At 33.7% G+C, this 288,358-nt stretch overlaps 1 protein-coding gene and 1 long non-coding RNA gene across 4 annotated transcripts; one reads left to right on the top strand and one right to left on the bottom strand.

The window, feature by feature from the left end:
- Positions 1 to 56,027: 56,027 nt before the first annotated feature.
- LOC143257535 (protein lin-28 homolog) lies at positions 56,028 to 233,132 on the top strand. 3 transcript variants are annotated; one of them, XM_076516329.1, is made up of 4 exons: positions 56,028 to 56,392; positions 114,361 to 114,476; positions 212,472 to 212,644; positions 228,450 to 233,132. In XM_076516329.1, the coding sequence occupies exons 1-4, from the start codon at positions 56,377 to 56,379 to the stop codon at positions 228,718 to 228,720; spliced, it is 576 nt and encodes a 191-aa protein (XP_076372444.1). In that variant the 5' UTR covers positions 56,028 to 56,376; the 3' UTR covers positions 228,721 to 233,132. The 3 variants fall into 3 exon arrangements, with proteins under 3 accessions (XP_076372444.1, XP_076372445.1, XP_076372446.1); XM_076516330.1 differs by lacking the exon at positions 56,028 to 56,392 and adding an exon at positions 87,192 to 87,362; XM_076516331.1 differs by lacking the exon at positions 56,028 to 56,392 and adding an exon at positions 88,023 to 88,198.
- Positions 79,624 to 89,722, bottom strand: LOC143257536 (uncharacterized). The gene is made up of 2 exons (XR_013031915.1): positions 89,073 to 89,722; positions 79,624 to 79,933 (listed from the first exon to the last, which is right to left on the bottom strand). It is a non-coding gene; the product is annotated as an uncharacterized LOC143257536 (long non-coding RNA).
- Positions 233,133 to 288,358: the final 55,226 nt, after the last annotated feature.

Raw genomic sequence — 288,358 nt, 5'->3', positions numbered from 1 at the left:
TCTTCTGGCTTTCCAAACGAACTGTTATCGGGTTCTTCCCAAACTCATTTCTTTCGGAGTCATAGGATTTATAAACACACTTGGCTACTCTGAAGCTTGGCAGCTAACAAGCGTTCTCTTCTTTTTTACTCATTACAGTAATTAGGTAACACTACCTCTGATTATCCACTGCAAGTCGCGTTTGCATGCTACAATGGCGGCAAAAAGGCAATTACATAACAAACGAAATACAAAGAATTAAACAAGCGGTAGTTCTGCAACCCCCTATGGTCAACAACCCCAAGCCTTGAGAGTCTTACTGGATAGTTGAGAAGCTGCTCCAGTAATACTTGTTCGACCTTGACTGACCGCCCCCACCAACATTTCTTTTCAAGGCGATTGTTCAGTTGAACAGCCGCGTTCGGTTTCCGTTTGCAGAGAAGACCCGATATTGCTTCAACATGGTTGAGGTTCATATTCTCCTTGGAGGAACTAACTGGTCAGCAAAAGATAGGAAAAAAACTCGTTGGAAAAGATGGAAAGAATACTTTAACCACTGGGGCCATCAAGCCAGACGTAATGTCCTTAAACTACGTCTTTGATCTGAAAAATTATCTAATTTTTTAAAGAGGTCGTTCTGATTGTGATTGTTACACACTAAAGAAGATTCAGTTGTAACAGATTAACAAATTGTTCAGTTACACTTCTGTCTTAGTTTAAGTGGCCGGTTATCTGAAACTTCTGTTTGTAGAAGGTCACTCTCGTTTTTCACATGATTAGACATTGTTACATACGTAGTTAGGTAAAGCTTTCTTCGTGGCTTTGCATCTGTATAAGTAGTTGGATGTGTGGCGTCATTTACTGTCTTTACAACATGTAGAAACAGTCTTCAAGTTTCCGTCTGATATATAGTACTGTTTTGTGATAAACACAATGATTAGACTAGTTTTGAAGTTTTTATTCTATACAGTCTTCCGTACGATATACTACTGTTTTGTGATAAACACAATAATTCGGCTAGTTTTCAAGTTTTTATTCTGTACAGTCTTCCGTACGATGTATTACTGTTTTGTGGTAAACGCAATGATTAGACTAGTTTTCAAGTTTTTATTCTGTACAGTCTTCCGTACGATGTATAACTGTTTTGTGGTAAACGCAATGATTCGGCTAGTTATTCAAGTTTTTATTCTGTACAGTTTTCCGTACGATGTACTACTGTTTTGTGGTAAACGCAATGATTAGACTAGTTTTGAAGTTTTTATTCTATACAGTCTTCCGTACGATATACTACTGTTTTGTGATAAACACAATAATTCGGCTAGTTTTCAAGTTTTTATTCTGTACAGTCTTCCGTACGATGTATAACTGTTTTGTGGTAAACGCAATGATTCGGCTAGTTATTCAAGTTTTTATTCTGTACAGTGTTCCGTACGATGTACTACTGTTTTGTGATAAACGCAATGATTAGACTAGTTTTCAAGTTTTTATTCTATACAGTGTTCTGTACGATGTATTACTGTTTTGTGGTAAACGCAATGATTAGGCTAGTTTTCAAGTTTTTATTCTTTACAGTCTTCTGTACGATCTATGATTGTTTTGTGATAAAGGCAACGATTAGGCTAGTTCTCAAGTTTTTATTTTGTACAGTCTTTAGTATGATGTACTACTGTTTTGTGATAAACGCAACGATTAAGCTAGTTTTTAAGTTTTTATTCTTTACAGTCTTTTGTACGATCTATGATTGTTTTGTAATAAACGCAATGATTAGGCTAGTTTTCAAGTTTTTATTTTGTACAGTCTTTAGTATGATGTACTACTATTTTGTGATAAACACAATGATTCGGCTAGTTTTCAAGTTTTTATTCTGTAGAGTCTTCCGAACGATGTACTACTGTTTTGTGATAAACACAATAATTCGGCTAGTTTTCAAGTTTTTATTCTGTACAGTCTTCCGTACGATGTATTACTGTTTTGTGGTAAACGCAATGATTAGGCTAGTTATTCATATTTTTATTCTGTACAGTGTTCTGTACGATGTATTACTGTTTTGTGGTAAACGCAATGATTAGGCTAGTTTTCTGGTTTTTATTCTGCACAGTCTTCCGTACGATGTACTACTGTTTTGTGATAAACGCAATGATTAAGCTAGTTTTTAAGTTTTTATTCTATACAGTCTTCTGTATGATCTATGATTGTTTTGTGATAAACGGAATGATTAGGCTAGTTTTCAAGTTTTTATTTCATTCAGTGTTTAGTATGATGTACTACTGTTTTGTGATAAACGCAATGATTAAGCTAGTTTTTAAGTTTTTATTTTATACAGTCTTCTGTACGATGTATGACTGTTTTATGATAAACGCAATGATTAGGCTATTTTTCAAGTTTTTATTCTGTACAGTCTTCCGTACGATGTACTACTGTTTTGTGATAAACGCAATGATTAGGCTTTTATAAGTTTTTATTGTATACAGTCTTCCGTACGATGTATGAGTGTTTTGTGATAAACGTAATGATTAGACTAGTTTTCAAGTTTTTATTCTTTACTGATTTCCGTACGATGTATTACAGTTTTTTGGTAAACGCAATGATTAGGCTAGTTTTAAAGTTTTTATTTTGTACAGTCTTTAGTATGATGTACTATTGTTTTGTGATAAACACAATGATTGGGCTAGTTTTCAAGTTTTTAATCTGTATAGTCTTCAGTATCATGTATTACTGTTGTATGATAAACACAATGATTAGGCTAGTTTTTATTCCATACAGTCTTCTGTACGATGTACTACTGTTTTGTGATAAACATAATGATTAGGCTAGTTTTCAAGTTTTTATTCTGTACAATTTTCAGTATGATGTATTACCGTTTTGTGGTAAACAACTCTAAATAAATAGTACAGACATTTTGCTCAGTGAAACGTTAAGTGTTTTAACTGCACATTCAGAGTTCAGAAGGAATCCATAATCCTCAATCTAATACAGAGTATATATCGTATCAACTGCGAGGCTTTTTCCTGTCTTAAATCTAAAACTACGAAGTTATGTGCGTGTCTTCTAGAAGAAATAAGACAACTGTGATCATGTTTTCTTATGTGGAAAGTTGCATTTAACACGAGAGTTCATCACGCGATATATTTTTACCAATGATTTATTCACCAACATGATTACAATGTTATAAGTATATAATTTAAATGCTTGGTGTATACTAAAGTTAAGATATATCAACTTCCGATGTTGGATGTACAAATTATGGTATAAATGTTTTGAATACTTTATTGGTGTAAAAAATGAAGTATAGAACGTAAATGTTAAAACGAGAGAGATTTCCTAGTGTTTGAACAGGTGTAAAAAGTTACGTTTTTAAAAAGAAGCGTTAATGTAAACATGTGTAAAAGGTTATATTCAGGAAGAAAGTTATGTTTAAACTTTGAATGTGTTTTTTGTATGTGAACTGTGTGAAAAGTGACGTTTAGAAAAAGAATTCTGTTTCAAAGTGAAAGGTTATTTTTATAAATTTAAACTGTTTCAAAGTGAAAGGTTATTTTTATAAATTTAGGAGTTTTGTAGGGCTATTTTTGTTGCGTGAATATATGCAAAAAGTTAAGTTTATTTATAGTAGTTTTTACTGTGTAAAAAGTGATGTTAAGAAAGTCTAAGATTGCTCTCTTGATTTGTGCAAATAAATGTCGCTGTCTATGAAGTTTCATTTTATTGTTATTTTAGTAAGTTTCCTTTTAAACTTGCACCAAGCGAATGTCATAATATTGCCAATAATACAAAAGCAAAACAAAAACAGGTTAGCTCCATACGACATTTCTACAAATTCCCAGTTTGAGTGATAGCCTTCGTGTAGCTTTGCGCTAAATTCAAACAAACTTTATCCAATGCTTATGAGTTCTTTTGTGTACCATGGCTGATTAGGACAGATTTGATATGAAAGATATAAGCTGATACGCTATTTATTATAATAATAACTTAATTGTTTGAAATGTGAATGAGATTAAGTGTGTGCACTGTGATATTTTGTAGTTGCAAGTGATAACATTCGGTTCAATGATAAACATTGCATTGTTGTGTCATTATATTAAATTTCTGTTGAGTGAAATTGTAATAACATTTTATAACACCTATAGTTCAGATACCAAAATGTTTATATTCTTACCTAAGCTTTCAGCTTTCACAATCGTATTTAAATTTGTAAGTGAAAACCAGAATATCATCACAATGTCGTCATGTAGAACACCCTGCCTCTTGTAACACACAACGACACGATATATAAATCTTATGTTATGGAACGAACTCTAGAGGAAAACACTCTTGATATATGACTGATTCTTGCGTTTGTTCCGTTTTCTAGTAATGCTAGATAAAGAAACATCAATACAGCAACTGCAGCTATTTGAAGCCGTGAAGAATAAAGGCTATATTTCTAATGATGTTTCGGGTTTGCGATAAGAACGGTTTATCTCTGTTCGCAGTAATGTAAATATATCCACATCTTCTTGGAGATGATATGTGAATCTCATTCCTATTTTTACACACTTTGAATGTAGACAAGCAACAATAAAGAAGTTTTTACTTGTGCCATGTTCGTAAACATACACGTCTGTTTATTCACGCAATCTCGATCAAGAAATATTGCAAACGTTTTTCGAAACATCATTTACGGCTACAAACAAAAAATATCACATATTAAACCACAATTTATTTATGTTTCGCTTGGTAGACAGTGAAAACGAAAGCAGATGCTTATCTCAGACCACAAAAGCTGAGATTAACGTTCCACAATCAGTGTCAAAATAGTCAAGATAATTTTCTGAAACAACCTTTTTAAATTCTGATGACAGTTATACAGGGAAGATAATTTTGTGAAACAACGACGTTTTTTAAAATTATGACTATTATGAGACAATGATTCTCTGGCATAATGAGCCGATATCTTGATGTTATAAAGTCAACACAATTTACTAAAACGACGGTATTACAATAAACGATTCCCTCTTGATTCTTTCAGATCATGTTTTATCGCTATACCACAAGACTCTATTATTGTGAACGACTTCCTTCTAATACTTCAAAATCTTCTACATGCCCAGGTGGTTTGATCGCTCGACTCGTAATCTGAGGGTCGCAGGTTCGAAACCCTGTCCCGCCAAACATGCTTGTCATTTCAGCCGTGATAGCATTATTATGCAACGATCAATTCCACTATTCGTTTGAAAGAATAATATCCCAAGAGTTGGTAGTGACTAGCTGCCTTTCCTCTAGCCTTACACTGCTAAATTAGGGACGGTTAGCGCAGATAGCCGTTGAGTAGTTTTGCGCGAAATTCAGAACAAACAAACAAACCATCTTAATAAGGGTTTATATGATTAATGATCTGAAAAAGTAGAGTTGGGCTAGTTTTTTTATTCGCGTGAACATTTTTATACAGGTTCTACTGCATATTTTAGTCTTTAAAGCTTTCTACAAAAATAAAAATGTTGACGCACTTCCTGTATTAAATTTTCGGATATTACTTATGGGATGACCTGATATTTTGCAGCTATGCGGTGTGACTTTATTACAATAAGCAATTACTTCTTGATACTTGTGACCTTAGCACAGCAAACTACCCTCTGTTTTATTACTTTAAAATCGTGTTTATGGAAATTATAGCTTCATATATACAAATGAATAAAGTAGATTTTATCTATTCATTAGGCAAGTGACATCTTTAGTGAAAGAACTTTTTCAATATAACACTAGACTGAACTTCTGTTTGTTCTTTTAAACTAGACTCTTTACGGAATCAACAATAGCAACAAAGACAAATAAAACATTCACAAATACACTTTATAACTGCGAACAATCTGTATATCGTACATGGTTTTTTCCTATAGAGAAGCTGTTAACAAAATATTCTATGTAGACCTCTGGCTCTAATAAACGAGGAAGGTTCCAGTATGAAGAGGAGGTTTCTTATACTCAGATGGGTTACAAACTCATCCTTTTTTACCGTAGTCATGACAACAGGAGAGGTTTATGAAACGAGGCTCTGCAGTACATTGTAACAGGCACACAACTTTCGTGCATGTTTTCTTAAAGTGTCACCGATTATAGGGGCTGATAGAAAAGAAGAGGGCAAGGTATGTGCCCCTGTTGACAGAAGAGTCAGGCACGTTATTCTTTACCAACAAGAGGACACGCGATGTTTTTGATACGCACTGTGGTTGACATAAGAGCCTTCCGTTCTTAGGGGAGGTTTGGTGCAGTCTTTAGACCTAATACCACATCATCTCAGCTTTAAAACGCGCTTTAACAAATCAGTTCTCTGAAGGTCACACCGTCTCCCGCCCCTTGTTTTTTAGGTCACTGAAGGAAGGTGAGATTAGCACGTACGTTAATCTCCTCCTTAACATTCACCCAACAAAAGGTGTTATTCTCAGCACAAGACTCAAGAAGGTTTGATCCTATAACCTTCTATTAGCTGTTGTGGCAGGGTTATACTATCCTAAGAACCACCTGGTAAAGAATCCTCTCACTTAAAGAACTGACTGACTTCATAAAAAAAATATTTATTCTTCTCTGGTGTAGCTAGTTTTGCTAATACCCTGCAAGTCATGTACAATATCAAGTTTATTACACATACAATTAGCACGCATGCTCGCAGATTTTTATTTTAATTGTTTCCATAAAAAACGAGGGAAGGCTTCAGGTGAATAACTTTAATTGTAATAGATGTACGTCGATAGTTAATAGAGTCTATTCATGTTTTCTTTGGCCTGCCATGGCCAGGAGGGTTAAGCCGTTCGACTCTTAATCTGGGGATCGCGAGTTCGAATCCCTGTCGCACCAAAATGCTCGCCCTTTCAGCCGTGGGGGCGTTATAATTTGACGGTCAATCCCACTATTCGTTGGTAAAAGAGTAGCCCAAGAGTTGGCGGGGGGTGGTGATGACTAGCTGCCTTTCCTCTAGTCTTACACTGCTAAATTAGGAACAGCTAGCGCAGATAGCCCTTGAGTAGGTTTGCGTGAAATTCTAAACAAACAGAAAAACATGTTTTCTTTCATACGTTCTTACTGATATTGGGGAAAAGCGTATACGAAATCACTGACTCATCTCATTGTTCGACTTTGGTACATAGTATCTATATATATACCAAACTTAAATCCTTCAACTGCGGTTAACATCATATGATGCAAACATTTTATGAAAATATTTTGAATAGCTCTCCGAAAAAAAAATGTTTTCACATGAGGCAGTAGGCAGATTTACACGAGCCGCAAACGATGAGTTAAGCCATACTTTGTTTCTTATATGTTCTATATATGCATTAGATTTGGTGTCTATAACATAAATCATCATTCTGTCACATAAAAACTGTTTCAAACCATACTCCATTCACTTCAAGATAAGTTTTGTTGGTGGAAGAGCAGATGGTAAAAATCACTTTAGTTCAGATGAAAATTAAGAATTACAGAAGTTATCTGAACTCTTTCTCGTGAGTTTCGGATTAGTCCATAATTTAGATTCTTCCACAGGTAATGTAGAATTTATTTGGGTTTAGATTTGTAACATTCAACACCTTATTAATTTCTGTAAATTTGAGATTCGGGTCTAAATAAACTCGACTTTAAAAGAACTATTATTGATAAAGATTTCCAACTTTTAGAGAGGATTTATCCAACAGTCACTTGGATAAATTGTTTCTTAAGTTGCTGAACTGTTTCCATAGGCTGCTAACTAATTTCCTTAAGACATTAAAGGAGCAGCACTGGCTAGATATGTTTTCTTATATATTAGAATTGAGAAGAGGTCGTTGCATGGATACATAAACACAAACTTTTTTTTACTCAAGTAACACGTGCATGAATTAGAATCTGGATTACTCGCCTATCGACTTAGATGATGCACATGTTTAATGGATTCAGGGTTTCTCGTTTACCTCTACGTTAACATTAATAAAAAAAACGTCATGCAGATCTTACAAAGCTCATCCATGCTCGATTCAGAGATAAAGAGACAAAGGAAATGGATCATTATGCCCTCGTAACGACATGGATGACAAGAAACAAGTACAACTTCCCGTGTTTCAGTGAATAGCTACAAAGATTAATGATCCACAAGAATAAATCAATATTTTCTCTCGTTACATATCCGTAAACAACACAAAATGAACCCAAAAATATAGGTATTTCTATTTTATAATTCGTGAAGGAGATATTGCTTAAATAACATAAAACCAACTACAACCTTAAAAACGCTGGTGTAATTATTTACCAAATTACAATTTTAAAATAGTTTTGTTCAGTAAACAAGTAAAGCTTGTTTTAAAATAAGCTCTATTGAAATGGAAGTTTGTTTTCACGTTTTATGCTACTCATAAAGACAGTGAATATAATATTTATTGGGGTTTTAATTTTCCTGATTTATATAATTTCGACATCTTTCTTTTATCAAATTAGGAAAACTGTGAGTCTGTGCTTTAATCATTTTCACTTAAAAAAGGATATTTTGTGCTCATCTATACTGCAACTGTATTGTGTAACCCCCTAAAATACTTCTATTTTATCATTCATATAAGAAACTGCATTTCTCTACGTTTATTTACACTTTCTAATTTCATATCGAATCTCTTATTGTGTTCCTAAAATGTCTTCATGTATTGGTCTTATAAAAGTTTCAAATGATTTACAAACAAAAGTACTTTGAAGAAAGATGTTAAAAATTAACAGCAAACTTCAATGAAAAGTCTAGAAATCAATGGTCAGGTGGTTAGGGCGCTCGACTCGTAATCCGAGGGTCTCGGGTTCGAAACTCGGCCACACCAAACATGCTCGCTCTTTCAGCCGTTATAATGTGACGATCAATCTAACTATTCGTTGGTAAAAGTGTAGCCCACAAATTGACTGCAGGTGACGATGACTAGTTACCTTCCTTCTAGTCTTACACTGCTAAATTAGGGACAGCTAGCGCAGATAGCTCTTGTGTAGCTTTGCGCGAAATTCAAAAACAGACAAACCTAGAAATCAAAGGGCCGTCATGGTGAGATGGTTAGGGACGCTTCCCTCGTAATTTGAGGGTCGTGGGCTCGAATCCCCGTCACACCAAACATACTCGCCCTTTCAGCCGTAAGGATGTTATTATGCGACGATCAATCCCATTATTCGTTGCTAAAAGAGTAGTTGGGTGGTGATGACTAGCTGCCTTTTCTCTAGTCTTATATTGCCAAAGTAATGACGGCTAGTGTACACAGCAGACGCGTAGTTTTGCACGAAATTCAAAACAAACCTAGAAATCAAATCTTGTTTAATATCTTCTTCATAGATGTTCAAATAATTGTTTCTCTAACTTCGAAGGAAATGTTTTAAGATAACTCATAAAATGGTTTGTTTTATTTTTGTAACATGAGCACCAGTAATAAAGGAGCATTAATCTTATTATCGCTCAACTAGCGACCTCTAACTAAGAGACGACTAGGATATTCTGAGTTATGAAGAAGCAATATGTGTTTTCCTTATAGCAGAACCACATCGGGCCATCTGCTGTGTCCACTGAGTGCAACTGAACCCATGATTTTAGCGTTGTACATGTATGTCCGCAGACTTATCGTTGTCCCAGCGGGAGACAAGAAGGAATATACAAAATGACCAGTATTCGTTAAGTAGAAAACTTGGAAAATTGTGTAGGAAATCTTGGTTTACAGTTGAATTGCATGGTGATGAAAACATTATTAACGACGTGATTGTTAGTTTTCTCAAGTCACAATTGAGTAACATCATTTTACAGAACAACTTAACAGAATTCCTCTCACAATTCATAACGACTTTAATGCAAGCTAGTCGGCTGGCAATTTCCTAAGTTTATCACTGGTGTGACCAGCCCAGACAGCAACTTTGTAAGACAAGCCTATATAGCGACAGGGATTCGAACTCCCGACTCTTGACTACCAACCAATGCCACACCTACAGTAACTTATCTAAAGTGCCGTTTAAAAATCGTTGTGGTTAATATAACGTATGGTAACGTGAATAACAAATTTTGTGATGGGTGACATGTTCTATTCGCAGATATCGTACGACTTGGCAAGGTAGCCGCTACTGATACTATAATATACCAGGAGAGTCGACAAAGCAACTGGCAATTACACAGAATGCGTGTACTTTTTACCACAAACTCGGCAGAATGGTTGCAATCACAAAACTGTCAGCATATGTAATGGAGGAACAAAGGATAACCACATCGGTTGAGACCGTCACGTGTTCCGCTTTGTTTTTAGGCTTGGTTACATTTAATTTTAAAATACAACCACGCTAATCCAACTTGGTGTGTTTACTTTAAGCTAAGCAGAAAGCTACACACCACGGAAAGCCGGTTTTCAGCACTGTAAGCCCGCAAACATACTGCTGTTTCAGTGTGTGTGTAAGGGGGAATACTACGGAGGCTGGAAGGCAGAGTTATATCTTATGGTTAGATTAATAAGTGACACGCTATTCATTCAGATATACCGTTCTTATCAACTAGTATGTTTATAATGTTGGTCCAGTTTATCTCTCTTTGGTTAGCTTGTGTTCAGGGTTGCTGACGAGAAGTGGTTTTCTCTGAAACTAGTAAATACATATTGATTAAAGTATAGACTGAACTGGACCTCCCTTGATATTAAACTTCGAAATTAACCAACTTCAGAACACTAAGTTATTTATAATGATATTCATTGTACACATGTAACAACACATGTAGCAATTTCACGACCGTAAACTAACGTGTAAGTTAAAGAAAAGATAATACGAAACATTTCTTTGTAGCTGTTCTCATGATGAATATTTGCACTTGCTTACACACGACATAAGTTGATTCAGACTCTCAGTTGAACAAATTTATGTTGTTGAATTTTAGCATAACTTCCAGTTGAAAGGTAATTACGTGGTAATAGCATTCTTTCTATATTTTAAGCTTCATTAAAGTTTACTTTGAAAGTGTATTTTTCGGAATTTTAACATCACAACAATCGATAATTTTTATACACTTCACTAATTAAATACACGTCATGTCATTGATGCTCTAATAGTCTGAATTCTAAATGACTTAGAGTGAAATTGATAATTATTACAATTCACACTTAATATGGTTTATACAGTAACAGTTGTTGTTTTTGTAGAGTTTGTTATGTCTAGCACCTAAACCAGCTTTATCAACCTTTTAGATACAAAGGACTGGCTCGTTGAGACCTAACTTGTCACATACCACTAAAATCTAAGTATAACGATCACTTTAAGCTCGGCATGGCCAGATTGTTAGGACGATCGACTCCTAATCTCAGGGTCGTGGGTTCAAATCTTTGGTAAAAGAGTAGCCCAAGAGTTGGTGGCTGATGGTGATAACTAGTTGTCTTCCTTCTAATCTTAAACTGCTAAATTAGGGACGGCTAGCACAGATAATCCTTGTGTAGTTTTATACAGAAAAACAAACAGACATTGACTAAGATTTGACTATTTGTCAATTTTGTTTTTTTGATGTCCTGATAAATACTGAAATAAATTAGACAGATGTGATGTGGTTCGCACAATAAAACATTGTTCTTTGCTCTCACTTACGGGTTCTTAGAAGTAGTATCAAAATTGAAAGGTCAGTGTATAAAAAGACATTTTGAATATCATAAAAGTTTTCTAAAATATGATTTTACAGTCGATTTGTTTGGTTTGAATTTCCCGCAAAGCTATACGAGGGTTATCTGCTAGTCATTACCACCCACCGCCAACTCTTGGGCTACTCTTTTACTAACGAATAGTGGGATTGACCGTCACAGCCCCCATGGCTGAAAGGTCGAGCATGTTTGATGTGACGGGGATTCGAACCCGCGAGTCTAACGGCTTAACCAACTGGCCATGCCGGGCCGTTTACACTCGAAGAAAATGACCAATTTTAATACGTAATTATACCTTATCCAGGAGACATTAAAAGTGCAAGACTTATTTGACATCAGAGGACACTTTTCAATCATCGCAAAACAATTTTATGAGGGGGGAGTGTAGTGTGTGTTGTGGGATACTATCGGTACGGTGTGTTGCTTCTGACACACATAGGGAAAAATATCACAAGAAGCAAACAAGTTTCATTCATTCCCGTCCAGTTGGGATTACAAAAACTTTTAAAATATAAAACAAAGTGTCGAATTCTTCCACATTGTCATTTAATTCCACATTAGAAATTTTTTTATAACATATATATATAGAACTCCCTGTGTGCCGTTTATTTTAAAGATGGAATATTTTCCCCCTACTAACAACAGCAAGTAAGCTGTGGAACCAGGCTTGTCTTTGAGTAGTTGTAGACATTTTCTATGACTGAGAAATAGGGCATTTTGAGGGTTTCAGAGCAGAATGGCACGAACTTGAGCCAACCCAGCCGCCCCGTGTGCTCCTCACTAACCTTATCGTGTTCCGTTCGTAATTATAATTTCCAATGTTTTACTAAAATGTGTTATTTTCTGTTTAATAACTGGTGTGGCTCGCAATAGTTTTAGAGTAACATTTATTTCAGAGGTCTTTTTTGTTTCATTCATTTAATATTAACATACACGACAGAAAATTTCTGTTTTTCATCTCTTACGGTATTAAACCATATGAGTGATGATAACACAACTGAACTTCATATTAATTCCAAATATCCCCTGGTCCATCAGTGAAATATCAATAAACTTCTGACCAAACAGCCATGCGGTTCAACCCCGACTGGCCGATCTTACAAAAGAGAAACGGAAGGCTAATCTAATTTTACCTCCATCGTTCCGCGTCCCTGGACTTAAGTAAACTATTTCCTGCCTTTATTACTGTTATGACCACTTCTTCCATTTGTCCAGCTAGGCCAGCTGTTCGCCAACTTCCCACGCCAAATGGTAACGAGCACACGCACAGGCACGTGCAGTGTCTGACCCCGCTGAGGTCGACGCATGAATCAGCATGGGCCACTGTCACATGACCACATGATGGACATGCGCATTGTCAAGTGAGAGTGAGTCATTTGAAGAAATAACAAATAATATCTAATGACCTTAGAAATTCTAAATATAGCACCTACAGGATTCCGTTTAAGTTCAAATCCTGCAGATAGCCGGAAATGTTCTTCACAAACCTTTAACACAGTCGTTTAAATACCAAACAGTAAACTTTCTTTCAAGCACTAAAACGACACAAACATGGAATATACTTGAGTTAAAGAAAACTAGTTACATACAAATATCCGTGACTGACCTAGTTAAAGTATCCCACAATACAATACATTACGAGAAGAAACAGTTTAAAAAAGAAATCATTGGTGGGTTGGTTTTGAATTTCGCGCAAAACTATACGAGGGTTATCGGCAGTAGCCGCCCATAATTTAGCAGTGTAAGACTAGAGGGAAGGTAGGTAGTCATCATTATCTACCACCAACTCTTTGGCCCCTTTTTTACCAACGAATAGTGGGATTGACTGGAAGTTATAACGTCCCTACAGTAGAAAGAGCAAGCATGTTTGGTGTCACGGGGATTTGAACTCGTGACCCGCGGATTACGAGTCGAACTCCTTAACCATCTATCCATGCCGGGCCATTGGTAGTTTTTAAAAGAAAAATATTATAGACACCAATAGAAAATTTCTAAAACTGTAGACATTACTAAAATATGTATGTATATATTTATTGATTAAAAACTGTTGTTCATATTTATAAACGGTACAGTGTAGACAACACTAAGAAATATATGTATATATTTATAATACTAAGAAATAGTTGTACATTTATGAAACAGTAGGCTATAGACATCACTTATAAATATTTGTACATTTTTATATAAAACTGTATACATACACTACTAAGACATTTTTTTTTCGTGTTTATACTCTAGAAATCACTCATAGTATTGGTACGTACTTAGAATATATTTGATGTCATTTAATATATATAATTCGCTACTCGTTGAATGACGGTCAAATATGGAGAAACTGTGAAAGGGAAGTCTCTTCCGTGAAACTAAAATTTTCCAATAATTCTTATTTTTTAGCATAGGTAGCAGCTTCACGTAAAAAAACAGTACGAAAGGAAATTTAACAACGTATTCAGTTTTATGTGTGTGTTCTTTTCGAAAGATATCTCAACTCCAAGATGAAAGCCTGAAACACAGCGTACACATAAAAAGAATACGAGTTCTTTTATGATATGCAAAACCAGAATGGAAAGTCGATGTTTGTTACTGGATGGAAACGGAAGAAAAATAAAAAAGTTAAAAAACACGTACGACAGTATTTTGTACACCTTGAGAACTCATTTACTAAATGTCTGTAACGCTACGTGATGCAAGTCAGCCGAGCTTTTGATCTTTTTGTGTTTGATTCGAAAAAGAAAATAACAACAAAGCAATGATTACATTAAGGTGTCTGGGCAAATTTAACCAATCACTCTAATCTGAGTTTTCAACTTAACGTCAAATGTGTGAAACTCTACGTTCACTCTTCTCTCGTTTGTTTTTGGATTTAAGAGCGCAACCTATTTTCTACTCAAACTGCTGGATTCCACATAAATTACACATTTACTAATAACCAAGAATAACGACTTACAAAAGTCACGCAAGTACACATATTTTACGATTTTCTCTTCAGCTCTTTCCTGATTAATTTTTTTTTTTTTTGCCTTTTCAGATTACCAACTAAATCGGAAAAAATTCCTCGTCGAATCAACTTGAGCTGCTTCCCACTTGAAATCGATTTTATGTCGCCATACGCTGATGCAAGCAACTACACGCGCAATAATATAAGGTAAACTATGATTGGTCCGTTCAATGTCAATCAAAAGACCACTTTCATTTCAGAGCCCGAACTTGTAGACCTGAAAGGAAGAACGCCAATGTTCTTGATAAAAAAATCTGGTTTTTATGTATTTCTTTCGAAAAACTATAAGGTGATATTTTAGAGTTCATTTATTGAAATATCACTACTTTATCGAATAAAATAAGATATGCCGGTCACAGTAAGAGTGAAGTTGTACTTTAACATTAATAGTTAATACTCTTTCCTTCTTTCATTTTATCTATGTCAGCGCCATCTGGTATCGTTGGTGATAAATACGCACACTGATGAAATACTTTTATTAGCTGTATTTATTTAATTATATCTTAAATACAATTGTGTAAATTTAATTTGATAATTTTTACATTGGGCTACAAGAGGAGCAGTTAAACTAACCTATCAAAACAACAATATCCTACTACTATATTCAATAACATGTACACGATACATCTTTACAACAATATCCTACTACTATATTCAATAACACGTACACGACACATCCTTACAACAATATCTTACTACTATATTCAATAACATGTACACGACACATTTTTACAACAATATCCTACTACTATATTCAATAACATGTACACTATAGATCTTTACAACAATATCCTACTACTATATTCAATAACATGTACACGACACATCTTTACAACAATATCCTACTACTATATTCAATAACATGTACACGACACATCTTTACAACAATATCCTACTACTATATTCAATAACACGTACACGACACATTTACAACAATATCCTACTACTATATTTAACATTTACGACACATTTTACAACAATATCCTACTACTATATTCAATAACATGTACACGATACATCTTTACAACAATATCCTACTACTATATTCAATAACATGTACACGATACATCTTTACAACAATATCCTACTACTATATTCAATAACATGTACACGATACATCTTTACAACAATATCCTACTACTATATTCAATAACATGTACACGATACATCTTTACAACAATATCCTACTACTATATTCAATAACATGTACACGATACATCTTTACAACAATATCCTACTACTATATTCAATAACATGTAAACGATACATCTTTACAACAATATCCTACTACTATATTCAATAACATGTACACGATACATCTTTACAACAATATCCTACTACTATATTCAATAACATGTACACGATACATCTTTACGTTATTCGGTCAAATGATCCCGTTGTTGAAATGTTGTCAATGTTTCATTATAGCGTATGATTAATTATAATTCTAGCAAGGTATCATGGAACTAATATTCATCTAAAGAGTGGGAAAACTTATAACAAACAACAATCAATGTTTTACAGTCTGAAATGGCATTTATAGACATAAAGAACCTTTTTAATTTTTTGCTTATATCAACTTACTATGACGTATGGGCAGTTACAAAGTCTTGAAGCGTGGAAACAATGTAACGGCTAGTCCACATATTGTCAGATTAATAAAACAAAGTATATGTGGTATGATATATATAATTAATTAAACCACCATTATTATACACGTTACTATTCACTAAACTAGTTTTACTTTCTGATGCATAAAAACTCATGTAAAATTCCGTATACATAAATTCCTCGTAATTAAGTATTATCAAATCTATTTCTGGTTTTCAAAAACGTTCTACCCGTTCATAGACCAAGCAGTAAACAAAAATAGACCCAAGCTATATACGTCCTAACCGTTGGGAAACCAAGCAGTAAACAAAAATAGACCCAAGTTATATACGTCCTAACCGTTCGGAAACCAAGCAGTAAATAGAAATAGACCCAAGTTATATACGTCCTAACCGTTGGGAAACCAAGCAATAAACAGAAATAGACCCAAGTTATTTACGTTTTAACCGTTCAGAAACCAAGCGATAAACAAAAATAGCCCCAAGCTCTTTCAGGAAATCGAGTTTATTTACCGTGAAAATAAGTACAACTTCACATGCTCATCTGAAATTAACTGATCCTCATCAAAAGATTGATGAAACAGCAGATAAGAGACAAGTAACGTTATAAATAACGTTATGTATATAGTAGGAAGTCCGTTAATATTCTTATGTCTAAATAAAAAGACTTAACATCTAGTAATTCTTTTTTACATTTTGTTATAACACATAATACAGATAAGAGGAGGAAAGAAACATAGATATCATCAAACTATATAAAACAGCACTTTATCAAAAACTTATTAGCAGTGAATCTCTTCAAAGAAAATCTACCAACTAGGTTTTTTATGATATACATCAAGCTATTATTTCAACAATAAAAGTCCTTAAATTTTCAAAACATCAATAATTATAGGAAAAATAAGCAACAAAATTTTCACCTTTAAGACTGAAAATCTGAGTCGTTCTCGTCAAATTATAAATTTTGTAATTATCAAATGGTAACAAAATCAGTCGTTGTTGATATTCATTTGAAAACAGATAGGATTCATTAAAACAAACTAGGAGTGGATTTTTTCAATAGGATCTCTTTTTATCGTTATACACATAACATTATAAAAGTCTGTAACTGGATTATATTTAAATATACAAAATAACGACATGTTGGCAATAAAAAATCAATAGAAAATATGACACGAAAAATAAATTGCAAATTATACACGTCTAGGTAAAGATAAGACAGTGGCTAAAAATATCAGCCGTAAAGAAATAGAGGAGTGAAGCCACTAACTATACAATACCAGCGCTGGCAGCCATTACACTCAACTCACTAAAGCCTCGCCCAAAGAAGTGGCTGTAATTCAAACAGATATCCTTACTCACACAGGTTCTTGTATCTTAAGATGGACTAACCAGATAAGGTTCCCTCGTAGATTGGGCTGCGAATCCCACACCAGGCTACCGCTCCCGGCATAACGGGGACAAACTACTGGGGCTTGAGGTCACAGGAAGCGACAGGCCGGAAGCCGTGGTCACTAAGAATAGCCAGAGCGCTGATTGGTCAGTCTGTTGGAGAAAGGGGTCAGGAAAGAAAATGAAGAAATATGGACGTGGCGAGGTATACTTTTGTTCGGCCAAGATCATTCCTCCTTTCTTTCCATACTGTTGTGTAATGTACTCCCTGAATGGCGGGCTTTTAGAACTGCTTGACACGTGGACTTGAACTTCTTTCGCCAACCAGGAAATTGGCCTTTGTCCGGTTTTTGTGGCCAATTTCCTGAATTTTCTTTTCTCAGCCTCTATATTGACCGTGTCCAACGGTCGTAGATGATTCTGACATCTTACTTGTGTTAATACAGAGCCGAAACTGTACGGGTTGTTTGTTCAACAGAAATAACATTAAACTACTTTACACAACAAAAAACCAGTTATTCTGACATCTCACGTATGTTAACATGGAGCCGAAACTGTACGGGTTTTAGGTTCAACGTAAGGAATATTAAGTAACTTTTCATATAGAGCTTTCGTAATTACTCTTTCGTATATGCAACATCGTGATTCACATACATTGTTGAAGAACTGTGTTTAAATGGATCATTGTTCGAAATATAAATGTTAAGATATTAAAGTTTTCTTTTGATAGAAATTTGTGTATTGATTGCATAACATTAAAGAACATAAGTTTCCAAATGATGTACAAATCAAGACAGAATGACATTTCGCTGTAATTTTCAAGATCTATATCATACTTTTAAGAATATATGAAACACGACGAAGTACTTTCAGAAATACATTGATGAATTTTATATCAAAACTTTTGTTTTCTCATGAAACTTTGATAAATGAAGGATTTTGTCCTTAGCCTCTGATGAAAAGGACAACTTAATAAAACAAGATATACGCCAAAACAACGGCTGCTATGTAAAATGAAGTCAGTGATAAAAATATGCACTACGGTTGATGATGATAAAACTTAACAAAAATATGCACTACGGTTGATGATGATAAAACTTAACAAAGATATGCACTATGGTTGAAGATGGTAAAACTTGATAAAGTATGATTATTTTTATGGTAATACATGAGTGATGAACTAAACGCAGACAAAATAAACAATGAACTTTTTAAATGTATTTTATGTATTACAACAAACTGTGCGGTACCTCTTACACTGTAGTTTCTTTCTGATATATTACAACAACAACTGCACCTTCAACTTCGTCCTGAAACTCTGTTCAAGATGAGATAATAATGTTTCAACCGAAACTTCACATTTTGAACTGATGTATCGGCTAGCGAACAATTGAAAGTCGTTCCAAAGGCCAAACTAGCTGGTGATCTTTTGATGAACATGAACGATAATGTCATTTAATTAACTGCAAACACAGCTTTAAACTGTAACCTGAATCAGGGATTTCTTCTGTAGCAACGGCTTTCATCTCTTCGTTACTTGCTAATGGCAGATTGACTATTGCAACAGACTTCGAATCTTTCACTTGCTACAGAAATACTTATTACAAGAAAAATTTCTATTGCAACAACTTCCGAACACTTCATTACCTACAACAGGAAGGTTGTCTATTGCTACAACAACTTTTAACTCGTTTACTTGTTACAGGCAAGTGTTTTATACAACAGCTGATTTCTGCTCTTTGTTACCTGCTACAGACAGGTCAACATTACGACAACAGCTTGAAACGTTTTTACTTGTTACAGACAAATTTATAATTCAGCAACGGATTTCAAGTCTTTGTTACCTGCTATAAGATATCAATTTATCTCAACAACAACTTTCAATTCTTAATTACCTGCTAGTTATTAGTTGTCAATTATAACAATAGTTTTCAAGTTTTGATTAACCTATTATACAGTTACGACAGAAAGTGTTCTTACCCTTGCGTCGTGAGTAGTTTTTTCCTCATAACTTAAACAGTATCATGATTAGGATAATGAAAGTAAAGTATATTATAAATATTATACTAACACACATCTACATAAATTTTTATGTAATTTAAACGACAAATAAACTGTTTATAAACAAATAACCAAACATAGGAGGGCAGAAAGTGTTCATGCGTCTACTTTAATGGTCAGTTGTATAGCCTTTCAGGTGAATTACTTGGCGCAATCTCTCCTCATAGCCCTCCATGATCGTTTGACAGTATTCGACTGGTATTTTTTTCCATTCTTCTTTACAGAAAGCCTCCAACTCTTGCAAGTTTTTCGAATGACGCTGATGAACCCCGGTCTTCAACTCATACCAAACGTTTTCAATTGGGTTGAGGTCGGGTGACTGCGATGGCCACTCCAGAACGCTTATATGGTTCCTCTGCAACCAGCATTGCACATATTTCGATGTTTGCTTAGGGTCATTGTCGTGCTGAAAGATCCAACGACGCCCAAGCCGCAAGTTCCGAGCATCATTCTTGATATAAGTACCTAATATATCAACGTACTCTTCTTTTTTCACGATTCCGTTGAAGCGGCAAAGGTTGCCTACACCAGAAGAGCTGAAGGAACCCCATAGCATGATCAAGCCACCTCCGTGTTTAACTGTAGGGACGGTGTTCTTTGGAAGATTTCGTTCTCCCTTCTTACGGAAAATATAGCGAACATTATTGTGGCAGAAAAGCTAGATTTTAGTCTCGTCTGACCAAAGAATACTCTTCCAATAGGTAAAGGGTTTATCTACATGTTTTCTCGCATACCTCAATCCTGCTTCAAAATGAACAGGCTTTAAATATGGAGTTCTACGAGAACGGCATGCTTTGAACCCAGAAGAGCGTAACATGTTCGTAACTGTAGAGGTGCATACTTCAACCCCAGTTTCCCTTACCAGTTTCTGTATGTCATTACGTGTTAAACGAAGATTCCTACTAATTTCTCTGAGAACCTTCCTCTTGATTCTCTCTGGAATTTTGGTGAGACGTCCGGAACGAGGGAGGTTAGCAGTTGATTCTGTTAGCTTAAACTTGGCAATTATGCTTTGAACAGTAGATTTTGGTACATTAAGTTGTGTAGCAATACCGGAAAGAGACACACGAGACTTGTATTTTACAATAATTTGGGTTTTAAAATCACTGGACAGTTGTTTCCTGTTCGCCATGATGACCAAGCAGATAATGACGAAGACGGTGCTAAATTGCCGGAAGTACATTTTTTGGCTAAATTTTAATAATTATGAACCCAGTGTCTAGTTCTAGAATGATATAATGTAGTTTATTCGCCAAACTAAACAAAATTTTTACGGAAATATCAGTTTTTTCACACGTTCTGAACTGTATGAACACTTTCTGCTCCTCCTATTTTTTGTTATTTGTTTATAAACAGTTTATTTGTCGTTTAATTTATATAAAACTTTATGTAGCTGTGTGTTAGTACAATGTTTATAATATTATATACTTCTATTAGCCTAATCATGATACTTTTTAAGTTATGAGCAAAAAACCACTCGGGACGCAGAGGTACGAACACTTTCTGTCGTAACTGTAGTTAGCTTCTCTTTTTTAACAATTGCTCATTACGTGTTAGAGGCAGGTTATATACTGCAATAGCTTTAAACACTTCTTTGTATACTATAGGTTGGTTGTCCATTGCAGTTAGTTCTTAGCACTTGATTATCTGTTACAGAAAGGTTGCCTCTTGTAACAACAGATTTCAACAAATAGGTAGTCCCTTCTAACAGCTTTCAACTCTCTATTAGCTACCACTGGTCTTCTGTTCATTGCAAAATAGCTCTCAACTAATTTATGTCCTATAGATAAGTTGTCTATTACATCAGTTCTGAATAAGGTAGGATCCTCATTGTAGTCAACTGTCAGATCTTCCTCACCTACTACAGACAGGTTATCTACTGATAAACAACGTTCATCTTTTCATTATCCACTGTAAACAATTTATGTATGGCAACAATAGCTTACAATTTTTCGTTACCTGCTGCAGACACATCTTCATTGCAACTGCAGCTGTCAACTATTTTTACGTGGTACAAACAAGTAATGTATTGCAATAAGTATAAAAACTATTCATTGCTTACTGTGAAGCGGTTGTTCGTAGCGGTCAGCTTTCATTCTCTGCTAGAGAATTGTTGTCTATTACAACAATAGCTTTGAACTCTTCATTATCTGCTACCCACAGGATGTCCATTGTAACAACAGCTTTTTACTGTTTATTAGCTGCAACAGGAATGTTCTTTATTAGAACAACATCCTTAAACTCTTCATTATCTGCTACACAAAGGATGTCTATTATAACAACAGCTTTCAGCTTTTTGTAATCTGTTAAAACAGGACTCCATTACAATAACAGTTTTTAACTATTTATTATCTGTTACACGAAAGTTGTTTATTACAATAAATGTAACATCTTGGTACCTGCTACAGATTTAAAACTTGATTATCTGTTATAGACATTTTATCTGTTGCGACAATAGCTTTAAACTGTGTCCTAGTATAAGCCAGTTGTTCATTGTAACATCAATTTTCAACTCTTTTTACCTCATACAGGCAGGTTTTTATTTTAACCATAGCTGTAACTCTTCACTTAGGCCCGACAAAGCCAGGTGGTTAAGGCACTCAACTCGTAAACCGAGGGTCGCGGATTCGAATCCCCATCACACCAAATATGCTCGCCCTTTCTGTCGCGGGAGCGTTATAATATTACGGTCAATCCTACTATTTGCTGGTAAAAGAATAGCTCAAGAGTTGGCGGTGGGTGGTGATGACTAGTTGCCTTTCCTCTAGTCTTACATTGCTAAATTAGGGACGCCTAGCGCATATAGCCCTCGTGTAGCTTTGCGCGAAATTCAAAATAAACCAAACTTTGCACTACTTATCGCTGCGAGACTATCTTTCAACACCTGCTTCAGTAAGTTTTCAGCTCTTTATTATCTGCAGCAAGCTTCTCTCTTGCAATAATAGCTTTTTAGTTTTTCATTAACTGCTATGGGCTGGTTGTCTGTTGCAACAAGAGTTATTTTTTTTCAACCATTCGTTGCTTTCTACTGGCAGATTCTCTCTTCCAACGTTTTCGAGATTTTCGATACCTGCTATTGGTAAGTTATTTGTTGAAAGATTCAGCTCTTCGTTACTTGCAGCAGGCTGATTCTTTATTGCACCAACAGCTTTCAACTCTTTTCTTTATCTGCTGCTGGCAGATCTACACTGCGACAATAGCTTTTAATGTTTTACTATCTCTTACACCTGTTACAGCCTGGTTTTCTACTGAAAGAGTTTTCATCTCTGGGTTACTTGCTACAGGAAATTCGTTTATTACAACATTTATTACTTTAAATTCTTTATTACCTGGTACTCACAGGTTCCCTATATTTAAATAGCTTTCAACTCTTCGTTGCTATCTACAATTACATTGTCTATTGTAACAACTTTCAACTCTTCGTTACTCGCAAAAGGTAGGTTGTCCAGTGCAATATGCTTTCAACAATTCATTACTTGCTACAGATTGGTTGTCCAGTGCAATATGCTTTCAACTCTTCATTACTTGCTACAGGAAATTTGTCTATTGCAACAAAAACTTTAAATTCTTTATTACCTGCTACTGGCAGGTTCTCTGTTTAAATAGCTTTAATCTCTTCTTTGCTACCTACAGTTACATTATCTGTTGTAACAACTTTCAACTCTTCGTTACTTTCTATGGGCAGATGTTGATTACAATATCATCTCTCAACTCTTCAGGTTGACAATTGTAACAGCAGATTTCAGCTCTTCGTTAACTGCTTCTGGTAGATCTGTATTGGAATATTAGCTTTCAACTCTTTATTACTTGCTACAGTCATGTTGTCTTTTGTGTTACGTGTTATTATTTATCTCAGACGATTCTCCGATTCATTATGATAGGTACGTTATGTACTACGATTTAACATAGCCGGAAATTTTAATTTTCAATTTAATTGAATATCCATGAGTATCAAATTTATAATATTTACCAACAAGATTAATACTCACAATTTTGTTTCTTAACATAAATATATTTTAATGCACAAACAACAACAAGAACAAAAAACAATACAATTTCTAATAACGGTTATTACTAACAGTTATTAGAAATAATGGTTTATATACAAGAGTTTTACAAAAAATACTGAGTCTTATATCTGGTCTGGAACTGAATCTTTTATCGACGTTCACGGAGAACGAATTAATTCTATGTGGATATTGTTATCCTTTGTTTAATGGCTAGCGTCACACCATTTACAAAGTGACTTTTCTCCGACGAAGATATCTAATGTCTTCGTTAAACATTTATAGTTCTAATTCTATAAATGTTCCTGGTCAAATGTCTGTAGTTTTCCTATTAATAAGTGTTTATCAAAATTATAGTTTCAAGGTTTGTAGTATACTGACTGCAGCGAACCAACAATATTATTAAGTTGTCTCTCCGTATGTTGCGATTTATAAATTCGAAGGCGAGGTTCTAGGAAGTTCAATTGGCAACAATACTGGCAATCATTAATATTTTACATACATCGTACATTGTTGATTCTTACACTTGAGCATCTTCTACGAATTTAGAGAATAGGCGGGATTTTTGCAAAACACATTTAACAACATAAGTTACTAAAATAAACATCGACATTAAAATCAATATGCATTATTAAATCCGTTATATTTGTCACGACAGCTTTTAACTGTTCTCTCTGCTACACTGACTTACTGGAAGACCCGGCATGGCCAAGTGTGTTAAGTCGTTCGACTCATAATCCGAGGGTCGTGGGCTCGAATCCCGGTCGCACCAAACATGCTCGCCCTTTCAGCCGTTGGGGCGCTATAATGTGACGGTCAATCCCACTATTCGTTGGTAAAAGAGTAGCCCAAGAGTTGGCGGTGGGTGATGATGACTAGCTGCCTTCCCTCTAGTCTTACACTGCTAACTAAGGGACGACTAGCACAGATAGCCCTCGAGTAGCTTTGTGCGAAATTTAAAAAACAAACAAACAAACAAACTGCTTTTATATCAAGCAGGTTTTTGATAAAAGTATTAGCCAATAAAAAAAAAAATCATAAAAACTTGAAAAATTAGGTTCTGCAAAATTCTGGGTACCTGGCCAGTTGAAGCACTGCTCAAATTTATTACAAACCATGCAAACAATTTGAATTTCATCATTTTTTTGTATTGTGCGGTATTTTTGATTGAGACTTTCAGAAGTAGTTAGAATGGTAGTTTAGCATGTTTAGGTTTGGGATTCTTGAAGTAGCAGCACGTAAGTTGTAATTCAATGATATATTTGACTCATAATCCGGGGGTCGCTGGTTCGAATCCTTGTCGCACCAATTATTTTCGACCTTTCAGCCTTAGGGGCGTTATAATGTTAGGTAAATCCACTATTCTTTGGTAAAAGAGTAGCCCAAGAGTTGGCGGTGGGTAGTGATGACTAGCTGCCTTCCCTCTAGTCTTATACTGCTAAATTAGGGACAGCTAGTGCAGATAACCCTCGTGTAGCTTTGCGAAATTCGAAACAAAACAAACTAATCAATGATATATATGTATCTTTGTACTAAGTTTTTTATTTTCTACAAATTTGTGTCTTCTGTTAATTTGGAAATAATCCAATTTAAAGTAGAGCATATAATACGGATTCGAAATTAATATATATATATATATATAAACTCGCAAAAGTACCCGATTTCACTTGGCTTATTAGGTTGATATATTATTTCTCAATGTGTGTATTCTGATCCTACACTATATGGTCAAAAGTATGTGGACACCCGACCATCTCACTCACATACGCCTGTTGAACATCTCATTCCAATTTGTTTGTTTGTTTTGGAATTTCGCACAAAGCTATTCGAGGGCTATCTGTGCTAGCCGTCCCTAATTTAGCAGTGTAAGACTAGAGGGAAGGCAGCTAGTCATCACCACCCACCGCCAACTCTTGGGCTACTCTTTTACCAACGAATAGTGGGATTGACCGTCACATTATACGCCCCCACGGCTGGGAGAGCGAGCATGTTTAGCGCGACGCGGGCGCGAACCCGCGACCCTCGGATTACGAGTCGCACGCCTTACGCGCTTGGCCATGCCAGGCCACTCATTCCAAAACGATGAGCATTAATATAGAATTTGTTCCCCCTTTGCTGATATAACAGCCTCCACTCTTCTGGGAAGGCTTTTGACTAGATTTTTGAAATATGGCTGTGGGGATTCGCTCCTATTCAACCACAATAGCATTAGTGAGGTCGGGCACTGATGTCGATTGAGAAGTCCTGGCTCGCAGTCGGTGCTCCGATTCATCCCAAAGATATTTGATGGGGTTGAGGTCAGGGCTCTGTACAGGCCAGTCAAGTTCTTCCACACCAATCTCAGCATAACAGCAAGGTCCATAAAGAAAAACTGTATGCTGTAGCATTAAGATCTCCCCTTCATTGGAACTAAAGATTCTAGCCCAAACCATGAGAAACAGCCCCCGACTATTATTTCTCCTTCACAAAACTTTATAGTTGTCACTATGCATTCAGGCAGGTAGCGTTCTCCTGGCATTTGCCAAACCCAGATTCGTCCGTCTGACACCAGATAGTAAAGTGTTTCCACTGTTTCAGAGTTCTATGGCAGTGTGCATTACACCACTCTAGCCGACGCTTGATATTTATTGCGCATGGTGATCTTAGGCTTGTGTGCGGCTGCTCGGCTATGGAAACCCATTTCATGGAACTTCCGACGAACAGTTCTTGTGCTAACATTGCTTCCAGAGGTAGTTTGGTGCTCGGTAGTGAGTGTTGTAAATGTGGATAGATGATTTTTACGCGCTATACGCTTCAGTACTTAGCGGTCCCGATCTATTAACTTGCGTGGTCTACCGCTTCGTGGCTGAGCTTTTGTTGCTACATTGACGATTCCACTTCATAATAACATCACTTACAGTTGACCGGAGCTGTTTTAGCAGGGCAGAAATTTGACGAACTGACTTGTTGGAAAGGCGGCATCCTGAAACAATGCCACGTTGAAAGTCACTGAGCTCTTCAGTACGACCCATTCTACTGCCAATGTTTGTCTATGGAGATTGCATGGCTGTTTGCTTTATTTTATGTATCTGTTAGCAATGGGTGTGACTGAAATAGCCGAACCTACTAATTAGAATGGGTGTCTACATACTTTTGGCCATGTAGTGTATTTTAGCATAGAATAACAGTCAAAAATATTTTAAACATATTTATGTTTATTTCTTAGAAACATAAAAAGTTGCAAAGGTACGAAGATCATAAAATTATCATAAATAATTATAGATGCTTCTATACGTCACGTTATTTAACACACATAAAAGTCAATTTGTGTCACGTCACGTGACGCTTGATTTATCTTGTGACCTCGTGTGAGACAACCTGTCACACAAACAAATGTAAAAAATTGAATATGAAAGTAAAAATATCGATCCAATTTTAAACTTAAATAATAAAAACAGCGACTCTAAATTAGGAAACAACATTTATTTTTAATTTTGTAGTTTATACATTTCATTTTATATTTTTGGCATATAGAGTAACAGCAATATTAGGTTATACTTTTATTGCGAAGCGACATAATATAAAAGCCAATGTTGGAAAGCAATGATATTTTTTATTTAATAGAACTTGTTATATAAAGGACCACTTCTTTTCCATGAGTTTTTTCGCTAGCATGCTTCAATAAAAAGATGCACAGGCACCTGCGCGCAAGCACGTGCGTGACTGTTGATCTGTGAATATAAGGAAATACACCATTAACTAATGTTTGATACAATTATTCTGACAGTATAGGTTTTGAATAACAAAGTTATTCGTCCCATCACGATGTTAAGGAAAACAAAAATTCATACTGAATGTAATTAAGAAAAACTATAGTCATTATTAAATAGCTACGAAAGTGTCACTGATGCACGAAAAACGTAGTATCGATATTGACTAAAGGAACAGTGGAATAAATGTTTTGGAAAAAAAATTCACTGTTACACAAGAATTCGATTCTGCGATTGTTGCGACAAATAATATTTAATGACTTCGCAACTAAGAAGATATCGCTGGTACACTGAACAGTTCCTACTGCTGGTACACTGAAAGGTTCCTACTGAAGTTGCTGATTATTTTTGACTTGATAGAATCTTAGAGAATTTAATTCATACAAAATCTTGGTAAAAATATTCACACTTCTTTTTTATGTGTTTTTTCCGCTGGTTTGTCTGACTGTCTGTGACTTGTATTTGTAATATGAGGACTCATTCATGTATTTTCTATGTAGTTTTTATCTAGTTTGCCTCATTAAAAAGATACGTATGCGTGCATGCACGTGAATAAGTAATAATACCTAAATGCACACTGCGCACGCGCTCGTGCATGCCTGTCTGTCTCTATGTGATGTTTATTTGTAATATAAATAACCACTTCTTTTCTATGTGGTTCTACGCTAGCTTTCCTCTTTAAAAAGATATGCACGCACATGGATAAGTGATACCTAGGTGCACATCCTCAGGGCCCACTTATTATGCGTGCAAAGTTTCTGGTTTCTAGGTTTTTTCCTCTTGGAGCTATGGCGGTAACATATGTTTACTATGTGGCTTTTCGCTAGTTTGCTTCATTAAAAAGATGAACACGCGCTTGCGCGCACGCACGTGAATAAGTAATAATACCCGGATTCACTTAGGTGATAATTTCAAGTTTCCAGGTTTTTCCTCTTCGAATGATGGCGGTCACACACACAGATCCACAGATACCCCTTTTATTATTATTATAGATCATCTAAATAAGTCTTAACAACTACAACAGAAACGTTGAATATATTAAAAAAGATCGCAGGGGCACAGACAACAACGTGGGATATAAAGATGTACCCTGGGTTTTATATCGCTGATTATAGTTTGTATCGTGGTGATCGTTTTTAGTACATGCAGCATTTTTATATTAATTATTAAGATAAGTAAAGTGGTTTTTCTCACGCGTTTACTGTTGCTGTTTTTAACGCAGTCCTTTGTTTTGATATTAGTATTTATTAATTAAATTAAACTATTAAAATAATGTTTTTACACACACATATATACCGTATTGCTCCTGATTAACGCTGCTCTCTAATTATCGCCCCTATATCGGTATTTTTATAAAGCTTACCTTGTGTGACAGCTATAGTAATCCAATATATAGCCCACTTTTATTACCATAATTGTGATTTGGAAAGAAAAGAGATAACCAAACACACACTTATTAGCACTGAAATAAAAAAATCACATGAGAAAAACAGTATCTGGAATACTAGAATACTATAATTTGCGCCCCCCTTTTGCAGTGTGCAATACTTCCGGAGCGTTAATTGGGGCAAGTAATGTATGTACCTTATTGTACATTTTCAGGTGCAACTAAATGTTACCTTGCATTAATCTAAACAACTAAAACAAACCTGCTCAATTCGTGAAAACAGCTTTCCACTGGGCCTTGCATCCTCTTCTCTGATACAATACCGAGGGTAGATCAGAGCACCAAGTAGTAACAGCCAACACGCATCTAGGCCTGTGTGCAAATAGAAAGAAACGACGATTTGTTTGTAAGGTGAAAGTTTAAATCATACAAATAGCGATGGACCGTTTCTTACTACTTCAGTAGCATTTTAAATATTTTCTTTTTCACACGCTTCTGATTTCAAGCCGTACTGAATAAATTAAAAGGAATACTAAAAGAAAAAGGAAAAAAAACAATTAACTTGGTTTAACGATTTTTCCAGCGTGTAAACTGTTTACTTCCTGGTTGCACTAAGTAAAAATTACTTTTGTTATAGACTTATAAAAGAGAATCCTTAAGAAAATACAAACATGTTGTTAATTTTTTCCTCTTCAGTGTCAAAATTAGAGTATAACATAGCTCACAAAAACCATATAGATCAATAACTCACGCTATTTGGTTGATCGTAGTCCCGTAGTTACGTGTCGAAGTATGGATCTCCAGGCCCAAGCCAATCAAAACAAAAAATTAGTTTTTGAGACTTTGGGTCCGGAGGTTTGCCGTAAGGGTCATAGTCAAATTACACTATTCGGTGAGACAAGAGCAATCGAAGTGTTGAAGGTTGGTGTTGTTGGCTAGCTCGTTCGTACAAAGGATTTTGAAAAGAATTTGTTTGTTTGTTTTTGAATTTCGCGCAAAGCTACACAAGGGCTATCTGTACTAGCCGTCCCTAATTTAGTAGTGTAAGACCAGGGGGAAGGCAGCTAGTCATCACCACCCACTGCTAACTCTTGGACTACTCTTTTACCAGCGAATAGTGGGATTGACCAACACATTATAATGCCCCCACTGCAGAAAGGTTGTGCATGTTGTGACAGGGTTTCGAATTCGTGACCATCGGATTACGAGTCCAGCACCTTAACCATCTGGCCATGCCGGGCCTTTGAAAAGGAGTTACGACTTTGTTACTGTTACAGGGACTCATTCTTTACTCTGGCACTAGGACCTCATAATTTCAATAACAATTATGAAAAGTATGCGAAATTAATTAAAACAAAAAACAAGGTAAGGCCAAGCAGCATTCATGTGAACACAAAATATATATAATGTCATTAGTAATTACTATTTGTATGCAATTCTTATTCTGTGGCAACAAAGAAATCAGTAAAATATGTCGATTCTATGAGAATGACCCATCATATAAAAATAGTTACACAAGTGTGTAAACAAATTATTAATAATAAATATTTTTTCTTAAATCTATCAGGGGTCTTCTTGTCTTTTTCTAGTTAGGACTCCTCTATTAATTTACTATGAGGGACTCTTTTCTATTTACTATCAAGGTACCTTCTTGTCTATTTACCATGTGCTATTCGTGATGACAAGAAACCTACTGGAAGTAAAAATGTATCTCAGAACGGCTGATATGGGAATTAACACTTTTACTAATAAAGCAGAAAAGGTCATCTTCATGTTAACAAAGGAATGCAGCAGGCCATTTGAGGGTCTACATTCATTTTTTTATTTCTGCGAATTATTTAGTTCTTCATATTTCAAGTTTAACATGGCTTTTATTAGTTTTTTTCTGTAAATTACGGATAATGTTTGTACACTGATTAAAATTCGTGGATAGTTTTATCTTCACAAAATTAGGAATTAGTTTATCCTTTCGACTCTATTGGATGAAAGAAATATAATTTCTTCTATTGATAATTGTGTGGTTTAAGTTTCTTAATTTCGTTAGGATCGCACGAGCGTGTACGGTTAACAATGGCATAATGTAGGTACGTTCAGACATAATGGAGTTTAAACAGATAACACAGTACACAAAGAAACACTATAGACTTACATTTCTCGTATAATCGCCGTGGTGAAGTAATTCATGATGACGAGAAACCAACTTGAAACCTGAGATACATATTGACGGGACACTTTCTAATAGGTAGGTAGATATTTGTGTGTTTTTTTATTTATTCACAAGAATTTCAGTACCGACAGGGGTGCTTCTATGGAAAAGGGATGTAGCTGGCAGTCCTATATATCAGTTCAAAATTATAAACAGCTAGCACAGGTGTTCTTTATGCGAATATCCGAAAACAAACAAACTATTACGTTATTATCAAATATTATTGTAATTTTCTACGTATGTTAACGAATTTACTATTATGTATTTATTTTAATATCGATGTTTGTTTTAGTTAATCACATATTTAGAAATACGTATAACTGATATTAGTAAATGTGTATTGCAAAATTCTCATCTATTCTCGAGCCTAAGAATCAGCAATGTACTACGTGTGTAAGTTAAAATATTGTTGCAATAGAACTTTCGAGAACCTCGCCTAAAGTTTATAAATCGACGCGCGAAGACACAGTTTTCACTATATTGTTGATTTGCTACAGTTAACAAACATACTATAAATCTCAGAAGTTGGGATAAACACTTATCAATTGGAAAACTACAGATATTTGACTATGAAAGGTTATGGTTTCAAACTTTACAAATATTTTCACTTCCGTGAATTAACTTCGAACGTTAGCATTTCTACGTGGACATTAGATATATTAATTGGAAGAAAAGGCAGCTTGTAAATGGCATGAAGCTAGCCAAGAATAGAGAGCTAGCTAGTTAATCAACTCAGAATTAATTCGCTTATCGGGAACCTTTGATAACATTTTCAGTACCCGACCAGATAGAAGACTTAATATTGTTTGTAAATTTGTAAAACTTTTGTATATAAATCGTTATTTGTAATAATCGTTATTATAAAGTTTTTATTGCTTGTATATTAAAATATATTGTCTTAAGATTGAAAATTATGTGTATCAATCTTTTTGACAAATATAAATTTGATACATATCGATATTCAATGAACTTCTAAATAAAAATAAAAATTTACAGCTATTTGAAATCATAATATGTAACATAATAAATCGGAGACTCATCCGAGATAAATTATAATACGTAACAATATATAACTCGTATTATTACATAATGGTACCGTAATTTATTATGTATATTAACATCTTATGTGATAACATAATACAACTGTAATGTTTGACATACAACTCATAATATAATGTGTTATTGTACTATTTGTATATATGTATAAAACATGATAACATACATCATCACAACGTTTGATATGTATGACCTATGATATTGTATATTACCACAATACTTGACACGCATGACTTATGATACTATATGTTAATCATTACTTCTTGTTTTTGTTTTCATTAGTTCTCATAGTTTTACGTCACGTCTGCAGATAACCTGACAGAGTTTTATCAATTCTACAACACTTCACACAATGAAAAGTAACGAAAGAATTATGACGACAGATATTCTCATTTTATATTTAAGTAAAAAGAACGCAATTAAGAGTAACATGGTTGTCGATGATTTTGTTGATATCCAGTTGTTGTTAATTAATTCCACCTTCGCGAGGCTTTCTTAAATAAAACATCTTTGGATGTTAAATAAGCGTATGAGGGTGAATAATTTATACCGCACTTTTAATAATATCTCGAATATCTTAAAACAAAAACACACAAGAAAAACCATAGCTGTTTGAGAAGAGGTAACAGCTGTTACAGTATTTCTTACAGACAGGTTGACTGGCGTGCTTTAGCTACTTACACATAGGTTCGTTTTCACCGTATGTGTGATGGCCACCACGGCGGAGTGAATTCCCGGATGGTGTGTGTGTGACGAGGAGAACAGAGTTTATTCCACGGGAAGTACGTTGAACACACTTTGCTTTTCATATGTACAGAATATTCATATTTAAAGTACTGTGGTTTTCACTTATGTGTTTCCTAGTTTAAAAGAATCTCAGAGGGTTTCAGTGAAATAGTGGTAAAAGGGCTGTTAACCCTGACTAAATATTTAAAGACAACCACAAACTATCGCTGCACAAAACACGTTCTCATTTTCGTCTTTACTGACCAAAGATAAAAATAAGAAAAAAAATCACTTCGTAAAAAAAAAATGAACAGTGAAGTAAAGTGCATATTCAAGGAACATGATGTTTATGCCCCTAAGTAGACGCATCATCGTACATTTCTTGAAGTTATTCCAGAAACAGAGAACTTGTTTCGTTTCTATTAAAAAATGTTATGATTTGGCAAGTGTTCACTGGTCTTTCTTAATGTGTTATTTAATTACTAAATAATGCATCATAAAATAATGAGCTCGCATCTTCTCAGAAAACTAAATATAAGTTAGTTTTGGTTTTAATGTGTATTATGTTCTACTTACTTTATTTGTCTTGCTGTTAGAAGTGGAAATAATATCACGCTTGTGAATAATGGAAATATTCAGCATGGATTACAGTTTTTGGAGATTTAATCATTTTTGTATATTCATTTTTGTAATACAATATTATACCCGTATTGTGTCGCAAAAATATGTCACGAAACGTATAGTTTCCGATCTCGTTTTCCTCCCAATGATACAGCGGTATATTTGTGGACTTATAACGCTGAAAACCGGGTTTCGATACCTGTGGTTGGCAGAGCACAGATAGCTCATTGCGTAGCTTTGTACTTAATTCCAAACGAAGCAATCTCTTTAAAATATTTATAAATATTGTTTGCAGATGCAATTTTCTATATCTGTAATGGGTAGCAAAATACTGTGTAATCTGTATGTTGAATCTTGCACAATTTAGTGCTATATGTGCTAGTCGTCACTAATTTAGAAATGATAGTCTAAAGGGAAGGCAAGTCATTAACACTACCAACAGCTACGTTTCAGACTATTATTTACTAACGCTAAATGAGATTGGACGTTGCATTATAGCACTCCTGCAGCTGAAAGGGTGAAACCAGACCCCTATTGTTGGAAGATATAAATTTCTAGCTCTGTAATGTGCAACAAATATTTTTAAAATATATAGTTTCCAACCTTTGCATTGTAAATCAGAATACATTATGAAATATGTAGCTTGTTTGTTTTCTTTAATCTAGAGTGCGAACCAAAATGTAAGATTCATAGTATGTTATCTAAGAAATGTGCATGACAAAATATTTACATTTCAATCTCTTTCAAGTGTAGAAAAATATTATTTGAGAACATAAATTTCTATCTATTTATTGTCCATTATTTCAAACCACATGAATCGATCATACGCTGTTGTTTGAAGTTAAACACAAAGCTAAACAATGGGCTATCTGTGCTCTGCCCAAGATCGCTATTAGAACTTGGTTTCTGACGTTGTAAGTAAGTTCACAGACATGCTGTTGTGCCACTAAGGGACGGGTCTATTATAGCCTACCTGTACTCTTTATTTATTTTATTTAATATTTGTTATTGACTATTGTTACTCGTTTTTTTCAAAGCAAATTTCCAACTTAAATAAGAGGGAATTGTGCTTTTAGTATAAAGAAATGGAGATGAAGAGGAAGTAATAATTTGAACCCGTAGTTCTGACCAATAGATGAGAATACAAAAATTTCAATCTGGAATGTGTACCAATAAACAAGAGGGCAATAATTAGGACCTGGAGTGCTGACCAATAGACGAGAAGACAATAATTTAAACCGGAGTGTGTACCAATAGACAAGGAGGCAATAATTTGAACTTGGAATGTGTACTAATATACGAGAACGTAATAACTTTAATCGTTGTTGTGGACTAAAATATGATACGAAGTGTATAATAATCAATATATATTGCTGCAAGTTAAAAAATCAGAATCAGTATTCATCTCCATATCTTTATTGAAATATTTTGTGAAATATATGGTTTTTGCCTTTTTATATATGTCAAAAATATTTAGTGTTAGCATTGAAAAATTAATCTCCGTTACGTTTGGAGCGTTTACAATGTTAAAATTCATTTTTGTATGAGTTAAGCTTTTCATTAGTTTTGTATTAATAAAAATATAGAATTTTTGGTCTTTTTCTCACTGGGATAAAAATGTCTTCTGATTGATAGTTTTAAGTTCATGTCATTTGTCCGATATTGGTCTATTTATATATATATGTTATGATATCAATGTTTAACTCTGCCATCCTATTTACATTTAACTATCATGAATAATTTTACGATTTGTTTATGGACTTTCCTAGATGAAACCTGTATTCCAGGTTATAATAGTGTTCCATGAAGCAGATTATGTGGAACACTTGTTTTTACTTGTAAAAATAATCAACTTAGTTGTGGTGTTTAATAACTTAATTGATAAAACTTACACTTCACCGAATCAGTTGTTGTTCAAGTAAGTAGTGTCTATACCACTGCTTTGTTTAAATAATTGTAGAAGAGCATAGTGTTGGACGAACATGGCTACTGGATATAGCACTTTTTACTTGCACTCGTTAGTGTTTAGAAGTGCCCGAAAGTCAGACACATCACGCACACATTGGTATCTTGACTGACCCAGTTGCAGCAACAAAATGGCTACTCTTATCACGATGGAATTTTGTTTCTTTTTACAAAAACTGATGTAATTATGTTTTATTCAATAATGCATATCAAATACGGACCAACGTGTTTTACATATCTCCATACTTGTTTGAATTACAATGAAATGTTTGATTTATTATACCTTCCCATATGCTGACGCTGTCGGTTTGCCTTGTGGTCATATTATGTTATCATGTCGTCACAATTGTGCTATGAAATGTTCTGTACGTACAGTTTAATTAATATTCATGGAGACAAACGTATGTACTTTCCCATCTTATTATTTTTCTTACGCTCTTCTCTGATAAATACATAATATGCACTGACTTGTTATACTCAAAAAGATATTTTTCCATCTCCATTGTTAAGTGTGTCATTACTATCTCACATAATAGTTTTTCTTTACTTCAGTGGATCTCTTCACGTGTACCTCCCGCTGCTAGCTTATGTGTCTTTCCAATATTTTATCCCAGCGATGCTTCAGTAATTCTCTTCCCACCTTACGACTTTCCGTTACTATGGTAACTACATTTCATTTCATTTTCCTTCCATACGGGAGTTGAGTTCAGGGACTAGTTGATGGTGGGTAAGATTGGTATGGCGCGCGAGATGTTGGGTCCGCTGGGGCACTCAGTAAGAAAAAATGAAAACAGTAGAATTGCACGTAGAAGTGTTTGCCCAGTTTGATAGTAGACGTTTATCTTTACTGTTGTAGCAAGCGGCTCCATCATTGGCCATCCGTGTTTGTGGTTGCAAGGGGTAGGGGGGAGGAAGAAAAAGAAAAGGAAAGGAACAAAGCTTGCGCGTGTTACACTTCATGGTTCTTCTGGTGCAAGCCCTGTGATGCACATAAGTTAAGTAAAAGCATTCACGCGATATAAGTTTCTACGAACGTGAAAATTACTATATAAGTAAGGGTTTTAGAGTTTATTTATAGTCCTATTATTTCTCACACATATTTGAGAAAGCAAAATGTTTCAATACGTGATAGTTTTGTATACTTAAAGTGTATACATATAAATCCCCGGGACAGACAATCTTAACTCTCTAAAAATACTCGCAGATTTAAGCAAATGTATCCGTGACGTATAAACAAATATATATATATGTAAAATTTGTTTTGTTTGTTTGTTTGTTTTGGAATTTCGCACAAAGCTACTCGAGGGCTATCTGTGCTAGCCGTCCCTAATTTAGCAGTGCAAGACTAGAGGGAAGGCAGCTAGTCATCACCACCCACCGCCAACTCTTGGGCTACTCTTTTACCAACGAATAGTGGTATTGACCGTAACATTATAACGCCCCCACGGCTGGGAGGGCTAGCATGTTTGGCGCGACGCGGATGCGAACCCGCGATCCTCAGATTACGAGTCGCACGCCTTAACGCGCTTGGCCATGCCGGGCCCTATATATATGTAAAAAATCATAATTTTACTTTGGTTTAAAGATATCATGTTTCGTGTACGTTTTGAAAATCAATATGAATTCATTGTCTACGAAAACACTACTCTAAAACATTACTCTAATTTTGCCCATTAAAAACTTTCACACTGTGTTCTGTCAATTACAGTAGTCATATGAACATAAATGTGAATATCTGAATTTTGTTTAGTAATATTCTAATAAATATAATATTACTTAACTGAGCAGCTCCTCTGTATAAAACTGATAACTACAAATGTTAATCTGCACACAACTGAGAGTGAATCCATGAACATAAGGTCGACTACTTCGTTAGTTCGCGCTAATCAGGAGTACATTCAAAAATTTATGACTCCTCTTTTTAAGCATGCGATTTATTTCTGTAATAATTATTGTTACTGTGTTACCTAATAGTAGTAATAGTTGTGTAGTACTTTTTAAAGCCTTGTTAATCTATATTTTCAAATATAATATATATGCTCTTAGAGTAATAGTTTTGTACTCCTCCTCGACTTCTGTGCCGGAAGCTAAAGTTATAGGTGTGTTCTTATAGCACTTGTTAACACAGAATATGTGGGAGCTAAAGTCCAGGTATATCATAATAAAGCACAGAATGAGTAGGAAGCTAAAGTTCATATGTAAGTTGAGATTGTAGGAGAAAAAAAAAACAAAAAACTTTTTGTGTAAGTAAGAATTTGTAGTTAAAAAAAGTTATTTTGAGCAAAAAAATACATTATTTGCTTCGGGCATGCGGAAAACTAACAGTTAAAAGGTTTTTGATTACTGACATTATAGCCTGTACTAGAAAACTTCTGTGTCCAAGGTGTTGTCCTATTGTACAGCTGTTTATAAATTGTTCACCTGTAAAGCAAATTTGTACAGTTGAAAGCTCACCTACATAAGAAAATTCAACTATTTTAAAAAAATATATATGTTTAAGATTATAAAATTTAAAATTCCTTTCCAGGGTTGATAAATAAATGTATTTACTGAAATATTTTTTTTATTCTGAGTACTCATGTTACTAGACATGTTTATATGAGATGTGTTATGTGTTAAAAAATGACATAGCTAAAATATAATTATGGAGTAGAAAAATATCCTTAGTAAAGGTTTGATATATTCCATTCCAGGTAGAGGAAAATATTGATTACTTGGCTGAAAAGAATGCTGCTTAAGTACCTACGTAGAGGTTTGTTTTGTTCTGGAAATATTGTATATGTAAAGAGATAAATGGTAGAAATATTATTTTGTCAGTGGTGTTTTGTCTACTAAGACTTAATTGCGTCTGTTAAATGTTACAAAATCTGAACTGTAATTGTCCATGAAGAAATACTTTTATGTTCCTGATATCATCTTTGTTAAGAATTAAAAATACAATTTCGAACTATAGTTTGCATACGTATACATAACAGTGAAGTATGTGTACGTTCGTGGCATTGTGTCGTGTTGAATAAAACGTAATTAGTCGTGTTATTTCTCTGGTCCAATACGTTATACTAAAACAATGCGATGAGTTTATAAACTAGCACAGTGAGAATAGTTTGGACTGTTTGAACAATCCTTCATCTAGTAACTAATATTGTGTAATTCGGGCGTGTTGTTTCAGCCAGTATCGTCTATTCTACTTTCCAGAAGAAACACAACTAGCATTGCGTGTTTATAAATTTAAAGAAACACTGCAGGCCTAAACGGATCAATTCCCTGAAGGGTTCTCAACTCGTCTATACGTAAAATGACCAGCCTTTTGTGCGTCACACGTTGGATTAAACCTTATTTGTGTGCACGTTGAACTAATCGCACCGTTGCCATGACAACTGCTAAGTTAGTAGTTATAAGGTGGTATTGGGTGCGAGCCGCAAGTTGAGATGAAAGGAGTGCAGCCAACAAATTAATGATACTCTCGGACTTCCCCTCAACTCTGCCAACTGTCTCTATCATGACGTTGTCGAGATTGGATCTCTTATTCAAGGACTAACAGAGAAGACGACTTGATAATTTCATAAGAAATACTTAAAAAACAACAACACTTTTTTCACGTTCTAGTTTATTTTCAGCAGTTAGTAACTATGGATTTATAAGATATTCTGTTAATTCTCACTTTTATCTCTTGGGTAATACTGTTGTATAGCTGTACTAATTCCGGTATAAACAATGTATTCGTACCCTGATTTCAATCGAAAGGTGATTAAATAGATTAATTCCATTAGACATGTTGTATGAATAGAGTGTTTTTGTTAGAGATGTTGTAATCATGAAAGTGTCTGCAATATAAACGGTTTATTACTAAAGTTATTCTGGTAGGAGAGATGTATCAATACTATGATTTCGATAAAAAACTTTGTATTAATATAGTAAACGCAGTAAACCTTTTGCTATATTGAAGTGATTCCGGTAGAAATGTTGTACTAATACAATAGTTCAGGGAGACGTGTTTATCAGTACAGGTATGCTTGTAAAATACTTCACTAACACAACAATCTACAAAGAAATGTTGTATCGGTACATAATATCATACTAACATAATGATTCCAGCAGAAATATTGTATTAATACATTGATATCGTGAAGAGCTGTATTAAAACATTGATACCAGTAGAAATAATGGACAAATACATTGATTCCGATAGAAAAGTTGTATTAATAAGGTAATTTCTATTGAAATGTATTAATACAATGATTTCAATGGAAACTTTCTATTGACGAAATGATGTTAATGGAACTGTTTCATTAATACAACGATTTCAGTAGAAACTATCTCTCGCTACAGTAAATACAGTGAGTTTTGCAGGAAACTATTTATATTCTAATTCTCGTACAAATGTTGTACCTTAGAAATGTTTTATTAGTACAATGACTACGACGATTTTCTATTAATATAATTATTTCGGTAGAAATGTTTTATTAATATAATGATTCTGTACAAGTTATTTGTTATTTTTGACTTTCGCACAAAGCTACTCGAGGGCTATCTGTGCTAGCCGTTCCTAATTTAATAGTGTAAGACTACAGGGAAGGCAGCTAGTCATCACCACCCACCGCCAACTCTTGGGCTACTCTTTTACCAACGAATAGTGGCATTGACCGTCACATTATAACGCCCCCACGGCTGAAAGGGCGAGCATGTTTGGCGCGACGGGGATGCGAACCCGCGACCCTCAGATTACGAGTCGCACACCTTAACACGCTTGGCCATGCCGGGCTGATTCTGTACAAATACTGTATTAATACAAATATTCCAATAAAAGTTTAGCTCTTTTTTTGAATACCGTGATAGCTATTAGTATTTCTAGCAACGCTAAAATCAGGGGTTCGATTCCCCTCGGTGGGCTGAGCAGATAGCCCGATGTGGCTTTGCTATAAGAAAAACAAACAGTATTTCTAGCTCTTTCCTGATATTGTGCTGACTAGTGTTATATTTAACTGTTTCATGATACCTTAATGACTGTTATTATGCCAAGTATTTTCTTGGTACGATAACGACTACTATCATATCTAGGTTTTCTTAATTAAATGATTGTTATTATTATATCTGCTTTTTCCCACATATCGCGATTTCTGTTTTGATAAAATGTTGAATATCCTTATATCTGTTTCTTCCCTTTAATATAATTAGCTTGTCTGATATCATTATGACCAGTACTATGGTTAACGCTTTTCTTTTCAGTGATTCCTGTTATATGTGGCTTTTCTTAAGTTGTGGTATCATTCGTTTTATTTAAATGTTTCCTGCCGACGATTTGTTTTACATCCGGTTCTTCCCTGATACAGTGATAAATGATGTTACATGTAATTCTTTCCTGATACTATTCTTACATGTGGTTCTTTCCTGCTACCATGATTATATTTGCTGTTGTTATTTTTTCTGATCCTATGAATAATATTGCTATATCAGATTCTTTCCTGCTAGCATGACGAGTTCTGTTACACAGTCTTGGTCAAAACGTGTACATATCTTGTAACAAATAAGAATACTGTTATTAAGACGGAATATAAATACACTTAACGCTATCAAACTGAGAAATGTATGTTGTATTAAACATATACACGTGTGATTTGTATAATGAGATAAGGTTTATGAACATCATGAATAATTTATTTGAACAGAAAACAGTGTTTTCAGACATCTGTAGAAATATGTTTAATTCAACATTTCATCTGTCACAATAAAGCCTTACCAAATCACATATAATAACAAAATATGAGATAAAAGTATTATAAATAGCGTTTCGTAACATTCAGTAATTGGTTGGTCCTCCTGGTACTCTGTTAACCTCTCAAATGACGAACAAGAATCCTACAACCAGCCTTAACGAGCCGGAAATAGGACTCACCTCGAAAGATGGCATGTCGTCAGTGTCCTGACTGTAAGTCTTGTCCAAGTAACACAGTTATTACTGTGAAGTCTGGTTCATATCGCTTTGCAGTTAGCACTTTTTTTCAGAATAACATTCTTTGGTCAGTTTCCTATTTACAGTTCTATATATACCCTGGAACGAAAGTTTTTATACCATTTCTAGCATAAGATGTTGCGAAACTTCCTTCGACCTTAAAGTGCTAACCTGATTAAAACACAGCAGTCTTTTCAGGAACAACGTTTCAGGATTCTGGACTCAGTACAACGAGGCACCCTGTAGTTCTGATAGTGTCTGTTTGCTTCATACCATTTCTGGACAGTCGACAATTTGACGTCCTATAACTTCTGGCACGTGACGAGACATGACTCAGTATCAAGTACAGAAAAATCGCATGAACAAAGAGTTCATCTGTTTCGAAAACAAATATATCAGAAGCACACCATTTTATACAAAATAGGTGAATGTGTGTGTGTTTTGACGAACAAACGCTCAACAAAACCAGAATAACAACTCATATTCTTCTCTGTTGCTGCTCGAGCATTTACTCAATAACTACTCCATACATGTAGACAACAACATCCGTATAGAACAGTATGAACACATTTTAACCAATACTGTATCTGTATCTTTCCTAACTTGTCTTTATGACTATTATTATACATTTAGTTATTTTTTAATAATGGGTTTAATAGTGTTATATTTATCTGTTTTCTGAAGCAATTATAATTTAGTATTTAGGTCTTTCTTGATGCTTTGATGACCATTGTTATATGTGGTTCTTTTCTGATATTGAGATACAGATTGTTATGTATAGCTTTTTACCAATACTATGATTGCTTAACATGATTCTTCCATGATATCTTGATGACCGTCGTTATATCTAACTTGATATTGTGATAATTATTAATCGTAATGCTATAGGTGTTATTATATTCAGTTTTGTCATGATATTATTAGAGCTTGAAGATAAGATAATCATGAATATATCGTTGCAAATCATCTATAAAATACTGTACATATTGTAAACGCATGAAATATTTATTGGGTTATAATGCGTTTTGTAAAATCTCGAAATATTTTGTGGTCTTTGAATTCGATTTAACTAACCAAGTATTTCGTATTCTTATGATGCATTTTATGAGCAGACAAAATCCAAAATTTTTCTCATCTCAAAAATGCTTTTTGTCCACTAACAAAATTTTCTAGACTCAAAATTTATGTTGTAAATTACTAAATATTTAAGCGTTTCGGAATGTGTTTTTATTCTCTAAAAATATTCCTTAATATCACAATGGATTTTTATCAACACAGAAGAAATATCTCAGCTGAAATGTATTTTGAAAATTTACTAAATATTCTTTCGTGTCGCGATACATTTTGTAAACTTGCAAAATACTTTATGCTCTAGGCAAGCACTGTATAAAGTCACGAGACAATGCTCGTGTTAAAATGGGTTTAGTGACCCGTCAATTTAGGAAATATCCTATATTTCTATATTCTATTCGTATATTTATAATCATGGTAGCAGGAAAGAACCACACGTAAGAATAGTATCAGGAAAGAATTACATGTAACATCATTTATCACTGTATCAGGGAAGAACCGGATGTAAAACAAATCGTCGGCAGGAAACATTTTAAATAAAACGAATGATACCACAACTTAAGAAAAGCCACATATAACAGGAATCACTGAAAAGAAAAGCGTTAACCATAGTGCTGGTCATAATGATATCAGACAAGCTAATTATATTAAAGGGAAGAAACAGATATAAGGATATTCAACATTTTATCAAAACAGAAATCGCGATATGTGGGAAAAAGCAGATATAATAATAGCAATCATTTAATTAAGAAAACCTAGATATGATAGTAGTCGTTATCGTACCAAGAAAATACTTGGCATAATAACAGTCATTAAGGTATCATAAAACAGTTAAATATAACACTAGTCAGCACAATATCAGGAAAGAGTTAAAAATACTAATAGTTATCACGGTATTCAAAAGAGCTAAATATAACACTTCATTATGATATGAGAAAACAATGAGATAGATCAGCAATCATCACAACATCAGGAAAGAAATAGATATATAATAACAACTATAACGATATCATGCAAAAACCAAATATGACAATAACCAGTTTGGTCTCAGGAAAATGTTAGATATGATCAATAGTGGTCATGCTTTCAAGAAAAAGACATATAGAACAATAACTATCATCTTATCAGGAAGACTTGGATAAAAAATATCACGTCAAGGGAAGAGCTAGATATAACAAGATTCATCTTCGCATCAGGTAAAACTATGTAATACAACAGTCTTTATTGGAAAGAACACTTATAACATTAGTCATCATCAACAATAACAGTCATTATTATATCTGTGGTTACACCAGAATAACAGTTGTCATCATGGTATCAGGAAAGACTAAGATAAAAAATAGAAAAGATTAATATAGCAATAATCATTAGGGTACAATGAAAGAGCTACGTATTACAGTAGCTATATTTTATCAAAAATGAGCCACCAACTGTCATAAGAAGAAAAAAAAAAGAGTTACGTATTATAATAGCTATATTGTATCAGGAACGAACCAACAAAAGTTATCAGGGTACAAGAAAAGCGTTAGATAAAACAAAAGGTTTTTGGGAATCAGGAAACAATGAGGTATGACAAAAGACATCATAGTATATAAAAAAAGACTGAATATAATGATATTCATCATAGTATCACAATAGTCATAATACTATGAGGAAATTATTAGATATAACAATATTCATCACTGTGTGAGGATATAACCAAATATAAACCTTTTAAAACGGAAGTAAATATAGATTTGGTTAATATTAACTATTCAGAAAGAATGCAAACAAAACAGTGAGTATGACATTTGCACCATTCCTACATAATAGTGTAAAATACAGCATAATAGAATATTAACAGACAGATAAAAATAGAATATATTCAACTCACTTGTGGTTAAATACTTATATATATATATTGCTATGTTTTAATTCTTACCTGTTCTATCATGTACGGATGACACAAATTCTATCTATACTTTCCTGTTTGCATTGTTCTAAAGGATTGATTTTAGCTATCCATACATTTACTTCATTTTTGAAAAGTTACTTTTTTTAGATACAGAAAGGTTATATTTATAACCAAGTTCTTAATATAATGAGGTTCCAACGTTAATATTTATTGTTTATTTATTGCTAGCGAAACAACCCAGCTTGATGTATTCTAGTTGACTACGTTATTGCGTATATTTTGAACCAATTTTAGCATGCACTTTTGTTGCTAAGCGATGTGACATAAAATCCATTTTTTGGAACGCACTGTTACCAAAACACACAGATCTTGTTTTATATCGGAAGTTCCTATACAAGAAACCACTTCTTTTCTATCTAGTTTTTTATTAGTTTTCCTCATTAAAGAGATTCGCACGTGCTTGTCTAGCTGTCTCTTATTTCTGTTCGTAATATAAGGAATCACTTCTTTTGTATGTAGTTTCCCCCTTCAGTGGAACAGCGGTATGACTGTGGATTTATAACATTAGAAACCGGGTTTCGGTACCCGTAGTGAACAGAGCACAAATAGCTGAATGTGTAGCTTTGTGCTTAAGTTCAAACAAACAAGCAGACAAATTCTCTGTAGTTTTTGCTATCTTGATTCACTAAAAAAAAACGTGCACGCACGTCCCCGCACGCACGTGGATAAGATAAGTATTAGTACCCAGGTGTACAACCTCAGGGTCTACTCAGTATGTATGCAAAATATCAGGTTTTTAAGTTATTTTCTCTTGGAGTTATGGTGGTCACATACACACAGACCCACAAATACTCCCTTTTATTATTACAGATTTGCTGGTAATTCTTGTTTAACCTTGTACTTGAAAGTTGTAAAGGAACAACAGATTCCTGTGAAAAAGTAAATTTCAAGGCGTAATGACACCTTCGTTTACACTTGAATTATATATATATTAAATTATAACTAATTGATAACACTTATAAAAGCGGATACTCCGTTTTAAACGATGTCACTTCAGTGAAATTGGTTGACGTCATTGTTTTGGTTTTGAATTATGTTACGTATTATAATTTATATCAAACGAATCTCAGTATTACGATTTCAAATAGCCAGAAATTTTAATTTTGATTTTAAAGTTTACTGAATGTTAATATGTATCAAATTTATGATATTTTCCAACAAGATTGATGCACACAATTTTCTTTCTGAATACAATATATTTCAATGTACAAATAACAACAAAATATATAACAACAGTTATTACAAATAATAATGTATATACAAAAGTTTTACAAACTCGTAAACAATAATGAGTTTTCTGTCTGGTGTAGAACTGAATATTTTGTCGACGGTTCACGACGAACGAATTAATTCTTTGTTGATATTGGTAAAGAACACTTAAAAGAGAAGTTATCCTTCGCTTCTCACACGTGAGAGGGCTCGACATGGCCAAGTGATTAGAAAAAAAATTGGCCATAACAATGGGTATTTACTGTATCACTAAAGAAACTGGTATACGATAATAGTTGTCATTCTTTTATAGCGCTTGCTATAACATCAGTCACTGTGATATTAGGAAATAGCAATATAAAGCAATAATCACCATGGTATCATGAAAGGGTTAAATATAAGAGTGCTCATTATGACATCAGAAAATAATCAGGTACGATAACGGTCATCATAGTATCGGGCAAAAAGCACTTATTACAATAGTGGCCAGTGTATCAGGAAACGGTTATCATAGTATCAAAACGTATTTAAATATGACAATATATTAAAGACATAACAAAAAATCATTATGGTATCAAGAAAAGCTAAAAGATAATAACAGCCTTTCCAATATCAATAAATAACAAATTATAACAGAGCTCACTATATACTGAAAAAGGTAAATATAGCAATATTTATCACATCGTCAAGAAATAACGAGATATAATAATAGTCATACCACTGTAAAGTAAGAGCCAGCTATAGTAAATGTTATCATGGTATCACGAAAGAATTAAATATATTTACAGCTGTCATTGTATCAAGAATGCGCTATATATTTATATATGCAAGAATCATTACAGTAAGAAGAAAGACCTTTGTATAAAAATAGCTATTATAACAAGAAAGAAATTGATATAACGATAGTCACCATTGTGTCAGGAAATAAGTAACTATAACAACAATGATACCACGAAATAGATAAACTTCTCAATATCCGTTAAAGTCTCAGGAAATAAACAGTTATACAAATAGCCATCATGTTATTAGAAAAGAACCATGTATACGTATAGTTGTTATGATTTTAGAAAAAAAGATAAATATAAAAATACCTGTCACAGTGTGAAGAAAGAAGAAGATTTAATAATAATCATTACGGTGAAAAACTCTAGATATATCAACAGATATCATAATATCAGAAAACAGCTAAATATTGCAATAAACGTCACTATATCAGGAAAGAATCAGTTATGAATTGACTCCCAAGTGTCTCATGGTGTCATTAGCAGAGCCACCTACAAACCAATAATACGGTTTTTAGGAAAGGTGGATAAAACAGACCATGAACTATGACACAAGCAAAAAGACCGCTCTTTGTCGATTTTGGCTTATTATAGCCGTAAGATATATAGAGATCTTACGCGTGATATTTATTACAAATTTTTTGTTACACTCATCGCCTCCATATTGGATGTCAAACAATTTTTTCTAGTTATCAACAGCAAGATTTATTAATAAGACTTTTAATCCAGAGCTGAATAGATCGGAAATGAACTGATGAATATAGTGTTCTTATAATTCTTGAAAAATTCCTAACGTGCTAAGTAGATGCAGTGTTAAAGATATAATAGGCCTAACATTAATGACTTATGTTAAGTATAATTGATCATAACAATGATTCACCAGCTTTTAAAAGGAGCTCACACCGTAAATACACTGCAATTTAACAATACTTTAAGTTGTATCCCTTAGATCACTAAGGTATATGAAGTTTTGATTTCTAGGAAACAAAACGGGTTCAACTGTTGGGCTGATCAAACAGTGCTTTTTGTATTAAATAATTCTACTTTTAACGTAAGACTGAATCAGTTACACTTATCCTCACAGAACTGTAAAAAGATACACAATTCTCGAAATTGTTAAAGGTTAAGATAGCTTAATACTCAAGGACATTTGAGACCTACCCTGATACTGTTAACTGAAATATTCAATATAGTAAGAAGCTTTGGAAACTTAAACTGGATTTATTCGATACAAGATAGTTTGTTTTTCTCCAAGACTTAATTTTTCCAACGATTCCTTAGATTGTTCTCTATATGTGTAGTATCACACTCTTCAGTTCTTGGAGACAAAATTTCGAAATGCTAGATTTTCATCTGGTTCAATATATTTAGTTTTAAAAATGAACATTTTAAAAGTAGGCACCAGTATCAGATGGGAAACTGTTTCGTTAGGATTCTTGAAGACGACAGAAAATAATTTGGTGTATGTATTTTGAAACGTGCTGAGAAACTGAATTTAAAATAATTAGCAAACGTCATTAAAAATTAAATGTTCCATAAAGTGTGAAAAATTATCGAATGGTTGTTTTGCCATTATAGCCAGCAGAGGGTTTGCTAGTATTTAATTATACTCATACAAGTAAATTATTTAATAGTCATCATTGTAATAATTATGAAAGTACAATTTTAAAAATACGGGTCAACAAACATAAAAATACCACCTTGCCTTTGGTTGTTGTTCATAAAGTAATCAACAGAGGGCAGCGTACGACTAAATAACCTCTAAAAAGCGAGAAAGGAGAAATAGGTAAAGTGTAAGTGGATTCTGAACTGGAGAAAGGGGGGCTGATTATAAATAATGATTGATTTAGTTTTTGAAGACATGTGTTCATGTCTTTTTGAAATCCATTTATGATAAACTCTTTAATAAGGTGGAACCTTCAAAAATGTTTTATGTGGCATTATTTTATCTTTATTTAGGATACAAGTATTTTTTTTAGTGTTTTTTTTTATTTCGCGCAAAGCTACTCCAGGGCTATCTCCGCTAGCCGTCCCTAATTTAGCAGTGTAAGACTAGAGGGAAGTCAGCTAGTCATCACCACCCACCCTCAACTCTTGGGCTACTCTTTTACCACAGGGGTTCGATTCCCCTCGGTGGGCTGAGCAGATAGTCCTTTGTGGCTTTGCTATACGAAAAACACACACACACACACTCTTTTACCAACGAATAGTGGGACTGACCATCACTTCATAACGCCCTCACGACTGGGAGGGCAAGCATGTTTGGTGCGACGGGGATGCGAACCCGCGACCCTCAGATTACGAGTCGCACGCCTTAAAACGCTTGGCCATGCCGGGCCTTTTTCTATAGATAGTACGTATTTTTGCAATGAAAAGTTTATGCTTTTAATGTTTTAGTTTTGTTTTTGTCTACTAATGTCATTCAAGTTTGAAAGTAAGTTTTGCTTCTACTACAAGGTGGTGATGACTAGCTGCCTTCCCTCTAGTCTTACACTACTAAATTAGAGACGGCTAGCGCAGATAGCTCTCGTGTAGCTTTGCGAGAAATTAAAACAAACAAACAATGAAGAAGTTTCCCGCCAATGAAACGCGAGCACTAACGCATGCGAATACGTACAAACATGCGGACACGTGAAGAAGAATAGATTCCGATGAAGGTTGATAACTACAGCGTTTTGTTGGAATATAAAACATTGTAAAGATAATTTAGTCGTTGGAGAATTTGAGTGAGAGGTCTTTGTTTTTGTTTCACTGATAGAATTATACGGAGAAAATATTATATGCAGGTAAAAATAAATAAAAGTAAAATTATGTAAAACCACTACCGTGAATCATGCACAAACTTATACACGTTTAACGAATTTGAAAACCGTAAATAAAAATTCTGTAACAAAGTTCACTAGTAAGAAAATTAGGTTCAAATACAAGTTTTCGACCAAACTTTCTACAAGCAAAAAACAAGTGTACAAAAGCAAAAACTATTTAGATATTAGAGACATTAAAAAAGGTTATAGTGGAAACGAACTGACAGATTCAACTTCTAAACGTTAAAAACTTGACGTGTTTTGTGTTAGTGATATATTGCGTATAAATATGTGGATATTTTCACTAACAGATATGCTAATACAGCTTTTATTAGCGGGAAAATGAGTGATGGTTTCTAATTTTAGAACATAAATTGTTTATTGTTCGAATTTTATTTTTTCCCGCAAAACGTTGGGATTCTCTCATCGAGTGCAATTACCCACTTTCCTGAATCGCTAGCGTTGGGTTATCCATACATTTCATACCATTTAGTATGACTTGTCAGCTATTTCAGCGTAACTTTCTTGTACAAATAAATACACGATAAAAATCTTAACTTTCACGACGTCCCCTAAATCGAGCGCCGTCCTATATCGAGGAAGGTCAGTGTATTTGTAAAAGAAAAGACGTACTATGAGTCACGTAACGGCTATAGCTGACCGTTCGGAACAAAACCTTGCTTTTCTTGTTGCTTCCGGCAGTAGCCATTGTCCAGAAACGTCGTAGACCCGTGAGAGCGGGACTGGCCTTTAGATGCCCAACGGGTAAGTATGGCAGCCATTCATAGTCCACATGCCTAGCTAGAGATCTTCAACTGCTGGGGAAACTGTCCACACATCTACATACATGGACAGTATAGTGTGTGGATAAATGTGTTATGAACGAGAAGGTTCGCAGAAAATGAAGAGGGAGTCGGGAAGGGGAGTGCCCACCCTATCGTTCAGTGGAATGCTTATTCGACCGTGTGGAGAAGACGAAAGCAAAATACACAGTCTGTATAGTTGAGCCATAAGAGCAGTTTTCTATATTTTTTTCATAATTTCCAGATCGAAAAACACGTGTAGAAGCAACTTTTTGGTGTTTAGATAAACTAATTAGACAATTAGTAACGTTTATCTTTAGAAATTACATAGATTTTAACAACCATTGCCCAACACTTTTTACTTCCTGTATGGAAGAAAATATTACCTGCATTGTCATGTTATACATAGCATGTTTACTTTCACATTTACGTAATTTATTGTACTAACATGATTGGAAATAATAAAAGAATGAGTTAGTTCAAACAACACACAAAACGTCTGTTAGGTTTTTTAAATGAAATAATCCCAGCTCTTCCAGTTAGACGTTCAGATTCAGTTTATACAATGTGATCAGTTTATTTTGTGACACTTTGTTAAATTCTTTATGTCATTCTCAATAAAATAAGCACAAAACTTAAAAACTGTGCTCTAAAAACCCTAAAAGTTGTAAAAGCAGGAACAAAAATAATTTTGTGATACGTTTGGATAACTCTGAGCCAAGGAGTAATTTATAGGAACATTTACCACTGTCTCCTTTCATATACTCCAAATAAATTACGTTAATTTTGCTAACATTTTGAACATAGAAAATTATTATTTATTAAGTTACATAAGTTATAGGTAGTTTTGTTATATTTTGTTCCTTATATAAAGACTTCTTTACGCAATAAACTATGTTTTATGGATTTTTTTCTTCTTATTTTCAGAAAAGCTAAACAGTAAGCAAATCATAAGTTAATTAACCATGACGTAAGAGATTTTTGTCACACTAGACTTAGGTCAAATGGCGCTTAATATACTTTCGAGTTTCTGTTAAGCTAAAAATAATTTATGTTTTGGACTCTAATACGGCTAAAACGCATGATATAAGCTTAAAATGGCAACGTTTTCTACCAATGTTCTAGAAGCGTTTGGATGACTTTTCATGTTAAAAGTCACACAAATAGATTTAAATATTGTCTTAAAATATGTCTAATTCCGATTAATTATGTAGCTATTAATGTATAGAATTTGAGTTATAGTTTAAAGTAATGCATACGGACTTAAAGAAGGATTAATAGCATATTTCAAAATGTCTACTTGTGTTTCATATGCAGTATATTTATAATTGAAGTTAAATTTCTCTTGATTGTGGTTTTTGATTTACCTTAAAATCATTCACATCCTAAGTATGCTAGAATCCTGACTTATGTTTCTTAACATGCGTAAAATACACATAATAAACTATTCCAAACATAGTCTTTAGTTTCGTTTGTCGATGACCTTAGTTTTAGAGTTTTAGGCGCATTTGGCTAAATAAAAACTTGCATAGTATTCATAACAGCAAGTTTTTACTTTTCACTGTCTAAGGTACTGTTATGATGCTGGTGTTTTTTTGTCGGTGCAAGCTACGCAATGGGTTATTTACACTCTTTACACTGCTGAGAAGTGAACCCCGGAATTTAGCATTGTAAGTCCGTAAACTTTCTGCTGACCAATCGTTGAGGAAGGAGGGCTGCTGAACAAATGTCCCACTTTCAAAAACAAGTAAATTCCGTGAGGCAACGGGTGTTTTTGACTGGCTCCTCTAGATCTTGACAGTTGTTTAAACTTAAGAACTGCATAAGGTACTGTTCAGGTTGAAAACGGAAATATTACATTTAGCGTTGAGACCTGCATATCTTTATCAGTTTTGTTTTTCAAGTGTTGAAATGACGTGTTGAAAAATTTGATTATTTGTTTATTTTACTAAATTATTTTTGAGACTTGTTTTTGGAATAGTATATTGTCCTTCCAAAGAATGAAGTTGACATAGGTATTCTCATAATGTCCAAGTATTATTGGTATTATTATAATGTCCAAACATGGTGACGCAGTTAGCATCAATACTTCTGTGACGCTACCATCCCACTTATTACTCTTAAAAAAGTTTGACATTATAAAATTCAAATTATTGCAGGAACGACAACATAGGAGAGATCTCGGTATAATTTAACTGGAATGGTATCACAGGGGAAACTAAAAATATATCTTAATTGAAATCTCATCATATGGGAGACCGAGACAGTTTAACTGGAACGACACCACAGGAGGGGACAAGAACAAAATCAGAATGGAATAACATTACAGAGGAACTTAAAGACATATTTTAACAAGATAAGCACTATACAGTAGTCCAAGGACATCATATTATAAGTAGAATGGTACCAAATTAAAGACCAGAATATTTTAACAGGAACGGTTCCACAGAAAAGATTAGAGCATATTTTAATTGGAATTGTATCACAGGAAAGAACAAACATTTTACGTGGAATGTAAGACCAAGGACATATTTTAACACGAATATCACCACACATAAGACGAAGGACATTGTTACTATCTCTGTTGTTTGGCTGATGCTAAATTCAATGTTGTTGTTGTTTTTTTGTGTGGTACCAGGCTGTCTAAGTTAACAAGATAATGGTGATGAACTCAATGTTGTTTGTGACTTGAAATATAAGCATTTTATTATAGAGTGATTTTCTATGAGATATTTTTAATCTAGGGATTGAAAATTGAGTAACATTATATATTTTTAAGACAGTCACCATCATATCCATAGAATGTTTATTTGTTCAAGAAAACAATACATATGTGGCTCACTTACTATCTACAAAGATGCGAGATATCAGTGGAAGAAGAATTTGTGAGACGAGTAAGAAATACAAGGATTCAAAAACTCATGAAAAGAAAGGATTTATGAGAAGATAGAATGTATGAGTGTAAAGAACCTATGTGAAGAATACATGGAAAAGGAAGAAATTAAAATATATCGAGGAAGGTTTGCAACAAATGGATAGAAGCAAAAGATGTATGAAAAGCGCAAAATACAAAAATTCAAATGAATCTGTCAATAAAAGTTGGATACAAAATACCTTATGGAAGACAAATATCCTTTCAAGCCTCAGTCCTCAAACTAACTCAATATAGTGAAATGTTGGAAGCGGTTAAGGTCAAATATGCGGAGTTTTCTACTCTCAGGCCACCCTCTGATAAGTGTTTCCTGGTGACCTCTTTTTCTTAGCGACACAGATACTTTATTTTACAATCATGGTTAAAAATTTCAAGTTTGGGGCATTGCAAATTTAAGAGCAACCTTGTTTAGCTTGCTTCTTTTTGTTACTGATCTGATTTGCTTTTTCCAGTCTTTTTTTTTTTTAATAAATGTGTAGGAATACCGCTTCTTCAGAACCCTGTTGTATCTTTCCACCATTGTTTAGTTTCGTAGAAGGTCCAAATTTTCGAATTTGTATACGTTCAGTCCGTACTGCTGTTGGAGCGCCGCTCTGGCATCTGAGCTGGGAACTAAGTCCTGACACTTCAAAACCTATAAATATATATAAGTTATTCAGTTTATATTAGAAGCCAAGTGTATTTCATAACCAAACTCTCAGAGTGTCAGAGAACACTCTGGCTATTTGGGATCCCTCGTGTCAAACGATAGAGCTCTTTGAAACCGCCCAGTACTGATACACTCTGTTACTTTATCCCAGGAGTTGGCGTCAGGCATCATGCGGTCGCTCCGACTCAAGAGCAGATTTCAGAACGTTAAAATGGCGAAATGATTTTCGTCGTAAGTAACGTGATTATCACGACACATGAATATAGTCTGACTCTGACAATACTTAATAGAATATGTCTTATCCTTACACTGTGTGTATAAACCAAGACATTTTTAAATGTAGTAATATACAACATGATAACCAATAAAATTACAGGTGTTAAAAGTAGTCGCTACTGACAAATTTTGGCAAGGCTCAGGAGTTATAAAATTTCGTACTGCAGCGTTGCATACAGTTCACAGTGTAGTAAATAATCGTAACTTGTTAAGACTCAAAAACACTTTGTTTCAGGCTGGTATAAATATGGAACCAAATAAATATATGTGTTTTTGTATAAGAGTAACAACATTAATCTACAAACTTGGTGAATATTTATTCACTGTATAACGTTTACCATAAAATAGGTGTGAAAAACTATCTTAAAATATTCGTTGTACAACATCTGCCATGAAAAACGGGTGATAGATAAACCACTTTAAAATATTCATTGTACAACGTTTACCACGATAAACGGGCGAAAGACTCTGCTAGAATGTTAAGTGTTTTATGCTGGACATTAATCTTGAAATAAAAATACATCAAAGCTATTATTCCCAAAATTGAAAAAGTCACTAAGAACTGGTGAAAAAAGACCGAAGTACACACGCGCTGAAGGAACGTGAGAACAACAGTGAATTGTGCCCAGACGCCGATAAAATGTTTTGTTGTAAAATGTTTGTTTGTTTGTTTTTGAATTTCGCACAAAGCTACTCGAGGGCTATCTGTGCTAGCCGTCCCTAATTTAGCAGTGTAAGACTAGAGGAAAGGCAGCTAGTCATCACCACCCACCGCCAACTCTTGGGCTACTCTTTTACCAACGAATAGTGGTATTGACCGTCACATTATAACGCCCCCACGGCTGAAAGGGCGAGCATGTTTGGCGTGACTAGGATGCAAACCCGCGACCCTTAGATTGCGAGTCGCACGCCTTAACACGCTTGGCCATGCCGGGCCATTGTTGTAAAATGAGCCATATTTTACCCCCTACATGTAGACGTAGGTAAATTTTAACACAGATGATTACAGTGATATTAATACAATATTTATCGTATTCTTAACAAAAATCATGTACGGTTTTTAGTTCAAAACTGTGTTTATTTAAGTTATTTTGTTATGAAGTCATGTTTTCTATGAGTTTCGGTTTGAACCATTCAAAAGCATATAGTAGAAACGAAACGCTCTTTATCTTAAGCAATATACTATTTATTTATGCAGATTGACTTTTAATTATTGTTATTAAACGTCTTGGTATAATTAATATTATTATGCGTACGTATACTGTAAAAATCCAACACCAAAACTGTGCAATCAGCCAGCACATCGGATTTTGTTTTGTTACCATACAATGAGAGCGTTGTGAATACGTGTTGCGGGTAATTCTTAAACCAGCTTTTAACTTGAATGACAAGTATGAATAACTGGAAACAATCTCATAAGTAAGCTGATAAGAACTACAAAAACACACGTTATGAATGAAAATCGATGTAATTTAGTTAACCACAGAAATTAATTAAATAAAAAAGAAACATTTATTAACCGTAGCAATAGATTTTGGGCTAGTAGGCAATTAAAACATTATTGGTTTTTCTTAAACATTCACTTTTATTAATAAGATAAGAGTTGTTTACTCAAGAAGATATTTATCACGTAATTAGGATTCAGGTGTTAATAACTGCGCGGTATTTGATATATGTTACAACAAAAGTCTTAAGGTTGAGCGAAAACTCCTTCATGAAATAAATATTTGAGCTTAAATACCTTCAATAAATTGCATCAGAACATTCAACATATAACAGTTAATATAAGCCTATTATTGCGTTGTTCCATGTACCATTTTGATAAATAAACTTAGAAGTAGTACGGTTACTTTTGGAATCGTTAAAGATATATTCTTTCACTTATTCATTCGAGCACTACGTTTAACAAGAATGGTCGCTAGTGGGCGCTGAAAGTTGGATACCCACGCCGCTGATCGTGTCATGTAAAACCACACCGTTAGTATACAGGTGGGAAGAAATCGCACGCTTCACTAACTGCTCAGGCCGGTAAGGTGGCCAATCAGTTTACATGACTTAAGTTACTGGCCATTCAACGTTCTCACGTGCCTAGGTAGGTAACCAATCATAGAAATGCACCCGCGATTCATTCTAACCAATCACATAAATGATTATACATTCTAGCTAGGCGGTAGCGTTCCGCAAGTAGCGGGCTCACAGCGGCCATTGCAAACGAGACTAGTGGGGTATAGAGCTGAGTTTGGCGGCAGGCCGGGGCGACATTCCAATACTAGGAGAATTATAAGCGTCGCACCTGCTTATTGAACTATTGTCGTCTGTTTCTGGAAGTGATTTGCTGTAAAGTACATTAGAGGACGGATTTCTATACCTTCATCGTTTGTCAATCGATGTTGTTTAAGATTTTTGTTTTGCTGACAACTACACCACCACTTTAACGAATCTCCAATTTGAGTGACTGGATATTCTAATGCAGGAAGGTCGGTGAAAGTAGATTAGCTTTAAATCGAGTTGGAAAACAAGACGGCCGCCATCATTGGGAAGTTCAACAGTTTCTCCCCCGACAACATCATGAACGAGACCAACGGTAAGTGTTTCTGACAAACAACACTAGAGGGAAACCCGTGACTCCCGCGTAGATTCCTTGACATTGCCTTAGGCTAGGGCTACTATTGGGGTCAACTTGCTAAAATCATTATTTCAGGGGTCGTCTCACAAATATTGCTGAGTAGGTTTGATTTTACCTATAGCTTATTGTTAAAGCAGATAATATCTCCTTTGCTTTGAATAATTCTAACGCGTTAAGTAGAATCGTAAGTCCTCTGAAATTTTTAATTTATATTTCTGAATACAGGTACTAGAAGAAATACAAGTTAAAATACGGATTTCAAGTTTTACAGCTAAGCTAGGTGACCTGACCGACTAATGTACTGAGATAAGAAGATACACGTATACATAAAAAAGTAAAGAACGTAACATTGGTTTTGTTATTTTTTAATTTATTACTGTTCGATAAAACCCAATAATTGTAGCTCTTCACCTTTCATTCAAATAGTTCTCTAACCAGAATGTCATTGAAGAGAACAAAGTAAAACAAAAGCGTCCGTTTTAAACGTGATAAGTTGTCTGAGCTATCCCCATCAGAGGGCGCGACCTTCCGATATTCAACTGAAGTCGATCGCTTCCTCCTTTGACCCTCTGTACAGAGCCGCCCTCAGGTGGATGATTTGATAAGTTATCGAGTGCACTTAACTCGGTTGCTTCCCGTAAGTTGTAATAAAGAACAAGTAAAGTATAAGGCGAGACACAACACTCTTAATTACGTTAATTTTGTTTTCAACTGTTCAATTCTGATAAAACTTGTAGCTAGATTTTTCGAGATGTACACCAGGACAAGTCACTAAAACAACAACAACAAAGATATAATTTACAAGACTAGGAGGGAGTTAATCGGTTCTGTATGTAATTTCTTACAAATTTTCAGGCCACAAGAGGTTGGTTAATGGGTTCTGTATGTTGTTACTTATATATCTTCAGGCCACAAAAAGGTTATTAATCAATGCTGTATGTTTTTACTTATACATCCTCAGACCACAAGAGGGGTTGTTAATCGGTTCTGTATGGCTTTAGTCATACGTTCTCAGACCACAAGAAAGTTGTTAATCAGTTCTTTATGTTGTTAGTTATACGTCCTCGGACTACAAGAAGGTTGTTAATCAAATCTGTATGTTGTTAGTTATACGTCCATAGAGTAGAAGAAGGTTGTTAGTCAGTTCTGTATGTTGTTGGTTATACATCCTCAGACCACAAGAGGGTTGTTGATCAGTACTTTATATGGTTATCTATTCTTAGGCTAAAAGAGGGATCGTCAATGCTGTATGTAGGTACTTATATCTACAGAGTATTTGGTTTAAAATTACTATTTTTTTTTACAGGAAGGTCTGTAGTGTTTACTAATGCCATCTTTCATAATGAATCATATCACATCTTCAATGCTTGGTTAAACTTTCTCTTTTGACTATTTCGAAGCATACTAGCAGTAAGAGTTTGAGCATAAGAACTTGATATATAAGGTACAAATAGGTCATGATAGCCGTGTAGTTTTGCCACTAAATCTGTAGTATCTGAATACAACAGATACTACATTTTCATGTTATGATCACAGCGGGTACTCATTTTATTGAACTCACAGAATTTTTGTTATCAGATAAAGTTGTATACAATTTTTGTTATCAGATAAAGTTGTATACAATTCATTAGTGTTTAACGCTTTATCTTTTTCAACACTTTTCCCTTTATTGTATACGTTTTAAATTTGTTGATTAAGGGATTTACAATAATAGCTTGTGAGTCATCCAATTTCGTATAAGCACAATGGATTATCTGCACTTATCTTCCCATATATCGAATCCTGAATTTCAGGATTATAAAAGCCCTAAAGCTTATTGTTGGGTCTTTTTGGATTGGAATGAATTAGTCATATACTACAATGTAAATAAAAATACCATAAATATTGCAATGTTCCTACAAATTATTAGTGGAGACCTCCTTTGTATTGCAATGTTCCTACAAATTATTAGTGGAGACCTCCTTTGTATTGCAATGTTCCTACAAATTATTAGTGGAGACCTCCTTTGTATTTTACTCAACTGTATCGTAACAGCAAAAAAACCCCAAAAACTCCATATGATAAAATATAATCATTCCTCCTGTTGTGAATGATATATATATAAAAACGAGCTCAATATTATATAATATACCGATCCCTCCGGTACTGACTGGTATAAAAAGGTACTCAATATTATATAATATACCGATCCCTCCGGTACTGACTGGTATAAAAGGTACTCAATATTATATAATATACCGATCCCTCCGGTACTGACTGGTATAAAAAGGTACTCAATATTATATAATATACCGATCCCTCCGGTACTGACTGGTATAAAAAAGGTACTCAATATTATATAATATACCGATCCCTCCGGTACTGACTGGTATAAAAAGGTACTCAATATTATATAATATACCGATCCCTCCGGTACTGACTGGTACAAAAAGGTACTCAATATTATATAATATACCGATCCCTCCGGTACTGACTGGTATAAAAAAGGTACTCAATATTATATAATATACCGATCCCTCCGGTACTGACTGGTATAAAAAAGGTACTCAATATTATATAATATACCGATCCCTCCGGTACTGACTGGTATAAAAAAGGTACTCAATATTATATAATATACCGATCCCTCCGGGACTGACTGGTATAAAAAGGTGCTCAATATTATATAATATACCGATCCCTCCGGTACTGACTGGTATAAAAAGGTATTCAATATTATATAATATAGCGATCCCTCTGGGACTGACTGGTATAAAAGGTGCTCAATATTATATGATATACCGATCCCTCCGGTACTGACTGGTATAAAAAGGTACTCAATATTATATAATATACCGATCCCTCCGGTACTGACTGGTATAAAAAGGTACTCAATATTATATAATATACCGATCCCTCTGGGACTGACTGGTATAAAAAGGTGCTCAATATTATATAATATACCGATCCCTCCGGTACTGACTGGTATAAAAAGGTACTCAATATTATATAATATACCGATCCCTTCGGTACTGACTGGTATAAAAAGGTACTGAATATTATATAATATACCGATCCCTCCGGGACTGACTGGTATAAAAATGTACTCAATATTATATAATATACCGATCCCTCCGGTAGTGAATGTTTAAAAAACGTTGGGAATTTGAGGGTTAATGAGTTGGATTTGTTTGAAATTAAGCACAAAGCAACACAATGGGTAATCTGCGCTATGCCTATCACGGGTATTTAAACCCAATTTATAGTCTTGTATGTCCGCAGACACGCATCTGTGCCACAGGGGGCAGATTAATGAGAAAGTATTAAACTATTAAAACTTTCTTCCACTTAATATTTATTTTGAAAGCGTTTGAGGATGCAAGCTTTACTAGTAACTTAGTACTAAAGCTCAATGTTAAATCAAGATTTTATAACTTGAAATAGTAATTGACTTATAGCGTGGTCTTATGAAAGGAAAAATGTATCTCGTGATTTCCGTTTATTCTGGCTAACATAATCAGTGATTGCTACATTCATTTTAAATAAATATTACTGTTACTTGTTTTAGCAAAACGATTGACGCACGGAATTTTTAAATGCATTAATGAAGTTGATGTTTTATTATTGTGTGCTATTTTAACTGTCACTGTTGTATAACATTCACTTGTAGTTTGCTTTTAATCACAATTCAGTAAAACTAATTTTGCATAGAAAAGTGCTCATTCTCCAAGTAACAACCTACTAATTTAACTGGTAATTCGAGGGTCGGGAGTTTGAATCCCCATCGCACCAAACATGCTCGCCCTTTTATTATAATGTGACGGTCAATCCCACTATTCGTTGGTAAAAGAGTAGCCCAAGAGTTGGCGGTGGGTGATGATTACTAGCTGTCTTCCTCTAGTCTTACACTGCTAAATTAGGGACGGCTAGCGCAGATAGCCTTCTTTTAGTTTGCGCAAAACTCAAACCAAAGAAACCAAACTAATTTAACTGAAAAAATAAGTAAACATAGTTCGCAAATGAAACAAAATGTTTTGCCTTCAACCAAATGTATTACGTCTTGGAATGAATTAAAATTGCTCTATTTATTACTACAAGATGGCAGCACTAACAATCATTCGCTGGACAGTTTCGGCAAACCCTATGGTGATTATCTCCATAATATCAATTATGATTTTCATCTGCTTTGTGTTAATTCATTGAATGTGAATTAAGCGATGAAAATATAAAGACAAAAATAATTAATTCTGTTTCTCTTTTTATAGATCAAAGTTCATTTAATTTCGTTGTGATATAAAGGTAAACTAACCTTATTTTTGTATCTCAGAATGGCTGTTATGGGTATTAACACTTATTGATAAGGGAAAACATTTCGACCTTGCTAGTTCATCTTAACCTGAAGATGATCTAGGAAGGTCGAAACGTTGTTCTCTTCTTATCAATAAGTGTTAATACTGATGCCAGCCATTCTGAGATACATTTTTATTTCAAGTGGGTTTCTCGTCATCAAAAGTGTATTTTTCTTATAACAAAGCCACATCGGGCTATCTGCTGAGCCCACCGAGGGGAATCAAACCGCTGATTTTAGCGTTGTAATCCGGAGACATACTGCTGTACTAGCGGGGGCATCATCAAAACTAACCTTATTTTTATTGTTCATTGTAATCAATGATTATATGGATAAAGAAAATTTTCTGTATAAATAAATCTGATGGTAAAAAGTATAAATTATTAAATGAATTATGACAGCAAAAGACACGACCAGTCTCAGTTGGAATTGCAACATACTAATCTTCGTAAAATATAGATACTTTTATAATGACTTTTATCAAAATAACTTCTAATTGTTTCTGCAAGAATTTATGTTTGAAAAACTCGTGGAGCTTATAAAAAGATACAGAGATAGTTAATATGAACGTTGTGGAGGGGTGATGCAGATGCAAGCTTTGGCGCTACAGGTGACATTTTGCTAAGAGTTGTCTTTTGACTGGAGATATACGTCACTGACCTTACTGAGAAAGTATTAAACAAATACAGCTGAGGGACACAACAGACCTTATATGTCTGTCCTCCGTGGAAGAGGAAAACGTTTGATTTCTGAAAACATATCCCAACCCGATCCGAAGGAAACATCTTTATTTGAAGGGTGAACAATATGGCTACAAAAATAACTTCCCAACTCAAACGACCATATACAAATCAAAATCTCTTAATACAGCTCCAGTGAAATTGTTTTTACTTTTGATGTTCTTTAAAGTCCTGCCTGGTAGGACTTGGTTGTTAGGGCACTCGACCCGCACTCTGTGGGTCATGGATTTAAATCATTCTCACTCTTCAGCCGTGGGGGCGTTATAATGTGACGTCAATCCCACTATTTGTGGGTAAAAGCTGTAGCCCAAGAGTTGGCAGTGGGTAGTGGTGACTTGCTGCCTTTCCTCTAGTCTTACACTGCTAAATTAGGGACGGCTAGCGCAGATAGCCCTTGAGTAGCTTTGCACGAAATTCCAAAGCACAACATAGTAGAAGGTGGAAAGTTTGACGAGATGTGTAGGCTAAAATTATCTTCGTAATTGCTTGTTACAGTAAAAATTGTGGTGTCGTATTCAGAATGAGTATGATGGAGTAAATAATACAAAGGGCAAAAAGAGACTTAAAACATTGTTCTTATAATTAGTGTTGAAAGATAATATTTTGTGTGAGGATTTCATGAAGTCATCAAACATATTTGTCTGTTAATATGGATTTTAGGTTGAGACACATAATACACTGCGGTAAACCTGTTTTCATGTTTACCTCTTCTCACCACAGTAGACTAACATATATATTTTTATCTCTACTTGCCACAGGAAACCTGAATTTATATACGTATCTTTACTCATCATCCCCCCCCCGCCCTCCGTGGCTCAGCGGCACGTATGTAGGCATACAACGCTAAAATTCAGGTTACGATACCCATGATAGGCAAAACACAAATATTACACTGTGCACATTTGTATTCAACTTTAAACAAATACCCACAACTATAATGAATATAGGTATCTTTACTTACCGTAGTAAAATTTTGTCACCACAATAAGGCTGTATTTGTACGGCTATATTTGCCTATCACACGCATTTATGTAATGTTTTGACTAACCCCAGGTAAATATGTATTTATAAGTCAATCTCTCTTCACTACAATAAGCATATATTTATATAGGTATTTTTATTCACCACAACAGACCTATATTTTAATGAATATCTTTACCAACTACCTTAAACCACTATTTATATAGATATCTTTTCTTATCCAGTAAATTTATATTCATATAAATATCCCAAGAATATTTAACACTAATGCTTCCAACTTTTACAGTGGACTAGTTGTTTAACATAATGGAATTTCTCTTCTCTATCTTAATGAAATTCATAGTTTGATAAGAGAGAAAATTGACAACATTAAGACGTTTACAAATACAATAGTTCATTTTTACTACATTATAAATAAATTTTCTTATTAAACGTCGTTTTAAATTAAATTATTTTATTCAATCGGATAAAAGGACAACGAAACACACTCATTAAATAAGCCGAATTAAAACTTGCTTTTGTTGCATTTAGAATATTTTTGGAACAGATTAATTTAAAATAAGTGAAACATTGAGATATTTTGTTAACCACCTAAGTCACTTTAAATATTTAGAAAAAGCTGTTTATTAAATTACTTAGTTTACTTAGTTAATGACTGGCCATAGTGGAATCCATCATTGACAATTTGAGACACCCTCGTTTTAATTGTAAAAATGAGTGCAAAATTATGGCCATTAAAAGATCCAACTCGGACATCTGCCGTGAGGTGTTTTTGAAACTTCAAATAATCTTGTATTTTTGCCCCTAATTTAAAGGCCTAGATTTTACTGTCTTCTGTTTCATTCGAAATAAAACAAACTAGTTTACTTCAGTATTCACGTAACTTAACCCCAAATCTGTGCAAATCTCTTTTTATTTATTCTCCAACAAACTAACTAACGCCCATTGTACCGTACAGTTACTAAAATAGCTCTCAGACAACACAAGTGTCGCCTGACGAGTGCTTTGTTTAAAGCAAAAATATATCCTCTATATCATTAACCTTACTAGTTCTCGAAATAGATTTTAAACTCTACTAAACATTTTGTACGAATGCAAGCACGTTTATCTCTACAGGTCATTTTCTTATGTTTATTGGAAATATTTAAAATTTTCAACAGTGTCTAGAAATGACATCTGGCCTAGAACATAATATATATATATATATATCTGAAATTCAGCTGTTTTCTGATATATATATATTTGAAATTCAGTTGTTTTCTGATATTTCAACCACAAGCAATGAAACACGACTTGTTTTCAGTTTTCTGTGCAACATTCTAGTAATAAATAACCCCTGTATTTCTCATAGTAGTTTTAATATTATTTATCAGTCAGTTTTTGAATGTTACTGTTTTAGTGACTTAAGATTATACGTACAAAAACAATTGTATTATATTATCTATTTACTTCAATAAATGATTTACATTTATTACATACATCAAAATTAATGCGAAGTAGCTCGGTTTTGTTTGTTATGATTTTATTTCTCTATTCTGATGTTTTGTTGTTTTTAATTTCGCGCAAAGCTACACGAGGGCTATCTGCGCTAGTCGTCCCTAATTTATCACTGTAAGACTAGAGGGAAGGTCGCTAGTCATCCACCCACCGCCAACTCTTGGGCTACTCTTTTACCAACTAATAGTGGGATTGATCGTAACATTATAACGCCCCCACGGCTGAAAGAGTGAGCATGTTTGGTGCGATGGGGATTCGAACCCGCGACCCTCAGATTACGAATCGAACACCTTAACCCACCTGGCCATTCTGATGTGTTGACATAATACTTTTATTTAAAACATTTTCAATTGTTCATTAAATGAAGAGTTTTCGTATACACACAATTTTTCGCTCTCTTTTTAGTTTAAACATATAACCTTTTTAGTCAGACCATTAATAAAACAAACAACATTTATATCAAATATCTTTTCCTATTTTATAGTATAATCTGGAATGCTTTCAGCAACAGAATTTGAATTACAGCCTATAAGGATATAAATATACAAATTATACATTTAAAATCTCATAGGTCAAAAGAAAACGAGGAAATAATTAATAGTCGCGGCACTTGCAATTCTTTCAGGCAGGATTAGGATAAATTCATTTATGAGTCCTTTTTCTCTACTTTATTAGCTATATTTTTGTACGTAGACAATACAACGCGTGGAGCGCGCGTATACTTGATTCAATTTTATTGGTCACCAGCCTACAGTTCAATTGATATAATTTTAGGCAGGATCAGAGTAAATTAATCTATGAGACCTTCGGCGTGATCAAATGCATCAGTCGAAAGGATTTGATTTCCTGAATATAAAACTGTAATTACATCTCAAATCTGTCAAGAGATTACGGAACTATGAGCTAAAAGTTTGTACTTGAAAACTTGGAGCCATTCTACAAGTCGCTAAAATGGAATTAGGAGGAAAAAGTACCTTTTCCCACGTATATTTCACACGACTGAAATATAGTACTTATGAAACGACATTGATTAATTTGTTCGTCTCTATATGTGACTATATATATTAAAACGAGTCACTTTCTGAAAACTGTTCTTTTTTTGTAATATTGGTTAAACGAAAAATAGTTTTTAACATTTTACAAAGAAATAATTTGTTTAATTTCTTCCATTGGCCATTCCTAACGTCCGTAACGAGAAACTTTAGAATTTACCAAATCTAGAAACTCCAGTTTTAGAACTATTATGTTTACAAAAATGGCCGACAACATTACGTGTTAAATTTCTATAGAAACGGATTACAGTAAGGGGTGGCGCTCTGATAGTGACTTCCGGTGTCGTGGGAGGCGCCTCGCCTGACTGGCTCAACTGCTACAGATTCACAATTAAAAGCAAAAACAACAGAGAAGTGTAATTTAAACACTGTAGTTAGCTTATACAGTTGAAAGATTTTTGACAGCTGTCATTAGAGTGAATGATCCTAGTGTCGAATATTTCAATCTAATATTAGTATTATTTTTTAAGTTTAGTTATAAATAATTTGGATGAAAACGAATGGATAGTTAAACACAAAACGTATGAGTGTGAAGATAGAGCAAAGTAAAGAGGACAACTTAGAATGAGCTCAGATGTCAATTAAAACGAATAATTTAAGAAAAATATAAATATTCAAAGGAACTGTAAATATGTTTTCTAACAAATCTCTGAGAACAAATATGTGCTGCATAAGCCTATATTTTTGAAAGGTTACTCGAAGTAAACGTTTAGCAAGTCATTTACAAGTTTGTACTGGAACTATAGATTTTTGGTGTTAAATTAATGTCTTACGTTTTAGATCTCTTTAAAATTACGTTATCTTCACTTATATAGGTTTGTTTGTACAACGTTATACTAAATCACGTGATGAAAGTGATAATATGTCTGATCCAGTTTTTGAAGGTGGCTTCACAAATATCGTTTATGTTCGGAAATTTGCATTACATTCTCGTTTTACTGTAGCTGTTTTGTAGTTACGAAAACATTTATGTGCATCATTTCCAACTACTGTAGTGTCAACGATCAAATAGTTGGTTTGTGTGATTTTAGAAGCCATTAGCATTGATTTTCTCCAGACTAAAATTATTTCACGTACGCATGGACCACAATCTCCTTCGACTTACGCACTCCTTAATACATATTTGATACAATCGATGAGGATACTTCTGGAAATCGCCATCTGGTGAAGGTTTGCTGTATCAGTACACGTAGATGGCGCCGCCTCCCTCATCAGTGTAGCATAAACGCCAATCCAGATCGTTGACATGCATTAAATGTCTAATACAGAGCGAATCGTATCGTGTTTTGACAGACTCTGTATGATTTTTTATATTCATCGATAATTCTTATTGTATTTTGATCAAAATACCATTCGTTCTTGATACACATCTTGCATGTTAGTTTCTAATAGTACATAAATTGTGGAATATCAAAGATGAACACAAACTAGATATGACCAACTGATCACTCATTGTAGTTTTCGGAAACTTCTCTTACCATTTTACACTGAAACATTTTCTCATGAGTGAAACCATAAAGAGATAAATTAAACAAGCTCTCCCAGTCGTATTTTATTATGAAAACTGATTGTTTACGATTTTAATGATAACTGAAGACCTTACATTAAGGTGCTTCTATTTACTTGTTATATCTGGATAAATACTGGATTATTGTTACAGAACGAACGTTGAGATTCACGCATGATGTTGGTGAAAACTTGGTATTAAAAAAGTATTCGTGTATGTAGTTTAATGTGTGCTTATTTAGTTGATTTTGAGTTACCACCGTCATGAGTGTTGTTCTTTTCACATTAAATGTACGTTACGAAAATACTCATAAATCACCATTTGGGTTTAACATTTATGTCTTTGAGCTAAGTTAAAGTTCTAATTATAAACTATAACCTTAAATCTTGGAGATATATTTAAATACATTTTATAATAGCACCATATTTGGTTAAACTTTCAGTTTGAAAGGTAAACTTGGATATAAAAATATGATAAAATATTGTTGTGGGAATACAGTGTTTAAACTTGATTTAGTTAAAGATTATTCTGATAATAAGATATCTATATCTTGTGAGCGATTGTTGTGATAATACATTATTTAAATCCGATGAGATTATTTAGGTAATTAGATTATTTTTACCGGCGCATTATTATAGTAATTTGCTTGAAGAAACAATTGTAATATTACCTTAGATAATAATTAAATGGTAGAGTTATATGACACTGATTAAAACCTATGTGTTGTTATATTCAGTTCGTTTAACATAATGTTATAATATAATTAATAATTAGAAGGATGGTAGTGTTATACTACATTGGTTAATAAATGTTATAATCGTTTTCAATAAAGACAACACACATCGTCAAATAAGTATTTTTTAATCTACTTGACGTTTCGATTTACGCCTTTTTCAAAGGTATTTGAACGTCATAGGTTATAAAGATCCTTAAAAAAAGGCATAAATTGAAACGTCAGGTAAAATTAAAAAACATCTATTTGAAGATATTTGTCATTTTCATTGAAAATGGTTCCATTCTTTAGTGAGCACTGCGAACTTTACAAAATAAAATTATTTTATAACCACCCCTCAGTGGTAAGTCTGTGGAGATATAACGCTAAAAAATTTGGTTTGATATTCGTTGTAGGCACAAGTCAAATAGCCCACCGTGTTTTGTTTGTTTGTTTTTTGAATTTCGCGCAAAGCTACACGAGGGCTGTCTGCGCTAGCCGTTCCTAATGTAGCAGTGTAAGGCTAGAGGAAAGGCAGCTAGTCATCACCACCCACCGCCAACTCTTGGGCTATTCTTCTACCAACGAATCATCCACTGTGTAGTTTTGTGTTTTACTAGAAATAGGAGAAACTATGTCAGAATAATTTCATATATAACACAATGTTGTAACATCACTATAATGGAATCAGAGAGTATAATAGAGAACTGAATAGCAATACTGATGATACTTAAATAATACTTAACCACTGCTATTTTTGAAGGACAGTGTAATAATATTGGTGATACTTAAATACATTTGTTACAGATCTTAAGGGAGGGCAGGGTAGTAATACTGATGGTACTTAAATAATACTTGGCCACTGCTACTTTTGGAAGACAGGGTAGCAGTATTTCTGGTACTCAAATAGTACTTAACCATTGGTAATTTTGAAAGATAGAACAGTATTTGTAGTACTTGAATAATACTTAACCACTGTTAATTTTGGAAGAGAAGGTAACAACATTTGTGATATTTAAATAATACTTAACTGGTAATTTTGGAGGACAGGGTAACAACCAGTGTTGCCTTTAGGCTGCCCGGCTGCACAACAACCAATCAAACGCCACGCACTCTATTATTCAAGTCGTGCCCAACCTTAGTAATGGTGAGGACCTTTAGTGACTCTGACAGTCGATAGGCTTAAAGCCCAAGTAACCAATAGCACCATTGGAAAAGGGCCTAATGATGCAATAGGGTCGGTGGTCTAAAAACATCCCCCAACCTCACACTCTAAAGAGGTAGTGCAGATACGCATATTTCTTGTTTGTTTGTTTGTAATTAAGCACAAAGTTACACAATGAATTATCTGTGCTCTGCTCACTACGGGTATCAAAACTCAGTTTTTAGCGTTCTAAGTCCACAGACACGCTGCTGTGAAACTGGGGTGGGGCATTTCTTAATACTTGTACACATTCATTTGGAAAAAGAAAAAGCGAGGGAGCATTGGTGACAATACTTGTGATAATTAAATTATATTTAACCATTTCTACTTAAATCAACAGCAGTACAATTTATGTTAAAGGTTTTTAATATTACAAAAGTAAACGGATTAGTCACTGTTGTAATACTAAAACCTTTAGAATTTGTTTGATTATTTTACTGCTAGAAAAACAAGTTATTATTAATCGTAGCAACCAGTAGTATCTTTTTCCGTCTGAAGAAGTTAGCGGTTGATAAAATATTTATGAATAAGGAAACATGAGTTGATAAATACAAAATGTTAATAGCTGTTGAAACTAAGAACCTCTTAGATCCTTAAAACTAGGCCCAGCATGACTAGGTGATTATGGAGATTGAGTCTCAATCTGAGGGTCGCGGGTTCGAATACCCTTCGCACCAAACGTGCTCGCCCTTTCAACCGTGGGAGCGCTATAATGTAACGATCAGTTCCACTATTCGTTAATAAAAGAATAGCCCACGAATCGGCGGTGGGTAATGATGACTAGCTGCCTTCTCTCTAGTCTTATACTGCTACATTAGGGATGGCTAGCGGAAATAGCTCTCGTGTAGCTTTGGACGAAATTCATAACAAACAATTCTCAAAATAGATAAAGCGTGGTGTATTAAATTGCAAATTCTTGTATCATATGAGACCCAGCATAGCTAGGTGGGTTAAGGTGTTCGACTCGTAATCTGAGGGTCGCTTGTTCGAATCGCCGTCGCACCAAACAAGCTTGTTATTTCAGCCGTGGGGGCGTTATAATGTTACGGTCAATCCCACTATTCGTTGGTAAAAGAGTAGCCCAAGTGTTGGCCGTGGGTGGTAATGACTAGCTGCCTTACCTCTAGTCTTACACTGCAAAATTAGGGACTGCTAGCGCAGAGAACCCTCGTGTAGCTTTGCGCGAAATTCAAAAACAAACAAACTTGGATCATATGATTGCTTAAAAAGTTATTCACAAAGCTGGACTACTAATAAATATGTAACAAATATTATACTGTTTACACATAAGTTAGTATTTAATAAGAATTAGTATAGAACTGATTCTGTCTTTGTTTTCGTAATTCGCAAACCTGTGGTAAATACGGGATATAATATAAGCTAAAGGTATTTGAACTAAAATAATAATTAGCTCAACAGATAATTGAAGTATAAAGATTTGACTTATTTAATGTTAACTTTTGAATAATTTGAAACCGTATTTCATACGACTGTTATTTTAAGCAACTAGAGAATTTGGAATGGCAGAATGTTTACTGCTTAACTCTCCTATTTACCACCAGAGCTCTTAAAAAGGAATGTACCGGCTTGAGAACAACTTGTTTGTTCACTGTATCTTCACTTATCTTGTCTTGTAAAGTGCTGCGGGCCACAGTTTTTGCACGAAGTTCTTGTGTGCTTGGCAAGGCCCCGCCTTACAACTCTCTTCCAATGAACAAACCTTATCTTTTGTGCGTACCAAAAGAAGGTTTGAGGCCCGAGGTTAGAGCGAAAATAGAATCGAAATATTTACTTTAGCTCAGTTAAATCGATCTTTGGAATACAAGACTGCTGCCAACACAGACATGGTTGCTGCAACAGTCTCCATTTCGATGTTGAACTTTTATGTTTGAGAGATAACACGTATAGCATAAACTACGTGAGACCAGTTCCCACAGTGCCAAGTAGACATACTAATAGACAGAATTTTTATAAATAAAATTGTGATCTACAGCTTTTAAATAAATATGTAACAAAAATGCTCAATAAATATTGCCGATCTGTTTATTATCTTACATAAATAAACAACTTTGTTGTGTGAAAAAAGTAGTGTTTAAACCTTACATGTTAAGTGTTAGAAAAACTTTAAAAAGTGTAAATTAAATGCTAAGAAACATTTATTTTTAACCAGAGCGAATTCTGACTGTTTTCAATGTAGAATGAGGTTAATAAACAGCTAATGTAGCATACATATACTATTATAAAATATATCAATAGACAGACAGATTCCTGAAACGTTTCTAGAACCGTTAAGATTTTAATAAGTAAAACCTCACCATTTATTTATAATTTTCTGTTTTCACACTCCCTGGTTCTTAATTCAATGACTAAAGGATTACACTTATTACAACAAGAATTATCGTAATTTACAACTGCTAATAGAACATTTCTGTCGATAATAGTCCAGAAACTATTTTTAAAACTTTTGAATGTGGTCAAGGTAGATTAGCATCCTTGTGAAAAAATAGATGAGCTGTAAAAGAATGGTTAAATATTTACTTCATCATTTTAAAATCCTGTTTGAAGGGTAGGTTCGGTATTTGGATTTGCTGGAATATGATTTCGACACTGAAAGGATCAGTTAAGAAAGTTCTGGTAATAAATATATGTATATACCCTAAACATTAATTAATTAATTTTCTCAACTTCACCGGTTTATTCTATTCGTGGGTAAAAGAGCAACCCAAGAGTTGGCGGTGGGTGGTGACGACTAGTTGCCTTCCCTCTAATCTTACACTGCTAAATTAGCAACGGCTAGCGCAGATAGCCCTCGTGTAGCTTTGGGCTAAATTCAAAACAAACCAACTTATTTTATTCGGTGAGGAGAAGAGATATATGTTTTTCTTTCTTTCTTCAATTTTACGAACACTTTTTTATGTCTCGTACAAAAATGATGGATAAATATTTGTATTTTACGAGACAATTAGGAACTTGTGTTAGCACAAAAAGTTGTCTGACGACTCTGCCTGATAGTTTTTAAAGCACTGTATTACAGTGTATTTAATTGTGCTATGCAGTCTAAATGAAACTGTGTTTGGTGTTTTGCCCCCTCTAACAAAAACATCGGCACGAAGTATCAAATGAAGAAAGTCCTATCAACACACACGCACAAAAAGACGTCATTACATAACACAGGAGTCAACAGAATACACTATACGTAAGATGTTTTACTAGTACCGGTAAATAGAATTTGATTGTTTTCTTTTTAATATATCATTTTTTTTCCCTTTTTAAAGTACTATAAATCATGTTCCTGCAGAACAGTTCATGATACATTAAGTAAATAACAGAATCTGGATAGTGATACTAGGGTTATTTGTTGCTCTTACTTTTGTCTGGTTTTATTAAGTAAATCTGTCCTTTGTTCAAAGGTGTATTTGTACTGCCATTGCGTAACAACGTAAGGGTTTGAAACACTAATTATTCAACTGACTTCTTAGTTTGGAAACAGCAGTCACCAGTTTTGTGAATAAACCAAAGTGACACGGATAACTGAGAAGGGCACATCATTCCAAATCCATGTCATGCTAGCTGGAAGACAATACCGAAGTTTCTATTCTCGTATAGGGACATGTTCTCTAGGTAGCATCATGAAAATATTTGTGGTGTTGCAAAAAATAAAAATAAGCGCTTGGTTCGTGGTTCATTGTGTTGCATGTTCTATATTCTTTGTGTTATTATTACTCGATAGTAAACTTTACTGCAACCAGGTGCGGAACCACGATAAAATCAGAGCGATTGATTACGTACAGTGCTAGGTATAGATCGCCAAGGATACGGTTTGACTATCATTCATATATCAAGGTAAATCCTATCTAATATAGAATATAAAGATAATATATTTATGTGACTTCTTCTTCTTCTAACAACAAGATCCAGATCGGTTGCTATGGTAACCCTAATAAAAAAGTCGTATTTCGAAATGCAAGTTAATCAGTAGTTTAGAAACAATCAGGGTTGCTAGGGTAGGACTGTCTGTGCTGTTGAGCTAGTTCAGTTTAATTTGTCGTAATAAATAAAGTCAACCAGGGAGACAGTAGGGTGTTATCTTCTCAAATTTAGTGATTTTTTTATTTATTAAAAAGTAGGAAAATACACATAGCGACAATATTTAGGATAATTTTAAATCGAAACATATAACGTTTCAGTGACGTAGAGCGAGAATATTCAAGAATCTTTTATCTAAACCGAAACGTTAGGTTTAACTGAATTCAAACATATCACGTCAATGTGAACTAAATAAAAATAGTTGCGCTACTTTGGCATGAATCACTTTGATGTTTAAGTAAAAACTTATATGATTGAACAGATTTCACACAAACCTTTTGTTCATCCCATAAATCATTTTTAGAGATACGAAAGTTATATTTTTTGTTTGGTTTTTGGCTATGTATTCATGAGACGAGCTGATATGGGTATTAAAACTTTAATTAAAATAAAGTACAGAACAATGTTTCGACCTTTTATATTCAACTTTGATAACTTGAAGATGACGTAAGAAGGGCGAAACGTTGTTCTGTACTTTATTTTTAATCAAAGTTTTAATACTCATTCCAACTATCTTGAGAATACATTTTTACTTCAACTGAGCTTCTCATTTTCACGAATTACGTATGTTGTCTGTTACACAACAGACGAAAGGACCGAAAGACGTGTTTAATTATTTCTGGCTATTTGTAGGATATACCAACATGGATGTTTGTAGAAATCCATCTTTAGTGTCATTGCTGACATGTTAACACTGTTTGGAAGTGTCCATGTAAGTCTAACACACACGTGACGTGACGAAACTAAAAATATGTTCACATAACATTAGTCCACAAAAAAGAAGCACATTTTATTATTTTGTAATTACGTTCTCACGTAGGTGGGCCCGCCATGGCCAGGTGGTTAAGGCACTCGATTCGTAATCTGAGAGTCGTGGGTTCGAATCCCTGTCACACCACACATACTCGCCCTTTTAGCGTAAAAAAATAACCCAAGAGTTGCCGGTGAGTGATGATAACTAGCTGTCGTCCCTATAGCCTTAGACTGTTAAATCAGGGACGGCTAGCACAGATAGCCCTCGTGTAGCCTCGCGCAAAACTAAAAACAAACAATGTAGCCCATGGATTTGCAAACTTTACATTATTAATTTTTCTGTGTTTCGAATGTATCTCACTTTTTGTCCAGTTAACAACTAACATTTTATCTCAAATTTTGTTCAATTTTCTTCTTAATACATTTTATTGAAAAGTTTGTTTTGAAATTTCGTACAAAGCTACACGAGGGCTATCTGTGCTAGCCGTCCCTAATTTAGCAGTGTAAGACTAGAGGGAAGGCAGCTAGTCATCACCACACACCGCCAACTCTTGGGCTACTCTTTTACCTACGAATAATGGGATTGATCGTCACATTATAGCGCCCCCACGGCTGGGAGGGCGAGCATGTCTGGCGCAACAACTATTGAAAAATAAATGGAGAGTTTTGCTCATGTCATTTCGAGAATGTTTTAAAACTGACTTTAAAGTCATGTCAGACCAGCAATATCCATATTTCTGTGATACATATGACTAACATTATTATAATATCAGAAATTAAGTACTTGGATACTTATTCCAGTTTTAATATGGGTTATATAGAATTAAGTTTGTATACTCCAGATTAAAGAATGGGAACCAGTTTTTTTACCAGTTCCCAGACTGATGACATTGTTTAAAGATCTTGTCTGACCAGTGTCCATTTCCTGTGTTCCATAGCCGTAAATCACTGAATACAGAAGTTGGTCAACCTAAGCAGCCACGTTATTCGGCTCTTTGAGTCCTAGGTTTGGGGTTAGTTTCTAAGGAAGTTAGGGAAAGAATGGAGGAGGAAGTTTTTTCTTGAGAGACAGGAGGTGAGAATGGACATTATTCTGTGACCACGTTCTTTTTTTTTTTTGCCTTCTATTGAACTCTGGTCGCCGATCTGGCGTTACAAAGTTGACCCGACATACAAGCGAGCCTTAACCACCTGTCCATTCTCCTCTACCGTGTTTGCAGCTATCTCTTAGTCACGAAATTGAGGAAATTTCCAAGAAAAAAATTGCAAAGTAAAAAGTGGTTATCCAATAATCGTGTGATATTTGTTTTCGTAAGTTAGATAAACATAAGTGTATTACAGTTCAAATATCAAACATAGTCACATAAGAACGAAAGTTATTTAAAAAGTTTTAATTATTCATGTTACATTGTAACCTCCACCCTACATTTAAGGGTGTAAAACTCAAACCGAGTTATTGAAACTGCATTCCCATTTTTATCTTTTAAGCAAAGGAAATAAAGCTGTAAACAAAAACTATTTTGTTTGCATCGTGACACGCTCTGATCTCCTCAGTGGCACATCGGCATGTCTGCTGATTCAGACTCAGAGAAACCGGGTTTCGATACCTATGGTGGGCAGAATACAGATGATCCATTGTGTAGCTTTGTGCTTAATTCCAAACAAACAAACAGTGGATCTGAGATACGGATTCCACCGGGTTTTCAAACATTTTTATAAATAATTTATACATGAAAGTGCTTATGCTTTCATGATTCTGTTGGCTATCGGAACCCTAATACCCGCATAATAAACACTGTCTTCTGGTTGTTCAGTAAGTTTACAGACTTACGATACTAAAATCAGAGGTTCGATTCCAGAACATAGTTTTGTACCTCATTATGTAGCATTGCACTAATAAAAGACCAATTACAAAATGCATTGAAATACCATTAGTATTGTAACTAATCCCACAAATCACTATTGGGATCTCCATTTACATCTTTATGGCATATTACACATTTTTAAAGTAAAAAGTTTTTATGTATTTAAAAGAATTATTAGAAAATAAAGAGAAGAGTTCTAGATGGTTAAGTTCTCAAGTTTCGTCTTACGAAACAATTCGGCTCCATGTCCCTCTTCTGGACATTTGCTGTGTTTGGAGCCTTCTCCCAACAGTCGATTTATTACAAGACTAATAAAATTACCCATAACAGTGTGCTCAAAGTAGAAAGACCACGTTAGCCCTAACAGCCACTAACTGAAACTTGTGACTTTAATTTCCGAAAAGATATTTGTTGCTCTTTTTGGCCAAGAAAACCTGTCCATGTCGGCTCTTCTATCTGTCTTAGGCTTTTTAGTGCACATTGATGTTATTATAGTCACCTTGCGAGTTGTACTGCCAAGACCATGCCTAAGGCTGGCGCTGAAAGTTAAACTATTGGGGTCAACTAATCTACGACCTCCGGAGGCCAACCTTTTATTTTTTGGCTTTGTTAAAACCGACACTTCACAGCGTCTTGTGCCATTTCGACGAAATTATCTGCGGAATTACGTAGAAAGCAGTAAAGCTAATAGAAAGTATTCCGAGAGAAGTACTTATAACGTTGCCCTACGATATAGCTTAATTAGTAATAAAACTGGTGAGTACTAAGCTTTAATTATTTCTCTCTTACCTTCGTACCAAATATCAAAAGTTGACATTACTTGGAACATAACATTGTATAGATATGTAGTATATATATTTATATGGAGCACATTCCTCTGAGTTAAACTTTTACTTAATATTCGTGTCGTAGATATTTGCGCGTTGAACAATCAACTCAATACAAAGCTATCGGGAGACGATTCTGCTAAAGTTTAATCAGTGGTTAAGTACAAACTAGATATAGAAATTTGTTTCTATTTGTCAGTGATCAACTATACGTTTTCGGGCTTACATGGCTAAAATCTGAAGATCTATTACCTGCGATGGACAAAGCATAGATAACTCATTATGTGGCTTTCTGCCACAGCAAACAAGTTTAGTAATTTCCAGGTTGTTTGTTTGTTTTAAATTTCGCGCAAAACTACACGAGGGCTATCTGCGCTAGCTGCCCTTAATTTAGCAATGTAAGACTAGAGGGAAGGCAGCTAGTCATCACCACCCACTTCCAACTCTTGGGCTAATCTTTTACCATCGAATAGTGGGATTGACTGTCGCATTATAACGCCCCCACGGCTGAAAGAGCGAGAATGTTTGGTGTGACGGGGATTTCGAACCCGCAGCTCCCATATTGCGAGTCGAGCGTCCTAACCATCTGGCCATGCCGGGCCCAGTAATTTCAAGTAGCTCTCTGAACTCGGTTAAAGTTATTACTGAATAAAACGTCGAGTAGGGCCCGGCATGGCCTAGCGCGTAAGGCGTGCGACTCGTAATCCGAGGGTCGCGGGTTCACGCCCGCTTCGCGCCAAACATGCTCGCCCTCCCAGCCGTGGGGGCGTTATAATGTTACGGTCAATCCCACTATTCGTTGGTAAAAGAGTAGCCCAATAGTTGGCGGTGGGTGGTGATGACTAGCTGCCTTCCCTCTAGTCTTACACTGCTAAATTAGGGACGGCTAGCACATATAGCTCTCGAGTAGCTTTGTGCAAAATTCCAAAACAAACAGATTTACAGTATCCATCATATATAAAAATCTAATTCGCATATTCTCATTAGAGATTTTTAGTATATTATTAAAAGTGTCCTGTTACTTAAAAATATTTAGACGGTGCTATTTTAGAAAACACATGTATGTAGGAAATCCAGTATTTACATCTTCGTAATGTTTTTCTTTTAAATATGCATTGAAGTGAAACTCGATAAATTCAAAATGAGAAAAAGGTAAAGTTTCTTCTGTCGAATATAGATGTCTCCTAATTAAAATGGACCGGCATGGCCAGGAGGTTAAGGCACTCGACTCTTAATCCGAGGGTCAAGGATTCGAATCCCCGTCACGCCAAATATGCTCGCTCATTCAGTTGTGGGAGCATTATAATGTGACGGTTAATCCCACTATTCATTGGTAAAATATTTAGCGGTGAGTGGCTGCCTTCCCTCTAGTCTTACACTGATAAGTTAGGGACAGCTAGCGCAGATAGCCCTCGAGTAGCTTTGCGCGAAATTCAATCCAAGCTAAACCTTACTGAAACATGATCTGTGTTTATGACAGCGAGAAACGCTAAAGATAGAATGCACGTAACTACGTGTTTTAAATTATACTTTGATGTATAAATGTTAAGTTATTAAATGTCACTATTTCTTAAAGATGCCTGGCATATCATAAATGATTGACAGGTTAAAAAAAACCTAATTTTATTCTTTTAAACATTTTGTATATATTTCACACTTCTTAGATTTTGTACATTAAATAAATCAACCTTCAAAATCCTACTTAATTACTACGGTCTTCCACAACACAAAATGACATACATTTAATGACACTTCAAAACTAGGACGTCTTTAAAGAAGATAAGAATATAGAAGTTGTAATGTAATAGTATGAAATTCCGCGCGTAGGGGCAATATCTGAAAACATATGTACGTAATCATGACCTCATGACAGTTACACGTACTTATAGTACTCACACCATCTACACTTAGTTGAATAAAAAACGTCCTTGGGGTTTTCCGTAATGAATATTTTCACGCAAGGGGGCGTGTGCGTGATGTGTTACTTATGAATGAAAAGAATAAGTCACTGAAGTATGTAATTCTTTCATTGAGCAAGTTGTGGAAATGAATTAGGTAGGTAGAGGATACTCGTCAAGCCTAACATGTATTAGCAGAAATTAGTGTTTCATATTTTTATATAGGTATGCAATACCATGTTTGCAATGTATAATAGAAATAAATGTTTGATATCTTTATATATATATATATATACCGCACATTTAATGTATAATAGTATTATTTCTAGAAATTATAATTTTATATAGAAAACAATTTGTTTTCCTAAAACAGAATTTAAACAAATATACTATTGTATGGTTATCACCACTAAAGTGAATATAACGTATTATTAATTAGCTTTATCTTGATATACTATTGCGTTATAACACGTTACTGTAATATTAGCTTTACTTAGCCATATGTTTCTGTAATAATAGGTTTACTTAACAACATATTTCTCTAATGGTATGCAATAAGGTGTTTTTCTACAAAAATAGTAGTTATATTTATTTTTTATGATATTTGTTAAAACTGTTTGTTTAACAAGTTTCTGCAGTAAAGATATTTAACAATTTTAGCTTTCAGTCTGATAATGTATTGATTAGGAAGTCAGTTTATTTGACTATGGTTTTAGGTGGAATGACGGTGTTTTTGCATTTCTCTCCAAACTTAAAAATTTCATACTCAGTCTAAATCCATTAATCCTTCTAGCAAGATTAAGTAATGATACTAAAACGTAATATCAGTTCAAGTGCAATAAAAACATATTCGTAAGTAGACGTAATAGACAAAATTATTTCTTTATCCAGTTAACGTTAATCTTGTTTGTTTGTTTGTTTTGAATTTCGCGTAGAGCTACCCGAGAGCTGTCTGCGCTAGCCGTCCTTAATTTAACAGTGTAAGACTAGAGGGAAGGTAGCTAGTCATCACCACCTACCGCCAACTCTTTTACCAACTAATAATGGGATTGACCGTCACATTATAACGCCCCCGCGGCTGAAAGGTCGAGCATGTTTGGTGTGAAGGGGATTCGAACCTGCGCCCCTCGGACTACGAGTCGAGGGCTCTTAACCACCTAACCATGCCAGGCCTATAGTTATCTAATTTAGTAGTAATTTCCCTTTTAATAACTGATCATGAAGATACTAATATTTACACTTACCACATTTCCTGTTAATTCTGTGTCTGAGTAATATGATATCACATGTGTTGAATTTTTTTGTAAATATTTTAGTTTTAGAAGGTTGTACGCAGGACCTACCATGGTAATCCCAATAAACTCTTAAACTTTTTAAAAATTCTCTTATAAAAAGTGTTTTAGAATCGTAGTAAATTATCCTTGATTTTTTGTTCTTCTAATGATAAGCGTTTTACTTATTTTTTGTTGTGATGCATCCAATAAACAAATTTCTAAATGCTGATATTCTAGCGACATCATAGAATACAAAACTGTAATGATGTAGAGAGGAAATGAAATTCGAAACCGAAAAGTTAAATACAGTTTCGTAATACAAGTATCCTTCTTTAGTGATTAAATTGTCCTCTTTTTTGTGAACGGTTAAACAGGTAACTAATCATATTTCTGTTTACAATTCCTGTTGAACAGGTGCTTTAAAATGGTGGTAAACACGGCGAAGAATATAAGCTCTTTGGTATATCTGTTTGATGAAACTTTTCTCTACTGTAAGCGTTTATTATATTACAATGGAAATTCTTTTAATATATTTTTAATCCAGTGAATAGAAATTAGAAAGAAAAAAATTGCTAGTACGCCATTACTTCAGGCGAACTAGTTTAACATGTCCATTCATAGTTGGAAATGGCGAAGGCTAATCACGTCTGAAACTTCTATGAAGAGTTGATCTCAGAACTGAGTGAGTACCTTAGGGGGTCATTTTCTTTTCTGGCACGTAGGTTGACCGTGAGGTGTTGGTAAGTCCATTTCTCATTCTGAAAGGATGCACAACCCTAAAAAAAAAAAAAAAAGATTTCTCATATGTTTAACGAATATGTAGTGGTTGAATTTTCTTACCAACAATGGAGTGGATTTTTAATTTTGTCACCAGCACAAAGTTGTTGCCACCTGCCACCGTTAAGATGTTGTGTTTCAAATGGATTTGTAAGAAATGGTGTTTGCACAAAAAGGACAATAACATATTGTTTACTTACCTTTTCTGAATTTGATCGTTTCTTGAAAAAACAACAAGAAAGGTTTATTTGGTTTTGTTTTCTTTATTGAAGTATTAGAATTACAATAGAGCAGTTTTTAACTTGAAAAATATCGTATTAAAACTTTTCTTCACAGGCAAGAAATGTATCAAATGTATCAAAATCTCATGATTTTTTATATGATTTAAAAACTAAACATCAAACAACTTGTGAATCTTTTCACAAAATATGAGGAAAGATTTCGAATGAACTTGTATAGGTTTGAAACATTTTAAAATTTTACCCTAAAATACGAGAGAAAAATGTATTTTGAAATTGAAAGAAGAAACCTTTATATATATGTAATGATCTAAATTTGTTTTCTTCTGTTGGTGTTAAACTTATAATTTGTTTAAAGATTAAATTTTAGGGTAAGAGAGCTAGGTTAAGTAATGTTATGCTAAGATGATGAAAAGGAATGAAACTAAATAGCGTTGTGTTGGGAATTCACAATTTTATTAATATTATAAAAGACTTGAGTACGTTATATTTTAACAGCTAATCTCACTTTTCATTGGAGTAGCACAATAGTTGTTGTCTGCTGTCGTTTCCATTCCGTTTGGTCAACAGTTCAAAGTTAGAAGGGACAACAAATACGACAGCATTAGTTGCTTTGCCGTAAAGAAAGAAAAACAAGAACGTTTAATATAATAAAAAACAACTGCTAAGAATAACTACACCAGCAGTGAAATGCGTATTTCATATTGAATTGAGTAGCACAATACTTTGAACATGGAATAAATATAAATGAAGAGTCAGCTATACATATGTCTATTTGTTCTTTTAATAACTCCAAGACCTAGAGTTTTGAAACGGTTAAACTGATTATTTAAGATTAGGAAGCCAAACCATTACAGTTTTATTTTTCTATAAACACCAGATTTCAAGACTTAAAATTATTTTAGATCTCCAGATGGCAGCACCTAATCTCACTTCCTGTTTCATTTGCAACTAGAGGGCAGCACAAAGTAATGACATTTCCGGTGTTTAGAATTACAATATGAGAGTTCGGATTTCTCAAACTCTTACGTTTCTTCACGAAAATAGTTACTTTTGTTTATTTCATGACATTTTATATAATACTGTTCCTCGTTCCTATAACTCAAATTAAAATTATTGAAATATTTTATTAGAATAATTGTTCATAACGATCAAATATCTTAACTTGAATTCAAATATTAATGCACAATTGATTTTTCTTAATATCATTATCTCACCATGTAACATGTTTCAACTATTTTGATTTGTTTCTGATGTTCATAAAAGACTATACAAGGACTATCTGCGCTAGCTGTCTCCAGGAAAGGCAGTTGGTCAACAACACTCATCGCCAACTCTTGTGCTACTATTACTTGAATGATGGGATATGACCAGCAATCTTTCAACATAGACATGTTACAAAAGTGAGAATGAAATGTTTGTTTGTATGCAAATTTCGTGCAAAGCTACACGAGGGCTATCTTCGCTAGCCATCCCAAATTTAGCAGGGTAAGATTGAAGAAAGGCAACTAGCTAGTCATCAGCAACCACCGCCAACTCTTTAGATACTCATTTACTAACGAATAGTGGGATTGACCCTCACATTATAACGCCTCCACGGCTGAAAGGAGGAGCATGTTTGGTGTGACGGGGATTCGAACCCCCGACCCTCAGATTACGAGTCGAGCGCCTTAAGTACCTGGCCATATAGGTTTCAATACTTCAGAAGGATGAAGATAGCCATAAAATCTTTACCGTATCGTTCTTATCATAATTGTTGACTCACACTCGTATGCTGTAATTTAATATATTTCAACCAATCAAGATTATGTTCTTTTTCGTGTGTTGATTTGGACTTTAGCGCGAAAAGCAGATGTCCAACAAGTTATAATATTTATGTAACTGTTTCATATTGACTTTTCTGCTCCAGAAAACAAGATTATCAAAGAATTCTTGTGACACATTTGGGTGAATTCACCCTGTGCTTTGTAAGGAAAGTAAGCTATTCAGGAATGATGCGACAGTTGGTTACTGCGTTCTTAAAATACAGCAAGTAATACCTTCTAAATAATTCGTGTGATATATTAAAATTCATCCTTTCATATTTTTGGTTTCAGCACAAAAACTAACGAGTATCTAGCATACAGTGTTGCCATTCTTTTCACAAGTAATATATTTGTAACTTGAAAAGCAAATACCAGTAGAGATCCTCGCTTTGGTGATTATAATACATTAAGTTAAGACTCAAAAGGCTAATGTCACTTGAATCACTGACTCAGTAACCAGAATATGTTAACTTGAAATAATTATTTGCACAAGTATATTATATTTTAGCTTAAACTCAAGAAGTTAACAAAAGTTGAAGCCATTATTTTGCTAGCTAGAGAAGAGATAATATTAACACATGGATGCCATTAAGAAATCATAATACCCATAAGGATAATCCGTTTTAATTATAAAATTTTCAAGGATTGAAGAGCTAAAGGTTCCAGACTAATCTACTTTTTTATTTTTGATACTGTTTGCCTCTAGGGCAGCTTCTGAAAAAAATAAAATTAAAATTAAAACTACGAAAAGTATCATTTTAGCTTATACAGCAGTTTGTAGGTAATATTACATGCTTTCAGGTAAACTTCAGACTGTGAAAGTATGTAGAATAAAACCTCCAAGACTATTAGCTTAGTTATTAAAGCAGTTCTTATGTGATATTTATTACTTGTTAAAAATCTATTCACAGACTTCTCACAGAATGTGTAGTTCGTTTTAGCATCACGTTATAACAAACTAAAGGTATATACAAGTCCATTCGAGGTGATTGGAAACTTGACAGGTAACTTGAACTCAGGTTTTAGACATTTTTCTTATAAACACAGCCGTTTTTTTTTTCGATATGTAGTTAGAAGCTTGTGAGCTTCGAAACTTTGTTTATTATTTTGCTAATTATGCCAGAGACTATGAACAGGTTCACTGCAATTGGTTTTTGGATCAGAATTTTTTTTATAACAATCACAGTCTTCTGTTTGCTGTGGTTCTGGAGATCGTTGTTGTGTTAAGACGCTCTGTGTCTGGCTGTCTTCCCTTTCAAAAAATAATGAAGGCTTACGGCAACACTTCACTCACTGTATTAGCATAAATCAAGAATTTTTATAAAGTACGTTTAACGTGTGTTATAATGTGTCCGAAATACTGTTTGTCGATAGTATTTACTTCTAAGAGTTGTTGTTTTGAATTAAGCACAAAGCTACTCAATGGGCTACCTGTGCTCTGCCCACCACGGGTACCGGAACCCGGATTGTAGCGTTTTAAGTCCGCAGACATACCGCTGAGTCACTGGTGGGCGCTTCTAAGAAAACTCCAAACTGAGAAGCAGTTAACGAACAGAAAGTTTATGAGTGATTGTTTAACTATTAGAACAGTTTACTGGTTATTTTATTTGCCATGAGAACTTCTGGTAACAAACTAAACAGAAAGAACTGTAAACTAATCGTTTTAAACACCAATTTTCATGCAAGGTTTCTAGCAACAGCTGAGTAAATTGATAGTCTAAATTACTTTCTGACAACTAGTTTTACTCGCCTGTAGAGTCACAAAAAATAACAAAATGGTTGAAGAAAAAACATCAGTGTAACTGCTTACTTCTGGTAAGAATTCTACTTGTATCCATTTATTATCGAAACGAAAACATCTCTAAAGCACAATAATTACGTTTCTGGTGCAGTTAATAGCCATACCGATATTTTACAAACAAATGATTTTCATAGTTTCCATATTATTTGTGAAGTTGTTAATAAAAATAAATCAACAGTTAATTTATTACTTGGATCACCAACAAGTTTAGTTACGTCAGGTGATTATATATATGCTGAGAAAACACCTTCCAGTAAGAAATAATATTATCCAAAAATTCCGAGTTCATTCGTTCAGATTTCAGAGATCTTTTGATTATTAATAATTTAGTTTATAGCAAATATTTTTTTTTGTTTCAACTCGTTGCTGAAAGGAAAAGCGTTAATGTGAACTGTATCAAACCATTCCTCTATTGTGTATTATTTTCTCAAAACTACTGACACTGACAAAAAAATCCTAACCATTTTAGTATCAATTAAAAGGACTGATTATTTTAGTCAAGAACAGTTTCTGGTAACGAAAATGGAATGATAATACTGTAAAACACTGAGCCAGTCTATTAATTGTTTTATTGATGGGTCAATCTATTAATTTTTTATTGTCTGACGAAAGAGCCAGTGTAAATTACTTAATGACAACTTACGCTCAGCCAAGAAATATCTCAAAATAACCATCTCAGAAAAGAATCATTATATCAGTTTCGTTTTCAATTTACTTACTGATAAAGTATATTTTATTACAATTTACAGTTTCTACAGTAAGGTTAGTTTTTAGAGCACATACAACGCTTCTAAAACTGGCGTTCTATCACATGTCCTCTGTCTTACAAGATAATACAGCGTAAAGTATCCTTTATAAATGTCTACTATCCTACAGCATATTACAGTCTACTGTGTTCACTGTCAAATTTCATCTGTCTTACAAGATCAATCATCAAATGAGCTGAATGCGTGTGATTTATTGGATTTTATGGTTGCTACAACCCAACAGTTGATTATTAAGAATAGATATCACAGTTTAATCTTTTCAATAATGTACGTCCGGAAAATTGTCTTAAGATTCATATTTAATATATTTTTTGCAGTGTATTAAACTGTCGTGTTCACCATCAACCGTCTATCATTCTACGCTGATATTCACTATATAATATCGCATCTATGTAATATAGTTAGTACCAATGACAATAACAACTCGCCCAGTGGGTAGTACAGTATTACAATGTGCACTGTTAACTCACTTATTTCATACAATGCATTGCAGTCTGTTCTGATCCCGGAACAAATTTTACTGTATTTACAAACACCGCATGTTTTGATACTCGTTGTTGCAACACGTAGAACAGTTGGACCTTTATCCAGTGGTTACACCGATATTTTATGTCCGATAAAGGATGTCTACTGTACAACTACATAGCACAGTCACGAAATATTCGCTACTCACAGTTTACTTTTAGCGCCTGTAATTACTATCAATGTTTAATCGATGTGACAGAAGCTAATCGCACTTTCAAATACGATGTCCCTGCCCCAGGAACTACTTCGTCCATGGTCGATATCGCTCACTCTGATGGTCAAGATTGTGTTGTAGTGCTTGACACTATAGTTTCAATCGTAACAAGATAAAGAGGGAAAAGTCAACCACAGACAGCTTTGAAATTTCTTCACAGACCCTTCACGAAAGGTTGTCGCTCTCTTCCAACATCACGTTTAAATACATTAGTAACATACGAGTCTGTTAAGACTGCACTGGCGGACTACATAGACATTTAGTTAAACGATGCTTTTATGACGTCAGTGTCTTCAGTCGCTGATTGCGAAATGTGGTCGGAAACTTGCGAGATTTTCGCGTCGGAGTCCTCATACCGCTGTGTGTTAAATTGTTATCTGAACCAGCTTGATTTTAAGGTTTTGGATAATGGATCTGAGAGTTTCTTTGTTTTCTGTTGATGAACGAAGACAGTGCTTTTGATTGTTTATAGTATTGGGTTGAGGAATAATTCGTGAGCGTTTTTTCAAGTTAACAAAATATATTCATAAATGAAACGCTTTCGCAAAATATTTCATGTCATTTGGTAGATAATTTTTTGCTCTAATAGATGGTGTGTTTGATTTTCATATGTCTTTAATTTTTGCTTTCATTTTCAGCTCATTAAATGGAATGTCAAGTGGACAAAATCGAGCATTTTCGACACCATCGGCTTTTCGCATTTAATTTCTTGCAATTTCGTTTAAAACAATGCATACTATATACCTAGGTATTACATGAAATAAAGTATCATAATAAATGTTTTGGGTGTAATGTGTTCATGCATTGAAGTATTGTATAGTCTTGCATGTAATGCTTGAATGAAATTACTTAAAAACGCTCACAAATTATTCCTCAACCTAATATGTTTTGGACTCCATTACTCTCGTGTACTCTCTGATGCGCAGAAATTTCAATTTCTATGTGGAACATTGGAGGTTTTTTTTTTTTGTAAAAAAATGCAATAGGCTTTTATATCGTTTATAATCTTGCTTTACGGGAATACCCTTCCTCGCAAAAACAGTGACAAATTTTTTAACCCATTAGGCCAATCGGCGGCATTGCACTGGTCTGGAATACGTCGCGCGAACCAATACGTGTATGCTAAACTATTCTTCAGAGGGCGCCACAGCTCGCAACTTCACTGAACCGCCACTTTATTTGCATATGCTCATCTTTCTTACATCCATATCTACCATAAATATGTTATATTTCCTTATATTAAGGGCTGTTGTATTCGCTAAATAACAATTACTGTATAACTACATAGCACGACATTCTTCGTTCTATATTTGTTTTCAACAATTGTATCAAAGATTCCCATATCAATTTACAACTATAAAATTTACACATAATACTGACTGATAATTCCATTATAGTCTATTGTACAGGGAACAATAATCCACTGTCCTACTAAGTCACATTATGAATCATGTTTTAGACAACCATTTGCTTTCCTTTATTACTAACAATATTGTAAAACATGTTTTAAACAGTTTTTCGCTTTCCTGTGTTAGTCGCTATATTAAATGTTTTTAATTGAACTTGGAACAAGATTATTTCTTGAATCCTTCCAAACAACTATTTAATTACATGTTTTAACAACTCATAGCACAACAGTCTGGATTTACTTTACATATATCCAAATGGAGGCTATTTATATACACAGATATATTTAAATGTTTCGTGGCTTTCGTGGGCAGGTTACGATCGGATTATCTTCATTACTACCCTATCTCTATTCGGATGCCCACGTGAACAGTGAATATACAGAAAGAAGAACCATGACCGGTTCTCTGATAGACCGCCGCCGGCCGTGATTGGTTGGCGGGATCACGAGCTGCGCCCCGCCATTTGTAACCCGCTCGGAAACAGGGAGTCACGTGATGAAGGAGACAAATCATGCAGTTGAGGATGCAAAGTCTCGAGCATCAAGCTGGGTTGATATCCCACGTTACGGTCAGAAGTTAGAACACCGGAATCATCGTATAAAGACAGGACGGCCCAGTCCGGCCAGGAGGGTCAGCTACAGCGGCCAGTGCCGGCATGGCGGCCTCAGGTGGCTACTTATCTCTCTTTATTTTCCAATTTCTGTTACCCTTTGACTTCTACAATGCAATATTTTACTTCGCTGATATTATGCTGACGCCGTCCTCCTAAATTTATGGAAAGAAACAGTTATTTTTAAAGGTTTAACTAAATGATGTTTAACTTTTCTGTGGTTAATTTCTTTGTATTTAATTTTTTTAAAATTCGTTCCCAGGTATTATAATTGTATAAGAGAGTTATTTCTAAGTTAACCTTCACACTGCGCTCTATAGCATCATCAAAAAGCCTTAACTCTAATAGGAAACAGTAATATAAGTTCTCATGCCAAACATATTTTTTATTCAAAGAGGATGCGGGGGTAGAGGGGGTAAATAACCTTTGTTTTCTACTTAAATTATTTTTTTAACATCACTACAGTTCTTAATGTTTGAAACAAGTTCCTTGAGTCTAAATATTCTCGTTTAATTCTACGTAATTTTTTTATTTCAGCTTCGTTCCCCTCGTCACAATCTCACCAGATATATCAAATATCAGCATTCCCTTTGCTTTGGTCGTAGCGGTTGGGGGTGGGGTAGAGAAAAAACTCCCTGACGCCTCTTGGCCTCTTCCAAGGGTGGATGGGAGATGCTTTCCGCGCTCCGAGGGGCGAGGAAAAAGGAAATGTGTAACAAGTTTGTCACAAGCACGTCTTAAACAAAGGACGTTTGCTGGAGAGAAAGACTAGCTGCCAGTTTTGATTTTGTTAGTTTGAAAAATTTTACTTGCTGTTGACGAACGAGCTAAACAAATTTTCCTGTTAAGTTTTTACAGTGTCTTGTAAGTCATCCATGTGAACCTTTCGTGCGGGTGAGTTTGTTTATTAGCATAGTTCTCAGTTTGACAATCACGATGTGTTTTTATTGGTACTAAACTCGAGAAATATATACGGTTATGACTTAATGTACCTAGAGAAGGGCGCTTTTATGTTACTAAATTGAACAATTCACATAAAGTAGTAATTTATTTTGTGACTTTTGTTGTCAAGCTGCTAACGATCATAAGAGTGTGAAAAACTGTTCAAAGATTTCGGGCAAATGACACTTCATCCTCACTTATAACGTGCTGCATGAACCAATGGGCGACCGTTGTGGCTATTAGAAACGAGGCTAGACCGTATGTTGTCAAACATCTGAGTGCTTGGGGTGATCTTTGTTTGATACTTCGACAGGATATATATATATCATGCCCATTGTTGTATACAGGTTTTTACTTTATAGTTACTGACGATATTGTTGCATAGTGTTTTGCGTATTTTCACATTACTCAATGATGAATGTCTCGACTCGAACTTATTTATCGAGCAACAATATTAGTAAGACTGAGTTACGCCTGAATTGTTTCAGTATTTTAAAAAAAAACAAAACATTTATCTTTTTGCTGCATATGAAATTCTTTCTAATTTAAAACTTAATTGGTTGCGAAAGAAAATTAAATACATTACTTGATATATATGGTCATGAAGTATCATATGCTATTAACTGCTCGCACATTTTACGTGTAAGTTAGGCTTAGTAACTATAAACACTTCTCTTGCAGTCTAGTATACACCTTACAATTTTCAGAAAGTTATAGTATTGCTTTAGTTTCGTAATAAGACAAACTTACAACTTATAAAATATTTCCATATATTGTATTGCTGATTTACTAAAAACACAAATAATTCCGACATCAAAGTGTTTACCAGGAAAGACAAGAGCGAACATGGTAACTCCAAGCAGCTTCATTAGGCCTAAAGCGTTGAGTCTACGTCGTCGTGCTTTAATGCATGGTCGAATATGATGCACTTTTGAAAAAAATATGAATTTCTGAGGATGATGTACAGTTGAGAAATGACTATCTGACTGTATGAAAAAAACAAAACACAACTGAAATAGATTTCAAGGAACTCGTAGCAGAACATAAGTCCCTCCACGTCTGGTATTACCGGCATGACTACCGTCAAAACAAGAGAGAAGTTACGAGTGAAGAGCCGTGGTGTCGCTAGGTATCAGCACTCGAAAGAACCATAACTGCAAATTTACAGCCGTCTGCAGTATAACTTACACGTACATTAGTAAGGACTGAATCTTGGTCACATTATGTATGAATTATTAGGAATGCTAAGCTAGCTGTTACACGATTTTACTGATTACTCAACATCTAAATGTGTCGAGGGAATGAAATCAGGCTCGCAAGCACAAATATGGCCGAAGCGTCAGCTTCTACTTTGCAAGGTAAAGTTTTGTATTTTACCAGTTAAGATACTGAGTACGACCGGCGTGCTACGCAGGAAAAATAAAAATAAATTTGTGTGCTACGAGAGTGAATGTAATATTATGATGTCTTAATAAGGATGATTTTACTCTGATAATTAGTAAAGCTGATTCACCCTGAAATTATATTCAGAAGAAAACGTGTAAAAAAATCAGCTTGTAATCAAGAATTAATACAACAGTTCAATGTTTGATTTTGGGAAATGATACACTCGCTAATATTTATATTCGCTAATGCCCCAAAATTTGTACTATGAAATCCGTTGCATGAACAAATACATATATATGTTACAATTTATTCAGCAATCATTGGTAATGTTACAGAACAATATATATGCGTATATATAACACATTTGTAAAATGATTCTTATAGAGTTGTAAGATTTTTAGGTGTGTCGTGTTCTGAGATTTGCATATAACGAGTTTATGTTTTTGTTGGAATATTGATTTACTGAAATTTTATTGATTTGGGATAACGTCTAATCATAAATTTCAATTAGGTTTTTTATTGTATACATAAACTTTTTTATTTTGTAAATTATGTTTTTAAAGGTTTTCCAATTGTTACTAAGTCGTTTTTTATTTTCAAAAAGTGTTTCTGAAGGTCACTAAGTCGTTATGACAGCAAGTAGAGACAAACGCATAAGAAATAATCACAGAATGATAATTTCAGTGAAAAGTTTTCTAACATCTAAGTTGATATGATCTAGGTTGAGTTCATAAGTGTGCACAATAATAAAATTTCGTTTAAATATCCCGTACTTTGTCGTGAAACAACGACCAATTCTTATTGATTTTGCGTCACGTACTGCGAAAAGCTAGTCTACTAATTATTTGGCCTGAACAGTGAAATAAAGCATTCCAAGTCCACTGACTGTATTTACACTGATATAAATAACAAAGTTTACAATTCAGCTAAAGAATTAGAAAGTGGTATATAATGTTTTGATAAAGTAACAGAAAGTTTATGGCATGAAATGATTTAATGAATATGCATATGTTATAATTCAAAATAGTTCATAATATTTGAAAAAACAACACAAAAAGTGACTGGAAAATATACCGTTTATTAAGTATTTCTGGCTTGGGATGAGCTATTCATATTGGGCAGTTTCTCCAAAATTTTTAAAGAAATAAATCTTCAAGAAAGTTGTTAGTTTAAGTAATCCTGATAGAAGTTGTTTTATTTGTACCCAACGTTATGGGTTAAATTATATGTATGCTAGTAATTATGCACAAATGTTAGAATTAATTAAATTACAGATCGTGCAACATTTGTGTCATTATTTAAGTACAAAATGTTGTATAAATTTTGCAAAAGGTAAAAGAAATAGAAATAAACCCCTTTCTCGTGCTTAGTATATTAAATTGTAATTGTAGAGGTTTCTTATTTAAGTTATTTATGAGGAATGCTATTTTAAATTTTCTCATACTCATATGATTTTAAAATGCTAGAAAAATAAACACTTCCCATTTGACTAACAGTATCTTTGTTGCATAGTTTTATTTGGGTAATGTCTCTTGATAATATCGTAAAATAGGGTTAACAACAAAGACAATTTTACGGTAGAAATGATTGAATGAAATATAACTATTGAATGATATACCGTATTTCTCCGAAAATAAGACAGGGCTTATATTAATTTTCACTCCAAAATATGACACTAGGGCTTATTTTCGGGGGATGTCTTATTTTGATATATTAAAAAAATGAAGTTACAAAGTAAAACTCTTAAACTAACCATTTAAAATAAACTATTATTAAACTATTAAACTAACTGATTAATACTTAAACAAACTAATTAACTAACTATTAAACTAATTAATAAATAAATTTTTTTTTATTTCTTTCCTCTTCCTGCCACTCTTAACTAGGGCTTATTTTAAGGGTAGGGCTTATATTAAAACTATCCCCAAAAATCACACTAGGTCTTATTTTATGGGTAGGTCTTATTATCGGAGAAACACGGTAATAGAAAATTGAACGTGAAATAAGGTCTTATGAATGACAGTTAAATTTATGGTTTATTGATAAAGAAACGTCTGGAAATAGATGTAAATAATAATTATGTATGTGGTTCTGCCGATAATATTTTATTGATTAGCATTTATGTCTTAAAATAAATGTATACTGTAATAATAAATATTTATAAAATATTCTGATATTCCAAAATAGAAATTCAAACTCGAGTAGAATTTATACATTTGTGTATAAAGAAAATACTAAAAACATTTTTACAAACATGTCATTTTTAAGACAATTTGAAAAATTGTGCCAAAGCTAATTTCATCTTTTCAGTGAAGCTTAAAGGATTTTTGTGATATTACACAGAATACTAATGTGAAATAAATGGTAATGATATAAAAAAAATATAAAAAAAGTTCTAGACCACAATGCAATCTATTAGTTACATCTTAGTACAACACTGTTATTGAATCGTGTAATTGAGATTTATGACTTTATTTGTAGAGCATTATTGTGTCTCATGTATTAAGTAGAACAGGTTGACTCTATGTTATGGTTTAGAGGATTAGGAAGCGTTTTGATACTTTTCATTACTCGTATTTTAAGCATAGTTTACAAACTACTAGATTGTCTTTTTTTTAATGCTGTAAAGGAACTTAAAAAAAACCGCAATGTCGTGCGCAATCTTTTTTTCAATGTCGTGTTCAGTTGAACCTAAGACGGTCGTTATATTTAGAACAATCCGTTTTTCTCTTATATTTTAAGATTTTACTAACAATTGTCTTCACGACGGTCTGAAAATTTTACAGACTTGTTCATTTTTGTCAGGGGTTGTTGTTTGTGTGTAAATGACCTGTTGACCTTTCCTATACAATGGTAACTTGATATTAATAGCTGTCTGTTTTCTGGAATAATGCTAAAAGCTTCAAACTGAAACTGAGCATAAATAATTTAAGAATTTGTTCAAAGCTATAATATTTTTTATTATTGTCCAGGTTGGGCATGATGTACTTACTTTAAACATACTGCTTCATTCAAGAGTTCTTGAATTCATGTGGCATTTTTTTAGACAAAGGAATTACGCAACTGTATTTAAATTTAGTTAAATAATTTCTCTCTGTTTCTTATACATTAAAGTCCGCTGATAACCAATACATAAATTTCAATTTTAAATATATCAGTAGTTTAAGTAATCAGGTATTTACAAATATAGAAAGTGTGATCTTTAGATTTTTCAAAGGCTTTGGATCTTACATTCCAAAACAGACGTTGTTACATAGAGAATGTAAAAGTGTTGATTTTAGCTCTGGAACAAAAAACACGAAATATTTGGGAGAGTGCTTATTTTAGACTTGGAACAGACTATAGGAAATTTATGAACCGGTGCTAGTGTTAGTTTGGGAAGAAACTACGAAGATTTGAAAAGGGTTAGCTCTCCCTGTTTTTTGATTACATTCAGCGTGTGCTTAGAGACTGTACCTTAATTTTATCGACTTTTATTTTAAAGTTATTTTTTGAATTTGTGAGCATTTTTTAAGTTGTAACTTTAATAATCGTTTTTTAACAAACTTGTTTTTATAATCTGATGCTTACTAAGCTTTACTCTTTTCATACTCAACAAACTTATTTTTGTAAATTGGTGTTGACCAAACCTTACTGTTTTTATATTCAATAAATTTGTATTTGTAATATGGTGCTTATCAAGTTTTACTGTTTTCATATTCAACAAACTTGTATTGTATTTTTTATATGGTGTTGACCAAGTCTTACTGTTTTCATATTGAAATAGCTAGTCAAGCTTCTGGAACAACCACTTTAAGGACAGTAGAGTTACCATGTCAAACATTAAGGTGTTATACAATTTTCCACATGCTTAGATAGCTGTATCGTCTTGAAAAATGGAATGATTATTTAATTAATTTACTATGAACTTTATCAGTAAAGATTAATTTTGGTAAAAAGCAGAAAATACCATGGCCACGCTCATCTGATCAGGTAATAATTGCATGCCCTACTCTAACTTGAAACCAACTACTTTAATTAATTACATTTCGGGAATAACTATTTTTTTTTAAATCACACAAGTAATTATAGGTTATGCGTGGTAAAACTTGTTTATTTCATTCACAACGTTTAACCGGGCATACCTAGCACCAAGTGACTTACAAAAACTGGAGTTAACAGAATTCAATGTAAAAAAAATCACGTGACGATCTATAACAATAGTAATCTACAAACATGTGACTGATCATTTGTGAACAATAAAATAATTTATCAATGAACTACCAACTATAAGTATAATAAATAAAACTTTTAGATCTGAGTCTAAGTAAACCTAGGGAAACGTTGCAGATAAAATAAAGTTTTATTATATGCAGCCAAATGACCTTAGCATTGTATTTTTTAAAATTATACGAAAAAGATTTTAGACTGGATGTTTTACTTTTGTCGAGTAATTCGACTTGTTTGTTAAAGGTTTTTTTGGTTGATAGTATTTTCCGTGACTTTCGTAATTTAATCTTATAAAAGTTGTTGTATATTTGTATTAAAAACAATTTGTATTGGACCTTTCTTATTGGTTTACCTATATCAGATATTACCATATCCCCAGGTATTTTCTCTTGTTTGTTTTTGAATTTCGCGCAAAGCTACTCGAGGGCTATCTGCGCTATCTGTCCCTAATTTAGCAGTGTAAGACAAGAGGGAAGGCAGCTAGTCACTACCACCTACCGCCAACTCTTGGGCTACTCTTTTACTAGCGAATAGTGGGATTGATCGTCACATTATAACGCCCCACGACTGAAAAGGCGAGCATCTTTGGTTCGACGAGGATGCGAACCTGCGACCCTCAGCTTACGAGTCGCACGCCTTAATTCACCTGGCCATGCCGGGCCTATTTTCTTTTATGAGACATACTTGGTTGTTTAATACAGCATAGATGACGTATCATTAGTTACTTAATCCCTTGTTTCTCGTTTTTACTCTTTGTTAATAATGTACCATTCGTTTTAGCGTGGGGCGGTATGTCACCTCTGGCAATTTGAGAAGGAGTGTGGATATAATTTTTTATGTCAGTAATTATCTTGTTACCTCTTCTTCATGTAGAGCCCCGGGTATTAAGCGCTTCACCGTTCTAAATTGTTCGTTTAATGTTATGGTAGGTAAGTTTGCCATTTTATTAATAATTGGCATAATACAACCTCTAAAAAATGGTTCATTCACATATTTTACTAAACTTGTTTAGTTCATCCACATATTTTGCCAAAACGAACAAACTTGTTTTTTGTTTAGGTCATCCATATATTTTGTCATGACGATCAAACTTGTTTAGTTCATGAAAACTAACCTTATTTAGCAATTAATCTGTGTCCATAATACATTTCTTTTTTCATGTGTGTCTCTCTATATATATTTATACACATATAATTTATATGATACGGTTTTGTAACTTGCAATGAAATGAGTTCACGTTCGGTAAAACCGAAAGAAAGTAACAAAAACATATCCAGCTGAGAAATGCAATTGTGAATAGTGTTAGTGGATTTTCAGTTTTTACTTATCAAAATATAGTCAAGCAGGGGCGTAGATCTTGGGGGGATGGAGGGTATACATCCCTCCCTTCATTTTAGGTGGGGGGTATGGTGCATAAAATCATCCCCCCCTACAGTTTGGTCTGTTGAATTGTTTTATTGCATCACAGGCCTACAAATTGTATGTTTGTTCTTGTGATTCTCGTATTCTTACCAATCGAATTACATAATTAGGCCTAGGTGTAGGCTTTTTCAGTAGCCGAAATGTACATCTTTAATATAGGCGTGTTTCTAAGCTTTTTGATCTAAGCGATAGCTCGTATCAGTCAGTAGGCCTAAGTACACATGCAAGTATCGTGGCAACAAGATTACTCTGTGACTGTATCTTTACAACATTTAGGTTCACGTAATCAGAGATTACCAATTTGCAAATTGAACAGTCCACATAAGTGGTTGCAAAAATTATCCCTCCCCCATCGGGTGTAAAAAATCTACGCCCCTGTGAGTCAAGATTATGTTGTTTATTGAGGCATATTCTCTGCTAAATCACTACTTTAATAGAAAGAAAAGTTTTAGATTATCGACTATTATAATTTGATATAAATCATTATAATATGACAGCTTGAGTTAATTATTTTGTATGCTTTACAATTAGAAAGCTGACGTTAAATATGTTGGGCTTAGTTTTTGAAACTGCTTAAGTAAAATATGTAGTATGATAATATTAGTTAAAAATTAGGAACAAAATTATTTCCCCCTATGTTTATTCATTCGTATATATCAAATATAAAGTAATATTTTGTTTCTTAATTTTTTAAATTTAATTTTAATAATGACGTTTATTTTCTATAAGAACAATTTGGCAAACCCTCTATAAGCATATGTTATTACCCGCAAATACACGTTTCATTTGTTCTTGTGCAATACTATGCCGTATATAATTTTTTAAGCTGTCAAAATGTAAATAAGAAGAAATCTATCTAACAGTGTGCACATTAATGATGTTTTGACATATAAAAAATTAATAACATTAACATGAAGAATTTTCAATCGTTTTTTATTAGTTAAGCGAAACGTTGGCTCAAATAGAAAGCTTCCTTTTTTTCAGTATTATCGGGAGAGTAACGTTAGTATTGTTTTCAAATTTTATTACCAAAACGTCCCTTCAGTTGGAAAACCCAAGTTACATGGTTCTATTGCCTCTTTCGATTCAGTTTTGGTTAACCATACTGGTGCTGTTATATTTATTTATGTTAATATAATCAAACATGTTAAATACGCGACAATAGTTAAGGGCAACACCTGGTGTGTGTGCCCTATAAGAAGGTATGCTTTTTTATCTGTTTATTGTTACTTTCTTTAAAGGTTTTGGTTAGAATTCTAGAGTATGTTATAGTCAACCACACCATATCTTCTAAATTCAGTGCATGTTTAATATATCTATTATTATAATAATAATACTTTAGTGTATTAATTTATTGCATCATCAGTTTAATATATGTATTCAGGAAGAATGTGGCTGTTAAATGGATTACAGTTGAAAATATCGTTAACAGCCAGGGTTCCCAACTGATGAAACAATAAGAATGTAAGAAAAGCATGCTTAATTAGCCATATTTATTATCAGGTTGATTTTTTTCTAATACTTATTTATTACAACTGAAATTAAGAAAAATTTAATATGTGAAGTTTGTGAACTTAATGCCCAGTAGATGACTAGTAATAAAGTAATATCCATTAGCATCAGATGAAAAGTATTGTTTTTCTGCTTTCTCCCAAGACCTAATTTATGAACTGTTATACTATTGTATATCTTACTGGCATCAAATCCTCTGTCATAACAGTGCTACTGTATTTTCTGAGACCTAAAATATTTTATAAACTATCTACATTATCATTACTTATTATGTTAAAATGTTTCATATGGGTACTTTTAGTGTTTTACACTTAGTCTATTTACAATGAAAAAGTTTAATTGAAGTTATCAATTAGCAATTTATTTTTTTATAAACGATATAATATTTGGAGGCAGTAAGTTATTGGACTCTTTCTATTTATTTTAATTTCAATTTATGGTAAGGTCTAATCAACTGTACTAATTTAAAAAGTCTTAAGATTTTTATAGACTTTTTTTAAATTAGTGCAAGTTCTGTAAAGAACTAGTTTTTCCAAGCATCCATGATTCCAGATTTAAAACAAAACTCACTGACTGGTAAAGCAGTCAATCAAGGACAAAGTTCTAAAATTAACTAAAATCTTTTCTTTGTCAACACATGTTTTTAAGACCCTCACAGTGCTTCACATACAACATTCTTTCTGTAGTAATTGTTATCTAATTATAAAGATAATACTTATATATAATTTATATGTTATTTAAACTTCTTTACATTTTTGGATCAACAGATTGTGTTTATAGTCATTACAACCCATGTTATTAAGTTGATTAATAGTATCATTTTAATATTGTATGTTAAACTTTTTTTCCAATTCTTGATCAAAAGTATTGTTTCTGTGGCCATTATTAACTACATTATAAAGATTCTCAATAGTACAGTTTTAATACTGTGGCTAGAAATTTTTTTAAACCTATGGATCAACACTATATAAATATGATTATAATTTAGGTTTAAACACATTCTCAGTACCATTGTTTTAGGTCTGCATTATATTATAAAAGTAGTTACATTCAACACTGAACCAAATGGTTGTTTTAAAATTGTCATTCAGGTGCATTGTTGTTACAGATTATAAAGTATATTGAGCATAATTTAATTAGTATAATAATGTTGAAATATCAGGATATGGGATTATTGCTGACACATTGCTTTCTGAAGAAGAAATATTTGACCTAAGCACTATTCCCTCAAATCTGTAGAAACTGGATTTAATATTAATGTAATGTTATTTTGCTAGTGGTGTTTCTAAGGTCAATTAAAATCATTTGATAATTTCTAATAGAAAATTTCTTGAGGTAACATCTTAATGATTTAAAAGTGCATAAAATGAACACAGTTTTGTTGACTGTACACTTCTTTCTGTTTAGCTGCAACACCACTGATCTTCATGTTACTAGCTTATTCCTAATTGTAATGTATCATCGACAGATAAGAAAGAATTAGCATAATTTTCCTGCATTTATTTTCCCATGGTTAAAGATGAAGTTGCCATGTGGTGATTTCTGATGTCAAGGATACTTTACCCACCTAATTCATAAAAACTAAGCTAAATGGAACCTTTAATACCCATATTCCAGTTGAAAAAAAATTAGTACTACATCATCAGAGAAAACAATCAACTAGCTTTTAATTCTACCAGGTACTTGAAATGTTATTTTGATTATTAAAGTTTGGGTTTTCTACTTTCTGATTCTGAAACCCAAACAGACCGACCTTAGACATTATCCACGTGCTAACAGTTTTATATAAGTGAACAATCTAAATTCCAAATCTTTCATGTTTCAGTTAAACAAGTCCATAGCTTTACATAACTCATATTTTTAAGACAGGTACCATTTCAGTAGCACATCATGCCATAATTTACAGAAAGTTTAGATTCCAGATATTTTTGCCATTTTCACCACTGTAAAGGCATGAAACATTCACAAATAAGTATATAAGTCTTTTTTTCAACAATGTGAGTGCCTTTTCACTTAAGATACAAGTCTCTACAAATCTCTCCACTCAGCTGCTCTATTTAATATTTCCTAGCACTGGACTGTATACTGACTTAATAACAAAGTATTTTGTAACAAGAGAAACATTCTTACCATCTAAGAATCTATCCAAATCTTTGACAACAAAGATGCTAAAATAGATCCTTGAGAAACCACTGTACATATAGTCTCTGAATTAAAAAAAAATCCTTCAGTGGGTTTCCTCATAGCTTTCTACTGCCAAGTTAATTTGATGTACACTTACCCTTTGTCATCGGTATTTAATTATTAGTAATACTCTTGTGGGTAAAATTATCACAGCTTCATCCAAGAATGTAGAGGCCCTATCAGAAATTAATAAGTTGGATAGCTGAGAAAATACCATTTTAAAACAAGGCTGAAATATTTTTATTATATTACAATTTTTTGTGTAACAGTTAACCTATTATAACTGCTTGCTGATAATCTCAGTAAGGATATTAACCAGAATAATAGTTACTTATGTACTTTAAAATACAACTTGTTTCTTTGTATTGTTTTGACTGATGGAGTATATATAGTCCACTTTTTTTAATTTTATTGAAATGTATCTTTTAACACACTCACATTATATGTAGTTTAAGACGAGTTTCCTGTGATTATTTAGTCATCAGTTTGAAAAATCTAATTTTAAATGTTTGTCCATTGTAGTCTTTGACCACAGTGTCATTAAGGCCTACTGACATATTACATTAGTGTGATTTGACGGGAAGCCATAGTAAAATGGTGTTTTATTTTGTTTCAGCTCTTGAATAAACCATATTGTTTCTCGTCATGTAAGAGACAGTATGTATTGGTGTTCTACATTTTTAGAACTGGATTTATTAAAACTACCTAAAACGTGTTGTTGTTATCGTGTATAATAGATTTCGAAGAACAACTTTAAAACTTCTCACGCAAGGACTAATAATGAAGACTTAGTACTGAAATGTTCATTTTGAAATTGTCTGAGAAGTGCAGCATGTTTTAAAAGTAGTCAAGATGTAAAATAAATTAAATAACTTTTATGTTACAGTTCACTGTTGTGGTGCTTTAAAAAACGTTTATCGAATAGAATTGTCAACCTACATAATCACAGTTTTCCTGCATATATTTATTTTACATACTGAATGAACCTGGCATGGCCTTATGATGAGGGCGCTAGACTCGAGATCTGCAGATCGCAGGTTCAAATTACATCGCCGAACATACTCGCCCTTTCAGCTGTGGGGCGTTATAATATTTACGGCCAATCCCACTATTCGTTGTTGAAAGAGTAGCCAAAGAGTTAGCAGTGGGTGATGCTACCTTCCCTTTCTAGTCCAGTGGTTTCCAAACATTTTCGCTGACAACTACGTAACACACTTGATTTGCGTAACACCCCTTGCTGTCGCATACTATATTTTTATTGTCGAGTGTTTGTTTGTTTTTTAATTATTCTTCGTTTGGTGCAACTCTGGCGACACCCATAGCAACTTGCCTCAACACACTGTCTGGAAAACACTGTTCTAGTCTGTCGCTTTAAAATGGGAGAGAGTTATCACAAATGGCTCTCGAGTAACTTTGTGTGAAATTCAGCAAATAACAAACACACTAACTGACATTACTTGTAGTTTTATCCGAGAATCATAATTACAATTAATCTTATAAGAATGTAACATACTAAATTAATTGTTGTAATGTAACACCCTTTCTCCTCAATGATTCCAAGAATGTAACGAAGCCCTTTTCATCTTCATGAAAACATTTAAACATTTCTGGTCTTAATGTTTTCTTGGTTTCAACTGGTAGTATCGTAACAGAAAGAGCAAAGCTTGACATTGCTGTAATGTTGTGTTTTCAAACAAATTGACACCCTTGAACATAATTCAATGAGAGGAGTGAGTGACTGTATAACCTTTTTTTTTTTCATTGGATTTAAGGGCAGTATTGTTTGTAATGGAGTTGTCGGCGTCAAGTGAACTTTGTAAAACACCACATACATTTTTTTGTGTTTAGTATGCCGTTTGAATAAGTCGATCTTTATTTTTTTTCTCACTACCTGACTTATGAGGAAAACCATGTCCTAAAGCCAGCACTTAGTTACGTATACATCACATGAAAAAGGGAGAATTATAGTTCTATAGAGGAGAATCAACAGCCGTGCTTGTTACAAGTGAATCGTTGAACTGACAGCTTGTGTTACGGTATTGGATGACAAACCACTTTTTTGTCGCATTTTATAATAATATACTAGTAGATCTGTTACACATGTTTTTCTTTTTTCATCATATGTTGTACAATTACCTACCCAGGCCGTAACCACACTTCCCGTGATAGCAAGAGCTTTTAAAGCGAAATTCTGTTTCGAAACGTCCTTGTATGTCAACCGGAAACCACGATGTTGTTACTTTGAAACACTTTCTTGACTTCAGGTAGCTACACTAGTTGCTAAAACTAAGACCTGACTTCCGAGGTGGTTGACGTGTGTGTATGAGGGGATTGATGCTGAATTAGTTACTTGTCTTGGATTTCTTTTGATGTATATTATCACTTTAGGGACATTATTTGGGGAAAACGTAACTCTCGTTTCAACATGTATTGAATCCAGTTGAGTTCCATGTTTCCCTTAAATTTAGTAACCTGTTGAAACGGCTGTTTTTCACTACAGGATTTAAGGGATTGCAATTTTTGAAACTTCAAAACTGTTTGACAGGAAAGGAAATTAATAACCATATATATATATATATATGACATGTGTTCATGGAAAGCTCTAGGAAATGTGATCCAATATATGTACTTCTCACAACATTCAAAGAAATTTAGGATGTATTGATGTTTCAACTAGGGATGTAGCAAAGGGGGTGCCTAATCATTTCATTGTTTTATTTGCTAGTATGATCCAATTTTACGAAAATTCTGCTGGTAAAATTTTTGTCCATTGTTTTGTTGAGAACAATAAACAATTTCTTGTTGCGAAGAATTTTTAGCCAAACACTGGAGAGGCCGAGAAAGATTCGACAAAAGATAATAAATGCCCTAATTGTAGCATATGAATACAGTAATGCCAAGAAAATGAGAAATGCCAAGTTTAACAAATTGTTTTTATCTTATACTAGAAATTCAGAGAAAGTATCAAAGGTTAAAACAACTTATTTATTTAAAAATGACATTTATAACGAAATGTGAAGCTTGAAATCAGATATGAAAGACATTCCATATCTCGGTTTAATTACGAACAGTAGTGTTTATAGAGAGAACTGTGACCTCTCAGTAACTGTAATCACCTTGTATCCATCTGATGTGGCATCTTTATATCATAATAGTAACTAACCGCTTGTTGACGTCATGTTCGTTTCGTGACAGCTCAGTAGCCTTAATCATCTCCCATTCATCTAGTATGTTATCTTTTTACTACAATACTCACTAAGTATTGTGCTATTTCATTTTAGTTGATAGCTCTGTAACTGTAACTACCTAGCAGTCATCTACTATGGCATCTTTTTATAATAGTATTCACTAACTGCTCTGTCTACCAATATTGCGGTCAGTACACAGAGTGAATAAAATAGCGAAACTTTACAACTTGCAAAGACGAATCACTCAGCAGACTTAAGAAAATAAAAGTATAACTGACCATTTCTTGTTGGTGTCTAATGTTTAGTAACTTGAAGGCACTACATTCTAAAGAGTGTCAGTTGTTAATCATTAAAACTTACCGATCTTTCTTAGTCGAAACATTGTCTATCGTATCCTCCATACGCATACAAGTAATTAAAAAACCTATTAACAAGTATGTTTCTTTTTCGTATTTCTCACTTGCATACAAGTAAGTAATGAAGTCGTTTACTAACATTTTGTTTGTCTATCGTTTTTTTTTTTTGCATGTGTAAGCTATGAATCAGCTTAATATCACGTGTTTGTCGTATCTCTCACACATTCAAGTAATGAAACAGCTTAATTAATAGTTGTTTATTATGGCCGGGTGGTGAGGTTGTTCGACTTGTAATCTGAAAGTCGCGGGTTTGAAATTCCCATTACACCACACATGCTTGCCCTTTCAGCTGTAGGGGCGTTTTAATGTTACGGCCAATCACATTATTTGTTGGTAAAAGAGTAGCCCAAGAGTTAGCGGTGGGTGGTGATTACTAGGTGTCTTCCCTCTAGTCTTACACTCCTAAATTAGGGACGGATAGCTCAGATAGCACTTGTGTAGCTTTGCGCGAAATTAAAAAAAAAAACAAGTAAAAGTTGTTTATTACTTAAAGTGTAGTTACTTCAGAGAAAAATCTAGTTAATTTATAATCTGTCTACCATAATATGGAGATGTTCAGTTTGTGTATACATGATTGAGTCCGCTTCAGTATGGACACATTGTTCAGTTTGAGATTATATGATTGGCTTCGTTATAATAAGAACACATTGTTCAGTTTGCAAATAGAGAGATTTTACGATATGAGCATGACAGAGTATAATTTAAAGGCACGGAACATGCTTAATGAACAGGAAGTTTCTTAACTTGCGACTATTTTCAACTTAACAGAGCATACAAAACTGTTATATTTAAGAAGGCTGACCACATTTACAGCATAAAATCTACGATATGCTTAATAAGCAATTGACTTAATTTGTAACTTTATATTGTTTTGTAGCAGTGTAACACACCCGTTATACTGACCTTATTTCAGGTAGTTAAGTTAAACTAATATGGCAGGCCAAAGTAAAACCTGACAATCAACAGTTCGTTCCGGTCTAATCTTGTGGAAGAACGAGAGAGAGTACGCTCCACTGTTCGTTGATGGCGCTTTAATCAGTTTTATCACCTGCCTTGATCACTGAATGTTCGAAGGAGTCGTAAGTCAATTAACTGTCGAAAAGTAAAAGTATTTCCTGATTACGTAGGTTGTAAACGGTACATGTACATGCTAGCTTATTACAGTCTCACATTATAACGTTGGTATTAAACTAGATTAACGTAGATATCGAAAATAAGAAAGTATGTGTAAAACGTTTTTTCTAAATAAATCTAACTGTGTGCACATTTATCTTAACCGATTTTATACATAGAATATATCGTAGTTTCTAAGCTTTGCAGAACTGTAAAGAGGTAAAGAAAGCAGACATACTTATAACAAAATAAAATTAGTATAAATATTGAGAATTATCGCAACTGAGTCAAACAAAACACCATAAACACGAAGTACACAAATCAAACAGGTAAAGTTAGCTTACAGTAGGGGAAAAAATAGCAATTAGTCCAACAGGCTCAACTTGCAGAAAAGATATAGAATATTGATTTAGGTGGAGACAACTGACAGTAGGGGCATAAAGTACTGATCTAGGTGGAGACAACTGACAGTAGGGGCATAAAGTACTGATCTAGATGTATACAACTGACAGTAGGGGTGTACAGTACTGAGCTAGGTAGAAACAACTGACAGTAGGGGTTTGCAGTATTGAGTTAGATGGAGACAACTGACAGCTGAGGTGTACAGTACTGAGCTAGGTGGAGATAACTGACAGTTTGGGTGTACAGTACTAAGTAAGCTATGTGGAGAGAGCTGAGAGTAAAGACTTACAAGATATTTTAAATGATGTTAATATCATAGGAAAGAGGTATGGAGTGAAAATTAATGCTAAGAATACAAAGAGTATACTTGCAAGTAAATATTACAATAAGTCATAAATTCAAATAAAAATGGAAGAAAAAGACATTCAACTAGTAGACATACTTGGACCAGACCATAACAAGTGATGCCTTTAATAGTATGAAAACAAGTTTTACATGAAAGAACATAAGCGTGAAAACAAGGAAGAGAGTAATAAAATGCTATATATGGTCAATTCTGTTATATGATACAAACATTGATTAACAAACGAACTATTTTAGATGTTGGTTTACAGAAATATGACGAAAACATCCTAAACAGGCAAGGTAATAAATGAAGAATCATTTGATATATTGGTTGTTGTTGTTTTTTTAATTTCGCACAAAGCTACTCGAGGGCTAGACTATGCTAGCCGTCCCTAATTTAGCAGTGTAAGACTAGAGGGAAGGCAGCTAGTTATCACTAACCATCGCCAACTCTTGAGCTACTTTTTACCAACGAATAGTGGGATTGACCGTAACATTATAACTCCCCCACGGCTGAAAGGGCGAGCATGTTTGGCGCGACGGGGATGCGAACCCGCGACCTTCAGATTATGAGTCGCACGCCTTAACACGCTTGGCCATGCCGGACCATTTGATATATTGGTTAGGCAGAGTATTTATGACGAAACTTTGTAGAACGGGCGGCAACTACCTGTTGTTGAGACACAAGTGTAGAAGACAACGTTATGAAAGTCTTCTGCCTTTCATCTTCAGGTTACTGAATACATTTGTGTGTCCACAACAGGCAGTTGCCGTCCATTCTACTAAGTTTGATCAATAAATGAATAATTTTTCAGAATGGTGAACGTGAAGAGATATGTTGTATTAACTATCAAGATGTAGCATATTTTGGCCATATTATGAGACCAGACAACATCTAGCAATTCCTACTAGACGGTCAAATAGAAGGGAAAATACTGGGGAAGGCCAAGAATAGAGTAGATAACAAATATTAAAGAGTGTACTGAGATATAAATTATGAAGCCCTGGTGAGAAAAATCACAGAAGAGACAGAAGTGGAGGATTGGGACAGCCAACGTTCCTGATGAAGAGGACACATTATGAGAGACGTACAGTACTGACTTAGATGAAGTAAACTGGCAGTACAGAAAAAATATAATACTGAACTAGGCAGTTAGCTGGCAATAGGGAAAGAAAATACAGTGTTGAATTAGGTGGGGTTGGCTGACAGTAGAGACATAAAAATTTGGTAAACTGGAAGCAATACAGTGTTGAAATAGGTAGAGTTAGCTAACAGAAGAGAAAGAAAATACAGTAATGAACTAGGTGGAGTTAGCTAAGAAAAGACATAGAAAATATAGTAATGAACTAGTTGGAGTTAGCTAATACTAGAGAAGAAACAGAAAATATTGAGTCGAGAACAGTTAGCAACAGTAGAGTCAGGAAAAACCTAACCAAGTTAGGTTGAGCTTGAAGATAGTAAAATGTTTAAGCCCAGTTGACTTAGCGGGCTTTAGCGATACAGAATATACTGCTTACAGCTTTGGAAATAGATAGTAAACAGTTGAGTTTAGTATACTTTGTAGCTAGCATAATCACAAAATACAGTGCGGAATCAGTTGAAGTTCGCAGGCGTTATAGAACAAATGTACAACAGCAATACATGTGGAATTACGTGGAGATAGATACAGGTAAAATACTAGTGCTGAGCTTGTGATTAGTACAAATAAAAAATAAATAAGTCAGCTATAACTTATGGACACTACAGACGAAAAATAAACTAATGAGTCAACTATAACTTATGGACACTACAGACCAAAAAATAAACTTCTAAGTCAGCTATAACTTATGGACACTACAGACGAAAAATAAACTAATGAGTCAACTATAACTTATGGACACTACAGACCAAAAAATAAACTTCTAAGTCAGCTATAACTTATGGACACTACAGATGAAAAATAATGAGTCAGCTTTACTTGTGGACAATGCTCGCAGAAAGTAAATTACTGAGTCAGCTGTAATGTATAGACGATGCGCACGGAAATAAACTATTGACTCAGCTCTAGCTTATGGACACTAGAGACGGAAAATAAATTAGAGTCAAGTGTAAGTTGAAGTAAGCTACTGGTTCAAATATAAGTAACAGATAATTCATATTGAAAATCTACTGACTTAGGCATAACTAACAGACATTTTCCAGGGAAAGTAAAGTAATGAGTTAGTCATTCAATCAGATATGACTTGCAGACAGCTCATAGAAAATTAACTACTTACTCCGGGATAACTTAAGGACAGTAATCATTTAGAATAAACTAAAATAAGTATCGAATTAAGGTGTAGCGCATAGATAACTGGTAGCCAGTACAGCCGATCTTCACTCAAGAAAGGTCATTTTAATAACTTCTTTAGGTAAGTATCTGTTTCTTCCCCGGTAATACTGTATAGTTTTATTAGCTTTACTATAATATGATTACTATTTATTTTAACTTTTACCATTTATTTTAATATATTTGTGGGCATAACCTTTACAGTGAAAGTAGATGGTTATCGTAAAAACTCTGTAATTATGGAAAGCTGTAACTGGTCGTGTATGGATGTTTGATAAACTTTGTGTCGGCCATGTTGGAATTCCTTCCCAACATTGTGAAGAAGTTGAGGTTCGTATGATTCATAAAGGTGAGCAGTGTAAGGTTTTCACATATATCTTTGGATAAGATGACAGGAGAACTGGATTTCTATCCATATGTAAAGAGGGTTATGTTCCAATGCTACATTTTATATCTGTAAATGTGAACAGTTTAATATCAGCAAACCACGTATAGCTCATTTTGTAGGTTTGTGTTCAAATAACACCATTCATAACTTAAAAGAAAACATTACGAAATTGGCATTCTACTAGGATATTTGGACACTTAAAATTTACCAGGCAAAGTAATAACATTGGAGGTTATTCTCTCTCACTCATCATGGCCCGGTTAAGGCGTGCGACTTGTAATCTGAGGGTCGCGGGTTCGCATCCCCATCGCACCAAACATGCTTGCTTTTTCAGCCGTGGGGGCGTTATAATGTGACGGTCAATCCCACTATTCGTTGGTAAAAAGTAGCCCAATAGGTGGCGGTGGGAGGTGATGACTAGCTGCCTTCTCTTTAGTCTTACACTGTTAAATTAGGGACGGCTAGCGAGATAGTCCTCTAGTAGCTTTGCGCTATATTAAAAAACAAACAAACAAATAAACAAACTCTCACTCATCAGTAAATATATTTTAGTATGTAGATGTTTTTAATATGTTCGTTTGTCTATTTCTAGTTGAATGTGGAAAATTAACTCATAGTGACTATTTTACCAGTTTAGTTGAGAAACCCTGTTAAATATGGACAAAGGTATCATGTTAATGATTTGTTTCGCGTGTCTCTTTTCTGCTAAACTGTGTACACATATTAATACTGTTTAATTTGATATGAATAGATATTAGCTGCTTGCTATGGCACTTTGTAAAGCTTTTCTAAAGTTAACAAAAATTCAACAAGTGTTCTTTTCCCCTAGTATTTCGTTCCTGATAGGTGATCCAAATAACTAACTCCTTTCGGAAACTACTTTCTTCCGCCATTTTGTAGGTTATATTTTTGTCCATTCTTGGAAGATACAGGAGTGCAACCTTTAGCATTGAGTTCGGCCTAATGTATAAGGGTTGTGTGGAAATGGGATAACGTGCTCTAGTGAAGAGAGACGTAAATTGTGTGGAATGTTTTCTCGGAACGATAGCATTTCTTCTTCGTACCCCAATGTTAAACACGTTTGTTAAAGTGGTTCTTTAGTCATTTTGCGGCGCAAAAAGGTGGTTGAAAATTCATGTAAACGCAAGAAAAAACAAACAAACATACTCAAGACAAAGAACTCTGGAAGACTTGCATTTCGAAAACCATATTTTGTATCATGAAATTGTTTTCGGTATTTAATTTATGTCTAAGTATAAAATTTACACAATGATAATAATCCAAAATTACCATTTCACTGAAGACCCAGAGTGAAAATACGGTCTTTAAAAATGTTTTTTGTTTGTTGTTATTAGAATGAGCTGTGTTATTCACAATCTAAAAATAAGTCCAGGAAAACAAGATTAGTAAGTTCAACTGTTGGATACCCCTCGGTCTCGAGGGTGGGACCAGGGTCATTGGGGTGGGAAAAGGAACAAATCCATGGAAAAGAAAAAGATCCTTGTGTGAGGCCGTTGTTTACTGTGACTGGGACACGTGCATGCTTTGGTGACAGTAGTTTGGTCGTTCGCCCGCTGGCTTTTGAAGATTCAATGAAACTACTTATTATTGGGATTAAACAACATATCTGATATAGATTCACATTATGATAACAGTTTTCGTACGTAGCTGCTCCTTTCAGTAAGAAATACAAAGATGTGTAGTAAATCGGACGAAATTTTGATTATTTTACAGCAAAATATGATCAACGAAATTAAGAGCTGTGTGCAAAAATCTTAGCGTTATGTGGATCATAGAAAACTACTTACAAAATTGGATGGTTTAGATAATTTAGAGTATGCTAGTTAAAACCAGCTGATGTAAAAAAAGCGCATATTCAATGTTGTAGACATATAGATCTACTTCGGAAGTTTTTTAGAACTGTTTTTGTGGTAAGAGAATATAAATAGTTAAGAGTTAGAGAAAAGAGATTTCGGAAAGATAAATATACGTAACGCGGAAGATCCACTGAATGTCTTATTCATTAATATATTTCAGGAAAGGTGATAAATTTCAAAACGTTTGATTGTGCTTTCTCTTGGTCTGTGTTTTGAATACTCTATTTACTTCAGACACACACTAGTATATATCAAATCGCCTCCCGCTAGTACAGCGGTATGTCTCCGGATTTACAACGCTAAAATCAGGGGTTCGATTCCCCTCGGTGGGCTCAGCAGATAGCCCGATGTGGCATTGCTCTAAGAAAACACACACACAAACAAACAAAATATATCAAATATGTGCACACAGACAGACGTAGAAGTTTTTATAACAAAATAGGTTATTAATATCTGAAAGCAGACATATAATTATAATTTTATTTTTGCCGTATGAATAAATGAGTCTTTGAAAATGATTTAAGCAAGTACTTATTTTATTCACAAGAATAAGGCTATTTTCAGCTAGATGTCGCTACAGACTTGGTTAATTAATATATATATATATGTACACACACACACACACGCACGCATATATAATACGGAAATAAACTTCCCAAAACACTTTTATACACATGCGTTTGTCATTAAGTTAATCCTATGGCACAAGAGTTAATAGTTGGTAGCTTAACTACAAAGTAGCAAAAATCCGCTAACTATATAGTGCGGGTTGTTAAGGCGTATATGATATTTTTTCACATTTTCTCGCCGTTCGAAGCTGAGGGTTGTGTTGTCCAACTGACCAGAAACAAAGCACGACCCGATTAACTGGTTGCCATGGCAATGGTTTTTCGTCGTTAGTTCTGACTTATACACGCAATGACTTTGTAAATGAAAGCTAGAGTGGATAGGGGATACTCGTTTAAAAAATTTTATTTATTTTGAATGGAAAGAAAATCATTCTGAACATTTTAAAGGTTTATCTGGAAAACACACCTCTTAAATTAAATCTCAGCAACATAGCAACTTGCGAGTTATTAAATTTCGACAAGAAATCATGCCTAGTTGCTAACCAACAAACAGAGAAAAACTTTCCTTGAAACTATCTTGAAAGTAAAACCATTATCCACGACTCTTTGCAGCCGATGCATGATTTCATGCCTTCACTGTTTATATGTTATCTCTCGACACATTTCTTATGACCAAAAATATTATACAAATCTAATCGTGAAGACAAAGTTTAAAAAAGTTACGGCGACTTTTATTTTGGACATATAATTTCACTTGAAGTTTTTGTTGAACTTGACTGTTCTTCAAATTACAAAAGGATTATATTAAAATAAACTTCATTTAAATATTACTGTATTGTTCTGAAACATCGCATGTTTTTTTTTTTTTCCCTTTTTATTGTAATGTAAACGGATTGCTATTAGTTTACCTGGCTAATAAAATTGTTAAAATCATTCCTTAAACTTTACCGATGGTCCCGCAACTGGTGAGTGGTTTCATCCATCGTTAGATTTTGGGGTTCTTTTAAAGTGGTAGGTGGGGATAATGGAATTTTAATTGTGTTAAAGTAAAAGCTAAAGAAAGCATCTCCAACAATACTGAGACTATCCGCAACGCCAACGGGTTGCCTGCAGCTGGGTTTGTTTCCGAGACCTTAAAAATCCCGATACATCTTGGAAATACGGTTGATGTCTCTCCTAGTGGATCATAGGCAACACTTGTAAAAACTAATGTGGTTTTACGTTTTCGTGTTAACCAACAGTTTAGGAAGGAAAAAATTATAAACTGATTCCTCATTAATAATGTATTTAAACTACATTCTTCACGCTTTAAAAATACAACACCCTTCGACTGTTTATTTTCAACTTTCGGCTCGAAAATTATTTCTTTTATTCTTTTATTTCGAACAAAGTTTTCCTCTGAATTGTCTGAAGACAAAGTATTCGTTAACAAGTTTAATCTTGTTTAGTTTCACATGAAATAATCATTAAATCCATATGGTTTCTACCTGAGAATTTTAATTTAGAAATAAAGATGTTTCAGTATGATACTACTAACATAAAAAAACATTTGTTGTAATGGTATGCTACGAACATTAGGAAAGATTTGTTGTATCGATACGGAACGGACGTAAAGAAACATTTGTTATATTGGTATGACACGGTTACGAAGAAACATATGTTGTTATGATATGGCACGACATTAGGAAACATGTAGTATCAGTTTGGTAAAGATATAAGGAAACATTTATAATATCGGTATAACACGAATATCAGGAAATGTTTGTTTTATTGGTGTGGCAGGAAAGTAGGAAACACTTTGTAGAATCGGTATGATATGGTCATTAAAAATATTTTTATTATTGATTGTGCACGGTCTTTAGGAGACATTTATAGTATAATGTTGCAAGGGCATCTGAAAATATCTGTTGTTTTGCTGTGGCACGGACATGAAGAAACATTTGCACTTTATTGTGGAATAAACACCAGGAAACATTTGTTGTAATCGGGGAACATAAGAGATATTTATTATTAACTCTATGATATATATAGATATATCTGATAGATATATTGTGGCTTATTTTCACATTATGAGAAAGATGTTCCAATCCATGTTCTGTCCTTGAAATGATTTTCTTCATCACTGATGGTGCTCGCTTGTTGATTATGACGCACTATTTATTACCCAATACCACAGTCTCTATTGAACAAGCTTTTGCGAAGGACACTTAGGTCAATATTAGAACAACATCTTCGAAGATTTTATACGTACTCTCCAGTGTGCGTGGACGGCGTCCTCCAAGACCATTTCAGCCATAAAGAGACTTGACGGCTATATTATTGAATGGAATTCATGTCAAGCAGTATTTTCGACCAACTTTCTCAGGAAAATTAGTGTTAATTTTGAGCTGTGAATAAAATTTTTGAAGTTCTTTTCTATTTCAAACCTTTGTTTACTTGTCAGTAGTCATAGTTAGCTTTGTTGCTATGATTTTTGGGGTAGAAAATTATTTCTGTTATTCTTAGTTCAGTATCATCTACTCTTTCTTCATCATAACGTTTTCTTGGCGTGTTAAAGGTATTATTAGGTATTGTCTTGGGGTGTTAAAGGTATTATTAGGTATTGTCTTGGGGTGTTAAAGGTATTATTAGGTATTGTCTTATGGTGTGATTTTAAGGGTGTTATTATAAATTGTCTTGGGGTGTAATTTTAAGGATGTTATTATAAATTGTCTTGGGTGTAATTTTAAGGGTGTTATTATGTATTATCTTGGGGTATAATTTCAGATCCCATTGCAGTTCCTGAATAAGAAGTCCTTCGTTCTTTCAAATTAGAAGTTATTTAATTTATGTTGTTTAACAATCTTGCTGTAAGAATCCCCCTTCACCTTTCTTTTCTTTTTTTTTCCAGAAAGAGCTGTACAATAGTACATAAGCCATGATGAATTTCGCGGCGGTGTTCCACAATTAAACGATCGTTTATTCACCTTGTACTGAATGTAAAAGCGTTAAACATGTCGCCCGTGTCGTCTTTGTTTGTTTTTTTTCTGCATAGATTTGCCTCATTTCTTTATAAAAATCGATCTTATAAGGTGCAAATGATCAACCATATAGTATTTATAATTGTGGTTAATATGAATCTATGTAATCCATATATTAGAAAACACATTGTAAATCAGTTAATAATATCGTGAACAAGGCCAAAGTGCGTTGTTGTATTAACAGATATGAAAAAATAAGTAACATAGGTATTATTCAGCATGAAAAGCGTATAACATAATAACAGTATTTTCAGTGTTATCATACGCATGCTGTTTTTTTTAAATTATGAAACTAAACAATATTCAAGTGTATCACTCATTAAGACATATTGTAAATATAATAGCACTTACTGATTTTTATAATTAATCAGTAAGAGATACTTAGAGATGATGTCAGTGATTTTTATATTCAGTAGGATATATGGTGAAGGTATCACCTAGCGATTTTTAAATATTAATCAGTAAGATGTACGACTACGACTGAGACTATAATTAGATAGTGAATTTTACTCAGAGTAAAGTGAATTACTTAAATACAAACATATCCTAATCCAGAAACCTGAGCTAAAGCATCATAACTTGCTTATATAGATTTGGGTTTGATGTATTTTTAGAACTGGATAAAGTAGATAACGGTACATGGAAAGAAATACTCTGTGTTATTTAAGTGTACTGAGTTTAAACGTTGTTTATATAAAGTAGTTATAAAGGAAGGTTTGATAGGGTTGTTACTTCTTTCAATGTAGTGAATGTAAATAATGGAGCTCTTATTCAGAAAATCTGGTGGTTAGGGCGTTAACCTCGCAATGTGCGGCTCCCGGATTCGAAACCCTCACAGAACATGCTCGCCCTTTTAGCTTTAGAGGTGTAGTAAAGTAATGGTCAATCCCATTTATCGCTAGTAAAACAGTTGCTCAAGAGTTGGCGGGGATAGTGTCAACTAGTTGCCTTTTCTGCAGTCTGTCACTTCAAAATTAGGGTCAACTAGCACAAATATCCCTCGAGTAGTTTTGCGCAAAATTCAATAAAAATAAAAACAGTTTAATCAGAAATTCACTGAAGCGTAAACACATAGCAGAATATAACCAATACAGTGGTAAGTTAGGAAATTAATAATTCTTTTAAAGTGAAAGGTAGGCTAACTGGCAGTTCGTTAGAGTCAGTTGGATCATCGCTTAGATTAAAGGTAGACTAACTGGTAGCTTATTAGTGTAAGTTGCCCCATTATGTAGATTGAAGGTAAGCTAACTGATAGTTTCTTGAATGAGTATTGTTCCTCAAGACGTGAGAAAAAACATGGATAAAAGATACGTCTAAATGAAAATTTTTTATAGTTTTATTTTATGCAACGTTTCGGGCAGACGCCCTTCGTTAGTCAGTAAATACCATGTTATAATGGAATTAGTCACAGAAAGAATTGTTAAAAGGTAATTCGTGAGTTACGGTTGGTCATTTAAGGAAAGGTGCAGATTTGACAGTTAAGATGAATGGTAAAAAAAATAACTTGAAGGGCAGTATATCTAAGACAATATTTTCACTTCAAATATATCCATATAATTCAACAGTAGATGAATAAAATTTTCACTGATTTTAGGTGTTGTCTTTCTCTATTACAACTAATTCCGGGATCAGAATATTTTCAAATGATATTTAAATTGTGCTCAGTATTTGATTATTTAGAAAGAGAAACAGATAACACTAATAAAGAAATCAATTTTACGTGTGGTAATAGAATGAGTGAAACGGTGGATAACAAAAAATGTTTATTTTCTAGGGGGCACGGGGGAAACGTCAGAGCGGAGGAAGGGCAAATGTAAGTGGTTTAACGTGGCGAAAGGTTGGGGCTTTATTACGCCGATGGACGGAGGAGCGGACGTTTTCGTCCACCAGGTAAGTGATTTCGTTCATTCGTGTGAATTCTGAAGGCTCTACAGTTTCAACTAATATTTTGTGTATTAATCTGCACGTTGCTCCGAAACGGAATTTTCGAGGTAGGAATAAGGATTGGTCTTTACAAAAAACGAAAGAAAACTACGACATAGAAGTTGAAAAGTTTGAGCTCAGAATTAAGACTGGGGTAAATTTTTAAAGTAATGAAAATTTAATTGTGATCTATTAATAAAGAAAACTTAGGGTGCCCTGATATTTCGTTGTGCATAAACATATTTTAAAACATTAGAAAAGAAATGGCTTCGTATATGTAACTGTCCACAATAATATATCTTCCAATTCGAGACCTGAGAACTAATATTTTCTTGTAAAGCTAAAAAGTAAATTCAAAGTGGGAAACAGTAGCTTTGATATTTCGCTGATCATAAACTTATTTTATTCCAGTTGGAAATTAAGAAGAGATATTTTGTTTTTAAATCAAGCAAACCTAAAGGGGAAATAGTCTTGATATTTTATATTAATTTAAAATTATACTTTAAACTTCAAAACGTTTCTAGAAAAACAAACAGTATCACTGTCAATAAACCAATGTAACCCAATTTAAAACTGAGAAAATTTCTAGGAAAAGAAACAGTTTGATATAAAGGTATCGCTGTCAATAAACCAATGTACTCCAGTTTAAAACTGAGAACATTTCTAGGAAAAGAAACAGTTTGATATAAAGGTATCGCTGTCAATAAACCAATGTACTCCAGTTTAAAACTGAGAACATTTCTAGGAAAAGAAACAGTTTGATATAAAGGTATCGCTGTCAATAAACCAATGTACTCCAGTTTAAAACTGAGAACATTTCTAGGAAAAGAAACAGTTTGATATAAAGGTATCGCTGTCAATAAACCAATGTACTCCAGTTTAAAACTGAGAAAATTTCTAGGAAAAGGAAGAGTTTGATATAAGGGTATCACTGTCAATAAACCAATGTAACCCAATTTAAAACTGAGAACATTTTTAGGAAAAGGAAGAGTTTGATATAAGGGTATCACTGTCAATAAACCAATGTACTCCAGTTTAAAACTGAGAACATTTCTAGGAAAAGGAACAATAAACTAAATAAACAGGAAACACTGTCAATAAACTAAAGTACCCCAGTTTAAAACTGAGAACTAATGGTATTTTGTTAAATAAGGCTATTCTTAAAAATCTACAATTCTATATTTTGACAAACGACTTTAAACTTTCGACAATAAATACCTAATAATTACTTAATTACACGTTTTTCACGGAATATTACTATTACGTAAATTCGACGCTTCAAAATAAGGTTCTCATTGCTCAATAATTCTTTCAGTTTTTGTCCTATAAAGTCGATGTAATGGAGACTATGGACTGCAGTACTTGAGCCAGAGGGCTTAAAACACTTGCAAACAACTTTGGATGTTTGTTCAAACCTTGTTCGGTGTATGTTTTCTTCACTTTGGAGAATTTTCTGTTGTAGTTAGAACGGTATTGCATTTTTTTCTGCTCTGAATCTATTTAGTAAAAATAACTATGTTTTATACAAATTACATATTTTTGAGTTAAAAATCTTATCTGAAAAGACAAAAAATTTAAGCCAGGATATGTTACTTTTATATTGTTTTCAAACTGTTTATAAATGTCTTCAAGTTTCATGTTATTTTTTCTGAGTTCTCATTTATAGATAAAACACTATATTAAATGCTGGGAATGTTCTTGACAAACGCGCCAGAAAAGTCCTATCTTGAGCACAATTTGCTCTTAGCATTTGAAGTTTTAGGTAGCTTAGCTGGGTAATTAGTACATTCTCCCCTTCGAACTCGTCACTCAACCAGTACCAATAACGCCGTGTTGAACCTTTTATAAACAGGATTATCTCACAGTGTGCTTTCGAACCGCTGTCAGTGTGGAGAGATTTCAGAGTCAAAAAAGGATCCAAGGTGGAGGATTTATTTGGATTGTTAAAGGATTGTTCCAACGTTTGTCAGTCGCATAGTTAACCGGCTAATAGTAGCAGCTTTTAAAGTGCTATTTTTGTATTTCTAATTGCGACAGAAATGTACAATTAGCGTAAGATTGTCTAAGTTTTAAATTTAAAAAACACGAAAATAATGTTGTGAAAATAAGTGGGCTTACTGATATGTACAATTAGTGTGAGATTGTCTAAGTTTTAAATTTCGATTGTTTCACTTGATGTAAGCAATATATTTTCTGATGAAAATGTTTTATAATGGTTTTCCCGGGTTTATGTCTTAACGTAGTCAACGACGCGCGTTCTAACTTCAAGGTGTTTGATAGGGCATTCCAGCTAGTAACCGTTAGAGAAAATATTAACGAGAGTTCTAATCAAACGGTTGTTTATTGTACAGTATTATATATATATTTTTTTTGGATATCGGATTTTATTACAGACGCTGCTTCGATGTTACGCACTGCTTGCACATGTAATGCAACATAAAATGGTATTTAGACACTCAGTAGAAAGTTTTAGAGATTATACCAGTTGATTCACGGTTTGATCCTCGCAGCGAATAGTGTGCGGAAAGCGCTACAAAAGTAATGCACAAACAACATAATTTTTAATACTTTTTAGTAACTAGAAGTTAGTTCTGAACAGATGAAGTTTCAGAGGATACGGCAGAGATTTAAATTATTTAATGTGTTGAAACCAATAAGAAAACTGTAATTATAAGTTATAATGTTATAAGTTCTATTTTATTGCGCGACTCTTGTCCACTAAATCAATTTTCAAACACCTGTACTTAGTTTATGTGAATTTAAACATATCTTATGATTTTATCTAGTTTTTCATTTCTCTTAACCGAAATCACGTTCGTATCGAAAATATGTTACGTTAAGAGGAGAGTGTAGGTATGAGTTGTGTACGACATTTGTTTGATGAACATTCCTATATATCAGTTTGTCTGTGTTTTTTAATGAACCAAAAGCTGTAGTACTCTTTATTATCGTTTTAATGTTTTTTTTAATATCCTTTTAATTTTTTCAATTTTTCTGATGAAGTGTAAACAAAGTACGCTACACACTTGTGTGTCTGTGAATATGAACCACTGTATTTCGATAAACATTAACAATAACAACGTAAAACCATAAAAGTTGCTATTATGTGTTTAAATAAAAAAAATGTTTTGTAAATTTTAATTCAGTAATTTTGTTTTTTAACTAAGTTGTGTTGTCATTATCCAAATTTGTAAAATCTATATAACGTGTTGTAGACATTTCGTGTTCCATCACGTAGTATGAGGTTTGAGATAGGTAATTCAAATATTAATAAAGTTATTGAAGTTGCAAACTGCACGTAACATTTCGTACATGTCCTTGTTATTGTATTGTAGCACTATACAATAAGCAGCATGTGCTCTCTCTGTCCACCTTAAGGAATCTAAACCCGGATTTGAGAGTTAACTTATTTCTGACCTACTAAGGGACAAAGGTCTAGAAAAGAATAAAATATAGCAAAATATAAAAGTTAGCTTATGTATAGACATAACATGCGCTATTCTTAGAAGTTTGAAACCTATCATTCATTCGAAATAATTTAGCTGACAATGACATGAAAGAAATGGCACTTGACAAAATAACAAACGAACGACAAAACATCCATACATTTAAAAATATGATAATTGTACAATACATTCAACTATTTGATGTTTTACCAACTTTCTACTGCTGTTAATGACGAAAAAAATGAAACCTATTTATATGGACAAATATGGAAGGCTGTGAAATTTTCTCGAAACATCACAATGTGTAAAATTTCCACTTGGACTATGGTTGTTATTCTTCAAAGTCTGACATTTTGGGTCTCAGAAACTGCCGTTAATAAAATCAAAGTATTTTTATATATGTATATATATCTTTACAGTGGTGGAAAATACTTTCTTCAGAAGAGAAAGTCTGTTTTGAGTATAAGTCTATGAAAGTTATGAAAATGATAAGATAATTTTGTTTTCATGGCGGATAAAGATTTCCAAAAACCATACATTTAATTCTGTAAATAATATGTAAAACACGGAATTTATACTATTGGTCTGTCCCACCATGTTGTTGATTGTTTATAGATAATGTATTATTGTAACTATGAAACCAAAGTATGGGATACTTGAGAACGTTTTGCTGAATGGCGGTACGTTGGAAATTGGGGAAATTGTAAAGTTTCTATGGTATATAACCACAAAGAAGGTGCTATGTCGTCTCTGGATTTCTTAAAGAAAAGAGACATTAAATCATTTTTAAAATCAATTGATATTGCCAAATTATCCAGTTGATGAGCATTGATAATTGTTAATTCTAGTTAAAAGAAATATGTCTTCGGAAATAAATTAATGATAATAATTGACTGGCCCTTGTTATGTTTAGGAAATAAATTAATGATAATAATTGACTGGCCCTTGTTATGTTTAGGAAATAAATCAATGATAATAATTGACTGGCCCTTGTTATGTTTAGGAAATAAATTAATGATAATAATTGACTGGCCCTTGTTATGTTTAGGAAATATATTAATGATAATAATTGACTGGCCCTTGTTATGTTTAGGAAATAAATTAATGATAATAATTGACTGGCCCTTGTTATGTTTAGGAAATAAATTAATGATAATAATTGACTGGCCCTTGTTATGTTTAGGAAATAAATTAATGATAATAATTGACTGGCCCTTGTTATGTTTAGGAAATAAATCAATGATAATAATTGACTGGCCCTTGTTATGTTTAGGAAATAAATTAATGATAATAATTGACTGGCCCTTGTTATGTTTAGGAAATATATTAATGATAATAATTGACTGGCCCTTGTTATGTTTAGGAAATAAATTAATGATAATAATTGACTGGCCCTTGTTATGTTTAGGAAATAAATTAATGATAATAATTGACTGGCCCTTGTTATGTTTAGGAAATAAATTAATGATAATAATTGACTGGCCCTTGTTATGTTTAGGAAATAAATTAATGATAATAATTGACTGGCCCTTGTTATGTTTAGGAAATAAATTAATGATAATAATTGACTGGCCCTTGTTATGTTTAGGAAATAAATTAATGATAATAATTGACTGGCCCTTGTTATGTTTAGGAAATAAGTTACTCAGTGTTACTAGCTGATACATAATGAATTTATTTTGAAACTCATCTTTCACTTTATAACATTTTCATTAAAGTTTATAATTACATTTAACGATGTATTTGATAAAGATTTGATTAACTGCTAACATTCTTTCTTCTACTTTAAATGGAAAGAACTGAACTATCGACAACTGAACGAAAATATTCTAAGCTTATCCTGGGCACAAATATCAGATGTTAGGCCTAGTAATTGAATTTAGTCACGGGATTACTATCGCTGTTAGATATAGTCACGAAGAAGATAACTGCACAACAGATCTGTCATGGCTTCCTTATGTTGAATGTCTGACGTCGTGGATGTTGAATAGATAGCACTGATATGATTTGTATTACATATTTGAAATATAAAGTGCGGTTATGCACATTTATTTTTAGGCTGCATCGATAAAAACGAAATATAAGTGTATTATCAATCATGCTATCGTAAAGCCAAATAGCATTATACTATTCTATGATCTTAAAAAAAAAAAAGCGGGTGAAACTATGTAGTCACGTCTATTTCCGCTTCTTTTTATCGGAACGCATCTTTATCTTAAAATAACATTTTATCGAGTTTGACCAACTATAATAACATTTTTAAATATTTGGAATAGCGAATGTCAACTGTACAAGAATGTTGGATTGTTTTTGTAGTACTAAAAGGTAATTATGACTATTACTGATAGATGTTTATTAACCACTATAAAAGCCATTCTAAGACAAAGTTTTTCTTGATTGATAGCGTAGGTAAAAGTAAATACAAAATATAGCCATGGCCAAATGTTACTAACTATATAGTAAACTATAAGTATTAATTGTTATATTTTTTTAAAGATCTTTTATAGTATTACGTACGAAATATTATTATTTATTAAGTTTTTATATAATGAAACGAGATTCTATGAAATGCACTTTTTGATTCAGTAAAAACATCCACTGGAAATTTAGAATGGTTTATTTTCTTTTTGTCAAAATGTATACATAATATTTAAGAACATCTGAGATGCAACAGTTATTAGTGTTTTTTTTCGTAATATTACAAAATTAAACAGTCAATTTTCCTCTCTAGATATTTACCTTACTTTGAAACAAGTCACTTATAAGCTATAAAAGGATGTCACCATTCTCTGCATATCTTTTTCAACTCTCATTTGAAATATGACATAGATGTGGTTTGTCTAATTTTTGAATAAAACATCTTAAGTTCTCAGGTAGTTATTTGCTATTGACTAATTGATTATCTTAAATTAAACTGAATAACTGAGGAAGCAGACCAACATTAAAAATGATGGTGATTGGCTGTAGCAGTTTGAAATAATTAAGTTATATACTGTGGTCCTAACATTAATAATTTTACGTCCTTTACATAAATCTCAAAACGTTTTCAAGTTATAAAAAACCCTAAATAACGAATAAACGTGATCCAGTCATTTTGGGATGTCGTCCTTACTCATGACGCTGATTAATTTTGACCTGGTGTGAATAACTGTTACTTCATGGTTGCAGGTAGAAAGTGTTTTAGGTAAGACTAGTGATTTTATGATGGAAATTGAGAAAACCATCAGATATAAGGGCATCTACTTCACCGTACAAACGGAAATTAGTCTGATTCTAACAGGTATTATGGACCCGATATGGCCAGGTTTTTAGGGAGATGTTCCCTGTTTCACCAGTCATGTTCGTCTTTTTAGCTGTGAAGCCGTTGTAATGTAACTATCGATCACGCTGTTCGTTTGTAAAGGAGTTGGCGGTGAATGATGATCACTAGTTGCCTTCCAGTATTTGACTGTTAAATTAGGGACGATTAGCGCAGATAGCTCTCGCGTGAAATTCAAACCAAACTTACCAAGCGTGGAAAATTTATTATCTTGATGTACGAAGTAAATATTTTCATAATTTTCTCACCAAACTCCTTATTTAGAAATATTTTTGGTTATGATAACAGTTACCTAAAAGTTTGCTATAGTGTTTTTTAATATATATTTGTAAGTATTCCGAAACAGTCCCAGATGTATCCTTCATTTCTTTTGCTGTAATTTTTACTACTTTCCAGGTATTTTTCGGTTTCAACTACACATATTCTCTAAAATTTGTCGCAGCCTTTAATGATTATTTTTAATACGATCTTGTTAATTTAGTTTGCATTTTTTGCGAGTGCAAATCTGGTTTCTTAGCATTACAAGTTTGATACCAGTCTGATTTCGTTGTTGTCACTTAATAACAAAAATTCTGTTCCACTTGTACTTTAATACTGGTTTCCTAGCAACGCTTATTCAGTTCTAGTTCTTCATCACTTGGTTATTCTCAGTCTTAGGAAACCGTTACAAGACTGTTACTTTGACACCTGAACCCACGCAATTATCTCATGTTTACCAGCATTTCCTAACAGGTCTGATGATGTTGACACAGATTAAACATAGATCGTGCTTACGAAACTAGTGGACACTTATAAGTGGTAAAGTTCGTATATGCAGGTTTAATCGAAACGTATTCCTCGAATAGGTTCACTTAGGAAAATGAAGTATTTTCAGTTAAGTTATTCTAGTGTCTCGTGAAGATCCTCACGGATGAGAATTATATAGTGTCATGGGTTCAAAATAAAATTAAAATTTAAATATTGTCGAAGATTCATTAAGAAAACATAGAAGTGTTAATTAAATACTAAACGAAATCAGTCTTCAGCTATTTAACCTTAAAATTACCGACTTATTTTTATGGAGTCTTACCAATAAAGGCAATACACTTAATCACATTGAGTTTTTCAGGTTTGTGCTTACTAGAATACGGTATATAACTTGTTAAGATCAATTTTCATTTTCTGTGTAAAACACACTAGAGATAGGCGACTTCACTTAGTAGGTTTGAACGACTTTACATTGATAGTACTTTTTTGTAATGATGATAATTTCGTTATATGCTTCATTTTGTTAGGAACTTTGTAACCAATACAATTATGAACCAATTTGGTGCTCAAATAGAAAAAGTGTTTTGAAAACCACAATATCAAAATCTACACTTCTGTAGTTTACTGTTATTGTTTTACTTTTTTTTTCTTTTTGTTTTGCAATTTTGAAATCTTTTTATTTTGATTCTTTGATTACAGAAAAGCAAATGTCACTGATAAAATAAATGAGTTACTATAATTAATGACTAAAATGTTATTAATATGTCCGAATATAAAACACTCAAAGTAGACAGAGACGTACAGAGGAAGGACGTACAATCCTTCTTCATAAGAATAATTTGTTTTTAAAACCACCAGATTACATTAAATCCTATAGCTTACTTTTGTTCTTCGAATTTCATGAAAGAAAAGAAATTTACGCCACATCCTTTTGAACTGAAAAAAACGTAACTCGTGAATTTTGTATATCAGTGCTGGAAATTCAGCTTAAAGTGGTATGAAATTAAAGAAACAATATACCTCAAGTATTCAAGCTGTAACGAATTTAATGTTTAATATATATATGTTCGTTTAAGTTTAATGTATGCTTAGAAATGAATGTAACTTATATTGTTAAATCTCTATTGCGAAAGTCCCGCCTGTTTTCTAAATTTGTAGAAGATTCTCCAATGTAAGAATCAATAATATATGTTTTACATTGTTGTCAGCTAAACTTTCGAGAACCTTGTCTAAAGTTTATAATCGACGCGCCAAAAGACATATTTTCAGATTATTAGTGGTTTTCTACAGTCGGTTTACTATAAACATCGGAGGGCTATAATTGTGATAAACGCTTGTTAATCGAAAAACTAAAGATATTTGAAACGTTTATAGATTTCGAACATTACAAACAGTTCTATTTCAGCGAATTAACTTCAGACATTATTATTTCTATGAGGAAATTATATATTTTTGTAGGAGAAAAGTCAGCTTGTAAACGGCGTGAGGCCAGCCAAATTGTGAATTGTAATACGAAACATAATAAATCAGAGACCCATCCCGAATAAATTATAATACGCAGCAAGATATTTTGGAATTCAAATGAGAGCTAACTAGTTTGTCAACTCAGAATTAATTCGCACATCGTAAACCGTCCCTAAAATATTCAGTTCCAGACAAGATAAAAGACTCAGTAGTGTTTGTAAGTTCGTAAAACTTTTGTATATAAATTATTATTTGTAATGACCGTTATTATAAAGTTTTCTGTTGCTTGTATATTAAAATATATTGTGTTAAGATAGAAAACTGTGTGTATCAATCTTGTTGACAAATATTATAAATTTGACATATATTGGCATTCAGTGAACTTCTATATTCAGATTAAAAGTATCGGCTATTTTGAATTGTAATACGAAACATAATAAATAAGAGACCCATCCCGAATAAATTATAACACGCAGCAAGATATTTTGGAATTCAAATGGGATTTCAGAAAAGCGTGGGAACATTAATAGGGTTATTATTCGACAGTTCATTAATAATATGTATTTTCAGGTGTATTTCATAAGTTTCAACAAAAGCTGTAATTTCTTTTTATCATAAATGCCGTATTTAGTTTTAGTATCAATCAAATGATATCAATACTGAAAAAAGACATCCCTAGGTGAAATACCAATCACTATTAATCGTATATGGATACAATACTTGTTTGCACTTATTTAAAAGTAATTACAAACGCTTTGGTTGACCGTACTTCTAATTTCGGAGATGGATTAGTTGCTACCCTTTTTATGGTGGCTTAAAATTACAGTCAGAAAGTGTGCCTGACTGGATGTCGGCAGAAATAATCGGTGGTGGACAGATAAGAGTCGAGCGAAATATTTAATGGGAATCGAAGAACGTATTCCTAGTTTACATTATCAACCTAGGTATGAACGTTTGGACTTGGAATGCACTGAAAGTTTACATTAGATATTTTTATTTACTAGCAATTGAAATAGAATGTTTTAGATAATGAATGAAAATTTCATTTGTTTAGGAGAGTTTCAGTATAATATGAAAATACATGTAAATTCATCATATAAGTGATAACGTTAATTAATTAGAAAAGCTTTGATATCGATATAACATTAAGGCACGTGCATGATGATATACCCATTCTTGACAACTTCACTTTTCATAATGCCCTTTCAGCCGTGGGGGCGTGTAACGGTACGGTCAATCCCACTATTCGTTGGTAAAAGAGCAGCCCAAGAATTGACGGTGGGTGGTGATGACTGGCTGCCTTCCTCTAGTCTTACACTGCTAAATTAGGGACGACTAGCGCAGAGAGCCCTTGTGTCATCCGATGGCAGCGCCGCTCAGTAGTGGACGAGTCATCTGACTTTTTCATTGAGCTTACACCAATGCTAATGTTTATGTTATATTAAAATTTAATAACCACTATGTTCTGAAGTTAATTGCTATTGATCAAGATCCCTCATTTTTTTTTACTTTAGAAATTACACGTAAAAACAGTTACTTTTGTGTTTTACCTATTACTCGGTGTGTGAACAGGTGTGAATCAGTGAGTTAAAGCGAAAACTATACTGGACTCTGTTTTAAACTTCACTAATGGTGAACATTTCAGACACTTTTAATACTATTTTACTCTTTGTTGTCGACTTAATAAAATGTGTCGTTTATTCGTAGTTTTAGCACATCCTCTAAAGTTCTATAAGAAGTAGAAATTGGTTTGCTTGTACTGGCAGTAGAAATACATGGTAATTTAATTCAAGGCAGCTTAACCATTCACAGGAAACACACTCATGATTGATTATTATTATTGATTAATTGAAATTAATCACAAAAATACACATTGGGCTATTTGTGGTCTGCCCACAACGGGTAACCTAGAAGTACATAGTAATTTAATTCAAGGCAGCTTAACCATTCACAGAAAACACACTAGTGATTGAGTATTATTGTTGATTAATTGGAATTAATCACAAAAATACACATTGGGCTATTTGTGTTCTGCCCACAACGGTTATCGAAACCCAGTTTCTAGGGGTGTAGATTTGCAGACATACCGCTATTCAACTGGGGAGCAATACGTTTGTGGAGAAAAATTACTTGCATAACTAGCACATGTTAGGAACATTCTCATAATGTCAGGCTGACGTCATTTCTACATGAACGTGATATATTATCATGTTTTAATTGTAGAGTTACGACGACGTCATAATGACGAATGTATTTGAGAAACTTTTAGTGCCAAGTTTGTGTATTGCACGATGCCACAGCCATCATTGCATCAGTCGCATGCCAGATACTTATTTGACTGTTTTTATATAGGTGATACGCAGTTGAAATAAAATAATACTTTAGTGAAAATCTATAAAAGTCACTTAATTATGTAACGGCCATGTGGTTAAGGCACTCGACACGTAATCTGAATATCGTGGGTTCGAATCCCTGTCGCACCAATCATGCTTGCCCTTTCAACCGTGGGAGCGTTATAACGTGACGGTCAATCACACTATTCGTTGGTAAAAGAGTAGCCCAAGAATTGGCGGTGGGTGGTGATGACTGGCTGACTTCCGCCTAGTCTTACACTGCTAAATTGGAGACGGCTAGCGCAGATAGCTCTTGTGTAGCTTTGCGCGAAATTCAAAATAAATAAACGAACAAATAATTATGTAACGCGAGAAATAAATATTTTTAGGGTTTTTATGATTGGATACGGGAGTTAAATTGAAAATAAGAAAAAAATACTATATTATAGTGAGTCGCCATTAAGAGTTTGTGATCTTCAAAAACTTTACTTTCCAAATTTTGGTACAGATTCCATCAAGTTTGCAATCCGACCTGGTAGATGACGACCAACATCTATAATGTATTGAGTTACTAGATGGCGTTAACACGTTGGGGTAAGATAAAACTTCTCTTCAAACACGTGTTTATTTGTACAGCGCTTAAACGCCGTTCGAAAGACAGGCTTTAAGATTCCCTTCCTCTTAATACAGGGACTGTCACAAAGAAATAAGATGGCGGCGATTGATTAACGAGAGAGAAATTGAAGTTAAAGTAATACAGCGACGAAACAATTATGTTGGGAATACAAATTTTCTTCGTCATATTCAACAGATAATTTCTTTAAACCTTTAACTGCGGTTGACATCATGTGTTGTTAGCGTAGGCAACTGTGATTGACATCATATGATGCAAGCATTTTGCACGCAACATTTTAAACATTTAAGGCCCGCAGCAAAAATTTACGAATTTTTGTGCAATGCTTGGTAGACAGATTTACACAAGCCGCAAACGAAGGATTAATTATAATCACTGGTGTTGTAAGGCGCTATGACAACTAGTGAGAAGCGAAGAATTAGTACAAATTGAAAAATAAACTAGAACAAGAAAAAATGATTAAAATGCACAAGATGAGAGTTCCAGAAGCAGAGCGTATGTCTGTAAAACGTTGAAAATATATTCACATATAATCTCGTTTCCAGTCTTCTGTATGATGGGATGAGAGTTCTAGAAGCAGTGCGGATGTTTGTAAAACGTTGAAAATATATTCGGATATAACCTCGTTTCCAGTCTCCAGTATGATGGTAATTTGTATGGGATAGTTATCTTCTTTTTATATTGGTCGAATGATTAAAATCACTTCCAGGATGCCGAAACGAAATCTTCTCGTCAACGATTAGTGACCGTTAGAAAAGGTCTTTGTCTAATTAATCTACCATACATAAGCAAGTAGAGAAAAAATGGTCGCATTTTTCTCTTGTTATTCATCTGTTTTCAGTTATGCATAAAGCTACAAAATGGGCTATCTGTGCTTTGTCCACCACGGGTATCGAAACCCAGTTTATAGCGATGTAAGTCCACAGACATACCATTGTGCCACTGGAGGTAATCAGCAGGTAGCCCGATATAGCTTTGCCATAAGAAAACACACACCATCTAGTAACCACTTCGTTCTTAAGCCAGTGATTTGTGTGTGTCTTTATGTTTGTGTTGCAAAGACAGCTGAATATTTATTATGTATAATACTATTAACTGTGTATTTCCCCCTTGTTGGGCCGGTTCTGGCCTAGTTTTCAGGTTGTGAACTGGAGCATTCATTGTTTGCGGACGCATGATTAATTTTGAAAATAGTAGTTAAAGAGTTAACGACAGGTGTTGTTGGCAAGTTTGCTTCCCTGTAAACTGTCAGTTTAAAACAAGTAACGGCTATGCACGTATGGCCAACTCTTTGTGTGAAACAAACAGAGAAACAAGTCCTTGAAACTGAGATCAGGATTTATTGTAGTTAAGACTGTTGCATTTTATTTACTTTCAACTGAGACGACTAAATATTCATTAGTTCATACTTCTGCGAGACTCGAAACCAGTGGATATTGAAACTAAGAACGTTTACTCTCTACTTCCTTATATCTGAGTGGAAATGCGCACTACAGAATTTCGATGATGTTATGAGGCTACAGTGTGATGTTTTTAAATCACATAAAGATAGCAGACACTTGCAAGTTACGTGTATGGATCTGTTAAAATACTACTCTGATCTGTATGTTTCGGTTATATATCTTCCATTTAATGGAAGTTATTAGTCTGTATCTGCTTAATATATATATATATATATATATATATATATATACATTGTTTTGAGAGGCTTAGAACAGTAAAGAATATGCAGTTCAATGCACATTGTAGTCTTGCGAATCTGATTTATTTCAGACCTTTCTAATTTCATTCACTCCTTTGACTTTCCCGTTACTTTCTGGAAGCCTGAGTTACACTCTGTTTGCTTGTTTGAAAGCTTTGAAGTCAATTGAGGAATATGTTTTCGAAGTGACTTTTAGAACTTCACTTTTATTTATCAATAAATAAAAGGAGTTATAAGTCGTGTTTTCAGAAATTATATTTATAATCTGATATGAAATACTACTTAATATCTGTTTTATACTTTTTCTAAGATGTAATATATTTGAAACAAACTTTTCTCCAAATGTTTTCTAAAGCTTTTAGCACCGTACATGAAATGCTCGAAGAAAATAAAAGGAAAAAAAAAAACATGTTGCAGAAAGATCTGAACCACGTAATTTATCCATTATCCAAACAAAAACCTTTCTTCGAACTCGTCCCTGGATAAAACATTCTTTTTCGCTTTAGATTTCGTTATAGACGTTTATCGATTGTGGCTGTAGTCCTGCTGCAGGTGCGTGATCCAAACATTCAAGACCTGTTGTGCTGCAAGATACTGCCCTCAACTGGACAAGGGGGGGGTATCCTTTGTTTTTATGTGATACCATCGTTGACGTCGCTAGATAAAATTATAGCTGTCATGATGTCTAGAAACAGATCACGTGACACTCTGTTTGGAATATTGTCGCTGGACCATGAAGTGCTTTTCTCTATTTTCATTCAATACATAAACCGTGTGGACGAATATTAACAGAGTAACTTGATGCCACCTACTGTGCCTAAATCGTGTGACGAAGCATAATCATTAGAACTAGAAACTTCGGAGAAGTATGTTACGGATTGGTTACTATTTCATTCTTATGTTATTGGTGACAACTGTTTCGTGTTATAGTCTTCTTTATCAGTGAATTACTCTCATAGGGGTAAGGTACGGTTTTCTCGCAGTGTTTTTTCTGCAGTTCATTCTTTAAGGGTTAATTGTTTCTGTGTGAAATATCCATAATGTTTTTCACGAGCAAATGTTAAAAATATATGTGGAAGAAAATGCTTTACAGATTACGGTAGGATACATTTCAGAAATTTCCGTGGGAGGGCAGGGCTTCCAGTTTGTGTTTTTGCTTCTTTCTTAAATATACTCTTCAACAAAAAAAACGCAAAAGGCAAAATATGAGACAAATTGTTAACAACTTTATTCCGGGTAGTTCTGTATGACATGTGTGAAACTTTGCACATTCGCTGCTGAACATCCAAAGTCTGCAAAGGCGAAGTCCACGCTCACTAGGTGAAGTTGAACGTCAATAACGAGTATGCCCCCCGTGAGCATCAATAACTGCTTGGCATCTCCTGCCCATGGAAGCGATGAGATGACGAATCACATCCTGTGGAATGGCTGTCCACTCAGCCTGCAAAGCTGCTGCAAGCTGAGGTAGAGTCTGCGGTTGAGGTTGTCGCCGTCGCAGACGTCGGTCCAATTCGTCCCAAAGATGTTCGATGGGGTTTAAATCTGGTGATCTGGAGGGCCAGGGAAGAACGTTGATGTTGTGGTGTCTCAAGAAGACAGTGGTGAGTCAGGCTGTGTGAGGACGGGCGTTGTCATGTTGAGAAACGTCGTTGACGTTCACCATGATGGGTTGCACATGGGGCCTAAGAATTTCGTAGACGGTTGCGAACGGTCTGATCGGAAAATTAGGGGCGGCTAGCACAGACAGCCCTCGTGTACTTTTGCGCGAAATTTAAACCAAGCCTTTAGCATTGATGGTGGATTGAAGTGTACTCCAGACTAGCTGCCTTCCCTTTGGTAGTTCAAAATTAGGAATTACAGGAGATAAATATAGTAAATTTACCAAAATGTAAAAAAAATACAGATACCTAAGTTTGTGTATATTCTTGGACTTAACGTTAAATGTATAATTATGGTACACATATTTCGCAAATGTCCGTAACACAGTTAACTATTTGAAATGAAAACATTTTGGAAGTGGTGTAAAAACAAACAAACAACACAACATCCCCTTTTAAGACTGTCCGGGTGTCACAGCTGTTTTTGAAAAACTATGAATTTTTTTCCATAACATTTAACTTTATATTTTTATTACGTTTTTGCATTACCATTCTTGGGAACTGATCGTATATATTTTTTTTATGTTAACAGTAGTGTTAAACTATGGATAAACTGTTGTCATCTATTTGCTAAGGTTATGAGAGTTCACTGAAAATTACATCTGGCTCTGTTATATTGATTGTTCCAGCTGTACATTGAAGGAGCGGTCTTCGGCTTCATATCAGGTAGTCAGTCATCTGTTGGCTAATACAACCAGCCAGTGACAGGTGATGTTCGATTCGGTTAATCGCTTTCTGCAGGGGTGCAGTCCAAAATGTTACGCCAATAAATGATCTACTATTATCTTCAGACAAATTTAACTGTTTTGTCTTACTTGAAGGTGTATAAAATAAAGCTTTTTAGCATTATAACAAATGCGTCATTTATTCATTATGGATAAACCTTTGTATAGAAGAAATATAAAACTTTTTACAAGCTCTAACTATAAATATTTAAATAGTTTTTATTAGTTGTAACACGTAACTACCTCATTGCATAAATTACAATAATACAGATTGAACTTTTGGGTGATACTTAAGTAATATGTTACTAGATGTAAATAAATAATAATAGTAAAGATTTTAAGATAATATTTACCTAATAATAATCTTATATGAGACGTTCCTAAATAATAACAGTATGGGGAGGTTATAGTGAGGATATGCTTCAGTGATAACAGTATACAAATAGAAAGGCGATTACGCGAGATCCAGAAACACTGAAGACATAGAGGTACAGAGAGGTGATTAGTGAAGGTAAAACAGTTATGACAGTGAAGACAGTACAGAGAGATGATTAGTGAAAGTAAAACAGTTATGACAGTGAAGACAGTACAGATAGGTGATTGGTGAAGGTAAAACAGTTATGACAGTGAAGACAGTACAGAGAGATGATTAGTGAAGGTAAAACAGTTATGACAGTGAAGACAGTACAGAGAGGTGATTAGTGAAAGTAAAACAGTTATGACAGTGAAGACAGTACAGAGAGATGATTAGTGAAGGTAAAACAGTTATGACAGTGAAGACAGTACAGAGAGGTGATTAGTGAAGGTAAAACAGTTATGACAGTGAAGACAGTACAGAGAGATGATTAGTGAAGGTAAAACAGTTATGACAGTGAATACAGTACAGATATATGATTAGTGAAGGTAAAACAGTTATGACAGTGAAGACAGTACAGAGAGGTGATTAGTGAAAGTAAAACAGTTATGACAGTGAAGACAGTACAGAGAGATGATTAGTGAAAGTAAAACAGTTATGACAGTGAAGACAGTACAGAGAGGTGATTAGTGAAAGTAAAACAGTTATGACAGTGAAGACAGTACAGAGAGATGATTAGTGAAGGTAAAACAGTTATGACAGTGAAGACAGTACAGAGAGGTGATTAGTGAAAGTAAAACAGTTATGACAGTGAAGACAGTACAGAGAGATGATTAGTGAAGGTAAAACAGTTATGACAGTGAAGACAGTACAGAGAGGTGATTAGTGAAGGTAAAACAGTTATGACAGTGAAGACAGTACAGAGAGGTGATTAGTGAAAGTAAAACAGTTATGACAGTGAAGACAGTACAGAGAGATGATTAGTGAAGGTAAAACAGTTATGACAGTGAAGACAGTACAGAGAGGTGATTAGTGAAGGTAAAACAGTTATGACAGTGAAGACAGTACAGAGAGATGATTAGTGAAGGTAAAACAGTTATGACAGTGAATACAGTACAGATATATGATTAGTGAAGGTAAAACAGTTATGACAGTGAAGACAGTACAGAGAGGTGATTAGTGAAAGTAAAACAGTTATGACAGTGAAGACAGTACAGAGAGATGATTAGTGAAGGTAAAACAGTTATGATAGTGAAGACAGTACTGAGAGATGATTAATGAAGATCAACAGTTATGACAGAGAGGTGATTAGTGAAGATAGAACAGTTATGATAGTGAAGACAGTACTGAGAGATGATTAATGAAGATCAACAGTTATGACAGAGAGGTGATTAGTGAAGATAGAACAGTTATGATAGTGAAGACAGTACTGAGAGATGATTAATGAAGATCAACAGTTATGACAGAGAGGTGATTAGTGAAGATAGAACAGTTATGATAGTGAAGACAGTACTGAGAGATGATTAATGAAGATCAACAGTTATGACAGAGAGGTGATTAGTGAAGATAGAACAGTTATGATAGTGAAGACAGTACTGAGAGATGATTAATGAAGATCAACAGTTATGACAGAGAGGTGATTAGTGAAGATAGAACAGTTATGATAGTGAAGACAGTACTGAGAGATGATTAATGAAGATCAACAGTTATGACAGAGAGGTGATTAGTGAAGATAGAACAGTTATGATAGTGAAGACAGTAGAGAGAGATATATTGATGAAGATCAACGTTTATAATAGTGAAGAGAGAGAGGTGATTAGTGAAAATCAAGTGTTATCACAGAGAAGGCAGTTCAGAAAGATGTATAAATGAAGATCAACAGTTATTATTGTGAATACAGTAGAGAAAGGTGATTAGTGAAGATATACAGTTAAGAAACCAAAGATAGTACAGAGAGATACATCAGTGATGATAAACAGTTATAACAGCAAAAACAGTACGGATAGGTAATTCGTGAAGATCAACAGTTATGATAGTAAAGATAGTACAGAGAGATGATTAGTGAAAATGAAGAGTTATAACAGAGGAGATACTACAGAGAAGTGATTAGTGAAGATCATCAGTTATGATAGTGCAGACAGAAAAGAGATGTGGTCAGTCAACATAGAACAGTTATGACAGAGAAGAAAGTACAGAGAGGCGATTAGTAAAGATCATCAGTTATGAGAGTGAAAATAGTACAGAGAGGTGATTAGTGAAGATACAACAGTTATGAGAGTGATGACAGTACAGAGAAGCGAATAGTGAAGATCAACAGTTATAACAGTCACTACAGTTTAGAGAAGTGATTAGTGGAGAAACAACAGTTATGACAGTGAAGAGAGCACAGAACTGGTTAGTGAAGATTCAAGAATTATGAAGCTAATACAGTACTGTGAGGTATTAGTGAAGATCAACAGTTATGACAGTGAAGACAGGACAGAAAGGAGATTAGAGAAAATGAACAGTTATGACAGTTAAAAGATACAGTACAGTGAAGTCGTGACCAGTGAAGATACAACAGTGAGGACAGTACAGAGAGATACGTTAATGAAGATCAACAGTTATGACAGCGAGGACAGTACAGAGAGTTGGTTAGTGAAGATCAACAGTTAAAATCCAGAAGGCATTACAGACAGGTGATGAGTAAGAATGCAAGAATTATAACAGTGAAGACAGTACAGTGAGATGTTTAGTAAAGCCAACAGTTATGAAAGTGAACACAGTACATAGCGATGATTATTGAAAATCACTAGTTATAATAGTGAAGACGGTACAGAGGAGTGATTAATGAACATACAACAGATCTGACGGGGAAGACAGTACAGAGAGGTAATTAGTGGAGATCAACAGTAATAACCCAAAAGATACTACAGAAAGGTGATGAGTAAAGATGTAACAACTATCTGACGGGGAAGACAATACAGAGAGGTGATTAATGAACATAGATCAATTATGAAAGTGAAGACAGTACACAGAGATATATTAGTGAAGATCAACAGTTATGACAGTGGGAACAGTACAGAGAGATGATTAATGAAGATTAACAGTTATGACAGTGGGAACAGTACAGAGAGATGATTAGTGAAGATCAACAGTTATGACAGTGAAGACAGTACAGAGAGGTGTTTAGTGAACATACAACTATTATGATAGTAAAGAGAGTACAGTGAGGTGGTTAGTGAAGATAGAACAATTATGACAATGAACACATTACAGAGAAATGAGTAGTGAAAGTCAGCAGTTATGATAGTGAAGACAGTACAGAGAAGTGATTAGTGAAGATCAACAGTTATATCAGTGACTACAGTACGGAGAGGAGATTAGTGAAGGTACAACAGATATGAAAGTGAAGACAGTACAGAGAAGTGATTAATGAAGATACAACCATTATGATATATGATACTGAAGGCAATAGAGATTGATGATTAGTGAAGATAGAAAAGATATGAAATTGAAGAAAGTGCAGAGCAGTGATTAGTGAAGATGAACAGTTACAACTGTGAAGACTGTAGAAAGAAGTGATTAGTGAAGTTACAACAGTTATGACAGTCAAGACAGTACATAGAGGTGATTACTGAAAATACAACAGTTATGAAAGTGAAGACAATACAGAGAGATGTATTAGTGGAGATGAACGGTTATGAAAGCGAAGACTGTACAAAGGGGTGATTAGTGAAGATCAACTGTTATGACAGTGAACACAGTACAGAGAAGTGATAAGAGAAAATTTAACAGTAATGACATCTAAGACAGTACATAGAGGTATATTAGTGAAGATTAACAGTTATATCAGCTAAGACAGTGTGGAGAGATATATTATTGAAGAACAATAGTTGTGACAGTGAAAACTGTAGAAAGAAGTGATTAGTGGAGAAAAAACAGTTATGACAGTGAAGACAGTACAGAGAGGTGATTATTTATTCATGACGAGAAACCCACTTGAAATAAAAATGTTTCTCAAAACGGCTGGTATGGGTATAAACACTTTGATTGATAAGGAGAGAACAACCAGAAGGTGACCTAGGAAGGTCGAATCCTTGTTCTCTCCTTATCAATCAAAGTGTTAATACCTATACTAGTAGTTTTGAAATTGAGATATATATTAAGGAAGATATAAGAATTATGTTCTCTCCTTATGAATAAAAGTGTTCAGACCTCTACCAGCTGTTTCGAGATACAGAGAGGTGAGTAGTGAAGATACTACAGTTATGACAGTGGACAAAGTACAGAGAGGTGGTTCGTGAAGATCAACTGTTATGACAGTGTAGTCAGTACTGAGAGGTGATTTGTGAAGTTTAACAGTTATAACAGAGAAAACGCTACGGAGATGTGATTAGTGAAAATACAACAGTTATGTCAGTGAAGACTGTACAAAGAGATTATTAGTGTAAGTCATCAGTTATGACAGTGAAGAGAGTTCTCCGTTGAAGATACGTCAGTGAAGACTATGTAAAGAAATGATTATATGAGGTACGTCACTGAAAAAATATAGAATCGGTAGATGATTATTGGTTGTACTTCAGTTTTGTAGTTTGGATAGGTGATTATTTGAGGTAGTTTAGTTATGGTATTATCGGTAGGTGATTATTGGCGGTACTTTAGTTTTATAAGTATCGATAGGTGATTATTGGTTATATTTCAGGTTTGGTAGTATGGATAGGGTTATTGGTGGTGCTGCAGGTATTACGGTTTAATGAGGTTTTTATTGAATGTACAGTTGTGATGACAGTGTAGTAATATAGTTATTGGAGGTACTTCGGTGATGATAATATGTAGAGTTTAATTTGGTAATAACGAGAGCATAGCCTGTATAGAGAAGTGACTTAATTTCATTATAGGTTGTATGTAGAGGTGATTATTGACCTCAGTGTGGGCTGTATAGAGAGGTGATTATTTACGTCAGTATAAGCTCTAAAGAGAGGTGGTTATATACGTCAGTATAGGCTGTACAGAGATTTGACTATTGACGTCAATATAGGCTATATAGAAAGGCCACTGTTCGATGTATAACACTGACGTCAGTTTAGAAAAGTAATGTGTTTGAGTGATGTCAGTATATAGATGTGATAATGGCGTACAGCTTCTCTGATGTTACGTGTTTTCTTCCATATATCTGTATAATATGTTTTTAATAACACCTTTTAAATTAGGAAGATAAAGTACTGCCATGTTCTTTGTATTAGTGGTTTAACAACAACCGTTTAATGTTAATAACACTTAGTTAAAAGATAACAGAAAAACAAATATTACGTTTAGAAACCCACTGTTGTAATTGGTTAACAATATTATAATTGTAACTAATAATTTACGAGTTTCTATTACTTAATATCAAATATGTTTTATTCCATTAAATATTTGTTAACTTCAATCTTTTTCAAATACCTGTTAATTGTTACGTTATTAAAATAAAAGTGGAAAATCTTGTATTATAATAGCACTTGATCCAGATATGTTTCAAATTTAGGACTGTTCAATTTCCCACTAAACTCATCACAAACACATAAAACAGCACGCGTTGACTTGCACTCTCGTCTGCAATAACAGAGAGCGCCATCTAACAGTATTGACATAGATGTTTATACATTTTTGGTTTTCCAAATATAGATTATGGATAGTACGTATATAATTTGGTAGCTTAATTATTTTCTTCTTTGAAAAGTAGTGAATGTATGTTCGCACTCATTAGAATAATGGTAATATTTTATGAATTTATTTTTAAATTAAATTGAAATGTTTCTTATTTTCACTACTTTTATTCAGCAGGTAAAACTTGAAACTTTACGATTAACTAGTTAGTTACATAAAATACGATCCAGAATTACACAAACGAGTTTCGTAATTATGAAAACAAAAATCAAGGTGGCAAAAACATTTAGTAATGAATATTCGGTAATAATACGGCCTGGAAGTTTTATTGTGATGACGTCATCATAATAATGAATACGCGCGCGCGCGCACACACACACATGAAGTATTTTCGTTTTGTTGCGGAAATTTTAATCTTAAGTATTCCTATAATTATCTGTAGATCTTATGTTGTGTAACAACGGTAAAAATATATAAAACTGTATTGTTCCTTGACTGAGCAGATGTATGTGTTACTTAAGGTATAAATAGGTGGTTGGTCAGTAATAGTTCCTTAAACCAAACTTTTGATTACCTTTCACCACTACAAAAATAAAACTGAAATGATAATCTCCGGTATCAGGGTTCTCATCTTTCTTCCTACATATTATTACTTCCTTAATAGAAACGTGGATTAGAGGAAATACGTTATCTTGAACTGACTTCACTGAAGGAAGAACAAACTCATACTAGTACTTCCGGCAGAAGTACCAGACATGACTAAACGATCAGTTGTTTCTGGACTCGCTGGCCACATATCTAAAAACGGCCGCGCTTTGTAAAATCATCACAAGTGAATTTCACGTGCTGACTCATTTCTGTCCCCTTCTCATAGCCGGTAGTGGCCAGTCACGTGAATAACACTCCTCCCCTTTTTGTGCTGACCACTTCAATAATGTAGGTCAAATCCGCCTCGACAACCGAGTCGTTGGGAAAGGGAGTAGTTGTGATCTAGGACAGAAAAGAGGCTGATCCGCGAAGAAATTTAGACGAAAGAACCTCAAGAGAAAAAGGAACTATGACTTGAATTAGTAATTTCAAATATGGAAAAAAAAATGAAACATATAGCAATTTATTTGTATATGTGATGCTGTAAAGAAAGGAAAAATACAGCTGCGAAAGCTTAAAAATTAAATAACCTTTGGTAACATTTCGTCGTGTTAAGTAGGGTTATGATTTAATAAAGCACAACGTTAGATTTAATCTACCCATATACTTGAAATCTGTGACATTCAACGAACTGAGCTTCTAACATTAATTATGAAAATGTGATGTTATAAGCTAACTACATCTGTAACTTGGTGCTGAACAAACAGAACGAGGTCAGTTAAACTTAAACATGGTGCTCGGCATGGCCAGGTAGTTAAGGAACCCGAATCGTAATGCAAGGGTCGCGAGTTCGAGTTCCCGTTACACCAAACATGCTCGTCCTTTCAGCCGTGGGGGCATTATAAAGTTCGGTCAATCTCACTATTCGTTGGTAAAAGAGTAACCCAAGAGTTGGCGTTGGGTGGTGATGACTAGCTGCCTTCCCTCTAGTATTACATTGCTAAATTAGAGACGGCTAGAGCAAATATTCCTCGTGTAGCTTTGAAGTTGATATTAATATATAGTTATAACCCAGTTATTGAAATTGTCGAAGGTTATGTTAATGTAGGTCCATAACTTGAAGTTTGTTGCTAAAGGATGATAACCTACTTATCTATAATTTTAAGATTGATATTAATATAGGGTCATAACCGAGTTCCTGATATGTTTTACTTGATACTGATATAGAGTCATATCCCAGTTATTCAAATGCTGAAGGTTGTGCTGATGCAAGATCATAACGAAGTTATTCATAAATTTGAATTTGATATTGAGGTAGGATCATAAAGTAATTATTTACAGGTTTGAAGTTAATTGATACTGGGCCACTACCTAGTTATTCAAAAGCTTTAAATGAGTATTGTTATAGTGTAATAATCTAGTTATTCGTACGTTTCAAGTTGATATTGGTATAGAGTGGTAACCTTGTTACTCATACTGATATGAATGTAGGATCATAACCTAGTTATATATATTTGAGGCTGATATTACAGTAGGATCATAATGTTTGTAGTTGATAGTGATGTATGATCATAATAAAATTATTCATAAGATTTTTTGTTTATATTGATGCAGGGTCGTCACTTTGTTATTCATAAGTTTGAAGTTGATAGTAATATATGATCATAAACTAGTTTCTAAAATGTTTGAAGATGATGATATTGTCCAAGGATCATAATTGAGTTTGTGATAAGTTTCATGTTGATAGCGATATCTCATAATGAATCACTAAGTTATTCATTAGTTTGAAGTTGATAGTAATAGAGCGTCATACCTGATATATTGATAAATTTGATGTTGATATTCATGTAAAGTGATAAATTAGTTATTGCTATATTTTAATTTGACATTAATATAGGGTTATTATGTAGTTGTTAATAATTTTGATGTTTATATTGATATAGGGTCATAACCTAGTTATTCATAAGATTCAGGTTGATATTAGTATAAGGTTATAACTGATAAGTTTAAAGTTGTTATTAATATAGGGTCATAACCTAGTTATTCAGTTGTTTGAGGGTGATATTGTTTAAGGATATTAATATAACGTTATAGCACAGTTTTTCATATGTTTCAAGTTGATATTGATATAGGGTCGTCTAAGCTTGTTATTTAAATGTTTGAAGGTGATGTTGATGTAAGATCCTAATAATACAATGTTAAATTAGGGATGGATTGCCCTTGTGTAGCTTTGTGCGAAATTCAAAACAAATTATTATAACCTAGTTATTTTTAACTTTGAGGATGATAATAATATAGGATCATAACCTAGTTATTTATAAGTTTATGGTTAATATCGTATTACAACGTCATTATCCATAAGTTTGAAGTTATTCATAAATTTGACGTTGATAATGATTTAGAATCATGATCCAGTTACCCATAAGCTTCATATTGATTTTTAACGGTCTTATTGTCTAATCTTTCATGTTTTTGAAATTCTACTTTCGGGATGTGCTTGATGCTGAGATTTTTCACGCATTAGAACAAATTCGTTGGTATTCAGTGAATAAAGTTTCTTGCTTGATAGATTTCTTATTGTGATTTATTCTGTATTGGACTATTAAGATTTTGATTTTTCAACATTTCTCAGCGTTTTTCATGTTTTCTTTAGTAGCGTTTTATAATGATTAGAGTACACTATACAAGATTTTGAAAATAATTCGTTCTCGACTCTTTCGTGGATGACTGACCGTAGTTCATCCCAACTGCATTGAATATTTAAGTTTATAAAGTGAGATTGGTAATAACTTTTCTGCCAATATTTATCATTGGTAAATACGTATTATGAAATGTGCTGATCTGATAACAGTTGAACTGAAAAAAGGGTTTTACATTTTTGTAACTATTGCAAAACTAACTTTGAAATACTGAATTAAATAAACTGTTTTAAATTTTCAAATAAATCTCTTTGCTGTTCTGCGATGGGACAGCGGCAAGCTGGCGAATTTTCAACACTAAATTTGGGGATCGATTCCCCGCGGTGAACACAACAGATAACCATCTGTTGGTTTGTTCTTAACAAAACTAATTTATCTACATCTTTAATTTTTACTTCCGATGTAAGTCTACACCCAATCACCTCATTGTAGTGACATATTGTAATTATATAGCGGATGATTGATGTAGAGATGGATGCGAGCGACCAAGTATCAGTGTTTAATACCATATGATTATCTGCTTTATTGTTAATAGAGATTCATGGAACAAGTTAGAAAATTGAATAATAAGAATGTAACTGCTAAATAAGCATGTAATTTCACTAACAATTAAACGTAACGAACGTATTTTACAGCATTCAGAAACATAAATATAAACTCTTAGGCCTGTGGCTGTTAGAAGCTCTTATTATTAAGCTTCTTTGTTTCAGGAACAAACTATTGGGCCTTCCACTTCAGTCGTTAAAAATAGCATTTATGGGTTCAAAATTCATCCAGTTCCTTTGCCAACATTTCACTTACACTAATATTAACTTATGAGTGAAAGCAAAGATGGTTACGCTATAGTATGTGAACCACCCTACACCTGCCATATCATGTACTGATGAAGCTTTTCGCTCAATGATAGGGCTCATCGGACCACACATCACAGAACATGCTCACCCTTTATAGCCTTGAGGGCGTTATAATATTTGGACAATCCCACGCTCCGTTGGTAAGAGAGAAGCTCAAGATCTAGTGGTTTGTGTTCCATAGTTGCCTTCTCTCTAGTCTGTTACTTCCACTTTAGGTAAGTCTAGCGAAGAGAGAGAGCTAGCTGTGTGTGAAATTTGATAAACAACCCATCAGGCCAGCTGGGATACGGCGGAGATTATAGCGATTTAAACGCTATTGATATTATCACTTTTCGTGAACAACGAATAATAATGGTGTGAACTGGGTTAAGTGACTGAGTTGTAATTGTTATCAATTTGCTAATTATTAAACGCTTTTTTTTTTTACTTCTGTTACGGATTATAGGTTGTTTGAAATAAATACGGGACATGATACCTGTAACTGATTTACTGTTATATATTTATCTTAATATCTGCGTTTGTTTTAGTTTGATACATGTGACGTATATTGTTGGATGAGTATTGCATAAGTCTCGCTTGTTCCCTAAATTTGTAGAAGATTCTCGATATTAAGAATCAATAATATACGTTTCATGAAAACGCTAGCTTATCTTCGAATATTGTTCATCTTTCGAGAATCTCGCCTAATGAATATACAAAAGCAAAACATCACAAGACGCCAAGAGACAGTAATATAATATTGTTTGGTCGCTACAATCAGTATACTAATAAGCCTTGGAAGTTATAATTGCGACAAACGCTTATTAATTCGAAAACTACAGATATTTAACCAAGAACGTTTATAGATTTCGAACGTAATAAACCGTTCAATTTCAGTGAATTAAATTCAGACGCTATTATTTCTACCAGGACATTAAATATCTTCCTCTGTAAAAAGTCAATTTGTGAGCGGTTTGAGGCCAGCCAAGAAAATACAGCTAACTAGGTTAAGCTAGGTGTAACAATATCAACTCAGAATTAATTTGATCGTCGTAAACTTGGACCGTCGATAAAATATTCAGTGCTCGACCAGATAGGGTCAAATTACTAATAATTATTTTTAGTTAAAAATATGGTCATATAAGATCTTGGCACTACTTTGTGCGGATGTACACCTTGAGCCGCATACAAAAGCACGACAGTCAGAATAAACTATCTACTATATTAAGGCAGGAATTCAAAAAGTAAGTTTTATCTTACTTACCCCAATTGATAGTACCTTATTTTCTTTATTTTTTATTTTATTTATTTATTTTTTATCTTTATCTTTATCTTATTTTAACTTGGGAGAGCAGTCACCTTCCTAAAACTGTCTGCAGGCAGTGAGGGGCGATATAGATGTGGGACGTTATGGGCTTGAGCACCCACATCTCGCTCTCTTAATTTTTAATCTTCGTAGACTAGCGAATTGAAGGTTAAGACTGATGAGACGGTGTATCCCCACCGCAATGTGCGTCTTACTTTCGCAGTCACTTCCAAAACTTAGGATATATTTTATAATCCCACGTTTATGGTTATATATTTATGGTTATAATATAAGTAATCAGAGGTTGGGATTTGCTGTTTTAACGCAGTCCTTCCTCATGATTTTGTTTGCTTATTTGGCTTCATTTGGATGCAATTATTTAATTTCACTAAAATTTTAATAAATGTAATATATATTTACATTAATTTCGCTTCTGAGTTAAAATTTCCGGCTACTTGAAATCTTAATACGTAACATAATAAATCGGAGACTCATCTGAGGTTAATTATAATACGTAAAACATCATTGTGGAAATAATAGCAATATTTTATTTTAATTTCTAATTTTAAATTATGCAGTGGAACCACCTAAACTTCAAGGGTGTAAATCATATGATTGGAAGAAACGTAAAGGCTGAGCTAAAGGGTGTCTGCGTTGTGTACGAATATAGTTTAGTAATAAATGGGTTAAAAGGTCAATTATATTAATTGTTTTTTTGGTAATGGTTGTCAAAACATGTTAGTTCTTCTAGAAGATATGAAAGGGGTTGTATAACAAAATAGTTAACTTTGAAAGTAATCACATATGTAATTGGATTAGTTTGTGAACAGGTTGTGTTGTGTATTTATGTATTTCTTTCATTCTAACGATTCAACAATACTTTTGTAAAATTTTAGATTTGTGAAGTAATGGATTTATAAACATCGGCATGTCATTTTCTATTTTTTTTTTGTCCACATATGAGGCTCGCAGATAAATATTAAATCTAATAGATTGTTTATCTCCACCACTGAATAAATTGTAAGTTTCAGATCCTTTGATTATTAATATATATTTTACCTTTCTCAATATTATTTGTGCCTCAGTTTTCGTTGTTTTTTCCTTGAGATAATTTTTGTTTTTGGCTGACCAGTTATATACGTATTATTTACGTGAATATTACAATTATTAAGGGCTTACTTTAATTAATACAATTAAGTACCACAACTACAAAAAACAACAAAAATATTCTATTGCTTTGTTTAGGTTCAAAGAAAGTAAGATATAAAACGTATTTTTTACTAAAGAATAATATTTCGAGAATAATAAACAATTATAAAGTAACAACAGAAATAAAATAAAAACAAACAGACCTAAATAGTAAAATGTGTAGGAACTTGGAGTTCTCGTGGAAGCAGCTGGTAGGAAACGCCTGCTATGAGCTGTCTGTCGGGTATGATTAAAACAGTTTTCAGTTCTGGTTCAAAGCTATACTGAGTTTATTTAGGCTTTTTGTGCGGTCTGTTTTGACGTCTACTTTTACAAAATCGTAGTGGTAGACTAGAGTTTAGTGAAAGAGTTTAATTTTTTTTGGTCAAGATGTTAGTTATTATTAATTGTTTTTACTCGCACATATGTCTAACGTAAGCATTCATCTCTCACTGTCATATCGTGCCTCTAGTCGCTTGTTATCAAGTTACCGAGAGAAACGCGGTTTTTTGAGATTATTTGGGAGTCATTTGCGTTTGTCTTACTTAATAAAAGGTTTTATATCTTGTGGAAAATTTTCACGTATTTTCTGAAGGTTTGTGTCTGCTAATAGGGTATAGACTTTTCTTATACAATGTTTATAACTCTATCCACTGACAGTTCCGGGATTTTACCCAGAAGAGTTTTATTTGGGAAATTGAGCTCTAGAGGCGCGGAAGGGTGAGTGAGTACAGCCCTTTCCTATTCTAATTTGGGGGGGGGGAGGTCCTAAGGAAATGCTGTAAGTAGCGGGAGGTAACTCATTTTCTTCTTTAGAAATCCTAGAAGACGATAGAAAGGAACAGTTGCAAACGCTCTGTATTAACCTGAAGATGACCTAAGAAGGTCGAAACATTGTTCTGTACTTTATCGCCCCCCGCTAGTACAGCGGTATGTCTCCGGATTTACAACGCTAAAATCAGGGGTTCGATTCCCCTCGGTGGGCTGAGCAGATAGCCCGATGTGGCTTTGCTATAAGAAAAACACACACTGTACTTTATTTTAATTAAAGTTTTAATACCTGTATCAGCCATTTTGAGAATACATTTTTACTTCAAGTGAGTTTCACATCATCATGAGTGTTTGAGTAGCTTATGTTCTAAAAATATACATTATTTATAAATCACATAAAATTATTTTATTCGTGGAATACAATATAAAAACTCACCATCTCTGCTCTAAACACATAAAGGGATTCTACATATTTTTCTATGAACCAGCACCATCTCACTATATCCATAAAATCAGATATACCATGTGTAGAATAGCCCAATTTATCACACTCGACCATTTACAGTGTGTTTTTATTTTTTTATAATTTGGAATAGCGGAATCACACTGTCGGTTGTGACAGACGTAAACTTTACGTAGCCATTAATTAAAATTAAAATGGACAACAGTGTTTTTACCGTTTGGATAACAAATATTGTAAACATTGCCACTATTTTACTAGTCTTAACCTCTATTTTCTTGTTATTAAAAACACCAAGTGACACAACGAATCTCTTATGGCTTGCGAAGGATCCTTAAAATCTAGTTGTGTCCACCACTGGTTTTGATTTCATATGTCGATAGCCATCCCAATTATTAAGCACTGTTAACAAACCTAGCTTCTATTTTTTCTGATAATGTCCTTTTTAATATAACTTAATGTGCTATCGTTTAGTATAAGCACAGTAATAATAACTGGTGTATTTGTCGTTCCATATCGTGATACTATAAACATTATTGTATCATTCCTAGAACTGTCGATCGATCCTCAATGCTTTTTTAAACACATTTTTTTCTGAGCTATTTATGCATCAAATATCAACACAATGTTAACGAAAATATTGTCAGTATTGCAGTTAATTCTATTAATTATTGTCAGGGTTTCCCCTGCTTGCGTAGAAAATAAGTGATACCATCCGATTCTTTATACAAAATGTTAACAGATAAAAACTTAAAAATTCTTTAGTGTGACGTAATAGTTGGGCCCGGTATAGAAACAAGTCACTGATTTGAAGATTAAATACGTACCTAGTTGGAAAGGCTAACAACGAGCACTAACATTATAACTGAGTCTATATTTGTGGTTTTTAGAATTTAGTAATTCATCTTGAAGAACCTTCTCAGTCATGCTCTGTGAAATAGTTGATTTTCATTATGGCAAATGCTGTGAATGGTAGGTAGTACGATCAACTGTCGCCACAACTCTACATAAACTAAACAACTAGGAAATTACCTTTTTTTGTCTCTAATTATAAGCTTTCAAGCTCTTGAACTACAGTAACATCGCGCAGTGGTGCAGCTGAACGTCACGCGCCACTCAGTGTCTAGTTGGAGCACACACAGTCAGTCCACACGTTCAAATAAATAGAAAGAACCAGCCAAAATATACTTTGTTGCCTCAGCGAATGGTTTCAGGCATTGCCGTGTTTTACATTCAGATATAAAGGCAAAGTGAGCTGCAATAAAAAAAAAGTAAAATATAAACCCAGTATAACTTATAACTTGATCTCAGTATTTTAGGTATGAAACTTAAATACCAGGCCCTCTAGTGGCTCAGCGGTATGTCTGAGGACTTACAACGTTAAAAACCGGCTTTTGATACCCGTGGTGGGCAGAGCACAGATAGCCCATTGTGTAGCTTTGTGCTTAATTCAAAACAACAATCAAATACCAGAAGCAGTTTTGTTATTATAGATTCTGCGACATGTTTTTAGTCAGTATTTACATGCTAAATTTTACGTTTATTTTAATTGATGTTATAACATTAATTCAGTTATATGCAAAAGTTTCTATTTTTTCGTCATTTGATGATAATAGCACAATGATGTAGTCACATGCAAAAGTGTCTGTTTTTACGTCATAAAAACGTTATAACACTAATGCAGTAAATCCAAAAAGTCTTATTTTCACTTTAATATGAAACATGATTTTTGAAAATATGGGACAACCAATTCACACACACACACACACACACACACACACACACAGATATTTTCATATGCACTTGTCTGTCACTCCTTCTAAAATTTTGAAAATACGACATCAAATGTACAAAATATTTATTCAATATAATTTTTTTAAAACACTTAATACAGTAGCATTTTGGTAATTGTTCTATCCAGAACTGCTTGGTAAATACAGTGTGTATTTTTAACAGTTTTTATTGGGTAAAAAGAAAGGTTCAGTGAATAACCGCATATTATCATTGGATCGCAGTTTGTCAGTGTGACTTGCGAAATAACCAAACCTTTGGCGTTTTAATGTTTTGATTACATGAAAAGCGAGCAAAAAAATAAAAATGTAAGTTTTATTTCAGATTTTACTTTTTGTCCGATTGAAGTAACCTTTGAGGTTAACTCAAAGTTAACAAGATCTATCATCGCCTACAATATAAAACTATATCAATTATTTGAGGATAGTATATTTACCTCTGCACAAACAGAAGGACTAAATAAACATTTCACTTAATAGAAATATCTCAAGCTTATGTGTTCATTTTCACTGCACTTTCACACATGACATCTAAAGTTCCACTCTCTTGTAGCGAAGCGTAGCAGGTAAACACACACGTACATTTAAAGCTGTTTAGGTTTTGTTTTTTGAAAGATAGAAATCATGTGCACATGGCGACTGGCGAGCATACGGCACGGTGGCCGCGACAGCCAAGCTGCTATTTTCGGAGATCGAATGTAAATTTAGATAAACCCGTTGGTTTTTGTATATTAATATGTTGCACAGTCGACGCATGTTTTACCTGCCGAGGACGTTGCACCCGACGCTGGTGGCTCCTAGATTTCCTGGACTATGTACGTTTGTGAGCCTTGCCGTTATACATCTGGGAAGTGATTCTTTTGTGTATTTATGGACTTGGTTGCCGCCAAGTTGTCGGGAACAAGTTTGTTTTTACTGCAGTTTGTGTGTCTTTGAGAATTAAAAGAAAATATTAAAGAAGTGATGCTCCGGCCTGTTGTGATGAAGTAAGTTGTTTGAGGTTTCGCGTGAATGACAACGATATAATTAACGACAACTGTATTTTTATAAAGAATTTACAATATCATAAGATTAAAAACAATGGGTTTTCACACAAGAATATAGTGAAATAAATTAATTCGCAATAAAAAACTTTTAAAATAACTACATTTTATTAAGGTTAAATTATTACTTGATAATTCGTGGATTACAAATAAAAACGCAGTTATCCACTCATCAAGCATAAAAAGCACGGTGCTGTTTTTAAAATTTAACTAATATTCAAAAAACATGTTAGTAGAAAACTACAAATGAAGATAAATACAACTTTGGTCAACCACTCATAAGGTACAACCAGAGCTAAAAAAAAATCAAAAGGTTTGTATATTACAAAGTTTCCCTTTCGTTCATAAGACTCCCATCGCTCTCTTTTGATATGTTATGGAGAGATGAACGAAAAAAAACACATTTATGTAAAAATACTACTTGTATGTCCGTGGAATCACGTTGCGAAAACGTCACTGTTCCTTTAAGAATAATTCATTGTACTCTTTAAAATAGGCTGCAAATGAAACCTAAATTATGTGAACTTTCTTCTTAGAGAATTTTGAAGTACATTTATCAAGGAGATAGTATATTAAACTCAATATATGTGAAATTATTGAGTACACATGTACAGGTGCTTAGAAAGTTTTGGGGTACCCGTTGTAACGGATTTAATATTATTTTAATATCTCTGTTTGTTTCAGTTTAATGCATGCAACATATATTGTTAAATGTAAATTGCGCAAGTCCCTCCTGTTTTCTAAATTTGTACAAGATTCTCGAGAGTAAGAATTAACAATATATGTTTTACGAAAACACTAGCGTATCTTCGAATACTTTTGAAATTTCGAGAATCTCGCCTATTGAGTATAGAGGCTAGCTGTCGTAAGACGCTGATAGTCAGTAACAGAATATTGTTTGGTCGCTGCAGCCAGTATACTATAAGCCTCGGAAGCTATAATTATGACAAATGTTTATTAATCCGAAAACTATAGATATTTTTACCAGGAACGTTTATAAATTTCGAAATTACAAAACGTTTAATTTCAGAGAATTAACTTTGGGCGTCAGTATTTCTACGAGGACATTAAATATTTATCTTCCTCTGTGAAAAATAAGTTTGTAAACCAAACAAGACTAGAGCTAGCTAGCATTCCCGTCAAGTGAAGTGTATCTGTGTATCAACATAAAATTAATTCGCCCGTGGTGGACCTGGACCGTCGATAAAATATTCAGTTCCAGACCAGAAAGAAGACTGAATATTATATGTGAATTCGTAACATAATAAATCGGAGACTCGTGAAAGATAAATTGTAATACGTAACAGAGTCTAAAATTTTAATCCCAAGATATGTGATTTTTTTCCTCTATGAAGAGCTATAGTGTACCATTATGAAGTAGGCATTAACTCGAACTTAAAATATATGAACTTTCTTCTTTTAGATAGTTTGGGAGACTCTTCATCAAAGAGGTATTAAACCTGAATAAAAGATGTGAAAGTTTCATCTTCCAGAGCTCTTAAGAAAATTCATAACAGTAGTATTAATTCAAACTTAAAGTATTTGAATTTCTTTTTATTAGAGTTCTGGAGCATTATTATAAAAAAGCTATTAAACTAAACGTATTGTATACAAACTTTTAACTTTTTTCTTTAGCACATCTATCAAGGATGCATTAAATTAAACCTAAAATGTTGAAGTGTTTTCTTTCAAGAGAGTTCTGAAATACACTCACCATGGATATACTAGATTAAACCTAATATACATTACAGAGTTCTAGAATACACTCACAAAGGATATACTAGATTAAACATAATATACGTTACAGAGTTCTAAGATACACTCACCAAGAATTTACTAGATTAAATCTAACATACGTTAGAGAGTTCTGGAATATACTCATCAAGGATATACTAGATTAAACCTAATATACGTTACAGAGTTCTGGAATATACTCACCAAGGATATACTAGATTAAACCAAATATACGTTACAGAGTTCTGGAGTACTGTTATCAAAGAACCACTAATTCGATTCTAAAATGTATGAAACTTCTTTCTTCATATTGAAAGTTCTGACGTACCCTTGTAAAGGGTGTGCTAAATCAGACCTAGAAGAAATAAACTTTTTCTCTTGAAAATGTTCTGGAGTTCCAATGTCAAGGAGGTATTAATTGAAGCTGGAACTAGATAACCTTTTTTACTGAGAATTCTGTGGCATTTTTATCAAGAATAGACGAACAATAACCTATGATATACGAAATTCGTAAAGAATTCTGGAGTACAAGTATTGAGGAGATTAAAGTTAAACCTAAAAGAAATAAAGTTTCCTCTTGGAGTATTATGAAATACACATATCAACGGACCACGTATTCAAATATAAAATGGAGTGTTTTTGTGAGAAATAATCTAAATTAAACCTAATGTTTATAAAACTTTTTCCTCTTAAAGTTCTGAAGAAGTTGTATCGTGGAGAAACAAAATTAAACCTAAATCATGCAAAACCTTTACCATACAGAGCACTGGTGTAGCATTACTAAGTAAGTATTAAGTTAAACTTTTTCCTCTTAGATAATTCCAAAATACTTTGTAATTGAGGTATGAATAAAACTGGAAAAAGAGTGAATTTTTCCTTCTCCAAAGTTCTGAAGAACTATTATAGTCTAAATCTCAAATTTGTGGTTCTTTTTACCCTTAGATGATACTGGAGTACCGTTATCAAGGACGTCCTGAATTAGACCTAATAAATGCGAGATTTTCTGTGAGTTTTCACAGATGAATATATGTAATGTGCTCGTAGAAATATTAACATCCGAAGTTAATTCAATAAAGTTAAATGGCTTTTAATGTTTGAATTCTATAAGCGTTCCTGATCAAGTATCTGCACTTACCCGAATAATAAGCGTTAAATACAATTATATCTTCCGAGATTTATAGTATACTGACAATAGAAAACCAACAATATATTGAAAAACTGTCTCGTGAAGCGTCGATTATAAACTTTAGACAAGGTTCTTGAAAGTTCAGTTGGCAACAATGTAAAACATATATTGTTGATTCTTACACACGAGAATACTACACATTGTGTTATCTGCTGAGTTCACTGAGGGGAATCAAACCCTGATTTTAGCTATAAGGAAGGTACTAATTTTAATATAAAATGTATAACTTGTTTTTTCTTTCAGAGATTTATGGAGTATATGTATTAAGGAACGTATTATATCAAAACTAAAATAACTGGATCTCTTTTATGTTAGAGAGCTCTAGAGTAATGTTATGAAGGATCTAGTGAAGTAAAGTTAAAATGTATGAGCTTTTCCTCTTTGAGAATGCTGAAATGACAAAGTTCTAAAATATGTGAAATTCTCGTTTTTGATATTTCTGAAATACATTTATCAAGGAGCTAACAAATTAAACAGAAAACATGTTAACCTGCTTTCTCTATAGAGTTTTGGAGTATTTTTGTAATGGATACACTAATTTAAACTCAAAATATGGGAATCTTCTTTCAACATCGAGAGTTCTGGAGTGGCCTTTCCAATAACATGCTAATTTAAACCTCAAGCAATTGAGTTTTCTTCCTCCTAGATATTTATTGAGTGTCCTATCAGAGGTGTTCCGATTAATACATAAAATGTGCGAGTTACGTCATTCCAGAGATTTATGGAGTTTCCTTACCACAGTTATAAATAAACTGTGAATTTTTCTTTTTGAGAGTTCTTTAGTACATTTATCGATGATTTAGCTAATAAAACCTGAAATATATGAACTTCGTCGTCTAACTGACTTTTGGAGTACCATCACAAAGGACGTTACTAATTCACACCTAGAAATTTCATTATAGATAGATAAGGAGTATATCAATGGATACTAGTTCCAATGTAAAATATTTAAACTTTTTCCTCTCTAATAGTTCTGGGGTACTGTTATCAAGGAAAAACTAAATTTATTGTAAAATGTGTAAACATTTTCTAAGAGAGTTCTGAAGAATCCTTGTCAAGTAAGTCTTAAAAGAACCATAAATATAGAAACCTTGTTCTACTTGGAGGGTTATATATTAACATTATCCAGGAGCTATGAATAATTTTCTTTCTTTGAGGATTCTAGACTACTAGTATGAAGTAAATACTAAATGTAATTTAATATATATGTATATATTAGTGAAAATTAATAGATTTTGGTAAAGTTAACAATCACAAGGAAGGACTACGTTAAAAAACGGAAAATCCAAACCTTTGACTAATTTTGTTATAACTTAAAAAACAAGCCACAACAAAAATAAATTAAACAAAAAATGTTGCACTAGTTGAAAAGATTCCTAGTGTACAGGCTATATTGTTGGATTATAAAATGTACCCTAGGTTTGAAGGTGATTGTGGACGTAGGACCCATGTTGCGATGGGGATACACCATCTATCAGTCTTAACCTCCATTCGCCAGTCTTACATAAGAATTAAAAGTGTAACAATAGAAATAGAAAGAGAAATTAGAAAAGCTACATGTGGGTGCTCAAACCCACAACGTCCCACATCTATATCACCCTTCAATACCTGCAGACAGTTGTGGGAGGGTGACTCTCTAAAGTAAAGAAGAAAAATTAATAGAAATAAAAATAAGAATAAGAAAAAGAAAATAGGTCCTACCATTTGGGGGTAGGTAAGTTAAAAACTTACCTACTGAAGTTAGCATTCCAGCCCCCAGTATGGTAGAAAGGCACTAATTGATAGCACAGAAGACGAATTATGTTAGTATGAAGTGTCCTATCCAGTTATCTCAACAAACTAGTATAGCTCCCAACTACCACCCATTTGTTTAGCTTACTGTGACTATCAAATGAAATCGAACTCATGGCAGGTATTCCGATTTAACACTTTGCGCCTTAGAAAGAAACGCAAAGCAATCGAGGACGCTCAGAAGGGACCTTTTCTTCGCCCTACTCAGGAAGTTAAATTTTGCTAGGCTAGTAATTAATAACTAAACCGAAAGAATTTTAAGTATACCAGACAATGCTGCAGGCTGGTGACAAAGGTCCGTTGGTGGTCTACGAGAAGTTGAATATTGACCTTAAAAAATAACAACAACAAGAGGATATGGATCTGTAAATCCAAAAGCTTCAGAATTTGCTGTGGGGGAAACGAGAGTACCCCGAGCATCAAGGCGCTGAATGAAACTGTGACTATCATGCTCTAAACAAACTTTTATATGCGTCACGGTGTATATCCGCATAAAGTAGTGCCAAGTTGTTAAATGACCTTATTCATAACTAAAAATAGTTATTAGAAATTTTAAGTAAAATTTCTCTAATTTTTATTTCTTTATATTTATTTAACACATTTTTATATTTGTTACAGAATAGTTTAATAATTTTACTTATAATTTCTTTATTAAATCAATTAACTATTAATTTTTGTGCCAGTATTTCAACATTACTGATAAAATATTGTAATTTAGTACAAATTTTACAATATCTCAATAACCACAAAGTTATAATGCTTATAACAGGGGGGTTTGGTACATTACTATTAAAAGAGGTTAAACCGTAAATATCAAAGGCAAAATATTTTCTTTTAATGAAAATATTTATATTGATATCGTTGTCAATCATTTTAATTTCTAAATCTAAATAATGTACTTCTGTATCAGATATTGAAGTATATTAAATTTCTAATTTTGCTGGATAGTGTTAATAACATTATTTATTTTAGGATTATTTTATTTATTCAAATCATCTATATATCTATAAGTTAAGGTAAAAATCTCAGGATTTGTGTAGTTTGCAATAAATATATTCTCATAATAGTAAAGATATAAATTTCCCATACAGGTAGAATAGTTAGCTCCCATTGGAACTACTATTACTTGTAGTAGTAATAATAAAAATAGATGAGTTACTTGGTATAAATTCTTGGATATCCCTGTAAAAGTGATGAAATTCGTACCAAATATATGTGAATCTTTTTACTTGTTTTGTAATTTCGCACAAAGCTACTCGAGGGCTATCTGTGCTAGCCGTCCCTAATTTAGCAGTGTAGGCACTAGAGGGAAGGCACCACCCACCGCCAACTCTTGGGCTACTCTTTTACCAACGAATAGTGGGATCGACCGTCACATTATAACGCCCCCACGGCTGGGAGGGCTAGCATGTTTAGCGCGACGCGGGCGTGAACCCGCGACCCTCGGATTACGAGTTACACGCCTTACGCGTTTGGCCATGCCAGGCCATCTTTTTACTCTTAGATAATTCTGTAGTATACTTATGAAGGAGACACTAATTCAAATCTAAGTTGTTTGGACTTGTCTTTCTCTTAGAGAGTTATGAACATACTTCGTCAGTGAAGAAATAATTTAGAAATAATAAAGTTAAAATATATGAACCTTGTGTGTGATTAATATGTTCCACTTTCTGTAGCTTGGACTGTGATAATCCAGACTATCATATATTTTCAATAGGTGTACTCTGCTGGACTCTTACTTCACATACCAAATTTTAAGGCAGTCTATAAATAAATACATAAGGGATAATAATCTCGATTTTTGATTGAACTTATTCTTTTCCATTATTTTCTTCGCACTGAAAGTACGAAAACTTTGGCAGAAAAACATACTTTCACGATTTTTTTCTTCAAATTTGGTAACTGATAGATATTTATAACCTACAACAAGGTGTGAAATTTGGTCGAAATATAAGCCACTTATGTGAAGTTGTTCAACACAAACTGTTCAGTTTCGACAAAAAAATATTTACGCGCTCCTACAGAAAAAGTTACGTGAACTATGGTTGCGATTTCTATTAAAAACGGCTGATTTAGAGCAGCAAAACTATTAACAGTTTCTAGATCATGTTCTTAAAATTCGTTATTCATTGCCAACTTTTAAGCACAATTTTGCTAACTTTTATGAAATTATCCTAATTAACGAGCGTTTAGCGTCAGGTGATATTAGTTTAAGCAATTGGCATAAATAATGATGCTTAATACGGCTGTATCGATTGCATGTGGATGTTGACAATAAACTGTTAAAATCTAGATTCCATGGCGTTACTATAGAAAAAGTTATAACTACTGTTTTAGATAGGAAAAACTACGACCAAATATTTTTAAAGAATATAGTTTGTTTTTAAAATAAAGATTTGTTACAAATAATAAAGTTGCGATCCTAAAGATAATAAGGGTTACCATCCAGTGTCGCTTTTTACTTGCTGTTGTTTGTTGATGTGTATTGAATAAAAGTCATGATATCTAATCAAAAGCACTTTAGGTGTGAGAAAAAAATGTGTAGCTACCAATCTGATCTCCTATTTGATTTCATTCTTCTAAACCGCACACTCAGTTCGGTTTTGACTGCATCTTTTTTACATCTAAATGTTTTTTATTAGATATTTATAATTAGAAACATTTAATTTAAAACCGAGCTATTTTCTGTAAATTTAGGTATGTGGTAACATGGATTATTTTTTGTAACTATAGACATTTTGGATTTTGAAGTACTTGTAACTAGAGGAATTTCAAAACAAAGTAATATTTCTAAGTAATGGCATTTTCAAACGGTTTACTGTCTATAATAGAACAGTTTCAAAAGTATTTTCAAACATGATCTAGTATTTGTAACAACAGAGACTTTAAACATAGACTACTAACTATAATTAGAAATAATCTGATACGAAATACTATCTGAAATTAAATAAATTTTAGGGTTAGTTAATGTCTGTAACTACAGATATTTTGAAATACTTTATATTCTTTAATAACAAACATTGTAAAACGTGGACTAGTTTCTACAACAACATAGATTTTTGAAAAGAAAATTACTCATTGTAAATAAAGACATTTTATATTGTGTTACTGTAACGAACTTTGAAATATTTTTGGAAAACGATCTAGTATATGTAACACTGATATTGGAAATGTTTATTCTTTCTAACTGATGGTATTTTGTACAAAGGACTAGTATGTGTAACTAAGGACATTTTAAACTGTTTACTGACGTTGTCTAGAGACATTGCAAAGCAGGTTAATATTTTTAATTAGATGCATTTTGAAAACTATAGTAGTATGTACAATTAGAAACATTTTGAAACGTGAGTTTGTTTTTATAACATCAGACATTCAGAAGGGGTTTACTTTGTACACTAAAAATGATTTTGAAACATGGACTAGTAAATGTAGCTATATAAATTTTGAAACGTTTCAGTGTATGTTGACACAGATGAGTTGAAAACGTTACTGTTTCTATTTAGAGGAATTTTATTAACATGGACTGATATGCTTAACTGTGAAACTTTTTAATGGTTTCTGTTTCTAGCTACAGACATTTTTATTCTTTCCTTGTTTGTATCTCAGAGGAAAGCCATATCAGAATATCTGTTGTGTACAGTGCGGGGAATTAAACCCCGGATTTTAGTACTTCCTGTTTGTAAACTCACCGCCGTTCTGCCGGAATAGCAGACATTTTGAAGTAGTTTACTGTTTGTAATCACAGGCATTTCGAATATGGACTAATATTTGTAACTACGGATATTATGAAACGGTTTACTATGTGTAACATTTGGAAAGTTTTTACTCTCTGTAATAACAAGTATTTTTTGTAACAAGAGAAATTTGAAACATGGACAGTATCTCTAAGTAGAAGTTTAGAAACAATTTACATACTGTTAGTAATTAGAAACATTTTGTAACTACAAACATTTGAAAAATTTTATTCTCTATAATTAGAAGCAATTTGAAACATGAAATATTATTAATAAATGCATCTTGAATACTTAATTATCTGTAACTAAAAGTATTTTAAACTGAAAATGAAATGAAACTGAAATGAAAATATATTCATAAGGCATCTTCTGTGGGTATTAAAACTTTAATTAAAATAAAATACAGAACAACGTTTTGACCTTCGAAGGTCATCTTCTGGTTAACAAACAGAGTTTGAAACTCACCGTCTTATGAATACATTTTCAATACCGGTAACAAGAAAAAAAGTTGAAAATGATTTACTCTCTGTAATTACTAATTACAGTTATATTAAAACGTGGAATATTGAGTAATATGTATACGTAGCAAAGGTTTTCCAAAGCTTTAATGTTTTACTCTTTGTAACTGTCATTCCGAAATATGAATTTGCATCTGTAATCACGAATATTTAGAAAATATTTACTATATGTAAATAGAAACGTTTTGAAATTGGTTAATGTTTATGATTAGGGACATTTAGAAATATAGATCAATATCTGTAAGCAGTGAACTTGTTAAACATGAACTAGTGTTTACTGTCTTTAACCACAAACACTTCAAACTATTTATTGTTTGTAACTAAAGATAGTTTGGAACATACAGAGCTAGTATTTCCAATAAGAGATGTAAACGAAGACATTTTGAAACAGGTTTCTCTCTGTATTAAGAGTAATTTCTGAAAAAAACTTTTCGTAACAACAGCCATTTTATAAATGTTTATTGTTCCTAACTCTAGACGTTTTGAAATGTATTAATGTTTACAGATAGAGGCATTATGATATGCATTACTGTCAGCAATTAGGGTATTTCTGAACTTGGAATAAAATTAGAGTCATTTCCTAATATGAAATAAAGTCTATAGCCACGGACTTTACGAAACACAACTCTGTATCTATAACTATGGACATTTTCAGAATAGTTACTCTGAGCACTTAGAAGCATTGTAAAATCAATACTAGTTTGTATCTTTACAAAAACATGTTTAAAAGCTTTACTGACAACAATAAGAAATATTTTTATGAATAATCTACTGCTGCATTTGTGACATTTTCAAGTACGGTCTAGTTTTTGTAACCATAATCGTTTTGAAACTTGGAGTGGTTTCTGTAACTAGAGAAAATTTGTATTTGGGAAATGTACAGGCATTTTGAAATGGTTAAATGTTTGTGTAACTAAAGACACTTTGAAACTGATTATAGTCTGTGGCTATTCACAGAGTCGTTTGAAAATGTAATTAGTTACAGAAATTGGAGTTGCCTCCTCCCCTTCCAGTGGTGGCACAGCAGTAAGTCTGTGGACGTGTAACGCTAATAACTTTGAAAAAAAAACAACTCATTATACAAAACTGAACGTAATTTGAATATCATTTATCAGTTGCTTATTTTTATAATTTGATATTCTCATCAATCTTTATGAAGCTGACCAAGTCAATATACGTAGTATATGATAACATGAGATAATACTGAATCATCTATCCGTTAACTGAGAATAAAATCCTTACTAACATTGGCCTACGTATTAGATCTGTTACATGAAAGATTCCATACTCCTCGATACTGGTAATTGATAAATAGAAAAAACTACTGTCCTATCAAATTTTTTAACGTATGATAAAATTTATCATTCAGATTGCCTTTGATCAGAAAAAGCTGTAAAGGTAAGTTATAAAACTATGCATCAGAATTAGTGTCCTGTAAGAATTCAGAGATAATTCTTAGAACGTGTAAGTTTCATCGATCTTTATCTCAAGCTCATACTTACCTTAAACCCAATTTTTAAAGTAGCGTATTTAACTAATTTTTGGTTAAATGAATTAATAGAAATACTAATCTGAGACTGTACTATTGAAGCGAATGTTTAGCCGAGTGTTAGGTTAAATAATTAAAAAAAACATAAAATAAACAGCCGATAAGGCTGACCACACAAGTTTTATCCCGTATACTTTTTCTTAAGTAATTAATTTATTTATAAATTTATTAAAATGACATGAAATTTAAATATTAGTACAGTTGAACAGCTTTACTTTGTTGTCAGAATTACAGGGAACTATCTCGCGCTTCCGTTCAACGCACAATGAAGACAGAGGGGTAAAACCTATTTACACATTTCTTGGTGTCAATTTCATTTCTTCTTCGTTTTTCGTTTTTCCAGGAATTTCATATGACCATCTTATTTGTTTTTCATATGCTTCAGTTATCCTAATTCTTATTAAGATTTCTAAATTTCTTCGTGGCAACCATCTATGTTTTATTTCTGTTGCTTTTCTGTTGTACACTATTTCTGAACTATTTTTAATCAGAATTTTAGTTTAGAAATTATTTCATAGATGGTGTTAGAAGTGTTTAATTGGAACGAAAAGCCTAGTTGACTTGATGATATGAACATGCCATCTTTTAATTGGAATATTAATCATTATGACAAATCCCTACAAAAAGAGGGCATATAAATAATAATACAATAAAGATGCAAGACATGTCATGACAATGACTGTACATACATGTAGTAAAAAGAGAGAGAGAGAGTGAGAGAAAAAACACGCGAGTATGAAACCCGTTGATCTATTTTGACATCCACTCTTTAAAATGTATTTGTATATTTTTCAGAATATATATATATATATATATCCCACTTCTATTAGTATTTTAACATGAAACTTTTTAGGGTTCGAGCTTTCTAATCACTGAAGTAATTTGGGCATTACCAACAGACAGTGGCTTATATATTTATATATACACGTTATAGAGAAAATTGAAGCCATATCATATTTCAGATCGAAAATGACTACTTTGACGACAGAGAACGCGGGACGTTTTCTTTTTCCGTGGACATTATCTGATTTCATGAACATTTATTTTCATTACTTATCTTAACCTTTGTAATATATATATTATGCATACCGTCGTGGTCTACACCCTTGTGCAAATTAATTGAAACAAGACGGAAAACTACGATTTTTTTTTAATTTTTTGCGTTTCATTTCCGAGAACCCAAAAATTACTCACAAAGTAATGCATGATATGACCGCCTTTATTTTTCAGAAGATCATTAATCCGCTTTGGCATTGAGTCCACAAATTGACTACAATCTTTACTAATTTTTGGATCGCGGTACCACACCTCAATTATGGTATCAATTAGCTTATCTTTCGTAGTACAGTCTGTCCTGAAGTCTTTCTTTACAAATCGCCCAAAGATTTTCAATAGGATTTAAGTCCGGGGAGTTTCCAGGCCAGTCCAGCACCTTTATTCGCGTTGTAGTCATAAAATTCTTCACAAATTTCGATGTGTGGAACGGAGCTAGATCTTGCTGAAAAATGCCAGGTCCATCTGGGAATCTCTTTTTTAATTCTGGAACGACTCTTCTCTGCAAAACTTCGATGTACTCGCATCATACCTTCTATGATATGTAAGCCTCCGACGCCATAGTAGCTGAAAAAGCCCCAAAACATCTTCTTCAAGGGATGTTTTACGATGTGAGATTCTCGAAGTTTCTCACCTGGAGATCTGCGAACATGCAGACTTCTTTGACCCTGTACGAAGAAATGAGTCTCGTCACTGAATAATACCTTTCTCCATTGTTTTTGCGTCCAGTTCTTGTATTTCAGACCCCATTGATACCGTTTTTTCTTCATTGAGTTGGTAAGAAGTTGTTTTTTGACTGGTCTCCTTGCCTTTCTAATGCAATTTCGAATGACGTAATATTCCTCAAAATTTCGTCATATATCCCCAAAATAGACCGACCGTACTGCAAAACACAGCTAATAACGCCGTCTGTGTGAAAAAAATGACTATTAAAGGAAATCAGCGGGTCCAGCGAGCTTACACCGGCCGCTATGCGGAAAATATTGTAAAATGACCATTTATTTCAATTAATTTGCACAAGGGTGTAGTTATTAGTGGGTCATTGTGCGGTCGGAGGCTCCATTGTTTGAGACGTAATGTCATTGGACAAACTCTACAGTTTCAATTGTAGGTGAGCCTGGCATATCCAGGTGTTTCGAGCGCTCAACTCGTAATCTTAGGGTCGCAGGTTCGAATCCTCATCATACCAAACACGCTCGCCCTTTCAGCCGTGGGGACGTTATAATATGACGGTCAATCCCACTATTCGTTAGTAAAAGAGTAGCCTAAGAGTTGGCGGTGGGTGATGATGACTAATTACATTCCCTTTGGTTTTAAATTAGGGACGGCTAGCGTAGATGGCCCTCGTGTAGCTTTGCGCGAAATTCAAAAGAAACAACAACAAACCACTTGTAGGAGCGTTATAAAAGTAACAGTAAAGTCCATTGTTGGTTGTCTTCCCGTCTTTCTGGTCAGTATTTTAAAATTAGGGACTATTATACCTCAACCACAGGTGCTTTTGACCTGGCAGTTTGACTCGCGTGTTATAGAGTTGCCGTTTTTAAGTTGAATATATCAGTTTCACTAATTTAAGTACTTCTTGAGAACTACATATAAAACCAATAAGTGATTAAATATTAAAACAGGATTTGCGCAGTATCAGGTAACTTTCAAGAGTTGAAAATCTGCCAGCCATGTGAACTTCAATTTCCAAATTGGACAGAAACAAAAATATCCTTATATTAAGCAGTCAAGTGGAATTCGTAAATTGAAACAAAAACAGCATAAAGTGAAGTATTAACACGTATATCTGCTTTGAAATGTTTAGACATTTTGTATTTCCTCAATACAGTGATAACCGTCTCCGTGAAAATTCACTGTGAAATTTAGTAAAATGGTTTTTTTTTGTTACTGATAATTCAAGCTAATTAGCTAGTACAGCCCTACCTTTTAAACGAGGTACTACTTAATTGTTTTTTATAGGTCAAAGTATTTAATTAATAGTTGTTTATCATAGGTCAAAGTATTTAATTTCCTCTACTTTTATTGTAGCGAGCTTCGATGTAAATAGTGCTAGGTGCATAACCTATACTCTTACAATTTTTTCAACAAATAATCATGTATGTTTTCTTAATGGCAATATTTCTGTCACTAACTGTACTTGGATAATGTGCTGTACCAATAGCTTTATGTGCAGGGTCATGTATAAGTTTTCATACAATTGTGTGTAAAGGATATTGAAATTGCCAATAAAGGTCGTTCTTAATGTACGGATTGACCTAAAGTGTTTGAAATGTAAATGTAAGTGATGATTAGTGGAGAGATGCCTTCAATTTTCTAAACATTCTTTGCCAGAAAACTGACAGAATTGACGTCCATGTTTGCAGAGAAGTTACTCACGAAGATGGATACTTCTAGTTATCGTGACGTACATTTTGACACGAGTATTAGTTTGAAAACGTAAAGCTCTCGAGCTAACATCACTTGAAGCTCTTACCAGTAGTCCATAGATCTACACAAAGATCCTCTTAACATATGTTGGCACTAAGCGTAAAACATTTTAGTTTTTAGTGCTGGTGTTAGGAATGAACCGTTTCTTTACGCAGCTATCCAACAAAAATGATCATCTTCAACGCATAACGCCGTAAATCATGAAGTCAAACATAATATTTTAAACAAAATGTTCGTTGTTAAACAAGCTAGTTTATGGACTTTCAGCTTTAAAAAAAGTGCTGATATTTCGAAATAATTTAAATTGCAGTAATTAAATTTGTAAAAATAAACTGATCTGATTTATTTATACTTGATGGTAAGTAAGGTCGCAGGCATATTCATGAGAATTGTATCCAATTCTGAACTACGTTGAGATCCTTATTGTGTTATGATATAGAAAAAACCCACCGCTGTTAAAAACGGGTTGAGTTGAATTTCGCGCAAAGCTACACGAGGGTTATCTACGCTAGCCATCCCTAATTTAGTAGTGTAAGACTGGAGGGAAGGCAGCTAGCTACTTATCATCACCCACCGCCAACTCTTGGGCTACTCCTTTACCACCAACGAATAGTGGGATTGACCGACACATTATAATGCCCCCATGGGCTGAAAGGATGAGCATGTTTGGTGTGACAGGGATGCGAACCCGTGACCCTCGGATTACGAGTGGAGACCTTAACCACCTGGCCATGCTGGACCAGTTAACAACGGATGCTTTACATAATTATAACATTAAACCTTAAAGACTGAGGAACTGATATTTTTTACTTCAGGTTTTAAACAGCTTAAAGTCTCATCAACACTTCATTATGCAACTTCTTAATGTTCTCCACATATATTATACAATTTTATTATAAGGTAAAATATTTTTCTCCTTAAAATAATATGAAAGAGAAACAAAACGATTCGAGTTGCTAATCATAGACAAATAGTCTATTTACAGCTTTGTAATATGTGTTGAAACAACGTTCTATTCGTTGTTCTATTGTTGTTGTTTTATGCTAATAAACGAGTTCTGTTATGAACCACTGTGTGTCTGCTTACTGTTTTATTTTGTATAATAATAAATAAACCACTTTGTTTGCTTAAACGTTTGATGTGTCTTATTACTGTTAACATTTTATGTTATTATACTTCAACTAATTAGACAGCGTGGTGATATTCCACAATAAATTATTACATGTTACAGAATAGGTGACAGTAGATTCTACAGGTTAAACAAACCATTTTGATGTTACAGAATAGGTTACACTAACTTCTACAGGTTAAACAAACTATTTTGATGTTATAGAACAGTTGATTACAATCTTCACCAGGTCGAATAAAGTTTGGTGGTGTGGAATGACCACGAATAAAGTTGTCACAGGATGCTATAAGTGAAAGAATAGCGACAGGTGACCATCGCCAAGATGTCACAAGAAGTTATCAGTGATAGGTTGGCATCGATTGACCATTTTCATGAAGTCACAGAACACCACCGGGTAAACACAAACACAGTCTTACAGAATACTGTTAGTGACAGGATAGCGTTTAATGAACACATCCTGAAATTCAGAAAATTACTGCAGCGACTGTTTTAACGAACAGATCAATCAAGTTAAATCAAGTAATCAATTAATGCATAGTTAATTTATTTACGCTCGTTCAGTCACCTCTCTAACAATTGTGTTTTATTATTTTTAACTTAGACTATTTTTGAACGTTAGTCTGTCTTTAGATTATTGCTATGAACAAAAAACATGAAGAGTTTAACTCAAAAAGAAAAATGTAAACAGTTGTGGTAAAGACGTAACCATCTACTTGTGCTAATGTATACAATAGTGTAAACAGTTGCGCTAAAGATGTAATCATCTACTTGTGCTAGTTTGTTACCTTTTTGTCGACAATTACGCATTTATATGGATGTTTTTATTTGAGAGAACAGTTAATATTTGGGTTTTTAGAGATACAACACCATTCATGAGTTGTTTCCCTAGTGTAGGATGAAAAATCTTAGAGCACCAAGAAAAGTGAAACATGTTATTTATTTCCTAAAGAGCTAAAAATTCCAAAGTACAATAGTTATAAACAATATTTCGCTGTCAACTATTATGATAAATTGAGAATGCTATCAGTAGATAAATACATTAAAATACGTTTGCTCTTTTAAAGTAAAATCGCCCTCTAGTTGAACATAAATAATTCACTGCACAACACTTTTGTTGAAAAGTTTTTGCTGATTGTGACAGGTACTTGGTGGGTATGCACAAATATTGTTTTGGTTTTGCTTCATCACGTCGGAACTCTGAGAAATAGACATTTAACTGTTTACCGACAATAACATATTTAATTGCGTTTATGTTTCTAATACGCTATTAAGTTTAGCATAATTAAAAGTGTTTTGCTCCTGATTTTCGTTTGTATTCAATGTCCAGTGCATCACGTTGCAGTGTCCAACAGTAGTCAACAAGCATTGATGGATTCCAGTTGCCCTGATATCGTTTTTCCATTGTAGCAAAACTGAAGATTTCGATGAAACGGTACGTGATGGGAAAATTTGGATGCGATTTTCGTGATCAGCGGCCAAAAATATATAAGGAAAACCCAACAGTGTTCAAGAAGCAAAAACTTTGTTGTGCAGTGTAATTTAACAATGTAAAACCGAACAAAGAAAAGTCGTTGTCTTCTCTTCACATTATTACCACAAACGTTTTAACGCCCCTATCGGAACTTCCGCTTATATTTTTTGCTTTTTATGACTAAGTAATTGTAGCTATAAAGTTCGTGTTATTAATTTAATTAAAAGGCAACTCGATATCATAAAAAATATTTTCCCCATTAATGTTTTAGCTCACTTAGTATGTACTATATCTCATTTAATGCATTTCTACCTGCATAAGGACACTTGCTTGTTAGTTTTGAGATGAACTTAGATAGGTGCATGCACTTTATATAACACGAGGTAAAGGTGAGCGAAGAAAATAAAAATAAAAATAGAAGGGTGTCAGGAAACCAGCCAGTCCTCACAGGAGTGCAGTAGCTTTTATATCGAACAGGAGACACACTTGAAGAATCAGTGACCTTTATAGTTCATAATATACAATTAATTTTAGAGTTAGTGAAGTCCAACATCATGAAATGTCTGGCGTGGGATAATTCCGGTTGCTTTAGAATTCAATTTCAAAGCCTCAGATATGTAAAGGTGCAATTTCTCCTCTTCACGTGACTGCGCTCGTTGTACCAAGTCATGGTATTGTGACGCTAACGACCTGTCCGCAGTTGACTTCTTGATAAAAGGTTGCACCTTTGTCGAATCAGCATTCACTCATGCAACAAAGACGTTTATTATTCACCTCTTCATTGGACGTGAGGCTACTACGAACCATGAAATTTTTCACAGATTTGTCCTACTTGTACTGAGTTGATTATGGTTTAAAAGCTTTCATTGTGGTACGTTTAAAATACTATTGGAAATAAATTGTTTCTCACGACAATCAGATAATAGATTGTACCCATTTTTCCGCAAATTTTAATCACTTGTAAGAAAATAGTTGATTACGCACAGAAAGTATTTGGGCGAATAAATAGATTAGGTAGACAGACTGATAGAACGGTTAAATAGGCAGAAAGATACACGTGCAGACAGGTAGAATTACGTATGGAAAGCAAGATTGGTAAATTAATATGCTATGCTTGAAGAGATTCATAGTTTGTTTACTAAGACCCCATTGTGCTGGTCGTGTCTCACTGGTAGCTGACCGGGTTATGAATGTGAAGGTTCACAGTACACATTTTGTTCGGGTTATCAATGTGAAGTTTCACAGTACACATTTTGTTTCTAAAATCAGGTTTCTCAGTGCGTTGTAAGAGTGACAGTAAGATTAGTTTGTGACGTGTGTTGTTGACTTGTTACTTCCCTTTTGTCTACTTCCTAGTGATACAGCGGGATGTCTGTGGGCATACAACGCTAAAAACCGGGTTTCGATACCTGTAGTGGGCAGAGCACAGATAGCCTTTTGTGTAGCTTTGTGCTTAATTTAAAACAACAACCCTTTAGTCGATCAGTTCAAAATTAATGGTGGCTTGTACAAAAGACTCTTGCTTGTATTTCTAAAACAAGCAAACGAGAACTCGATTGGATATGTTTCCTTGTTTGGAGGTAGTGAAACTTCCCTGGATATTTTTCCGCTTATGAATGTTGGTGAGACTTCCCTGGATTTGTTTCCGTTTTTGGATGTTACGAAACTACCCTGGATATGTTTCTGTTTTGATGTTGTGAAACTTTCCCCTTCTTCGTCAGTAGGTGTAATTAGAAGAGTAATATTTTACCTTTAGGTAGAACTTAACTTGATGCTCTTCGTTTTTGTTAGAACTCGTCTTTAGCACAAAACTGACTTTCTCGGTGATTACCTGTGACATCTTTAATATATTTTACTTACGTTTATGTTTGAATGTAAAAAATTAATACTTTCTTAATGTTACTTAAATAAGAGTTTTTTAGAAAGCCACTTGCTTTTACGTTTAGCTAAGCTGACAATGGCTAAAGTATTTCTTTAATAACAACTGACTTAATATCCAATATTTAACAGTTTCCAGTTACTGTTATTATTGTTATAGTTTGACTTGGTATATACATTTTACGTATGATTTAGGTTTCAATACGTTGCATGCAGCGGTTTTGAACAGATCCACAGTTCGCGGGTTCAAATCGCCGTTACACCAAACATGTACCCTTTCAGTCGTGGGGGCGTTATAATGTTATAGTTGATTCCATTATTCATAGGTGAAAGAGTAGCACAAGAGTCGGCGGTGAGTAGTGATGACCTTCCCACTAGTATTACCCTGCTAAATAAGGAACAGCTAGCGCAGATAGCCCTCGTGCGTAGCTTTGCGCTAAAATTAAAAATAAACAAACAACCGACAGTTTAAGTCTAGTAAATTATGCAAACTAGTGCAATCTACGGATTGTAATTATTAATGCACACACACGTGTTGTGTATCAATTTCGTATTAATATTCACTGGTTGATGTATATGAAAGTGCGTAGTGTACGAAATATGTGAATTTCTTTAGTCATGAAAATACTGACAAAAGAACGATTAATGTGAAATGAAAATATTTCGAAACTTGAGAAATAGGGTTTCTACAACATGATACTATGGAAGTATTAATGTAGTGCGAAATATAGTGAAAATATTAAGAAAAGGTAAAAAGAAACGCTTTATTTATAAACATCAAACTAGGCCCGGCATGGCCAAGCGTGTTAAGGCGTGTGTCTCGTAATCTGAGGGTCGCGGGTTCGCATCCCCTTCGCGCCAAACATACTCGTCCTTTCAGCCGTGGGGGGAGTTATAATGTGAGGGTCAATCCCACTTTTCGTTGGTAAAAAGAGTAACCCAAGAGCTGGCGGTGGGTGGTGATGTCTAGCTGCCTTCTCTCTAGTCTTACATTGCTAAATTAGGGACGGCTAGCACAGATAGCCCTCGAGTAGCTTTGTGCGAAATTCAAAACACACACACACATCAAACATTACAAACCATAATAATTTTAACGTCACGCAAAACCTATTAAAATATTACAAATTTTTTGATATTGAGAACTTTTAAACAATATGCTAAAATAGTTTTAACATGACAGAACTGGCAAAATATTGTGACTGAGAACGTTTAAACAAAATGCTGAAATAGTTTTAACATGACAGAACTGGCAAAATATTGTGACTGAGAACGTTTAAACAAAATGCTGAAATAGTTTTAATATGACAGAACTGGCAAAATATTGTGACTGAGAACGTTTAAAAAAATGCTAAAAAAGTTTTAATATTAAAAAAATATCCAAAAATGAGTCGACTGATAGCGTTTAAACAATATAATAAAATAGTTCTAAAATGACAGAAACACGCAAGAATGAGGTGACTGAGAACATTTAACGAATATACTAAAATAGTTTTAACATGAAAAAACGAATGCGTGACTGAGAACGTTTAAGCAATATGATAAAATGGTTTTAATATGAAAGAAACACGCAAAAATGAGTTGACTAAGAACGTTTAAAGAATATGCTAAAATAGTTTTAATATGACAGAAAAATGCAATTATGATTTGATTGAGAACGTTTAAAAATATGCTAAAATAGTTTTAATATGACAGAAACACGCAAGAATGAGTCGACTGAGAACGTTAAAACAATTTGCTAAAAGAGCATTAATATAACAAACACACAAGAATGAGATGATTTAGAAAGTTTAAAGAATATGCTAAAATAGTTTTAATATGAAAGAAACACGCAAGAAAAGTGACTGCGAACATTTAAAAATGCTAAAATAGTTTTAACATGAAAGAAATACGCAAAAATGAGTTGACTGAAAACGTTTAAACAATATGCTAAAATACTATTAGCATGAAAGAAACACGCACGAATAAGTCGACTGTGTAGGTTTAAACAAACTACTAAAATAGTTTTAATATAAAAGAAAAAGGCAATTGTGATTAGACTAAAAACGTTTATAAATATGCTACAATAGTTTTAACATGAAAGAAACACTCAAAAATGAGTTGACTGAGAACGTTTAAACAATATGCTAAAATAGTTTTAATATAAAAGAAATACGGAACAAAGGGTGACCGAGAACGTTTAAATAATATCCTCTAATAGTTAAACATGACAGAAACACCCAAGAATGAGTTGACTGAGAAGATTTATAAATATGCTAATATTGTTTTAAAATGACAGAAACACACAAGAATGAGTTGACTTAGAACGTTTAAACAATATGCTAAAAAAGTTTTAATATAAAAGAAACACACAAGAATGAGTTCACTTAGAACTTTTAAATAATATGTTGAATCAGTTTAATATGAAAGAAAGACGCAAGAATGAGCTCACTGAGAACGTTTAAAGAATATGCTAAAATAGTTTTAATATGAATGAAAAATGCAATTATGATTTGACTAAGAATTTTTAAAAATAGCTACAATAGGTTTAACATGAAAGAAACACGCGAAAATGAGTTGACTGGGAACGTTTAAACAATATGAAAAAAGCAGTTTTAGTATGAAAAACTCACTAAAGAATGGGCGACCGAGAATGTTTCAACAATATGATAAAATAGTTTAACATGACAGAAACACACAAGAATGAGTTGACTGATAACGTTTAAAAAATGCTAAAATAGTTTTAATATGAAAGAAACACGCAAAAATGAGTTGACTGAAAACGTTTAAACAATATCCTAAAATAATTTTAATATGAAAGAAACACGCAAAAATTGGTTGAGTGAAATCGTTTAAAGAAAATACTAAAATAGTTTCAATATGACAGAAAGAGGGAACAATGAAGTAACTGAAAATGTTTAAACAATATTGTAAAATGGTTTTAATATGAAAGAAACACGCATGGATGATATGACTGAGAACGTTTAAACTATGTGCTCAAATATTATTAATATAAAAGATACACGCAAAATTGAGTTGATTGAGAATGTTTGAACTAAATACTAAAACAGTTTTGATATGAAAGAAATATGCAAAAATGAGTCAACTGAAAACATTTGAACAATATGCTAAAATAGTATGAATATGACAGAAACATGCAAGAATGGATGACCGAAAACGTTTAACAATATGCTAAATATTTTTAATATGATAGAAACACGCAAGGATGAGTTCACTCAGAATGTTTAAACAATATGGTCAAGTAGTTTTAAAATGAAATTAACTAATTAACATTAGTTTTGTGCGTGGATTTTAAATAAATTTGGTATTAACTGGAATGTAATATTTTGTTACAAGTTTTGCCAAATGTTTGTTATTTTTCTGCTGCTGTCGGGAATATATGGTATGCAGCAGTATATGTTTCCGTGAATTTTTAATTCATGGGATATATTTATTTTGTTAGTTGATTTGGTTTTTGTCTAGGTGTGTGCGTATAATGTTTTCTACGGTTTGTGGAGGAAACTTATTGATGTTGGTGAAGTATTGTTTTATTTTGTCCAATTCGTCGTTAGTTTTATCTGGCGAGCATAGATTTATGGCTGTAATTATTTGGTTTCTTAGTATGTTTTTTTGTTTTTGTTTCATGTGCTAAGTCCCAAGGAATGTATAGTCCAGTATGGGTGATTTTTCTGTGGATTTCTGTTTTAAATTGTGTATCGGTTCTTGTAATTTTGAGGTTAAGAAATTATATTTGATTGCTTTCTTCCCGTTTACATGTGAAGTTAATGTTGGGATGTATAGAGTTAATGTGATTAAAACAATTAAGTTTGTGTTCTGTAGATGTAGATGTGAATCCCGCAATCGTATCGTCTACATATCTGTACCAACATGGTGAAGGATGTAATGCTGTGTTAAATGCTTGTGTTTTAACTTGTGTCATAAAAATATTGGCTAGAACTGGTGATACAGGGTTTCCCATGCTTAGGCTATTTGTTTGTACATAGTTGTGGTTGTTGAACATGAAGTTTGTCTCCATCGTGGTGAATTCTATGAGGGTTACCCAATTGGTTACTCGGAATGTCTACTGATGGATTAGGGTCTCAGAGATAGAGTTCCAAGGCTATCTTGGAGGCATCAGCGGTTGGGACTTTTGGAAAGAGGGATATAACATCGATACTGGCCATTAAGGCTTTATGTTTAAGTTGATTAAGAGTAGACTTGAAATTAAAAGAGTCTTTGATGAATGAGCTGACTGATGTTACATATTTGGAGAATACACATGTATTTACCAAGATTGTAATTAAACGATTCATATGTGGATAATATTGGTCGTAATGGACAACCTGGTTTTTGAGGTTAGGGAATGACGTATATTTATGGTGTGCGTGAGTAGGAATAAAGTGGTTTTGAAATTGTGTTTCCCTTTTCATTTTTAGTAGTATTTTGTTTAGTTTCGTGTGTCTTTATTGGATTTATATGTATAGGTTTAAATGTATCCCACGAATTAAAAAAATCACGAAACCACATGCTGCTGCATACCATATATTCCCGACATCAGCAGAAAAATAACTAATATTTGGAAAAAATCGTAACAAAATATGACATTCCAGTTAATACCAAATTTATTCAAAAAACAGGCACAAAACTAAGGTCTATACTACGTAAAAACTACATTGAAAAACACAGTACCAACATTATTTGTAAAATACAATGTGATAACTGCTACGACATCCATATTGGAGAAACAAATAGCCAAATGAAAATCAGATTCGCAGAACACAAAAAGAAAACTGCACACGTTTTCGAACACAGCAAATCAAATAAACACAACATAACCATAGAAAACATCCAAATACTAAATAAAGAAACCTTAAACAAATGCAAAATTAAAGAAGCCTTAGTTATACAACAACTCAAGTCCAAAATAAACCAATACAAATGAACACCTTTATACCTATATTAATAAATATAATCAAACATCTAAACACGCCATCTACAATCCTACACTTAGTTACATAACCTCCTTGAAACATGTGGTTGGATATTGTCAGTTACCTCTTTCTTTCTTTGTGAACCAGACGATGACCAAAGAAGATCGAACGTTGTTCGCTTTTCTGCATAAAAATTTTTCTCAAACCACACAAGCCATTTTTACGTATATATTTTCGTCTACAAGTGAGTTTTCTTGCAATAACTGAATATGCTAAAACAGTTTTAATATCACAGAAACAGGCAAGAATGAATTGACTGAGAACGTTTAAACAAAATGCTAAAATAGTTTTCATATGAAAGACACAAGCAAGAATTGGTGACTGAGAACGCTTATACAATATGCTAAAATAGTTTTAATATAAAAAGAACACGCAAGAATGTGTTGAGTGAGAACGTTTAAACAATATGTTGAATCAGTTTAATATGAAAGAAAGACGCAAGAATGGGTGACCTAGAACGTTTAAACAATATGCTAAAATTGTCTTAATATGAAAGAAACACGCAAGAATAAGTTCACTTGGAATGGTTAAACAATATGCTATAATTGTTTTAATATGAAAGAGACATGCAAGAATGAGTTTACTGAGAACATTTAAATAATATGCTGAAATATTTTTAAAATGAGCAAGAATTGGTGACTAAGAATTCTTATACAATATGTTATAATAGTTTTAATATGATTGAAACACGCAAGGATTAGTTTACTGAGAACGTTAAAACAACATGGGGGAAAAATAGTTTTAATACGAAACAAACGCCCAAAAACGAGTTGAATTGGAAAGTATGCTAAAATAGTTTTAATATGAAGGAAGCATGCAAAAATGGTTTGACTGAGATTGTGTAAAGAAAATACTAAAATAGTGTTAATATGACAGAAACTCGCAACAATGAGGTGATTGAGAACGTTGAAACAATACGCTAGAATATTTTTAATGTCTAAGAAACATGCAAGATTGGTGACTGGCAATGCTTATACAATACGCTAAAATAAGTTAAATATTACAGAAACACACAAGAATGTGTTGACTGAGAACATTTAAACAATATGCTAAAGTATTTTTAATATCAAAGAAACATGCAAGATCGGTGACTGGGAATGCTCATACAATATGCTATAATAGTTTTAATACGAAAGAAACAGTAACGAATGGGTGGCCGAGAACGTATAAACAAGATGCTAAAATAGTTTTAATATGAAGGAAACATGCAAAAATGGGTTTACTGAGATTGTGTAAAGAAAATACTAAAATAGTGTTAATATGACAGAAACACGCAACAATGAGGTCACTGAGAACGTTTAAACAATATGCTAAAATATTTTTAATGTGAGATTTAATATGAGAGAAACATGCAAGAATGGATAATCGAAACGTTTAAACAATATGCTAAAATAGTTTTACTGTGCAAGAAACATGCAAGAGTGGGTGACAGAACGCTTAAAGAATATGCTAAAATATTTTTAATATGAAGAAAAGACGCACAAATGGGTTGACTGACATCGTCTAAACCATGTGCTGAAATAGTTTTAATAGGACAGAAGCACGCAACAATGAGGTGACTGAAAATGTTTAAACAATATTGTAAAATTGTTTTAATAGCAAAGAAACATGGAAGAATTAGTTCACTTACAACGTTTAAAAATATGCTAAAATAATTTTAATATGAAAGAAACAAGCAATGATGAGGTGACTGAGAACGTTTAAATTATCTGCTAAAATAGTATGAATAAAAATGAAACACGGAAAATTGAGTTGATTGAGAATATTTAAACTAAATACTAAAATAGTTTTGATATGAAAGAAATATGCGAAAATGAGTCGACTGAGAACATTTGAACAATATGCTAAAATAGATTTCATATGATAGAAAAACGCAATAATGATTTGACTGAGAACGTTTAAAAATATGCTAAAATAGTTTTAATATGAAGGAAACATGCAAAAATGGGTTCACTGAGAACGTTTAACGAATATTCTAAAATTGTTTTAATATGAAGAAAACACGCAAGAATGAGTTCACTCAGAATGTTTAAACAATATGGTCAAGTAGTTTTAAAATGAAATTAACTAATTAACATTAGTTTTGTGCGTGGTTTTTAAATAAATTTGGTATTAACTGGAATGTAATATTTTTTACAAGTTTTGCCAAATGTTTGTTATTTTTCTGCTGCTGTCGGGAATATATGGTATGCAGCAGTATATGTTTCCGTGAATTTTTAATTCATGGGATATATTTATTTTGTTAGTTGATTTGGTTTTTGTCTAGGTGTGTGCGTATAATGTTTTCTACGGTTTGTGGAGGAAACTTATTGATGTTGGTGAAGTATTGTTTTATTTTTCTAATTCGTCGTTAATTTTATCTGGCGAGCATAATTTTATGGCTGTAATTATTTGGTTTCTTAGTATGTTGAGTTTTTTTTTTTGTTTCATGTGCTGAGTCCCAAGGAATGTATAGTCCAGTATGGGTGATTTTTCTGTGGATTTCTGTTTTAAATTGTGTATCGGTTCTTGTAATTTTGAGGTTAAGAAATTATATTTGATTGCTTTCTTCCCGTTTACATGTGAAGTTAATGTTGGGATGTATAGAGTTAATGTAATTAAAACAATTAAGTTTGTGTTCTGTAGATGTAGATGTGAATCCCGCAATCGTATCGTCTACATATCTGTACCAATATGGTGAAGGATGTAATGCTGTGTTAAATGCTTGTGTTTTAACTTGTGTCATAAAAATATTGGCTAAAACTGGTGATACAGGGTTTCCCATGCTTAGGCTATTTGTTTGTACATAGTTGTGGTTGTTGAACATGAAGTTTGTCTCCATCGTGGTGAATTCTATGAGGGTTACCCAATTGGTTACTCGGAATGTCTACTGATGGATTAGGGTCTCAGAGATAGAGTTCCAAGGCTATCTTGGAGGCATCATTGGTTGGGACTTTTGGAAAGAGGGATATAACATCGATACTGGCCATTAAGGCTTTATGTTTAAGTTGATTAAGAGTAGACTTGAAATTAAAAAAGTCTTTGATGAATGAGCTGACTGATGTTACATATTTGGAGAATGCACATGTATTTACCAAGATTGTAATTAAACGATTCATATGTGGATAATATTGGTCGTAATGGACAACCTGGTTTTTGAGGTTAGGGAATGACGTATATTTATGGTGTGCGTGAGTAGGAATAAAGTGGTTTTGAAATTGTGTTTCCCTTTTCATTTTTAGTAGTATTTTGTTTAGTTTCGTGTGTCTTTATTGGATTTATATGTATAGGTTTAAATGTATCCCACGAATTAAAAAAATCACGAAACCACATGCTGCTGCATACCATATATTCCCGACATCAGCAGAAAAATAACTAATATTTGGAAAAAATCGTAACAAAATATGACATTCCAGTTAATACCAAATTTATTCAAAAAACAGGCACAAAACTAAGGTCTATACTACGTAAAAACTACATTGAAAAACACAGTACCAACATTATTTGTAAAATACAATGTGATAACTGCTACGACATCCATATTGGAGAAACAAATAGCCAAATGAAAATCAGATTCGCAGAACACAAAAAGAAAACTGCACACGTTTTCGAACACTGCAAATTAAATAAACACAACATAACCATAGAAAACACCCAAATACTAAATAAAGAAACAAACTTAAACAAATGCAAAATTAAAGAAGCCTTACTTATACAACAACTCAAGCCCAAAATAAACCAATACAAATGAACACCTTTATACCTATATTAATAAATATAATAAAAGATCTAAGCACGTCATCTACAATCCTACACTTAGTTACATAACCCCCTTGAAACATGTGGTTGGATATTGGTCAGTTACCTCTTTCTTTCTTTGTGAACCAGATGATGACCAAAGAAGATCTAAACGTTGTTCGCTTTTCTGCATAAAAAAATTTTCTCAAACCACATCAGCCATTTTTACGTATATATTTTCGTCTAAAAGGGAGTTTTCTTGCGATAACTGAATATGCTAAAACAGTTTTAATATCACAGAAACAGGCAAGAATGAATTGACTGAGAACGTTTAAACAAAATGCTAAAATAGTTTTTATATGAAAGACACAAGCAAGAATTGGTGACTGAGAACGCTTATACAATATGCTGAAATAGTTTTAATATGAAAGGAACACGCAAGAATGTGTTGAGTGAGAACGTTTAAACAATATGTTGAATCAGTTTAATATGAAAGAAAGACGCAGGAATGGGTGACCTAGAACGTTTAAACAATATGCTAAAATTATCTTAATATGAAAGAAACACGCAAGAATAAGTTCACTTGGAATGGTTAAACAATATGCTATAATTGTTTTAATATGAAAGAGACATGCAAGGATGAGTTTACTGAGAACATTTAAATAATATGCTGAAATAGTTTTATTATCAATAAAACATGCTAAAATGAGTCGACTCGGTACGATTAAACAATATGCTAAAATAGATTTAATATGAAGAAATCACGCAAAAATGGGTTGACTGAGATCGTTTAAAGAAAATACTTATATAGTTTATTATAATATGACAGAAACAGACAACAACGAGGTGACTGAAAATATTTAAACAATATTAGAAAATAGTTTTAATATGAAAGAAACATGCAGGAATGAGTTTACTTACAAAGTTTAAACAATATGCTAAAATATTGTTAAAATGAAACAAACATGCAAGAATTGGTGACTGAGAATTCTTATACAATATGCTATAATAGTTTTAATATGATTGAAACACGCAAGGATTAGTTTACTGAGAACGTTAAAACAACATGAAAAAATAGTTTTAATACGAAACAAACGCCCAAAAATGAGTTGAATTGGAAAGTGTGCTAAAATAGTTTTAATATGAAGGAAACATGCAAAAATGGGTTCACTGAGAATGCTCATACAATATACTAAAATAATTTAAATAATACAGAAACATGCAAGAATGTATTAACTGAGAACGTTTAAAGAATATGCTAAAATAGTTTTAATGTGCAAGAAACATGCAAGATTGGGTGACTGAGAATGCTTAAAGAATATGCTAAAATATTTTTAATATGAAGGAAAGACGCAAAAATGGGTTGACTGACATCGTCTAAACCATGTGCTGAAATAGTTTTAATACGACAGAAACACGCAACAATGAGGTGACTGAAAATGTTTAAACAATATTGTAAAATTGTTTTAATAGCAAAGAAACATGGAAGAATTAGTTCACTTACAACGTTTAAAAATATGCTAAAATAATTTTAATATGAAAGAAACAAGCAATGATGAGGTGACTGAGAACGTTTAAATTATCTGCTAAAATAGTATGAATAAAAATGAAACACGGAAAATTGAGTTGATTGAGAATATTTAAACTAAATACTGAAATAGTTTTGATATGAAAGAAATATGCGAGAATGAGTCGACTGAGAACATTTGAACAATATATAAAAATAGTTTTAATAAGACAGAAACACTCATGAATGAGGTATCTGAGAACGTTTAAAAATATGCTAAAATAGTTTTAATGTGAAGGAAACATGGAAGAATGGGTTCACTGAAATTGTGTAAAGAAAATACTAAAATAGTGTTAACATGACAGAAACAGGCAACAATAAGTTGACTGAAAATGTTTAAACAATAAGCTAAGATATTTTTAATATGAAAGAAACATGCAAGATTGGTAACTGAGAATGCTCACACAATATACTAAAATAATTTAAATAATACAGAAACATGCAAGAATGTATTGACTGAGAACGTTTAAAAATATGCTAAAATAGTTTTAATGTAAAAGAAACAAGCAATGATGAGGTGACTGTGAACGTTTAAAGAATATGCTAAATATTTTTAATATCAAAGAAATATGCAAGATTGGTGATTAGCAATTCTTATACAATATGCTAAAATAATTTAAATATGACAGAAACACCCAAGAATGTGTTGACAGAGAACATTTAAACAATATGCTAAAATAGTTTTAATATAAAATTAACACAGAAGAATGTGTTGACTGAAAACGTTTAAACAATTTGCTATAATAGTTTTAATATGATAGAAACACGCTAAAATGGGTTGACTGAGATCGTCTAAACCATATGCTGAAATAGTTTTAATAGGTCAGAAACACGCATAAATGAGGTGACTGAAAATGTTTGAACAATATTCTAAAATTGTTTTAATATGAAAGAAACATAGAAGAATTAGCTCATTACAACGTTTAAAAATATACTAAAATAGTTTTAATATGAAAGAAACAAGCAACGATGAGGTGACTGAGAACGTTTAAATTATCTGCTAAAATAGTGTTAATATAAAAGAAACACGCAAAATATAGTTGATTGAGGATATTTAAACTATATACTAAAATAGTTTTGATATCAAAGAAATATGCGAAAATGAGTCGACTGAGAACATTTGAACAATGTGCTAAAATAGTTTTAATAAGACAGAAATGTTCAAGAATGAGGTGACTGAAAACGTTTAAACAATATGCTAACATAGTTTTAATATGAAGGAAACATGAAAAAATGGGTACATTGAGATTGCGTAAAGAAAATACTAAAATAGTGTTAATATGACAGAAACTACCAACAATCAGGTGACTGAGAACGTTTAAAAATATGCTAAATATTTTTAACATGAAACAAACACGCAAAAATGAGTTGACTGAGAACTTTGAAACAACATGCTAAAATTATTTTAATATGAAACAACCAAGCAATGATGAGGTGACTGAGAACGTTTACATATTTGCTAAAATAGTATTAATATAAAGGAAACACGCAAAATATAGGTGATTCAGAATATTTAAACTAAATTGTAAAATTGTTTTGATATGAAAGAAATATGCAAAAATGAGTCGACTGAGAACATTTGAACAATATGCTAAAATAGTTTTAATAAGACAGAAACACTCAAGAATGAGGTGACTGAGAACGTTTAAAAAATATGCTAAAATTGTTTTAATATGAAGGAAACATGCAAAAATGGGTTCACTGAGATTGTGTAAAGAAAACACTAAAATAGTGTTTCTGTCATATTAACACTATTTTAGTGTTTTCAATGAGGTGACTGAGAACGTTTAAACAATATGCTAAAATATTTTTAACATGAAACAAACACGCAAAAATGAGTTGACTGAGAACTTTGAAACAACATGCTAAAATTATTTTTATATGAAACAACCAAGCAATGATGAGGTGACTGAGAACGTTTACATATTTGCTAAAATAGTATTAATATAAAGGAAACACGCAAAATATAGTTGATTCAGAATATTTAAACTAAATTGTAAAATTGTTTTGATATGAAAGAAATATGCAAAAATGAGTCGACTGAGAACATTTGAACAATATGCTAAAATAGTTTTAATAAGACAGAAACACTCAAGAAAGAGGTGACTGAGAACGTTTAAAAAATATGCTAAAATTGTTTTAATATGAAGGAAACATGCAAAAATGGGTTCACTGAGATTGTGTAAAGAAAACACTAAAATAGTGTTAATATGACAGAAACATGGAACAATGAGGTCACTGAGAACATTTAAACAAATGCTAAAATATACTCCTCAAAACAAGAAACGCAAAAAGAGAAATATATGTAATAACGTTACAAGCTCAGAGTATGTGATGTTACACGTGTTAAGGCACTGATTGTCAGACCAAAATGACAATAAAATTTGTGCACTTTGAAAACGGAGGAAAACATCGAATTTTTCGCCAAAACACATGCGTGTCCAATAAATTTATTTGAGAGATCTGCATGTTCTGTTAGTGCAACATGTACAAAATCCCTATAAAAGTGACGGTTTCTCGGTTTCCATAGCTCAGTGTTAAGCCATCGACACGCAATACAATTACGCCAAGACTGACTGAAGCACAACGCAACAACGCCATTGGTCGCTTGGAAGCTGGCGAATCTCGATCAGATGTTGCCAGAGCTGTGAATGTCTACCCAAGCACCATCACAAGACTATGGAATCGTCACCAACAACATGGATCAACTCGTGACCGTCCATGATCTGGCAGACCTCGTGTGACCACGCCCGCACAAGATCGCAACATTCGGTTACGTCACCTTCGGGATAGGACCACCACTGCGACGTCTACTGTCTCAACCATACCAGGGCTGCGTAGGATTTCCGATCAGACCGTACGCAACCGTCTACAAGATTCTTTGGCCCCATGTGCAACCCATCATGGTGAACGTCAACGACGTTTTTCAACATGATAACGCCCGTCCTCACACAGCCCGACTCACCACTGTCTTCTTGAGACACCACAACATCAACGTTCTTCCCTGGCCCTCCAGATCACCAGATTTAAACCCCAACGAACATCTTTGGGACGAGTTGGACCGACGTCTGCGACGGCGACAACCTCAACCGCAGACTCTACCTCAGCTTGCAGCAGATTTGCAGGCTGAGTGGACAGCCATTCCACAGGATGTGATTCGTCATCTCATTGCTTCTATGGGCAGAAGATGCCAAGCAGTTATTGATGCTCACGGGGGGCATACTCGTTATTGACGTTGAGTACGCGTTAAACTTCACCTAGTGAGCGTGGACTTTGCCTTTGCAGACTTTGGATGTTCAGCAGTGAATGTCCAAAGTTTCCCACGTGTCATACAGAACTACCCGGAATACACTTGTTACCACTTTGTCTCATATTTTGCCTTTTGCGTTTCTTTTTTTGAAGAGTATAGTTTTAATATGAAAGAAACACGCAAAATTGGGTGACCTAGAACGTATGAATAATATGCTAAATTAGATTTAATATGATAGAAAAAGTCAATAATGATTTGATTGAGAACCTATAAAAATATGCTAAAATAGTTTAATATGAAGGAAACAAGCAAAAATGGGTTGACTGAGATTGTGTAAAGAAAATACTAAAATAGTGTTAATATGACAGAAACAGGCAATAATAAGTTGACTGAGAATGTTTAAACAATATGCTACAATATTTTTAATATGAAAGAAACATGCAAGATTGGTGACTAAGAATGCTCATACAATATACTAAAGTAATTTAAATAATACAGAAACATGCAAAAATGTATTGACTGAGAACGTTTAAAAATATGCTAAAGTAGTTTTAATGTGCAAGAAAATGCAAGAATGGATGATCGAAACGTTTAAACAATATGCTAAAAGAGTTTTAATACAATGCAAAAACGCGATAATGATTTGACTTAAAACGTTTAAAAATATGCTAAAATAGTTTTAATATGAAGGAAACACGCAAAAATGGGTTGACTGATATCGTTTAAACCATATGCTGAAATAGTTTTAATACGACAGAAGCACGTAACAATGAGGTGACTGGAAATGTTTACACAATATTGTAAAATTGTTTTAATATCAAAGAAACATTGAAGAATTAGTTCACTTACAACGTTTAAAAATATGCTAAAATAGTTTTAATATGAAAGAAACAAGCAATGATGGGGTGACTGAGAACGTTTAAATTTTCCGCTAAAATAGTATTAATATAAAAGAAACACGCAAAATATAGTTGATTCAGAATGTTTAAATTAAATAGTAAAATAGTTTTGATATGAAAGAAATATGCAAAAATGAGTCGACTGAGAACATTTGAACAATATGCTAAAATAGTATCAATATGACAGCAACATGCAAGAATGGATGACTGAGTATGTTTAAATAATATGCTAAAATATTTTTAACATGTAAGAAACACGCAAAATTGTGTTGACTGAGAACGTTTAAATAATATCCTAAAATTGTTTTAATATGACAGAAACGCTCAAGAATGAGGTGACTGAGAACGTTTAAACAATATGCTAAAATATATTTAATATGAAGTAAACACGCAAAAATTAGTTGACTTAGATTGTGTAAAGAAAATACTAAACTAGTGTTAATATGACAGAAATACGAAACAGTGAGGTGACTGAGAACGTTTAAACAATATGCTAAAATATTTTTAATATGAAAGAAATATGCAACAATTGGTGAGTGAGAATGCTGATACAATATACTAAAATAGTTTTAATATGAAATAAATATTCAAATCTGAGTCGACTGAGAACATTTAAACAATATGCTAAAATAATTTTAATATAACAGAAACACGAAGAATGAGGTGACTGAGAACGTTTTAACAATATACTAAGATAGTTTTAATATTAATGAAACGTGCAAGAAAAAGTTCACTGAGAACGTTTGATCAAAATACTAAAATAGTTTTAATATGACAGAAACACGCAAGAATTATTTGACTGATAACGTTTAAAAAATATACTAAAAGTAATACAACATAGCTTCTAATCTAAATTGAAATAAATTTATTAGCTCAGAAACTTTTAAAAACTGTATATGAATAAATTATTTTGATGTGAAAACTTGTAACTGACAATATATAACGTAATAACATCATGAATTTAATCTTAGAAAAATTTACTTTTGGGGGACTTCCTATTTTCTGTCTTCCATTTGTTGTTGTTATTGTTTTTATTTGCATGTTTTCTTAATGTTTTGCCGTGAAGTCCCAAATCGGTACTCTTCTGTTGTGCAGTGAAGTCCCTGATCGGTACTCTTCTGTTGTTTAGTGAAGTGAGGGATTGGTACCCTTCTTGTTCAGATTTTCAATTAATTTACATTTTAACTAAGAGATTGAAATTTTCTTGTCAATGAATGCAACAGTATGTCTAAAGATATAGGTGTATTGTTTTTAACATTCCATTAGGAAATTTAGAACTGAAATATTTTGATGTTATTCAGTTGGAACTGGACACACACTTTCTAACTAAATATAAAAACCTATAATTTCAGAGAAGTTCAGAATTGTTTTAGCTTTAAGCCTTGTTCGGGAGCTCCACGCACAATGAGAAACATTTGTTAGGTACGATATTTATGTACTTTCTATCAGCCAGAACATGCCACTTAACGTAAGAAACAATGTCCTTGTGGTTCATGATACTTAAGTTTTGGTGTGAGTACCAAGAACTTTGGTTTATAGATGATGAAGATTTATGAAGATTACATTTTAAGTCTCGTAGCATTTAGTGTGGTTTCGATAATTTCTGGTTTTGAGATACGAGAAAAGAAAAAGAAATTAGTTGAACACTATTTCGTCGTGAAAAAACAAAACAAAATGAACATAGCTGTTTGTATATAGTCATAGTAACGAACTCCTTCTAGACTTTCACGCTCATGTTCGACTGACTATACGTGGGACGAATGAAAAGTGCTTTTAATAGAAATTTCACAAAGAAATACCGACACTATGTCTGTTCACAATTCAAGTGACGTCCAGCCTCACATAAGTATGCTGCTGTCGATACTTCATTTGGCTAGACGTTCAGATGGACACTTTGGAATAAGATTATTGTTCAAGATGAAGCCATGAAGCTTCGTGAGTAACGACACTGACCGCTTCCTAAATCTCCTGCTGACCAAGCATATTTTTGGATTTCGCAATTGTGCCATGTTCAGTACTGATATACGGTTCTGGTGTTTCGTCTTTGATATCTTACAATGTAAAAAATAAGTCCAATACTACATTTTATAATCGGAAATTCAAAAAAAGAAGTATTAAGCCATACAATCCTTATTATGAACTACTGACTTGTATACTTTCAGCTGGACACATCAGGCCGCTCAGTTTGTACATATTGTCAGCCACGTGTAAACAAGCGAAATGTTTCGTTGATGAGCCAATTTATTCTATACTTCTGTAATTTATCAAGGAAAAAAAGAATGTTTTAACCAATTTATAAAGAGTATTATGCGCAGCCAGTAACTTATTACATATTACTAGATATAAACTTATAGTAAATTCAAAGGGAAATCCATATTTCTAACACAGTTAACATGTCAGCAGATAATTCTTTTTCGAAAAATGTATTTGCCCGTGTATAAAAATCATGAATTCAATTTCTCTATCTTAATGAAGTGGGGTACTGGAGATCTTGTGTTAAGTATTACCGTGGTGAAACATTATTCCGTTCATTGTCACCATGAAAATATGTGTTTTCAGTGCGAAAGTATCTTCATGAACACCTTGAGTACACAACACTGATCTTTTTACATAAATCACAATAAAACCAGTGCACTACACTCATATTTTAACATAAATTACGATAAAAACCAGTACACCACACTCATATTTTGAGATAAATTACAATAAAACCAGTACACCACACTCATATTTTGAGATAAATTACAATAAAACCAGTACATCACACTAATGTCGTATGTTAACATACCATATAACCAGTACACGACACCAGTCTTATATTTTACTAAACAATACAACTATTAAACTACAATGATCTTGTAACATAAATATGTTACAACCAATACACAACACTAGTGTTGTATCTTAACAGACAACACAACAAATATACGATATCTTTTCCCAATGTGGTGTTATTCTTAATTAATGTTTATTTATCAGTGATGACGAGAAAACCCACTTGTAGAGAAAAATATATGTGTAAAAACGGCTGGTTTGGGTTGAGAAAACATTTTTATGTAGAGGAGCGACATTCTTCGGTGAACCTGACGATAACCGAAAAAGGTCGAGACGTTGTTTGCTCCTCTGCATAAAATTTTCTCAACCCAAACCAGCCGTTTTTACATATATAATGTTTATTCATATATGTGTTGTTTGTGTGTGTGTGTGTGTTTTCTTTTAGCAAAACCACATCGGACTATCTGCTGAGCCCAGTGTTGTTTGTGTCTGTGTACATATATACTAACAGATGATATAAGGAACAACTGAATGATTGATTAATGTTTTTTTATGGCAGTTAAATTAGTGTCTTAAAATACGCGGAAGATTCCATGCTGACGGTTATATGGCACGATCTATGTTTTTCAAACCACAGCTCTCTAAGAGGACGTTTTTGGAACATGCACTGAGTGTGTTTTCTTTCCTGTCAGTTCTTGTGTACTCAGGTCGGTAAAGTTGTTGGCGCTGGAAAGCTTGTCTTGCGTTCTTGAAAAAGCTGTTTCCTTTTTCATATCAAGTAAACTGTGAAAAGAACGTTTATTCCGGAGTGACAGCTAAGTCTGACAAGACCTCTCCGACTGAGTGATTCCCGTCAATATAAACTGTCAACAGTGGAGGAATCCATAATATGTTGCCATGGTAACCGACGGTCGATGTAGGTGGAGTCTTTTACCCCACCTTCTATCATCGGCAATTCCATTGCTGCATTTTAAATTGGTTATTGATCGCTTCTAAATATTCTCCGTCTAACGGCTAAGTTACTTCGCCAAGAAGTATATAATATAGGGTATGGAAAAGTTATAAGCTATTTTTGTGCTATGGTTTCATTTGGAAGAAATTACGTATTAAACCTTTAGCGAATGCTTAATAATTAAAACTGACGAAAATTATTCACTGTATTAAAATTTCCATCAATATAATTAAATTATGACCCATGTAACGTTGTATTACACCATGTAAAAACTTTTTAGGCGTAAGAGACTATTCTTGACATCCAACCATTTCGTCTGACAAACAGAAAGGGAAAAACATTAATTTTTGATTAGCCTTACTTTCGTTTTTCTCCATCATATATTGCGTCTAAACAAAACTAATCAAGTTACACAGAGTGACATAAAGACTACCTCTCCAAAACAACAGTGGCACGTATTATGTTTCGACACAGTTGGAAGGAATAACCAACTTACATTGCACGTTGAAGAGCTAAATTTATTTTAATCGGAATTAAAAGTGATAAGTTACTTTTGAATTATCAACGTCTGATCGATATTACTCTTAAGAAACTCAGTGGTTCTCTAAAATTAGGCTCATAATTCTACTAGAGGTAAAAAATGTTTTCACAGAAACCGGTTGCCCAAACGTTGAATGTTCTGTTAATAGAGGCTATAGGTTTAACAGTCTATCACCATGTCTCGCTGCTCTGGCATAAATTGTTAGACCTATAGCAGGAAAGTACACAGTTTGTCTCGCTGACTTGCTATAGTATAGGTCTAACAATCTATCACGGGAGAGTACACAGTTTGTCTCGCTGTCCTGCTCATCCAAACAGGTAATTTTGTACTCAGGTTGATATATAATTTCGATGTTTTTATTTGGGTTTTACATCTTACATTTTTAATTCCCTTACTTTAGAAAAGGTATGAAATTATTAAAAGGTCAAACCTAGCTAGAACTTGGACTTTTGGTTTTCAGAGTTAGCAAAAGGTCAAACCTTGCTAGAACTTGCACCCTTGTTTCCCCAGCTTAGGAGAAGAAAGGATGAAACACAGCTGTTGTTATTAAAGTCACTTTATTTTAACAATAACAAGAAGATATAAGGATCGCCGTATTTTGGCAACTCTAAGTTTAAAAGCATGTGTAAAAATATCATTAATAACCATGAAAAATATAAGCAACTGTGAAAATGAAACTAGTGCCAACATTTTACTTGCAATGCCCTCAACACTGAAGAATCTGAAGTTTTAAGAGAAAGAACATAAAGATCCTGACCGTAAGGTGAACATTTTTTTTTGTATTTTAATAGAAGTTACGACTTAATTTTCAGTATAAATGAGATGTCCCTGTGTTAAACTGTCGCAAATAAAAACGGTTTCGAAACTACTTCAATGCTATTTATAAATGTCGTTTCCGGGAACTACGAGATACAAAATCCCCAGTGATTCCTAGACTTAGCAAGATATAGTGTTGAGAATCATATCTTGGGAACTCGCAAGAAAGAAGAAATCTATACGTGTGAAAGAAAAAACGTTTTAAGCAGTATCACATCCCTTTGTATGAGGATCCGCTATTTGATGTTATTATCACATATATACAGAATCGTTCTTAATTTAAAATATTTTATAAGTTGGATGTATAATTAGGTATACTTAAAACTAGTGTGATGTTTTTGTTCAAAATCACATGGTTCTAATCCCATGGTTTTAATCACATGATTCTATTGCTTTGAAATTTTCAAATACATTTCGTGCAAAATAAACTTTATCATCAGAGCGTCTTTAGTTTCTTAAGATAATGTGGTCTGATTAATCTTCACTATCCCTGCAAGGAACTCTTGGATAGGTGCTCCAGATTCAATGATTTTAAATATAAATTCCTTTAACATGCTTTCAAGGTGCTATTTCTTTTAGTCGATATTAAAATGATATTGTAATTAGCTATGCTAGTGAACTTTAGATAGTAGTGTTGTTTGTTTGTTTGTTTTTTAAATTTCGCACAAAGCTACTCGAGGGCTATCTGTGCTAGCCGTCCCTAATTTAGCAGTGTAAGACTAGAGGGAAGGCAGCTAGTCATCACCACCCACCGCCAACTCTTGGGCTACTCTTTTACCAACGAATAGTGGGATTTACCGTCACATTATAACGCCCCCACGGCTGGGAAGGCGAGCATGTTTGGCGCGAAGTGGGCGCGAACCCACGACCCTCGAATTACGAGTCGCACGCCTTACGCGCTTGGCCATGCCAGGCCCAGATTGTAGTGATATGACGTGACACAAACATTGTTGACTTGACACGTACAAGATGGTGGTAGCTTGACACATATCAGATAGTGGGACTTACAGGCTAAACAGAGGTAACCTAACACAGGCTAGATGGTGGACACAAATCAGACTTCGATGACTTTCAGGCAAAACAACGGTGACTTGATATATACAAAGCAGTGGTGGCTTACAGATGAAAACAACGGTGACTTGACACAAACAACCCACTGGTGACTTACAGGTAAAACAACGGTGACTTGAGGCATACAAACAAGTAGCGACTTTACACATACAAACTAGTGGTGACTTACAGGTAAAACAACGTTGATTTGACAAATACAAATCAATAGTCACTTACAGGTAAAAACAACGGTGACTTGATATACAAAAACCAGTGTTGACTTAACATATACAAACTAGTGGTGAGTGATACATGAAACAACGGTGACTTAATATATACAAACCAGTGGTGACTTACAGGTTTAAGAGAGGTCATTTAGCATAGACAAGACTGTAGTGGCTGTTGAAGGTTACATTATTGTAGAAATAGGTTATACTTTTTGTTATTGCTGGTTGAATTATAATAGAGTTAGGTTATCCCATAGACTGTAGCTTGTTATATAATTATAGGATATGTTATGTTACATTTTTGTCAGGTACATTGGTTACTTCATGCGTTATGTATTCTCCCGTATATTACTCTGTGATGACCGTGACCTATTGGTTAACACGTGCCAGACTATGGATTTGCCGGTGAACGTTCAAGTTCCGCTAACCACACACATAAAATGATGAAAAAATTATTAAAAAAACAAAACAAAACGCGCTCCGCATATTGAAACTATTGGTACTTTCTTTATACGGGTGAGGACGAAATTACTTTACCCAGTGAGACAAGAGTAGTGCAAAAAGTGGCGGTGGGTGCTGTTGACGAGGTGATTCCTCTCTAATCTATCCGTTTAAAGTTATCATTGGCTAACGAGGATATCCGAAAACAAAGAAGCAAAAGTTCATGTTGTTAGGGTGTGAATGATTTTTCTGAATTGGTGAAGTAATTTCCTTTATTATAGTTTAAAAAATACATTATTTTAGCAGTACGTGATGTTAGTGTGAGATGAAATTAATAAATTAAAAAAATACAAGGGACGTTTCTCAAATATTGTTAATGTTGAGAAACACGTTGGTTTTATTTTAAACTTTTCAAACAGTTATAATTATTCTATAGGTGGTAAACACTGACGCTCACTGTAAACAAAGACAAATTATATGCTTTTATCATTGCATGTTCTGGTTTAGTTTCTTTCATCCTCTGTGTGATCGTAATCTGAGAGTCAAGGGTTCGAATCCCTGTCACACCAAACATGCTCACCCTTTCAGCCCGTGGGGGCATTATAATGTAACGATCAATCCCACTACTCGTTGGTAAAAGAGTAGCCCAAGAGTTGGTGTGAGTGGTGATGGCTAGCCGCCTTCCCTCTAGTCTTACACTGCATACACGGGTAGCGCAGATAGCCATCGTGTAGCTTTGAGCGAACTTCAAAAACAAAACAAACCTCTGTGTGAAGTGACTCGACTATTAATATTCAACTGATCAAGCATATGATAGAGTTTCAAGGTCATTCATTGCGTCAAACTTTAAAATTATCTATTGAAGTAATAACTAGGCCTGACCTCTGGGGGTTGCGGCAAGGCGTTGTTCTCAACAAGAGATTACTTACTGTCTTCGTTTTATACATAGACACTAGCAGACGTTATAAACAGAATGAATTTTGTTTCGTTTCTTGAAGTTTAATACGTAGTATATATATCTATGAATTTCACAATGATCGCCTTCCGACATTTAAACCTAACCCTGAGGAAATGTGCCAGTCAGATAAATAAACGGCATGAAGTGACATCGGTAGCAAGAGAGGGAAAGCTCGTGTCATTTGCCTCGCAACCTTCACAACACTAAGATAAACGATAGCTCAGTATGTGTTTTTGGCCCGCATCCCCATTTTTCACATTACTACAGGCTTTATATAGGTGAGGTGAATTCCTCGAATTTCCTGGCTGTAAGAAAAAGTTCATTGTGTGGTAACCTTTCGTAATCTATCATAATATTTTCCCCGGACTGTGACGGTGGATTAAAAATGTATAGTATTTTGAGAACGGCTAAATCGCTGTTTCTTCAGTTTCTGGTCTGACGTGTGATTGCCTGGATCACTTCCAGATGGTTTGATGGCCTTAATACACACCAAAGAAAGTTTGCACTTCTTATTTATCCAACGTTTGGTGTCCTCTACTATCATTTTCTAGACAGTAAATAACTATACAGGCATTTTATACATATTACTAGGCCCAAACAACCTTCCAACTGGTAATCAGAAATATGACTCTGTCATCAATAACATATTTTTCTCCATTAACTTTCACCATTTAATGACTTTTTCGGCATCGACTGAAAGTGCAGAAACACGTTCCGTTTGGAAATCGGTAATATTTCTTTCCAGAACACGACGTTTCAAACGACTCTCACAAAAGGAATCATAAAAATGAATTCATGCAGACTTGATATTCTTTATTAGGCAATGTTGCCAAGTATTTCAAGATTTAGGCTTAAGAGAAACTTTTTCCTCTTATCTTCAGTTGTCTTTACGGATTGTACAGCTATTGTTGTTCACAGTTGTGTTGTGAGTTATAATGAGTCTAATCTAAATTCGACACGTGTCACACTCGTAAGTTTAACTTACGTTCCTCTGAGTTTATTCTCGTAAACGATGTAGAATAATTAGCGTGTTAAAAATGGACGAATAACTTGTTAATGAATATGGCACACGAATCAGAAAACTTGTTCTGATATTAAGTTACTCATGGAATAACATATACGCCACCATAAATCACAAACTCTCTATTTAATCATTCAGCCAAAATTATAGTAAGAACTCCTGTTTATGGTTTTTCGTAGCATTTAATGGAAATAATAAACTATAGAACTTAGAATCTAAGGTAACAAGCAAGAAATGGAGACAGTAAGTCTGATGATTTACAACTCTAAAATTAGGAACTCGATTTCCCTTGGTAGCCGCAGCAGATGGTCCGATGTGGTTTTGTTATAAGAAAACACACTATGAACCTTAGTGATATAAGAATAATATAATAATAAGTGATTCTTGGTTACCCGAGCATTGTGCAATAATTAACTGAGCGTATGTAGGATTAGAACAAGGACCAGAAATTTCACAAGTAGGTGACTTTGTAGCTGAGAAGTTCTGACTAAGTACAGCATTTAGTCTTGAACTGGCGAATGGCAATTCATTTTGGACGGATATTTATTTGATATAATTAATATATAACGACATCACTGACAATTAAAAATAAGATGTTTCTTTCCTTTGAAAGCCAGGGATTATTTGGTCTAGTCTCAACTGTCTCTTTAGCTTCTAAATAATCAAGAAGTTAAGATGAAATCATTGGAATATGATGTCTTCTCATTCAAAAATGTTGCTCTGTTTTCATGAGTATGGAATTACGTTCTAACACTTTCTTTGTTATTTTGGTTGATTGAAAATATCAAGTGTATAGTGATGTGTTATTTATTGTATAAAGAATATTCGTGATGATAAATACAGCAAGAAAAGTAATGTTCAGATGCGCGTGATTCTTTAAGGCTTTCAATTGCTACCGGAAAATGCAGAATTAGAAAGTTTTTTTTTTATTATCATGTTAAACATGTTATTGGTATTGAGTAAGATGATGACACTGGTATAAGGTAAATCTGTTATCATATTAGGAGTTGTGCTATGGAATGTCAAGTGTGCAGCTTTTACTGCCCTATCTATAAAGATGATGTGCTGGTGGTTAAAAGGCATCAAGTAAGACTTCTTTCTTTGGTGATTAGAAGGCATCAAGCAGGCCTCCTTTTAATGATTAAAAGGAACCAAACAGGCCTCCTTCTATTGATGATTAAAAGGAATCAAGCAGACCTTGTTCTCTTGGTGATTAAAAGGCATCATGCACGCCTTCTTCCTTTGATGATTAAAATACATTAAGCAGGCCTCTTTCTGTTGATGATTAAAAGGCATCAGACAGGCCTCCTTTTCGCTACCTGACATATTTGAGTCACCAAACTGGTATTGAAAGTACACGTGAGCCGAGAAATCTCTTACTGTTAAGAGTATGTCAGTATTTTCAGTGGCAGACTTGAGTTTGCTCACAACACAGCTATTTTCATATTTTAACTGTTACGTCCTGTCAACTAACTACCCAGAAAGCTTACTTCCTCTACCTAGTGTCAAACGGAGGCTTAATAAAAACAGCTCTAAATCAATTTCTTTTATGTTAAATCTTAATAGACGTGACTAGTGCTCTTAGTTAGTCTGTAACTGTAGCCACCTTTAATGGCAAAAAAAAAAAAAACCAGAAAAAAAACAATTCCATCCAAAACGCGCACACACATACACACTGTAAACGAATATAACTCACAGACGAGATAATGATCAGTGTATTTTTAACTTCACGAGTACGTCTGTGGTGTTCGTCGACCTTCAAATGATTTGCTAGATTTTTACACCAGAGCCTGTCTCCCGTTGTATTAATATAGAGTAATTATTTTTGAACTATTTTGAAAATGTCGGTAAAATGTTATCAGATGATTATTGAAAATTTACAACTAGACATAAATCCTTCATGTTAGAATACTCATTAACACATAGGTTTGTTCAGGAAGAATCGAGAAAACAAGAATATCAAAATGTTCTTCTCTGACAGAAGGATTTCTTATACTTTGTGCTTGTATTGTTATAAAAGAAGGTTGTAGAATATTCTGTATTTTTGTTATAGTGGTGAACTAATACAGTGTTTTCGAATACACGAAACGGATTTATTTATATCCTTTTTCGAAACTTTCTGCAGATTAACATGAAAAGGAAGTCTTTTATACTTATGAACCTAAAAAAAATCAAAGTAAACCTAATGGTTTTTTGTTGTGGTATTTTATAAGGCCACCTGAAAATATAATACCATATACTTATATATATATGTGTATACTCACCTGACTTACCGTTTCTAAGTAATTAAAATATTTATTTGTTTTAATAATATTTTTAATGATATCTTTACCTTCTCTTAAACCTAGTTTTATGGCAGTTTTATTGTTGAATCTTTATTGAAAGCATTCCTCTAACTGCTTTCCTAATTAAAATAATGATATCCAACAAATCTCTTAAAGCAACTGCTGGAATTTTATTCTAAGAATTAACAGTCTTTTATAATAATATTTATGAACATAATTATGGTGATCTCAAGTCTTATGGTATTACGAAACAATAGTAGTCATATTGTTGATTTTGTTTTAAAGGTTTGCGTTGATACGCGGTTGATATTTTTTTCTAACTTAGAAAAGAAAAATTAGTTATATTTTATTTACTGTAAAAACTTAATATGCTTTCAAATTTCCTGTCGTTTTTTAGACACATTCATTGATCTTAATGAGACGAACACTAGAATATGGCTCCCATCTCTCCTCTGAACTTTATAAAGATGTAACTAAAAACACTTGAACAAAAAATATCCTTCCAGTGATCTATTGATTGACAAACATACTATAAATTTGGTTGTAACATACTTGTATTGATAGATACATTGTAAAGTTTGTTCTTACCTACTTTCGGATGAGTCTTTGTTGATAAACTGTAAATTTGGTTCTTACATACCTTGGAATAGCTCTTTGTTGATAAACACACTATAAATTTGGTTCTTGCATACCTTGGTGTAACTCTTTCTTGATAAATGCTCTTAATTTTGGTTCTTATACAATTTGAGCGTTTGTTGGTAAGATGTGACAATTTTGGTTCTTCCTTACCCAGGTAGTGAACCTTTTGATAGCAACAGTGCAGTTTGGGTTCTTCCTTACCTAGGTAGTGAACCTTTTGATAGCAACAGTGCAGTTTTGGTTCTTCCTTACCTAGGTAGTGAACCTTTTGATAGCAACAGTGCAGTTTGGGTTCTTCCTTACCTAGGTAGTGAACCTTTTGATAGCAACAGTGCAGTTTTGGTTCTTCCTTACATCGGTCGTGAATCGTTTTTAATAAATACATCGTACTTCTGGTTCTTTCTTTCCTTGGTGGTGCATTTTTGGTTTCAAGAAACACATTTGTTTAGCTTTTATGTAAAATCTCTTTCATCTTAAACGTTTTTAAAAATTGATATTCAAACTTGAAAACATTTTTGCTGAACAAATACAATTCCTTAACTATTTAGATCACTAAATATTTATAGAAATAACCACCATTTTGTTATTGGTTCCAACCGGGTATCTTCCAAAAACAATCAGTGAACATACTATATTCTGTCTTATAGTAAGTAATTGACGTACACACAAAGTAAATGTGATTGAATATAATGATCCTCTAACATCATTTTGGCTTTTTATTTTTCGATTGTTATCAAGAATTTATGCTGTGATGTTGTTACTGTAGGTTTAAATATACAGGATTGTTCATATGATATTGTTTTAACATGTGGGTGCAGCTTATGCGAACTTTTCTAAACCACATTTCTTTATTGTGAGGCGAAATAATATCATCCTTTAAATAATGTTTCATGTTTAGACTTGTCACTTTTCGAGTATAAATGTGGCAGTGTCTTCTTAGAACATTTGATAATTACAGAATTTTATTTTTGTTATGCAATTAACTAACTCGAGAAGTTGAAAGTCGTACTGATTGAATATTACTTTTAAATGTAAGATTATTTTATCGCTAACTGATGTGTTGTTTAACTTTATAATCTTAAAACTCGTAAGTTTTATCATTAAAACTAATTACATCAGATGTCCATATCATGTTGCTTCAATATTTAAAGATCATTAATGTGTCATTAATTTGAAGGATGTTGGAGGATTCTTTCATAATACATTTTTGTTGAAGAAATTAGATTTTTTTATCATAATTCTGGGATAGCTTTGAGTTTATATTGTGTCTTTATTATTAATGGTAAATATCTTGGTGATACAGAGAAGAAATCATTGAGACTGTTAAATGTTAACCCTTATAGTTAGAAATATGAGTTAATTGGAATAAGTTTTAACTGAAATTTCTTTGCATGTGAATTAATTAATAACGTTGTTACAGATTCATGTTTTGTTCCAGATTAAGATATCTTATTGAACAACATCAACTAAAAGAGTAGATGAAGTAAACTGTCACGATTTTCGATATTGAAGAATCCAGTTGGTGCGTCTGTCCTCTTCAGTCTCACGTTGTCTTCTGGCAGTAAACTGGTCAACAACGTGTACGTGGCCTCGGAATTTTGAATTCCCTTAAGAACACAGGAAGTTATTTAGTTTCAAGTGACCTTGAGAGGAGTTGAAATTCGGCAGGCTGTTGATAAAAAGAAACACCCGAATTTCAACATTTGTCAAAGTCATTTTAAGGTACACAACTTTCCAATTTCCTATATTTTTATAAGGAAATTAAAAATTCCTGAACCTCGTAGATAGACGTTGTCGACCATTATACTGCCAGAAAACAACGTGAGACTAAAGAGAACACACTAATATGTCGAAACTAGTTTCTTCAATATCGAGACTTTTTACAGTTTGTTCGTGTATTGTTTGTGTGTTTTTCTAACTGCTAAAAGCGATGTTGTGTTATTTTATTATTAGATATTTTCCATTCACACTTCATTACAATAGTATTGTCTCTACTCTCTATATATTTATTTTGATGTTTTGTTTTGTTTTTCACTTTGATAACACACTCAATCATTTTCATATTTTTAACATGCTGGCCACTTCAAAACTTCCCATATATACATTAGTGATGAACATTGTGCAAACCATATTTGTACTTTAAAATATAAGACATTCAAAACTGAATTATGGATTATGGTCAATACGCACGTAATATATCTGTATTTATAAATCTAACATCTACTTTAAATATTTCCATTATAGAATATACACAATATACAAATTATCTCCGTACTTTAAGTATGAGACATTCTAAAAAACCCAGTGATATAGTGAACATTTTTAAACTTATAGATACGAAAATTTTAAAATATCTAACAATAAAACATATCCAGTTATACAGAATATGTGTACACCTATAAGTTGGCCTTTGCTAATAACTTCAAGTTATAGAATAAAGGGTTGTGTGAGCTTGAGTTACTGCTGTTGTAAGTAGTACGTGAACAATTATGGATCTTGAGTGAGCTAGAGTTACTGTTGTTGTTTGTAATTATAGGACGACGCTGATTATTGGTTTAAGTTAGACTTACTGTTGTCTACAACAAAAGAGTGAATCTGAAACTTAGGTTTACTGGATTTACTATCTTTGTCTACAATAGGGATACAAATGGAATTTAAGTAGGTTAGGGTCTGACGTGGCCTAACGATTATGGCGCTCGACTCATAATCTTTGGGTCGCAGAAACCCGTTCATTATTCACTGTTTAATAATATATCAAGAGTTATCGTTGGGTGTTGTTGAATAGTTGTCTCATTTGTAGTCTATCACATCAAATTTAAGAACGGCTAGCACAACGGCATGAACCTATCTGCTGAGTCCACCAAAGGGAATCGAACCTCTGATTTTAGCGTTGTAAATCCGTAGACTTACCGCTGTACCAGCGGAGGATGTTTAGAAATGTAAAAAAGAAAAATATCCAAAAACAAGAGAAAGACTAGATGCACATGAATGACCAAAGTTCTGTTTAACATTAGTCAGTTAATATGTTCTGCAGAGAATAAATAATAATTTGTCGGAGTCTGCAGTTTACATACAAATTTTTATTAATTAATCTCTTTTTATAACTGAGAAAATCCTGTGCCACATCTTTGTCCAGAAACTCTAACACATCGCTCTTACGCATATATGTAGAACAGAACAAGAAAAAGTTGTTAGTAGAGAAGATTCACCCAAACCTTGCGAGGCTTAAAGAGGGCATTTATTGTAGGAGAAAAAAAGTCAGCCACCAGGCCTTTAGTCCTTTTGTCGACAAGGTGAAGCAGGTGTTGTCACGTCGACGTCCTGACGTTATCCTTGCGTGTATTGATTGCAAGAAGTTGAGTAACTCGGGAGTGATTTATATGTTCGTTCCATAAACCACTGAATGCTGGTCTTTTGTCAGTCCCCGGGAGGGAAGAAGAAAAGATATGTAGTAAACGTTCTCAGGTGTGCTTCCCTTCCCCGCTCTTATTGTTCACGGGAAGTGCACCATAAGGAATTTATTTGAGGGCTGAGCTTTTTCCCTCGTAACGATATAAAAAAAACTCTCCTTGTGAGGGAGGATGGGGCCCGTCAGCAGATGCAACACGCGAGCATGAGGGTTGGCATGCACCCGTCTGTCGGGGGATAAAAAATTATAGTCGAAAAAAAACTTTAAAAAATCACGCAGAGGCTAACAACTCATTTTATGAAATTATCTAATGTTTCTTTGTACATAGGATACTTATACCGTTTGTTTATGTCTATATGCTCTGTCTATTCTGGTTATGGGAAAATTCTTTATCTTTTGCTCAACACCTAACTAGTTAAAGCTATTGAAAAACTTTTTTTTTTTAATGGGGACATTTATTTTTATTTGTTATTAATGTTTTTCCGCGACGTTTTTGGATGGTTGTCATTTTACAAGTAAAGACAAGCCTCTCAACAGTAGGTATTCCATTTGTTTATCTTATGTCTTAAAATAAACAAAACTCATCGTGTGTGTTTGTGTGAGTGTGTGTATTTTAAACTGACTTAAATTCGGGGACAACGGAAAATTATAAGCAGTACTGTTTGTTTTTATTTTGTCATCAAAATATTAGGAACAGCAACCAAGACTCGTGTATTTATTACTTTGTTGACATATACTAGAAAAGCGACAGTTTTACTCGGCACTTTATTATCTTAAAATATAAAAAAGGCTTGTTGCTTTCTCATCACAATAGCTGAAGAGGAAACAAGATGTTATGAAAAAGGAGAAAGAACGGTGTTTCTCACATTATTGTTACAATAATAAAAAAAACAACAACCATGAGTCATGACGAACAGTGTTATTTGTTAACGAAATAACAGGAAACGCAACACAGAGTCATAATGAACAATATTTTGTATTACTTTATTGTCATAACAATAAGGAGAAGTAACATAGAGTTTTGACGAGCATAGCTATTTATTGTTATTTTATCATCATAATAATAGAAAATCAGTGCGGATACATTGCGAAAAGTGTTGTTTCTGACACTGTTACTATAATATCAGAAAAAATAATTCAGAGAGACATTATTACAATTTTCGCACCTTTCATATTAAAATAATAGGCAAAGCATCACAGATTTCTGACGAATAGTATTATTTATTACATTGTCATTATAGTAATAGCAAAACAACACTAAATTATGATGAGCAATTATAGAACCATCAACATAGATTCACGAAGAAAGTGTTGTTTATTACATTGTTATTACAATAATAGAAAAATAACACTAAGTCATAACCAGCAGTGTTGCTCGCTACTTTATCACAATTATAGAATCATCAATATTAATTAACGAAAAAGTGTCGTTTGTTACATTATTATCACCAATAACTGGAGAGTAACAAAATCATGAGAAACACGTTTGTGTTCTTGTTATCTGAATAATAACAAGGATACATGATGAATACTATTGTTTGTTGCATTATCGTCATAATAATAGAAAAGTGTGTTTTCTTATAGCAAAGTCACATCGGGCTACCTGCTGAGCCCAACGAGGGAAATCGAGCCCCTGATTTCAGCGTTGTAAATCCGTAGGCTTACCGCTGTACTAGCGGGGGCTCGTTTCTTACTTTCTTCAACATTATATAATTTTTCTTCCTTGTCTTAATTACCGCTTTATGTTTGCTGTATGATATTGATAAACGTTTCCGCACTGTGTTATTTTTCTGCCTTCTTATTGAACGTGTTTTGTTTTTTCTCATACTGGCAGACTGTACTGCCTTTTTTAACACGATTTTAATAGCTGGGAAAACATTCAACATATTTATCTGTCATTATTTTCACACACTTAATAATATATATAATCACAAATGTATCCAAGTCGCGCATGTAAAAAACAACAAAAAGAAACAACTTACAAAAAAGTGTAAAAGGTATACACTTAGAGTAAGCTAGCTGTGTAAAAGGTATACATACACTTAGAGTAAGCTAGCTGTGTAAAAGGTGTACACTTAGAGTAAGCTAGCTGTGTAACAGGTATACACTTAGAGTAAGTAAGCTAGCTGTGTAAAAGGTGTACACTTAGAGTAAGCTAGCTGTGTAACAGGTATACACTTAGAGTAAGTAAGCTAGCTGAGAAAATAACACTCAAGAAGGTTGAGAATATTCTAAAACTAGCATGAAAAATCGTGGGAATATCCCTTTTGTTCAAATAATTATTTTTTTATTTCGTACGCCACCCATTTCACCTTTTTCACCTTTTAACTTGGACCCGGCATGGCCAAGCGTGTTCAGGCGTTCGACTCGTAATCCGGGGGGGTTGCGGGTTCGAATCTCGGTCGCACCAAACATGCTCGCCCTTTCAGCCGTGGGGGCGTTATAATGTGACGGTCAATCCCACTATTCGGTGGTAAAAGAGTAGCACAAGAGTTGGCGGTGGGTGGTGATGACTAGCTGCCTTCCCTCTAGTCTTACACTGCTAAATTAGGGACGGCTAGCACAGATAGCCCTCCAGTAGCTTTGTGCGAAATTCAAAAGAAACAAACGAAAACCATCAGCGGGTTCTTTCAGATACGGTAGTACCTGTTACTGTAGGTCTTACTCACTCAGAACAAATCACGTGCATCTGATGGATGTGTAGAGAATTTGCGGTAGAGCTGTACATTTCGTTTTCGTGTTAGTTGTCGGTTATATATATGCCTACGCAAACGTGAGATTATGTATCTATAAATATATACATATAATGATATTACTATTTCGTTGTATACATGCATGATGAGATCACAATAAGTTTGTAGATTGCTAGTTTTATCACTAAAGTATTATATGTTTATTTTACCTGTTATGCAGTTTGTACAAAAGTATTAGGAAAAGAGAATATGTTGTCATTCTTTCAGATTTATAAAGCTAATTCTTCTACACTATTACAGAATCTAAAATTCAATACTTCGGTACAGCTTCACTGATCCCTGAGCTAGGATGTATTTACTTACTTTTCTTTAGAATTCTCACATACTTGTATCCAGAGCATGTTATAAGGGTTCTGCTTGAACTTATAATAACTGTCATGGTACTCCACACAGTGTCTTAAACATATAGAAAGAAGTGAGCATATAGTAGTGGTATATGCTAGAAAAAATTTAATGGCACTCCTCAAATAAACTTGGACAATAATAATGTTTAACAGTATATATCAAATGTTTTTGTTATGCCACGGCCACAGTAGAGCAAATGAGTTACATAAAACATTTATGTAATGGCGGTTGGACTTGAAGTGCTTCCCAAACACTTTTCAGTTCACCCTAGATCAGGTAAATTTGAAAATAGAAAAGGAAGAGGCAGAACATCTAAACTAAATAATACTGGTGTTAAATATCTTCATTTATGCAGCCTTCAGGACAAAAGAAAGACTGTCACTGATCTCAAACATGAGATACACAACCATTTACCAAATGAATGAAAAGTGACCAGATTTACAATGGCAAGAAAACTCAACGAGAATAGAATATTTGGTCGTGAAGCAGTTAAAAAAATATTTGTTTCAATATCCAAATATTGTCAAGAAGCAGACATTTGCTGAAAAGTAAAACAAAACAAAACTGTACTGTTGACGAATTAAAAGGGATGTTATGGACGGATGAGTCCAAATTTAATATATTTTGTTCAAAATATAGGTTGCACGTCAGACTAAAGAAAGGTGAAAGTCACTTACATCAACGTATAGCACCTACCATGGAGCATGAGGAAGGCAGTGTGATGGCTTGGGAGTGTTTTCCTGTTGAGGCAACAGGAGATATTTGCAAAATAGATGGAATAAAGAACCAGTGCAAGTAACATAAGATAATGAGCCGTATGGAAAACTCAGTGGTAATTATTGGTAAAGAATTCTACTACCAAAAAGACCCCAAACACTCATCCAACTATACACAATTACTTAGCTAAGAAAAAAGCTGCTGGAATCACTCAAATGATACAATGACCCAAACATAACCTGGATCTCAACCCAATTTAGTAGATATGGGATTTAATAGATCAAAAACTTGACAAATCAAAAGTTATTTCCAAAGAAACTTTATGAGACTGTATTAGAAACATTTGGAGTAAAATTCCAAAGGACACTTCAATTAAATATGGGGCAACAATGCCCTAAAGACAGTCTACAGTTATTAAAACAAAAGAGACACGGACAAAATATTAAGTGTGTTTAACTCAAACACTTCCACTGAGTTTTTGTTGTAGTAAATATAAAGATTACTAAAATTGTGATCTTTCACCTATGATTTAACTTTTATTGTTCTTTGAAAGTAGCATGAAATCTAATTTTTGACTTTATTGTAAATATTTGCATAGTACTGTATGATGTACGTCAACAGATTTCTCAACATATAATACACTTTCAACAGTTAGAAAAAAATACAGTTTATAGGAAAGGACTTCATACGGTAACTTATAATTCATACCTCACAATTTTCACTTTAAGAAGTCACTGAAGTTTAACACTCTAGTTGGTGTTAAAAATGATTAATAATCATAGAATTTGGAAAATAATTTAATATCGAAATAGGGTGATTTTTATTAATTAATTTAAAATATGCACCTGCAACACCAAAATAGGGTTCCAAAACGCCATTGAAATGTAGGATGCTATAATTAGCTACTTGAAAGAGTCAGTTGAATATTGCTTTTAATACCGTCAGGCTACGGGTAACTCATGCGACACATCAGCGTATTACCTATAGTGTACGAAAAGATTTGGAAAGTGTATTTATTGTATGTGTTACCGATAGTCAAATACGTGATAACGGTAGTCGTCCTCAGAAACAAGTAAACTGTATACTATTTACACTTGATCGCCCATTTTGTTTTTCTTTGAATTTAATTTGATGGTAGTTTGCGGGCGTACTTATGGAGCCCATAGTTCAATTCAAGACCATAAACCGGTAATCAAACAGACGAGAAAGGCTCTTCAAATTAATTACATGTTTCTTTTTGCACGCCCTTCATTTCTCAAATTAGTAGCGGCTGCTTAAATACGCCACGTTTTAATTAAGATAGATCGTGAACAGGGAAAGAAGTGACTAATTATTGTGAGAAGAGTCCAGCATTAAAAGTTGGCTTCTTTAACCGACCTTTGCCGTAACAACGAAAAACAAAATCAAGAAAAAAAACTACAAACGAAGTCGCGCAACTTCCGGTATCAAAATCCCTTTTTGCGCACGTGTAAGAATGTCAAGCAAAAGTTTACAATTTCTCCCCGTATACTCCAGTCGAAGTTGACGGCCTGACATCCTCTAATGTTGCCGGTAACAGGTGCATCACGGACCGGTAGGCACCAGGGGTGGCTTTGTCGTACCTTCCCGACTCAAGGCCACGAAAGAATTACTAGTGTTTCACTTCATTTCTTGTCAGTTAAAATAATCTTTGCTAGCTGTAGTTGTGAAGGCTGCTTGTTATAGCTTTCAGATGATTACTGTGTTGTGTAGAGGGTGCTCCTTCTGTTAAACATTTTCAGAATTTCGTTATTGCTTGTAATTTCAGAACTCTCATTAAACTATACTATCAGTTCAGTGTGAGCCTAGTGTCGTCGCTAGACGCAAGCCGATAAATATGTTCGAATGAAGTCAATGTTTTTTTCATATGATATTGAAGCGGTTAAGAAGATAATATAAATCAAGTTTATGCGTATAAATCAAAACATCAAATATTAAATACAAATGGATTTTATTTCCTGTGCTTAAGAATATTTGTCGAAAGAGAGAACTGCACGGAACACTGAACAATGATAGAGAAATGGAAGGTACAACATGGATTTTTTTTTTCAGCAATAAATTGAAACTTATTATAGCAATGGCTTGCACAAACACCAACATGCATTTATTAGATCATATATGTACATTATATCTGTATTTATATGTAAATATAAACCACACCGTGATAGGAAGAAGATCAGCTAATAAGTGTTGAGAAAATCAGCATTATTGAACATAAAAATGTTTAATCTACACAGATTAAAAACTTAAAGAATTGATGTATGTATATATATATATATATACAGATACGAAAGCACTTTAATTTGAGCTCTGCAGCACACAACCTTGCAACATTTTGCATTGCTCTTGTTTGAAGTTAAGCACAAACCTACATAATGAGCTCTGTGCTCTGCCCACCACGGGTATCGAAACCCTTTTTATAGCGATGTAAGTCCGCAGACAAACAGCTGTGCTACTGGGGGCTGTTGCATTGATTAAATTATGTAATATTTTAGGTCAGCGTTTCCCAAACTTTTGTTATCCACGGCTTCTTTAATAAATATTGTTTCTTGTACCCCCTTCTTTTTAAATGAGTGAAAGTGAATTAAATAACAAGATATTGTTCCACACGGATACAAATATGTGTTGTTGTAATTACTTATTATGTTCATTAAAGAAAATTATTAAAATGCTTAGTTTTGCAATATCGCTCTATTGACTACACTAAACCCTCACGCCCCCAAAATACAATTTGCGTCTCCTTCCTGAGTGTCTTACTCCACAGAAAACTGTTTTAGGTCTTTGTTTGGATGAACACTATCTAATGACTTTTATTGGATTAACAATGTAGCGTAATTTAGTTGGAATCAATACCATAACAGCTTAAGTTGAACGTCATAACGTGGATCAAGTTGGACTGAACACTGTAACGTAGATTGAATTAAACATCACAACGTGATTTGATTTGGGTTGAATAGCATAGTGTGGATTAAGTTGGGTTGGATAACATAACGTGGATTAAATTGGGTTAAACACCACAACGTGATTTGAGTTGGATTGAACAGCATAACGTGAAACAAGTTGGACTGGACACCACAACGTGATTTAAAGTGGGTTGAACAGCATAACGTGGATCAAGTTGGGTTAAACAGCATAACATGGATTAAGTTGGATGACTCTATAACATGATTCACTTTAGTACTTGGATTAACCACCTGAAGCACTTTTTACATACAGAATTATAGCCTAAATTTTTAAGCCCTCATCTGCCTCAGGGTCTGTAGGTTGCAGCCTCTCTGTTCTCCCGTTAATTCACCACTGAAGTTATAGGATACTGTTTTTAAATATGCGCAAATTTCTTCGTCATAACGCCTTCACATTTTCTACATTTGTTTTGTTTGTTTAGAATTTCTCACAAAGCTAATTACTATGGGGCTATCTGCTCTAGCCGTTACTAATTTAGCAGTGTAAGACTAGAGGGGAAGGTAGCTAGCTAATCATCACCACCCACCACCAACTCTTGGGCTACGGTTTAACTAACGAATAATGAGATTGAGGAGCCACATTATAACGCCCCTACGGCTGAAAGGGCAAACATGTTTGCTTGGTGAGATGGAGGTTCTAACTATGTCCTCTTATAAGAATCTTTTTCTTCTTTCTTTATCTGAAAACTGAACGACGTATTAGAAAAACAACTAGCTTAGTGGTTCTCCAGGTCTTAATTCAAGCAAAATAAATAATAATAATTTAAAAATTAGTGATAAAATAATTAAATAATTTGGTATGAATAAAAAATTATAAACCTAATTCTGATTTTGAGTGACTTGAATAAACTGATAAAAATTACGAATCACCAACTTAATATAGTTTACACAGAAACAGCTATTGCTCAAGCAATTAACGATATTATTATTCTTTACTTTATTTTCGCACAGAGAGTGTCGGTGTACATAACTTCCACATGTGGATGGAATCAAAAATTTTGTAAGGAATATTACTTGAAGGGCGCATCAAAGGCAGCTTGTGGACTAACAGAAAAACCCACTACATGTTACAAAAACATACGTTACATTTGTGTGCTTTTCGAACATTATAGGATGAAATTACAGGTTAACAGCTACAGACTATAATTAATAATTGTATCTAAATTATTCTTATGAAATAAAGGTGGAAAATATCAAAAGCGCAGTTTAAAATATCATTTAAACGAAATTATTTTGTCTGTGAAGATTATTAGTTTAATGATGTGTCAGTTTATCGAAGGCTATAGCAGGTTAAATAACTTGTGTTGTTGGATTAGATTTACGTTTAACTAATACAGTACTAATTAGGATTAGATGAAGCAAGTTTTTGTTTATTAATTTGAGATTACTGCAACTCTACATAAAATTCTGATGAAGATTAGTTTGGGTTAACAGCAAGCCCCTGTATTGTTCTGACGAAGATAGTTTGATACGTTAGCATGTTTCTCACGAAAATTAGCTGTAACGGAGGTTAATTTCTGTTGAGAGCACTTCTTTTGTAGTGTGGCGACTGTTAGTTTCAGGTGACAGCAAGTCCTCATACAGCTCTGGTGAACATTACTTAGGAGATCATAGCAAGTTTCCACAAAATGAATGATGGACTATTGTGAATTATTGGCTTTCATTGTTTAATGTAGATGGCGCTAACAAAAACTGCAGTTAGGTTGGTTGGGTTGTTGTGCCAACACCGGAATGTCAGTTGAATTGTTCGAATTTGGCAAGTGTTCTTGAATACGTAAAATTCTCATTTTTTTTCAGGACGCTTTCACATAAACAGCAAGAAATGAAAAAGAAAACCCTGTAACTGTGTTAACAGAAATGTATGCGGTTTTATTATAAAAAAAAAGGAAAAAGACAAGATCAGGCACATTCGTTTAACACTGAAATGTTCGCTTTAAAATAGCTTTAATGTGTTTTATCTTCGAGTTGTTCAATCCGTTTTCGGTATTTTAAAGAAAATCAAAACTTTGTTTACAACATAGGTAGGCCTGGCCAGGTGGTGAGGGCGCTCCACTCCTAATTTGAGGGTCGCATGTTCGAATCCCCGTGGCACCAAACAAGCTCGCCCTTTCATCCGTGGGAGCGTTATAAGGTCACGGTCAATTCCACTATTCGTTGGTATAAAAAGTAGCCCAAGAGTTGGTGGTAACTAGTTGCCTTCTCTCTAGTCTTACACTGTTAAAGTAGGGATGGCTAGCGCAGATAGTACTTGTTTAGTTTTGTGCGAAATTCAAAATAAACAAACAAACAACATAGGTATTAGTGACACAAAAATGGTCGAAGCTGTGTGGTGTATCTTATTGCTCATAAATATCCAGATGAGGTTGAGTGATCCAAGACGTAACACTGTCTATTCAGTGCTTTTATGTTGTTCTATTTTTCGTGTTGGTTTCTTACCATTTGGATTTCATTTATCTATCACACTTACAAAAAGTCATCTTGCGTTTGAAAGTTGGCGGAGAGAGATTAAAAATACTTTAATTTTTTTTTATCCAGGTGAAATGTGTGAAAATATCTTTAGTGTCATTGTTATTCCACAATAAGTTTCTTTCAGAATGAAAGTGTAAACTAATCATAGAGTATTGATAGTAATAAATAATAAAAGAAAGTATAAATACACAAAACGCAAAAGTAAAATACGCTCATAATGCGTGTTTAAATGGCAAGCTTGTACATAGGTAGAAATCGTAGGTACTTGTACAGTACCGTATAAAGTATAAAGATAAATGAATGACACGCCCATAATAAGTGTGAACAAATAAACATATATTTATATGGAAATAATAAATAGTGCAAAGCCTAAAGACAAAAGACGCACACACACACGTATAAATCAACAATGTTGTATCTATATGAAAATCTGAAATACCATAGAAAAGGTAAAGACACAGACGCACATATTTGTAAATCAGTAAGTATGTTAAATACAAATATAATACCTTAGAAAGGAAAAAATAAAAAGCAAACAAATACGTTTAAATCAAAACCCGTGCATGTATATAAAAATCATATGTACCCTAGAAAGCATAAAGATAGAGGGCACGCAGATATTTGTAAGCCAACACGAATATATGTATATACAAATTATAAGTATATACTGTAGAAAATATGACGATAGAATACACACAAACGTTTAAATCAAGAAACATATGTCTATATACAAATCATAAAAATCATATAATAATGAAGTAAGAATAAAGATAGCGGACGCACTGAGACACTTTCTTGTAATCTAAGAAGATGGTATGTAAATACACACCATATATACTATATAATTCCGTATAAAAATGAGAAACACATAAGTATATATGTGTAAACCCACAATAATATATGAATATACAGATCATATATGCTGATGTATCTTCGTAGATACAGGACACACACAGATGTTTTTCAAGTAATAAACGTGTAAGCATATCCCTCACATAAATACATATATAATTCCATAAAAGAATTAAGATAAAAGACATACGAAAAGCAAAAAATGAAGTAAATGTAGGGATGGCTAATATCAGCCCTTCAAAAACAATCGAAAAGAGATAGTAGCAATGGCTAATATCAGCCCTTCACAAACATTGGTAAAGAGATAGTAGGAATGGCGTTTGCATCATCTTTACATAGAACAGGCACACTGTATAATGGAATATTAACAAATAGAAATATGATAGATTGAATTCAATTGTGAGTGAATAGTTATATGCATTGCTATATGTTAGGTTTTCTCTGTGCTATTACGTAGAAGATACAATATCACCTCTACTATATTATTTTAAAGGGTTGATTTTAGTTATCCGTTACTTATGTATTTACTTTCTTCTTTGAAGAGTTTGTTCGTTATTTGTTTGCTGTTTACAATGATGTTCCAGTGTAATATTTATTGTTTGTTTATTATTGGCTGGTAATTCCTGATTCACCCTGCACTTAAGCTTTTTAAAAGGAACACCAAATATCTGTGAGAAGAGAGCTGACTTGATAATGACAATATTTTTTACACTAGAATTATGAATTTTCTAAATTATCATAAGTTATTAATAATACTTATAAAAGCGGATACTCCGTTTGAAACTGTGTCAATAGTGAAAATTGGTTTCGTTTTTGAATAACAAGAAATATTAATATATTTACAGACGTTTCCAGAACTTGTGATTCACTTATTAAATAGATGGTTATAAAAGGAAACACTGTACAGTAATGTAAAGATCTGAGAAGATATTTATAATACTATTTCTATGAATAATCCAAGCCATCGCTACACATGTAGTGTTACCCCCTGCTTGATAGATAACTCATGAAAACGTGTGCACAAGTATGTATGTATATATAAGTTAGTTAGAAATACTCGTATAGTACCGTAGAAAGCGCAAAGATTAACGCACCCACGGACGTATAAACCATAAAGCATGTATGTATAAAGAAGAAGAAAACAGACACATATACATATCTGTGTACGTCAACAAGCTTTTTTGTATATACAGATCGTAAATACTCATATAGTATCGTAGAATGCATACAAATAAAAGACACAACACTAGCTACGTGTATATCAATAAAAATACATTTATATACAAAAAATAAACACTCGTGCAGTACAGTACAAAAGAAACACAAAGGCAAAAGAGATGCCTAAAATACGTGTGAAAGGAGAGATATGTATCTATATACAAGTTATAAATAGTCATGTAATATCATAGAGCGCATAAACATAAAAGTTACTCATACAAACGTGTAAACCAAGAAGTATTGTTTTATATACATATTATAAATACTGATATAGTATCGTAGAAGGTACCAGGACGTGTGAAACACACACATATACATGCACCTATACCAACAAACATTTATGTATATACTATCGAAAGCGTCGTTCAGGTTATTAGGTTGACAGTGTGTGTATTCTGAACCCATTTTAACATCAAAGTATAACATAAAAACTTTTGTTGTTAAGCAACTTCACAGGAAATCATTGTTGAAACGCATTGTTATGAAAACGCACTGGCTTTTCTGTTATATAAGTTGTTATATAAGGAACTACTTTTTTATATGATTTTTCGCTAGCTTTCCTCATTAGAACGATGTACTTGCACGCACGCACGTGGATAAGATAAGTAATAAATTCCAGATGCACACCCTAAGGTTCCATTTAGTATGGGTGCAAAACTTCAGGTTTCTAGGTTCTTTTATCTTGGAGCTATGACGGTCACATATTCTTTTCTGTGTGTTTTTTCGTTGGGCTAATTCACAAAAAAGATACAGACGCGCGCGCGCACGTGATTAGGTAATAACACCCAGGTGCATATCCTCAAGGTCCATTTAGTATTATGAAAAATGTCAGGTTTTTATGTTTTTTCCTCTTGATGTAATGACGGTCGCACGCACACACAGACACGCTCTTTTATTATGGTAGGTAAGTAATGAATGCAAATATAGTACCGTGATGCCCACATATGTGTAAACCAACAACCATGATATATATACTGTTCATAAATACTGATATAATACCGTAAAAAAGAATCAGTATAAGAAAAGAACTTACACACTTTCTTGTAAAATAAGAACAAGGTACACATACATCATAAATACGCGTATAATAACTTGGAAAGTAAAAACGTAAGAGACAAAAACTTTGTTTGCCAATACAAATAATAAATATCATATAGTACTGTGGAATGCGTGCAGATAAAATACACACGTATAACTATGTGTAAATCAACAAGTATGTATGTTCATACAACACATAAATAAGCACAGTACCGTGCAAAGCATAAATATAAACTGCACCTACAGTGTAAACCAACAATCATAACAAATACTCGCATAAACCAGTAAAAAGGATAAAGGTAAAAGATACACCAAAAATGTCTGTAAACGAACAAACATATATACGCATGTACAAGTTATAAATAGTAACTTAGAAAGCATAAACATAAACGACACTTACACATACGTGTAAACATGCATATAAATATCCATATAGTACAGAAGAACGTATCAAGATAAAGAACACACCCGCACATCATTAAGCATGTATTTATACACACCCTTGTGCAAATTAATTGAAACAAATGGTCATTTTACAATATTTTCAGCATGGCGGCCGGTGTAGGCTCTCTGGACCCGCTGATTTCCTTTAATAGTCATTTTTCACAGAGACGGCGTCATTAGCTGTGTTTTGCAGTACGGTCGATCTATTTTTGGAATATATGACGAAATTTTGAGGAATATTACGTCATTCGAAATTGCGTTAGAAGGGCAAGGAGACCATTCAAAAAACAACTTCTTACCAACTCAATGAAGAAAAAAACGGTATCAATGGGGTCTGAAATACAAGAACTGGACGCAAGAACAATGGAGAAAGGTATTATTCAGTTACGAGACTCATTTCTTTGTACAGGGTCAAAGAAGTCTGCATGTTTACAGATCTCCAGGTGAGAAACTTCGAGAATCTCACATCAATCAGTTCGTAAAACATCCCTTTAAGAAGATGTTTTGGGGCTTTTTCAGCTACTATGGCGTCGGAGGCTTACATATCGTAGAAGGTATGATGTGAGGATCACAGTACATCGAAGTTTTGCAGAGAAGAGTCGTTCCAGAATTAAAAAAGAGATTTCCATATGGATCTGGCATTTTTCAGCAAGATCTGGCTCCGTGCCACACATCGAAACTTGTGAAGAATTTTATGACTACAACGCGAATAAAGGTGCTGGACTGGCCTGGAAACTCCCCGGACTTAAATCCTATTGAAAATCTTTGGGCGATTTGTAGAGAAAGACTTCGGGGGAAAAGACTGTACTACGAAAGATAAACTAATTGAGGCCATAATTGAGGTATGGTACCGCGATCCAAAAATTATTAAAGATTGCAGTCAACTCGTGGGCTCGATGCCAAAACTGATTAATGATCTTCTGAAAAATAAAGACGGTCATATCGTGTATTAATTTGTGAGTAATTTTTGGACTCTCAGAAATAAAACGCAAAAAAAATTGAAAAAATCGTAATTTTCCGTCTTGTTTCAATTAATTTGCACAAGGGTGTAGAGCTGATTTTATATAATATCGTGGAAAATATAAAGATAAAAGACACACTTTCATGTACAATACAAGCATCTAAGAATTATTAATAATCACACTTTACTGTCGAAGCATAGAGATAAAAACCCATTCCCACACATAATACATTTGAACTAAGAACTCGTAAATACTCATTTAGTGCAGTAGAAATCATAAATACAAATAGATAAAGATAAAAGGCTAGTTCACAGAAATACTTGTGGACCAATAGGTGTGTACGACATACAAATAGTAAAGAGTTTTATAGCAGGGTAGAAAATCTGAATGTTAAGTAACACCAATAATAAGTGTGAGGTAACAAACAACTCATAAATGCTCATATAGTACCGTAGAAAACATAAATATAAAAGGCACGCTATCACAAACACTTGTAAACGAAGAAGCACGTGTATATATATATATATATTTATTTACAAATAATACATACATTCTTATAGAGCGGTAGAAGATATAGAAATTAACTACACATCTGTAATATGTGTGAACGGACAAGTAAGTATGTATACATGTATACATACGAGATAAGTTATCTCGTATAGTACTGTATACAGCATAATGGTAAAACACACACCCATGGTAAGTGTAAACCAACAAGTGTATATGTGTATACATGTCATACATTCTTGGATTGTACCGTATAAAGCATAGAGATAAAAGAAGCTCCCACATACGCCTGTGAACCAACAAGTACAATTTTATAACAATTTATATACGTATCTTAAATACTCATATAGTAGAATACTAACAACAAAGATAAAATATAAATTTATGTAAATTAATAAGCATGTATTTATAAATAAATTATAAGTTCTCATATAGTTCCGTGTAAAGTAAGAAATATAAAAGTCACCCTCACGCATACGTGTACACCAACAAGCTTGAATGTGAATATATGTTATAAATACTCATATGATACTATAGAAAGTAAAGTTTTAAATGATGCACACAAATACGACTGAAACACAAAGGATGATTTATATACTACCCATAAATACTCATACAGTGCCGTTGAAAACATAAAGATAAAAGGCACGGACGCACAAACTAATAAGCACGTATGTATATACAACTTATAAATACTCGTGCGCTACCATAAAGATAAAAGATACAGAGAACTAAGAACCATTTATTTATATGTCTATCATAAATACATATATAGTGCTATAGAAGATATCGGAATAGTCGATGCACATATACATACGTGTAATTCAACAGGCCTGTTTCTATACAGATATCATAAATACAGATATAGCATAGTCGTAGGCATTAGTTTAAATGAAACATAGAAACTTGTAAGCCAATAAGCGTGTATGTCTATATAAATCGTAAACAGTTAATGCAGTGTTTTTTGAGACCTTTGTTGTTGTTGTGACAGGAAGGATACCTTTATTTTAAATACGTTAATAGGATAAATATTTATTGACTCTATTAAAAGAAATGATTCGTTTTTATTTATTTTTTTCTCACAATAAGATTAATAAGTATGAAGTTTCAGACGAGAAGTGTGTGAACTTTCCAGGTTATCTGGTAATGAACATCCTCCCTAGGCTGATACTAGTCATACTACCGTTGTTCATGTTTCTCTGCTGTCTTTTTTAATAAGTATGAAGTTTCAGACGAGAAGTGTGTGAACTTTCCAGGTTATCTGGTAATGAACATCCTCCCTAGGCTGATACTAGTCATACTACCGTTGTTCATGTTTCTCTGCTGTCTTTTTTAATAAGTATGAAGTTTCAGACGAGAAGTGTGTGAACTTTCCAGGTTATCTGGTAATGAACATCCTCCCTAGGCTGATACTAGTCATACTACCGTTGTTCATGTTTCTCTGCTGTCTTTTTTAATAAGTATGAAGTTTCAGACGAGAAGTGTGTGAACTTTCCAGGTTATCTGGTAATGAACATCCTCCCTAGGCTGATACTAGTCATACTACCGTTGTTCATGTTTCTCTGCTGTCTTTTTTTCTATGCACATAAATAACACAACGCCTTTTTCTTCTTCTACTTCTTTCTGATTTTTACATTTAATCAAAGTTTAATACAGTTTCAAATCCATTTCAGAAATAAAAATATATCTTTCACTATTATTTTGCCATTTTTCTGTCGTCCAGGCGCAAAGAAATATCCATATATAAAATTTAATGTTCCTTAAATATTCTACCCCAGAGCTTATGGTGTGTCCAATATTTTATGATTTTTTCATTTTACGTAAAAAACATAACATTATTTTTCTTCTTAATTTGAAATGACTAAACTCATTAAAAATTTAACTTACCAATTAAGCTTTCATTTTTGTCATTTATAAGGTAGGAATAGTAATTTATTTATTTAATGGGCGAACTTTATGTGTTGTATAGATGTCGGCCATACGTCACATACGTCAGACAATATTAGAATTAATTACACTACTTTTTTTCTTGTGTACAAGTAGTGTAGTCGAAATCGTAGCACTCACTTCAGTGAACATACAATAGATCTGTCAAAAGATATTGAAAAATAACGACCGCTGAAAATAAGAGTGTATGCTAGTCTTTCTTCTCCTTCACTAGAGGTTGATTGAAAAGAAAATTGCAGCCAATCAAAGTTTGAAGTTATAGCTTTTTGTAAAGGAACTTTTCTATTCGAGATTTTCATCCTGTTGGAGATTGTATTGCATCTGACGGGTACGTATGACAAGACATGCCTGAGATTGGCTAGCTCAACGTTATGTGAATAAAAATATGAATAAAAAAGAAAAAGAGTTAAAGGGGAGAGAAATTTATTTAGGTTATTCTTTTTCTTTCTAATTTCTGATAACCGTTTAATGAAATTTTCTAAAAAAAACTCTCTCATCTGTTTTGTCATAGATCAGAAAACCAGTGAACCGGGTTGTTGTGTTGTGGTCATAATAATAACTAAAATGTGCATGACTGGTGTTTGTCAACTTTTCTAAGTGATGGCGACATCTTTCTTGTGAATTTAACATTAATAAAGTTCATCTTTGATCGCTTTTTGTTTTTTCTGCATTTCCAGTTTGTTTACAGCTTTTTTAAAATTACGTTCGTTAAAATTATGTTGCTATTTAAATTAAGTTAAATGTTTTAATTTTGAATGTGTTACGAAAGAAACGTTTGAAGATAGTTGTACCATTTTATAACTGAAGATAAACTAAAAATAACGACAAAGATCAAAAACAGTTGTTTGAAGAATAATTTAAAAAAATGTTCAAGAAATGCGAAAGAAAATGTAAGATTATTTGAAACTAAATTAACGATTATCTATTGATATACGATATAAATATATATTGGTATGCGATATAAATACGTTATTGTAAAAAAACTGAATAATAATCAAGAACTTAAAATACTGTTAGCAATGTGCAAGTAATGTAGTTTCTTCTATTTTTCAGTCTGTGATCCAGATGCCAGGGTTTCGTAGTTTAGGTGACGAGGAGGAAGTAGAGTTTGAGTGCAAAGTATCTGATAAAGGTTTGGAGGCCATCACAGTAACCGGCCCTTGTGGACAGGACTGTAAGGGATCTCACAGAAGGCCAATGTCTAAAAAGAGATTCCGAAAGATAAGGTGTGAATCTTAATTATTTTAAAATATTTGCCTACTAAAGTTAGTAAGAATTAATCCAAAGCACTACTGTAGTAAACATATTGCCTTAAGACCTAACAAAATAATTAAGAAAGCATTACTGTTATTAAGCCTACCAACTATAGGCCTAGCGAGAGAGTCGAAACTAACTTATTGGGTGGGATTACTAACTAATTTATTTTTCAAAGTATTGGGTTTTTTCCAACTAAAGTATTGCATTAAGGAAAACAAAACATATTAGTTTATCAACGAATGGTTCTGCTCATTTGATAACAATCGCAGGATTTTACGTCTATACAATCTATAATTTATCAACAAAGTTAATAATAACATATAAGTTAAAAAAAAATGTGAAATATACCAGACAAAAGCTGTGTGGCATCTTAACAGTATTTTGTTAAAATTTTTCCATTGTCCATCGAATTGAGCAAATGCTTTTATACATTAATTAAAGTTTTAGAAATACGTTTTAGTGTCACAGTTTGCGGTCATATTTGTTTTCAACCATAAATTGTTTACACTTGTTTTAGTGTTTAAAACCAAAAGTGAAACTTAGCACACTTCTCCCATTCTGCTAAAGATAAAAAAAAAGTTATTTCAACCGTTTCAGATATTTGATTACTTTTTCATATTACTCAGCCTCTTCTCTATACATGTTTAAGGAGTATGTATTATATTTGGGAATAATATTAAGGTGAGAAGTAAAAGCACCAGGGTATTTAAATATCCAAACTCATAAAACTTGTACGTTTTTTAAGCATTGTCAGAAATTATATATATGCGTGCGTGTGAAAGACAAGTAATTATGTGTCATAATTGAGGGTTTTTAATTAATCTGATAATTTGTAGTTTCAAAGAAACTAGACTCTCTCTAAAATAGTCTGAATATTTTTCAAAAAGGTTGATAATTATTTTATTAATTATTTGTTTTTAAACTTTTTTCTTTACTCTACTATTCTTATGAAACCCATTAAAATTAAACGTTCACTATTATTTATTTTAGTCTTCCTATTTTTGGTGAATTAATTTTAAATATAAAATTTATTATAGTGTTATTTCGTACCAAAGAGCTTTAGTTATTCAGTTTCAATTGATTTTTTTTTCAGACGTTGTCTAGTCTTTAAGAAAATATATCTAATTCAAATATGCTTGCTTGAAAGACAATATTAATTTCATGTTAATGCTATATTTTAATTAAGATTAATGTACTTGATTGTTTATTGTTTCGTATTTAATACTTTTATTTAATTATGCAATTTTAATTAACCCTATTTTACATCTACATTAAACTTAATTTTATTTTTGTTTAAAATGTGCTTTTTATAGATATTTTATGATTATTTGAAGTTAAGCACAAAGCTCCACAATGGGATATCTGCACTCTGCCCATCATGGCTGTCGAAATCCGGTTTCTAGCGTTATAAGTCCGTAGCCATGCCGCTGTGCCACTGGAAGGCACGGTCGATGAGAGTAAATGTTTCCTTTACGAAGTAACAGTTAATCTGACTTAAACTAGATTATTTGCTTTAGAATAATCAAACATGTTAAATGTATTAATGAATATTTAATATTAAGGCATTTCTTTCATTAAAATATGGAGTGACCTAATGGTTAGCGTGTTGAAAGGTCCATATTTCGGGGAGCTACGCCACTGAACACAACCTTCACTTTCAGTTGAGAGCACGTTTTAAAAGTGAGAGTATATTTCGTTAATGAAACAGGATATTAGGACATCAAAAAGAAAAAGATTGGTTGAAAATGTAAAATTTAACATTGACGTTTTTTTTTAATACTTTAAGGGTAAATAAAATGTCAGAATTGGGTTAGGACCCTTGAAGTATGATAAAGGGATGATTACGAGGTAAATGAGATGTTATATTTTGCTTTTTCTTCGGTTTTTACGAACAAATATTGAAGAAATATTTCACATTTTGAACAGTTGATAAATGAAAACGAGGTCGAACAAGATGACTACATTGATTCTGAGCTGGTTAAAAAAAGAAATGGGAAAATTTAAATTCTTAATATTCTTCCAAGGACTTTGAATGAGGTTAAAGATTGGATATGTGAGCCACTTACTTGTCAGTCCTTGAATAGTAAGCATGTACCAGAAGATTGGAAGTTAGCTAACCTCACTCTTTTCACAGGAAGTGGTAAAAATTGTTCCAGTAATTATAGACCCATTAGACTTATATCAGTTGTGGGAAAAGTATGAAAAGTCTGTTAAAAGATGCTTTGCAAAGTTATTTAGCAAAGTTTAAAATTTTATTGTATGATTAACATGGTTTCATTAAGGGAAAATCTTGCGTTACAAATCTTTTGACATTCATTGAAAAGATTACTGCTTGTATAGAGGAGGACAAGGGTGTTTCTGGCTGTGAAGAGGATGTTACTGATTTACGAAAGGATGTAAATCATATTGTGAGTTGGGCAAATAAATGGCAAATGAATTTTAGTTATAATAATGATAGACAGTGCATGTGGGTTATCATAATTTTAATTCTAATTATAATTTGGATCAGAATAACCTTAATAGTGTCATGAAAGAAAGGGATCTTTATGTAGTAGTTGATCAGTCTCTAAAAGCATCCAAGCTGTGTCCTGTTGTTAGAGGTGGAGCGATGAGAATTTTAAGTTGCATCTACAAAAAAATATTGAAAACAACTCCACAGAGGTTATAGTTTCATTGTACACAGATTTCTGATTAGGTCTCATTTGGGATATTGTGTAAAGTTTTGATCTACCGATTTTAGAAACTACATTAAATTGTTGGAAATGGTTCAGAGAAGGGATACTGGGATGGAGGAGTTGTCATATGAGGAGAGGATGACATCTCTCAAATTGTTTTCTCTTGAAAAAAGAAAGGTGATAGAGAATCTGATTGAGGTGTTTGAGATTGTCAAGGGAATTTATAGTGTTGACACATCATCTTTTTCATAGTTAACAGTGAGAATATTAGGACTAGGGGACACAATTATACATTTTGGCAGGATAGAAGTCATCTTCAGGTAAGAGTTTTATTTTTCTAGCAGGGTGGATGGCCTTTGAAATGGTTTGCTTTCAGTTGTTGTAGAGGCAGTAAATTTACGTGAGTTAAACAAAAAGCTTCATAAATATTTGAATGATAAGGGCTGGTTTTAAAGTGTTTTTTTAAAGTTAATTTTGTTTAGAGTATGTTATATCCAAGATGTACCAATAGGTCACATGTTGTCCCAAGACGTTATGTTTTTCAGTTTTTGGGATCTGCATAATATTCTCGTGAAGACGTACGTTGCTGGTACTGTTTTCTCTATATCAGTAGTCAAAAATAAGGGACCAATATTCCTGATCTAACAGTTTAATTATTCATGGTGATAATGCAAATACAGATACCATTAACATATTTTCTAAATATTACAAATAATAAAAATGTCAGAAATTTTGATCGTATCATTTACTTGCTGGTCCAACAACTTTCCAGTAAGAAAATAAATCAAAGCATTTCTACTACACTTTGTCTTGACGACGTGGCGTTTCAATCAGTGGTAGAACTTATTAGCTCTTGTTATGATAGATACAATCTTAGTTTTGGTGTAATCAGAACTATTGAAGTTTCTGTCACTCTTAAGATGATTAAACTTCGTATTATATATGAAAGGATGTTTCATCAACTTAGGTTTAAAACATCATAAGTTTATTTGAGATGTTTTATACAAAGTTACACAAAGGGTTATCTGCTTGTAGTTGTTCCGACTCTTGAACTGATAGACTTTAATGAGGGCAGCTAATCAACAACACCCACCGCCAAATTTTAACTGGCCAAATGTTGGGAGTTTGTTTTTGAGTTTCGCACAAAGCTACTCGAGGGCTATCTGTGCTAACCGTCCCTAATTTAGCAGTGTAAGACTAGAGGGAAGGCAGCTAGTCATCACCACCCACCGCCAACTCTTGAGCTACTCTTTTACCAACGAATATTGGGATTGACCGTCACATTATAACGCACCCACGGCTGAAAGGGCGAGCATGTTTGGCGCGACGGGGATGCGAACCCGCGACCCTCAGATTACGAGTCGCACGCCTTAACACGTCGGGCCATGTTGGGAGTTGACTGTTAGTCTTACAGCATTCGTACTATCTAAAGTGCGGAACGTATTTTTGTCGTAATTTTGTATTTAAAAACGGCTGGTATGGATAGAGAAAGCACTGATTGAGGAACGAACAACGTTTTTACCTTCTTCGGTCATCGTCAGGTTCACAAAGAAAGAAAAGGTAACTGACCGATAGCTGACCACATGTTTGAAGGCGGTTGTGTAATTGAGTGTAGGAGTGTAGAGGGCGTGCTTAAATGTTGGATATATTTATTAATATAGGTATAAAGGTGTTCCTTTGTATTGGTTTATTTTGGGCTTGAGTTGATGCATAAGTAAGGCTTCTTTAATTTTGCGTTTGTTTATGTTTATTTAGTATTTGGGTGTTTTCTATGGTTATGTTGTGTTTATTTGATTTGCAGTGTTCGAAAACGTGTGAATGTGTTCTTTGGATTTGGTTTCTATTTTTCCATTTGTTTCTCCAATATAGGAGTAGTGGCAGTTATCATACTGTACTTTATAAATAATATTGGTGTTGTGTTTGTCAGTGTAGTTTTTACATGGTATGGACCTTAGTTTTATGCCTGTTTTTTGAATAAATTTTGTATTAACTGGAGTGTCATATTTTGTTGCTAGTTTTTGACGATGACCGAAGAAGGTCTCTACCAATACCAACCGTTTTTAAATATATAATTTTCTCTACAAGTGGGTTTAATCGTCATCGCGGATTTTTGTCGTAATATTTCACGAATTGTCAATTCTCGCACTTTGATTGTAAACGAGTGGTGTAAATATCGAGTCCCTAAAGAAATACCACTTATCTGGTTAATATTTTATGAACGATTTTTTTTCTTATGGGTTTGAAAAAGATGTTGGATTTGAAAATATTATACTTGATCTGTGCTTTCATATATTTAAGTTTGTTTGTTTGTAGTTAAGCTATCTGTGCTCTATCCACCACGGTTTTTGAAACTCGGTTTCTGGCATTGTAATTCCGCAGACATATCACTGTACGACTAGGGGGCGCACATATTTAACAGTAACTGCATTCTAGTAGATTTTGTCCATGTAAGGATGGGCATTCTTCTGGACTTCAGCTGTGTAGCCTTGTTAACAGTGGCTACTTTACCAGACGTAAAGAGTTCTGGTCTATTTAAGGGCGAGTAATTTTATTGGGATTAAAAGGTTTGGATTATGTAAATATAATTTTATCAATTGAGGTAAATACATTTTTTATTAAATTGATGCATTGTATTTTATAAATGATTTAATTTCAAGAAAATTCTGGGTCTTTAAGGTGAATGTGCTCGTCTAATTTAAGCCGTTGAAGTAAATTACGTATAGTTATTTTGCTACATTCTAGTGTCAAATAGTGTTTTGTTTTAATAGTATTCTAATACATTAAGATAAAGTGTTTTGAATGTAACATCAAGTTGAAGTGGGACCAATCATGTGGTGATTTTAGTTACTAAATAAAATATTGAAATATATAAATCATATTTATTTAATTCAGATGATGTAGCACAATTCCAGAGAGTTTGACTTTTTATTTTGTAGGTCATGGGTTGCATTTTTGTCAGAGTACCCAAGCTGTTAATACGAGAATATGTGATTCGTGGTCCGTTGCCAGAAAATCGCAATACGCACACTGAGGTCGTTGGTTTGTTGTATGAGTGAAAGTGAAATCCTATTATGCCTCCAGACAAGAGTAGCACGAGTTGATCTGGAATTCTGTTGATTAGCTAGCTGTATTCCCTCTCATCTATAAGTTCAAAAATTTGTTTGAGAAAATGTATGTCGCTTTAAATTCGTTACTTATGAAAAAAAAAAAAAAATCGAATTGAAAGGAGTGTTGTCGGGACAGTGTACTGTCATTTACATCAGTTGTTGTGCCAAAACTCAGTGTGGTGTCACTTACATCAATGGTTTTGTCACAATTTAATGTGGTGTAATTTACACTTGTTATATTGTTAGAACTCAGAGAAGTTTGATATCTCTTGTGTTGCCGGGATTCGGTGTTGCGTGATTTGTGTTTTGTGTTATTTGTGTTTCAGGTCTTGGTGTGGTTTGATTTAAAACATAACTGGTTCAAACTGGTTCAGTATAGTTTAAGTTGCATAGTTTTTATTTTCTATGATTCATTATGGTTTGAGTTGTATAGTTTCTTTTTTATTATCACAATCATTGTGGTTTGATACGAGTGATTTGTGTTGTCTAGATCGAAGGTGTGTGATTTGTATCAGTTTTATTGTCAAGAGTTAAACTGTGGTTTGAGTTACAGTTGCTGCTACTCGGTTTGAGATTTGCTTTGATTTGCAGTTGTGTTTCTAGGGCTCAAAGAGAAAAATGGGCTGGACTATAAAAACCTACTCTTTCACATCCAACCAGTAACCGCTACTCGTTGATGTGTCAACTTTGGCGCCGAAACTCCGCTGGTGGGAGGGGGTAATAGGGTTCTACAAACAGAAACCAAGCCCTTTGAGTCTTTCGTTTCTATGGCTGTAACAATGGCTTTTTTTCTTCACCGCCTACAGAACTTATTTTCTTGTACAAAGTTACGTTTGTTTCATTTAATATGGAGTCCGCACTTTAGTAGTGAAAATGGGAGTTTCTTTAGTACTGTTAAAAGTAAACTTTTCATAATCTCGTAGATATACGACACAGAAAGTAGCAGTGTAACAAATACGATAAGTGATTGTATTCAAATTGTTGGTTTTAATATATTTTACTTACGACCAATTAACTTTGGATCTTAAATACAACTGTGCCCATTATGTGTGCCTTAGAAACTAAGCCTTAGCAGTTTTATTGAAGTACATATTTAACTGTCTGTCTGGAATAGAATATGGAAAATTAAGTTACTTTTGAGAATTGTATTTTGTAAAATAAACGTTTCTTCTCAAACGTACCCAGTCTAAAGCAAATATTTGTGCTGTTACACAAACTAACTGTAAACTAACTTATTACAAGTACATAATTGTAAACTGGTGTGTTTAGTTTAATAATTAACATATTTAATATATTTATTTCACTACTCTTGGAACAATTATATTAAACGTAACGAAAATAATTATTAATGGGTAGTGTACTTGAATGACGAACTTTATCTGGTTTATGTTAGCGGAAAGTTACTCTTAATACAACTTAGAAAATGAAGTGTATAGGTTATTCAACATAAATAATTCTAATTTGACTTAATGCAGTAAATAAAATTACTTATAAAGTTTTTATTTGTAAAACACCAACCATGAATTATAAATAGATCAAAACTACGCATCGTGATTTTTTCGTAGAACAGTATTTTATTTGATTGCACATAAGTTCTGCTGTTGACCACCTAATATGTATCGACATTCTTGAAGCTAAGTTTCAAACAATATTAAACTAAGTAAAGTGAAACGTGACAATTTTCAAGTCTCATGCGTATGTAGTTTATGCGTAAGAGAAGATTTATTTAGAAATGTACCTACTTGTTACGTTTTATACTCTATGTAATTTCTCTATTCTTTTACGTACAGTTTTGCTTCTTCACGCATATAACATCAGTTAAACTTAGTAACTCAATAGTATGTTTATTCCCATTCAGAAAATCGAGTGTGTTTCAGACAACTGTTAGCTGACTTCGTAGTTAGTAAACCACTACGGTAATGTTTGTTTAACTGCTTTGATTTCTTCACTCACTATTTTGAAAGAAATTACAACTGGTCATTTTATATTTTCAAAACCTTGAACTGCATTGTTCTTAAGTATAGGAATTTGAGATATTATTAAAATTAATTTTTGTTGTAGCATAATCTTATGAAATAAGATGTTTTTACACCCACATATATACGTATATATATTTGGTGTGAAGTTGACTAAATATAAGGGCTCGGTTGTACGGAGATAATTAAGATGTTACATTGTGAACCAGCCAGTTCATGATTCGCCTTTGTTTACAACACATTAGCGCTTTGTACTTTGGAGTGTTAGGTGTGTTATAAGAGTAACGGTTAAATGCCACTATTCGGTTGGACAAGAGTAGTTCATGAGTTGGCAATGGGCGCTGTTCATTAGCTGCCTTCCATCCAGTCTATCAGCTCGATATTAGGGATGGCTAGCGCAGTAACTTTGTACGCATGTGTTTTTCACAAACATGTAAACAGTAAATTTATGATTTAGCACAGTTTCTTAGTATTTTTGTTTTATTACTGTCAAAACACACCTTATAGTAAAATACATAATGAATGTCTTTTATGTTTTAAAATAAAAATCTCGAAATATTTTGCACATTGTTTGGTGGAAATTGGCATAAATATTAACTTAAAATGATTTAGTGTTCGTAATTTTCAAGCACCTAAACACAGTAAGTTGTCATTAACGTCTGATCAAAGCAAGCTACATAATCAGAACTTAACATTGACTCGGTAGTTAATATAGTTAATTGAATATACCAAGGCTAATAGAAATATCTAATTAGTATACTTGCTGTCCATATGGCTTGAATATTTAGTAACTTGAGCGAGGTACATTTTATTGTTACAATATATATATATATATATATCAATCCATGTAAAAGCTAATATAATTTTTAAGCGTGCATTTAAAAATATTTGATTCGTAAAATGGGTGACATTTACCTTCGACTTTCGTTACAACATTGCTTGTTTAACATGTACTGTAAAAGAGGCCTTGGAATAAAAATCCACTATTTAATTAACGTAAAGAATTACTTCGATGAAAAATGGCCGAAAAGTAACATGTACTTTTGACTGTATTACGTTTGCGGAAAAATCATTAACACATTAAATATTAATCACATCGAAACACATTTCGATACATGCAAATTAGACCACATCGCAAACATATATATATATATATAATATTGTTATCGATTTTTAGAGCTAACAAAGCATACATTACAGTTACAAGTGTATTGAGGGTATATATTACGTCAAAGACAGAAATCTCTTAAATTTTAAGCTATCTGTTCTAATATATTTTTAAAATTATTTTACCAAATGCATTGCAGTATTTTCTTTATATGTTTGGTTGTTTTTCAATGTCGCGAAAGCTACACGAGGACTATTTGCGCTAACCATCTCTAATTTAGCAGTGTAAGACTAGCGGGAAGACAACCAGTTATCACCACCCTTGTGGGCTACTCTTTTACCAACGAATAGTTGGATTGACCGTTACATTATTAAGCCCTTATGGCTGAAAGGGCAAGCATGTTTGGTGCGATGGGGATTCGAACCCGCGACCCTCAGATTACAAGTCGAGCACTGTAACCGCCAGACCATTTCTTTATATGTTCTCTGTATATCTAAAAACGAACGTAGTTATATCTACGCGACTAGATGTACTTCTGCAGAGCCCCTGAGAAGTTTCGAGTTTTTAGTTTTTAGTTTCGAGAGTAAATAAAAACAAAAATTAAGAGTAACAAATATGCTTATTTCTTGCATTTGAAGTTCACATGCCGTCCTACAGAGCCTACCTATTCTTCTCGTGATTTATGACATCCACATGTTTTACTGACATTATGGTAATAGATATTACAAGATTAAGCATCCCTATGTGACGCTATTTTTATGTCTACTGACTGAGTGACAGACAACGTACTATTATATAGTGGTGCGAATGGTTAAAACAAGTGGCTCAGTCGGGCGGCCTTCGGCCTTCTTTGGGAGAAATAAATACTTAGATTTATTTTTCCTTCTTTGATAAATTGTTTTTCTAATTCGGAAACCTTGAAAACATTCTAATAGGTATAAAATGTATAGTTTTATTCAGCGGCCATTTTACAGAATAATATATATCTATAAAGGACATGGAATATGGCTCTTCTGGATTCTAATTTTAAAGACTTATAATGAGTGTAAAATGAGCGCTAATTGTGGTTTTTTTTATCGTAATTTTTAATTCTAAACATTGATTACTGTTAAGCTATATAAGTTGGTTTATCTTTCTTCCGTGCAAAGGTCTATTAAGTTCTTTAACAAGGTTATCTAATAGGATGTTACAAATTTAGATTTGTTGTGGTAGGTTTAGATCATAGCTTTAGCCTATCGTAAATACTCTATGTGGTAGGTTTACGTCATAGCTCAATTCTGTCGTAAATATTCTTTGTGGTAGGTTTACGTCATAGCTCTATTCTGTCGTAAATATTCTTTGTGGTAGGTTTACGTCATAGCTCTAGTTTATCGTAAATATTCTTTATGGTAGGTTTGCGTCATAGCTCGAGCCTATCGTAACTACTCTATGTGGTAGGTTTACGTCATAGCTCAATTCTGTCGTAAATACTCTATGTGGTAGGTTTACGTCATAGCTCTATTCTGTCGTAAATATTCTTTGTGGTAGGTTTACGTCATAGCTCTAGTTTATCGTAAATATTCTTTATGGTAGGTTTGCGTCATAGCTCGAGCCTATCGTAACTACTCTATGTGGTAGGTTTACGTCACGGCTATAGTCTATCATAGCTATGATGCTGGTAGGATTACGTCAAAGTTCTGGTTTGTTGTGGAACATCTGACGTTACAGAAGATTTCAAGAATATAATATTTAAAATTTCAAGTAATGATATTGTAGAATTTCGGTTAATTTCAGTTTGACTACAAATTTTTGTTTGCTTCACGCTGTTGAGGACTATATGTAAGTAATACAAAATGTAATGCAAACAGAGCAAAAATATAGGTTTTAAAAGTAACGTTTTAAGTGTTCTTTCAATATCACTTTTCTTCTTTTTAAAACTTCAGATCGCAATTTTACAGGGTGTGAAAAATATGTTTAAATGGATTTGAAAAATTGCTTGAATAAAAATAAAACGAGACTTTTTTGTAATAATTAAAGATCACAGTTTCTTCTGTAGTGTATTTTAATATACATCCATCCTAGTTAACAGATAAGTTTTCCCAATTGGCAAAAATTTTATATTTAACGAAACTAGACGTAGATGTACAAAAGTTCTAATGAATTAGAACAGTGTAGTGTACCAGCTCTACAAAACACACACACCTATTCGTTTACAGGTCTGAAATAATACAATAATACAAAGTATCGAGGAAGTTTGTTAGTATAGTAAAAACGCAGTTTGATTGACTGTTGGTGTATTTGTTCCTCTCACAGGACAACGGCTTCCCACCCCCACTTATGTAGTCACGTGGGACTTACCCTGGCCAGATGTCAGAAATGGACAGAAACTTCCCTGTCTGTTACAGTTGTACTGCCTTTTGTTCTTGAGAAAAGTCGATACTGCAATGATCAACCATCGACTTGGTTTGTTATGTATGTGGCCACGTGCCCTCGTGAACAGTGGTCGCGTGGGTGAGACACTGATCCCCCTTTCCCCTCTTCCCGTGGTTAGAGATTTAGTGACCGATCCCCCAACTATATTGTTGGACCCAAACAACATGGCACATCTGTTTGAAAACTGACCCTGTTGTTGGTTTGGATGTTTACCAGAATATCTTGTTTGTTCATAACCAGCGGCCGTATTTATTCAGGCTAGCAAATCCAGTCTTTTTTACATTTCGTGGGCAGATGCAAACCACCGTGGCCAGCTGCATAACATTGGCTGGCCAGAAGCCAGAAGATACGATGCTCATTTCAAAACACCTGCGACTAAGAAAATATATTCTTGTTGAGTTTTCTTCCGAGAATAACTCATTCTTAGCGTGTTGTTTTAATTCATATGACAGCTCCTTGTAAAGTAGCCATTTCGAACACAAAAACCACCGTCTCTGCAATTTCTCGTTTTCCTAATCGTATAGTGTAATGATTAAACATATAAACCTGTAAGTGATTATAATGTCAGTTCAATGACAGTTTAAAAGAAGATGCTTGGATAATTTTGAGAGCCTAAGCAGATGTCTATAAACATAACTTTCATAGTCACTCGTCTCTAATATAATTTTATTAGCAGATATTTAATCATTTATCATTTATCAATATCATGCGATCATTAATTTTTTTAAATATTATTTAGCTGCAGTCTGTTTAGAAAATTATCATAATTTGTATTTTACAAGTTTATAAATAACATCATAATTTTGGATGATATTCCACATTTAACATTTCGTTAGTTCTCCCCATCACGTTAATAAAGTCAGTGTAAAAAAAAAAGTAGCATTACGATTTGGGGGTAAATTTCTAGAATTTACATGTCATCAGTAGTTTTATCTGTTTGCTCCAAAGCACAAAGCTGCATGGTGGACTTTATAGGGCTTTTTTTCATGTGAATTTAGTTTTTGCTGAGTGTTTTTGCATTTTGTATTAAATGGCAAAGATACTAATGCATTGTCTTGTCCCCAGTTTTGAACTATTGACTAAAATGGCAAGCAGTGAAAAGCACCCTACCTCATTCTATCCATGATGAGGGATTGACTGTAAGTCTTCTAATGCACCTATAGCTTTTAGTATATATGGATCATAATTTTTGGTATCGCAAGGATTCGAATGCGGTTCTCCAGCTCCAAAATTCAAGTAACAACAATTTATGGGTGGTAATGCAGTGGTGTGGTGAGAATTGTAATGCTACGGGTTACATGTTAAACACATATAAGCTTGGTAATGGCGCTCGGCTTCCAATTTCAGGGTTGCCCAACAGTTGTTAGTTGGTGTTGGTGGCGAACTATCTTTCGTTTAGTCTATTGTTTCAAAATTAGGTAAGTTTAACGCGGATAGTTCTCGAAAAGTTTTGCGCGAAATCCAACAAATAAACAAACACTTATATATATTTGATTTAGAGCTAATTCTCGACTATTCCACAGTGCGGTGCTAACATATATATTATGACTGGAGAAATTTATCACAGCTCTTTCAAGGAAAAATAGAAGAATATTGATACAGAAAGATTTTAAACTGGCGTAGGAACAAAAGTCAAGATATTTTCCTGAGAACGAAAAAAGATTCCAGCAGAGCATTTAGGGCAAAAAAGGGTTATATTGGAGTCAAGTCTTCATTCATAAGGTAAAAGAAATGATTACGAAATAGAATTCTCCGACATTTAAATTAATTTGGATTAAGCTGAGCGTACCAGGTAGTACCTATAACAAAATGAAAAATTATTTGTAGTTGCAGGAAAACGCCTAAAAATGATTGTTTTCATGAGAAAGATGGCCAAAACACTGGAATAAAGCAATCCTGTTCATCTGTAGACCAACAATTCTCCCAGTGCATATCACTGGACTTTTATGCCCTTGATCTACGTAAACGTCGTCTTGGAATTTGACGACCCTGAATAGTGGATGGCCCGTGGAAAGTATGCCAACAAACTTGGTCTTGACCACGCAATCGTTAGCATAAACTTTTACAATGAAAATTACGGTGCCGAGCAATAGTGCGCAGTTGTGGCCTTTAGAATGAAAACAGTAGAACTATATATAGTTTCAAATTTAGCATAAGTGGAACGTTATTCTTATGAAATGAAAGAATAATGAATATCTTCGTGAATTCTTAACTTTACAATAAAAGGTTTTCAGGACACCACGCTCTTTTACTTTTGAATCTAATGTTTGTTGAAAAATGTATTTTCGTATCTCAAGTCGGATCAATATTTTTTAAAAGTCTTACTGTGGGAGTAATTTTGTTCTCGGTTTTAAATATTTTAATGTTTGAATTCACATGTTTACGAAAGGTTAAAACATAAAATGTGATTAAATTGGTATAGTTTCATAATTTGAAATAAATTGAAAAAAAAATTGTGTGGTCCACGTTTTTGAAACAATGAGTTATTATCAACTCTGTAAGATTTTATATTTTGAAGAAAGTATATATATATATATATATATATATACGTTTATGTATAGTTTGTGTAAATACGTACTTTTCAGCCAATAATACTATACAATGAAATATCACATTATTGTACAAATACTTGTTGTTAGGTTTACGTATTAAACAATAAGTTATTGCACGGAGATGAGTACAGACAACGTCACCTATTCATGGTGTAGATAGATACTCGTTCAAGGTGTCCTGCTCATTACATCCGTTTTATTTATGTTGTGAATCTTTTATTCAATGGTTAGCTATTTAGAGTGTGAATCCGAGATTTCGTGGTTCAGATCCCATTAATAAAATAATAATAACGAAATAAAAACCGCCCTCCACACTTTACAAACGTTACTGGATTATAAAATCAACAACCAAATCTCACTATTCACTTTTACGAAAGAAACCCTGGAGTTGGATGAGGGTGATGTTCCAACTACTTGGTCTTAATACTGTGATTTCAAAACTGGATATAGCTAGTGCAGAGAGCCTCCTCATTTAGTTTGGAGAAATTCAACAAAAAACAGACAAAAATATTTGAGTCGCTAATTTTCGTATCAAGTCAAAGGAAGCATATTACACAGAGTAGGGTGGGTAAGTATCTGTAGAGTTATTAGGCAAGAACACTTGTAGCCGTGATACTTTAACCTTGACCTTATGAAGTACATACATAATTATTAACGTAGAACATCTTCAAACTTGATTCTTTGCAATAAGTAACGAATGGAGACTAGTGTGAACCATTCCGTTTTTGAAGAGAGGAAAGAACTTGCGGGACAAACTTCCTTTCAGCTCTGAAGCTGGTGTTTTGTGAGCATTGTGCTTTAACATTTGTTGTACAGATTTTTTATAGTGCATAAATGAATATAGAAGACGGGATGTTTTGTTTTTTACGACACTATAAGTTTATCTATTTATATGAAACGTATGTTATCTTTGTCCTATTATAAACATCTGAAATGTTGAACAAGGCTTAAGGTTTTTCTTACTGATATCTCAACGTGTTATACGCTTTGCCGTTACGTATAAATAACTGCTTTCCACCAGTATGATGTTGCATATGTCATGACTGTTATAAGCTGTGATGCTGTATAAGTCATGAATGTCATGTTATTACAAGCTAGTTTCCTTCCCGGTATAAATCGATAACCCTAATATTTATCGATTAGCAATTAGAATGTGTTTGGGCAATGTTTGTCCAACAGATTTAGTCTTGTTAAATATCAAATTACCCAAAATGCAAAGTCACAGCTCTTGGCTGATGTATATAATCTGTGGTTTATACATAGAACAACTCGTTTCTGGTTACGTACTGGTAACAATATGCGGTACTCCCATTCTCTGGCAGTCCTTTACTGGTTATACACCAGTATAAGTTTGCATTACTTGCATTCTGTCGTTATTTTTAGACGGCTACGTTTGTTTCACAGAACTTATTTCATTTAAATGAAGTTAATTTTTTTCAACAGTCATCTACTAGTCAGCACCATATCTTTGGTTAATATGACTGTTTACTATTGTTTAGTTTAATCAATACGTCTGTCTTCAGTACCTGAAAATCATGTGAGGTCAGAAACCCAGATGAATTACGATTAGAGAAAAATCTATTTGTCCAATATATTTTAATAAAAAATATTTGATAGCACACTGATGTTTTCTCAGCTTTAGTTTTTCAAAATGATGTAGAACATAAAACATGTGATTTATATGTCCCTTGTAAATCAGAAAACCTGTAATTTTGTTTAATACATATATAAGTTAAATAGAGTTCTTACTATTACGGGGTACAGATAACTTTGAGTAGTTTTGCGCGAAATTCAATAAAACAATTAGTATTAAAAGAAAGGGTAACATTGTTATAATGTCTGTTAAACACGTGAACAGTGTGGTTAATTTCTATGAGTTATGTCTGACAGAAAACTATTTTATTCAAACACACTGAAAGTATAAACTGTTATCTTTTCGTGTAGGTGTTACAACTGTGGAGAATTTGCTAACCACCTCGCTGCTAAGTGTACTCTGGGGCCCCAACCGAAACGTTGCCATCATTGTAAAGCTGTAGAACACCTCATTGCTGACTGTCCCCAGCGAGAAGACAAGAAGAAAGGAAACAACAGCAGCAGCAACGGCAAGGGTCACAACAACCACGACTCGGGGAGTGAGCAACAAGATGTCGAACAGAACCGTCTGGAGAGTGCAAACCACGGGGGAGACCTGGAAGCTGGCGAGAGCACGGTGTAGTCGACCTACCTTTCGCCGCAATTCTTACAGCGTTTGGGCTGCCAGATGAATTTTCTATAGTTATGCCAGGCCCGATAGTTCCTAAACTCCACGTTGGGGTGAGGCCTAGCCTCGAACCCAGACCAGCTCAGTCCGCCCACATGTCCCTCTGCTGGCCGTGGGGTTCTGTCCGAACATACGGGGCTTGTGCCCCATCCTCCTCGTCCCTGATATGTGGTACTAATGTGGGCTAGTGGCAGCGGACTTTCTTGCTGAGGCGCGGTCAATGTGTTCGCTAGCCTCCAGTGTGTTATGTTCCTGTGGAAATGCCGTGAATGTTTTTCAGTCTTGGACTCTCTTTTATTTGTTGCCTGGCAATGGTTGCTCTTCGTAGCCTTTAATTGACGTTTTCTGTAAACTTTTAATTTCATTTGTTTTTTATTGTTTCTTGAAGGTTTCATGTGTCTTCAAAAATTACGGAAATATTTAAATTGTCTAAATTGTAAAGTTATGTTTTACATGCTTTGTTCTATAATTGTTTGAATAGAATGTGCAGAATTGTTTGTTTATTTAGTTATAATTATTCACTGAGAACAAAATCGAAGTTCCCTGCTTGTTAAGTATAACTGTTTCCCATACTGTTTGTTGCTAACCAGAAGAGAGGATAAAGTGTGTGTGGTGTTATTTCTTGGTAATGTGTAAAATCACCGTGATATTCTTGAGTCAGTAATGGCGTCACCTGACTCATTTGTAATAATTCTCATAACTCAGGCTCGACAAAATTATGACCATAGGTTTGTTACACGAGTAACCTCATTGTTAAGAAGGTAGAACTGAAATACTTTTAAAAATATTCGTCATCGACATTTTTTCGAATTTTAACCGTTTCTGATTCTGTATTGGTTTATATCTGTACATAAACATATCTTCAAAGAAATCACCGAAGAGTTAACAGAAACGTAAACTTTGTTATAATCAGAATGGTAAACATGTTGAGTTTACAATACTCTATCATTCATTCAATTCTATGGGTCAGAAGTCAACGGTGAAACTAAACGAGCTTAGTTCTTGTTTGATTTGACATTGTTTTATGGGAAACATTTGTTATGTTGGCTAGAATGTTTGTGTTTTGCTTTTGCATTTCTGTAAAGAATAAAATTGTCGACTTCGTTTTTGTGACGTCTCAAACAGAATGCCCAGAATGCTGTCGTTTACTGATTTTTAAATTCCTTAGCAAACGATCTTACTGAAGTTGAGCTGAGATTTGGAAGTAAATGTTAATTGTCAATGGCAAATGAACAGTGCTAACAAGATTATTGTGTTCTAAGGATCTACTGGTTGACTCATGCTTATTATAATATGCAAAAATGAAACTTGATGACATTGATCAAACATATTTGTTGATGAAAATGTTTTCTGAAAACAGTACAATCTAAAGACGGCTGGTATGAATATTAACACTTTTACTTATGAAGCAGAGAACAATGTTTCGACCGTATTAGGTTATCTGCTTTATTAGTAAAATTGTTAATACCCATACCAGCCATCCTGAGATACATTTTTACTTCAAGTGGGTTTATCGTCATCACGAGTTCAATTCTTTTTGGTCAAGCTTTTCGGCTAAAAAGCCCTCATCATTCTGTCCTTTTTTTTCTTTCGATTTTTTTTCAAATTGTAGTTATATTTATTTGAAAATATTTCAGGGCGTAATAGAAACCACAAAGTCCCTTAATGGTGTCGATCATGACATAGCATAACACAATACAGATTATAAATATGTTTTGAATATTGCAGAAGACAAAGATCAGTTAGTAAAACTAACATATCTAGGTAACTCTAAGGACATAGTTTAGCTCTATAGAAATCTGGCGTTATTAGTGAACTTATAACCAAATCACTTGATAACTAAACAGTGGCCAATTGTTATGCAATTCCAAATATTTTTGGTTTTATATTCAAGATACAAACTATTCAACCTTCTGAATTCCATTTTACTAGATCATAAGCTCATAGCAAAAAAAGTATAAGGATTATTATCTTGTTGTTTCTATGTATGACGATGTTTTACAGTCACACAACAAATGTGATGTTATGATATCACTTGTAGTGTCAACACACAATCCTGTGTCACAGTTACATAACATATGTGATTCAATGATATCACTTATACCACCACCAAACAACAAATGTGATCCAATGATATCACTTATAGCACTACCACACAACAATGTGACGTTATGGTATCGCTTGTAGTATCAACACACAATCCTATGTCACAACTACACAACATATGTGATCCAATGATATCACTTATAGCACCACCACACAACAATGTAACGTCGTTCATGAGTAGTAACACTGAATATCCTAGTGTTTTAGAAGGTGCCACTGGTTTAGTTTGTTGATGTTATGTTTTACTGAATCATATCATTAACCGTGTCGCCAACCAAAAAAAAAAACGATAAATTAATTAAATAATAAAGTATAAGGTTACAAAAAGGAAGATAATAGCACAGTTCGTATTTTGAAACAAGAATAGATGAATCATTGAATTATTACTTAGGAGTATTTTTATATCAAAATTATGATAAGATATCTCAAATACGAGTTTCAACAAAGTATTTCAGCAGATTATAAATTCATAAGCAAGCGTGGCATTTCTAATGCTGAGGTTGGCCGAGAATGACCTCATTACACACTTTCATGTCAACTGATCAATTCTATCAAAGATAACTCAAAAATTCTGGCAAAATGAAGCGACACTTTCTCACTATAAAATTATCTCTACTAGTTTGGGTGTCAATAGAATCGACCTCAGTGACCCACATATCATAATGGCATAAAAATGGTTATGGTTCATACTAGTTTTTGGGCAGGTGTTCAGTTTTTGTTCTGACAGCGTCAGCTGCTCTTCTTCGCTCTAGATATTACGATAGCGGTCCAAAACATTTCATTTTTGCTACCTGATCCAGCCTGTTCTCCAACCCACTGTCTGGTTTAATCTTTGTTGCTCCATCGTTCTTTTCTACAACCTATCTTGGCTCATCTTCTCCAGGTCTTTACGCAGTTAGATATCCATTGCTAATATACTTCTGTTCTGATTATCCTGAAATTTATCCTGCTACTTGACTCTTCCTGTTTTAAATTCCCCAATTTGGATTTATATGTATTATTTTATCTTTAGTTTAACATGTAATTTATTCTACTACCTGTCTCATTTTGTTCTCCTTTTCCTCATAGAGATTAATATATAGTTTTCTCTCCTGCTGTTCTGTTTAGCATGTAATTCATCCTTTTATCTGGTTTATCCTGTTCTCTAGTATCCTGTATTGCTCTATCCTGTTCTTTTTACTCTGCAATCTGAGAAGGTGGATTAATTTTTACATTTTCTCCTTTTCATGTGTATAGTTTATCTGCAACATGGCACAAAGTGCTTTCCATTCAGTAACCTTCTTCAGTCTGTTACAATTGCCTTTCAGAATTTCTTCCCTGGATGAAATTGTAGTTTTAATATTTATTATCTCATCTATCAGTTGTAAATTAGGTATTTAAGGTCTTCCAGAATATATTTTCACATGTCAGGGTATTCAGAAAAAGAGTGATGATTTCACTGAAAATTCTAATTTTTAAACAGAACAATTACTATAATGCTATTGGTTTCAATGTTTTGGGGATTATAATATCAGTTCAGTGTCATATACAGAAAAAGAAAGTTTCTATTTTGTCTCTACTCTACGGTGGTCGTTATACATACGCCACTAAAGATGAAGTAAAACTTGAAACAGATTAAATCTCTAGAAAAGATGAAAAGAAAATGAATGTACAGCATAAATTTCATAGGAACAGACAGACATACACACTTATGTGCTTATTAAGAATTGGTAAAGTACTATTTTGTCGTATTTTTTGTAGTGATATACTTACTGCGCGAGCATATTTGATCCGTGGAGGAGTAGTAGATAGGATTGGTCAAATGCGCTAGCTCGCGTGCTTCCTAGTTTGTAAGCTTCAAAAGCTTGCATGTTCGTTTTGGCTTGAATTGAAAAACGTGTTCTTTATGTTGATCTAGCTAGGATACTGATGTTTGTGAAGTGTGTAGTTTAAAACACTAACCAACAATTTTACTGTGTGGCGACCCTTTCGTGTCACTATGAGAAAAACTGTAAGATCTACTTTCAGAAAATTATTTTAAATCGAAACACAAATACCAGTAACACATTATAACTGGACAAACAAACATAAAGCTTTCAGCATCGTGTGTTTTATTTTAAAATATTGTATAATCTTTCTTTTTTGAAAATTGTACAACACTCTAAAGTAGGCAAAACTAACAATGTAGTTAATTCTAACGACAGTTTGGAACTTTTGTACATAACATTGTTTCTTGAGTGTTTTCATGTTTGTATCCAAATATTAAACATTTCTTTATGAAACTCGTTTCTGCCTTTTTCTTACAGATTAGTACCATGAGAAAAACAAACCACAGTATACTAACTAATCTGTTACTGTAAAGCATTCATCGTGAAGGATATTTTAAAAACTATAATGCATTTATAGCAACCGAAAACTTTTGTAATAAATTACCCAAACATAATTATTTAAAACTTGCAGCACATTTATCACAGATTACAATACAAAATCTCAAATAAATAAATACTTGCGTAAAAGCCTGCCAAAATTAATGGAAAACCAAAACTATTTTATATAAAATTGACGACACATAAAAGAAATATAAATTACTTGCTATAAATGAACATGCTAAATATTGCTCCTGAATCCATTACATATAACTGACAAAACATGCCACATACTGGTGCCTTTCGATTGAAGCGTACAATGACCACGTTATTGTGTATATATATATATATATATATGCCTGTTCTTCTGAGGAATGATAGTCTTCTTCTCTATAGATAATTGGTATTTTCAGTCTGGTTTAACAGAGGCTTTTTCGTAATAATTTACAACCATAGTTTACTTGATAATGATGTGAATAATGTTGTGTCTTATATATATAATGCCATGACTGATCTGGATCTGGGAATTCCCTCCTTAACATGCTTTTATATAGTAGAAAAAGTGCCGAAATGTGTAAGTTTTTACAGTTGTGTTAGCGATTAAATTCAAGTAGAATGGAAACGGACAATCAAAAGAGGGAGGTATTATGGGAGAAAAAATGAAACCACTCGTGTAACACACGAAATTCGGAGAAATCGAGCGTGATCGACCGTCACTTGGTTTATATATGTATATGATGACATAATGAGTTACTGAAAGTTGTATTACAAGGAAGATCTTTCATTCATCTTTGGAGACACGTTTTGTTCTAGTCCAGAATGAGCTGTTAAGAGATTATTATCCATATTGTTTGTTTGTATTACACTTGTATCTCAGTGCTTATATATAATCTCATTTAATGTAGTATTCAAACGTGAGAATTTATGATTATGTTAGCACGGTAGTTATAAATCAATCCCCCTGAAAATGCTCAAATGCCATCATTAAACAATACTACTCATAATATAGCACTAATGAGAACAATAATATAACAAAACTATTATATAATATTCCGGTACTTGTGAAAGTAGTAATAAACTAGTATGTTAATGTGGCTCATTCAGTGAAAAATATATTATCGTGAGATAACGATGTATTTATTCACAATAAAACAATAATGTAATAATAATTATTTAGTTAACCGACTTTTATGCAACAAAACCATAACTGTGACAACAATAGTAGTGACCCAAATTTTACAGAACAGTTATCTGATATAACTATAATAACAAAGACCTAATCCTTATAACACAAAACCTCTAATGTAAGAATAATCCCCAGTCTTTAAGAAATGAAACTTCTGCTGTATCGACAGTGTATGGTCGTCCGATTGCTTTACTAGGAATTGCTAGTGGGTTAATTATTTAGTGGAGAATTAGTTTGAAAGGCGAGAAGTCTTTCGATCGACCACAACACCAAAATATGTGAAACTGAAAGTAACGAAAATTTTCAAGCCCTATCTGTAAAGTCCCAATTATCAGGGAATAATTTTTTTTTTAAATAAATAATATGTCACTAAAAATAGCATTCTGGTACTATTAACATTAAAGAATGATTTACAGGTAACGAAGGCAAAAGGTTTTCAGCCACAAGACGAAATTAACAGCATTTTCCTTGAAAAAGATGCCGAAAATACTTGAACCACAATAACCCAATTCGACTACGTATACTAGCCAAATACCTCGATACATCTTTAATGGACTCGTATCTTTAGTCTGATCAAGAACGGATGTCTACGTAGGGTGAAGGATTTGTGTAAAGTTTGATCACATGATTTGTTACTGACCTCGCTGTATTAACTTGTTACAGCGGAAACTAAAGTCGGGCAATAAAGCGTAATCATGGCCTCTAAACTGAGCATGGTCGGCGACGAAATTAAGTCGCTCCAAGAACTTCTGATCAAAAATATGCCAAATATATATATACACATATTAATAAAATACAACTATATACAAATGAAAACAACTCTACGTAACAAATGAATAGAAGCATTTAATATCTTAAATCCATATCCAATATTTTTTCATAAAATTCTAATAATATCTCAAGAGGTTCGGAAAGCTGAAGAGAATTAGGTTAGTCCTAAAACTATTTTGTAATACAATAATTTAAAATAATCTTCGTCCAAAAAAACATATAATTAGTTAGATGGTGATGGTTCATGAAGTGAATGTTTAAACAGGAGTACTTCACATCAAGAACGCTACTTAATACTGCTACAAATCAGGTTGAGTGGAACTAGTAAAAATTCATCGATTCTGAAAATAGTTAAATCGCTTTTTCTCATTGGAAATTTAAAACGTGTCGTGTGACCAAAATCTGAGAGGTTTTGAGCAGTAGACACATTTGAATCTGTTTGACCAACATCGGAATAAAATGTTCTGTTTTTATTTAAAGAGGGCGCATTTTATGTTTTAGAACCATAAAGAACAATTTTGGTGCTCACAGTTACACCTCAGTTATTTGAATTAGTACAATTCATATCTTATGAAAAACACCTTAGGTGTGAAAAAGGTGCGGACAAAAACGGATTGGGCATATGACTTAAAGGAATGAAATAAAAAATGGCGGCCAACCTAGTAGCTATATATTATAGCATTGATAAGAAATGTACAGCAAATATTCATTCATCAGTCAGCCATGCCGCTTTATTTCTGTCCAAATTGAGGCACAAAAGTGGGTAAAACAAAACAAAAGTGGTATTCCAAAACTTATATAACTCAATGACACATGTTGATCAAAGTGTAAATTGTACTGGACTTTTCTTGAACTTAAGACTTCGAAATCAAACAGTTATCAGAATAATAAGTTTATTTATTGTATCAATTATTGCGCGGCTTTTTAATGTAAAGAGCTGTGTAGTGGCCAATGATACATTTTTTACTTCATCTATCTAGTATATAGGCTTTTCTCATCGTGAGTACAAAGCATGTTCACACAAACGTATCACTAGAGAGCATTGCAATAGCTGGTTTATGACAGTGTTAGCAATTTCCTCCTGAAAGTTCTCAATAGAATTACAATCTGGAGACTTTGCAAGATCTTTCGTCAGAAAGGTAGTTTGAATCTCGTGTTTCTATATATGTTTGATAATGATATAAATAAAACAAATACCGTATTTAGTGCATTGTAAAATGCACTATTTTCTTTAGAAATACCTTAAAAAATCCTCATGCGTCTTCCAAGACAAAAGTGATGGGTTAAGGCAAAAAGTTAGTTATTTTAGGGTCTACTCAAAACAGCCTCTCATACAGATCGTAATCTTATTACTTACCAATTACAAGTATTTTCAATAGACTGAAACATTCTATTTAACTAATATTGTCGATATACTCTGAATAATATGATGTATTTGACTATATTTACTCAGTAGGTTGATAAAAAGTCAAGGCTGCATCTAGGTGTCGGTTGCTAAGTCAAAATATTTTTTTCTTAGAACTGTCTTTCAAAATTAGTGTGCGTCTTCCACGATGCAGCATTTTACAAGGCGTAAAATACGGTAACATATAATTACAAAGCAATTTAAACACAGGACTTTTTATCTTTTTATGAAAAACATTCTATACTGAAAAGCAAGAAAAGTGCGTTACTGATCAGATGCCAGCCATCTTGCCTTTGGAATACAACTTAGGGTCACAAAGAAAAATACCAGTGTTCCTTTACTGAAAATACATGTGACTTTTGTGTCATTATGATATTGAAGTAATGGTTATTTACCTGATGGAAATGCATTGAAGCAGAACGAGCCGTTTCAAAGAAGAAAACGAACTTGACATTTAATTATATATGATGACTTTTAAGTTGTAAATCAACCTGGTGATAAAGTCACAAGAAACTTGGTTCCACATATCGTTCTTGTGTCCGTCTTCTTCTATAATGTATTTACTTATAGAAACGTGATTTGGATGTTATTATAGTTTCAATTGTTTTTGCCAGTACCCATGACTGTGGCTGATAACCAAGGTAGCCACCGTGTTGAGGGTTTCTCTTGAGTCATATGATACACTGAGATCTTACCAGTTGTGATTCATTAGAGAAACTGCTATACTATTATAAATGTTGAAATATCATCATGACAGCGATCATGTGACACTTACTGAACAAGATTCATCTTTAGCAACTCTTAAAGGTATTAAGAAAAGCATTTATTTCAACATAGAATGATACCATCATCAGTACTTCCATCAGACGCCACTCCCGGTTTCCGAGGTATTGTCAAACTTATGAACCATTTTATAAGTGAGAATATCTTTAATGAGCTCATTTATAAAAACGGATTCAATAATATGGATTAAAGAAACTGTATAATAAATATGATGTTTAGTAAGGCTTTTCCCTATTATTGATGGTAGCACATTTCCTGTGAACGTGCAGTTGAATAAAGATATGTCATGTACTGACGAGAACTCATTCAATATTTTGTCGAAAACTATTACTTTTTTCCCTTCAGATGACTCACTTAAGCCATAATATCATTATTTGCTTCAATTTTCTAAAGAAATAGTAATTTTGTTTTTTAGTTAAATAACTGTTAGATTCTCTGATCTGAAGTTAAACGTACTTATTCTAAGGAAATAACTCACCGAACCTCGTAATCTGTGGGTTAGAAATACCGTCCCATCGAACCTACTCGCCTTTTCAGCCATGGGGGTGTTACTGTATTAGGGTCATTCCTGCTGTTCATTGGAAAAAGAGTAGTCAAGCGATGGCGGCGGGTGGTGATGACTAACTGCTTTTTTCTAGTCTTACACCACTAAATTAGAGATGGCTAGCGCAGATAGCCTTCGTGTAGCTTTGCGTGAAATTCAAAGAAACCAACAGTCTGTGTTTTACGATGATAAGTGTGTATTTGTGTGTCTATGTGTTTTTGTTATAGCAAAGTCACATCAGGCTATCTGCTGAGTCCACCGAGGGGAATCGAGCCCCTGAGTTTAGCATTGTAAATTTACCGCTGTACCAGCGGGGGACATTTTACAATGACAAAACGACATAAGTTAACACAAAATTAATATTTTGAATCTAGAGATTTTCTGCAACATGAAAAACCAAACCTTGTCAATGAAAATTGGTTTTCTTTACAAATATTACTATCTTTACAGATATTAATTTCTCGTATAAAACACCTTCTTAAACCTTTTCTGGTAGATTATTTATTTGTTTATTTTTTTAATTTTGCGCAAAGCTACACGAAGGCTATCTGCACCAGCTAGCTGTTCCTCATTTAGCTCCGATTAACTGGAGGGAACGTAGCTAGTCAACATCATTCACCGACAACTCTTCGGCTACTCTTTTATCAACGAATAATGCCGTATGTCTTAACGTTATAACGCTTCTACGGCTGAAAGGATGATTACGTTAAGTGGAGTTTTGAAGATGCGACTGAAATCGCAAATCGGCCTGTAAATAATTAACATGTTGGTGTAGCGCATTGTACCGTTAAATAATGCCGAGTAGGTCTTTAAGGTCAGATTCATAAGGCAAAATACATATGAAATGCTGAGTAGACAGTGTGGATCGAGCTCAGAAGAGAAATATAAATAAAAACTTGAAAACGTTTCAACACAGATACATTCTGAAAACATTCTTTTTGAAATGACTTTATACAACACAAAAATATTCGATGAAAAGCATTAATTATATTTTAAACGTTTGCCAGTTTGATTGTATTCCTATAAAAGCAAGAACAAAGCATTTAAGTAAAACGCACAATTCCATTATTAATGTGTATGTGTTTCCAGGCTTGTTTTTGTCCAATTTTTCATTTATAACAACTAAAATCTTAAAATTTAACATGATTGCCATAATAACAGGATAAAATTTGAATGGCGGGTAATTACTGTTCTATTGTTTTAATCCTTAAACTTTTTGAGCTTATAATTATTTGACAAAATTTAATTACAGATAAAATTTGTTCTTTCATCGTTGATTTTGTTTAATGGAGTAGACTTACTTTAATAACGCTGTCTGTCACAGGAAAAATAAAATAAAACAGTTTTTGTATCTGCACAATAAATTAATTAAGATCAGAAAAAAACATTTACCTTAACGTCTACCGAAATTAGGGTATCTAATATTATTTACTTTTATTCAATAAAATGATAACTTAAAATCTAATCTCAGGTTATTAATATATTTTTATCATTAATCGACAGAGAGTTCGACTTTAATTGTTTTTACATTTAGCGCCAGTTAACTAATAAATGTCTTTTTTCCTCACTTAAATGTAGAAAACTCGATAAAGTAATCCTCTTTATAACGATATATTTTAGCTTTTGTTAGTGGGAAAACGGTTCAAAAGTGTCGTTCAACAGGTTTAAGTTCTTCTAACGCCCCCAGTGGCACAACGGTATGTCTGCGGACTCATCCCACTAGATACCAGGTTTTGATACCCGTAGTAGGTAGGGCATAGATAGCCCATTGTGTAGCTTTGTGCTTAATTGCAACCAAACCAAAAACTTCTTCTTACTAGAAACGATTATTTGTTGAGCTTTGAGCAGAGTTATTCCAGAATAAATCTGCGCTGAAGTTCTAATTTTGAAGTGATTGACTAAAGGGAAAGTAACTAGTTAACATCAACACTGTAAACTTTTGGGCTGTTCTTTACTAGCGAACAATATGATTAACAGTCATATTATAATTGCTCCCACGGCTGAAAAAAGGACATTTTGGCGACGGGTTTTGATCCAGTCATCCACCGATTATAAGTCGAGCGCCCTAGCCACTAAGTCATATCAGGCCTGCTTGGATATGAACTTTTGTTATTATGAATTAGAATAGATAATTGAAATAAAAGTAAGGCTTTAGTAAATATCATTGTCTGAGCACTTGCATTGTTACTCCTTGAGTGACTTGGTGCTTAACAACAAATGAAAAAAATAAAACAACTCCAAATTAACTTACAGCAACTCTCATACAATTATTATTACCTTTCACAATTATTAATTATTGACCCAATAACAATTATAGTAGCGTTTAACACATAATAAATAAGTCTGTTTTCGAAAGAAAAATTCCTTATTACGAATCTAGTTGTTTCATATAATATGATGTATTTTTATTTTCAAGGTGTGTTTACTTTTTATGTAAATGCTAATTTGCTCCGAATCTGAGAATTCTTGGTTCACAATAGATTTTTGCCACAAAAACACACATTGGAGCTGTCAGTGCATCATAAGAGTGACAGTTAAATACTTCTATTTGGTTGGCTGTTAGGTAGCTGCAATCACCTTAGTTCACTAGTTCAAAATTAAGGAATGATTTAAAATTTTGAGACCAACAACAGTTTATTAAGATTTTCAAAGAACATCTGACGTACAAGTTTGTTCAATTTTCGTGTAGGTCATAATAAACCAACTGCATGATTTATTTTTCATATTACGAATGTTTTTCAGAGCATGGAAATTAAACTTGTTTTATTTTTCATTATGAAATCATCCCAACTCTGATAAGTTTTAAAAACATCCAAATAAAAAAACTGACATGGAAGATATGTTATTTCAACTAATAAAGTTATTATTTTAACGGATTTGTCTTTATAAAATGTTCTTATAAATAATTCCCAAGGGATATTGGAGAAGTTAATTTATTATACCCCGCTTAGCAAACAATAAATATAAGACGAAATGTTTCTATTTATCGATAACTATTAAAAACTGTTTTATGACAGTCATATACTTTGCTTTACATTTGCTTGTGACATGTTTAAATAATAATACATGTATCGTTTTAATCAAAAGTCAGTGAAGAAAGAAAACTTTCTTTTACGTATAAAAATAAAATGAAAAATCTGGAAGAAAGAAATAATCTGTTCATTTTTTGTTTAAAAAATAAATCGTGCTTACTGGTAAATGTTAAAATAAACTTTTGACTTTCTCCCTCCCCTAGAGCGTTTGAAAAACCTTAATGTTTCGAGTTTTTAACTACAGTTAAGCTTGCGTTGCTTCCGGAAAGTCTAAATATGGTTTTCCCTTTTTACAAGGCAAAAATTTCAGATGAGCCGGTTGTTTGTGTGTGTATACTTCATACTTAGAGATGGTGGTGCCGCGAGGAATATTTCCACATCCAATAAATAGGTTGAACTTTCGCTTTAGTGGTCTAAATGGCGTGGAGAAGCTGTGTTTTGATAAGGATGAGAGAGAAAGGAAACGTGCTACAAGATTTTGTTCCGAATCGATCCACGTCAGCTGGAGGCAGAACACGAACAGCTAGTTAGCCAGAGGTAGCAATAACCATCTAATCCTGGAGGGAAATTTTCTTCTGAATTTCATCATCAAAAAGGAATTCGTCCATCTGACGCACACTTTGAAGATTCTTTTTTCTGTTGTATTTTTTCATTGATTGGCTAAGTGTTTCTGTATCAAAGTCACGCGAGAAAGAAAATTTTATAAGCAACGTATAAAACATGTTGCTTTTGTTTATACTCATAATCCTGTCTATCTAGAGCCTGTAAGATTATCTATTTTCGGGCTATATTTCCTTTGATGAAAAAAATTATGCATACACATTTCAACAGAAACATACGTAAAATGGTTCTGAGTTGTTTCGTTTGTTGTACTGTGTTTATTACAAACAGTACCAGACATTAAAATGTAACTAAAAAGTGTTAGGTTAAGCAGTAAGTTATTTCTTGACACACACACACATATATATCTTTTTCCAAATACTTCATATTAGTAAATTTTGTCAAATAATCATATAAGGTATAGCACCTAATTATTCTCATAATACGACGATACTGTTTTGAAGGTTTTAAGATATACGTTAGGCTCAATTACTAAATATTTTGCATGAAAAATTATAGAAAACAATAAACGGCCCTAAATAAGCCTATTCTACAAAATATTGTTTTCTATATTTTCGTTTTGAAGCAGTGCGTTTTACAGTAATATGTTGTTGTATAAAATAGAAAAGTAGTTACTGTCTATTCAGCACAAAGAGTTTCACAGAGGAAGCTTTTGTGATTGTGTAACTCATTTCAGCCGTCTTTTCTAAATCCCCATCCAGAGGTGACCTGCATAGAAATAAAAAAAAAGTAAACTTGGCCCACCTGAAGTCACGAGCCTTGCTCACGCACCATTTTTTGAAAGCCGAGAATAAAAAAGCTCACACGTAGCTGCTGCGGTGAGCTTTATTCATCTTTCAGAAAAGGAAGACATCCATCATCACACGAGCCAAACGATTGGCCTCCCACTGAAGACTCGTGCGTCCTCCACGCGCCAGACACAAAGCGTCGCGCGCAATCCACGCTTCTCAAAAGCAGGAGGGCGTTGTTCAATTACATGACGTAAGCAACAAGGTCCTTACCTTTTCGTGTTATCGGGGGACTTTTTTACTAAGCTGGTAGAGGTCTGTGTTTTGCTCGTACTCTACTCACACATTTGCCAGATTATTGTAGTAATGGAAGCCATAACTTTTTAACGCCATCTACTTTTTCAAATGAACACTATTAATCTAATATTTAAGAATGTGTCATTGACATTTTCTCTGATCTGTGACACGATTAAAATTGCGTTTTTACCACACGTTAGCACTAACAAGCTAATAATATTTAATAATGTGTTCTGTGTGACTCACTTTAATTATTATTTCATTTTTCCGAACCATAACGTGTCAACGTGGCCAATGATTACATCTTTATTCTTGCTTACATACTTATTTGATATTTTAGCAATGTTGCAAGATAACTAAATACGGCTCTTAGGCTTGTAATACAGTATGGAAACTTCTAAAAGAGATATTTTTATGTAATACTAGAAGGCTCTGAATATTTAATTTATTTTACTTTCTAATATGTGTTAGAAACGAGTACCTTTCGATTTGCTTAAAGGAAACAAATTAATAATGGATAAATAAACAGTGTTAAGTAAAAACAACTTTGCTGTGCTATTTATCATTATCTAAAAGTTTGATATATAAATGGATTAAACAAAATGGATAATAATTATACTTCAATTGTGTAACCTGATCCATGCCTGAAGGATCGTTGTAAACGGAAACTGATGATTCACACATTGACTACAACTGTGTGAGTATCGTACCTTCGCCCTGATGAAGTCTGGTTTTGGGCGAATCACCCTAATGCCATTACATTAGGTAGTTATAGTGTGAGCAGCATGTTTTGACATATTATTTTTTGTTTTCTCTCGTGGGTTCTTAGAATGTAATGCATTTGCTAATGTTATTCCTATTATATTAGCTTCCCTGTAAGTTTATGGACTTAAAACATTAACAACTTGGTTCGATTCCCGGCAGTGAACAGAGCTCATATATCTCCTTGTGTAGCTTTGGGATAATTTAACAAAATTAGTGTTTGTGAAAGTAAACTTAACTTACAACATTAACGTCTGTTTTTAATTGATAACAAGACAAGCAGTACTAACTATTAACTCTTTTTTTTATGTCAGCCACACCCACATATTATTATTTTATTAGTATCTGCACACGGCTGTTTTCTATTTCATTGCTAATACTCTCACTCTCTCTATATATATATGTTTATACAGTACCGTAAATTTAATTTTTAGTCATTAAAGAATTCGCACTTAAGAAAATAACTATATTGGAATACGATGGCAAAGATTCCTTTATGTTTATTTACTAGTTTTATGTCAAATATATGTTGTGTGTGTGTGTGTATATACATATGTCACAAAACATGTCAGTAATATATATAATTGTTTATTAAAAAAAAATCACATTCATGTTCAATTGTAAGTACATACATAAAATCAACAGTAATTTTATCATAATTAATACTGTAATAGAAACTACCGTTTTCTTTTTAAAATCCCAAATAATAAGTCGAAACACAATCTGATAGATTGTTGTTGAATGTTGAAGATCCTACAAAGAGGACTTATAGAAACTTATATTGACAGAAATATTGCTGATTCTGTATTGCATTATAGCACTCATGAAATTTGAACAAAACCCATGGGAATTTCATATCTGTCATCTGATAACTGATTTAGTTCTGATGAGAAAAAAAAATTCTTTATATATTCTGTAGTCCTATGAATTACTCTTGGTAAACAATAACAGAGTTGAAGAGAGTATATACATTGTTTACATTTATATATAATATTACTCTTTTTTAAGGTACAATTTTCTTTTATTTTTTTGATTCAATTATTTTTCGATTATTCTTTAGCGATATAAGGACACAAAACTTCTTTATTACTCTTTATATGAGAACACAAGTTGAACAGTTAAGAGAAAATAATAATTTGAAGAAAATAAAAACGTAGCGCGTATGAATACACCAAATTTAATCAAATAACTAAACAAAATAGATGAAAATTTAGAAACTCGGAAAATGTTAAAAGTAAGAATTGGTAAACAGTTAACACAATAAAACAGCCTGAAGTAGTCGACATATTCTATTTTTAGAAAGTAAGGGAAATATGAATAAGAAATCTGACAAAACTGTCAGAAAAACTAACGTGCTCTGTTTCAAATTTGGAAGTTATAAATATAAAAAAACGTGACAAAATTGTAAGTTGAACAGTCCGAAAAAAATGACGTATTCTATTTCAAGTATGAAAGAGTTTTGGGAACTGGTATGGTTCGCAAAGTCAGTAACATAAGATATAAATAAATAATTAAAGTAAAAAATAAGAACTGAAAATTAAAACGTAATTAAAGAAAAGAAAGAAACGAAATAAACTATAACTGACGAAGGCTTGAGGGCGTAAATAATAAAACTACCAACTGAATAAAAAAAATAATAACTAGAAAAGGACTCAAAGTAATTTCGAATAGAGGAAGCTACTGGTAAAGTAGAAAGAAAGGGCAGAGTATTTATATCTTTAGAAAGATGTATGCATAAGTAAAGTATAAATGAATAAGGTATAAGTAAAGTTAAGTTGTAGCATTAAAACAAAAGTAATGCTGGGAACAACTTCAAGCCACCAACGAATGATAACAGAGAATAAAAACGTGCAAAACCTCCCAAGAAAAATAAGCGTAATGGAAAAGTAAGTCATTGTAAGTTTACAATGCGCTCAAAAAGTTACGTTAGAGAACTTAAACAGGAAGTAATCTTATACTGGTCAGCACCAATCTTGAATAAAAGGAAATCAGAATAATGAGATTTGTTGATCTGTAAAGTCAGGCCTCAAATGAAATGCCGTCGTCGAAAATTGAAGCTATAGTTGGCTTTATTGCATCTACGGTTTGAGGCCAACGTGAGTGATAAAGGATAACGTTATTAATTAGATACTTGATCATTTTGTGGAGGAATCTCCTTGTAATGTTTACCTTTGTTGTTTTCTGGCTACTTTAACGTCTGTTATTTGTTTTTTGTCTGGTAACCTGAATCTTCAGGTCATTGTGAACTGGATGTTCCAGGATAGTTACTGTGTGGTTGTTTTTATCTCTTGGTTTCTTGTCTAACTATATGGACTTACCGTTTACTTTTTACTTTTGTTGTTTAACTAACCGATCTTTCCAGGCTGCCAAGGAACTAACTTATAGTTCTTTCCTAGTTATCTACCTGAATGGGGTTGTCGAAATTATGGAGAATAGAATTGTGTAGTTATGAAGGAAACGATATTTGGCTTTAAAATAAGACAAATGATGAGTAAAAATGTTGTTAGAAGCACTGGAATGAAAATATAAAACAAGACCAGTCATGATACATTATCGGTTATAATGTGTGAAAGGTAAAAGGTGGTGTGTTTTAAAATGGGCGGTTATCAAAGTTTCATCAAGCTTCCTAATGGTTAAATTGTAGTCCACATTCCATTGATCTTCATTATCAGAAAAGGTAGATTATAGTTGACTGATATGTTGGAAACGTGCTTCCATTTTATAGCCAACAACATTAAAAGTTACTGAATAAAATGTAGTGAAGAGCGACCAGGTAAGTTAAGACATACATCATGTAACCCTTAATACCTCTGAAAAGGACGTATAGTTAGTTAGTTAGTTTTTGAATTTCGAGCAAAGCTACACGAAAGCTGTCTGCGCTAGTCGTCCCTGATTTAGCAGTGTAAGACTAGAGGGAAGGCACTTAGTCATCACCACTCACCATCAACTCTTGGGCGACTCTTTTACCAAGGAATAACGGAATTGACCGTCACATTATAAGGCCCCCTACGATTGAAAGGGAGAGCATGTTTGGTGTGACGGGGATTTAAACCTGCGATCCTCGAATTACGAGTCTAGCGCCCTAACCACCTGGCCGGACTCTTAGTAATTCGATGATTAAGAAAGAGAGACAGTTTCGACTGTCATGTTATTGTCATCAAATCTATGATTGTATCAATCAGACAAGAAGAAGGATCCTGGTTGGGTTCTGGGTTAAGCACAGATTACTGAATAAGCCACAATACCTTATCCCATTGCAAAGACGCATGGAACAAAACTCAAGTTACTGAAAAGGTGATACTTTACTATATGCTATTCCATAGACGAAAAAGACAGAATTTAAGTTGATAAAGGTATCACCGAACTTTATCCCACACCATATGATACAAAACTCCGGTTGCTAAAGGTGTCACGGCACTTTGTTCTGCTTCACAAACGCATGAAACAGAATCCTAACTAAAGGTGTTCCCATACCTCATCCATCGCCACTGATGAAATAAACAGAATCGAGGTTTTGAAAGTGTCTCTGTGCGTTGTTACATTCTACGGATGAATGAAACAAACCGAGATTGTTGAAGGTGGCGCTGCATAGTTCTAACTCTATAGGTGAATGAACCAGAGTAAAAAATTACTGAAAGTGTCCTTATACCATTCCACTGAAAAATGAAGTAGAGCTAATATTGTTGAAGGTGTCATGATACTTAGTTAAGCTCCACAAATAAATGGAATAAAACCAGAGTTGGTGAAGGTTTCATGTACTTTATCCCATTTCACTGACGAATGAAGCAGAGCTCACATCGTTAAATGTGTCGTGGTACCTAGTGATATTTCACAAGTAAATGGAATAAAACCAGGGTCGTTGAAGGTGCTGTACTTTATTCTGCACTTAACTTCTCTGTACTTTTTTCCATTCTACTGACGAATGAAGCAGAACCCATATTGTTGAACGTGTCATGGTACTTAGTTATATTCCACAAATAAATGGAATAGAATCAGGGTTGGTGAAGGTGTCACTGTACTTTACCTCAATCCACAGGCAAACGAAGCAAAGCTCAGGTTGGTAAAAGTGTCATTCTGCGTTCTACTCTATGGATGAAAGGAACGGGCCACTGTTGCTGAAGGCATTGATTTCATCTTTTTTCACTCCACAGATGAATAAGGCAGCACTCGAGTATTGAAGACGTCATCGCACCTTATTCTCTTCCACAGACAAATAAAGTGTGACTTATGTTGGTGAAGGTGTCACTTTATTTTGTTTAACTCCCTGGGTGAATGAAGCAAAGGTTTATGAATGTGTCAATGCTCCTTGTTCTACCACAGGGACAAATAAAACAGAACCCTGGTTGCTGAAGATATCACTAAACAAATTCAACTTGAAAGACGAATGAAGCAGATACAAGGTTGTTGAAGGTGTCACTGCACATTTTTGAACTGGACATACGTATGGACATAAGCCTATGTTGCTAAGATATCATTGCACCTTACCGCAGATGAATGTTTGTTTTTTTATCAGAGAATGAAGCCAGTCAACTCTTAAGCTAATCCAATCGAATGGTGGGATTTACCATCACAATATAATGCCCCAACGATTGAAAGGACGAGCATCTTTGATGATGTGAGCAGAATTCGTGTCCGTCAGACTGAGATTCGATCACCATAGACACCAGATCATGCTAATTTCTAAGAGGAGAAAACAACCCTAGTTGCAGGAGGTGTCAATGTACCATCCTAGGTTCTTAAGACAAATAAAAGAGTGCCCATGTTATTGGGAGTGTAACTTTACATTGCTTTCCCTATAAGACATATGAAACAAATCTCAGGTTGCTGAAGGTGTTACTACACATTGTTATGCTCTACAGACACGTGCAAATAAACCTAGGTTGCTGAAGGTGTTACTACACATTGTTATGATTTACAAGCATGTGAAAATAAACCTAGGTTGCTGAAGAAGTCATTATATTTTATTCTGCTTCCCAGAAATAGAGTCCAGATAGCCGAAAGTGTCATTATGCATTTTAATACTCCACCGTCGAATGTCAGAAAAGTCACACTGCTGAAGGTGTCACGGTACTTGGCTCTATTCTTAAAATAAATGAAACAGAATTAGAGTTAATGAAAATGTCCAAGTTCTCTGTCTCGCTCTAGAGACGAACCAAAGGGACCCCCAGGCTGCTCAAAATCTAAGGTGTCATCATTGTAACTTATTCTACTTCTCAGGTAAATGAAACAGAACTTAGGTTGTTATCTTGTTTTATTACACGGACGAACAAAAATGAATCCAAGTTTGTGAAGGGCTCAATTTACCTTCTTTTACTTAACAAATGAAGCAGAATCTAGGTTCAGTGTGGTACTATTGGGCTTTGTCATGCTTCAGACTAGTGAGGTGAAGTTGAAATGTCTAAAGTGTAATTACAACTGTTTCTGCTCCAGAGAGAAAGAAGGTGAAAAGGAAGGGGGAGGAATGGCAGTTCTTGACATTCCAAATTATCAGCTCTTGGAGAGTGAGATGAAAAGGGAGCTGTCAACTTTGGTGTCTGGAACAACAGGGAAGACAAGTGAATCTGTGGGAGAACCTATTTGATGGCAATTCGAAAATTAAATATATACAATAAAAGGTGAAATATCCAATAGAAAAACGGAAAAGAAGAAAGCACAATCCTAAATGTTTAAAACTGACGTATGAATATCAATAATATTGGGAATGGCATACATATAAAAGTGAAAAATGGAAACGTAGTTTTAAATATAAAATTTACCATAATAATTTAGACTGACTTGGCAATAGAAATGAAGATGGAATATTATATAAAAATAATACAATCGATAATATTTCAGCTGAGATTTATAACAATAAATAATTAGACATTTCGAAGAATGTTTTCAAGGTAAAGAGAAAAAAAATTACCGTAGCGATGATAGATAAAGTGTTTTGGTGGTTTTAAACTAAGTACTTAGAATCAGGTCTATCTAAATTGCTTTGATTACCTGCTTGTTCATTGTTTAATTGTACTTGTCCTTCAGTGTATACGCCACAAAATGCGTTGCTTATAAAGGTAACAAGTGATCATTGTACTGTCAAAAGGACTAGCAAGTATTAAAATGATACAAATAAGTAACACAATGTCTGTTTAGAATGAATAGGATAGTAATATTATTTAATTGCTAATTCATTTGGAAGATGCAAATTCTATGAATTATTCTTAGAATGAAGCCAACCATCATGGACATCTTGGTAAAGATGGAAAAATGAATGTTTAATACAAAGCCTTTCGGGTTGAAGTAGCTAAAAATTAGTTCAGATCTGTTTGTTTGAAAAAAATTACTTTAATGGAGATCCTACGGCTAATTCGGGCCCAGCATGTCCAGATGGTTAAGGCGCTTGACTCGTAATCCGAGGGTCGCGGGCTCGAATCCCCGTCACACCAAACATTTTTGCCCTTTCTGCCGTGAGGGCGTTATAATGTGACGGTCGATCCCATTATTCGTTGGTAAAAGAGTGGCCCAAGAGTTGGCGGTGGGCGGTGATAACTAGCTGCCTTTCCTGTAGTCTTACATTGCTAAATTAGGAATGGCGAGCGCAGACAGCTCTCGTGTAGCTTTGCGCAAAATTCAACAAACAAACTGCTAATTAGAATGACGATAAATTATAGCACAAAGTATTAACACTAAATAAAGGAATATACATGAATGGATTGACAGCTCTAATGATGTGGTAAACTGGAGCTGCTAAAAGATGTTACTTCTGTGTTAATAACCTTTCATGTTTTATGTCATTAATATCATGAGTTGTGCGTGTTTCTTCAGATGTTTAATTTTTTTATTTTGAAAATCTGGTGAAGCTGAACAAAAAATATGTATGCTGGATATGCGTTGTTGTAGAAAGAGGGAAAAAAAAACTAAACAAACAACGCTTGAGCTACTCACATGGAGAAGTTGGATATGACCGTCGCTGTTATAAAATCCGTAGCGTGATATAGGTTTGTTTGTTTGTTGAATTTCGCACAAAGCTACTCGAGGGCTATCTGTGCTAGCCGTTCCTAATTTAACAGTGTAAGACTAGAGGGAAGGCAGCTAGTCACCACCACCCACCGCCAACTCTTGGGCTACTCTTTTACCAACGAATAGTGGGATTGATCGTGACATTATAACGCCCCCACGGCTGAAAGGGCGAGCATGTTTGGCGCGACGGGGATGCGAACCAGCGACCCTCAGATTACGAGTCGCACGCCTTAACACGCTTGGCCATGCCGGGCCACCATGATATAGGAGCAAGGAGACACGAAATTTCAACTTTTGGATCCACAGTAAGGCGCACTAACTATCAAACTACGTCAGGCCTTTGTTTTTTTAAGTAATTTTAAATCTGATATTTGGCAACATTTATCTCAGTCTTATCAGAGATATCCTGCCTGCTGTGGATTAATATTTTAAATAATCAGTCATGAAAACAAAAATATGTAGAAACGGCTCGTTTGGGTTGAGAAATTTTTTTACGTAAAGGAGCGTACAAAGAAAGAAAGAGGTAACTGACCGGAAGCTGGCCACATGTTTGAAACTGGTTGTGCAACTGAGTGTCGGGATGTAGAGGGCGTATTAGATGTTTGAGTATATAATTTTATATTATTTATTTTATTATTATTATTTATTATATTATTTTTAACATAGGTATAAAGGTGTTCCTTTGTATTGGTTTATTTTAGGCTTGAGTTGTTGTATAAGTAAGGCTTCTTTAATTTTGAGTTTGTTTATGTTTGTTTCTTTATTTAGTATTTGAGTGTTTCCTATGGTTATGTTGTGTTTATTTGACTTGCAGTGTTCGAAAACGTGTGAAGGTGACTTTTTATGTTCTTTGAATCTGGTTTCCATTTTTCTACTTGTTTTTCCAATATAGAAGTCGTGGCAGTTATCACATTATATTTTATAAATAATGTTGGTGTTGTGTTTGTCAGTGTAGTTTTTACATAGTATAGACTTCAGTTTTATGTCTGTTTTTGAATAAATTTGGTATTAACTGGAAGGTCATATTTTGTTACTAGTTTTTGCCAAATGTTAGTTATTTTTCCGCTTATGCTGGGAATATATAGTATGCAGCAATATATGGTTTCGTGATTTTTGATTCGTGAGATATATACATTTTTGTTAGCTGATTTTGCTTTATGTCTAGGTGTATACTTACAATGTTTTCTACGGTTTGTGGAGGAAACTTATTGATGTTGATGAAGTATTGTTTTAGTTTGTCTAATTCATCGTTAATTTTATCGGGTGAGCAAAGTTTTATGGCTGTGTTTATTTGGTTTCTTTTTATGGCTGTGTTTATTTGGTTTCTTAGTATGTTGAGTTTTTGTTTTGTTTCATGTGCTGAGTCCCAAGGAATGTATAGTCCCAAGTATGGGTGATTTTTCTGTGGATTTCTGTTTTAAATTGTGTATCGGTTCTTGTAATTTTGAGTTTAAGAAATGATATTTGATTGATGTTGGTATGTGTAGCGTTAATTCGAATGAAAAAAATAAGTATTGAATGTACAGATGAAGTTCAGGATAAGGGATTTCTTCAATAAAAATACCATATTAATCAGAAAGTTTTGCTACAAACAAACATTGAAACCTTTTACGCATGAAAACGGTATTTAATATGAAAGTCAAGTGTGCAGTATTTTAACTATCTCCGGTTCAGAGGGAAAGAATGTCTTCAGCTGGAAGCGAGGACATATTTAATAATACAAAGTTAACACGTTTGTTTGTTGGAATTAAGCACAAATCTACATAATTGGTTATTTGTGCTTAGTCCACCACTGGTATTGAATCCCAGTTTTTAGCGGCGTGAGTCCGCAGACAGTACCGCTGTGCCATTTGGGGGAAGGGCAAAGTTAATTCATTATATTATTAGGCCTAATATCATATAAGGTTTACATGAAACCTCACTGTGCCACTTGGAAGATGACAAATTAATTTGTTTTGTTTTTTTAAATTTCGGACAAAGTTACTCGAGGGCTATCTGTGCTAGCCCTCCCTAATTTAGCACTGTAAGACTAGAGGGAAGGCAGCTAGTATTCACCGCCTACTTTTGGGCTACTCTTTTACCAACGAATAGTGGAATTGACCGTCACATTATAACGCCCCCACGGCTGAAAGGGGAAGCATGTTTGGCGCGATGGGGATGCGAACCAGCGAACTCAGATTACGAGTCGCACGCCTTAACACGACGGGCCTAGGCAAATTAATTTATTACATTACTATACCTAACACACAGATGGCCAAAATCTTAAGGCCAATGAACATAGAGACAAAATATGCATTTTCCTTCGTTAGACTCAACCACTTATTTGAGTAGAGCTTCGAAAGATGAAAATAAAAAAAGGGAAAATAACAAATAAACTTTTTTAGCATTTAATAGGGAAAATGCAAACACTATGAAATTAGCCTTAATACAAGCTGGTCAATAGTTTAGGACCATACTGAAACGAAACGTTAATCGGTAAACACGTAACAAAATTTAGTCATTTGTGTTCAAGCATTAGAGTTGTAAACATCTCCCACTGACATCTCCTGTGTTACATTAGGTAAAAACATGGCAAAGGCTAAAAAGCTGACAGAGTTTGAACGTGGCAAAATTGTCGAGCTGGTGAGATTGGGCTTAGTAAAACTTCTGTTGCAAATTTCTTAAAAACCCTGAGGGATACGGAACGAGAATTTCAAGTGGTCGGCCTAAGAAAATTTCGCCGGGGTTGAGAAGGAGGATTTGACGGGTTGTCCATCAAAACACCAACCGATCGTCGAACCAGATTAAGTCCCTTGCGGACGCAGAATGCAGCTCAAGAACAATAAGAAGGCATCTACGAGAGAAAGACTTCTCTCTTCAAAGGCGACGCTTCCTTTCACACCACAAAACAGCTCGGTTAAACTTTGCTGAGAAGCACCAAACATAGAACATAGAAAAGTGGAAGAAGGTTTTGTTCTCTGATGAGAAAAAATTTAACCTGAATAATCCAGATGGCTTCCAACGTTACTAGCACGATAAGGATATCCCACCGTAGACATTTCTTACACGATGCTGTGGAGGAGGTTCCATCATGATCTGTGGTGCTTTCTCCTTCCCTGGAACAATGGACCTTCAGGTTATTCAGGGGCGTCAAACAGCAGCTGGCTACATTGGCATGTTGGAGAGAACATCCTTATTGACTGAAGGCCCTCGCTTGTGTGGAAATGACTGGATCTTTCAGCAGGACAACGATGCAATCCACAATGCCCCGCAGGACAAAGGATTTTTCCATGGCTAATAACGTGATTCTTTTGGACCATCCAGCGTGTTCGCCCGAACTGAACCCCAAGGAAAATGTTTGGTGGTGGATGGCAAGGGAAGTCTCTACAAATGGACGTCAATTCCAAACAGTGCATAATCTAGTGAACCTATCTTCACCACTTGGAAAAACATTCCAACCAGCCTTCTGCAAATGCTTATATCGACCATGCCAAAGCGAATGTTTGCAGTTATTCGCAGTGACGGTCGTGCAACTCACTACTGTGACGTTTTGTTGGGCGTTTCCTACATGTTTAGGACTTCTTTTTAGTATGGTCTTGACCAGCTAGTAATTAGGTTAATTTCATAGTGTTCACATTTTCCCTATTAAATGCTAAAAAAGGTTTTTATTTTATTTTCCCTTTTCTTATTTTCATCTTTCGAAGCTCTACTCAAATAAGCGGTTGAGTCTAACAACGCAAGAAGCATATTTTGTGTTTATGTTCTATACCCTTAAGATTTTGGCCAGCAGTGTATGATAAGAGATTTATATTAAACTGCACTGTGTCATATATTCATTAATATGATTCTAACCTACGTTTCACACAAAATGATTTAATCTGGATGTTACATGTAGCAGTTTAACTTCTTTTTCACACATTGCATTCTCACCTGAATCTTACAAATGACAGTTTTACATAAAATTAACTAATTAGAATCTCAGATATGACGGCCAAACCTAATTTTCTGACATGCTAATCTTACATACAATTTTATAGACCGAATCTCCTAGTAGTGTTTATAGTTTATACAGATTCTTAGCCAGTATCTCATAGAAGTATTTATACATTTCTTTAACCTGAATCTCCTAGTAGTGTTTCTACAGTTTTCTAGCCTGAATCTCCTAGTACTTTTTATACAGATTCTTAACCTGAATCTCCTAGTAGTTTTTATACAGTGTTCTAGCCGGAATCCCCTAGTAATGTTTAGACAGTTTTCAAGCCTGAATCACCTTGTAGTGTTTATAAAGTTTCATTACCTGAATCTTCTAGTAGTGTTAATACAGTTTATAGCCTGAATTCCCAAGCAGTGTTAAAACAGTTTATTAAGTTGAATCTTTCAGTACTGTTTATAAAGTTTTCTGGCGTGAATCTTTTAGTGGTATTTATACACTTTCCTCACCTGCATGTCATGGAAGTGTTTATACATTTTCCTAATCAGAATGTCCTAGTAGTGTTTATAGAATTTTCTAACCTGAATCCCCAGTAAAGTTTGTACAGTTTTCTAGCCTGAAATTCCTAGTAGTGTTTAAATTTATACACTTTTCTAACTTGAATCTCCTAGTAGTGTTTATTTAGGTTTCTTACCTGAATCTCCTAGTAGTGTTAATAGAGTTATCTAGTCTGAATCCCTAAGAAGTGTTTCGACAGTTTTTAGCGTGAACCTACTAGTAGTGTTTATACACTTTCCCCACCAGAATCCCCTAATAGTATTTATACGTTTTCCCAACGTTAATCTCCTAGTAGCGTTTATACAGTTTCCCCACCTGAATCGACTAGTAGTGTTTGTCAATATTCTACCATGAATCTAATAATAGTGTTTATACAGTTTTTTAGTCTGAATACCATGATTGCGTTTATAGAGTTTTCTATCATGAATCTCCTGGTAGGGTTTACACAGTTTTTTTAACATGAATCCCTTAGTAGTGTCTATACAGTTTATAGCCTAAATCCACTAGTAGTGTTTGTAAAATTCTCTAGCCTGGAATCTCTAGTAGTGTTTATACAGTTTATAGCGTTAATCCCCTTGTAGTGTTTGTACAATTTCCCCACCTCAACCCCCTAAATGTGTTTATACCGTGCTTTAACTTGAATCTTCCAGTCGTGTTTATACAGTTTTATATCCTGAATCCCCTAGTAATGTTTATACAGTGTTAACCTGAATTTTCCAGTAGTGTTTATACTGTTTTTAGTGTGAATCTACTAGTAGGTTTATACAGTTTTCTAGCCCGAATACCTCACTAGTGCTTATACAGTTCCCGACTTGAATCTCCTAGTAGTAGTTACACTGTTCCTTACACCTGAATCTCCTAGTAGTGTTCACACAGATTCCTCACCTGATTCTCTTAATAGTGTTTATACTTATACAGTTTCCTAGCTTGAATCACTTAGTAGTGTTTATAGAGTTTTCAAGGCAAAGCATCCTAGTAGTGTTTATAAAGTTCCCCATGAATCCTCTAATAGTGTTTATACAGTTTCCTAGCCTTAGTTCCCTAGTAGTGTTGATAAAGTTTCTAGCGTGAATCTTCATGTAGTGTTAATACAGTTTTCTAGCATGAATCCCCTTGTAGTGTTATACAGTCTATTACATTGAATCTTCTAGTAGTAAAAGTTTTCTAGCGTGAATCTCCTAGTAGTGTATTTACAGTTTCTTCAATTGAATCTCCAAGTAGTGCTTGTGAGTTTTCTAACGTGAATCTACTAACAGTGTTTATACAGTTTTCTAGTCCGAATTCACTAATAGGGTTTATATAGTTTTCTCTCATGAATGCCCTAGTAGCGTTTATAGAGTATTGTAGCGTGAATCTCCTAATAGCGTTTACACAGTTTTTTAGCCTAAATCCTCTAGTAGTGTCAATACAGTTTTTAGCCTAAATCCACTAGTAGTGTTTGTAAAGGTTTCTAGCCTGGAATCTCTAGTAGCGTTTGTACACTTTTATAGCGTTAATCCCCTTGTAGTGTTTATACAATTTTCTATTCTGAATCCCCTACTAGTGTTTATACAGTTTCCCTACCTCAACCCCCTAAATGTGTTTATACCGTGCTTTAACCTGAATCTGCCAGTAGTGTTTATACAGTTTTATATCCTGAATCCCTAGTAATGTTTATGCAGTTTTTTAACTTGAATTTTCCAGTAGTGTTTATACTGTTTTTAGCGTGAATCTACTAGTAGGTTTATACAGTTTTCTAGCCCGAATACATCACTAGTGCTTATACAGTTCCCGACTTGAATCTCCTAGTAGTAGTTACACTGTTCCTTACACCTGAATCTCCTAGTAGTGTTTACACAGATTCCCCACCTGATTCTCCTAGTAGTGTTTAAATTTATACAGTTTCCTAGCTTGAATCACTTATTAGTACTTATAGAGTTTTCAAGGCAAAGCACCCTAGTAGTGTTTATAAAGTTCCCCTTGAATCCCCTAATAATGTTTGTATTTACACTCTTCCTTACACCTGAATCTCCTAGTAGTGTTTACACAGATTCCCCACCTGATTCTCCTAGTAGTGTTTATACTTATACAGTTTCCTAGCTTGAATCTCTTAGTAATGTTTATAGAGTTTTCAAAGCAAAACACCCTAGTAGTGTTTATGAAGTTCCCATTGAATCCCCTAATAGTGTTTATACAGTTTTCTAGCCTGAGATTTCTAGTAGTGCTGATAAAGTTTCTAGCGTGAATCTTCATGTAGTGTTAATACAGTTTTCTAGCATGAATCCCCTTGTAGTGTTGATACAGTTTATTTCATTGAATCTTCTAGTAGTGAAAGTTTTCAAGCGTGAATCTCCTAGTAGTATTTTTACAGTTTCTCCAATTGAATCCCCTAGTAGTGCTTGTCAGTTTTCTAACGTGAATCTACTAACAGTGTTTATACAGTTTTCTAGTCCGAATCCACTAATAGGGTTTATACAGTTTTCTCTCATGAATACCCTAGTAGCGTTTATGGAGTTTTGTAGCGTGAATCTCCTTGTAGCGTTTACACAGTTTTTTAACCTGAATCCCCTGTACTGTTTATACAGTTTTCTAGCCTGAAACCCATAGAAGTGTTTCGACAGTTTTCTAGCGTGAATTCTCTTGTAGTATTATACAGTTTCTTTAACTGAATCTTCCAGTAGTGTTTATAAAATATTTCAGCGTGAATCTTCTAATAGTGTTTGTACAATTTCTCCACCTGAATCCCCTAGCAGTGTTTATAGAATCTTCTAGTCTAAATCCACTAGTCGTGCTTGTTAGTTTTCTAGCGTGATTCTACTTATAGTGTTTATACAGTTTCTCTAGCCTGAATCCCCTAATACGGATAATATACAGTTTTCTATCATAAATACCCTAGTAGTATTTATAGAGCTTTCTAGCGTGTATTTCCTAGTAGTATTTACACAGCCTGAATCCCTTAGTAGTGTTTATATAATTTTCTAGCCTGAATCCCCAGTAGTGTTTATACAGTTTTCTACCCTGAATCCTCTAGTAGTGTTTATACAGTTTTTAGCGTGAATCTTCTTGTAATGTTTATAGAGTTTTCTGGGCAAAGACCCTAGTGGTGTTTATACAGTTCCACCTGAATCCCCAAATAGTGTTTATACAGTTTTCTAGCCTGAGTTCCCTAGTAGTATTCATAAATTGTCTAGCGTGAATCTCTCATTAGTGTTAAAACAATTTTATACCCTGAATCCCATAAAGTGTGTCGACAATTTTCTAGCGTGAATCCTCTTGCAGTGTTTATGCAGTTTATTAAGTTGAATCTTCCAGTATATAAAGTTTTATAGCGTGAATCTTTTAGTAGTATTTATACACTTTCCCCACCTGCATATCATGGTAGTGTTTATACATTTTCCCAACCAGAATGTCATAGTTTAATCACCTGAATTCCCAAATAGTGTTTATAGAGCTTTCTAGTCTAAATCCCCTAGTAGTGTTTGTCAATTTTCTAACGTGAATCTACTAATAGTCTTTATACAGTTTTCTAGCCTGAATCCCCTATTAGGGTTTATACAGTTTCCTAGCATGAATACCCTAGTAGTGTTTATAGAGTTTTCTAACATGAATCTAATAGTAGATTTTATACAGTTTTTTTAGCCTGAATACTCTAGTAGTGTCTATACAGTTTTTAGCCTGAATCCCCTAGTTGTGTTTATAGGGTTTTCTAGCCTGAAATCTCTAGTAGTGTTTATCAGGTTTTACAGTGTGAATTTCCTTGTAGTGTTTATACAATTTTCTATTCTGAATCACCAAGTAGTGTTTATACAGTTTCCCCACCTGAACCCTCTAGTAGTGTTTATACAGTTTTCTATCCTGAACACTTAGTAGTGATTATATAATTTCTTACCTGAATCTCCTAGTAGTATTTATACTGTTCCTTACACCTGAATCTTCTGGTTGTGTTTATAAAATTTTCTAACCTAATTCCCCAAGTAGTGTTCATAAAGTTTACTCGCGTGAATCTTTCAGTAGTGTTTATAAAGTTTTAGCCTGTATCTCCTAGTAGTGTTTATACAATTTCCCCTTCTGAATCTCCTAGTAGTGTTTATACACATTCCCCACCTGATTCTCCTAGTATTGTATATACTTATACAGTTTCCTAGCTTGAATCCACTAGTAGTGTTTATACAGTTTCGCAGCCTGAATCCTCTAGTAGGGTATATACAGTTCTCTAGCATGAATACACTAGTAATGTTTATAGAATTGTTTAGCGTAAATCTCCTAGTAGTGTTTATACAGTTTTTTAGCCTGAATCTCCTAGTAGTGTCTACACAGTTTTCTAACCTGAATCCCCAGTAGAGTTTATACAGTTTTCTAGCCTGAATCTTCTAGTAGTATTTATACACTTTCCCCATCTGAATATCCTAGCAGTGTTTGTACAGTTTCCTTACCTGAATGTCCTAGTAGTGTTTATACAGTTTCTCCACCCTAATACCCAAGTAGGGTTTATTGAGTTTTCTAGCCTGAATCCCCTAGTTGTGTTTGTTAATTTTCTAGCGTGAATCTCTCAGTAGTGTTAAAACAATTTTATACCCTGAATTACATAGAAGTGTGTCGACAATTTTCTAGCGTGAATCCCCTTGTAGTGTTTATACAGTTTATTAAGTTGAATCTTCCAGTACTGTTTATAAAGTTTTCTAGTGTGAATCTTTTAGTGGTATTTATACACTTTCCTCACCTGCATATCATGGTAGTGTTTATACATTTTCCTAATCAGAATGTCCTTGTAGTGTTTATAGAGTTTTCCCACTTGAATTTCCAAGTAGTGTTTATAGAGTTTTTCCACCTGAATTCCCAAGTAGTGTTTATAGAGTTTTCTCGCCTGAATCCCCTATTAGGCTTTTTAAAGTTTTCTAGCATGAATACCCTTGTAGTGTCTATACAATTTTCTAGCCTGAATCCCCAGTAAAGTTTGTACAGTTTTCTAGCCAGAATTTCCTAGTAGTGTTTATATTTATACAGTTTTCTAACTTGGATCTCCTAGTAGTGTTTATTGAGTTTTCTTACCTGAATCTTCTAGTAGTGTTTATTGAGTTTTCTTACCTGAATCTCCTAGTAGTGTTAATACAGTTTTCTAGCATGAATCCCCTTGTAGTGTTATACAGTCTATTACATTGAATCTTCTAGTAGTAAAAGTTTTCTAGCGTGAATCTCCTAGTAGTGTATTTACAGTTTCTTCAATTGAATCTCCAAGTAGTGCTTGTGAGTTTTCTAACGTGAATCTACTAACAGTGTTTATACAGTTTTCTAGTCCGAATTCACTAATAGGGTTTATATAGTTTTCTCTCATGAATGCCCTAGTAGCGTTTATAGAGTATTGTAGCGTGAATCTCCTAATAGCGTTTACACAGTTTTTTAGCCTAAATCCTCTAGTAGTGTCAATACAGTTTTTAGCCTAAATCCACTAGTAGTGTTTGTAAAGGTTTCTAGCCTGGAATCTCTAGTAGCGTTTGTACACTTTTATAGCGTTAATCCCCTTGTAGTGTTTATACAATTTTCTATTCTGAATCCCCTACTAGTGTTTATACAGTTTCCCTACCTCAACCCCCTAAATGTGTTTATACCGTGCTTTAACCTGAATCTGCCAGTAGTGTTTATACAGTTTTATATCCTGAATCCCCTAGTAATGTTTATGCAGTTTTTAACTTGAATTTTCCAGTAGTGTTTATACTGTTTTTAGCGTGAATCTACTAGTAGGTTTATACAGTTTTCTAGCCCGAATACATCACTAGTGCTTATACAGTTCCCGACTTGAATCTCCTAGTAGTAGTTACACTGTTCCTTACACCTGAATCTCCTAGTAGTGTTTACACAGATTCCCCACCTGATTCTCCTAGTAGTGTTTAAATTTATACAGTTTCCTAGCTTGAATCACTTATTAGTACTTATAGAGTTTTCAAGGCAAAGCACCCTAGTAGTGTTTATAAAGTTCCCCTTGAATCCCCTAATAATGTTTGTATTTACACTCTTCCTTACACCTGAATCTCCTAGTAGTGTTTACACAGATTCCCCACCTGATTCTCCTAGTAGTGTTTATACTTATACAGTTTCCTAGCTTGAATCTCTTAGTAATGTTTATAGAGTTTTCAAAGCAAAACACCCTAGTAGTGTTTATGAAGTTCCCATTGAATCCCCTAATAGTGTTTATACAGTTTTCTAGCCTGAGATTTCTAGTAGTGCTGATAAAGTTTCTAGCGTGAATCTTCATGTAGTGTTTATAGAGTTTTCTAACATGAATCTAATAGTAGATTTTATACAGTTTTTTTAGCCTGAATACTCTAGTAGTGTCTATACAGTTTTTAGCCTGAATCCCCTAGTTGTGTTTATAGGGTTTTCTAGCCTGAAATCTCTAGTAGTGTTTATCAGGTTTTACAGTGTGAATTTCCTTGTAGTGTTTATACAATTTTCTATTCTGAATCACCAAGTAGTGTTTATACAGTTTCCCCACCTGAACCCTCTAGTAGTGTTTATACAGTTTTCTATCCTGAACACTTAGTAGTGATTATATAATTTCTTACCTGAATCTCCTAGTAGTATTTATACTGTTCCTTACACCTGAATCTTCTGGTTGTGTTTATAAAATTTTCTAACCTAATTCCCAAGTAGTGTTCATAAAGTTTACTCGCGTGAATCTTTCAGTAGTGTTTATAAAGTTTTAGCCTGTATCTCCTAGTAGTGTTTATACACATTCCCCACCTGATTCTCCTAGTATTGTATATACTTATACAGTTTCCTAGCTTGAATCCACTAGTAGTGTTTATACAGTTTCGCAGCCTGAATCCTCTAGTAGGGTATATACAGTTCTCTAGCATGAATACACTAGTAATGTTTATAGAATTGTTTAGCGTAAATCTCCTAGTAGTGTTTATACAGTTTTTTAGCCTGAATCTCCTAGTAGTGTCTACACAGTTTTCTAACCTGAATCCCCAGTAGAGTTTATACAGTTTTCTAGCCTGAATCTTCTAGTAGTATTTATACACTTTCCCCATCTGAATATCCTAGCAGTGTTTGTACAGTTTCCTTACCTGAATGTCCTAGTAGTGTTTATACAGTTTCTCCACCCTAATACCCAAGTAGGGTTTATTGAGTTTTCTAGCCTGAACCCTAGTTGTGTTTGTTAATTTTCTAGCGTGAATCTCTCAGTAGTGTTAAAACAATTTTATACCCTGAATTACATAGAAGTGTGTCGACAATTTTCTAGCGTGAATCCCCTTGTAGTGTTTATACAGTTTATTAAGTTGAATCTTCCAGTACTGTTTATAAAGTTTTCTAGTGTGAATCTTTTAGTGGTATTTATACACTTTCCTCACCTGCATATCATGGTAGTGTTTATACATTTTCCTAATCAGAATGTCCTTGTAGTGTTTATAGAGTTTTCCCACTTGAATTTCCAAGTAGTGTTTATAGAGTTTTTCCACCTGAATTCCCAAGTAGTGTTTATAGAGTTTTCTCGCCTGAATCCCCTATTAGGCTTTTTAAAGTTTTCTAGCATGAATACCCTTGTAGTGTCTATACAATTTTCTAGCCTGAATCCCCAGTAAAGTTTGTACAGTTTTCTAGCCAGAATTTCCTAGTAGTGTTTATATTTATACAGTTTTCTAACTTGGATCTCCTAGTAGTGTTTATTGAGTTTTCTTACCTGAATCTTCTAGTAGTGTTTATTGAGTTTTCTTACCTGAATCTCCTAGTAGTGTTAATAGAGTTATCTAGTCTGAATCCCTAAGAAGTGTTTCGACAGTTTTTAGCGTGAACCTACTAGTAGTGTTTATACAGTTTCCCTACCTGAATCCCCTAATAGTATTTATACATTTTTCCAACGTTAATCTCCTAGTAGCGTTTATACATTTTCCCCACCTGAATCCCCTAGTAGTATTTGTACATTTTCCCAACGTTAATCTCCTAGTAGCGTTTATACAGTTTCCCCACCTGAATCGACTAGTAGTGTTTGTCAATATTCTACCATGTATCTAATAATAGTGGTTATACAGTTTTTTAGTCTGAATACCATGGTTGCGTTTATAGAGTTTTCTATCATGAATCTCCTGGTAGGGTTTACACAGTTTTTTTAACATGAATCCCTTAGTAGTGTCTATACAGTTTTTAGCCTAAATCCACTAGTAGTGTTTGTAAAGTTTTCTAGCCTGGAATCTCTAGTAGTGTTTATACAATTTTATAGCGTTAATCCCCTAGTAGTGTTTATACAATTTTCTATTCTGAATCCCCTACTAGTGTTTATACAGTTTCCCTACCTCAACCCCCTAAATGTGTTTATACAGTGTTTTAAGCTGAATCTTCCAGTAGTGTTTATACAGTTTTGTATCCTGAATCCCCTAGTAATGTTTATGCAGTTTTTAACTTGAATTTTCCAGTAGTGTTTATACTGTTTTTAGCGTGAATCTACTAGTAGGTTTATACAGTTTTCTAGCCCGAATACATCACTAGTGCTTATACAGTTCCCGACTTGAATCTCCTAGTAGTAGTTACACTGTTCCTTACACCTGAATCTCCTAGTAGTGTTTACACAGATTCCCCACCTGATTCTCCTAGTAGTGTTTAAACTTATACAGTTACCTAGCTTGAATCACTTAGTAGTGTTTATAGAGTTTTCAAGGTAAAGCACCCTAATAGTGCTTATAAAGTTCCCCTTGAATCCCCTAATAATGTTTGTATTTACACTCTTCCTTACACCTGAATCTCCTAGTAGTGTTTACACAGATTCCCCACCTGATTCTCCTAGTAGTGTTTATACTTATACAGTTTCCTAGCTTGAATCTCTTAGTAGTGTTTATAGAGTTTTCAAGGCAAAACACCCTAGTAGTGTTTATAAAGTTCCCATTGAATCCCCTAATAGTGTTTATACAGTTTTCTAGCCTGAGTTTTCTAGTAGTGTTGATAAAGTTTCTAGCGTGAATCTTCATGTAGTGTTAATACAGTTTTCTAGCATGAATCCCCTTGTAGTGTTGATACAGTTTATTACATTGAATCTTCTAGTAGTGAAAGTTTTCAAGCGTGAATCTCCTGGTAGTGTTTTTAAAGTTTCTCCAATTGAATCCCCTAGTAGTGCTTGTCAGTTTTCTAACGTGAATCTACTAACAGTGTTTATACAATTTTCCAGTCCGAATCCACTAATAGGGTTTATACAGTTTTCTCTCATGAATACCCTAGTAGCGTTTATGGAGTTTTGTAGCGTGAATCTCCTTGTAGCATTTACACAGTTTTTTAGCCTGAATCCCCTGTACTGTTTATACAGCTTTCTAGCCTGAAACCCATAGAAGTGTTTCGACAGTTTTCTAGCGTGAATTCTCTTGTAGTATTATACAGTTTCTTTAACTGAATCTTCCAGTAGTGTTTATAAAATATTTCAGCGTGAATCTTCTAATAGTGTTTGTACAATTTCTCCACCTGAATCCCCTAGCAGTGTTTATAGAATCTTCTAGTCTAAATCCACTAGTCGTGCTTGTTAGTTTTCTAGCGTGATTCTACTTATAGTGTTTATACAGTTTCTCTAGCCTGAATCCCCTAATACGGATAATATACAGTTTTCTATCATAAATACCCTAGTAGTATTTATAGAGCTTTCTAGCGTGTATTTCCTAGTAGTATTTACACAGCCTGAATCCCTTAGTAGTGTTTATATAATTTTCTAGCCTGAATCCCCAGTAGTGTTTATACAGTTTTCTACCCTGAATCCTCTAGTAGTGTTTATACAGTTTTTAGCGTGAATCTTCTTGTAATGTTTATAGAGTTTTCTAGGCAAAGACCCTAGTGGTGTTTATACAGTTCCACCTGAATCCCCAAATAGTGTTTATACAGTTTTCTAGCCTGAGTTCCCTAGTAGTATTCATAAATTGTCTAGCGTGAATCTCTCATTAGGGTTAAAACAATTTTATACCCTGAATCCCATAAAGTGTGTCGACAATTTTCTAGCGTGAATCCTCTTGCAGTGTTTATGCAGTTTATTAAGTTGAATCTTCCAGTATATAAAGTTTTATGGCGTGAATCTTTTAGTAGTATTTATACACTTTCCCCACCTGCATATCATGGTAGTGTTTATACATTTTCCCAACCAGAATCTCCTAGTTTAATCACCTGAATTCCCAAGTAGTGTTTATAGAGCTTTCTAGCCTGAATCCTCTAGTAGTGTTTGTCAATTTTCTAACGTGAATCTACTAATAGTCTTTATACAGTTTTCTAGCCTGAATCCCCTATTAGGGTTTATACAGTTTCCTAGCATGAATACCCTAGTAGTGTTTATACAGTTTTTTTAGCCTGAATACTCTAGTAGTGACTATACAGTTTTTAGCCTGAATTCCCTAGTTGAGTTTATAGAGCTTTCTAACCTGAAATCTCTGGCAGTGTTTATCCAGTTTTACAGTGTGAATCTCCTTGTAGTGTTTATACAGTTTTCTTTACTGAATCCCCAAGTAGTGTTTATACAGTTTCCCCACCTGAACCCCCTAGTAGTTTTTATACTGTTTTCTATCCTGAACCCTTAGTAGTGATTATGTAATTTGTTACCTGAATCTCCTAGTAGTATTTATACTGTTCCTTACACCTCAATCTTCTAGTTGTGTTTATACAATTTTCTAACCTAATTCTCCAAGTAGTGTTCATAAAGTTTACTCGCGTGAATCTTTTAGTAGTGTTTATACAATTTCCCCTTCTGAATCTCCTAGTAGTGTTTATACAGATTCCCCACCTGATTCTCCTAGTAGTGTATATACTTATACAGTTTCATAGCTTGAATCCATTAGTAGTGTTTATACAGTTTCTTAGCCTGAATCAATTAGTAGTGTTTATACAGTTTTCTAGCATGAATACACTAGTAATGTTTATAGAATTATTTAGCGTGAATCCCCTAGTAGTGTCTACACAGTTTTCTAACCTGAATCCCCAGTAGAGTTTATACAGTTTTCTAGCCTGAATCTCCTAGTAGTATTTATACACTTTCCTCATCTGAATATCCTAGTAGTGTTTATACAGTTTCCTTAACTGAATGTCCTAGTAGTGTTTATACAGTTTCTCCACCTGAATACCCAAAGAGGGTTTATTGAGTTTTCTAGCCTGAATCCCCTAATTGTGTTTGTCAATTTTCTAGCGTGAATCTACTAATAGTGTTTACACAGTTTTCTACCCTGTATCCTCTAGTAGTGTTTATACAGTTTTTAGCGTGACCCCTCTTGCATTGTTTATAGAGTTTTCTAGGCAAAGCCCCTGGTGTTTATACAGTTCCACCTGAATCCCCAAATAGTGTTTATAGAGTTTTCTAGCCTGAGTTCCCTTGTAGTGTTCATAAATTTTCTAGCGTGAATCTCTCAGTAGTGTTAAAACAATTTTATACCATGAATTCCATAGAAGTGTGTCGACAATTTTCTAGCGTGAATCTCTCAGTAGTGTTAAAACAGTTTCATACCCTGAATCCCATAGAAATGTGTCGACTATTTTTTAGCGTCAGTCCCCTTGTAGTGTTTATACAGTTTCTTTACCTGAATCGTGCAGTAGTGTTTAAAAGAGTTTTCTAACATAAATCTCTTTGTTGTGTTTGTCAATTTTCTAACCTGAATTTTCCAGTAGAATATAAAGTTTTCTATCCTAAATCTCCTTGCAGTATTTATACACTTTCCCTACTTGAATATCCTATTAGTGTTTATACAGTTTCCTTACCTGAATGTCCTAGTAGTGTTTATACAGTATCTCTACCTGAATACCCAAGTAGGGTTTATAGAGTTTTCTAGCCTGAATCCCCTGGTTGTGTTTGTCAATTTTCTATCGTGAATCTACTAATAGTGTTTATACAGTTTTCTAGCCTGAATCCCCTAATAGGGTTTATATAGTTTCTATCATGAATACCCTAGTAGTGTTTATACAGTGTTCTATCCTTAATCCCCTTGTAGTTTTAAGAGAGTTTCGTAGTGTGAATCTCCTTGCTGTGTTTATACAGTTTTCTATCCTGAATCCCCTAGTAATGTTTATACAGATTCCCCACCTGATTCTTCTAGTAGTGTTTATACTGATACAGTTTCGTTGCTTAAATCCACTAGTAGTGTTTATAGAGCTTCCTAGCCTGAATCTCCTAGTAGTGTTAATACAGTTTTCTAGCGTGAATTCCTTAGAAGTGTTTCAACAATTTTCTAGTCTGAATCTCCTAGTAGTATTTATACACTTTCCCCACCTGAATATCATAGTAGTGTTTATACAGTTTTCCCTCCTGAATGCCCTAGTAGTGTTTATACAGTTTTCTTTCCTGAATCCCCTAGTAGTTTTAATAGCGTTTCGTAGTGTGAATCTCCTTGCTGAATCTCCCCACCTTAATCCTTAAGTAGTGTTTATAGTGTTTTCTAGCCTGAATCTCCTAGCAGTGTTTATATTTATGCAGTTTTCTAGCTTGAATCCTCAGTAGTGTTTATAGAGTTTCGTTGCTTAAATCCACTCGTAGTGTTTATAGAGTTTCCTAGCCTGAATCTCCTAGTAGTGTTAATACAGTTTTCTAGCGTGAATTCCTTAGAAGTGTTTCAACAATTTTCTAGTGTGAATCTCCTAGTAGTTTCTATACACTTTGCTCACTTGAATCCCCCAATAGTATTTATACACTTTCCCCACCTGAATATCCTAGTAGTGTTTATAGTGTTTTCTAGCCTGAATCCCTTAGTAGTGTCTATACAGTTTTCTAGCCTGAATCTCCTAGTAGTGTTTATATTTATGCAGTTTTCTAGCTTGAATCCTCAGTAGTGTTTATAGAGTTTACTTGCGTGAATCTCCTAGTAATGTTAATACAGTTTTCTAGCCTGAATCCCCTTGAAATTTTTCGACAGCTTTTTTTAGCGTGAATCTCCTAGTAATGTTAATACAGTTTTCTAGCCTGAACCCCCTAGAAATTTTTCGACAGCTTTTTTTAGCTTGAATCCCCTTGTAGTGTTTATACAGTTTCTTAACCAGAATATTCCAGTAGTGTTTATAAAGTTTTATACCGTGAATCTCCTAGTAGTATTTATACACTTTCCCCACCTGAATATCCTAGTAGTGTTTATACATTGTTCTAGCCTGAATTCCCTTGTAGCGTTCATAAATTTTCTAGCGTGAATCTCGTGGTAGTGTTAATACAGTTTTCTAGGCTGAATCCCATAGAAGTGTTTCGATAGTTTTCTAGCGTGAATCCCCTTGTAGTGTTGATACAGTTTATTAGGTTGAATCATCCAGTAGTGTTTATAAATTTGTCTTGCGTGAGTCTTCTAGCAGTGTTTATACACTTTCTCCACCTGAATCTCCTTGTAGTTTTTTCTAGAATTTCCCCACCTGAATATTCTAGTAGTGTTTATAGAATGTCCCCACCTGAATATCCTAGTAGTATTTATACAGTTTCCCCACTTGAATCTCCTAGTAGTATTAATATAGTTTTCTAGCCTGAATCCCCTTGTAGTGTTTGTCAATTTTCTGTAACGTAAATCTACTAATAGTGTTTATACAGTTTTCTAGCCTGAATCCTTTAGTAGGGTTTATACAGTTTTCTAACATGAATACCCTAGTACTGATTAAAGAGTTTTTTAGCCTGAATCCCCTAGTAGTGTTTATACAGTTTTCAGCGTGAATCCCCTTGCGAATCTTAACCTGAATCTTCCAGTAGTGATTTATAGTTTTCTAACCCTAATGCTCTAGTAGTGTTTGTCAGTTTTCTAGCGTGAATACCCTGGTACTGTTTAAAGAGTTTTCCAGCCTGAATCTCCTAGTAGTGTTTATACAGTTTCATGGGTTCGCGCTTTATAGGCTTATCCGCGTTTCACTGATAACGCTCTATCCTGAGTCTCAGACTTGGTTTTCTAGCCTGAGATGCATACAGGGTCGTGTTCCCTACTTGATATACACGATAGTTTAATCTAACTTTTGTCCTCATACATGGTGATGATCTGTTACACAGGGATTTAGATTAACAATATGTGAGTCGCATTGTCGAATTCTCATCTCCGAACATGCTCGCTCTTTGAGAGTGTTTTAATGTGACAGTCAATCCTACTATTAGTGAATGAGGGAGTAGTTGAAAAGTTGTAGGTGAGTGGTGATGACTAGCTGCCTTCCCTCTTACCTAACATCGCTAAATTAGAGACAGCTAGTGCATGATAGCCCTCGTGTAGCTTTGTTCGAAATTCAAAACAAACCAAACCATATGGTTAATAACCTGAATTTCACACAGTTACTCTTACTATTACACAATTACTCTTATGCGTATTTTATCTAAGACTACCAAGAGTGTAGAATCCATTTAACACTGTGTCTCTCGGGTAAACATACTTAAGTGTGAGACCCAGATTATAGTGTTAAATGGATTCTACACTTTTGGTAGTCTTAGATAAAATACGCATAGTGACCTATCCTGTATCTCACACATAGTAATCTAACTTGAATCTATAACATGGTAGTTTTACATACGATTTACAAATAATGGTATTACATTTAAGTGTCTCACTTGGTGGTATAGCTTGAGGTAGTCTTACACGAGTCTCAAACATGGTTGTCTAACCTTAGACCAAAACTTGAGACTCAGGATAGAGCGTTATCAGTGAAACGCGAATAAGCCTATAAAGCGCGAACCCATGAAACTGTATAAACACTACTAGGAGATTCAGTTGGGGAAACTTTATAAACACTACAATGAGATTCATGTGGGGAAAGTGTATAAACACAACCAGGAGATTGAGGCTAGAAAACTTTTTAAACAGTAACAGGGTATTCACGCTAGAAAACCGACAAACACTACTAGAGCATTAAGGTTAGAAAACTCTAAATAACTTCTGGAAGATTCAGGTTAAGATTCACAAGGGGATTCACGCTGAAAACTGTATAAACACTACTAGGGGATTCAGACTAAAAAACTCTTTAATCAGTACTAGGGTATTCATGTTAAAAAACTGTATAAACCCTACTAAAGGATTCAGGCTAGAAAACTATAAACACTATTAGTAGATTCACGTTACAGAAAATTGACAAACACTACAAGGGGATTCAGACTAGAAAACTATAAACACTATTAGTAGATTCGCGTTACAGAAAATTGACAAACACTACAAGGGGATTCAGACTAGAAAACTCTATTAACACTACTAGGAGATTCAAGTGGGTAAATTCTAGAAAATCTACAAGGAGATTCAGGTGGGGAAAGTGTATAAACACTATTAGTAGACTCACGCAAGAAAAATTTATAAACACTACTGGATGATTCAACCTAATAAACTGTATCAACACTACAAGGGAATTCACGCTAGAAAACTATCAAAAAACTTCTATGGGATTCAGCCTAGAAAACTGTATTAACACTACCCCGAGATTCACGCTAGAAAATTTATGAACGCTACTAGGGAATTCAGGCTAGAAAACTGTATGAACACTACTAGGGGGCTTTGGCTAGAAAACTCTATAATCACTATTGGAAGATTCAGGTTAAGAAACTGTATGAACACCACTGGAAGATTCAGGTTAAGAAACTGTATGAACACAACAGGAGGATTCACGCAAAAAACAACAACAACTGTATAAACAATACTGGAGGATTCAGGCTAAAAAACCGTGTCAACACAACTTAGGGATTAAGGTGGGTAAACTGTATAAACACTACTAGAATATTCAGGTGGGGAAAGTGTATAAATACTACTAGGAGATTCACGCTAGAAAACTTTATAAAAACTACTGGAATATTCTGGTTAAGAAACTGTATAAACACTACAAAGGGATTCACGCTAAAAAAGCTGTCGAAAAATTTCTAGGGGATTCAGGCTAGAAAACTGTATTAACATTACTAGGATATTCAGGCTAGGAAACTCTATAAACAGTACTAGGGTATTTATGTTAGAAAACTGTATAAACCCTAATAGGAGATTCAGGCTAGGAAACTCTATAAACACTACTAGGGGATTTAAGCTACGAAACTGTATAAGTATAAACACTACTAGAAGAATCAGGTGGGGAATCTGTATAAACATTACTAGGGGATTCAGGATAGAAAACTGTATAAACACAGCAAGGAGATTCACACTACGAAACGCTCTTAAAACTACTAGGCGATTCAGGATAGAACACTGTATAAACACTACTAGGGTATTCATGATAGAAAACTGTACAAACCCTATTTGGGGATTCAGGCTAGAAAACTGTATAAACACTATTAGTAGATTCACGATAGAAAATTGACAAACACAACCAGGGGATTCAGGCTAGAAAACTCTATAAACCCTACTTGGGTATTCAGGTGGAGAAACTGTATAAACACTACTAGGACATTCAGGTAAGGAAACTGTATAAACACTAATAGGATATTCAAGTAGGGAAAGTGTATAAACTATACATATACATCTGGCATTGTAGTTTTAGCCGAGTCTCGTACAGAATATCCTGATTTGTGTTTAAGATATGATGGTCTAACTTGAACCTTACACATGGTGGTCAATGCTGGTTATGACACGTAGTAGTCTCTTTATCATCGTAATCTAGCATGAACCTTACTCGTCAGTCTAATACTTATTGTACAGTGTATTCTAACCCTAATTTCACATACTATAGGTATTTTCTGAGTGTCAAGCAAACTCACAAACTTGCTTTTAGAAATTGTAGTTTCACACAAATTTTGCATGTTATAGTCCTACCAGGTTTCACACGTGATGGACTACCCTGAGTCTCACAGATAGTAATCTTACATTAATCTCACTCATATTAGTATTACCCGTATTTTACTTATAACAGTGTAATTTAAGTCTGATACATGGTGTTGTAATCTGAGTCTCAAGATCGGTTAATCTATACATAGTCTCAGATATGATAGTGTGAGCTTTATCTCACATACGTCGGTCTAACTTTAGTTTCACATACTGTAAAATTACCTGTGCCTCAACTAAACAGTGTGACTTTACTCTTGTAAAGATTTGGCTGATGTGAATTTCACACACGGCAGGCTTAACTAAGTTTCACAAATGATAGTTTTACCTAAGTTTCACAAATGATAGTTTTACCTAAGTTTCAAACAAAGTAGTTTGATCTGAATTTCACAGTTGATGTTCTAGTCACAGACTCACACACGACATGTCTTACACAGGTTAGAGTAATGTACGTTTACTCTGTGGTGATCTAATTTGAATCTCACAGATGATAGTCTAACCATGGCAGTCTTATATGAGTATCACGGATAGTAAAACACCTGATTCTTAGTCCACGAGATGATAGTGTTAAATGAGTCTTACACATAGTGGTAAACCATGAGTCTTATGAGCGAGCTGTCTATCTACTTTGAGAATCAGATATGGTGATCAATCATAAACGTCACACATGGCCGCCTAACCTCACATAGGATATTCTAATACAGTTCTCATATATATAAGTCTAACGTCCGTTTCACACATGGTAGTTTTAGATTATTTTCACATATAACTTTGTAGCTTTAGCCATATACAAGTTTAATTTCACAACGGGATTATTTTCACGAGTCTCATACATTATGGCTAAGGTATTTCTCATGGTAATCTAATGTCAGTCTCACATATGGTGGTTAAACTGGCAGTATTATCTACATTTCACGCAGTAAAGTGTATTCTTATCTTTACAAACAACAGTGTGACAAGAGGCTCACATCTCGTATTTTAATGTGAGGTTCATACGTGATAGTTTCCCACATTTCAGTTCTTATCTAACTGTCACACATCGTGGTCTTACGTTATTCTCCTCCATGTTAATTTTTTCTAACTTTCAAACGTGACAATATTACAATGGATTTTATACATATCAGGGTGACTTAATTTTTACATGCCATAATATCATATGAATTTTATACATGTTAATGTTAACTGAGTTTCACACATGATAATATTAGATGAGTTTTATACGTATTAGTGTTACTTGAGTCTCATACTTAATAACGATACGAATATTTTGTACATTCATCGTGTTAGAAAAACACGTAGGTTCAAGACGTCTTGATAGAAATGACTAAAAACTTGAGTTTTATATATGGTAGTATCAACTGAGTATCATAAAATATAACACTATAAACGTTTTATACATGCCAGTGTTACCTGAGTCTTACACATCATAATATTCCTTGAGATTTATAGATGTTTGCATTATCTGAGACTTACACATGAGAAAAATACGTGATTTTATACATGAAAGTGTTACGTGAGTATCATATGCTTCAATATGACATTAGTTTTACATATGGTTGTGTTACCTAAGTCTCAGACATAATAAAATCACATCAGTTTTAATAATGGTAGTGTCATGTAAGTCTAACATACTTTAATATGACATTAGTTTTATACATGGTTATGTTATCTGAGCTTAACATATGATAACATTTCTTGAGTTTTATACACGTTAGTGTTAACTGACTTTCGTACATAATAAAGTTAAATGGGTTTTAGAGATGATAGTTTTACCTGATATTCACACATGATAATATTACGTGAGTTTTATATATATGTTAGTCTTATCTGTGCGTCATATATGTTAATATTACGTGAGCTTTACAAACGTTAGTGTTACCTGCGCGTAATACAGTTTCATACACATTAGTCTTACCTGAATCTCACACACGAAAGTATCACATAAGTTTTATACATGTTTGTGTTACATGAGTCTCACATACTTTAATTTGACATGAGTTTTATTAATGATAGTGTTAGTTGGGTCTCATACATGAAAATGTTAGATGTGTTTCATACACGGTAATGTTATTTGAGTCTCACACATTATAACATTACATGATTTTTATTCATGGTAGTATTTATTACATGAGTCTTACAACGAAGAAATTAATAAAATAACATGAGTTTTATATATTTTAGTGCTACGGATGTCTCATACGGGCTAATACTATGTGAGCTTTATACATGATAATATGCCGTGAAACTTAGTCACGTTTGTGTCACATAAGTCTCACAAACAATGATATCACATGAGTTTTAAACACCTTACTGTTACATATATATATTTATAATATTACACGAGTTTCGTACATAGTAGTGTTGATTAACTCTAACATATGATAACATTACATAATTTTTATACATTTTAGTGTTAACTGGATCTCATAAATGGTAACGTCATATGAGTTTTATTGATGATAACATCACCTGAGTCTCATACATGAGAATCTTACTTGAGTATTAGAAGTCTTAGAGTCATCTGCGTCTCACACTTGATAATATTATATGAGTTATACATGGTAGTGTTACCTAAGTTTTATACATGGTAAGATTTCATTAGTGTTACCCGAGTCTAACACATGATAAAATTAGATGAATTTCATACACTTTAGTGTTACGTGAGTCTCAGATGCAAAGTTCTGAAGTAACAAAAATTATATATACAAATGATTATTTAATTGGGACGACAATCCATGTTCCTCACTGTAAAAGTGATGATTTTATTTAATTGGCAAAAGAAGATAAAGAGTTGGCTGTTCGAGGTCGTCGAATTATGTGTGGTTACGAGTTGGTAATGTAATTCGCTGTTGCTTATAAATTACTTTTAGGTAAATCATTTCAAGCATTTACTGAATAAGTCGCAATGTTCTTGAGTGGCTCATTACTGGCTTACGTAATTTATACTACTCAAGACTAACATGAATCTCTTGTTAGAGATTCTAACATGAGTTAGTTGGGACTAACTATGGTAATAGTTTTATTACCATAATAACATATAATTAACTGATTAATTATATCATGTAATATATACATATAATCACATATACACAGTGATATGTCAGTCATTACAAATTTTATGTTTTTACTCAATGTTCTTGAGCGGCTCATTAGTGGCTTACGTAATTTATACTACTCAAGAGTAACATGAATCTCTTATGCTAGTGCTAGGAATATGTTCTTATTGTGCGTAGCAATTTTAAGTGTTTTTATTATAAAACAAACAGTACTATAGGTAATGAAAGGACAGGGTAAATGTCGATTCACTATAACAGAGTGTTGATGTGTTATATTGAAATGGTGTTTAGATATGCAGATCAGCAAGTTTCATGACATTTAATTTACTTTAATCGTGAGAGGTATTTAGTTTTAAAAGGAAAGAACTTTCCATTTCCTTAACTGGAGTGTTCTAAGATGTCAGTCCCCCCTCTTCTCCCCGCTCGTGATGATTACGTTTATCTAGAGTGGGATCTTACTAACTGTATTAACAATGATGTTTCTGGTTAATAGCTCGTGGGCTGAGATTATTAAATTTGATAGTCAATGTCGATATAAAGTGAAATAGAATGCCGTGAGGAAGGTCATGAAGAGGTTACGGTGAGAGCCCCCAACTTCTGTATAAACAGAAGTCAATATATGTGTGTACATGTTCCTTATACGTTTCCGTATTTCTTGACACAATCTTACAGGATGACATCAGAAAAGTCATGAGGGGTAGTTGAACCCTATCCAATTTCATGTTAATAGAATTCTTAAAAACATTTTGTCTTTCTTTTCAGTATTGGTACCTTTGTTAATTTGTATTACATTTTTAATGTTTATTATGTTAAGTAAAAAGATGGAAGTACAATTTCCATATATTTATTTCCATTTCTATTTTCAATAGAGTTTTTATTTCAACTGCCAAACGGAAGGGTCCTGCAGCTATACTCTATCGAAATAAACGTTAATATGTGTGTTTATCTGCTCCTTACTCGTTTCCACATTTCTTGATCAATGACTACTGAACTTGACACAGTGATATAGGATGACATTAGAAAAGTCACTGGGGATCTCCACTTACTTTCATATATAATTTATATTTTTATTTCTAGGTATATGTAAGCGTATATTATTTATACTTATATTTTTATAGGTATTCCTTCTTCCACTCGTTTTTATGTGTGAGGATATGCTGCTATTTTGTAGCCAGATATATTGTTTCCAATTATAGTTATATTACAGCTACTTTTTCCGCTTCTCCTTTTTGCGTTCGTGGATATAGTGTTTTAAACTATATTTTGTATATAAGCAAGAGTGCCGCTATGTCTTTTGGGTGAGAATATTTTATATCTTGTTCTATTTTCTTTACAGCTACTTCTGTCATCACCGTACGTATTCTGTGTATTAATATCTTGTTTCTATTTGTATTTTGTTTAATTGGTGCTTGTGCCCCAATACTATTTTATGTACGGACATACTGTCTGCAGTCATATTTTGTTTAACAATACTACTTTATGTACGGACATACTGTCTGCAGTCATATTTTGTTTAATTGGTGCTTGTGCCTCCAATACTACTTTATGTACGGACATACTGTCTGCAGTCATATTTTGTTTAATTGTTGCTTGTGCCTCCAATACTACTTTATGTACGGACATACTGTCTGCAGTCATATTTTGTTTAATTGGTGCTTGTGCCTCCAATACTACTTTATGTACGGACATACTGTCTGCAGTCATATTTTGTTTAATTGGTGCTTGTGCCTCCAATACTACTTTATGTACGGACATACTGTCTGCAGTCATATTTTGTTTAATAGGTATATGTGCCTCTAATATTATATCTGTGTACATTTAATGTATCCAGTTGTATTTTTTGTTCAAGTACTTTATCCTCCACTATTTTTTCTTATTTGTGGATTTACTCTTCCCATTTGTATTCTGAGCCACATCTACTATTTTGTGTTTTCATACATTGCACCCAATTATATTTTATTTACAGGTGCTATTGTTACCACTACTGTTTTGTGCGGTGATATATTGTCTCTAATCATGTTCTAGTTGTACGTACCTGAGCCACTTATATTATTTTATGTGTGAACAAACTGTTTTCAGTTATGTTTCAGTTATAAACACTTGTACCACAACCATTATTTTATGGAGGGATATACTGTCTCAAGTAATATATGTTTTTTTCTTCTCCTCTGCTTTATTGTATTATGATACAGTCTCTCCAGTTATCCATTGTTTATAGTTATTTAGGTTTTCACAATTATTTTTTGTGGGGATCTAGTTATATTTTATATAAAGAGAGACATGAGTCACCGCTGATATATGGAGGATTACATTGCTTCAAATTATATTTGCCCCCTCCCTAGCACAGGGGTCTGTCTGCGGACTTACCCCACTAAAAATCGGGTTTCGAGACCCGTGGTATGCAGAGCACAGATAGTCCTGTGCGTAGCTTTGTGCTTAATTCCAAATAAATAAACAAATTATATTTATTTTATAGGCGTTTCTTCTGCCACTATTTTCGTGTACGACGATATATTTTCAGCATTTATAGTTTGTTTATAAATTATATATTTAAAAATGGCTGGTATGAGCAGAAAAGGCACTAATAGAGGAGCGAACACGTTTCGACCTTCATCAGTCATGGTCAGGTTTATAAGTTTTCTGTGAATATATTGACTCTTGTCATATTCTATATATTAACTTACAAGTGTCATCACTACCATTATTTGTGTGCATATACAATCTTTAACTATCTTTTGTTTGTCTTCAGTTCATTTTTTTACGTGATATGTTGTCTTTCGTTATATTTTGTTTATAAATATTTCTGTTTCTACCATTATTTTTTGTATGTGAATATATTGTCTTCAGTGACAGTTTGTCAATAGGTATTTATACCAACCTTACTATTTTGTGTTTGGAGATGTTGTTATCAGAGTTCTATGTATGTCTATGGACTGAAGATTCTTCTATAGTAGGTGTCTGTGATTTGTTGGTGATAAAATTTAACAATAATCGGACAGCACACAATCTACTTGTTTTAAAATAATACATAGTCAATAAAAAGTCCACTTAGACTGAATCGATTACTTTAGAATCCAACTGATAAGGTGAAACTATTTTTCTCTACTCTTATCACAATAGTATCAGTGAATAGTATCACTTACTCAAGCCCATTGCTTACCAAAGTTGTATCTTTATATCTTGAACTTCAAATAACTGTCTCATTTTCGTCTTCATAGTCCACAAAAAATTTTAATTAGTTTAAAACACCTTTTGACAAGACAAATTCTTCTTCTTATCTCTATTAAACTATGAAACTTACTTTAAAATAGCACCCGTTATAGTTAGTCACTCGTGCGCCGGGAAACTTCACGTTTTCTTTAGCTAACTAATATTCTGACTGAACTTCACTTCACTTGGCTTGCGCTCGTTTGGCCACACCTACATTTATACGTTCTTCACTGAGGCTTCGAATTTTTTACAAACTACGCGACAAATAACAAGTTTAAAAACTTGAACGAAGTTAATGAGAAAAATAGGGAAGATTCGAATAACATGGTGTCAACAATATTAGTAAAGCCAACACAACAAAGTAATTACAAACACAAGGAACGACTTATACAGAATTAGATATAGAAATATGTTAGAACTAACACTTCTAAAAGAATTACACTTCAACACTCTGATTTAAAAGAAAACTAAACATATAATTAAATATTAAATCACAAAATAAAATAAATAATTACACTTACATTAAACAGTCTTGAATATCTAACAACTGTTTTTGTTATATTTCTTATTAGTATTTTTACTAATATCATTACTATTTTTTCCGTGGATACATTGTCTCTGCTTATATTTTGTTTATAACTGCTTCTGCTATCACTTTAGTTTTATGTGTGTGGATATATTTCCTCCAGTTATACTCTGTTTTAAAGTACTTTTTCTTCCATTATTATTTTGAGATGGATATATTTTATTCAATTATATTTTGTTTATGATGACTTTTGTGAGCTTTACCATTTTCTAGGTAAATACTTTCTCCAGTTGAATTATATTTTCAACAGCTGTGCCATGAATATTTTGTGTTAATATATTGTATCTAGTTATATTATGATTACTGGTATTTCTGCTTCCTGTACAATATTACGTTGATATATTATCTTCAGTTATACTTTGTTTATAACTACTTCTTCTACCAGTACCATTTAGTGTGTCTGGATGTATTAACTCCAGTTACATTTTGTTTATAGGTATTTCTTCCGCCACTACTTTTTGTATGCGAATATGTAACACTTATATGTATTTCTGTCTTTATTAATTTTTATATGAAAACATTTGTTTCTAGTTATATTCTATTGATAATTGTTAGTGTGGACGTGCTATCTCTACTTATAATTTGTCTATGGGTACTTCTGCTTCAACTTCTATTTTGTGGTCGTATTGTGTCCATTTACACTTTGTTTATAAGTATTTGTGCTACCACTACTGTTTTGTGCATGTAAATGTATTACCTCCAGCTGCATTTTATATATGGGCATTTGTGTTAACGCTAAAATTTTGTTTGTGGAAACAGTATATGCAGTTATAATTTATTTATTTGTTTATCCTTTGTCAATTACATTTTTTGGATAGTATTGTGTCAAGTTTGATATTATATATACGGGTATCTCTATTCACAATAATTTTTGTGCATGGTTATCTCATCACTGTTATTTCATGTATGTGTATCTTTGTGAACACTGATTATCTGTAATGAGCATATACATTAAGAATATCATTTTCATCATATATATTTCTGTATATATAGAAATAGGTACAGAATTCTAAACACTTCTAATACTTTAGATATCGAAATATCTGTTACTAGTGATAATCTAAGTGTGGATACTTGTTTAACCAGTGATTATTTGTTGTAAGAATGTTACTGTAAGTTGTGCTTATACGTTTTCTACAAGTGTCTCTGCATTAGTGATATTGTTTTTTTTTTGTTGTTTGCAAGAGTGCCTTTACAATTTTTATTGGTATTGCTGTCAATATACTTTTAATATGGAAATATTTGTAACTAATGATGTTTTCTTCATAGGTATCGCGTCACCAGTGATACTATTTTCATGTTTATCTTGGTCGCTATAATATTTTGTGTATTACTGTCTCCATCTGCAGTGGTATTTTATGTGTTGTCATATCTCACTTCTAAAATTCTGTAGAAGGATATTTTTTTACTACTGGTGCTTGGTGTATTTTTATTAGAATTAATATTTATTACCAAATATATGTTTCCTTGTCATCACTGATACTTCGTGTATGGGTATTTCTTTTATCATTTGTACATTGTACTGGAATCTTGGTCACTAACTAGTATTTTTTGCATGGGTATCTCCATCCTATCTCTGATATATCACTCATATTGGCATCCTTTCCTTAATTTATCTAGTGAAAGAAAACAACGGTTTGTCAGAACTTCATAGAAGTATGAGAACTTGAACTGTGTGTTTCTGGAAGAGCATGAATACCTGTTTTATTCACCAGCTGTGTAAGGTATGAGATGATTGAATGGGTATATTGTGGTGGTAGTTTTTTAGTTCAAATGCCCCAGGCAACAGTAAACAACATAAGCAATAAGGGTATTTGTGTTCATTGATTCTCATCTGTTATTAGACGTAAATTTGCTTACCACTACTGCTGGGGTACGACTTGCTGCAGAACTCTTTCTGGATGGTCATGGGACACCAGGATGATACATTTTCCTTTATTTTCCAACGTCATTAAATAAAGACACAGTTCCGTTTTTGAAATTTTAACTGTTTTCTGAACACCCCTTTGTATTTGACTGCCATATTATGAGTCAGAAAGGGCTGTCACAAAACAATGTTAAAATCTAGTTCTGATGCATGCCAATCCATCGCGACTTTGTATCGTCTGTAATTGTCAAGTGACCTGTTGATTTGAATATCTGAAATAGTTTCAATATAATGTACACAACTATCTGAACATTTACAGATATCTTTGTCAACGCTAGTATTCTATATATGTTTTGTATCTTTCTATGTTTCAGCAACTGTTTTTTTTTGTGTATATTTTAACCAAGTGACATTTTAGTCTGTCTGGTTTTAACAGTTATTTTCTAGTAACTTTAGCTTATTCATAAACTGTATCATTTCTTTACCAACGAGTTTCTGTTGACTATAATTTCAAAGTTCAGTTATGGTTAATTTTCGTCATCTTTTTCTGGTACTTTTGCTGATATAAGACTTTTGTAAATTATATTTTTGCTTTGAAAATTTAGAGCAACATTTTGTTTTGTGGGATGAGTTAGCATAGTTAGCAAACGTGTCTTAATGGATACCTATAAAAAAAACGTTTAACTGTTTTCTTAACAACGTCATTCAATGATACATCTCAGACAGTAATGTAACCACAGTTATTCATATCTACAGTCGAAACACGTGCCATTCAGGCGCCGAGTAAAGTCGCGTCACAGTTAGAGCATGAGCATCAAGAATGTGAATGGCGTGTGTTAGGATGCTTAAATTACACGTGGCACGCACCAAAACAAGATGTGCAGCACGCGCGACTTCTTTTTTGCTGGAGCATCTTTTATTTCCATAGCAACTTAAAACAACGCAAAGATTATAACATTTTGCTGAAGTATGCTTGTGGTGCCACACAAAATTAAAAACGGTCGTTAAACGCCTATTACATTAAATATTTTTGCTTTAAAAATATTTTCTCTTTTGCATTTATGAAGATGTCTGTAACGAAAATCCGGATCGTTTTCACACTGGAGTCAAACCAACCGGAAAAAATACATAAAAGTACTTTTGATATCTAAACATACCCTTTGTATTCAGATATCTTGGATTTTTTCCAGCAAACCAGCAATGCGCTGCTGCCATCTATGTTTAAAAAGTCTTATAGTACTTTATCAAATGTTAACATTCGACAAATTCAATGTAGAAATGATAAGCATAACAGAAGTGTAATCCAACTTCAGACACAATTAACATGAACAATTCACAAACAGCGATCAAAGGAAGGTATTATATTTTAATATATATTTATTAACGTAATAAAATAAATCATTCAGACAAATACCAGGTTATACTGAATGACGTAACATGATTTCTGTATCAGTTAGTTGCACCCAAAAAACAATGATGCTCGTAGGTACATGGCACTGAATTATAATGTATGTATACAAAAAAATATCTACACCCATATTTTTAGACATGAAACGGTTTAACATTCATATTTATAAAGTGTTGAATTAGAAAAAAATCAAAACATGGTTGGTTGTTTTGAATTTTGAGCAAAGCTACTCGAGGGCTATCTGCGCTAGTCGTCCGTACTTTAGTAGAGTAAGACTAGAGGGAAGGCAGCTAGTCATCACCACCCACCGCCAACTCTTGGGCTACTCTTTTACCAACGAATAGTGGGATTAACGGTCACTTTATAACGTCCCCACGGCTGAAAGAGCGAACATGTTTGCGACCGGGATTCAAACCCGCGATCCTCGGATTACGAGTCAAGCGCCTTAACCATCTGGACATGCTGGGCCTGAATTAGCCGAAGGATCTCCACTTGGCCATGCCGGGCCAAAAGGTATAAAGTAAGCTTTCCCTCACCTCTGTAGGTGGTTTTTTTTTGTATTTAAATTAAGCACAAAGCTACATAATGAGCTATGTGTGCTCTGCCTACCACGGGTATCGAAACCCGGAGTTTAGCGTTGTACGTCCGCAGACATACTGCTGAGCCCTTGGGAGATCTAAAATCAAAACAATATTTTGGTCTAGAAAATAAATAGAACATATTTAATTTATATTTGATTTTAAGCTTTAGGAAATGAAAAAAAAACAGCTTTTGTAGAAATCAAGCAGTTACCACAATTTAGAAAAAAACAGTAACAAAACTTTTTTTCAGTTCCCTGCTTTTGACAGGTTATTCATTTATTTTTCTGCTCACAAATAAACATCGTGTTATTTTTTGCTATTAAAATTGTCGATAGATGGCAAAAGTGTTGTTGAATAATATAGTTGATATACAAATGTACAGTGAGGAAACCCTCCATGCACAAGTGACAATTAGAATACAGTCGCAAATATGACATGTTTTTCACTGTTTTAGTGCACAAACAGGAAATGATAAAGAAATGTTTACAAAAAATGTTTTAATTAAGAAGCTTGAAATTAAACACAATTATAATTTAACGTCATATTAATTACATTAAATATTTTATCATTAAATATAATTCTTTTTACATGTTATAAATTTAATACAGTGGTACTTCGGTTCTTGAACTTAATCCGTTCCAGAAGGCTGTTCGAAAACCGAATTAATTTTCCCCATACGAAATACTGTAAATTAAATTAATCCGTTACAGACCTCCAAAAATTACTCATTATGAAGTATAATGCTTATTTATACCTGTATTATAATATTTACATGCATAAAGTCAACCACAAAACTATAAACACTATAAAAAAACAACAAATGAAAATTTAACTGCACTTTACCCGTGCTGAGGAAAGCTGATGGCGTAAGTGAAAGGTGATGAAGAACGTGGAGAGTAGGAGGGTTATTATTGTTTGGAAGGGGAGTCACCCTCCATAAGTACGTCAGGTTACTCTCCTTCTCGGGTTCTATCTCTTTTCTGTCTCTTTGCAGCGCTACAACCTGCTTGAGACTCACTGGACTTATTTCGCACTAAAATCTTGTCTAATGAGGTTTGTTTCTGCCTGCATTTTAAAATGTTTCTAAACTAAGACATGGCATTGTCATTGAAAAGATTTATGCTGCGGTTTGCTACAGCTTTGTCAGGGTGAATTTTTTCCACAAAACTTTGTAACTTTCCCTATTTTTCACACATTTCCTTGATTAGTGAACTAGGAACATCCTTCCTTCCCTCCTTCTCATCTGAAGACACTTCCTCAGTTGCCTTCTGTTGCTGCTCCTTCTGAAGGTCTTGGAGTTCTTCCGTGGTGAGCTCAGTGTTGTGGTCTTCCACCAACTCCTCCACATCATCACCACTCACATTCACGCCCATACACTTGCTTAGTGAGACAATATCCTCGACAACAGGCTCAGCCTCAAAGCCTTCAAAGTCTCTATCTGCTACTGAGCCTGGCGACAATTTCTTCCAGGCTGAGTTCATGGTCCTCAAAGACACTTCCCTCCAGGCTTTGTCTCTGATCCTTAAGCAATGGAGGATATTAGAGTGATTTTTCCAGAACTCTCTGAGGGTTAATTCTGTGTCAGAGGTCACTTCAAAGCACCTTTAAACAGTGTTTTGGTGTAAAGTTTCTTAAAGTTCGGTATGACCTGCTGGTCCATGGGCTGAATGAGAGGAGTCGTGTTAGGGGCCAAGGGCTTCACCGTAATGAAACTGTACTCTTCCACCAACCCATTCTCCAAGCCTGGTGGGTGAGCAGGTGCATTGTTCGTCACAAGAATGGCCTTGAGTGGCAATTGTTTTTCCGTGAGATAATTCTTTACACTTGGGGCAAACACTTCATGGACCCACTCCATACAAAATTGCCTGGTTACCCATGCTTTACTATTAGCCCTCCACATGACATTTAGTTTACTTTTCAGGACATTATTTTTTAAGAACCCTGGGGTTCTCAGAATGGTACACAAGCAGAGGCTTAAGTTTGAAGTCCCCACTTACATTACTACATAACAATAGAGTTAGCATGCCCTTCATTGGCTTGTGTCATAGCAGTGACTTCTCCTCCTTGGTTATGTGGGTCCTCTTTGGCATTTTCTTCCAAAAGAGGCCTGTCTCATCACAGTTGAACACTTGTTGGGGAATAGAACTCTCAGCTTCTACATAGTTCTTAAATTCCCTTACAAATTTATCAGCAACGTCTTTGTTAGAACTGGCACCCTCCCCATGTCTCACCACACTATGAATGCCACTTCTCTTTCTAAATTTTTCAAACCACCCCAACTAGCCTTAAAGGCATCACTTGTATCAGCAGTCGTTTCAGGGGTGTTTTTCAGGAAGTCAGCATGCAACTGCCTTGCTTTCTCACAAATGATGGTCTCAGAAAGGCTATCACCAGCCAACTGCTTTTCGTTTACCCAAATCAACAACAGTTTTTCTACCTCTTCCATTGTTTGTGATCTTTGTTTCGTAAGCACTGTCACTCCCTTTGCAACATCGGCTCCTTTGATGACCTCTTTATTTTTCAGTATGGTACAGACTGTAGACTCCGCCATACCAAACTATATAGCAAGGTCAAACACGCGAACACCACTCTCATACTTCGCTATGAGATTTTTTTTCACCTCTATTGTGGCTCTAACAACTTTTCTTTTTGGTTTGCTGCTTTCATTATCCTTCTTTGACCCCATAATGGTTTATTTAATCAGAATATCTAGAAAAACAACAACAAAAAAAAAGGAAAACGAGAACGTTCACAGCAGATTTTAGTGGGGGTGTGGACTGAACGACAAGTGTGGGTAAAATGTTTTGGGCAAGCTTGGCGTGGGCCGAAAATGGTCGAAGGGTCGTTTGGGTCATCAGTTGGATTATTTTGGGGGTTCGAGCCACGTCAGCTTGTTTCGGGAACTGAGTTTATGTTCGACAACCTAGACATTTTTTTCTCAAACAATATGTTCGAAAACCGAATTGTTCGAGAAGGGAGTCGTTCGAGAACCGAGATATCACTGTACATTAAAATATCTCTTCAAAACCTAAACAACGAATAATGAAAAATTACCTTTTAAGTTTGTCTTTTGCAGAGGTAATATTTCTTGACATTATTTTGATTTTGTACAATGTAATCTATAAAACATCGTTATATATGAAAATCGCAAGCTTTACAACAGGTATTTAAATTACTTTAAGGAACTGACGCTAGATGTCAGGCTACTAAATAATGAAAGAGAGAAGTGGTCTACGTTGATTTAATAAAGGAATATACTGCATTATTAGATTTTCTTATCTCTAAATATGCACACAATTTATTAAAAGTGGCGTGATATTTTTTAATTTTTTTGGTTGAGGTTATACCGTTGTACCCATGAAACAACAAATTTACTTTTAGTTAAATTTTGTGGAAATAAAATTACTAATCCTTCATAAATATTTCAAAGTTAAAAACAACTTTTATTAAATCATAATTCAACCATGAGCTTTATTTACACAGATTTAAGCCAAGTAACGCTCAAAATAAGGATTAATTCTACAATCATTTTTAAAGAAACTGCTTAATTATGCTAATTTCCTTTTTTTTCTAGTAATCACAGACCCACTTAAGCTTCGGATTTGTATTTTGTATTTAAGAGCTTTCAAATGTAAGACATCTTTAACAATAATTATACAATAATAAAGGAAGATATTACACAATTTGCATATGAATTTTGCTGAGAAACAAATTTTCTCGTTAGGCCTATTTAATTCAAAGTTCATCGAGAAATTCTTTGTAGTGATTTTCAGTTTGTTTATTTTTTAAACTCTAAATATGCAATTCTAGGCCTACTAAAAATAATCAAGTTAGGAACGAAAGATGCAAGTCTAGACCTATGCAAACATAACTTATGTTAAGATTGAAAGATGCAAGCTTGAGTCAAAATTTTCTGTTAATCTGGCAACATTTTTTAGTTTGAGCAATCTTCTAAAGCTGGAATTGAATTTAGAATTTAAAAGAAAACCTACAAAATTCTTAAAAGTTGTGATTAGAAATATATTACCTGTAGTTATACGAAATTTAACAGCCTAAGTATTAAGAAAATAACTCCTGTGTTTTGCTTCCCTTCTCTCTGTCTGAATTATGTGAAGTATTTAATCTTCTTTGCGTGAACTAAATCGTTCTTAATACTTTCCGCTCGAAAATACTATAATTTTTACCGAATATTAAGTTTTCTTATATTTTCTTTGAAAAAATGTATTGAAATAAACAAAATCTTATTATCTATAATTTAAAAGTGTTCTGCAAAACAAATATTAACATATAGTTTCCTTTCGAGGTTTTTACATTTCCTTAAATATTTCACTTTCTTCAGAAGTTTTTTTCTTCTATTATTTGGTATTAGTCCCATGGCTTTTGTATTCTATAGAATTAATATTTTAATAATATTTAGTATGAGTTTTGTTTTTGTTTGTGATTTTCGCACAAAGCTAATCGAGGGCTATCTGTGCTAGCCGTCCCTAATATAGCAGTGTAAGAGTAGAGGGAAGGCAGCTAGTCATCACCACCCATCACCAACTCTTGGGCTGCTCTTTTACCAACGAATAGTGGGATTGACCGTCACATTATAACGCCCTCACGACTGAAAGGGCGAGCATGTTTGGCGCGACGGGGATGCGAACCCGTGATCCTCGGATTACGAGTCGAACAACTTAACACACTTGGCCATGCCGGGCCTCTTCAGGATTAGTCTTTTATTATTTTTTGTTCACTGTCAAGTCATAAAATTTTTATAGTACTAGGCAAACATATAATAATTAAAAATTGCCATATCATAACCAAGAAATAAATACAAGTTTGACTATTCAGTCCTTTTGAGCTAGATGGGTTTCTTACCAAAAATGTAAAGTTTTTCCATCTATTGATTATCTTTGGATATGGTGGAATTGAATTGCTGAAAACTAATAAAAAGAAGAAATAAAAGGTAAACTATATTTTTCTTTGTGAACCTGACGATGACCGAAGAAGGTCGAAACGTTGTTCGCTCCTCTACATAGTGCTTTCTCTATTCATACCAGCCATTTTTTACATATATAATTTTCTCTACAAGTGGGTTTTCTCGTCATCATGGGAAACTACATTGTTCGATTACATCTATGAAACTGAAGAACAAATTAAAATTTAACCACGATAAGCAATGTGCGTACAGTGTTCGTACTCCTGCGTCCCGAGAGGTTTTTGCTTATAACTTAAAAAGTATCACGAGTAGGGTAATAGAAGTATAATATATTATAAATATTGTACTAACACACATCTACATAATTTTTTACATAGATTAAACTACAAATAAACTGTTTATAAACAAATAACCAAAAATAGGAGAAGCAGAAAGTGTTCGTACAGTTCAGAACGTATGAAAAAACTGATATTCCCGTAAAAATTTTGTTTAGTTTGGTGAATAAACTACATTATACCATTCCAAAACTAGACACTGGGTTCATAATTATTGGAATTTAGCCAGCAAAAAATGTACTTCCGGCAATTTAGCGCTGTCTCCGTCATTATCTGCTTGGTCATCATGGCGAACAGGAAACAACTGTACAATGATTTTAAAACCCGAACTATTGTAAAATACAAGTTTTGTGTGTCTCTTTCCGGTATTGCTACACAACGTAATGTGCCGAAATCTGTTCAAAGCATAATTGCCAAGTTTAAGCTTACAGGATAAACTGCTAACCTCCCTCGTTTCGGACGCCCTACTAAAACTCCAGAGAGAACCAAGAGGAAGGTTCTCAGAGAAGTTAGTAGGAACCCTCGTTTAACACGTAATGACATACAGAAACTGGTAAGGAAAACTGGGGTTGAAGTAAGCACCTCTACAGTTACGAACATGTTACACTCTTCTGGGTTCAAAGCATGCCGTCCTAGTAGAACTCCATATTTAAAGCCTGTTCATTTAGAAGTACGATTGAGGTATGCAAGAAAGCATGAAAATAAACCCTTTACCTATTGGAAGAGTATTCTTTGGTCAGACGAGAATAAAATCGAGTTTTTCGGCCACAATGATGTTTGGTATATTTTCCGTAAGAAGGGAGAACGAAATCTTCCAAAGAACACCTACAGTTAAACACGGAGGTGGCTCGATCATGCTATGGGGTTTCTTCAGCTCTTCTGGTGTAGGCAGCCTTTGCCGCGTCAACGGAATCGTGAAAAAGG

The sequence above is a fragment of the Tachypleus tridentatus genome, chromosome 7 (genome assembly GCF_004210375.1).
Source record: "Tachypleus tridentatus isolate NWPU-2018 chromosome 7, ASM421037v1, whole genome shotgun sequence".
Taxonomy (NCBI): Eukaryota; Metazoa; Arthropoda; class Merostomata; order Xiphosura; family Limulidae; genus Tachypleus; species Tachypleus tridentatus.
The sequence above is the reverse complement of the archived record's forward strand: the minus strand, read 5'-3'. Positions and strand labels throughout refer to the sequence as shown.

Excerpts from the sequence above, each read along its gene's own strand:
- LOC143257535 (XM_076516329.1), top strand. Across the intron at positions 114,477-212,471 it reads CGGACGTTTTCGTCCACCAG|TCTGTGATCCAGATGCCAGG; the intron begins GTAAGTGATTTC and ends TCTATTTTTCAG. Across the intron at positions 212,645-228,449 it reads AAGAGATTCCGAAAGATAAG|GTGTTACAACTGTGGAGAAT; the intron begins GTGTGAATCTTA and ends CTTTTCGTGTAG.